This window comes from Sciurus carolinensis, chromosome 13 (genome assembly GCF_902686445.1).
Source record: "Sciurus carolinensis chromosome 13, mSciCar1.2, whole genome shotgun sequence".
NCBI lineage: Eukaryota > Metazoa > Chordata > Mammalia > Rodentia > Sciuridae > Sciurus > Sciurus carolinensis.
This window is the reverse complement of record NC_062225.1, coordinates 86,726,806-87,015,163: the sequence shown is the minus strand read 5'-3', so window position 1 is coordinate 87,015,163 and position 288,358 is coordinate 86,726,806. Positions and strand designations below refer to the sequence as shown.

The window sequence follows — 288,358 nt, the reverse complement described above, 5'->3', positions numbered from 1 at the left end:
TGTAGAAACCTCCGGACTCCAGGGGAAGAACAGGCTCAAAATCACCAAGCAGATGGCCTCCCCGATCCTCTCTCACTTCCCTGCTGCTGTCCCACTGCTCTGTCACCTTGCAACCACACGGAATTTATAGACATCTCCCTTTCATTCAAGGCAAAGTCACGTCCGAGAAACAAGCCGTGTCCTTAATATGACATTTCCCTCTGAAGAGGGACCTGTCTCCCGCCCACAGAACCCTCAGCCATGTCAGCTTCTGGGCAGATGGCCTCCTGGCAGGAGAGGCCTTCTGCCTTGGACCCAATGGTGATGCCCACTCTGCCCCCCAGATTCCTATGTTGAAGCACTAATGCCAGCGGGGCGGTGTCCAGAGATGGAGTCTTTGGGAGCTGGCTGGTTTTAGATGAGGTTACCAGAGAGGAGCCTCCCTGATGAGATTAGTCCCATTGTAAGAAGAGACCAGCATGCTCTCTCCCTCTCTCTCCTCTCTTTTCCTCTCTCTGTCCCTCCACTATGTGAGGACACTAGAAAATGCTCTTTAAAACCTGGGAAAGCTGGCCCTCCCCAGACACCCGGTCTGCTGGTACCCGCATCTTGGACTTCCAGCCTGCAAAAGTGAGAAATGAATGTTCGTCTCGGAAGCCACCCAGCCTATGGTCTTCTGTCACAGCAGCTGCAATGGACAAAGGCACCTTTCAAGCATCTCTACAGTTGAGCTGGGCCACCTCCATGCTAAAGACTCTGTTGGGCTGTGAAGTTGTGGATTTTGTGGGCTTCAGAGTGAGCAAGACTGGATGGAATTTCTGTTCTGGAATTTACCTGGAGTGACGCTTTGGTGAGTTCTGGAATCTTGCTTGACCTCACGTTTGCTCTCCCTAAAATGGGGAAAATAACCCTTCTTGGAGTTGCTGGGGGATGGGACATGGAAAATTACCCAAAGCCCAGCCGCCAACCTGTAGTGGGTGGCACTGGTGCACCCTTTCCTGGTGTGGAGGTGGATGCACCATTTCCTCTGGGCTTCTAGAACATTCTGTGGCTTACAACAGGACTGCAACAAGGATCAAGGGGATTGTTGAGGAAGGGGAATCAACTGAGTAGACCAGTTTTCAATAACGGAAAACCCATGAGCAATCAAAGCAGAAGATACCCAATAAGCAGGGGGAACAGACACATATCCCAAAATATGCTGCTTTCATTTCAAATAAATGCTGGAACAACACAAGCAATACACTCAGAACTAAATACATTCCAGGTGGATTAGCATTAGGTGTAAAAAAAAGTTCAAAAGTTCTAGAGAAAAGCACTGTTTAATATCATATCTATGCACTTGAGGTGAGAGAGGCTTTTAAAGCATGATGGCAAAGACAGAAGCCAGGGATGACAGGGATGGGCTCCATGGCAGAGGCTGCTCTGGCCAGCAGTGCCTCAAAGGCAACAGGCAGCCTGGGCCACGAGGATCCCACGTGTGGCTAGGAAGAGGCCTGGCAGCTATGGATGCAACTGTCAGAAAGAAACGGAAAAGGGTTACATACTGCATGGAAGAGACAAGGGAAGACGTCACAAAGAAGAAATGCAATTAATTAATGTGCAAATAAATGCCCAACTGCTTATCAATCAAATAAAGTCTTGTTGAAACATCATTTTGCCTAATTCTTCAGTAGGTAGTGATTAAAAAGGACAATAATTGGTTGGCAAGGATACAAATTAAGAATATTCTTGGGCTCATATGTTGATACAATTTTTCTGGAGGCATTTTAATAATACATTCTACTTTTTTAACTTTTATTTTTATTTTTTCTGTATTTTTTATTAGTGTGTTAAAGTGGTACCTAATGGTGGGATTTATTTTTACTTATGTGCACAAGGACACAATGTAACAATACACTTTGACCATTATCATTCTCTAGTGTTTCCCCTTCCCTCTCCTCCCTCTCCCGGCCACCTCCTCTATTTTACTGACCCTCCTTCAATTGTCATGAGAGCCCCCTCAAACATCCTCTTCATTTTTCCTCTCTAGCTTCCACATATGAGAGAAAATATACCACCCTTGACCTTCTGAGTTTGGCTTATTTCACTTAATGTTCTCAAGTTCCAGCCATTTTCTTGCAAATGACATAATTTCATTTTTTCAAAATGAAAAATCTTACTTTTTGCTTTGATTCAGTAATCCCATCTTCAGGAATTCATGCCAAGGAAATGATCTTGAATATGTGCAGAGATTTAGCGACAAGGACATTTGTAGTAGTAATATCCACAAAAGCAAAAAAGCATAAAAGCTTAATGGCATTCTTTGAGGATTGATTTGATACTATTTTGAATATTATATGATCATTAAGATAATACCGGAGAATATTTAGTGTCATACAAATAAGATTTTTGTGCATTTATAGTTGAAAAAAAAAACAGGCTATGAATTAGTAATACATTCATTATAGGCCCTGACTTATTTTTTAAACACCCACATACATACAAATAGGTGGACAACAGTAAACTCAAGGAAATAACTTTTATCTTGTACTGTTTGATTCTCAGTATTTTCTATTCTTATTGGCAATGAATATTTATTCCTTTGCAATAAGATAAAATTTTAATTTTTATTTCAAGACATTTTTGTTTCAAGGAAAAGAATGCCCTACTGATTCTATGGCCCCAAGGCTGCCCTTGCATGGCTGCCCTTGAATGGAGGTGCAAAGTGCAGGGCTGCAAAGTGACTGTCCATTTGTGGTACAGGATTGCCTCCTTCAGAAGGCGCCAGGCGTCTGGGAACCCAGCTTGCACCCTTGAAAAACTGCATGAAATAGGGAAACCCATTTCACAGAGAGCCAGAGAGATGGCCTTCAGAGTCCACTGGGTTCTCTGGGTCCTCTCGCTGGTGGTGGCTTTGGTAGCTGTGGTCAAACTCCAATGGGCAGTTCCTGAGGACAAGTGTCCAGTGGGGAGGAAGTCAGGTGGGAGCTGGGGAGCTCAGCTGAGAGGAAAGGGGCAGCGCCCAGGCCAGGTGGAGCGTTGGTCCTGGGGACGGGAAGCTGGGGGTCAGGAGGGAGCTCTGCTGTCCTCCCTCACCCGCTGCTCAGGGAGGGGGTGGCTTGCTTTCCTCCCTCTGCTCCCCAGAGCTCTCTTGTCCTGACCGAGACCCTCAGTGAGACAACAGCGAGCCCCCAGCAGCCCACCCCCCAGGGAAAGTGGGAAGAGGAGAAGAGTTTGGATGTGGAAGTGGAGGACCAGTTGGGGAGCCAGTTACTGAGCCCAGGTCCAGGGAGGTAGCTCTGAGGGAACGCTGAGGCAGTGCACCAGGGTCGCCTCGGGCTCCAGTCCCTGGAGTACTGCATAGTTGCTGGGACCTAAGACAGAGGAGCCCCGCCTGTTGTCACCTGCTCACGAGGCGGAATCAGGGCTACAGCACCCGGCAAGGAGACGAAGCCATCGTGGTCACACCTGAGAAATGTTCTGGAGGGAAGCTTGGAAGCCATTTGAGACCACTTCCCTGGGGCCCACTGGCCTCTCTGATGTCACCTCCCCCTCCTGTGTGTCTGCGAGACGCCCACGGCTGGCTGTGCCCTGAGGACAGCTGGGCTCTGCACTCTGCACTTGTGCCTCTCTGCCCCTCTCGCTATCTGGAATGCTCTTTATTGACGGCGAAGACACCACTCCTTATTCAAAGGCCAGTCCAAATGTCCTCTCCTGGACAAGAGGCCTTTGACATCAGGCAGGCCAAGGAGAGAATGAAGCCATGGGACAGAACTGGGCACAAGAAAGTGGGCTCTGTAACAGCCGCGGTGGGGACCATCACTGAGGAGCTAGGGATCCCGACACCTGCTGCCCCAGAGCGGGACCCCAGCCCCTGCTGTCACCAACTGGAAATTCATAGTTTTTAACATGTTTTTCAACAGTGCACCATGTTTTCAGGACTCTAGTCCTTGTTTTTATAAAAAATTTACATCGAGGTAAAGTTTACATAAAAAAATTCCCACTGTGACCATTTTCGAGTGTGCAATCCAGTAGTGTTTTGGTCAGCTTTTTCATTGCTGCGACTAAAGAGACCTGACATGAACAATTTTAGAGGAGGGTAAGTTTATTCAGAGGCTCACGGTTTCAGAGGTCTCAGTCCATAGAAAACCAGCTCCGTTCCCTGGGGCTCAAGGTGAGGCAGGACTTCATGGCGGATGAGTGTGGTGGAGGGAAGCAGCTCACATGATGATCAGAAAGCAGAAAGCGAGACTCTACTCACCAGATACAAAATATAAACCCCAAATGCACGCCTCCTCCAGCCACACCCCGCCACCCAGTTAATCCCATCAGGAGGTTAATTCATGGATTGGGTTAAGACTCTCACCACCAGATCGTTTCTCCTCTGAACCTTCCGGCACTGTCTCACAGGTGAACTTTTAGGGGAGACCTCACCTCCAAACAGTAACGGCAGGTTCTAGCATGATCACAAAGTCAAGCAATCACGAGCACAACTCCTGGGTGTCTCATCACCCCATGAAGAAACCGCTCTGTGAAGCAGTCCCCCTCACTCCTCTCTATCCCCAGTCCCTGAGGACCTCAAATCTACTTTTTGTTCTGGATTTTCATGTAAATGGAAACACACAATTTAAGATCTTTTGTGTCTGGTTTCTTAGGATAATGTGTTCACGGGTCATCTAAGTTGTAGCATGTATGAACATTCATTTTTTTAATATCTGAATAATGAACATTCCCTGGTAAGGATAAGCCACATTTTGTTTATCCATTCCTCCATTCATGGACACTGGATTATTCCTGTATTTTGGCTATTATTTTTTAAATTTAGTTTTATTAGCTCTTTTTAGTTATACATGACAGAATGTATTTTGACATATTATACACACATGGAGTATACCTTCCCATTCTTGCGGTTGTACAAGATGTGGAGTTACACTGGTCGTGTATTCAGATATGGACACGGAAAAGTGATGTCCTATTCGTTCTACTGTCTTTCCCATTCCCATCCCCAATCCCTTCCCCCGAACTCCCCTGTCCAATAGGGTGAACCTCCACTTCTCCCTCCCTCCGACCTCCTGACCGATTGTAAGTCAGCATCCACATATCAGAGAGAACACTTGGCCTTTGGTGTTTTGGCATTGCTTATTTCACTTAGCATGATAGTCTCCAGTTCCAGCTATTTACTGGCAAGTAATGACTGAGTAATATTCCATTGTGTATATGTACCACTATTTTTTGGCTATTATGAACATTGCTGCTATGAATATGTAGGTGCCAGTGTTTATGTGGGCATATGTTTTCATTTCTCATGGGAATACCTAGCTTTGGAATTGTTAGGCCACTTCACATTTAACTTTCTGAGGAATTGCCAAGCTGCTTTTCCATAGCAGCTATGCTATTTTACATTACCATGGCTGATTTCCCACATCCTTGCCAACTCTTATTTTCTGCTGTTTTGATTGTAGCTAACCTCATAGGTGTACAGTAGCTGGTATGGTTTGAATAACAAAAGTTCCTAGGTTAACACAGGAATATTCCAAGGGGGAATGTTTGGATTAGGAGAGTTGCAACCTAATCAGATCATCCTGCTTAGGATGGACTGACCGAGTAGTAACTGTGGGCAGGTGAAGTGTGGTTGGAGGAGGTGGGTCCTGGGGTGGGCCTTGGGGGCTGCATCTGCCCTGCAGCCCCTTTCCCTCACTCTCTTCTTCCCAGCTACCAAAAGTGGAGCCGCCCTCCTACCACGCCCTTCCGCCATGTTGTTCTGCCAGAGCAATGGAGTGGGCCCACCATGGACTAAACCTCTGGAACCATGTGCTCACACAGACCTTTTCGAAGTTGTTCTTGTAAGGTATTTTGGTCCCAGCAACAGTGACCGCAGTGGCATCTCACTGTGGCTTTGGTTTCCGTTCCTCTCATGACTCATGTGGCTGAGCGTCTTTTCTTGTGCTTACTGGGCATTTGTGTATCTTCTTTGAAGAGACGTCTACTCAGGTCTTTCACCCATTTTTATATTGGGTTGTCTTTTTGTTGTTGAGTTGTATCTCCTGATTCCAGATTTCCTTGAATCTCCCTTATTCCCCACCTGGCTCCTCACAAAAGTTGATCCTTACTTCAGCCATTGGGCATGACTTCTTTTCTTTTCCCCTAAAAAGAATGCAGATGGTAAACTTCCCATCATGTCCACCTCCTTTCTACCAGCCCTTCCAAGCGTGCCAGCCCTTCCAAGCGTGCCAGCATCTCCTTGGCATCTGACTCAGGCAGCCATCACCCACAGGTACTTGACCTCTGGACCGCATTGCTTTGGCTCACTGGATGTTTGGGACGACTTTTAATTCATCTATCAAACCTGAGACGGTCAGCCTAACTCTGAGTCTTCTTCCCCATTTGGAAGGGGAGCGCGCCGCTTGCCTCCCTCGCTCGGCCATGGGTTCATCAACAACCTCATCAGCAAGGGCCGCTGGCTGGGCTCTGGCCACCTGTGGCAAAGTCCTGGAAAGAAACACTGGAGCCCAAACAACTCCCTTTTTTTCTAAGCCTAACAACAAATTTTGTACTTGGAAGGTTTCCAGCACCTCCAGAGCAGGAATCGAACACGCACACTGTGACCTCGCCCACAGCGCACTCCAGGCAGTTACCGAGAGCCTCTGGTTCATGCCCACAGAGCATGACAGGGAGGCTCGGCGGGGGCTGGGGAAAGACCCCAGCCTCCTCCCTCCGCAAGGTCCCGCAGCAACTGGCAGCTGTGCTTCCTGACAGTTTGCTTCTGTAAAAATGAGTGTCTTGTCCAGCCATGGCAGATACTGGAAAAGAAGAACGGAATCGGGAACACCGTGGCGGTTAGGGTCGTCCGGGACGGAAACAAGTTCACGGTCTCCAGGTCCTGCCCTCGGGGCGGGAGAGCTCTGCTGGACGTCCCCGGAGCTCCCAGCCGCCCCCTGGCCTGGTGACCGCCATGACAGCTTCTCCCACTCTGCACACGTCCCCAGTGATTTATCCTGTCACTGACCCTTGTCTCAGGATCTGCTTCCAGGGAATCCCAAACTAAGACAGAGCCCAGGCGGGCCTCCCTACGGGCATCCCCAGGGCCTGGCTGCCCCCCAGCCTCCTGTTCCCCTGCAGTCTGGACCTGGGAAGCTTCTTCAGCCGCCACTTTAGGGGACGGTTTTGTACCACTGTCCTCAAACCCCAGGTCCCCCTCACCCCTCCTGGAACACACACCTGCAGACTTGGGAAGCCAGCACGGTGTCCTCAGGTACCTTGACCCTGATGCTGACTCCGAAGGCCTGAAGAAATCCAAAGAGCAAAGCGTCCCGTCTCTGCAGGTGCGAGTGAGGGAGGACGGACGGAGGAGGCACCGTGGCCCCGGGGCAGGGCTGCACTTGGTGCTCCCGAACGGTGCTGCCGTTCAGCCCCAGGGTCCACTGATCCCTGCTCACCTGGACACTGGCCTCTCTGAGCCTGCGGTCTGCTGACCTGCCCCTGCTCTCTTCAACCCTGCTGGCTTCCCACAGGTGCTGGGGGTGGAAGAACTTCCCCTCCCAGCCCCGAAGGGGTCGGACGCCAGCTGGACAGTGCTGCGGGCCAGACAGGCTGGAGGCTGGAGTCCGGGGGAGGGGCAGGGGCGCGGGACCTCCTGGGGGGTGGGGCGTCTCAGGACAGGTGGGCAGTGTGTTCTGGACACTCAGCACTTTCTAAATCAGCTTGTCCCACCTCAACCCCTGAGGTGGGGATCAGCATTCGCTGTCATTTTGCAGGGGGTACACTGTGGGGCACAGAGATGGACATTCTCTGACAAAGATCACATGAGTCTGCAGTCCGAGTCCAGGGTGCCAACGCAGAGGGCATTCTGGGGCTGTGGTGCCCTGAGCTTGGCCTGCCGTGGCTTGGGTTTGGTGTGAGGGTCCTCCAAGGCTCCCCCTGTGGACTGTTAGCAGAACGGAAACTTAATACAGGGATGGAGCTTAGTGGAGGGCCTCTGGGAGGTAATCAGGACTGGGTAAGTCACCAGGGTGGAGTCTGTCCCTGAATCCTGGTGGCTTTATAAGGACAGAGCTCAGAGGGGACCTATGAGTGCACCCTCTGTCTCTTGCCACATGATGCTCCTTGACCTTGGACCTCCAGAACAATGAGCAAAATAAACCTGTTTCTTTATAAAGTATGTAGCCTCAGGTATTTCATTATAGCAATGTGAACTGGGCTAATATAACCAGGGAGCTATGGAAAATATGCAGGAGAGACAGGAGCACAGGGTGCCAGGGGCCACAGGGCTGTGTGCTCTGAGCTAAGATCAGAAACATGCACAAGGTCCCAGCCAAACAGAGAAGGGCCTGGAACACGGAAGAGACAGGTTCAGATGTCATCACAAGGCTGTGGGCCCCAAAAATATCCAAACTGGGGAGAGCAGGGCAGAGTTGTGGTTGCTAAAGATCAGCAGAGGGTGGGGAGACCAAGGAAGGGAAAATGACTTGCAGAGAGAGAAAGAAGGAGGGCCAGTCTGCACCGGGTTACGCAGCTGAGCAATCTTGGTGAAGTGGTCACGTGGCTGGACGTGGAAATCAAGAGGCTTAGGACTCACCAGCGTCCCCCACATCTCCAGCGAGCCTGCTCCGTGTGCCCACCTCTCCCTGGAGCGCACACGGCTGGGCAGCTCTCCCTAAACCAGTGCTCTCAGAATTATTCCAGGACCACCTAGGCCTCGGGGCAGTCAGAAGGAGGACCTGTGGTCACAGCAGGTGGCCATGTCCCTGTGTTCCCACCCGGCATCCCCTGCAGGTGAAGCAGCATCTGGCGGGATAAGTTTAATCCGGGGAGAAGGAGCAGAGCGCCCGGGCCAGCCTTCAGCAGCCCCTCCCTCTGGTGGCTCCTTCCCTCCAGCCAGGCTCAACCACCTGGTGGCAGAGGGCTTGGAACGGGGACAAGGTGGCTCCCTCCCTGTAGCTGCATGGCAAAGAGCAGGAGGAGCTTAGACAAGGACGCCCCCTGCTCTTTCATCCTCCTGCCAGCTCTGGGATGGGGTGGGCCTGTGGCGACATCTCAGCCAGGACCTCTCTTCAGAGTCCTGCTCAGTCCCCATGAGACTGAGTCACATGCCTCGATTTGTCATCCTCTGTCTGCTGAGGACCAGGAGAGCCTATCCTGCCTCTGGTCAGTGAGGCCTCACCGCTCCGTAAGGTCTTTCCGGGGCAGATGACCTCCTGTACCTGCTGGTCACTGTCACCTGCAGTGCTGCCTTCAGGAGGGGCCCTGACAGTTGGGAAAGAGAAGATGGGCGGTGGAACCAAGGCCTCCCTCCTGGTTTCTCTGGGAGGCTGTGGCCCTGACACTGTGGGAATCCACATGGCCTCGTTCTCCTGAGGGGAGGACTGTGACCTCCACCCGTTAATGATTCACGTGTGCGAGATTCTGTTCCTCTTCTCACAGTATCTCATTTAATCCCCAGGTGGATGCTGCCACACTTCATCCTGTGAGGAAGTAAGTTTGGAGGGGTTGCGTGCTCGCTCCAGCCCACAAGGCTGAGAGGGGCCAGGGTTTGACCCTCCCCTCCCTCCTACAAGTGTGCAGGCAGCTTCCACGCAGGACCGTTCAGGGTTCACTGGCTCTTTTTAGTCGTCCCACGGGTCCATTCAGCAACCCTCCGTGTGACTTATCCCTACCTGTCGCTTTGGCGGAGGGAGGAGGGGAGAAGGAAGGAGCTCCCTGTGCTGGTGCTGGCTCTGCGCCTGGCCTCCGCATGTCCCTGTCTGCGGAAACCCGCTCCCTTGCTAGGGGAGACGTGGACAGGTGGGAGCAGCTTGGGTCTTCGCAGCCCTTGGGAAGGGGCCCGAACCCGCTGTGCTCCACCCGGGGACACAGGGCAGGTCTCCCTGCCGACACCCCAGGAAGAGCATCTCCAATAGGAGGAAATGGCCACAGAGCTCACAGTGGTGGGTTCTTGCTTGTAAGGACAGCTTTTCAAAGATGTCCTTCCTCAGTGCCACAGTATAAGTAATGTCTTTCCCCCTGCGTGACACATCCTCATCTCTCTGGGTGGGGACAACCTGTTTTCAGGTTAAATCTCCAGTGTCCTTGGTGATGAGCTCGTTCTGCTCGGTGTGAGTTGTCCAGGTGCACGTGGCTTAGCTCCCGCATGGAGCCTGGGCCACAGCAGGAGGGCCTGGGAGCTGGGGCGGCCGGGCAGGGGCCTGTATTTGTCTCAGGCATTGTGGTCACTTGTCACCAGGCCACATCAGGAAGGCTCAAGGCAGTAAACACAGCCTCGGCCCTAACTCGAGAAGGGATTCTGAGCTGTGATTGGCTGATGTGGCTCCAGAGGTGCCCGTCCTGAAGGGGGCGGCGCAGAGCAGGGTGGAATTTCTAGAAGTGGAGGGCGGGGAGGTGGGAGCAGGGAGGTCGGCTGAGGCTGGACACTCGGCCGCTGTGGCCCTCGTGGGCTGTTTCCCATTCCTCAGGGCGTGAGGCCGGCCTTCTCATAGATGCCCAGCTGGCCCGCTCTCCAGAGTCGATTTAACTTGAGCTGGGATATTAGAAAGGAGAGGCGGGATCGCCTGCCTCCTGGAGGCTGAAGCCAGCGGGGATGGCCGCGCTCCGAGACGCAGGGGTGCTGGCAGGGCCTCAGCTGCCCTCCGCTGGACGAGGAGTGCCCGTCACCCATCCCCACATGTAGCCTCGTCATCTGGTGATGATCATCAGCTTTCTGTCCCTGTGCAAAATATCTGAAGCAATCAAAAGGAGGAAAAGCTTTGCTGGAGCTCAAGGCTTCTGAGGTTTCGATCCAAAGGAGCCTGGTCCTGCTGCTCCGGCCCCGGTGAGGTGAGGACATCATGAGGGCCGCACAGAGGAACCCAGCTGCTCCCGGCCTGGTGGCCAGAACGCAGAGGGAGGAGAAAGGGAGAGAGGAAGGGGCCGGGGTCCGACATCCCCCTCCCTCGAGGCTGCCCTGCTACAGCCTCCAGCGTCCTGGGCTGGGGACCCAGCCTGCACCATGCCGGACTTTGGGGTCACTTCAAATCAAACTAAAATAGGACCTTCCCTTTTGTAGATGAAGAACCCCAGGCCCAGGGAGACGCAGGTGCTCCGGCGTGGCTGACCCACTGCACAGCCAGGTTCCAAACTCGGGGACTCAGCTCTGGTCTCTCTCCTCCGCCCCGGGCCGCAGGCAGCCGGGGACAGCACACGTCTGCGCGTAATAAAGGCTTTTGGAAGCGACTTGGGGAAGATTGGGACTACTCTCTCGCCCCTTAATCACCAGGAACACTCACAGGGGACCGAAGTCCCCTCTCAAAGACTCACTGCTGCTCTAAGATACAGGTGTGTCAAAGCCCTGTGGCGTTCTTTTTGCTTTTCTTACACCAGCTTTTGTTCGTCTTTAGTTTTTTTTTTGGTAACTTAGTCAATTCCTGCATCTGTGCCACGCTATTCGTGAAATACTTAGAACGTGAGAAGCGCTCTTCTACGGACCAGGTGTAAAGCTACCAGAAAACAAAGTTTTTAGGTTCAGCATGTTGACAATGGCAATGAAGAACCCAGGGTTGGAATTAAGGTAAACTGAATTTTGAACTTTTGGGTGCAAATGATAAGTTGCCCTGAGGTCCCAAGGGCCCCTGCTCCTGTGTCCAGGCCTATAATGGAGGCACACAGGTGGCCCTCTCGCTGGAGGGAGGCAGGGCAGTCACGCTGGCAGTGGCCTGTCCCTGGGGGAGGACGCTGTCCTCCAGGGTGTCAGGTGCCACTGGATGATGGCCTCATATGTGCTGCATCCTGCGTTTGCTGGGGATGCACACGTGAGGCCTTTGCGCTCAGGACAACAGCTTCCCCTGGCCTCTGCGCTCCCTGCTGCTCAGGCCTTGCTGTCACCAGGCTGGGAATTTGCCAGACACTGTGGTTTTACCTCTCCCCTGCCTGGGAGCCTCACTGCTCTCTCTGGCAGCAGAACTTGGGTCTACATCCGACATCTGCTGCCGGCTGCTTTCCAACCGTCCAGCTGGATTCTAGCAACGTCACGTGGCTCCGCTCATCAGTCTTCCGGCAATGCCAGAGCTCCGAGGGGGGCGTCTTGGAAACCGATTTGCAGTAGCTCAGATGAAAGGCCAGTTCATTGTGACACTTGGTAGGCAGTGGGTGCCTTCACCTGGCCCTGCTGCTGCAGCCAAATTCCTCAGGTGGAGCCATGGAGGTAAATTCACTTCCATCGCTGGGGGAAGCCCAAGACCAAGGTCCCAGCAGTCCGGCCAGGGCTGTGTCTGTCTTCAGATGCCTTGCTGTTACGTCCTCACGTGGCAGAAGGCAGGGCAGAAGGGACTAGGGTGCTCCCTTCCACCTGTGCATAGGAGCATGGGTCCTGTCCTGCCAACACGTTGGTGATCAAGTTTGGACGTATGGATTTGGGGGCACATTCAGAGCAGAGCAGCCGTGGGGCCACACTCAGAGCTCACAGGCCCCAAGGGCTAGGCTGCTGGCCCCCAGGAGCTTGTCTGCTCTCCTAAAAGGTCCGTTTATTTTCTCCTATCCACAGACTGTCTTCTGCTGACAGCACATCATGGCAGCAAACTTTCCAGAATTCCATTTGGTTCTGCTTGGGCCTGTTGAAGGATCACTGTGGGGGTTTTGTTGTTGTTCCTTTTTATGAATAAAATCTCGACTCATACAATGAACACAGGCCAAGGATTTTATATTTACCTAATTAATGAGAGGGAGCACCAGTGAGAGTGAAGAACCAAGTTCAAATGTGAATCCAGAGAACAGACACGCGTATGCAGGGTCTGGAAAGCTGAAAAGGAGCGGCTAATAGATGCAAAACCGACTTCCTCCGCAAGGAATGGTAATCACTTGCAATTTGACCAAAGACAATTTTTTGCATTTCCATGAAATGAGATGATTTGCATCACTATCAGCTCTCCACGGTTAACTTTAATCTTTAAAAATGGAATATAATGAAAGTCAATGAAAGACACAAACTGCTATAGCACCAGATAATTCTGAAAGATGTCTGGCTGCCCATTTCAAATATATATATTTGCCCATTTCAAAGTTTCCCAATTTTTCCTGACAGGTCACATGACCTGGGACCAGTTGACATGGCCAGAGAACAGAACGTGGTAGGTGGCCCAACTTGGGACAGGTGTCCAGCCCTCCACCCAGAGGCCCCACCCCTGCCGTGGCTACAGGCGGCCACCTGAGAACACTGGGTCTTCCCAAGCCACCACTCCCCTCGTCCCCATGTCTACTCAAGCAGTTGCCCTGAAATCCGCCTAAATGTCTTCTCTGCATTTTCTGTTACCACACTTTTTGTTTTGAACCGAGAGTAAAACCTCCGTTAAGCACTTTCATCCCTCTTAGGTTTCTGGTGTTTTCTTCTGGATCGATTTTCTGTTTACCTAGCAATTCATTGGCCTCTTTATCATTCACTGGCTCAACAAATATTTACAGACAGGCCAGGCTCTGTATCTGTTGCTTTTGTTGCTGCAAACGTCACAAAGACCCTGCTCCCTTGATCCTCCAATTCGAGAAACAGGTAGCAAGAGGCAGGTAAGCACATAAGTCATATTACTTACTTCCAGTGGTGAAACTTCTAGAAAGAAAAAAGTGGGGGCACTAGGTCAAAGGTGATGGAGCGGGTAGGGTAGGGGGGTCAGGGTGTACCCCTAAGGCAAGATGTGCAGTGTGTCTGTGGTGTGAAGGTTTGGGGTGCACATAGGAAGTAAAATCTAAAAAGACTCTTTAGGGGCTCAGGCATGAAGAAAAACTTGAGACCGTGCTCAATGGAAAGGAATTGATTCCACACCCCTTTTTTTTTTTTAAGTAGATTTGGAAGCAATTTTGAGTGCGATAAGCTAAAAACAACCAGGGAGATTTTCCAAAGATAATGAGTTTATTCAGGAGTGAGCAGAAGAATTATAGCCCAGATATTGGCGTCCTGGAGGACCAAGGGCATGTCCAGGGAGGTTGCAGCAACAGAAACTTTTAAAGTCAAAAGACAAGAGTATACGTAATTTATTTTGAAACAGAGAACATTGATTACAGGCCCTTATCACAGGAGTTGGCATCAGTTCATTAATGAAGACAGCAGATCAAGCAAGTGTTCTTGTACATCCAATTAACTGTCCTGGTGACTCATGTAGCAAGCTGCAGTTTAGAAAGTCTTTGGGGGAAGATTTGGTTACCAGCATATGTGCATAAGAGACCTTCAGGGAGTCTTTGTCATAGTTTTTATAATAGGCAAGTATGTTAGTTCATTTTCTGCTGCTGTAACAAAATACCAGAAGCTGGGTAATGTATTTAAAAAGAAGGGGGCTGGGGAGATAGCTCAGTCGGTAGAGTGCTTGCCTTGCAAGCTCAAGGCCTGGGTTCAATCCCCAGCACCCAAAAAAAAAAAACCCATTTCTTCTTTAGGCTGGAGATATAGCTCAGCTGGTAGAGTACTTGCCTCGCAAGCACAAGGCCCTGGGTTCAAATCCCCAGCACTGCAAAAAAATAAAAAATAAAAAGAGGCTTATTTAGTTCACCACTTTGGAAACTGAAAGTACATGATTGGGTGGTTCCGTGAATTCAGCTCTGGTGAGGGCCTTCTGGCTACATCACAACATGGCGGTTGGAATCATGGTGGGAGTACATGTGAGAGGGAGAAGTCACATGGTGAGACAGAAGCAAGAATTCCAAGGTCAGGCTTGCTTATGTTGTAGCAATTCCCTTTCCTAAGCGCTAACTCACTCAGCAAGAGCAGGATTGATCCCTCCAAGGGTGGAGCCCCAGGACCGAGTTTTCTTGCCCTGGACCCCACCCTCTAAAGTTCCCAACACTTCAGCACTGCCACACGGAGCCAAGCTTCCCGCACGTGAGACTCAAATCACCTCCAAACCATAGCAGCACATGGGCTTGAGGTCCCTCCTCATAACCTCCTGGTTTTATTTATTTGGTTTTGGTTAGAATTTAATGCAAGTGACTGTTTGGACTCTGAGAACTTTTACAAGTACTCTGGAGATTAGTAAAGACACATAATGCATTTATTCAAGTAATCATTCAACATACATTTGTGAGCACCTAGTGTATGCCAGGAGCTGCCCTAGGTGTATTTGTGAGCACCTATGTATGCCAGGAGCTGTCCTAGGTGCCAGAGTTAGGAGCAGTGAATCAAGCAGACAAAACCCCTAAGTTCCTGGGGTTTCCACTCGACTGGGAGGCAACATGTACTAGTGAATTCAGTCACCGTTTGCTGGATCGTGGTGACTGCAAAGCTGGACAGTGGTGACCTCTACAGGAAAGTGCCATGAGGAGGGGAGATGAGGTGGACTTGTGCTGCTTCAAATAGGGAAGTCACTGCAAAGGTAGCACTGGAGTAAAACCTAAGGGTAAGTGAGCCAGACGGGGGGATCTGGGGCCCTGGCTGCGGAAGGACTTTCTAGGCAGAAAACAGCACATGCAAATTCCCTGGGGCAGGAGGTGCCTGGCAATTTAAAGGAACAGTCAGTTCCAATGTGGGGAGAAGAGTAGATGGTGAGAGCAGAGGACGTGGGTGGCAGCAGATCAAGCAGAGACTCAGCGGCTACAGTGAAGAATTTCGCTATTACTCTGAGTGACATGACCACGGTTGTGGGTATTGCATAATGCACTCCGGGAGAAACCCTCCAGCTGCAGAGCAGAGAACCCCCTGCAGGAGTCACAGGCGGAGGGCCTGTGGAAGGAGCTCAGTGGCTCAGCAGAGTGGTCAGTGCTGCATCGACATCCGAAGGGACGGACGTGAGGTAGTCGTGGGGGAGCAAAAGAGCTATGGAGAACTGGAACCATGAGTAATGAAGACCGCTAGCTTCAACCAACATGGTGGCACGCGCCCATCATCTCAGCTACTCAGGAGGCTGAGGAGGGGGTGCATCTGTAGCCCAGGACTTCGAGATAACAAGCTTCAGGGGCAGGAGAGCACTTGTTTGGGAGGAAAAAATTCCATTTTGTAAAAGATAATCCAACTGGGATACACATAGGCAGGGAACTTCTGGTGCTTCTCGTTCAAGATGGTTGAATGTGCATCTGCAAAAGTCCTTTAAAGTGTCAAAAACCTTTGCTTCCCGGAAGTCCATCAAAGGGACCATGAGAAGGTTTGAAAGGGGATAATTTAGCAACTGCTTAATAATTGCTCACAGCCTCACAGCAGCATCCCCACCTCGCAGCATATTTCTGGAAACCAGGAGGACATGTGTGCCCAGGGACGGGCTTGTCAGATGGAGGCGAGGGTGGAGATAAAGGAGGATCCGGTTTTCATGTCAGAACCCAGGACAGGCAAGGGCCAGCGAGGGCCAGGGAGCAGGTGTGAGAGAAATGGCAGTAAACAAGAAGCCTCTCTACCCCGCGGATAGGCCTGTGTGTGCACGGGCACGCCTGTCTCCCTCCTTGACACTCTCTCTCACACACAGACACACACAACTCACACCAACACACACACACAGGCAAGTGCGCTCAGGCAGTGGTCTCCTTGATGGGACATCTCTCGGGGATGTAGGCAAAGCCTGGTGGCTGCAACAACCCAACTCTACACATAAGAGTGGGCGTTTCATTCGGTGGGTAGCTGACTGTCACAGGAAGCCACCATGGCTGCTCCTTGTGTCAATCAACGTGGGACTTCATCAGAAATATGAATGAAGATACAACTCACCTGACACCTGCCAAACATCATGTGAAGGAGAAGGACCACGATGAACAAAACTGACACAAGATCCCAGGGAAAACATAACATAGGGAATGAAAGAAAATCTTTAAAATAATTATAATTCTGCCAGGCACCGAGGTGCAGGCCTGTAATCCCAGCACCTAGGGAGGCTGAGGCAGGAGGATTGCAAGTTCAAAACCAGCCTCAGCAACTTAGTGAGGCCTGAAGCAACTTAGTGAGAACGTGTCTCAAAATTAAAAAGGAAAAGGGGGCTGGGGATGTGACTCAGTGGGTAAACCCCTCTGGGTTCAATTCCTGATACCAAAAACAGTATAATTCATATCCTCAAAAACCAAAAACGAAAACACAGTACCACAAGAAAAATAAACTATCACAAAAAGGGAGAAAATAGAGAACAAGAATTTGTTGTACTAAACTATTGAAAAAATAAACAATGACAAAAGAAAGGCAGTAAGATAAAGTCAGGAAAAGAACAGACCAAAGAAGGCCGGGAACTGAAAAAATGTATATGATAAGAGCTAACAGAGAAGAGTTCAGGATAGAACAAGAGAAAATTTCCCAACACTAAGAATATAATAAGTAAAAATGAATAAGAGTCTCAAACTTCAACACCCTTGAGGCATTTTAATCACCAAAGAGAAATAGAGAATCCTATGAGCTCAAAAATCCACTGCGTCTTAATCTTATCTATTAGTACCATATTTTATTTCTAGTCTCTTAACTTAAGACATCTGTTATGGTTTTTAATGTTATTCGAAAAGCTCATTTTGTTGAAATTGGTGCTGAAAACAAGGTTCAGAGGTAGATCTTTTGGACAATGGTTGGATCATGAAGACTCTGACCTCATCAGTGATCTGATAGCTGAATGGAGTACTGGGAGGTGGGACTGGTTGAAGGAAAAGGTGACTTGGGGCCTGTCCTGGAAGGACATATCTTTTCCCTGGCCCCTACCTCACTGATTTCCAGCTGCCATGAGCCAAGCAGCTTCCCTCTGCTCCACCCTTCCACTTAAAGTTTCTGTAGTGGAGTCAACCAACCATGGACTAAGATCTCAAAAGCCATGACCAAAGTCAATTTTTCCTCCTCTAAGCTGTTGTTGGTGGTCATGTGATGAAGCACTGATGAGCACAGCATCTCATCAGCAACAAGGAATCCCGGAAGACAACGGAACGGTGCCTCCAAAGTTCAGGTAGAAAAGTATTTTGATCCTGGAATTTTATACAGAGTCAATCAATCAGCAGGTGGAGGTGAAGAGCCAAAGCCTTTCTAGACATACAAGCACTCACACAATTTACCTTCTCTTAGTTTTCTGAAAAGATTACCCCAGGATGTACTCTAAAGAGACAGAAAAGGCACCCAACCTGCATGTTCCATTCACATTTGGTTAGGACCAGATCTGGGCTGAAGATCTAGACCAGATCACAGGGCAGCATCTCCTGCTCTGTCTGCCCTCTACCTCCCACTGATTCAGGCTGTCCCCCTTAAGTTCCCCTAAAAAGTTTAATCTTATTACATTTTCAGTGTATTGCAGTGACCACACTTTTATTCTACTTGAGTCTGTATTAGTGAAAGTTTCTTTGGCTTAACAAATTTCCCCCCAAACTTGGAAACTTAAAATAATCATAAATATCTATTATCTCTTAAGATTGTTGTGGATTAGGACATCAGAAATAGCTTGGCTAAATCATCTGATTCAGGCTCACCCAGGGGATTTCATTTCACATATCAGCCTGGACCACAGTTATTCAAGGGCTTGTCTAGGGCTGAAAGATCTGCCTCAAAGTTGTCATCCATTTGACTGGCATAGTGATGTCAGTCACTGGTAGGAGGCCTCAGTTCCTTTCCATGTGGGCTTCTCCACAGGACTGCTTGAGCATCTTCACAACATGGCCACCTTCCCCAGGAACCAGTGATCCGAATGAAATCAGGCAGAAAACTCCAATGTCTTTTATGACTTAACTTCAAAAGTAACACATTGTTACTTCTATAGCACAGGCATCCTTCAGAGATCTTGCTGATTCCATTCCAGACCACTGCGAAAAGGTGAATATAGCAGAAAAGGTGAGGCGCACCAAGTTTTCAGTTTAATTTTTTAGTATCTAGAAGTTAAATGTACCTATACTGTAGTAGATTAAGTGTGCGATTGCATAGTGTCTAAAAGAACAATGTACAGACCTTAATTTAAATTACATTAATTAAAATATCAGATATGACACATGCTTTGGGGAAATGGTGTGGTAGACTTGATCAATTCAGGGTTGCTACAAACCTTTGATTTGTTAAAAAAAATGCAATATCTATGAAGAGCTATGTGAAGTACAATGCAAGAAAATGAGGCATGCCTACTTCCTCTCCCAGTCACAGAGGTCCACCCGACCCAGTGCAGGGGGCTCACTCAAGGCACGGACACCAGGCAACGAGGATCGTCGTGAGCCCTCTAGCAAGGCAGAGCAGCAGAGAACAAGACAAGATCGTGAGCGAGTGGTAAGAAAAGGGAAGGCACTCAGGCTTCCTTTCCAGCCTCACAGCAAGAGGCTCCGTGGGTTTTATTTCCTTCTCTATCAACTGGTTCTGCATCGGACATCACTGACTTGATGGTTCATCATCAACGCTGTTCATGAGCTTTCCTGTGGGAAAACCATGGGAGATTTTTTAAAGATTAGAAGTACAAAACAGAGTATCGCTGTTTAAGCAATGGTAGTGTAAAGGCAGGTAGGTTGAAGGCAGGGAGAGAGCAGAGGTGGCAAGAGGTCTCAGGATTCTAAGTCCCATCCCACGTGCGGGGCACAGAGACACTTCCTACCACAGGTGGATCCAAGGGTAAAGGTGCACGCTTGGCATTTAAACTTATGGTGGAAACCTAATATTACTTACAAATTGCAAGAAGTTGGGAAAGAGGTGGAGGGCAGTGGAAATGGTCTAAAGCTTTAGCTTTCATGAGCAAGTCAACAAATGTGGCTTCAGATTGACAGAACCAAAGCGAGGTCTACGTGTATTATTAAGACACAACCTGAGTCAGATGATTTGTGACTGAAATGTGTATCATTCTGTACTACTTGAACACGTATCTCCTTGCACATTTATGCTTTTTAAGATAATAGGTGTTTCATAACCTCCCTCATTCATCAAGCTAAAACTTGAAGAATCTGAGGTGGAGTTAAAAAAACAGACAAAAATGTCTAATTTTCCCAGTGCACAGAGTGACTGAGAACTTAGGGGATGGTTCTAAGCTAATAGTTCCTGTAATCTTGCAGACACCCCCAGGGATTAATGAGGGAGGCAGACAGGATATTTCACGCAAAGCAGTAAGCACAGTACGTGCTAAATAAATAAATGTTCACTGATCTCACCTTAATACTCTTAATATAAATAATAATGACATACTGACCAAATAGAAAGGACTTGTAGAGGTTAGGTTACACTGAAAGAATACATTTGTGTAATTCATTTATTAGTTCAAGAAATATGTCACTTAAGTATGGTGATACATTGTCACCAACAGAATGTTACAGAGCCATGAAAAATGACTTTAAAAGCTACTGTTGTACTATTGTGGGAGGATGCTAGTGAAAAACTGTGTCACAGGCAGTATTTCAATGTGGTGCCAGAGCTAATTTCCTAAGAACATGAAAAGTGGTTGCTTGTAAGTAATTATCGCTGAGTTGAGGACTAAATGGCTACACATATGAGCAATACACACAATTAACCAAAATATTATCACTCCTATCATAAGGAGAAAGATTCACCCTGGCTTCAGTCTTCCTTTCTTTTTTTAGCAATATTTTTAGTTGGAGATGGACATGATGACTTTATTTCATTGATTTACTTTTCTGGGGTGCTGAGGATCAACCCAGTGCTCACACGTGCTAGGTGGGCGCATTACCACTGAGCCGCAATCTTCCTTTCTTAATCTGCATTTTCTACATATTTTACATTTGTAGTACAAAGCAGACAGACAGACAGAGGGAAAGAACAACAGACAGTTACTTAAGGATGTGTCAGACAGTCTAACGGACACTGTTTCCGTCACGACCCGATGTCTTATCACGAAGTTGACTCTGGCAGAAAACCGGTACAGCTCTGTGCGGAACGACCCTTAGGAGAGCAGCTGCGGGCAGGAGTGTCCTCCGTCCTCGGCTTTCCCAGGCATCTCCTATAAAAATGCCTCTCGGAAACACCCAGCGTGGAAGGATCGGCCCCAAAGCCCAAAGCCACGGGGTGACCACCCTGCCCCGGCAGAGGCCTCCGGGACCTGCCACCTGCCACCTGCCACCTGCCACCTGTACACCTGCCACCTGTACACCTGCCAGGGATAGTGTGGTGAACCAGATGGCTCTGCTCCTGCACCGAATTTATCCGTTTAGACAAACTGATCCTAATTATTGTTGAGAGAGATCTTTTTTGATATTAAATGCGGCCAATCCCATGATCCGCGGAGAAGCTTCAGCCACTCTGAGCTGATGTCCGGAATGAAGGCTGTTCCCCCGCCCCCATCCCTGGTGAGCTGAAAACAGCCAGTGGTTTGGTGACCAACAAGAGACGTTTGCCTTTTGAGAAACAGGGTTTATTTTTGCTCTTTTCAAGGCATGAAAGTGCAGGTCATTTTAAAGCAACCTGCTCCTCTGGTGTCTTCACAACTTTGAACTAAAATGGGGGCTATTTTTAATTATTTTTTTTCTCCAAAAGAGAAAGGGCTTGTCAATTCTGTCACGAGGCGGATGGGGTGGGGAGGACAGTGCTGCCGAGCGGCCTGTCCTCTCTGCACCAGGCCACTGCTGCTGGATAGAGATCTATTTTGAATGTGAATCAGAGCTGATTCTCACCTCACCTGCCAATTCTCCATAATTTCCAAATACGATTTCTTCTCTTTTATTTTCTGGAAATGTAACACGGCTGCCAAGACCACACTGACTCGCTTAAATTTTTTCAAAGGAAAAATAATTTTTTTAAAAAGGAAGAGAGATAAAGCAGTAAGAAAGGAAATAATTTTTTTTTCTATGAAATTGAATTGAAAGCAAAAATTATGGAAGTGGCTTTGCCTGGGAAAAAGGCAGGAACTGATAAGCCCTAGGGGACGTTTATCGGAACTCTGGGAAATGGAAAAGCCAGAGGACAGGGAAGAGGGTGAGCTTAATGACAGCTCCTCGGCCGCACTCCCTGCCTGGTGACCGTTCCAAAGGCTGCTCCTGCCACCGCCCGGTCCTTGCAGCAGCTCTGTGACAACCTGCTGTTGCTGGTCCTCTTGTGCACGTGAGGGGTGCAGAGAGCACGTTTCTGACAGACAGAAAATCCCAGCCAGAAAACCAGGAGCATCTTGCGCCGCTTGGCCCAGACTCCAGATTCCCCTTCTCACCCCTGCCCTTGACGCCCTCTCGGCAGGGCCTGGGGACATGTCCGAGGTGACTGGAATTTGCTGTCCACCTTGGCTCCTGGAAAGGTTCCTTTCTGAATGGAGGGAGTGAGCCAACGTATTTTAATTCTTAGGGAAGAACCGATGGCCACTGAGCCTGATGGGACTGAGTTGCGGGGCATTAGCGCCCAATGACCCTCCCCAATGATCCAGTGCAAGTTTTCTTATTGAAAAATAAAAGAAAATGAAGTCCCAGTAGAATTTGCAGAGTGCGGGTGGGCGCTCTCCCGCCCAGCCTGGTGTTCGTCCTGCATCAGCGAGCTGGGCCACTCCGCTGCACAGCTGCCATGATGTCACCCCTGGCCTCACCGTGGGCCCCAGAGACCAGGCTGGGTGGGAGAACCCCCCACCGTCTCTAACCACAGCATCATTCACCACATGCACATGATGATGGTTGTTCATCCTGTGCCACCAGCCAGCCTGGGAGAGAAATCTGAAGGGTCAAAATAAAAATGGAGTCACTTGTGCCAATCCTCCCCGCCCCCCCCCCAAAAAGGTGAATAAAGCCAGGAAATTATGAAGGACAAAAACTATCACAAAAGACTGACCAAGCCACAGCCCAGCACAGAGGCCACCACAGCCTTATACAGAAAGGGACATCTGCCTAGCAACTGTCTGAGTAAGCTCACGGAAGTCACTCTTGTTATTAATCTCTGGGTCAAGGACTGTAGTTACAAAACATCTGATGTCATCCTCTTTGTCTTTAAAGTTTGCCCTTGCCGGTAGCTCCTGTGGCAGAGGCATGTCTCTGGCAATGCTGCTCCCAAATAATATAGGTACCCTTTGGAGAATCTCTCCGACGGGTTTTTGGATTTAGGTGGGAAATCCCTTAGTCCGCCAGCAGCTCCTTCCCTGAGGTACCCAAGGGCACAGAACACCTGTGCTGTGGAATTCCACCTCGTTCTGCAGCAAACAGGTACGGAGCCTCAAGAACACTTCTGCCCTGCCCTGGGGCCTGTGGCAGATGCCAAGGGCACATTTGCTTGCGGAAACCCCTGAGGGGCACCTACTCCTGGCCAGGCTGAGGGAGGAACTGAAACAGACAAGACCCTGCTCTCTGGCCATCCTGTGAGGAAGGAGGGAGAGAGAGCCGGGCCTGGGGACACCCACCTGCCCAGCGAGGGGCTTCCCAATGAAGGAGGATGGTGGGTTAGGCCTGGGGACAAGGGAATTGGGGATCTTATTAAGAACCTGGTTAAACAACAGAGCACACAGGCCTTGCAGCCTAGGCCAATGAGGGAAAGGAGAGAACTGAAGGCAGGGCGGGGGTGAGCGGAGGGCACAGAGGAAGGGGGTCTTACGTTGAAGGGGTGAGGGCGTGGGGGTGACAGGAGGGAGGGAGAGAAGGGTCAGGAAGGCAGGGGGCCCTGGGCTTCAGGGTGGGGTGCATCTGGTGGTAGTGTCCCTGCCCTTTGTGACGGGTCCTGGCCCTGCTGGGAGCCTGGCAGAGGAAGCACGTGCCCGGCTGGCACCGTGGAGGCTGGCATCCGCTTCACCCTGCGCCTCTCCAGCTCCACACACTCCTCACCGGGTCCCCGACGGAGGCCCTCGCAGTCGCCTGTTCTGATTTTTCCTCTCACTCAGCCCTTAGATTACCTTAAGGACGTTCACTCCTTTTTTGGGCAAAACAGTTACTGTGCCAACAGGCTCGGTTTCTCTTGCCGGTTACCTTGAAGTTATCACTTCCACTTAAATAGACTCTGATCTATAAATAGGCCGCCGGAGTGGGTTTCCACCTGCCCCGCTGGCGTGCTGACACCTGCGGTCTCCCCTTTCGAGCACAGAGAGCTTGTGCAGACACTGATGCCCACCAGCACGCACGGGCGCGTCCCGGGGAGGGGCCTCAGACGACACCCGCTTTTATCTTTCCAGCTCCCGTCCCCCCTTGGTTTTTCTGAAAGGAAGGGGCCAGAAGCAGCAGAAATGCCAAGCTACTGTTTGGCTGTCTCTCCGAAGAACGAGGATCTGCAAGGTGGTCGGCCTAGCAGACAGGGATGTGGGCCGGATGTGCCGCCTTGTTAAATGTCAAGGTTTTGTTGAACAGCATTGAGTCGGAATGGAAAGGTCAAAGCTGACAGGCTAAATTCATGCTCAGAAAAGCAGCTCACAGTTCCTTTTCTTCCCACCACCTCCCCTTCCAAATGGAAGGTTGCTAACGTCACCCTGGCTTTCAGCACAGCAATTAATGGCTCATGAGCACAAGCCAAAAAATAAAAAATAAACCAGATTAAGAAACTGCTCTGTAAAATGTAATAACTGCTTAATGTCCCTCTCAAATCTAAATTGGTTCACGGTGACTACACGCTGTGATTTTTTTAGATGAGGTCTTCACGTAGGCAAATAATCAGAGAGTGTCAGGTGCTGCCAGGCCTCGGGTGCTTTCTTTTGCTCACAGATGAAGTCATTTGATTCTTGTTACAGGCTAAGTTTCAGTTCTGACGCTGAGACCAACCCAGTCTCTGTCTGGGGGCAACTGGAAGTGCCAAATCAGCACCAGACCCGCACTCACCAGGGGTCCGCCCGGGGCCAGGCCTGGCGCTTGCTATGGGCAATGCTTAGACGGGGTGGCAGGCTCTGCCTTCAGAACGTCCCAACCTCAGGAGCACACGGAGCGCACAGGCAGAGAACCCGCTAACTACAGCGCCCGGAGGTCCGGCTCCTCCAGGGCGGTGCGGGCTCACAGACAGGAGAGGGAACAAGCCCCCCTTGGGCTTCAGGCCAGATCCCAGGAAAAGTGGCCCCTGCCCATCTTCTACCCAAGAACCTCAGCTCCTTCTCAGTGACAAGGACTGTCTCCAGGAACACTGTGGAGCGGCCCTCCTGCGGTGCCCACAGGGCACACGCTCCAGGTGACTTCGGGCAGTTCCTGTTCTCACCTCAACCTCGTTTCACTTTTGTGTGTGGGGGGGGACTTGAGTCCAAAGAGAGTAATTAGCTGGTCAGGTTCATCCATCAGGCGAATGAAGGCGTCAAGGTTTGAGTCCAGACAGGACTTCAGAACTTGAATTCTCCCCCGGCATCTGGTTAAAGCCAGCAGGGACAAGAGAACAGACCCCAGTCCTCAGGTAGAGCCGGGTCCCTGGGGCATGGCCAGTTCCATGAGTGCCATTTCCTGTCCCCAGGTGCCTCAGACAGACCCCAGCCTTCCTGCCCTCTGGGAGGAAGAAGCAGCTTCGCATGGACGGCTGTGACGTGGTATCGGGTGCAGGATGGGAAGCCCTGTCCACTCACCCTGGAGGGTCCAACAGCTGAGTTTCCCAACAGCCTCCTGATATCTGGGCCTTTGGCCTGGTGGTGACAAGACCGTGGACTGGCACATGGGCCTGGGCCTTGGGAAGCGCCTCGCCCAGAGCAGGCAGCTGGGTGTCCACGCAGGACCTCCTTCCAGCAGGAACATCGCCAGCCTCCCCACTGGCCTCTGCGGTCAGCCTCAGTGTCTACTCGGGAGGCTTCTCGCCTGACCTGCTTCCTGCCTCTGCGGGTGAGCTCTGAGCCTGCTCACTGGAATGGGGTGAGTGACCTTTTTGTGGATAAATGACATGAAGGACACATCTAGAGCCTAGTTCACGTTTCTCAGGAGATGCTTCGGGCTGGGGAGGGGCTGGACAAGCTTGGTAACAAAACCTACACGGTGACTTCGGTCATCATTGGCTTTATAAGAGTTTCAGCCCGATAATTATGTTACCAATAAAGGGTCATGTTTATTGGTGTTCTCCTCACAGTCCAGCGTTTCCTGAATAAATAGTCCCAAATAACACCAGGGTTTTCAGGAGGGTCACAGAGTCCATCCTGAAGCCGTGGCCTGTCTTCAGATCCCACCAGGGTTCTCCCGTGGTCCGAGCTCTGGACAGCCCCTTAAAACTCTGCCAGGGTGGCCGGCCGGGCTCGGGGTCCTCTCCTCCACACTTTGTGGCAGCGGTTGGTCCTGCAGCCCCCCCACAGACTGTCCCTCCCTGCCCTCTCACCTCCCGGCTGCTCCCCCCCTCCTGCTTGGCTCGGGACTGACGTTCTGCGCCAGCTGGTGCCTGAGACATCTTCTTGATTCAAGACGAGGGAACAGACGGGATGATCTCGAGGACCCTTTTAGCTCTGGGAGCCCAGGACCAGGAGAAGTGAGGGTGGCCCCCGGCTGGAGACGAAGACAGCGGGAGCCATCTGGTCCAGCCCAGCCCCACCCTCCTCCACCGCGGCTGCTCTGGAGGAAGCCGGGCCCGCAGGCCGGAGCCTCCCGTCTGCTACCTTCCTGCGCTGTGCTTGGGGAACAAAAACGTATGTGGGTTTCTCATTGTCGGCATCAGGACCTCAGATTCTTCTAGAAAATCAAGAATTGAAACATGCATGTGCAAGTCTGGTTTTTAAATGTTAGCAAATAATATTTAGAATATGTTAAACACCATGGAAGCACCTTCCTGCCTCCTTTCATCGCCAGGCGTCAAATAGGCGTCTGCCTGTTTGAGAGGCTGCAGAGCTGGCAATGGTTCAGGGAGGACCAGACCCAACAAAGGCTGGGAACAGAGGTGGCAGAGCACAGAGGTGGTGGCCAGGAGACCGCAGGGCGCTGGGCAGACCCCGGCCGCTCAGGAGGCAGAGTCCACAGGGCTACACACTGACCAGATGCGGGTCCCAGAAGGAAGACAAAGAGGTGGCAGAGTGAGGGTGGGCCAGGACCCTGGGGAGAGGGGTGTGAATGCCACCAAGTGTCCCCAGCAGGGCCACTGGCATGATCTAAGCTGGAGGATGAGGGGCCTGAACTGCAAAGAGATAACGGCTACTCCTCCAGAGTGGGACGGGCGAGTCACAAAAGAAAGATGTCCGCTCACACCGTGCCTTTTGACATTTCTGCCCAAAAAGGGAGACAACTTGGAATTTCGAGCCACACTCATTGAGCCTCCGTCTGCATCAGACACAAGCAGTTCAAAGAATCGTTCACCCAGGAGGAACTTACTCTCCCACAATTGTCAGCCAGCATGACGAACTTTCCTCCAGAGGTCTAGGACATTCCTCAGAAAGCGGAGAGGATGAAATAGTCAGGAATAAGCACAATGGCAAAGGGAACAGGAATTCACATTGGCCGAGTAACTGCAATGCCCCAATGCCATTTGGAAGTGCAATTGGCTGGAAGCAAGAGAAAACGTGAGCAGTTAGTGTTTCTCTTCCTCTCTGCCCTGGGGGGTAGATATCTGGGCCAGGGTGACAGCTCAAATTGTCCCCTGGGATTTCAGTCTCTGCTGTCTTTCTCCTCTATCATCCTTACAATGAGGTTTTTGCCCTCCTGGTTACAAAATAACTGTTGTACTTCCAGACATCACATTTGTTTTCCACTAAGAATGAGACAAAGGGCAAAAGACCTTCTTCTTTCTAGGTCCTGTTTTTCTATTTGGAGAAAAAATCTTCTGCACTAGAATTTTACTTAGGTTTTCTTGGCCACGACAGGGTCAGACAGCCACCGTGACTGGGAGGTCTTCAGAAGATTAAGTGCTTAGCTTTCCAGGCTTTATAGAGAAAGAATACAAGAAGACCAGGGGTGGGACGGCTTTTGTGTGGCCAGTCCACGGAGTCTGCTGCAGCACCTCAACAGCGAGACACTGGTGCGAGGCTACGGCGTCCTAACTTCATCCTGCACGTCCTGGGGCGTGTGTGGGCGGGTAGATCATGAGCAACACAATCAGGGCTTCGCGACTTCCTGGCATTATGGGCAGGAAGAAGCATCCAGAATGACTCCTAGGTTTCTGGCTTGGAAAGCGGAACGGTTCTAGGCTCGACCATGCGCTGGACTGAGGGACAAGCTGCAGGAGGAAATGATGGCCACAGCCATGCACATCTTGCACCCTGGTCCTGGAGGCCTGAGGCAGGGGCCAAGCGGACAGTGGGACCCGGAGCCCAACAGACAGGGCAAGCACCCTTGGCCTGCGGTTAACTTTGGTCTGATTGACCAACAATTCAGGAGCCACAGATCTCTTCCAAGTTTTCCAGCGAGAACTCAGTAACCAATCTACAAGTACCCGTCGCCACGGGGCTGCCAGCTGGGAGCAGATGCACCTGCTCTGGGTGGTCCACGCGGGCCCTGCCTCTTCCCCACCCAGCCTGGGTCTGCCAGAGCTGCAGCCTCTGGTCCCCTGTGGGCACTGCCCTGGCAGCACCCGCTGCTGCAGGTGTCTACACCCGCGCTGGGGCTAGAACCACGCCTTCCCACCCAGGGCACCCTGCTCCCCCCAGCTCCGTCCCCCCTTCAATCCCCGGCATGGCCGGCTGTGGGCGCCCTCTGAATCTCCAGCCTTGACGGCAGGAGCCTGCTCCAGAGTCCGCACAGGACAACATGTTGAGCAGAGAGGAAAACTGAATCTTACGTCGAGTGTTGGCTCCATGTCACCAGGAACTGCCACAAGCTGAACAGCTTAAAACAACAGAAATGGAGTCAGAAGGCCAAGGCGGAGGCTCCCTGGAACCTCCAAGGGGGGACCTTCCTTGTCTCTTCCGGCTCCTGGTGTTGCCACCACCCTTGGTTTGCAGCTACATTGCTGTGACCTCCGCCCCTTGTGTCACATGGCATTCCTGTGAGGGTCTCGGTCTCTGTGTCCTTTCTCTTCCTCTATGAGGTACGAGTCATGTTCGACGGAGGGCCTCACCTTATGTGCAAAGACTGTCCACATAAGGCCACATCCCGAGGCTCCGAGGACAGAAGTTTGGGGAACACACTATCCAAACCAGTATACTCATACTTTATGTGTATCTTGTTCATTTTTAAAAATTTTTACTCTTAAATTTTAAATTTTTTACTTGTTCTAATTATACATGACAGTAGAATGCATTTTTGCATTTTGATAAATCATACATAAATGGAGTATGATTTCTCCTTTTTCTGATTGTACATGTTGCAGGATCACATCGGTCATGCAGTCATACATGCACATGAGCTAATAACGTCTGTTTCACTCTACCATCCTTCCAACCCACACCCCTCCTGCTCTCTTCACCCCGCTCCACCTAATCCAGAGTAACTCTGTTCTTTCCTAATGCCCCTCACCCCATTATGGATCAGCATCTGCCCATCAGAGAAAACATTCAGCCTTTGGTTTTTTGGTTTGGCTTCTTTCACTTAGCATGATATTCTCCAACTGCATCTATTTGCCAGAAAATGCCATAATTTCATTCTTCTTTAAAGCTGAGTAATATTCCACCATATATACATGTATTATACATATATATTCATATACATATATACATTTTCTTTATCCTTCATCTGATGAAGGTGCCTAGGCTGGTTTCACAGGTTAGCTACCGTGAGTTGAGCTGCTATAAACATTGATGAGGCTGCATCACTGTACGCATTCATTTTTTTTTTTTTTGGGTGCTGGGGTTCGAACCCAGGGCCTTGTGCTTGCAAGGCAAGCACTCTACCGGCTGAGCTATCTCCCCAGTCCCCCTCATTCATTTTTAATTGATGTCTTTGTACCTAGTACAAAATTGTAGTGGGATCACAGTAGTGCCCGATGCCGTGTGTATTTAAAATCTAATCGTACCTACATTGGCAATGTTTGCTCAAAAGATCTTTACTGATAGCGGTGGCACTGGGAGATGTTTGGAGACTATTTGTTCTTGTCACCGTTGTTCACTTGACGACACTGAGAAGGCTCAAGGGTCAGAGCAAGATGGAGGGCCTAGGGGACCTGGGGTTGTGGGTGACCCGGGAGGCTTCTAGTCCCTCAGTAGCCGTTGGTGGAGAGGACAGCGAGGAAGCTCTGATTCCTCTCCAGTGCCAGGCACGTCCCTGAAGACCCACCGTGAGGGCCAGGAGCTGCTGGGCAGGCGGTGCTGCTGGTGTTTTGCAAAATGCTAGGAAGCCATTGTCTGCCCGGTGCATCTGCTGGCTTGTTGTTATTTGAAAGCAAACGAGGAAAATAAAACAAAGCCCAGGGAGCAGCCTGGGCTTGCTGATGGATGTCCTCCAGCGCTGTCCCCTCGCTCACCTGTGCCTCAGAGGGAGGACAGCAGCCAGGCCACAGAAAGGCACAAGCTGAGCGGGCCACCTCCCCTCCGACCTCCCTCTTCCCAGAGGTCTGCCAGGCCCCCGGCACAGTGGAGCTGGGTGGCAGGGCGTGGTGTGGGGCGGGGCACAGCCAGGCGGGGCAGAGGGAAGGAGTGTCTCAGGGCAGGCCTGGCCCTACTCCCCGCTCCACGTGCCCTGCTCCTGCCTCAGGCCCTGCCCGGTCCACTCAGGAGCCCTTCCCTTCTTCCCGAGCTTCCGCTGAGACCGGCCCTGGGGCCCCTCAGGACAGAGCCCCAGGCCTGATTCAGCTCTGCCTCTCCCACTGCTCGATGCCTGGGCTCCTTCCTTTCTATTTCCTGAGATCCATGTGCCAAGTCCTCTCTAGAAAGTTCTGGAGGCCTCTTCTTGCCTACTTCACCAGTCAACTTAGAGTGGAGAACGCTATGAATATGAGGAAGGAAAAACATCTGAGAAAGATAAAAAGAAAGAGGCAAGTGCCAGGTTTCTGTGCGATGGCAACCTGGGGTGGGCTCTCGTCTGCTCGGAGGAGGTCGGAGGGGCTGCGGGCTGGACAGGCAGCACCCCACCCACAGGTGAGGAGGAAGGCAGAGAGCCCCGCCTGCGCCCTTACCCGCCGTCGGCTTCTTAGAGACCAGAGAAGAGTGGAGACCTGAATGAGAATCTGGAGAAAGACACCTCAAGACCTAGGGGGAGCCAGGGCCTAACGGGGGTCACCAGAGGTGATAGCCACCCTAAGGAGGAGGGAGAGGGGCAGGTGTGTCTGCTCGCCTCCCCAAAGCAGGACCTCGCTTGTTCCTTTTTACAGAGGGGATGGCCCGTGGCTCTGTAGAGCACGGTGTCTGGTACTCCTCGAAGTCCTCCTCAGCTTTCTTCCCTCCTGTCTTGGTGGTGTCTGCCATAACAGCCACGGGACTCTGGGGGACCAGGAGCCGCTCCTCCCCCAGGTGATGATGGCGGAAGCCAGAAGCCCTGCAGCAAGCTGGAGAACCGGACTGAGGGGTTGGTGGGGCAGCTGTGGGACGTGAGAGGCGACCCTAGAATCTGGGACTTGTGGGAGAGGATCTGAGCGCGATGTTAATTCTATAAAGGGAGGTCCCGTGTGGGGACTACCTGAGCCTCCTAGTCAGCCATCCCCCCGCCTGCAGCCAGCCCAGCCAAGACTCTTGACAGCACGGTCACCCCAAGCTAAGCTTGGCAGGGCACATCCATGACAGGGACCCTTGGGGGTAAGTAGGGTGAAGCCCAGGAATAGACCATCACAAGGCACCACAGGGGCACATCCAAGACCCCTCTTCCTGTCCTGCCTGGAGGAGGTGGGGAGATCCAGCCGTGGCCCTCCTTCCTCTCACCTTCGTCTCTTTCCCAGTGACACTGTCACTGCTTATTGTTATGCCACAAGAGTTTTTGTGTCCTTCTCCAAAAAGAAGAGAAGGTGCCTTGTTACAGCCTCCCTTCGTGAAAGTCTAGGGGTACGCTCTAGTTGGTGGTGTTTGGCTGCTGTAAATTGAGTGATTGTTCTCTGTATTAGCCCATTTTTGCTACTATAACAAAATACCTGAGACTGGATATTTTATATTAAAGAAAAGAGGTTTTTAAGCTCACGGTTGTGAAGGTTCAAAGTCTAAGATGAGGCAGCCCAATCAGTTCAGCCGGGGGTGAGGGCCTCCTTGGCTATATTGCAACATGGCAGAGGAACAAAGGGAACCCTCTACACACAGAAAGAACTTGACCTCACTTTGTGACAACCCACTCTCACCACAACTAACTCACTTGCTTCCGTTGTCCGTGGCTTCTGGTGTTTCTGGCTCTTCCTCTTCAAGTCTGGGAAACAGGAGGCAACAAGAAACTCCAGGGAACGCTCCACCGTGTCGTTCCTGGTTCTGAAAGCCTGACGGCTGGCTGCCTCCTCTCCCCCTGCACGGGCTTCCCCGTTTGATGTTAGGCATGTCCAGGGTGGTAGCCGCCCTTAGGAGGAGGGAGAGGGGCAGGTGTTTCTGCTCACCTCCCCAAAGCAGGACCTCGCTTGTTCCTTTTTACAGCAGTTTTTCGGACGAAGGGCGATCTCTCACCATTTGCTCCATGGCCAGAGAATTTCCTCTTCAAAGATGTCGTTAACGAGACCCCCTGGGCCAGACGCTCCTCCCTGCCCTACTTTTTTCGTATCTTAATTTAATTTTTAAAAGTCTCTTACATTATAACATTGAAGTTTGAAACTTAATAATGCACTTTGATTTGTAGGACATATATTTTTAAATTTCAAAAATCAGTTAATAATGAGCAAGCTTCCGTTTTTCTGAGGAGGTGGAGGAGGAGGGCGTGCGTGTCCAGAAGCTTGAGTCCCTGGTGCTGCTGTTTGTCACTTGCCCAGGCTTCCTCTGCCTGTGGGGATGGCCTCTGTGGGGACAGCGATGTCATTTTGCAGATGCATTCAAGTCAGGTTCCTGGGGGGAGAGGCAAGCCCTGTGTCCTTCCCCAAAGCTTTGATGGAACCCTCAGGGGACTTAGGAAGTAGGAAGTGAGGTTGGAGCCCTGGAGGGAGCAGCTCCGCAGGGGGAGGCCCATGAGCCCAGGTCCCCACTCTGCAGCCTCCCAGGTCCCCTGCCCTCAGTAGGACAGTGTGGCCTGTGCCACTTTCCAGAGTGACCAGGGATGGCACTGCAGAGCAGAGACACCAAGGTGCGTGCCTGCACGTTCCCGGAGACGCCCACCTGCTGCCACTAACGCAGGACCTGCTTGGCCTTGGGATGAGCTCCCTGGGGAGGGCCTCAGGAAGGGGCCCTGCTCCCACCCAGCCAGCGTTTCAGAGGACCAGGAAGGACAGCAGGGCTTGAGCCTCTACAGCCGGGCAAATCCGCCACCAGGGAAGTCCAGGGCCGGTTCCTGCAGGAGGGAGGCTCCGACGTCAGCCCGGGCCCCGATCTCACACGGCGACGGCTCTCCCTTCTCACCCTTGACGCCTCTTCTGAGCATTCTCTGCCCCTCCCCCTCCGGTGCCCATCCTCAGCCATCGTGTTTCACAAAGGGCCATGCTCTCTGCCCCTGGACAGGGGACAACCCCTGGGTGAGGACAGTCTTAGCAGCTGCCCTTCCACAGCCCACACAGCTCCCAGGACGGTGGCGTCCACCTGGCCTGCCACACTGCCCTCCTTCCAGGTGGCACCCAGGGCAAGACCAGCGAGACATGAGAAGGGCCTGGAGGGCCCCCAACCTTCGGGACTGGACTCTCACACTCCTCCCTGACCACCTCCCTCTGCAGCACGAATCCTTCCCCAGAGACTTTGGATCTTCTGCGAGGTGCAGCTGGCTGGATGGCGGTGACCCTGCCCGTGGTGGCGTGCTTCTCTGCATGGTCAGCCTCCTGCCTTGTGATGTGGCACGGAAAGCGCCTCCAGGGGTCAGCCCCGGTCACCCGACGTCCTCCCTGCTCCACCGGGCTCCCGCTTGGCTCCCGGCCCCTCACACTGGGGTCCCAGGAGTTGAACAGCTGCAGTTTCCCCACTTCGTCGCGTCTGCGCTCTCTGGATTCACCAACTTCACACATTCTCTCTCTATTTTCAGCCCTGGAACATTCACGTCCTCCTGGAGGAGAGATTTCCTCTCCGAACAATACTGCCTGCCCAGCCACTTACGTAATCAGAGAAAACAAAAACATCATCTGAAACCAAAGTAAAAGACCAATCAAACCAACGGCGAGGCCATGCCGTGTGGCCACTTGTGAGTTTGCCCGTTGAACCCAGCCTGGCCAGCTGGTCCCTCAGTGAGTGTTGCTCACTTTGGCACGGGACGCTGGCTCTGTGGGGACACGCTCACACTCTGATGGGGTACAGGGACCAGAGCTGGCTGGGAGGAAGTCACCTCTTCCTTGCCACACTCACACCAGAGCTGCAGACCACAGGAGCAGAAGGCCCTGCCTGTTGGAACGTGTAGAGTTGGATTCTCAGGGTTCCAGAAGCTTCTGGCAGACCCTCCTGCTGTAAACGCTACTTGGCAAGAGCTCGAAGCTCAGCTTGGGTCAAAGCCCACGAAGGACAACAGCTTTTTAGAGGCGTGGGAGGGAGCGGGATGTGACATACTCTCATCTCACGGGCATTAGGACCTGCCTGGCCCCACCAGGTGTGCCCGGTCTCTGCCTGCGTTACAGTGCCATGGCTGCAGCTTGCCGGGTCACAAAGCATGGGGTCTTTGGTGTCCCTCAAGTTGGCCAAGTGAGACTGAGTCCCAGAAGGTTTGCCTTAAGGTCTTGCTATAGCTGGTGCTGCTGGGGCGCCCGCATGGCCTTTCGTCTCCTCCCTTGGCAGAGGTCTGCTCAGCAGCTCCCCTGCCTCCCGCAGGTCTTGACTGAAATGTCGCCTCTGTCCTGAGCCTTCCTGAGCCCCCGCCGCCCTCCCCCAGCTCTCCCCTCCCCCTCCCCCACTCTACACCAGCACGTGGAGGAAAACTCTGTGTTTCACTGTTGTGTGTCTCGTCCACCTCTCCCCTCTGGAGTGACACTCGGGACAGTGGAGATTCTGCTTCCAAACTGCACGCTGCCCAGAGGGGCGCCAGCCTGTGCAGCCAGCCTGTGCCCGCCAGTCCTGCTCCTGACTATCCCAACCTCGGTGTCCACAAAAGCCGAGGGGCAGTCTCGCTGGTCACTGCAGTCAGAGCTCTCTGGCAACCTGTGTTTTCACCTTACAGATGCTGAGAGTCAGGGCCCTGATCCTGTCCCCGTGTTTTCCTGTCCCCGTGGCTCCTGGAAAGCTCAGAACCCGGTGCTGCTCCCCGGGCAGGTGCCTGAGGCTCAGAGGCACGTGTTTAGCAGGGCACGCCCGGCTTCAGCTCACATTCTCACGACACCTTTTATCTTTTCTGTGTCTTTCTTATAATAACTACATATATATGATTTATATATATGATATGTATCTTAAGATATTATTTGCATATTTGTAAAATTTCTACTCTTGTGAAGGAGGTAGATGATGGATGGATGGATGGATGGATGGAGATAAAGAAGGAGAGAGCAGAGAAGATGGAAGAGGGAAGGAAGGTGGGCCTCTCCTGCTGGGACTTGGTCTGCTATTATCTCTGGCCTTGTCCCACAGAATCTGATGTCGCCCAGAGTACAGGGACCCACTGTGCCCTGGAAGGCCACTGCCATGAGACTGTGCATGTGGCCGGGGACCCCTCGGGAGGCAGCCTCGAAGTCCGCTGGCGAGTTCCCACCAGGGCCCCTCCTCTGCATGCCTTCCGCACGCTCCGCACTGTGAATTACGCGTCTCTCTCTCTTCCTCTCGGGTTCTCTGGCTCATTTCTAGTGAGAGGGGGCGTTTCTTTCCCTAAGCAGAAAGGAAGAGGAGAAAGAGATCCAGGAATGAAGTGGAATCTGAGAGGTAAAACAGAAAGCAGAGTCAAAGTCTGTGGTTCCAGGAATTTTCATGGGATTCCAAGATTTCCATCCTGGAAAACCACCAAGAAACCACAGACCAGCAAAGGAGACTGTGAAGGATCAGAACAAAGCCCCCAAATTCGCCCCAGAGAAGAGCCCCTCAGAATGGACTCATTTCCAGAGCAATCCTGACAGGCTGGCTTCCTGGCTTTCCGGTTCTCAGATTCTCAGCTTCCCGCTCTCTTCTCTGCCCAATGAAGCCTTCTGGAATCCCATGCTGCTCACGCTCTGGCTCTCGCGATAACCAAGGGCGACTCTCCACTCTCCCGAGCCAGGCGGATGACCGCTTCCATCTTACCCCTGTCTTTCCAAACAGTCTATAAACAAAGTGGCAGAATAGAATCGTTTCCCTCTCTTTGCAAGTCCCCGTTTCCTTTGCTGTTGTTGGTAGTTCTTGTTCTCTGCTTTATAGAAAAGTGATGTGAAAGCAAAACTTGCAAATACCTTTGGTTCCTTTCATTCTCATCAGGAAACGTTGGGGACTTCAAAGGCTTCAAACCAAAAGAAAGAAAAGAAGCAGAAGCTCTCATTTGTTTGGGGCATAGTCAGTTTCCAGTTAGTTTGCCATTAATTTCATGACTAAATGTGAGCAGAGAGCACCAGAGCATCCGGTGACTCACAGCATCAAAGCTGGCCCGTCCGTCCTCAGCACCCTCCTTCCCGAGAGAGTTCATGCCTCAGAGACAGGACTGCAGAAGGGTGAGGACAAGGTCCTGAGCCAGGGTGACTTGCATCTTTGAGACCAGTGTTTGTGGACAGTGGGAAGACCCACAGGAGGGAGCAAGGCAGGAGAGAGAGGGGTGGAGTCTCAGGGGGACCCTGGAGCCCAGCATGGGGTTGGCAGGGGGAGGCTGGTCGGGTGTCCGTGTGGAGCTGCATGGAGAATGGGTTGGGGACATGGAAGTGCCTTGGGAGCAATGAGGCTGTTCTTAAATAATTAAGCACCTTCACTACGTGACACTTAATTACTTAAAGTGGTTTGTGGTGACAGAGAGGGAAAAAAGCCACCTCACAGAAGCAGAGCCCCAGGGATGGCTATGCACAGTGAAGGCACCCGGAAACCACTCCGGACGAGGGAACACGCGCAAGAGATTTTATTAAGTGGACAGGCAGAGTGTCTGCCCGTGGGGTGAGAGAGAGAGAGAGAGAGAGAGAATGGTGGGTGGAGCCGTTCTTAAGTAGTGGAATTTTGGGGGCTAGTAACGGACCAGTGGCAGGCCAGCAGGACGCAGGCTATGGACCTGGGTTGTAAAGTGGTGTGGGGGAGGCAGAATAATGGAGGCAGCAAAATAGCAGATCCGATGCCCATATTCAGTTCCTGGGGCCAGTGAGGCTGCAGAAAGAGCAGAGCAGCGGCAGGGCTCCGTCAAGCTCGGTGGACATGGCTTCACAGACAGAGGTGCAGCGCCTGGGAGCGACAGGGCCTGGGCAGCAGTGCAGGAGGACCGGGCCGCTCGAGGCCTGGATCCGTGAGAGTAAGGAGTGTGTCCCCACCTGTCCCTGCAGAGAATAGGCACAGGGGAACCGCTGGCCACACCGGGGCCCATGCCCAGGTCCACCCTCAGCACCTAGAAAATGAGGTACTGTGCACAGTGGATGCAGCGTGGGAGCCGCCGGTGGCGCTCCTCAGGGAAATACGAGAGGCCAGCATGGCACGCGGGCAAGATAACCCTGTGCTCGCGGTCACTCGACTGAAAGCCATGCCACGTGTCACAACAGGCCAGGTAAGGCCACCACGGGGAGACAAGGAGAAGTGCATGTGGAAAATATAATCGAGATCAGAGAGGAATGGTTGGGAAATCAAAGGAACCGAGGAGGCACGGGGAGGGTGGCAGAGTCTGAGCAGAGACTGTCACCCAGACGGTGTCTCCGAAAACTTGCAAATCACAAGGGAAAGGGTGGAAGTCAGCAATCGCCCGAGCCGAAGAGGCAAGTTACAGTGAAGGACATGGACGACCGGCCTTGGGTTTCTCCAGTCCTCTGACTTCCGAAAGGCAAAGGCCCTGGTGGCAGAAGCACGTGCTGTAAGAACGAGTCACCAGACTTGCCGTCACTCCCTGAGCGCCGCGCTCGGACCTGCAGGACGTCCGCTCGAGGCCGTGAGGTTCACCAGCCAGAACCCACAGACCATCCTGCTGCATGTGGAAACCTGAGTCCCATGGAAATAAGCGGCACCAGGGCCGGGGAAAGACAAAGCTATGCTTCCATGAAGTTCGGGGAGCCGCTCAGGGTCGCGGAGATGAAGTCGGACCCACATCGAGCATCGGCCGCCCACGATAGCCTCCGGTCGCTTCCGGGAGTTAAATGACTTTAAATATGTGAACTTAGAGGAAAATGCGCTAGAAGTGGGTATGTTTCTGTCAACATCAGCGACATCTTCTTCAAAGTGGAATCAAAAGGAGAAACTCCAGGAGAAAAGAGCGTTTGACTGCTTGATGAAAATTTAAATCAGCAACACCAAAAAACCTAAAATTGAAAACCATGAGTAACTGTAATGCACTAAGCCTGTATTAAGCATAAGGTGAGATACCAGGCATGTAGGTGCCACCTGCCTCACCTGTGGGACAGGCCTCAAGGAGGTGTCTCTGTTTTACTGGGGAGGTCTCTGAGGCTGGGGGGTCTCGCCGAGCAGGGCCTGCCCTGGGTGGGAGGACTTGGAGCCCTTGGCCCTTGATAGAACAGAACAGGCCAGGCCAGAACAAAGGGGAAGCACCTCTGACCTTCAGGGAGCTTCTTCATATAAACTAGAAAACCACCATGTCCAGGACAAGCAGGCAAATGGTCCACAGGCAAGTCCCAGAAGAGTTGCAGCAGGATGGGGGGCTTCCCAAGAATGCAGGGGAGTGTCCTGGGGAGGCCCCACACCCTAGAGCAAGAGGCCCCAATAGGGAGCTCAGCAGAAACACAGGGAGACCCCCAACAGGACCCCTGAGCCCTGAGCTGAGGCCTGATCCCTGGGCAGAGGAAGTAGTCCCAGGCAGACAGACCACAAGTGGGCTCAAGTCACAGCTCAGGCACCCACCAACTGGTGATCTGGGACACGTTTATGCCTCTTTAACATAAGAGCTGTCAACGGAGAGCCAGTGCCTGGCCCCTCGTGGTGCCCAAGGGCTGCCCAGTCCCACCCTCCTGCACCTGCTCTAGGAGAAACTGGAGGAAACCAGGACAGCGGGCAAGGAGCCTGTGAGGAATGGGTCTGAGGGAGGCTGGAGGACAGGACGGTGCAGGCCTAGGGACAGAAGTGGTCACGGCCTCTAGGCTGCAGGTGTGAAGGGCAGAGGTGCTGCACAGAGACAGAGCTGCCGCCAGCACCCAGGCTGGAGGCCAAGCCCATGCTCGTCCCAGTGTTGCTGGAACCACTGCCGGGCTGCCCCCAGGCTGCCACCCTTCTGGAGGAGACGGCATCCTGAGAGGCCAGAGGCGCTCAGACCAAGAGTCGGGGCAGAGCAGACTGGGGTCCAGAAGGAGGGAGAAGCCGAGGGGTAGCGGGGAGAGGCACGTGCTTGTGCTTCCCGTGATGGAGTCCAGAGTGGCGGATGCAGAGTGGGAGCTGGGTCAAGGGACGAGGCTGGACCGTGACGGGGGCCCATGATGGACACACACATGCGCTCTGAGCTTATCCACCAGCCCGGAGGGGACATAATGGAGGGGGGCCGAGTGCGGGGCGCAGAGCCCAGATGGCAACCGTGGTGGCAGGTGGCCGTGTGCAGGCCCTGGCAGCTCCCGGGGCACTGGCTGGGAGCCATGAAGAACCAGAACCCTGCCCTCAAGGCCGTCAAGCTGGGTGACACTGTACCCTGCAGTTGCCAGGCAGTGTTCTGGATGGGCTCCGTTCTCCCTCTCTCCCTAGTACTTCTTAGGAGTAGCCGTAGAACATGCTGGCAGTGCCACGTGCTGAGACGAGAGGGGACCGACGGGGACAGCTCTGTTCGCGTCCCCTAGAAACAGGGTGCCCTGCAGCGCCTTAGTCTAGGCGTATAATCCCCAGGTGGGCCCCGGGGTGTGAGTGGCGCTTGTCAGAGGACACCAGCTGCTGGGAGCTTCCCTGGGCCTTGGGGGACCCGTTCACCGTGCACCTGGGCATCTATTGGTGCTGGCTGCCTGAGGTTAAGCCACAAACTGCCTCGTGTGACTTGTGGGGTGCGGGTGCTCCGTCTCCAGACCTGGACAACAAACGGGTCACCGTGCTCGGTGGCCTGCTTCACCAGGCCCAAGGGAAGAAGGCTGACGGAGGATACTTCTGGGAGCTGATGGGCCGAGAGAAGTGAGAGGCTCAGACGGCTGGAGCCCGGGGCAAGCCCCAGAAGAGCTGACCGCAAGTGCTGGCTGCAGCAGCTAGGATGCCATCAGACTGGCCCCAAAGGACAAATCTGGGTGTTTCCAGCCAGAGCAGAGTGCCTCTGTCCCACCTATCCAGTCTGAGAAGCAGAGAAGCCCTGAGAGCCAGAGGCTGGACCTAGCTTCCCTGACCACCTTCCTCTGGACCCTGAGGGTGACGCTCCCCAGCGTGTCCCACACTGTCCCTGATCTACACAGCTCCCCTCCCATCAGCCCCACACTGGTCCCCCGAGGCCCAGGTGCACCCTGGCAGCACTTCTTTGTACTGGCACGTCCTTGATGCTGAGGGTTGCTCCAGCTCACCTCTCTACGTGGTCACATCTGGTCAGGGCAAGGATGAGGTCACCGTCCTGAGACCCTGGCCTTCTGTTCTTCAGCTCAGCGCTCTGCTGGGCGTGGCCCCTGCGGTTCTCTTGTGACCCCTCTGAGAAGCTGTCCTGCCCACTGCTGGGCGTGTCGGGCACCCCGGCTGCGAGACACCCCAGCTTGCCCGTGCTTCACGCCATGCCTGCCTTCTACTCTCTGTGAATCGAAGCCCCAGCCAGCACGGCGGGTGTCTGCAGCCTGTCCCCAGCGTGGGGTTCAGCTTGGCAGGGCCGTCCTCCTGCCACCTGCTCTGCAAAGCTCCCGAGGGCCATTCTGCCATGCTGAGCCTGGGAGAGGCGGCCACCGTGCTGGCCGTGTTCCGGGAGTGACGAGGACCCCTCTGTCTGCTCCCTGAGGTCCAGCACTGCCCTCAGACTTCAAGAGCTGCGCTGTTTTAAAATTCCTGCAGGACGAAGCGGCTCATGGTCTGGCGCTATGACCTCAGGCACAATCGACCAGGAAGACGAGTGGCCCCGCGCGTTCCTCACTCCAGGAACACTCCCACACTCCCGGCCTCGAGCCTGCTCTGCCAGGACAGCCTTGCCCTTGCTCAGCAGCCTGGGATGTGGCTTCTCACCTTCCAGGTGGAACCTCCCGACTCCAAGGCGGCCTCAGATGCGCCTTCCCCTTGCTCCCTGTGACAGGCCTCAGGCAGGCTGTTGGGAGCGTGGCCCTCCTGGTCCCACCACCAGCACTCAGCTCCTTTCTCCCTGTGTGACCTTGGGTAAGTGATGCCACCTCTCTGTGCTTCAACAGATGCACATACACAAATTGGGCATGATAATAATAAAGCCAATTTCATGAGACTGTTGTGAAGGATTCATGAAATACACATAGAAGGCACGGGAAAACAGTCGGTCACTGTTATTTATGCATGTCACTGCTCCATGGGTCCCTGGAGGGCAGAAATTCCGCATTATCACTGTCTCACAGGGAAAGAGGGAAGAGGAGAGAAAGGAATGATCAAATCTGGGATATTAGGTAGGTAACTCTGCCTAAGCTCAAGGCGATTTCCCTACCTTAAAACATAGAAATGTCAGAAAGCAGACCAGGGTCTGGCCTTGGCCTTGTTGAAGTTCCACTACGCTACGGCCACAGTCTGCTGTGGGGCACCTGGGCCTGGAGCCAGGACCGACTCTACCAGTGGCCCAGGTGAGCAGGCAACAGGAGTCTCCCTCGGGGGTGGCCCGGGGCCTGGTCCATCGCTTTTGCTTGTGTCAACTGGGCAAGCAAGGGAAGTTCTCTCGGTCTCAGTTTCCTCACGGGACTGCCCACCCACTCTGGGGCCCAGGAGCACAATCAGAAAACACAGGAGAGCTTCTCAGACTGAGGGGGGAACCAGGTGCTGAGAAGTGCGCCCCTCTCCTGAATGAGCCCCAAACTACCTGCTCGTCAGCACTGCAGGGCTGGGTAATGTAACTGGCGCACTTCAGGATAAATCTGGGTGGGAGGCCTGGCTCCCAGGCACCGAGAGAGCTACGCCAGTGCAGGTGGCAGCTGATGGCACCTGACCAGCCCCACTCCAACCCGCAACCCGTGACAGCTGGACTTTGCAGCCGTAGGTGCCAGTTCCACATCCAAGAGGGGGGCTTCGGGGCCAGGATGGAAGAACATGCAGACTTCACCATGTTCAGAGCGACACAGCAGTGTGTGTAAACTCTTTATGCCAGAACAGAAAAATAACAGAAAATTTGCCCAAGTTGGGTTTGTTTTCCCAGACCTGAAAATAAACTGGTCTCCATGGAGCAAACATCTCATGAATTAAACATTTGGAATTCTCCTTCTGAGTGCAAAGACTTAGAGATGTCTTATTAAGAAGGGGGCTCAAATGATTTCTTAAATGATCAAATAGAAGTCTAACTGACTGTTTTCCATTATTTTTCCAAGTATTGGGGAATACCAGATGGTTTGTGGGAACGAGGGATTCGGCAACTACCCTTTTATTCTTGTAAAAAAAAAAAAAAAAAGGTGATTACTAGTATCTGTGAATATGTGAATATCCTGGCTCAGAAGCCCCAGCTTTCCAATGGTGATTAAAACACACGATGCTAACACAGAGTAGAAAATCAATGGAACAGAACAGAATCCAGGAGCAGATCTACATTTAACATCTGGTAAAGACTGTATTTCAAATCAATGGGGAAAAGAGGGACGAATGACAAACAGAATCGTTAGAAGGGCCCTCCATCTGGAAAAAGTGAAGCTGGCTCTTGGCGCCCCAGTGCTGGGTGTGTTAAGTATCTAAACGTGCCTTCAAACCCGGAAGGAAATACAATGACCTTTTAAAAAGAAAAGAAGCCAAAACACCCATTAGGGGTTGGAGTGAGGGGTCTCCTATTTCTGAGGCGGTGTCTCCCCAGCGCTGGGAGAGGATTCTCCCCCTGGCCTTCCCGATTCTCGATCTCAGATGAAGCGTTTGGCTCTTGCCCTCAGGCCTCCTCTCCACTCTCCATGCTAAACCTAACACCAGGATGGGAGCGAGGACACCGCGATGGCTAAGAAAGCCACCTCCAGCCCACCCTTGCGTACAGTCCATTTCAAGTCTTTCTTGGGAAGCTTTCAAAATATTCTGGATAAAAGAAATAGGAGGAAGCAAACAAGAGGAGAACACGTCTCAGACGTGCTGGTGAGTCGGAGGCGCGACAAGTGCTAGTTAAGAGAAGCAGTGAGATCCAGTGAACGGGAGGCTACCAGAGGGCCCCTGGGCACAGGAGCAGAGGGGCAGGGGAGCCCCTGCGCGGTGGTGGGGACACTGCACAGAGAGAAACGGGGCAGGGGCCAAAGGGGTTGGTTTTGCTTTATCATCTGAGTGAGAATAAAATAAACTGCATCCCAACCGAAAACAAAGACTCAGACCACAGCGAGGAAGATTCAGAAGGAAACTCCCGGGGACTTGGAACGCGTGAACCCGCCCCTTGTGGTTCCCAGAGCCTCCCACCTGCCCACGGCTCCGGGCCCCGCCCAGTCCCCGAAGTCAGGACACCAGGCCCAGCGCACAGTCAGCAAGGGCGGAGCTGGACGCAGGTCCCTCCCAGCTGCCCTGTTTGAAATGAAAAGTCAGGGAAAAGGTGAAACCAGGAATCGGGCAGGAGTCACCGTTGATGCGGAGGACCGAGGGGGCGCAAGGACCGCCGGGGGCGCAAGGACCGCCAGGTCCACGGAGGCAGGACCAAAACGAGCCCCGGGCATTCAGCATGTTGAAGCAAATATCTGTCGCTGGCGAGCTTCCTATTTATAAAAGCTAAATTGAAGCCCGTACAAGCGATCTCCATGACCACACTCCAGCTGCCCAGGGAAAATGTCCCCTCATCCCCTCTGCCACCCTGCCCAGCCCCACCCAGGGTCCCCCAGCCCCTGCCAGCTGCAGATGCAATTCCATTGCATGTGCTTCCAAAAGAACTAGTTTTAAGGACTCTAAAATGACGCTCCCAGGACCGAATGTTGCTGGTTTTGGCCACGTTGCCCAAACCCATCTTCAAAAGGCAGGAAGATCCTGAAAGAAACAGCTCCAGCACTGAGGGTGGGGGCTGTGCGACGGGTCCCAGGCTGTCCGTCTACACTCCAGGCACCCAGTGGTTTCACTCTGAACAGCAGGACCTGCAGTTGAGAGAGCAGTTTCCAAAACCAGAGCACAGTTCAGTCAGAGGACTGTATTTCCACTGGGCTCCACAGCCACAGGGACCCGTTCCGTCAGGATTCCCCTGAGTCCTTCCAGCTGGGAACTCTGCAGGTCTCTGCATGGAGCAGCTGGGGGACACTGGGGAGAGCCCTGGACGGAGAAGGACCATCTGGGGAGCAGACTCCAGCCTCACACTTCCTTGCTCTTGGGCTGAGATCCAAAGTCTTTCCTGGTGAAATAGTGCGAAGGTGGTCTCCCCACTGGAAGAGACAGGACTACAGAAAGTGAAGGCGTGTAGTAGATGCTCAGTGAGCCGGAGGCCCTGAGGGGCTGGCTTTGAGTCTGACTGCTCTGCATTCAGCTGTCTGCAGTGTCGTTTGCCGGTTGTGCAGCCCCGGCCAAGGTTCTGTACTGTCTTGACCTCAACTCGCCACTGTACAATCGGGCCCACAGCGTTCTTGGAAAGGTTAGGGGATTCGAGCTTCCAACTCAACATGCAGGGGGCAGATTGAGAAAGGGGTGAGCATGAAGGAGCTCCAGGATCCCGTGCTGGGTTGAACTCCCTTTCCGGAGAGCTGCAGCTCCCCTAACAAGTCCCAGCCCCTCGGAGCCACACTCCATGGTGAGAAAAGTCCACTCAGAAGCCCAGTTGTGTCCATCTCAAACTTGGCTGGGAAGTCCTCTTCTGCCCTGCCCCACCCAGCTGTGGTTCCCGCATCTGGCAGAGAGAAAAGGCAAACGTCCAGTCCCTTGGCTTCCTCCAGTATGGACCCTCTCACCTCCCTGGGGCAGAAGGGGTGGGGACAGAGAGGTTTGTTCCTTCCTGTGAGGACCTGTGACTTTTCTACCTCAAATGCCCAGCGATACCCTCTATGCTGCTAAGGTCCAGATGGTGCTGTCGTGGCGTCTGCCTTGGTCCCTGGGGAGATCTTGCTGAGCCCTCCCTCCCTCTGTCATGGTCCCTATGGTTCCAGCTCTGCCCCTTCTGCTCACAGCCTCTTGCAGTGGGATCTCTGACCAGCAAGACTGCCCAGCTGAGCCCTCTGCCCCTCCCAAGGGTGCAAGTGTCCTTGCCTTCCCTGGGGACTCAGGCTGTCACCATCGCCCTTGTAGCTCGCATTCTCTGCCTCTCTCTTCTACTCCCAGTCACAGGCCAGCTCAGCAGGCCACTGTCCAAGTGGGTGCCCACAGGGAGCAGCATGCAGTCACCCCAGTATACACAGTGCTTCTCAAAGAGCCCCATCCTTGGTTTTGGGGAGGACAACGTCTCTCGCTTCCTAGGGAGCATCTCAGTCCGTGTGCAAATCTCAGGCAGCATCAGGTGCAGACCTTGGCATCTGCCCTGAGATCTGCCTGGGGCCGGTTCTGCCCCAGCTCCATCCGCTGCCCTCCTGGGAAAGCACCCAGAGGAGCAGGCAGGAAGCCAGGGAGGACGGCGGTGTGCAGCTAGGGGACTGCAAAGAATCCTCCCAGCCACTGCCCTCCCTCCTCTCCCTTTTCCCAGCCTGGCTGGCTTGGCCAGAGTCCCTCCTTCATGGCCACCTGTTTTTATTTTCCTCAGAAATGTCTTCCTCTGTTTCTCAGCCTTCATTCCTCATTCATTTACTCCGTGGACATCTGCCATGCGCTGAGACAGGCAGGGCCCCGGGACATGGTGAAGGGTCCGTGATGCTCCGGCCCTCAACCCAGCAGAGGAAGCCAACACATGGCAGAACAAATCAGCAGGCTGTGCCTCCCCAGCCCTCAGGGGAAAAGGAAACCGGCAGAATTTAATCAGAAGATACCCCAGAGATGGGAGCATTTCACCAGGTAAGGAGAAGAAAAGCCATTGATGATCACGGTATTTCTCTGGGAAGGCAGCCAGGCCAGGTAAGGCCAGAAAGAGCCCAGACTTCTTGCACAATACCCCTGGGGCCTCTGCTTCAGGAGGGGCAAGCCCAGAGCCAAATGGACACAGCCTTTCCTCAAAACCACGTGCCCGCCCTCAGAAGGAGTGCTAACTCCTGGGGTGATCTACTGAGCATCTCAGTCACCATGTCCCCTGGGGAGGAACTGGAGCTGGAGCTCCTAGCCATGGACTAGAGCCACTCCCAGTCTGCCATGCCTGGCTACCAGGTGGAAGAGCAGCCAGCCAGGTCAGAGGAACAGGTCAGAGATCAAGGGAGCCCTCCTGCTGATCATCTAGAGGTGACTCAAGGGGACAGCTGGGTCCCCAGCATAACAGCAACCATACTCCAATGCTGTCACCCCCGTCCCTCTGGCCTTGGTCTCCCCTCCTTGGAAAGAAGAGCTTGCCCTCTGGGGGAACTGATCTGGCATGGGCTGATGGGGCAGGAAGGCAGGGGGCCTCAGGGAGGGGTTATCCCAGGTCCCCTCAGAGGGTCAGCCCATAATCCCCCATGGAGCAGGGCATGGTTGTCTTCTGTTGGAGGCAGCATGGAGGACCCTGATCCGACCTCAGTTCTAGAGAGAAGAAGACTCCAAGGTTGCCCCCCAACACCTCTTGCCACAGGGCCTCATCCTATGGTGGGAATTTGAGTGAGGGGGAAGCACCAGCGTTGAATCAGCTATTCAGAGAAAAAACTTCTGCTGGAGGTGAGACAGAGCCCACTCAGGAGCTACCAGGAAGTCAAGTCGTCCCAAGGGGTTCTCCAGAATTCTTCACCAGGGGACGTGGCCCATGGTGAGCCGAATCTAGAAGGACAGCAGAAAGGAGCGGACACTCCTCACAAAAAGGGCACCTTCGATCCGGTCATTTGTTAACTTCGTGGTCCTGAGAGGGACACAGCGATTGGTCAGTGACACCTGCCATTGTTGGGAACCTTTGGTGGAGAGTGACGGCCAGAGCTGCCAGGAAGAGAGGAAGGGGTTACAGGGAGGCTGTGCATGGTGGCCCCAGGATCGGGGGTGGGGACACCCTTCTGCCGGGCCAGAGGAAGCTGCAAAAGCTTCAGAAGAGAAGTGGGGAGAAGAGACAGGCGGGCAGACGGCCTTGACCACCAGGCTGGAGTCTGAAGTGTGTCCTGTTTCCAGCCAGCCACCTCCTCTGTTCCCTGGAAGTGGGATGAGGAGGAGCAAGGTGGGTTCAGAGGCGGCTGTGAGCCTGTATTTTCATCATAATAGACTCAGGCTCTGTGTTTGCACGTGGAAATGGAATTGCTTCCAAAGTGTCCGTAATTATCAATTTGTATGAGCATGCTTTTATTCCCTATAAAATTTTTGTCTATCAAAGAAAATTTGGAATGTGAAGTTACATCAAATAATGCTTAATTTATGCTAAAAAAAAAAAAAAGGAGAGAGAAAGAGAGAGAGCAAGAGTGAAAGCAAGAGAAAGAGAGAGAGAGAGAGAGATGGCAACAGGCTGAATGAAGGGAGGTGACATATGAAATTCTTCCAAATGAACAATGAGATAAAACTGTATCCAGGGGCAAGTGAGGGAGCATCGGCTGCCCTGCTCTGTGCGTCACCACAAGGGTGGGGACCAGACAGTGGAGGGCAGCTCAGGGGAAGAGTGCCTCGCAGCCCACCCACCTTCACAGGGACGTGGTCAGGTGGAGGAGCAGAGTGAATGTCCCCGTGGGGACAGAGGCTCTGAAATCACACAGCAAGGCGGCAGTCAGCAGTCTAGAGCTCCTCCCACGGCCCCCTCCCTGTCCCCGGCCGTATCTCTGCTAGAAGGTGCTGGAAGATGGTGCGTGCGACATGCACCCCACAGGGCACAGGAGGTGACGTGAGGTCTCAGAATCAATGAAGATGTTCCTTCCCTCGGGGAAATGGTATCCATACATCTAAATTGGTATCTTTATAATCAGCTTAAGGGCATTTTATTTTAATATAGCAGCTGAGAGGCAAAATCAGGTCCCGCTGCAGTGCCACTAAAATCTGCTGTGTGGGTAGCTCTCGATGTGGAAGCGAGGCACCCTTAACAGCCGCCCACACAGCCGCCTAATTTCACTCAAGAGGCGCTATTGAAAAAAGAGAAAAAGTGGCTCAAAACCTCCACCAACTTTGAATTTAACTTCTGAAAGCCTTCTGCTGGCAGAACAAAGAAGCCGGTGGCAGGGCTGGACCCCAGCCTTGGGTTTGTCCTTCTGACTCCATGACACCCAGGTCACCATCAGCAGCAGAGGACTGGGTCTGGCCAGCCCCGGCCACAGTGGCACTTGGCCCCAGAACAGGCACTGCACCATTCACAGGGCAGCCCAGGGGGTCCTGGACAAGGCCAGGTGGGCCTCAGCGTGCTCACAGGTCAGGAGAGCCACTCCCCTCTGCTCACGCCACAGTGACCCCTGTGGGCTTCCTGGCCACCTGCCAGGTCGTCCGGACAGTTTGCACTCTGGTGGTCTGCCTCCAGCTGTCCCTGCCTCCAGCTGTCCCTGCCTCCAGCTGTCCCTGCCTCCAGCTATCCCTGCCAGGCGCTGCTCCCCTGGGATGCTCTCCTTTCTGGAGCAGAAGTCAGGCCTTCTGGCTCCCTTCACCCCAGCGTGGGTCCCCGTGAGGAGTTCAGGCCCTGGCCTCCCCTTCCCAGGCCCGCCAGGAGCCTCTGGCCTCCCTGGATGCTTCGCAGGTGTCCTGGGGTACATGGAGCGAGACCCATGAACAGGCTGTACAAACCACCACAGTGGACCAGAGAGAGCATTTTCCCTACCAGCAGCTGCCGGTATGCTTCAGTTCTGCACCTCCGCTGCCCCCTGAGTTGGCTTCAGGGAGGAAGGTTCCAGAATAGACCATAGGGACTACAAACAGAAGTAGGCGGAGAGCCACCAAAGCTGGGAGGCTGCCCTGGACGGTGGCGGGCACACAGAACCACAGCCGCAGAAACGGAAGGTATTCCCGGCACCAGACTTCTCCATGGGTTGTCAGTGAGGGACATGAGGACTGTCCCCTTTGGGATCGCAGATCCATCTGAAGGACTCTTGCCTGAACTCCTGGTGTGCTGTGGGTTCCGTCTCTGCCGCTCTGTTCGCACATCTTTGCATTTCGAGAGACCAGATTTTGAAAGAGACCAGCTGCTTCTTATTTTTTCACATTCACGGATGTTTGGATATGTGAGAGGGAGGGATAGGAAGGGCCAGGAGAGGAGAGAGACCGAAGAGAGGAGAGAGGACGTATTCACAAGGGGTTTGAAAGGATTAAACAAGAGTGCTGTTTTGAAGTTCCCATGTCTCCCACGTCTCCCCATCCCCAGTTGTAGTCCCCAGAGCCCTTCCTTCTGCCACTGGACTCCCCACTCCAAAAGATGAAGTATCCCACTCATGCCGTCTCCTTTACTCTCTTCCTTCCAGATTACTTAAATGACAATAGTCTGTGTTTAGTTAATTTAATATCTTTAACTCTAAAAATATACAGAAACCTCTGTCTCTGGCCCCATCCACTACGGCAATATTTCTTAGCCGCTTATTATGAAAGATGAAGGAAATAATTCTCTCCACCCACCTGCACCCCGTCCTCTATCTCCCCAGCCTCCTCTCCACCATTACTTTTGTCAGATCTTAGAATATTAAGATACTTGTTTTTAATCTGTAACTCTTGTTAAGTAAATCCTGAATTAGCAACCTAATTGCTCATAGGTTAGTCTGAAAAGTAAAGCCAGTAGGATTTATTTGATCGTTATACAAATACCTGTTTCTGGAAAGTACTGTGGGGTGCTTCACCCAGGAGAAAACACAAATCCATGATACTAGGCGCTTCCACCAAACAAGGAGTGAGACCACTGAGTTCCTCCCCAACCCACACTTCAAGGTCACTGTCACCTTGTGTGGTCTCCATCACTGCCTTCTGAAAAGGAATTAGGGAAGCTTAAGTGGGTTGAATCTTAAAATCATTAACAAGCCACACAGCCAACTGCAGGGGCTTATTTACCGTCGATGCCTTAACCCCGTCTTCAAAGTTCTTTTTGCCAGGGAAGGTGGTACATGCACACCTTCCAGCATATTCTAACCCATGATTCCTTCTGGGGATCAGGACCTGGACGTCTTGGGGGCAGGGACTGTGTTTTTTTTGCCTACCAAAGTTACCAAATAGTCCTTCCAAAGAGAATATTAGAAATATATAACTAAAGACCCTCACAAGGACCCACATGGAGAGTCCAACAGTGTCAGGGGAGACTAGAGAGTGGGCTCAGAGTGGTTGTCTTTCCTCCACCACCTGGGGGGACAGGGGACCCACTTGGAACACCAAAAGGACAAGAGTTAGCTGCTCTGGCCATGAAGCTAGAGTGGCCAGTCTTCATCCTCAGGGTCTGTGGAGGACACTCATGTCCTCAGATCAGCTGGGCTTCTGCAGAGGGAGCCCATGTGGGGGCATTTGCTTATCTAAAGACCACGTGGAGGGGTGGACATGTGTCCCCAGGGAAAGTTTGAGGAGGCACCAGGGCCAAGGTCTGCTCATGAAGGGTATTACAGGAGGAGACCCAGGACATCAGGGCTGTTGGTAATGGCAGGGGACTCACACACATCACCAGAGAAAGAGGCAGCTTTAAATACCTGCCCAAACTCAGCTGTCCAGCCAGGTGGGACCTGTGCTGGCTTCTTGGGTCCTCTCCCTCCCTGGACTCCACCCCTGTGCTGGTGTTACAGGGCTTTCAGCCCAGAAAAGGAGAAGTCAGACAAATGAGGATGGGCTGTCCACCTCTTATTTCTGACCAAGACTAGAAAAACCATAGAGTTAGTCCTAAATTTCCCCAGAGAAAGGCAACACACACACACACACACACACACACACACACACACACCCCAGCCCTGCAGAAGGAAGAGGCTTGTGATTCTAGCCCATTTTTCATTACTGGTGAGCATATCAGTGACATTACATTAACATTACATTAGGTGTGTTCTATTGTCCCTAGCCTCTGGTGTTTTTGTAACAGGATTCCTGTTTCCTTATATGTAAATGTTTGGTTTCCCTCTGAAGGCAAAATCTCTCTGAAAGGAAAATCTTTCCTTTTTCCTTGGAGTTCACCTTTTTGCAAAGATGCGTCTGAACCTGGGTCATTTGTTAATTCCTTCTGTGGGATTCTGAGCAGGTGCCCAGAATGGTGTGGAAGAGCTCAGGAGGTAGAGTCTGAATGGTCAATAAATTGAAGAACCAGACCCAGATGCCCAGCTGAAGAACCCGCATCCGGGCCTGGGACGTGCCCGGTGTGCCCGCCCCGGCCCACACCCCGCCTCCTCCCCAGTGGAACCCACCAGCCTGAATCCTGTTTATCGTCCTTTCCTGCTCTTTATAGTTTGGCTACATGTGTGGGTCTACGCATTGTTTAGGTTTGCATGTTTCTGAATTTTATAAGAGTGACCATCTACTGCGTGTCTTCCCCTATGAGTGACATCCTCTGCCCCAAATGAGGCCACACACATCTCTGTTGGAGCCTATGGCTTAGTGGGCTCATTCTCTCAGCACACGGCATTGTGTTAATATGCCACAATTTATTTATTCATTCCCTTGTCGATGACCTTTTGTTTTTTTCTCAGTGTGTTTTTAAGCCACATTCAAGGTCCCTGTGGATCTTCTTCATTTCCTGGTGCTCGTGTATATAAGGATTTATCTTTGGAGAAGAATTTTTGGATCTTTGGGTCTGTGCATCTTCAACTTGATGAAATAGTGTCAATTTTTTTTCCAAAAGAGTTATGCCATTTTTAGCCCCCAGCAATATACATGGGCTGTTCACATCCTTGCCAACACTTTGATTTTTCGACATGGGTGGGGTGTCCACAATACCTGCAATGCCCGCATCTGCGCTGCCTCCCGTGCGGGCGTGGTGGAGCCTGGCTACCTGTCAACTGACTGGCCATGCTTCTTCCTCTGGAACATGCTGTCTTTTGTATTTTTTTTTTTTTCTTCTTGGGCAATTTGTTTTTGCCTTTTGAGAAATTTTTATACATTCTAAATCTTTAGCCAGTCATGTGTTGAAAATACCTTCTGCAAGTTTGTGGCTTATCTTTTAAACTTCATTATCGTGTTTGGATGAACAATAATTCTTTAATGCTGCTAAACGTGTCAATCTTCTTTAGGATTTAAGTAATCCCTCTCTGCTCTGAGACCAGGAAGATCATCTTCTATTCTCCAATTTTTTACTTCAACATTTAAGACTTTAATCTGTTAGAGATTTTCCCACGTATTTCAGGTGCATTATAATTGCACATGACTGTGGGGTTTGTTGTTATATATCCACACGTCCGCTTGAGACTGAGTTTGTGAACAGAAAGGTCTGATTCCACAGTTTACCCTATGGATCACCAGCTACCCCAACAGCATCCACTCAAAGGTCCTTGCTTCCTCTACCAACCTCCGTTGCCAGCTCTGTCAAAGGCACGTCCCCACACAGGCAGTCTTTGGAGAGCTCCTGCCCTCTGTCCATGAGTCCCCCTTGTCTGTCATGGACTGAGATTCAGAGGGCAAACTCTCCCCGCCCACCATTACTGACTTTTCAGGGTCTTCCACAAAATGTTAGACTCATCTTGTTGAGTTTACAGAAAAATCCTTTTAGGGTTTTAAAATTAGAATTACAGGAGATCCAAGATGGCTGTGTTCCTTGTTGCTCCACAACTCAGGTTTCAAGCAGAGGATATCTATTTCTCTGTGAGACATTCTTATCAATCCCCTGCTGTTTACCCCATTTGTCCACCTCGATCACCCACAGTCTGCCAGCGTGTCGACTACTTTTTGAGTGCAGATTACTCACTCACAGCTACCTATCATCCACCATTTGCCCATTTGCCTGCTACTTGCCTGCCCATCACCTGCCTTTCACCTACTCATCACCCACCACCTGAGGTCCACCTGCTGATTGTCCACCTGCAGAGCAACCACAGACAGCCAGTGGATCGCCAGCTGCCTGCTGTTACCTGGAAGTCCACTGTCACAGTACCCGCAGGTTTGATTACACGTGGAAGCCGCCATTTTGAGACAACAGCCACTGCAGGATGCTTGACCCAATTGACTGAACCTCACCTCCAGGACCCTTCAGCCTGACTGACCACACCCTGTCTCCAGGACCTCTGGACTGACTGACTGCACCCCACCTCCAAGACCCCTCAACCAGACCAACCACACCCCACCTCCAGGACCCCCAGCCTGACAATACCCACACCCCAAGCTGCAGCTCCCTGTTTGCCAACACGTTTGGAAGCAAGTGTGGTCATCTTGGACTATCCTGGAAGCGAGAGCTCCCATCTTCAGGTGGGGCAAATCCCATCCTGAGACGCCTGCTGGAGACTGGAAGCTCATTGTCAGGTACCTCTCATGCATCAGGCTACTGAAGACTGGGAGGTTTGAATACTATATGACTGTTAAACTGTAGATTTTTTTTTCTCCTTTTTGAAAATTTTGAAGTTTTTATTTCTTTATTTTTCTTGCTCTCCATATTGTCCTTTTGTTTACCTGTTTCCTCAGTCTTTCTCCCTTTTCTCATGCTAACAACCAACTTCTTTTGATTACACTTTCACTCTTTCTATAATTTAGAACTTCTATATACTTTTTTATTATCCCATTAACAGTTACATCCTACAAGGTCTCCATCTTCTTTGTCCTCCATTAGAAACTGCAGCCCTTATTGCAAATCTGTTATACTGTAGATAATAATTGAACTCATTCTCTCTGTTTATTATGACAATATTGCTAATGTCTTCATAGGGGCTATTTGGTTTAGGGCTGCATATTGTCTGTACTGGGTACTGCTAATATTGATCTCCCCCTTAAAGAAGAGGTTTTGGAAACCTGTAGGGTCACTATAAGCCTGTAGTGGGAAAACTGCAATACCCCAGATCTGCACTGCTAGAGGGGAAGATATGAGAACATGAAAAAACAAGGGAAGAATATGTTCCAAACAAACCTAGATTCTATATTAATAGAATCCAGTGACAGCATGCTAGAAGAAATGTCAGCAAAAGAATTCAGAATGTACATAATTCAAATGATTTGTGAAGCAAAGGATGAGATAAGAGAGCAAATGCAGGCAATGAATGATCTCTCCAATAAGCAGTTGAAAGAGCAACTGCAGGAAGCAAAAGATCATTTCAACAAAGAGATTATCAAGGAAAACAAACAAACAAACAGAAATCCTTGAAATGAAGGAAACAATAAACTAAATAAAAACTCAATGGAAAGAATCACCAGTAGACTAGATCTCTTGAAAGACAGAATCTCAGACAATGAAGACAAAATATTTAATCTTGAAAATAAAGTTAACCAAATAGAGAAAACGGTAAAAAATCATGAACTGAACCTCCAAGAATTATGGGACATCATGAAAGGACCAAATTTAAGAGTTATCAGGATTGAGGAAGGCACAGAGATACAAACCAAAGGAATGAACAACCTATTCAATGAAATAATATCAGAAAATTCAAATACAGGAGGCTTACAGAACACCAAATGCACAAAATTAGAACAGATCCACACCAAGGCACATTATAATGAAAATGCCTAACATACAAAAATAAATTAGAATTACATTAAACCCATGGATTACTTTTAAGAGAATTAACATCTTCATGGTACTGGGTCTTTTTATTCATAAACCAGATGTATCTCTAGGTTTTCCTAAATATCAGTAAATTTTACCATTTTTCTCTACAAAAATCTTGCATATCTTTATTACGTAAGAACTGAGATTATTCTTGTTTGTTTTGTTTTGTTGCTGCATAAATGGTATTTTATTTTAGGTGACATTTTATAACTGACACATAGTTTAATTTAAAAAAAACTATTATCTTACTCAAGTCTGATTAATTCTAATACTCTGCCTCAATTCTTAACATGAAACAAAGACACCGTTTTTTTTTTTTGTTTGTTTGTTTTTTTCCCAGTCTCTCACACTTCCATTTCCTTTTCTTACTCCTGTGCCTAGAACTCTTTGTACCACATTAAATTGTGTTGTGAAGTCGGGTACGGTGGCCACTCCTGTAATCCCAGTGGCTCGGGAGGCCAAGGCAGGACCATCATGAGTTCAAAGCCAGCCTTAGCAAAGGCGAGGTGCTAAGCAACTCAGTGAGACCTTGTCTCTAAATAAAATACAAAATAGGGCAGGGGTTGTGGCTCAGTGGTCGAGTGCCCCTGAGTTCAAGCCCTGTTACCCCCGCTCCATAAAAAAACTGTATTGTGAGGGTGTGTATCCTCAGTTTTTCTTTATCCCCTGGGTTTTAATAGGAATTATTTTAAGGTCTCACCATTAAGATGATACCTGAAGTTGTCTTTTTCTTTAACAGAATATTTTTAAGTACATTAAAGTTTTCTTATAACTCCTGGGTGCTGATTTTCCTTTCCCTTTTTTTAAAAAAACAAAAAGCGTAAGTTGATGTTAAATTTTACAAATGCTTTTAGTGTACCTGCTGACATCACTGTGCTTTCATGGGGCCAGTGTACTCAATGACATTAATAGAATGTCTTCTAGGACCAAAGAAATTACGTGATTTTTTAAAATATTATGATACATCTTGTAATCAAAACCTTTTTTTTTAAGACCTTGGGCTTCATTGGTGAATTGGGCTGCTTCTCAGGCCAGAAGGCAAATATCAGCAGCCCTCCAAATCTGTGGGATCCACATCTGTGTATTTGACCACCTGCAAATTTTTTAAAAAGTCTTATTTGTACTGAATATTACAGACTTTTTGTTTGGTCATTACCGCCAAATGATGTACCCACTATTTACATAGCATTTATATTGTATTAAGTGTGATGAGTAATCTAGAGATGAGCTCGAATATGCAGGAGGATGTGTGTGGGTTCTGTGCAAATGCCACTCCATTTTTATAAGAGAGACTTGAGCATCCTTGGATTCTGGAATCTGTGAGGGTACTGCCACTGTCCCCAAGATACCAAGGATGCTGGTGATATCAAGGTACATCAGTCATGTCACAGGGACAAACCTACGGGCTCTGCTTCCCTGATGGAGACCCACACCGTGGGGGCTGAGAGGCAATCCACGTCCCCAGCCCAGGCATAAGTTGCTTGGAGGAAAACGTCTGCTTGGACTGACAATAAATCCGTCTACACCTTGACCATGAGACCCTGCTGCGGTCAAGAATCTGAAACCCCAGAGTGGCATCAACAGGAATAGCAGAGCGGGGATCCGCTCCTCCACAGGAGCAGTGAGAAACTCAAAAATAGGCCCCCAATGATGCATTTAGGACTCTGGAAGCTACGCAGCACCTTACTGCATAAGAGCGAAGAGCATTTATCCAGTTATCCAAGTCCCTGGAAGATGGAGGGACTCAGTGGTGCTGAGCTTCCTGTTGCCCTTCCCCCTCACAGCAGCCGTGGAAACCAGAAGGTCCACAATCACCAGGAACGCCAGAAGCCTAGCGGCGCCTGGAAAGGTGGAATAGAGTGGTGCACCCCAAAGCTCCAGTCCATCAACTGCCACTGTGGCCTGCCGGGCAGCTCCCTAGCAGGCTGGACCAGCAGGGCTTGCTTTGCCTTTCAGGGCTCACTTGGTGGGAGCAGCCTCTGCCCTAGGACATTCTTCAAAAGCAACCAGCAGCATTTATTTAACACCACAGCTGCCTGCAACAGGGATATCAGTGGGATAAATAAGAAGCTAACCAAAAACTTAAAAAGATAAGCTGGGAGGTCCAGGAGAGGTGCGGGCAGGGAGGGCTTTGAGAAGCTCCGCCATGTTCCTGGGACTGTAGAAGGTCTTGTCCATGTGCAACAGGGCTGCATGTCCAGGGAAGTCCTGGAAAAGCCCTAGGTTCTCCCTTCTGGCTGGTCTTGAGGATGGAAGGCCAAGAGCCATCAAGTGTCTGACCAAGGGTGGAAGGCAGGAGAAGATGGTCAACAGAGTGAGTCTTGGAAACCATGAGGAGTGACCACGGCATACCCCCCTCATCATCAGAAGTCTTGGCGGAAGTGTGGAGCATCTGGAACCCTCCCAAGTGGCTGCTGGGAATGTAAAATGGCGTGGTCACTTTGAAAAGCATTTTGGCATTCCCTCAAAAATGTAAACATCATTTACCATACAACAATTCCACTTGTAGGTATATACATATCTCTCGGAAAACTGAAAAAGTGTCTGTGCAGAAATTGTATACAAATGTTTATAGCAATTTTATTCATAGTTGCCAAAAAGCAGTAACCAAATCCCATCAGCTGGTGAGTGGATAAACAAAATGTGTTCTATCCACAGAATGGAATATTGATCATCCATAAAAGGAAGAGAAATAGATATTCATACTACGACCTAAAGGAACCCTGAAAATACCATACTACGTGAAAGAAATCAGACCCAAAAGGTCACACATCATACGACTCCATCTACATGAAGGTCCAGAATAAGCAAATTCACAGAGGCAGACAGTAGGGAGAAGTTCCCCTGAGCCAGGGGTCTGGAGATTGGCTACCACGGGTGATGGGGCTCCTGGTACGTGTAAGGTAGTGGCATTGGCTGTATATCTTCATAAACACACTGAAAGTTATTGAACGAGCATGTTAATGGGTAAGTTTATAGAATACTATCAAACCTCAATTTAAAAATCTGTGTCAGCCAGACTTGGTGGCATACACCCAGCAGCTTAGGAGGCTGAGGCAGGAGGATCTTGAGTTCAAAGGCAACCTCAGCAAAAGTGAGGTGCTAAACAACTCAGTGAGACCCTGTCTCTAAATAAAATGCAAAACAAGGACTGCTGATGTGGCTCGGTGGGCTAGGGCTTCTGAGTTTACTATTCAGTACCTCCCCCCCAAAAAAATCTGTGTCACCCAGGTGCAGTGGTACACGCTTGCAATCCCAGCGATTCTGGAGGCTGAGGAGGGAGGATCACAAATTCAATCCCAGCCTCAGCAACTCAGTGAGACCCTGTTTCTAATAATATAAAAAAGGCCTGGGATGTGGCTCAGTGGTTAAGTGCCCTTGGATTCAATCCCTGGTACAAAAAAGGAAAAAAAAAAAAAGAATCTGAGTCATCAGTTTCAGATTTGGACCCCTGTGTTGCCGAGGTCGGACGATCCCAAGGTGTGACGTTTGGGTCAGTTGATATAATCTGATGTAATGCACATTTTCCCTGGGAATTTTCTCACAGAGAACAGACAGAACTGCAGCCATCTCTCTTCTGTTCCTTGTTCTTGGTTCCGGGTTCTTATTTCACAGGGAAAGCACTTCATTACATCCCGCTGAGGTATCAGTGGCCCTTTCCGGAAGTGTCTCCTGTCCGTGCCCGTTTCCTCAGCATGCGTTCCTATCGCGGCCCTTCTCTTTTGCCAACTGCCTTCGAGGTGTGTGATTATATCTAACTGTCTTTTTATATCTACAAAGAAAGCCTCAGCTGAGCTGTGTCAGTTTTTGGCATGAGACGCACCCTCTTGCACGTGGTCGTTTCCTGGGTGCCTGGGTCCCAGACAGAAGAGCTCGGGTCAAAGCTTGTGTGCGCAGACTGCATCGGGGCTCCAGGGGAGAAGCAGCCAAGTTGGGCAGGGCCCCACCTGGGTCCCAGAGGCACGATGCTTATCAGGTGTGCCAGACTCGCGCATGAGATGGTTCTCTACTTTTTTTCTTTTAATCTGGGGCCAGTGTCACAGCTGACACCCACTCCTGCGAGTGCCCCACCCCTCACCCGCAGGGCTTGGAGGGAAGGAGCAGCCGCCATGTCTGTGGCTGCCCTCTCTGGCCTCTTCCCCAGTGGCAGCCTCCCCTGCTCAGCTTTACCTGCCCGGGCATCCTGTCTCCTGCCCGTTTTCTTGAAATCCATGAAAACCTCTTGCTTCCTAATGGTCCCCCTCCATCCCATTCTCTGTTTTGCATTTAATTGTTCACTTCCTTAATATCATTTCAACGGAGCCACTGGAGATGGGCAGGATAAACGCACACACTCCATCTGCTATTTTGAACCAGAACTCAATCTTAACATCACATCTGGAGAGTCACCCGGGAATCATCAGAGGCGGTGAAGGTCTCTCTGTGATGCTCCTTCCCTCTCTCCTCCTACACTTTTTCAGCCTTTGCTCGTGGGGACCAGCCTGTGAGGGCTGGAACTGAGTTCTTTCTTCCCAGCCCCACGCAGAGGGCGTTGCACAGAACAGCTGCTATGTGAAATGTATGGATGGCTTTCTAAAGAACAGTTGTTGAGCGACTGAACAAGTGAGTTCATACTAATGTCGTGCACAGATTTTAAGAATGAATCTGTACAAATGCTGGGTAAAAACCCTTTCTTTTTCTTCCTTATTTGAAAATTAAGTAGGGAATCTTTTAATTATGAAAAATTGATTGTTTTCTTATCTCAGTCCCACAGCGGACTCTGCACAAGCTCCCGCCAGCCCCATGAGAGATAACTGACAAAACCCCTCCAGAAGCTCTGCTGCATAGCCCCTCTTCCAATACTGGAAGCCGATTTGCAGGCTATGGAAAAGTCTTTCAAATATCAAGTGTTTCCCTACTTGACTTATAAAGGCAGGGAACTTGGATATAATGGGAAATGTTAAAAATTGCACCAGAAAATTTCAAGGGCTTAAGTCAACCAAATTTATGCATATTGAGCCTCTACAAAGTTCTCATTATTATGTGGATTTAGACACTTAGCAGACCAAATGATGTTTTCCAAATTTACCAGCTCCTGCAATAAAACTTACCGCCCGTACCGCCATTGCTGTATGTGGACACATTCTGATGCCTTGGGCATCAGTCTAGATCTGACTGTCAAAGAGAAGGAAGCTCCTCAGAGAGAACTGAGTTACCCTGAAAGACCTAGAACCCCAGCTTCCTTAGGGCTCCCCCTGCAAGCCTGGATCCCACATGGCTCACAGCACCGCTGCCTCAGTCACACCCAGCAGGAGACAAGGAGGGCCGAGTGCCCGGCGGAACGCCAGGCTCTGTGGGCACTGACTCTCCTCGGCATGCTAAGCCTCTTGGCTTCCAAGCACCAGTCCTTGCACCCGCACCCTCCCCACCTGAGCTGACGGTGACCCGGGGAGGCCAGGCTGGGAGGGAGATCCAAATGGAGATGGCGGAGGCTGTGCCTCTTGCCCTCCAGGAACTGCCAGCTCAGAGGGAAGACAGCAAGCTGGAGAGCTGATCCCGGGCGGAGCAACTCTGAGAACCTTGCTCAGGGCTGACTTGCATCTCCCCAGATCCACAGGTTGAAGCCCTGCACCCAGCGTGACTGGGCTTGGAGTAGGACTGGGCTCATTCCACCCCAAATGAGGTCTTGGGGTGGAATCCTCATGCGGCAGCGTTGGTGGCCTTGTAAGATGAGGAAGAAAGCCATCACCCTCCAGTGTAGGCACTGGAGAACGGGTACAGAGGCCAGCGATGTCATCAGGGGGATGCGTGGACCCACTCCCAGGAAACCCCTGCAGGCCGGACAACCAGGTCCGCCTGGAGAAGAAGCCGGTGGGTGGAGGGAGCGACCAGGAAAACGCGATTGGAAGGAAGTATGTCCTTTCCTGTAGCTAAATGTCCGCCTCACCTCAGGACAGTTTATAGTCCATCTTAAGAAAAGACTCCCCCAGGCGTTTCAAAACCCTTTTGAAAATAGAAGATGAAAGAGCGAGGCCAGAGACCATGTGAAGGCTGAAGGACTCGGAGGGCCATGGGCACGTGCTTGGGCTTCCCTCTCCCTGCCCCTAACCACACCCAGAGAACCAGGGCTCACCCTCTGCCGCAAAGAGCCCACCCCACCCCTGTGAGGCTGCGGCTAGGCGTTTGGAGCACACCTACTACAGGGAGGGGTCCTAGGTGTGGTGCGTCACCCACATTTGCCCCCAAAGGGATTCCAGGCTTGGCTTTAGCAAGAGCTAGAGAGTCCAGTTTCATTCTGAGTCAGGAGACCCCCTAAAGGGCAGCCAAGCCCAAGCCAAGAGCCCAGGGTCTAAGCAAACCCAGGACAGGTGTGGGGGATTCCTGAGCTGCCGTCCAGCACGTGTGTGCAGGAGGCAGGAGGACCCACAAGGGAAAGGCCTGCTGTCCAGGGTGCTCAGGTTGTGGTCACCCTGGCAGAGCGGTGCCACAGAGTGGCGTCATGGTCAGGAAGCTCGGCTCCAACACAGCATGGGATGAGCAGTGACCCTGGCTTCTAGACCCTTCCAGGCAGGAAGAACTGTGTGGGGTGGAGAGGAAGAACAAGTGAGCTGGAGGGGCAGTCAGCAGGTGTCCACCCGGACGCTGGACCAGCAGGGATCGGCCCCTACACACCCTGGTGTGGCGTAAGCCTCTGGTGCTCCCTGGGGAGGGTGAGGAGACCCCAAAGTAACCAGAGTTAAGCTTCTGCCACTTCGAGGGGGTGACAAGTCTAAATGTAAATTCAGCTACTCGCAGAATAATGAGGAGGTTCTCTTCCCAGTGAGTCATCATCTGCTGCCGTCTTCGCTGCGTGTGATGAGCTTGCACTCCAGGGCCCTGCTGTGCAGAGTAAGCTGGGAAGAAGCTTACACACAGGCACTTGCCCCTCGGTGTGACCCCTGCAGTTACTGCCCCGGACGGAAAGTTGGGCTGATGAGAGGGGCCAGGTGCACAGAGGGCAGAAGGCCCACAGGTGCTTCCTGGTCCCCTCCAATGTGCCATCAGGGTCCGGGCCATACCTCCTGCCTGGCAAGAGCCACCCTGTCACCCCCAGACCTCTGGGAGCCAGCCGGGCTTGTGACCCCCTGGTGCACAGCGGAGTGGCTCGGAGTTCAGCATGGAGTCAGAGGTGGCTGGCTGTGGGGAGGGGGAAGGCACGCGTGGAAACACCAGTGCTTTAAAGGAGAAAGAAAAGCGAAGCCAGCGCTTCTTGGATGCCGGCGCCATGGGCTCACTGCCTGGGGCAGGTATAGACATAAACTCTCCAACCACAGGTGCCCCAAGGCAGGCAGCCTTGCACCCTGCAGCCGAGGAGGCGCATCCAGGGAGACTGAGTAATTTCCCCGAGACACTCAGCTAGTCAATGTTAAAGCTCCGTCTCTCTCCAAAACCCATCTCCCTCCATGAGCCGCCACCAGGCCAGCTGGGAATGAATGCTGGCCTGAGTGCGCAATCATGAGCTCCCCCAGGACACCAGCTCTCTCCCGGGTTTTATTCAATGTGCATTTACTGAGCACCTTCCCTGCAAGAAGCAGCAGGGCCTGAAGTTCACAAGTCAGAGAGGCCAGCACCTCCCTCCACCTGGTCCGTGTCTATTGTCCAGCACACTCCTGGGGCAGCGTGTGGGAGCAGCTCACAAGTCCTGAAGTTTAGCAGGAAACTGTCAGGGAAGATCCAGTTAAATTAGCATAAAAGCAAATTAGCAATTACCAGCTGTCAAGTCACAGTAGAGCCCAGGAATTCCAACAACTATCAAGACATCATTTTAAAAGATTTAATTGCACTTATATCATTCCAAGTGGGAGATCCAATTGCTTGTGCACGGTTAGAGATGTTCTTTAGGGGAAGGCATTAAAAATGCCAGAAGGTGCGCCCCACGATGAGCAAATGCACTAAGAGTTGCATAGACAGGATGGAGTATATTCCTATGCAAATGGACTCGTAACAGTTGCTTAGTTACCTGGAAGGAGCAGTATTGGTTCTTGCTGTGCCTTTGAGGTTCTCCGGTGAGCTTTGCAACATCGTTCCTAATGGTGTTGGGAATAACAGTCATTTTTTCCTAGCTGTCAAAAGACAATATGAACTTTAATTAAATATATAAGATTAAAAACCTATCACATTTCAAACTCTCAGAAATTAATGACATTGACTGCCCACAGATTTTGGGGGGTGTGGGTCCTGGGAATTGTACCCCCGGCCTTGTGAGTGCTAGGCAAGTCCTACACCAATGAACTACATCCCCAGTCCTGCCCATACCATTTAACGCCTTAAACAAGATCTTAAATTTCCGAATGAGAACGTCAGGGACAGGAAGCGATGGGCAGCTGGTGTCCTGAGGGGGAGGAGCTCTCTCAATAGCCATTCCCCAGACCCCCTCTGATGGCCTGAATGTCCACCAGAGACTCGTGTGCTGAAGGCCTGGTCTCCGATGCAGCAGTGCTCAGAGGTGGGCTTTGGGGAAGGAATTGGATCATGAAGGCTCTGATCTCATCAGTGGATCACTCCATTGATTCGTGATTTGATGACATTATTGAGAGAGGATGGAAGCTGTGGGACTTGGGGCCTAGTTGGAGAGGATAGCAGTCCCCTGGCCCTTCCTCTCTCTATCTCTGCTTCCTGGCTGCCAGAAGCTGAGCAGCTTCCCTCCGCCACACCCTTCTGCCATGATGCTCTGCTCACCTCAGGACCAGAGCAACGAAGCCGGCTGAACTTAGATGGAATCTTCAGAAACCAGGAGCCAAAATAAATCTTCCCTCCTTTAAGTTGCTTTTCTCGGGTATTTTGCCACAGCAATGAAAAGCTGGCTAACGAGCCATTGCCAGGGCCCCTCTCCCTGATGAGTGCGCCCAGCATCCCCTTCTCTGTTCACAGGACCCCTCTCACGGGCATCCTCAGAAGCCTTCTTTCGACGGTGTGTTCCCAGCGTCCCTTTCCCTGAGGAGCACTTCCTGTCTCTCCCGTGATGATGTAGCCCCAGGAATCCTCAGGACTCCTCTGAGGGTGTACTCTCAGGGTCCCCATGTCACATCGGGCAGGGAGGAACGGTACCAAGGAATCAAACACAGGGCTCATGCCTGCTGGACAGTGTGCCAGGACCGGACTGCGTCCCTGACCACCAGATCCTGCCTACCTGCACCTTCACCGCATTCTCTCTGCTGTTGCCTTCCTGACCCTGACAAATACTCCAGAATTCCTCTCTCTGATGTCATGCTCCCAGGACCCCTCCCTCTGGTTCTGTTTCCAGGACCCTTCCCCCCGACACTGTCCCCAGGTCCTAGGATGACACAGCTGGCCGCGGGAAGGGGTCTCCTTCCTCTAGTTCATGTGCTCCTCTTCACAAAAGCAACCGGCAACCAGCCTCTCAGTTCAGAGGGTTTTTCCAGGGCAACCCGGCTCCACCAGACATCACCAATATCGACGGATTCCCACAAAGACGACGGAGAGATTGGGACCACCGGCGTCTCCTGGAAGGGGTGTGGCGGAGGCTGCAGGGAGCTCACAACCCAGCATGGCAGGAGCATCGAAGATGGTCACGGTCACCTGCAGCCACAGCATGCCAAGTTCTGGATCACGTCTTATGAGCGAGGTGTTATCATCCCCGTTTTACAGAGGAGGAAACTGAGGGATGGGATGTTTAAGTCACTCGATCAAGTGGTAGTGATGGGGCGGCTCTAGAAGCATCGGATGAAAAGCAAGTCCCAGAGCTTACCTGCCGTCTGGCTCCACTATGTGACACTCTTGAAATGACCAAATTGGAGAATGGAAGACAGAAGGATGGCGGTCAGGGGTCAGGGAGGGGGGCTGAGGGTGGCAGGAGGGAGGTGGCATGGCTTCGAAAAGGCCCTGGAGGGTTCCTTTTGGTGACAGCCTGTCCACATCCTGACTGTGTAGAGATGGGACTCCCACAAGAGATTGGCCGTGCACAGCGGCAGAGGCCCCACCAGCCAGCACGAGGAAAGCCGGGCTCAGCCAGCTGCAGGGTCACATCAGGGTCCGTGTCCTGGCTGACACTGTGCCATTGCCTTGCCAGATGTCACCCTTACTGGAAAATGGATGAAGGGCACAGGATCTCTGCATCGCTCAGAATGGCTTCAACATCTACAACCACCTCAAAATGAAATCTTTAATTGAAAACCACGGTGGTTTTTAAATATGTGCATGGTAGAACTATCAAATTTAGTATTCTCCAAGAGCACATACTGTTACATAATATGCAGAATGTGTTGTTTCAGTTTTATCTGGCAACTTTTATAAATTGTATTTTAAAGTTTTATGCATGCTGCGAACTTCAACTAAAAAGTAAGATGATAATAACATTAAAATGAATTCTAACTTTAAAAAAAAAGAGCTCAGAAACTCAGAAGGAGAATTCCCTTCTTGCTGGCAGATTGACAGGCAACGTGGGCATTGGCCTTGGAGATTAAGGTCTGTTTTGACTGTAGATGGACAGGAGGTGTGTCCTATGTTGAAAGAGGAGCAGAATAAAGGCCAGAGCCAGCTGGCCACAGGACCCAGCGGGTGCCTTCAGGAGCCAGCCCGGTCCTGTTGGGGTCTTACAGTCCTGGTCCCAACTTAGTCTGAACGATGACACTCTTTATTTAAGTTTTAGGATAAAGCAACTTTCAGGTTTTGGTTTGTCTACTTCTGTTTTAGAAAACTGATTTTAAATTTTACGTTAGCCTTGTCCCCTCAGTCCCTGCCCTCAGCTTGGTGTCAGGAAGCTCTGCCTGCGGTGGTGAGAAGCTGGACTGGGGAGGGGGAGGCCTGGCCCCCGTCACCGCCTGCCCCTCTCAGGGGTCTGGACTCAGACCCTCCCCTGCAGTGGGCACACGCAGATCCTCGGAGGGGAGAGGCCAGCGGCCTAGCAGGCTTGCACGCTCAGCAGCCTCACCCTGAGGCTCTCCTGGTTGATCGCTGCTGTTTCTGGGGACAGGTGGCCAAGGGGGAGGGCACTGTGGGAGGGGAGGGCAGGGGCTTAGATTCTGGAGCTGCCGCTGCTTTAAAAGGACCTCAGGACCTCGGGCAGACATTTCACTTGGTCACACATGTGTTTCCCCATCTGTGTCGGGGGCTGGAGAGCTCCCGGGGTTTTCTAAGAACCACACTAAATAAGACAGTTAAAGTACATAGTTAATATAAAGTGCATAAAATCAGTGGCTGGGTTTGTGGGTCAGTGGTAGAGCCCTTGCCTAGCATGCGTGAGGCCTGGGTTCCATTCTCAGCACCGAATATAAGTTAATAAAATAAAGGTCCTTCAATAACTAAATAGTTTTAAAAAATAAAGTGCATAAAATCGATGTTGTCCACTCTTACTTTTATCTTTAGTGTTTACAGCAGCCTGTAAAGGGGTGCAGCAACCCTCAGCTGACCTTCACGGGCGGGGTGGGGACGGGGCTGGACTGAGGCCCTGGTCTGCATGCCCACTGCTGCCCACACCCAACAGCAGGGCCCCTGGGGCCTCGCTCCCCGCCAAGGCCCTCCCGGTCCACTCTCCATGACGCCCCAGCGCAGGCCCTCGCTGCTGTGTATCCTGCGTTCTGACGTGGGAGAGAGGGCCTCCGGTGGCTCGCTTCACGCTGGCCCCTTGACTGGCCCACAGAACCATGGACCCTCCACCCCGTCCTCTCCTGGGTTTGTCAGAGACCTTCATTTACAGGGGTAAAAGCTCCCCTCTGGCCCTTGGCTGGGTCTTCTGCACGATCTCTGGGCTGGTGCAGAGCCCTCTGGAGGATCCCTCTGGAGGGCAGCAGGCGGGCATTGTCCCCACACCCTCGCCGAGAGCTGTTCTGCAGCCCTGAGGGCAGCATGTGGCTCTCAACCAGCCCACAGGGGGACAGGCTTGCCTTCCTGCAGGTGCCTGTCATCTTGCCTCGCTCCACCCTTGGAAGTCCAAGGCAGGTGCCTGTCCCCACCTTCTCCAGGGCCTCTGGATCAGCCGTCACCGGAGGACACTCTCGCTCGGGAAACTTGGCATGTATCCTTCACCTCTCAGACAGTTTTGTCTTTTTCTTCCATTTTTTCCAGAACTCAGTCAACTCTTCCTTTTATTCTGGTGTTTTTTTTTTTTTTTAACATGTTTCTTCTTATTTTTTTGAATTTTGGATTTTTTTGTATCTTCAAGTGCATGTCCCAGCACGTGTGATTCTGTCCCAAGCATTGTCTCACTTTGGGGGGAAGTTTTCTCAGCTGGTCTGTGTTAAATGCGGTTTTCGGGTTTGGTGGGTAGTTCTCTCCCTACAGACCTACTCGTCTTGGTGATCTTTTTTGTGGGACGGGTGTTTGGTAGCTCTGTGGCACCCACGACTTCAGCGTAGTGGAGTCCAGTCCCTTGGCGGGTCTCCGTGGTCGGTTCATTCGGGCAGAGGGGAGTGTCCGAGCGTCCTCCCAGCCTTGGGTTCTCCTCCATCCCGAGGACCCTGACCTCCCTCTGCTTGGTCTCCTCTCATCACCCAGTTTCTAGAAGACACACGTCTCTCCTCTTTGCCTTTTTCTCCCCAGAAGCTGTGTGTTTTGAGAACCATTCCTTCAAATTGGGCACGATTTTAAGTCCCTGGTTCGGGGTCCATGTTAGTCCTACCTAATACGTTTCAGATTGAGGGCAGACCTCGTCTCTCGGGTGGCTTCAGCTCAGCCTCCAGGCCCTGGCTCGCTCCCGGCTCTCCCCGCCTTCAGGTTTCCCTGGCCTGGCTTGCTCAGACCTCCGGGGAGTGAAGGTAGAGCGGAAGAGCCAGAAATCCTTTCTTTGATTTAGTGATCTTTTTTTCTCTTTTAAATTATAATTATTCTGAAGTTCGAGGGTTTTCCTGCTTCATTTTTTTTTTCCTGAAGATTAACACACAGATTTTCCCAGAGCTCTGGACGTTCTAGCTCCTACTAGGAAGCATCAATACTGCCTTGATACCTGAGCCTGAGAAACATAGTGAAAATACAAGGAAACTACCGACTACTTATCATTCATGATTAGCAATGCAAACACACCAAGGAAAATGTTAGCCAGCAGAGTGCAATTCCATGTCCACAAAGTGTTTGAGAAATGAAAGAGTGGACCTCATTCCAACCATGCACTCTTTATAATATGTGAGTCTATGCCTGGCAATCTGGGCTCAGGCCTTATGGGATTTGCTAAGGTGTTATGAAAATACAAGACCAGGTCGCTGCATAGAAGATGAGTATGTAAATCAAACACCCAGAATCCAGCCAGGCATGAGCCAAATGCTGTAGAAGACGCTTCTTAAAGCGTGATAGTGAAGGACTAGAAGCACAGTTTAGAATATCTAAGGCAAGGCTCTGGCCCTTGCTGGAGAGGCTTAGCACTTTGGTCCCCAGTAGTGGCCCTGCTTCCTCCCCTGACTCACGGTCAGGTGCAGAGGGGATGCTGTTGTGTTATTGCTACTGCTGTTTCCCCAAGGGCCAACCACCCTCAGGGCCCAGCTCTGGTCTCCTGCAAGCTGCACTGGCCCGCAGCTCAGTGTGCGCACTGGACCACTGGACCGGGTTTGCTGACGCATGCCCACCTCCCTGCCGCCCTCTCTGCTTAGCTCACCCAGCTTCAGAAGGAGGCCCTGGAGAGAGGCCAGAGGCCTGGACTCTAGCCCAGCTGTACCACACAGGAGCCATGGCCCTTCAGACAAGTGCTGCCTCCTGCTCAGGGCTGTCAGAGGATGGAACGGCCTCGTCGAGAAAGGAGCCACCGGGAACCAGGCGTGCTGGCGTGAGCTTTGGCCATGGTCTGTCGATAACAAAACTTAACAAAAAGTGTATCCTCGTTCTTCCCCAAAACCCTCACACCGCAATTTATTGGTAACTGCTGTATCCAGGCGCTCTGGGGCCCCGCGTTCAAGCAAACATGACGCGTTTCCCTTTGCTGGTCCTGTCCCCGCAGGGGAGCTTTGCCAATGACAGGAAGAGCCCCAGGACAGGGACAGTCCTCCCTCTGGGGTGCCTGTCTGCTCCTGCAGCCTCCCGAGAACACAGCCAGCCCAGCGCCTCCCGGCAGGGGGTCCAAGGCCTCCGCACCCAGCACCCACTGTCTCTCCACAAACACAAGCTGACATTTGCGCAGGTGTTTTCTTAAGGTCAAAATACTGAGTAAAGATGGAAGAAATTTGAATTTAAAATATACAAATCCCTGTTATTTCAGAGAAGATCTGTGCCCAAGTCCTCGACGCACATTCAGGTCCTGGGTCGTTCATCTATGGCCTGGGGAGGGGCTTGCTTACCCAAAATCCCTGCCGGGAGACAAGTCCCTGTCCTGGGATTGACTAGGTTACCACAAAATCTCGCCCAAAATTCATTCAGAAAAGTTGTTCGTCGACTCCCTAATGTGGCGGGGCTCCGCACACCGGAAGGCTGCCCACGGGATCCGAAGGCCCAGCCTGACAGGCTCGGCACCGATCAGCAGCCACCCTAATATGAGTCTGCACACAGTGGTGGACTCAGTGGAGGCAAAGCCAGGACTAGGGCTCTGGGACGAGGGTGGCAGGAGGCTCCCCAACCGCTGGCCCTGGGCTTTGCATGTAGTAAGTGCTCAATAAATACCGAGCCGATGGGACCCTTGGTCTGAGCCCTAACAGATGGGGGAGTCCAGCAGGCTAGGGTGGGCAGGGCAGGGAGGAGGAAGAGGCCACAGCTAAGGAAGGGAGGCTAGTGTGGTTGGGGGACAGACAAGGGGCTGACAGTGGTGGGGACAAGGTGACAAAGCCACCAACCCCATTCTCATTTCCAGAAACAGGAATCGGTCACAAACACCTTCAGTTCACCTCATTTCCGTCAATTCCACTACACGCTGACTTGTGATGGCCGGTCCTGGCCTCCTGGGAAACACAGCTCTCCTCCAGTGCCCGGCAAGCGAACCTGCACACCCACAAAGGCGCCGCACATCTGTGCAGGAAAACCCTGCAGGAAGAAGGCAGGAGGCTCGAGCACCACGCCGAACACACCTGCTGAAATTCATATGGTAACAGCTTTGACGAGATGACAGGGTCCCACGACACCTGACCCTGTGGAGTTTCTCAGGAAACGCCACCCCAGGTCCCCCAAAAAGACCCAGATTAAAATTCCAAGGGAAACCTCTCCTTTGGGCTCTGCCCAGATCCGTAGCCCCGGCCGGTCACCTGCATTAGCACAGAAATGTGCAGATGGGAGAGACCCTGTGTCCCTGCTGCAGAGGGGTGGGCTGCAGGGGCACACAAGGCACAGTGCTGTGGGGGTGAGGAGTCGAGACCCCCACCGGGGGAGCCAGAGCGCCCCAGAGGTGGTGCGAGCCAGTCACTGCTCTGCAGAGGGCAAGGGCAGCCTGCCCTCCACCAGCTCACTGAGTGGCGGGCAGCAGAGTCCAGAGTCGGCCTCTGCTCTCATAGCAGTGCCTGTCCACGCCGTCCCAGCTCCTGGCAGGAAGGCTGCATGTGGATGTAACAACTATCTGCAGTTAGGGAACCAGACAGCGGAGCTGCCCCCTCTCCCTTTACCCTTGTCACCGTACTACATGCACGAAGACCCAGGAGGAAGGCACACGTGGCAGGTTTGGGGAAAGGATTTGTCCCCCTAGTGGGGAGGATATTGCCAGTTACAGGGAGAAAAATGTGTTACCTTACCTAATAAAACTTTTCAAGATAAGGTGGGTCTTAGGATTGATTGACTCAGTGATGGAATGACATCTTCCAAGACCCAGGTTCTTTTCACCTTCCCCATCGACTCCGTCAGCAGGTTGACTTGTCTTTAAGCTAGCCCTCCTCATGGTTGCAATATGGCTGCCGAGGTCTAGGCATCACAACCAAACTTAATAATGGCTAGAAGAAGAGGTTCTCACTGACCAATCACATAAAAGGAGAATGAGACCTCAATGACTGAATTTGACCCTCCCTTAGCCCTGTGAGGACTAAGTGGGCATCTGGACAATAATGTTCAAGAGGACGGGGGTTTTGAAGAAGGAACCACCCGCCCCTTAGATTCCACATCCCTCTTTTTGTCCTCTGTACCATTTCATTTTTAGTTCCTAGAAGTGAGGAGTTTGAAGGCCAAGAGCAAGGCCATCACAAAGGGATTCTGCCGCACCAAGACAATAGCTGTGTCCTGCAGCGTTGATTATGATGGATTTCAATTCCATTTTGTTTGGTTTAGCGGAAAAGTCGTGTTGCGTTTTGCTTCCTTCAGGCGTCTCTGCTGTTCAGATTCAGACCACAAACAAGCCCTCCCACAAGCCCACGATGGCGCAAAAGAGGACGGAAACAAGAACCACTTCTGTGCTCTTTGTCCTCAATATCCTGGGGCAGGACTTGGATTTATTTATTTGGAATGATATTGTGATTTGAAAAGACTTGTAAAAGCTCCCAGTGCTATAAAAACACCCAATAAATGCAGCTCTTAAAAACAAGATTCTTGGGGCAACTGGATTTCTTTGTTATTCAGTAGTTCAAGCAAACAGAGCTACACATAAAAATTGATGTGCCAGCTCTGACTTGGCGCATCAGATGGGTTTGGTCTCTGGGCTGCGGCACGAGATCCTTTTTATATACGTTGCCAACAGCAGCCGCTGCCCGGTGGGGGCACTCCTGGTGTGTGCAAGAGTGCCCGGCGACGGAGGGCCACTCCTGCTGCTGAAGAGGGAGGCCTTTCATCTGCGAGGGAGGGTCTCGCTGTCCCTGTCCCCTGGCCACCCCACCCAGCCTTGTCTGCAAGAGCCTCGCGTCCTCTGAACACACAGGCCGTCCTGCTCGCTGTCCCTCTCTGTTCCTCTCTCCTCCAGGGCACACACCACCGCTCCTCTGCCTCTGAAGCCTTTGCAGGTCCCGTTGCGTTTCTACCCCCTCCGCGGCCCCATCCTGTCACTGCCATCGCCTGGGAGACTGCAGGAGCCTGTGGTGACTCCTCAGTGCCCTGGCCACCCCTCCTTCCGTCACATGGTCCACTTTGCCTTGGACACTGCCCTGGGCCCCAGGTCACACCCCTGGCAAAGGAGACAGGCCCACGCGCTCCCGCCCGTGCTGGACCATGTGCCTCGGGGCCTGGGCCGGCCGTCTCCCTCCTCCTCCCCAAGGGGAGCAAGCCAGAGTGCACCCCTGGCCCAGGGGGCCCCGGAGCTGCTGTGGGGCGGTGGGTGCCTGAGGTGTCTCATGGCGGGTTCGGGTCTCTCCTGCTGTGGGTCAGGGTAGAGAAGGGGGCAGACCTGGGGCTCCCGGAGTCACAGATCTGCAGTCATTGTGGCCACTTTCCACAGGAAACCCTCACCCCTCGCCTTCGGGGGGCACAGGCCAAGGTCAGAGAACTAGCATGTTAGCACGTGGCTCGCGGCCTTTGCAAATCAGGTGGATGCACCTGGGCTTCCCTTTGGCTCCGGCAGCAGCCCTGCAAATGTCAGGGCAGTGCTGATGTGACAACCACCCGGGTGGCGCTGGCTGAGCCTTTGCTGGGCGCTGCTGAAGCGTGGGCAGTACAAGAGCGAGGCTGGAGCTGGGCCGGCTGCTGTGCGGCACGAGCGGCTGCTGTTTAAGATGCTGCGGTGACGGCGCTGACGCTGCGGTGACAGTGACAGGGCTGACGCGTCACCACGCTGGCCTGCAGGAGGCAGCTCGTCGGGAGCTCCAGGCTCCGGGACCTCCTCCTTGCGGTGCTGTGGCCACTTCTCCTGGGGCACGGGGCCTGCCTGGTGGTCAGAGTGCCGGGCTTCCCTCCCTGGATGGGCCGCGTGCTGCCGCCACACCTGGCTGCAGGCGAGTCGCCGGAGCAGGCGCGGGGTCTCCTGGGTTAGGATTTGTGTTGTTTTGTTTTTCTCTTTCCTAGATGACCCCTAAGGGACAGTGGAGACCACCGTGGATGGGCCTTTGCCCCAACCATAAGTGGGCACAGACTTGGATCTGGTGGCTGGCGCACACCGCGCCCTCCGCAGCAATGCCTGAGGCAGGGCCGTGGTCTCCCCCAGCAGAGGAGGAACCCAGCCTGCCGAGTCCACCCGCAGGTGAAGGAGCGCCGGGCCTCAGGGAGGCTCTGGCTCTGAGCCGCAGGCTCTGGTGGGACCTGTGAGCGGCTCTCAGGGCAGGCGAGAAGGCCCGGCCGCGCCCTCCGCTCCGCCGCAGGTTGTCAGGATAATTCGGAGTGGCTGTGCCTTTGCCGCGTTTCACAGAAAATCTGGCAACAGCACTTAGAAGCTCGGGTGGCTCCGGGTTAGCTGGCGGAGAGAAGCCGTGGCACTTTAAAGACGCTCGCTGGTTTCTGCAGCAATGATGGACCATTATCCGTTATGGAGGAGGAAAGCTCTCACCCTTCGACAGCGCTGCTGAGTGCGACAGCACGGAGAGCCTTTAAAGCTTAAGCGAGAACTTGCAATTTTCTCTTTGAAAAATCAAGTCCCCAAACAAGTGCTCGGCCCTTGGGACGGCCCCAGATGGTGCTTTCTGTTGTTGTTTTTTGCTTTTTGGTTCGATTTTGGTTTTTGTTTGTTTGTTTGCTTTTCTGGGTTCTATTTGGGGTTGCCATCAACTCTGCAGGCATAAATCCATCAGCCTGCTTTCCATAGTTCCTTTAGGAAAACGGGAACAAACGCCCATACCGTCTGTTCTGAGACAACTTTAGAAATGAAAGCTGCCTTTAGGGGTTGCTGGGATCCACCCCCTGAGTGGCCTGTTCTTTCTGGTGGAAGGAACTCAGGAGGCACCAACTTCCTTCCTGCCTCATCTACTCCTGCTCAGAAAGGCCGGGAGGCCAGCAGCCCGCGCGGCTTTACACCCTGCAGATCCCCCGACCCTGCCTTCCAGGCACAGAGCCCCTCTCCTCCCACTTACAGAAAGCTAGCTTTTTCCCCCTTGAACCTCTTTTGTTTCTAAGGACACTGATATCCTGAATACCCAGATGTTTTTGTGGAGCAAAAAACCACTGGTATTCAATTTCAGCTCCCACCTGAAAGACCCCTTGGGGTCTCCCAGACCCAAAGCTCATTCTGGGTTGAGCAGAAATGGCCAGGCCTTCGTGCTGGCCTTGCTCAGCCTATAACCAACAGCTCCCTGAGAAGAGCAGAACCTCGGCCCACGGCTGAGGGGACCCTGGAGAAACAGTAGGCAGAGGCCATCTACTAACCCCCGCTCCCAGCCTGACAGAGGCTTCCTTGAAGGGACATCTGAGTGGGACATTTTTATGTCTTCCAGTGTCCAAGACCCACGAGGGAAAAAATGAGGAAACACTCCTGAGAGAAGAAAAGAAATTTTGAACAAATACTAAGACATCCTGTGTTCTTCAATAGAGAAACACATCATAAAGATGTTAGTTTTCCCTAAATTAATGATGGAATCAATGCAATGCCAATCAAAGTCTCATCAAGACGATTCTCCCGGAGCTGAGCAAGTTGACTGAAAGTTCCACTAGAGGCAAGAAACAAGCAGGCCCAGAAAAATTCTGAAAGAGCAGAGCAAGGAAGGGCCGTGCGCGGTATCAGGGAAGGAGCAGACAGCCCTGGAACAGCCCGAGCGATGGAGTCTGCAGCTCGTGGCCCAAGGTGAAGGCAGCACCTCAAGGCAGTGGGGAAATCGGGCTTGTTCGTAGGCGACAGCAGTACAACTCATAAACCTTTGGAAAGCGCAGGGTAAAAATGGTCCATTTCTTACCCTGCACTCCCAACTCTCAGAAAGATAAATTAAAATGACTTTTAATAATATTAAGAGATGATTAGCCTTCTTCATAAGAGAATTGCAAGTCTGGCTTACTCTGCAGTTTTGTTCCTCAGCTGTAGCATTGGCAAGCACAGAGCTGACAGCGTGCTCTGCTGGCGAGGATTGGGGAGATGCCTTTTTATACTTTTGCTGGTGGGTATGCAAAATGGTTCAACCCCTATTAGGGGAATTTGGTGGGGTAGAGGGAAATGACAAATGCTTTGATCCTACGATCCCATTTCTAGGAATCTGTCCCCAGAGATAAGACAAAGGTGCAGCCCTGTCATAGCAGAAGACTGGAAACGACTGGAATGTTAAGATGGAATTGTCTTCTGAATGAGAGCAAAAAGAGGAGTGGTTCTTACCAGTGGGTGTAGGAGCACACTGTTAATAATGGGCAGTGTGCTGCGGTATCTGAGACAGGGACGGGGTGCATGTTTGCATTTTAAACCAAATAGACAATAAAATATTCAAAACTGTCACTTGTAGGAAGAGGGAAGGAATAGGGTGGAGAAAATTTGAGAAGCTAGACATCCTTGTCTGTTTTGTAGAGTTGATATAAATATTTTAAAGCATTTTAAAGCAACATTAAACTTTAAAAGTCAACCCTTACAGTCAAGAGCAAAATGAAATACATGAATCTCTCGCATAGCTGGGGCGTGGACTCTCTCGTGGAGAGCCACTGGTCCAGGAGACTTTAAAGACAAGCGCTGTGATTTTACCCCCAGGAGGATGTAACCTCTGAACAAAAGAACCCTCCCCCCCATTTGGGGAAAAAGGTATTAAACTACTTTTTGCTATTCATATTGCTGATCGTAATTTTAGTACCATTATTATGAAACCATGGTGCATGTTTTGTGGGATAAAGAAAGTTGGTAATTATGTTGGAGTCACTGAAACTGGGATTTTTGGAGTGGAACAAGGCAGTACAGATGTTTAAGATCCTTGAACTTAACACAAGCTATGCAGGTCTATAATTTGCAACACTAGACACTGAATGAACCTGAAAACAATGACTAATCCCGAACTAATAAGCACCCCAGCACCTAATTGTGGTCATAAATACCAATTCCAACCGAAATGAGCCAGGGCTCCCCAGAGAAATAACTGATTTCAAGTCTGGCACCGGAAACTGGAAGGAGCACCTGGAACATCCTGTCACGCTAGAGGCCTGGAAGTCATCAAAGATAACCAGGTCACGTCAAATGAACCGAGGGGCGACTCGAAGAGACTCCCGTTGGTCCAAAATGGGATACCCGGAGCGTCAATAAGATTAGTCGTTTCCAAGGATTGGAGCACTTCACACGTGCTTCAATCAGCCAACTGTAATGCACGGAAGACGAAGCGACTGCAAGACGGCTGAGTAGGAAGCACTGGGGCTCCGCCTCCCCACCCATGCGGCAGTGACCACAGCAGAATCCAGCTGATACAACTGAGTTCTGGAGTCTCGGTTTGCAACCTCCAGGGGAAGGCTTCCCTGCTACGCGCAGTTAATGTTGGTCCAATTCAGCTCTTAGCACAATAGCACCTATTGTGCTCCCATTCCCAGGGCAGGTAGCTGAGGCTGAACCCCCCAAGCAGCTGTGCTCCAAGGACCCCGTCTTCCCAACACTGGGGACCTGTGCTCGGATGGCTGGTTGTTGCCTGTGATCACACAGGTACTGAGGGGGAGGCTGTGAATTCAGTGTTGTACTTCCCACCATTGGTGCAAGCCCTCCTCCTCCAACCAACAAGACTTCCAGGGGACTTAAAGGGCTGGTGCTGCCCTTTATTTTCCTCTTTTTTCCCCTTTTTGGAGCCAGATGTCAAACACTAGGACATTAAAAACAATCTCATGCAGGGAAGATTAGAAAGAGACCACACACACCCAGGTAAAGCACAGGCTCCAAGACCCAAGAAGACCTGATTTGCATCACAGGCTGATCCTGGGCACAGGGGCAGCCAGCAGTCAAATATACAAAAACAGTGACAAATAACAGCAGGCTCGGGGAAAAGGGAAACTGATTTCCAGACTTACCATATTGTTAGATTAAATATCCAATTTTCAACAAAAATTTACAAGGCATTCGAAGGAAATAATAATAACAAATGGACACTCTCTGAAAAAGTCCTGATGGCATGTCAAGTAGAAAATGATGTTAAAACAACTGTCACAAAAATATTCGAAGAACTAAAAGAAGATCTGGGGAAAGTCAAGGAAACGAAGGATGAACAAAATGGAAAATAGATGGAAAACCTACAAAGAAAGCAACAAGACAGTCTGGAGTTGGAAAATATAATGATCAAAATGAAAACTTCACTGGAGGGATTCAAAGGCAAATTTGTGCAGGCAGAAGAAAGAATTAGTGAAGACAGGACAGTGGGAACTATCGAATCTGAGGAAAGAAAGACGACTTAAGAGAAGGAACCACAACTTCAGAGACCTGCAGGACTGGCAGGTCAGCGAATGAGTGTTGGGGACACCCCCTCCACCGTGGGGACGAGAAGACAGGGAGGAGGGAACATTTGAAGGAACGGCGCTGAACGCTTGTTTGTCAAGATCGAGTGCCACATTCTGAGACTGTGCTTCTGGACTGTCCCTCTCCACTGAGGTACTCTCTCACTAACACCACACTGTCATTATAACAGCTCTGAAGCAGATCTCGAGATAAGATCATGTGAGTTCTCTAACTTTTTTCTTTTTCAAATAGATCATTTTTAGGAAGAGCCTATTGATATTTTTTGAAGTCCTAATGAAAATTTTATATTGATTGCATTGAATGTGTAGATCAATGTGGGGAGAAGACCATATCGTTAATATATTGTCAACAGTGGGTCTTCTAAACCAAGAACACATAACATCTGTTCACTTAGTTGAGTCATCTTTGATTTTTTTTACCAGCTCTTATACTTGTCAACAAATTCTGAACATATTTTCTTAGATTTATACCTTATTATCTCATTTTTGAACTACTGTGAATGGCATTTTTCAAAAGTATCAAATTTTTATTGTTTATTGCCAATGTATGTGAAGAGTGATTTTTGCAAAATGCTCTTTTATTCTATGATATTGACAAACATATTAGTTCTAGGAAATTTTGCATAGATTCCATGGAATTGTCTGTATAGAGAGTCATGTCATCTATGAATAGAAAAGGTTTTTGCTTTTTTTTTTAAGTCTGGATGATTTTTTCCTTATTATATGGCCTGGGATCTCCAGAAAATGTCGAATAGGACATCCTTGCCTTGCTCCTGATCACAGGAGAAAGAATTTAGTCCTTCACCATTGAGCAGGATGATGTAGGAAACCTTTCTTCTCTACTTAGCTGAGAGTATGACAAATGGAGTTTAATTTTATCAAGTGTTTTTCCTGCATCTTTTGAGATCTTCATACAGGTTATCAGTTGTAATCTATTAGTATGGTAAATAACAGTGATTGCTTCACATGTAGAATCAACCTTGAATTGCTAGGACTAGCTTCACACCCTCATGAGGCATCCTTTTTACAAATTGCTGGATTCAAATTGCCAACATTTTGTCAAGGACTCTACACCTAGACTCATGGGGAATATTGGTCTGTAGTTTTCTTTTCATCTAATGTCTTTGTCTGGTTTTGCTATCAGAGTAATGCTGTCCTCACAAAATGAGCTGAGAAATGTTTCTTCCTCTTCAGTTTTCCACAAGAGATTGTGTAGAATTGATATTATTCTACCTCAAATGTTTGGCAGAATTTGCCAATGAAACCATCTGATCCCAGACTTTCCTCGTTTTAGAAAGTTTTAGTAATGAATTCAGCTTCTTGAATAAATACAGGATTTTTGTTGTTTGTTTTGATACTAGAAATTGAACCCAGAAATGCTTTACCACTGAGCTATACCCCATCCCTTTTTAAAATTCATATTTTGAGACACAGTCTTGCTAAGTTTACCAGGTCTGAGGTTGGCCCTAAGATCCTCCTGCCTCAGCCTCCCAAGGAGCTGGGATTAGAGGTATGCACCAGTGCACCCAGCTAGATATAGGTATTTATAGTATAGTCAGGTTACTTATTTCTTCTTGATTAAATTTTTGTCTTTCAAAGAACTGACCAATTTTATATGAATTGTAAAATTTGTAGGCACACAGTTGTTCGTACTACTCCCTTATCAGTTGAATGTCTGTAGGGTCTGTAGTGATGTCCTTTCTTTCATTACTGATTTAGAAATTGGTTTATTTAAAAAAATTTTTTTCTGCAGTTCTGGGCCTTGAAGCCAGGGCCTTGTGCTTGTGAAGCAAGCACTCTACCAACTGAGTTATATCCCCAGCCCCTAAAAAAATTTTTAATTGACAGTAGTTGTATGTTTATGGCATATGCATAATGTTTGGGTATATGCAGACTTTATGGAATGACTAAATCAAGCTAATTAACATATTTATTACCTCACATGCAGATCTTCTGTGTGTGTGGTGAGAACATTTAAAACATGCTGTTTTAGCAATTTTCAAGCATACATACTTGAAAAGTATATATTGCGGAGAGGTTCAAGATGGCAGACTAGAGGGCGGCTGCATTTCATGTTGCTCCAGGACTCAAGATTCAAAAGAGGAGATAGTGACTTGGGACCAACTCAAAGCCGCCGGGTGAGTTTCTCCCATAGGGGAGGCGTCCCGGATAGGGCAGTAGCCCCAGAACACAGAGAACTTTGTGAAGTAGAGTGACTCAGCGAGACGCCCCTCCCCCGCCGGAGCGGTAAAAACGAACAGCGAAGCGGAGCGAAAAATGGCGGATTGAAGTTTCCAGGACTGCGGGCAGCTTCTCTAACCTAAGGAGTCTCGTCTGTGAAGGGTGAGGCTCCCAAGCCCAGGAGGGAGGTCCGGGCCCCTGGGAACGTTGCCTGCGAAGGCTGCCCTGCCCAGGCGGCAAGACACACCTCCCCCGCTGGAGCAGTGAACTCGGAAAGCGGGGAACTTTGCAAAGGAGGTTGCGCAACACACCGCTTGGTTTTGAAGCGATCTGCCAGGGCTCCAGCGGCTGCCAGAGAAAGAGTGGGGTGGCGAGTTGTTTGGATCCAGCAACTGCCTGAGCAACGGGGAGGGGGCTGTCCAGAGGAGGTGGAGGTACACAGTGAGTGGCTTGGTCTCCAAGCACCCACACAGAGCACCGGGTGGCTACCTGGAGGAAGAGACGAGCGACGGGTCACTGGGGCTTGGAGCATATGTACGAGGCTCCAAGTGACTGGTCAGAGGGCGGGTCGCATAGCCAGGCGATTAGGTGCATAGCACGGTCCGGTCCAGGAACCTAGGCACCTTTTCTTGAATGAACTACACAGAGACAAGCTGAGGGGCGAAGTGAAGGTTCCAGGACTGCGGGCAGCTTCTCTAAGAAGGGACAACCTAAGGAGACTCATCTACGAAGGGTGAGGCTCCCAGGCCCAGGAGGTAGGTCTGGGCCCCTGGGAAGGCTGCCCTGCCCAGGCAGCAAGACACACCTCCCCCCGCTGGAACAGTGAGCTCGGAAAGTGGGGAACCTTGCAGAGGAGGCAGAGCAGCACACCGCTTGGTTTTTTGGTTTTTTGGAGCAATCTGCCAGGGCTCCGGGGGCTGCCAGAGAAAGAGTTGGGTGGCGAGCTATTTGGATTCAGCAACCGCCTGAACAACGGGGAGGGGGCTGTCCTGAGGAGGTGGAGGTACGCAGTGAGTGGCTTGGTCTCCAAGCGCCCACACAGAGCACCGGGTGGCTGCCTGGAGGAAGAGACGAGTGACAGGTCACTGGGGCTTGGAGCATATGTACGAGGCTCCAAGTGACTGCTCAGAGGAGGGGTCGCATAGCCAGGCGATTAGGTGCAAAGCACGGTCCGAGCCGGGGATCTAAGCACCTTTTCTTGAAAGAGCTACACAGAGACCAGCTGAGGGGTGGAGCGAAGGTTCCAGGACTGCGGGCAGCTTCTCTGAGGAGGGGCCACCTAAGGAGACTCGTCTGCGAAGGGCAGGGCTCCCAAGCCCAGGAGGTAGGTCCAGGCCCCTGGAAACGTTGCCTGGGAAGGCTGCCCTGCCCAGGCAGTAGTTGTGGACTGAGGGGAACCTCTAGGAGGGGAACGGACTAGCGAGACCTCCCCACCGGGTGGGTCTTCCCCGCCGAGTGAGGTTTTCCCACAAAGACGGTAAAACCAGAGACACAGGCCCAAACAGGCATTGCCTCAGCCCGCAGTCTAGTTCCCCTTTGGATAACCATTGGTCAACAAGTAGAGGCACCTCTGCCCTCTAGCAGGGAATATACCCCACCTGAAGACCACCACCCCTAGAGAGGCAGCTACCTAGGGGAACACCGAAGTATCAACTTCCTCTAAGACTTCAGGCTACTGAAGGATAAGAGGGGATACACTAGCAATCTTCAGGGACATTATAAGTCAATAGAGGAAATCTGCAACATCTCTGCAGTCCACTGATACCTGAACAATATGAGAAAACAAGGGAAGAAAATGCCTCAAACAAATCTGGATGTTATATCAATAAAATCCAATGACAGCATGGCAGAAGAAATGTCAGAAAGGGAGTTCAGAATGTACATAATCAACATGATAAGGGAAGCAAACGATGAAATGAAAGAGCAAATGCAGGCATTGAATGAACGCACCAATAGACAGTTAAAAGAGCAAATGCAGGAAGCAAAAGAACATTTCAATAAAGAGTTAGAGATATTGAAAAAAAAACAAACAGAAATCCTTGAAATGAAGGAAACAATAAACCAAATTAAGAACTCCATAGAAAGCACAACCAATAGGATAGAACACCTGGAAGATAGAACCTCAGATATTGAAGACAAAATATTTAACCTCGAAAACAAAGTTGAACAAACAGAGAAGATGATAAGAAATCATGAACAGAATCTCCAAGAACTATGGGATATCATGAAAAGGCCAAATTTGAGAATTATTGGGATTGAGGAAGGCTTAGAGAAACAAACCAAAGGAATGAACAACCTATTCAATGAGATAATTTCAGAAAATTTCCCAAATCTGAAGAACGAAATGGAAAATCAAGTTCAAGAGGCTTATAGGACTCCAAATACACAAAATTACAACAGACCCACACCAAGGCACATTATAATGAAAATACCTAACATACAAATAAAGACAGAATCTTAAAGGCTGTGAGAGAAAAGAACCAAATTACATTCAGGGGGAAACCAATACGGATATCAGCAGATTTTTCAATCCAGACCTTAAAAGCTAGAAGGGCCTGGAATAACATTTTTCAAGCCCTAAAAGAAAATGGATGCCAACCAAGAATCTATACCCAGCAAAACTTACCTTCAGATTTGACGACGAAATAAAATCCTTCCATGATAAACAAAAGCTAAAAGAATATACAAAAAGAAAGCCAGCATTACAGAACATTCTCAGCAAAATATTCCATGAAGAAGATATGAAAAACAAAGAAGCAAATCAGCAAAGGGAGGAGATATCCTAAAGGAACTGTCAAATAAAGAGGAACCAAGTCGTGTCAAAAATAAGCAAATAAATGAATAAAATGAGTCAAATGACCGGGAATACAAATCATATCTCAATAATAACCCTGAATATTAACGGCCTGAATTCATCAATCAAAAGACATAGACTGGCAGATTGGATAAAAAAGAAAGATTCAACAATATGTTGCCTGCAAGAGATTCACCTCATAGAAAGAGATACCCAAAGACTAAAGGTGAAAGGATGGGAAAAAACTTACCATGCACATGGACCCAGCAAAAAAGCTGGGGTATCCATCCTCATTTCAGATAAAGTGGACTTCAAGCCAAAGTTAATCAGAAGGGATAAAGAAGGACATTTCATAATGCTTAAGGGAACCATAAATCAGCAAGACATAACAATCATAAATATCTATGCCCCAAACAGTGGCTCACCCATGTATGTCAAACAAATCCTTCTCAATCTCAGAAACCAAATAGACCACAATACAATAATACTAGGTGATTTTAACACGCCTCTCTCACCACTGGACAGATCTTCCAAACAAAAATTGAACAAAGAAACCATAGATCTCAATAACACAATCAATAATTTAGACTTAACAGACATTTATAGAATATACCATCCAACGAAGAGTGAATACACTTTCTTCTCAGCAGCACATGGATCCTTCTCTAAAATAGACCATATATTATGCCACAAAGCTAATGTTAGCAAATACAAGAAGATAGAGACACTTCCTTATATTTTATCAGACCATAATGGATTGAAACTAGAAATAAATGAAAGAGCAAAAAACAGAAATTACTCCAACACCTGGAGATTAAACAATATGCTATTATATGAGGAATGGATAACAGAAGATATTAGGAAGGAAATTAAAAAATTCTTAGAGGTAAACGAGAACAAAGAAACATCGTATCAAAATCTCTGGGACACTATGAAAGCGATACTTAGAGGAAGATTTATTTCATGGAGCGCATTTAATAAAAGAAGTAAAACTCAAAAAATAAACGACCTAACACTACAGCTCAAAGCCCTAGAAAAAGAAGAACAGACCAACACCAAAAGTAGTAGAAGACAGGAAATAGTTAAACTCAGAGATGAAATCAACGAAATTGAAACGAAAGAAACAATACAAAAAATTGACAAAATAAATAGTTGGTTCTTCGAAAAAATAAACAAAATTGATAAACCTTTAGCCACACTAACAAAGAGAAGAGGAGAGAAAACCCAAATCACCAAAATTCGGAATGAACAAGGAAATATCACAACAGACACGATTGAAATACAAAACATAATTAGAAGCTATTTTGAAAATCTATATTCCAACAAAATAGAAAATTTTGAAGATATCAACAAGTTTCTAGAGACGTATGAATTGCCTAAACTAAACGAGGAGGACATACACAATTTAAATAGACCAATTTCAAGTAATGAAATAGAAGAAGTCATCAAAAGCCTACCAACAAAGAAAAGTTCAGGACCTGATGGTTTCTCAGCCAAGTTCTACAAAACCTTTAAAGAAGAACTCATTCCAATACTTCTCAAAGTATTCCATGAAATAGAAGAGGAGGGAATCCTCCCAAACTCATTCTACGAAGCCAATATCACCCTGATACCTAAACTAGACAGAGACACATCGAGGAAAGAAAATTTCAGACCAATATCCTTAATGAACATCGACGCAAAAATTCTCAACAAAATTTTAGCAAATCGCATACAAAAATGTATTAAAAAGATAGTGCATCATGATCAAGTGGGTTTCATCCCAGGGATGCAAGGTTGGTTCAACATCAGGAAATCAATAAATGTAATTCACCATTTCAACAGACTTAAAGTCAAGAATCACATGATTATTTCAATAGATGCAGAAAAAGCATTTGATAAAATACAGCACCCCTTCATGCTCAAAACACTGGAAAAAATAGGGATAGTGGGAACGTTCCTTAACATTGTAAAGGCCATCTATGCTAAGCCCATGGCTAATATTATTCTTAATGGTGAAAAACTGAAAGCATTCCCCCTAAAATCTGGAACAAGGCAGGGATGCCCTCTCTCACCACTCCTATTCAATATCGTCCTTGAAACTCTAGCCAGAGCAATTAGACAGACCAAAGAAATTAAAGGGATACGAATTGGAAAAGAAGAACTCAAACTATCTCTATTTGCTGATGATATGATTATATACTTAGAGGAACCAGGAAATTCCACCAGAAAACTCTTAGAACTCATAAGTGAATTCAGAACTCATAAGTGAATCTTGTAGCAGGATACAAGATCAATGCTCATAAATCCAATGCATTTTTATACATAAGTGATGAATCTTCAGAAAGAGAAGTTAGGAAAACTACTCCATTCACAATAGCCTCGAAAAAAATAAAATACTTGGGAATCAATCTCACAAAAGAGGTGAAAGACCTCTACAATGAGAACTACAGAACACTAAAGAAAGAAATTAAAGAACACCTTAGAAGATGGAAAGATCTCCCATGTTCCTGGATAGGCAGAATTAATATTGTCAAAATGGCCATACTACCAAAAGTGCTATACAGATTCAATGCAATTCCAATTAAAATCCCAACGATGTACCTTACAGAAGTAGAACAAGCAATCATGAAATTCATCTGGAAGAATAAGAAACCCAGAATTGCTAAAGCAATCCTTCGCAGGAAAAATGAAGCAGGGGGTATTGCAATACCTGAACTTCAACTGTACTACAAAGCAATAGTAACAAAAACGGCATGGTATTGGTACCAAAATAGACAGGTAGATCAATGGTACAGAATAGAGGACAGGGACACAAACCCAAATAAATATAATTTCCTCATACTAGACAAAGGGGACAAAAATATGCAATGGAGAAAAGATAGCCTCTTCAATAAATGGTGCTGGGAAAATTGGAAATCCATATGCAACAAAATGAAAATAAACCCATATCTCTCACCGTGCACAAAACTAAACTCAAAATGGATTAAGGACCTCGGAATCAGACCAGAGACCCTGCATCTTATAGAAGAAAAAGTAGGTCCAGATCTTCAACATGTCGGCTTAGGACCAGACTTTCTCAACAGGACTCCCATAGCACAAGAAATAAAAGCAAGAATCAACAACTGGGATAGATTCAAACTAAAAAGCTTTCTCTCAGCAAAGGAAACTATCAGCAATGTGAAGAAAGAGCCTACAGAGTGGGAGAAAATCTTTGCCAATCATACTTCAGATAGAGCACTAATCTCCAGAATCTATAAAGAACTCAAAAAACTCTACACGAAGAATACAAATAATCCAATCAACAAATGGGCTAAGGAAATGAACAGACACTTCACAGAAGAAGATGTACAAGTAATCACCAGATATATGAAAAAATGTTCAACATCCCTAGTAATAAGGGAAATGCAAATCAAAACTACCCTAAGATTTCATCTCACCCCAATTAGAATGGCGATTATCAAGAATACAAGCAACAATAGGTGTTGGCGAGGATGTGGTGAAAAAGGAACACTCATACATTGCTGGTGGGGTTGCAAATTAGTGCAACCACTCTGGAAAGCAGTGTGGAGATTCCTCAGAAAGCTTGGAATGGAAACACCATTTGACCCAGCTATCCCACTCCTTGGCCTATACCCAAAGGACTTAAAATCAGCATACTACAGAGATACAGCCACATCAATGTTCATTGCTGCTCAATTCACCATAGCCAGATTGTGGAACCAACCTAGATGCCCTTCAGTTGATGAATGGATAAAGAAACTGTGGCATATTTATACAATGGAATATTACTCCGCAATGAAGAAAGATAAATTATGGCATTTGTAGGCAAATGGTCGAAATTGGAGAATATCATGCTAAGTGAGATAAGCCAATCTCAAAAAACCAAAGGAAGAATGATCTCGCTGATAAGTGGATGATGATACATAATGGGGCGTGGGAGGGGTTAGTTTTAGGGTTAGAGTGAGGGTTAGGGAGGGGGGCAAGAATGGGGGAAGGAAGGACTGTATAGAGGGAAAAGAGAGATGGGAGGAGTGGGGGGAAGGGGAAAAAAATAACAGAATGAATCAACCAACATCACCCTATGTAAACGTATGATTACACAAATGGTATGCCTTTACTCTATGTACAGAGAAAGAACATGTATCCCATTTGTTCACAATAAAAAAAAAAAAAGTATATATTGCCATTAATGCAATCACCACATTGTACTATAGCTCTCCTGTCTCCTTTTCTCTTGGAGACAGCTTGGTTGGAAGTTCATCAGTCTTATTGATCTTTCCCAGACATTATCTTCAGGCTTCGCTGATTTTCTCTACTGTTTTTCTATTTTCATTTTCATTGATTTGTGCTGATATTTTTATTTCTTCTACCTTTCTGCCTAGGTTTAGCCTGCTCTTTGTTCTCTAATTCTTTAAGACATAAGCTTAGGTTGTTCATTTTCCTTTCCTAACATAAGTATGTAATACTGTAAAATGTTCTTTAACTGCATCCCAGAAATTGAGATATCTTAATACATCATTCTGGAAGTTTTGGTCCACTTCCCCAGCCTGCCTGCCATTTTTACCTTTTCAGTATATTTTGTCCAGAGGTCCTGGTTAGAATTGGTAGGAGAAAATGCTGCATGGAGTTTAGCTCCTCTTGAGTCACAGTTGAAACCTATAAAATCTGTTATATTAACTATATAATTTAGTTCTACCTCCTTATTTGGTTCTTTGCCTACTCGATTTGCTTCATGCTAAAAGAGATGAATCACATCTTCTCCTGCGTTTCCCTTCTCCTCGGGTCCTCTGCAAAGCTGCCTGAGCTTCGGTGAGCTACACAGTGTGAAGGCATCTTGATTTGCGTTTCACTAAAAGGTGCTGTACCTGCTTTGTGTTGCCATATCACAAAGTGCCGCCAAGGTGGTACCTTGAAACCATTCTCACCCAGAGTCTCTGCCGGTCAGAAGTCCAGGCACGACGTGGTGGCTCTGCTGTGCCTCGGAGGGCTGAGGTCAAGGCTGTGATCTCAGGGTGGAGTCTTGGGGCCACGTTGGGATTCTCACATGGACCCCGACACGGTGCTTGAGTGGTGGTGGTTTATGTGGGAGGGGATCCTAGGAAATAGGGGTGAGGGTGTGGGAAAGGGGGCAGAGGAGGCGGGAAGAGGGCCTGGTAAGGCGTGGGTCAGGTCCCTGCTGTGGGCGCTCAGGGGGACTGGCGAGCCTCAAGCTGGAGGAGTCGGGCACAAAGCCACATGAGGACGTGGGCTACAGCGAAGAGGGAGGAGGAAGACGAGGCAAAGGAGAGAAAGAGGGGCAGCGGGAGGGAGGCCAGAGGCCAGGCAGGGAAGGACCGGACCTCGCCAAGCTGGTGGCAGGAGCCGATCCAGTCCCGGCTCTGCCCAGAGGCCCGGAGTCACTGGACTTCTCTGAACCTCAGTGTGCATAGCTCTAACCAGGGAGAGAGCGTCCCTAGCCGCGATGACCCATAACCCCAGCAGGACAGCCCACGGCAAAGACTGGATGGACGTGCTGAAGGGTTTCCAAATAAACAAGCTTCCAGAGGCGGTCAGCTCCCCTCTCAGGCGCTGAGTCACGCGGGAAAGGGACTGCCTGAGACCTTCCCCTGGACAGCAGCCCTGCTGTCCTAACCCCCAGGGGAGGTTGTGACCACCAGAGCCCAGAGGAGGGCGTCCCTCTGACCGCCCTGAAGAAGGAGGGTTGGGGAGGACATGTCAGAAAGTGTCCCTAGGACGCCAGGCCCACTGCCTCGCCCGAGGAGGGGCCCAGAGGCTCACCCTGCTGCCTGTTCCAGAAGACGGGGCGGAGCACCATCAGGGAGGCCGCCCGGCCCTCGCCCACCAGCTGTGACCTCGCAGGAGGGAGGCAGGAGGGTGGCAGGCTGTGACCTCACAGGACGAAGGCTGGAGGGTGGCAGGCTGTGACCTCAGAGGAGGGAGGCTGGTGTGTGGCAGGCTGTGACCTCTCAGGAGGGAGGCTGGTGGGCGGCAGGCTGTGACCTCGCAGGAGGGAGGCTGGAGGGTGGCAGGCTGTGACCTCGCAGGAGGGAGGCTGGAGGGTGGCAGGCTGTGACCTCGCAGGAGGGAGGCTGGTGCGTGGCAGGCTGTGACCTCGCAGGAGGGAGGCTGGAGGGTGGCAGGCTGTGACCTCGCAGGAGGGAGGCTGGTGCGTGGCGGGCTGTGACCTCACAGGAGGGAGGCTGGTGCATGGCAGGCTGTGACCTCGCAGGAGGGAGGCTGGTGGGTGGCAGGCTGTGACCTCGCAGGAGGGAGGCTGGTGGGTGGCGGCCTGTGACCAACTGTGGGTGAGAGAGCAGTCAAATCGTCCTGTTCTGGAGAGCCGGGACGTCCAGAAAGGCAGTGGTTGGAAGCAGATGTTGAAGCCAGTGTCCCCGGGCCGTCGCGACCGCGCCTTGAGACCGTCCGCAGGAGGATGACTGACCACCCTGGGCCTCCATAGCCTCGCCCTGGGATCCTTTCCTGAGTCTGCACCGGGGCCAGGGCTCCTGCTGGCCACTCCCAGGCAGGACTGAGCTGGCAGGGACGCGGCGGCAGGCCCATTCCTGGGAGAGGGGTCTCCTCTGCTGGCGACCGTGGCTCCCAGGCTCCCAGGGCCTGCCAAACGCCCCAGAACCGCGTGTCCTCTGTGCCTCCTCTGGACCTCATCCTCCCTGGGCTTCCTTGCTGTCAGACTGCCCGCCGTCCCTGCCTCCTCTCGCTCCGGGCTCCTTGCTGCTCGCTGGCATTTCCCCAAGAAACTTCTTCCAGCTTTACTGTCCTGCTGGGTCTGCTTCTCGGGGCTCCTAAGTTGGCACACCAGGTACCAGGAATACCCAGGAGGCAGGCAGTGAGGTGGGCATTTGGGACCAGCTCCAGTGCAGTTCAGCGATGACGACCAGGTGCCACCCTGGCACAGAGCTCCTGGAAGCTGGGCCCAGGCCGTGGCCTGAGGAAACCTCAGCAGAGGGGGCTCGGAGAGCGGGCCGGCTCCTGCGGGAGGGCCTCTACTCCAGCTCCAGAGAGGCTCCCACCTCCCACGGCAGGAGGGCCAAACTGAGGTCACAGAGCTGGGGATGGCTCAGTGGTTGCCCACGCCCCTCTGTCATGCAGAAGGGGCTCTGGTCAGGAGACCCTGGGACCCCGAAACCAGTGGGTGTCCAGCATGATTCCGCAGGTCCCCCAGGACCCCTGTGGGCCAGCAGAACTGCCACCCTCCCTAACAAGAGCTCGTGCCCCTGCTGTGGTGTCCCCTCCCCCACACGGCCACAGGGACCCCTAAGGACTGGCCCCACATCCTGTCCTGACCGCCAGTCAATAGCTAGAGTCAACTCTCTGCAGCAATTGCCCTGTGCTGGAGTCAGAAGCAGGAGCGGGTGGAAAAGCAGACCTGTCTCGGTGCGTCGTCTGTGTCGCTGCAGATCTCGCTTAAAGATCCGATTGGCTTTATTTGCCGTTCTGCATGGGGCACGGCCTCACTCCCTGAGGGTGCGTTCCAATGAGTGGAGCGGAGGAGGCTGGCGTCCCAGGCAAAGGAAGTCAAAGAAAGAAGAAAGTGGAGACAGCGAGTCCTGAGCCCACGGACTCAGGTGGACTAGAATCTCTGGCTTTTGGAAAACTGGCCTCTTTTTAAAGTTTGGTTTGGTCACATGGCCCTTAGCGCGAGTGACTCCATGCTGGTTGTGCCTGGTCCACGGGGCCTAAAAGGAGGCTGGTCCAGAACCAGGGCCTCCCATAACCGTGGCTCACACGGGGGGCACAGGGTTTATCATGCTAGCAAGGACACCAGGACCTGGGGCAAGCTCACCGTTGGGGCAGCTCACAGAAGCCAAGGAACCCGAGGGCCAGCTGCGGAGGCGATGCCTGACCAGGAGAGGAGCCAGGCTGAGGGCGTGGTGCTGGGCGTATGGAGGTGAGGCCGAGGTTGTCTCATGAGCAAGCCCAGAGGACACACTCTCCACCATGCCCTCTAGATGTGCGGGCAAGAGGGCACCAGCACCGTCACTGGCTCTCCGCAGCCAGGGAGGAAGCAGGACACAATCACAGAGCCAGCTTCGCCGTGTGCACAGGGAGGGTGGCACCCCAGGGAACCAGAGGCCGGCATTCGATCGCCGGCATCCAGGAGGCCACGGTGAGCACAGCACCTGGCAGGCAGAGGGAGGCCTGCGGCACCTTTCCTCCCAACCTGCTCTTCACCCAGCCCCTGACCGTGGCCCGGGGCTCCCGCAGCAGCCTTGTCCTCTCTGGTAGTTTCCGGCCTCATGTGACACCTCTGCTCACCGGAAGTCCAGGCGCCTCATCTCCTGCGCGCTCACCTTCAGCGTGAGGCTGGCCTCCGGTAAGCTTCCCCACGCTTTGCTGCACTTTGCTCTTTTGCTCCGTTCAGAGCCCAAAGGGCCAGCGCTGCACGGACGAGAGCGAGCCAGCTGCGCCCTGCGGGCCGTGCGGGCATTTCAGGACAGAGGCGCTGGTGACGCCGAGTGTCAAGGGGAACAGCAGGTCTGGAGCTGCTGTCCCTCCGGCTTGGGGCCTCCCCAGACCCGAGCTGCCATGAAGTGACGGCTGCTGGCCTGTGAGGTGGAGGGCGCGACCCGGGACGGGGAGCAGGAGCAGGATCGCCAGCAGGGGCCTCGCCCAGCCCTGGTCTGCCCTGCCTCGGTTTCCTCTTCTGTGAAGCCAGGTCCATGGCAGTCGGTGGTCAGCGACTTGTGACCAGATCGTAGCAGCCAATGCTGTGCTGAGTACTTGGATGGAATCCCTGCCCACCAGGCGGGAGCCGGTGCGAGAAGCAGCCTGGGTGCCAGCAAGACTGAGCCTCTCCCTCGCTGCCCAGCTGGGGCAGCCAGCAATCTGCAGCCCTGCGGGGTCTTACCGGGTCCTGATTAGCAGAGCAGTGCCAGTCCACTGTCCCCATGGCAACAGACACAGGGTCACTCTGTGGGGCCAGCTGTCTAAGTGCAAATAGATTTGTACTCAGGGCCTGTGAGCATCTCATCAGCATTTTTCGAAAGCCAGGGAAGGGAAGGGCTGCCTCTGGTCTCTTCGCTGTGGTCCAGGCCCGGGGCCTGGCCTTTTCCTGTGACCACCTCAGAGTGCAGTTTGTGAACGCAGTGTCAGAGAAGACAGACTATGGGGGAGTCAGTAACATCCTTGGGTAAAGGGCAGCAGGAAGCCATGGCCTCTGTGCCACCAACAATGGCCTCAACCCCAGTCTGAGGCTGCAGCCGAGCAACAGGTACCAAGGGTCCTCCAAATGCAGGTTAGCACTGACTGCACACAAAGGAATATCATGCAGCCATGAAAAGGAATGGAAATTGACATGCAACAACTGGATAGAGCTTGGAAACATCGCACTCAGTGAAATAAGCCATACACAGGACAGTTGCCCCCCACCCCACTCACACCAGGGCCTAGAACAGGCAGATTCACAGAGATGGAAAGTAGAATGCAGCATGCCAGGGATGCGGGGTGGAGTTTACCTGGGGGGTAGATGGTGTGGTGGCTCCTGCCCTGTGAACGTACTCAGTGCCATCCAGCCGTACACAGACTACCTGGAAGGACAAATATTAGGTTATACGAGTTTCACATCACACCCTGCGCTGCAGCCTAACCACCCACAGCCCCGCTGGCCAGGGGGGTCCCCTGACCGTTGATCTGCTATGAGGAGAGGGGCCCGAGGGGAGAGCTGCAGCAGGGATGGCACCTGGATGTCCAGGAGACCTGGCGAAGCCCACCCCTGGGGTTCACTGGACACCATCCTGGCCTCCGGGTGTCCCCAGTCCCTCGGGAGCAGCTTCTCCAGCCGACGAGGCAAACGAGCAGCCCCGGCCCGTTCCTCCGCCAGCAGCCGGGGCCAGGTGATCGTCATGAAGGAGGGAAACAGGGCACTTGTCAGTTCTGACATTTGGAGACCGGAAGGCTCTGGCGACGGTGGCGCTCCCTCCCCACGGGATGTGACAGGCCACTTACAAAGCCAGCCCTGGGGTCCCTACTGTCATTCAATTCACACGGAGCCCACCGCTCGCGGCACTGGGGCAACATGATCTTCACACCTGATTACTTTGCTTCCTCGCTGACCAGACAGCTGCTCCGACGCCATTTGTCATTTCCTTAGGCCGTCGGAACCGAGAACAGCAAACGAAACCTCGTGTGCAGGCGCGGCCCCCACAGCCGGGGGTGCTACGAAGCAGGAAGAGCCCTCGGCCAGCTGACCGGCCCTCGCGCCCTCCAAACCACCAAGCCCCCTGCTCCTGCTGCCTGGGCACCGCGGCCTTCCCTGGGACACAGGCACCAACACTTGGCTGACACCAGACCCGCCATCATTTTAATAAGGACGAGGAGCCTCCTTTCTTCTGTCCCCGAAGGAGAGCCCAGTCTGGAAACTGAAACCAGAATCACGTCCCCGTGTCCCCATTTGCCGGTGTGTGACATGCTCACCTGGAGCAGGCTCTAGGTTCAGAGCATCTCTGTGACCTGCAGGAGGCAGGACAGCGCCGGGCGTCTGAGGGGAACCCAGGACTGGGACAAGAGGGAGCCTGAGGCTGGGGCCGAGCAGAGCAGGGCTCTGGAGAGGCCATGGCGCCTCCTGTGCCCTGAGTCCTCCGCCCCAACCCCGCGCTCTGCGCTGCCGTCACACGGACCCTGCTGAGAGGTGCCGAGCGCCCCGTGGATTTTCTGACCAAACACGCCTGTCGGGTGGTCAGGGCCGCGCTTCTCCCGAGGCCCAGGACACAGCCTGTCACACACTGATGCTCCGCAGGGAAGAGGGACCAACAGTGCTCACCAACAGTGGAGAAGGAGACACAGCCTGGCCATGGAGTCACATGCCTCCAGGAAACCTGCGAGATCTGGGAGCATTGCCAGGTCATTCAGTCCACCAAGCTCCCGACCCAGCACTTGGGGGCTGCAGAAAGGGGTTGCTAATGACCTCTAGAAAGATCTGGAAAGAGGTTAAGCCTGCAAAAGCCAAGGTTAAGCCATTTTAAAGACATATGGAATATTACTCAGCCATAAAGAATGATAAAATTATGGCATTTGCAGGCAAATGGATGAAATTGGAGAATATCATGCTAAGTGAGAAGCCAATCTCAAAAAACCAAAGGCTGAATGATCTCGCTGATAAGCAGATGATGACACAAAGTGGGGTGTGGGAGGGAGGTAAGATGGAGGAAGGAGGGACTGTATAGAGGGAAAACAGGGGTGGGAGGAATGGGGGGGAAGGAAAAAATAACAGAATGAATCAAACACTATTGTCCTATGTAAATGTATGACCACACAAATGGTATGCCTTTACTTCATGTTCAAACAGAGAAACAGTATGTATCCCATTTGCGTACAATAAAAATAAATTTTAAAAAGACATATGTCATCTATAACTCTTATTACAGACCGTGAGGACATAAGGTTGGACATTTTTGCAAAAATAAATCCAGATGTGGCCTCCTGTCAAGCCAGAGGCTGGAAATCACAGCCTGGGTTACTGCTTGAGGATTCTAGATGGGGAAGTGATCCATCTATTGCCAAAATGCGTCCAAGCCGGAACACGGAACAGCGGAGGTGGTCTTCAAGGCCCAGGCGCCTCCCCTCAGGACCAAGGAAGCGCCCTCCCGGCCGAGGCAGCCCTGCGCGGCAACTGCAGGCGCGCCAGGGGAGCCGAGCTGGGAAGAGGGGCTCTGGGGTCCTGCTTTCCTGTAAGACATGGTGAAGTAGCCTGAAGCTGAAAGAGCCAAAGAGGTGGAGCAGCAGGGGCAATCCTTCCAGATCTGACTGGGACGACCAGGCCTGGCAAACCTGGAAGTGGCCCAAATGGTTACCAGTGTCTCCAGGGAAAACCAGGCACTGTCTGATCCTGGGTTTCTCATTCCAGGGGGTTTGCAGCTTTCACGTTTGGGGGCTATTTTACGGTTCTGTAAATCGTAGCTAACACTAGCAAGGCAAGTGAGTCTAGTCCTCCGACGTGCAAATCAATTCTTCCAGGTTGAAGGAAAATTGGTTTCCCTCCTCTCTCCCCCAGGAAAAGGCAGCTTGGAGCTGCTGCCATGTCTCTTCCCTGTGCTGGGGCTCCATCCGGACCTCACCCTGCTAGGCACGCTCTACCACGGAGCCACCCCTGCTGGGGATTCTTTCCTGGTGCTCCTTTGCCTGTGTGGGGCTCCTTGAGTCTCCCTTTGAACCACTGTGACGTTTTACTGATCCCTCGTTTTCCGGTGAGATCTTTGACATACGTTCATTTTACATTTCCATGACAAGTCCTAAGACACCGTCTCCTAACACACCTCAGGAAGTTTTGACTGCCGGTAATTGAACACCTGACTCAGCGGCACAGACAGCGGGAGGATGTGACACCGGCGGGCAGCCAGCACAGGTCCGCGCCTCCCCCAGCCCTCCCGCGGGAGCGGTCCGCATCCCCGCCCTGCGTGCTCACCGTGTGGGTGTGCTCCCCACTTCTCCCTTGATGGGGGGCATCGGATGCCCACACCTCTGGGGAGAACCGGAGGGGGGTCACCCCTAAACCCGCTGCTGTCAGGGGCTGACCAAGAGCCACTGGCTCAGGGAGGCCCGGGGAAGGCGTCCTGCAGCAAATCGGGTCTGTGGGCAGGACGCACGGACGGCACTGTCATCAGCACCCCCGCCCCGGCTGGGCCGGCACACACAGCCCAGTTCCCCAGGCCCCAGTCGCCGGCTCTCCTGTGGTCCCCATCCCGGGCAAGCTGGCTGCAGCAACCGCAGCCTCTTCTGTGTGTTGTGGTGGGCAGAAGGGGAGGCGGGCAGCCTCTTCGCTGAGGCTTTACCTGAATTCCTACCCGACTTCCCCAGGTACCACGCACCTGCCACCACACCCGGTGACAGTCACCTCTTGTTCTAAATTAAAAGCACAAGTCACCAAAACTAGGCAGCTGCTGACAGATGTCGCTGGGGTGGGTGGGAGCACGGGGATCACGGGGGAGGGGCCCGGGGATCCAGGGCCCCGGCAGCTCTGGAGACACCCCAGTCCGTGACAGAGCACCCCGCGGGAGGACTTGGATGTTGGTCTTAGAAACAAGCCTCCACCCAGACAGGAGCCCCAGGTTTTCCAGCAGAGTGGACGCGGGTGTCAGACCCCAGAAAACAGCTGCTCTAGGGACAGAACCCAAGGCCCAAGAAAGAGCACAGCTGGGCCCATTTTTGGCACAGGGGCGGGCAGTGCCCCTCCCCGCGCTGCAGCTGGACATGCTTCCTTGCCCACACCCAGGCGGGGCTGCCTTGGACACCCCCAGGCTCAGTTTCTCACTCCGAGTCCACCGTTCAAAGCGAGCTGGACAATTCGAGAGACCATCCTCACCACTGTCGCCACCCTGCCTCGCACAGCCCTTCACACGGAGCCTCGTCTGTGGGTCTTCACCCGCGTTCTTCAGTCCTTGCTGGAGAGCTTCAATTGCGGGGATCCTGCCACGCCAGACGGGGGCTAAGGGCCAGTGGGCCCCTCCTGAGTCCCTGGCGTGGCACTCACGGACTCACGTCCCCCATCTCCTGCGATCCTACAGCAACAGCAGGCAGCACACAGTTCAGGTTAACTTTTACCTTCGCTGACGAGGAAACCAGTTCAGAAAGATTGGCACGGAGCTGCCCGAGGTCAGAGGCAGACAGTGGGGACATTTGATCACAGGTGAGTGGGACTGAGAAGCCAGGACCCTTCAACAAGCTGCCACCACTTTAATTTCCCCATTGTCCTCCCTGGACTTCCTGCGACCCTGTCCACCGTTTCAAGGACAGATCCACATCTTGCAGAAGGAAATATCAGCACCCAGAATGAAATTAGAGCACGCGTCCCTCACGCGGTTCCTAGGATTTCCAAGCCATTATATCTTCCGGATAAGGAAAGTGCAGTGGGTTTTGGGTTAATTACTCTCCCACCTGACTCAAAAATGTCCTTACTTGGCAGTAGTGACAAGCAGCAATTTTCTCTACCTGCACACCATGCGCACAAACCAGCCTTCCCTTGCACGCGCCGTCTCTCTGCCTCTCTCTGCCTCTGGTGGCGACCGGCCCTGTGGGGTTTTGCAGTGACTGAAGCCGCTGGTCTAGCGGATCGCTCTTTTTGCTAAATGCACACCCTCAGGTCTGAGTGGGATCTTTTGATCCGCAAACGTTTTCCCTAAGGAGTCTGAGCTCTGTTTCTTCCTGCCTAGGTGAAGAACGTCATCTAAATGCGATTTCAACTCATTCCCCCAAGATGCTCTTCAAAGTTACTAACGAAGTCGCCAAGTGCAAACATGAATTGCAGTGGCTGCTTAGAACCCAGAACTGGGTGCGAGAGAGCGTGCGGGACGTTTCAGAGAAGGTGCGACTGCCAAACGGTCGCCTTTCCCTGTGCGGCTGACTCGCAGGGTACAGTGAACTGGAGGCCTTCCTGGCACCGGCGGCGGCAAGCCTGAGACTTCCTTTGGGTTTGTTTTCTGTCACTCTGTGGGAACGCAGGGGTCGCACAGTTTGAAAGATGACTTACTCCACAACAGGCCCCAGACGGGTCTGCGGCCAGCCCAGTGCATCCCACTGTTCCTTGTCTTTTCCTGTCCTTGCCTGGCTGGTGGCGACGTGGGGAACACACGGGCGGGCTCCTCGTCAAAAGCACAGCGGTATTTTTTTTGATTGTCCAGACAAGCAAGAGCCTCTCGGGTGGTAACTCGGGAGGTCACAGCCTTGTGTTTTCTCAGTAACGGGTTTCACGCCTGTGGCGACACCAGGTCACGCTGTAACCGGGCACGTCCCCAGGGTGTCGCTTCAACCAGCGCCACAGAAAGGCATCCAGGCTGCCTGGGGGGTCCTCAGGGTTGTCTGTGGAGAGAGACCACGCCGGGCGCCCTGGGGTCCTGGCACAAAGGCCTCGGCAGGAAGGGGCGAAGGAAGGGCTGCGCTGCAGGCGCGAGGTAGAGTCCTCCGAGGTGACGAGTTTTAGAGCGCGGTCCCACGTCCACAGCCAGCATCCCACTCAGGAAAGAGATGCTGCAACACCGTGTCTGTGACGACTAAGCCCTGTAAACGACATTTTCAGCTTCTTAACAGAAATAACCCAGAAAATACGGACTCACGTGCCTCCCCCTTTCTGCCTCTCTCAAAGCAAAGTAAGTCATAGTTTGGCCAAAATAAAACAAAGTCAGCACCCCGAGACTCCCAGCAGGTCGGGTGACTGCGTCCTCCTTGCTCGCCTGGTGGAAGCTCTGCCGACTTCCCCTCGCCTTTTCAAAGACGCTTCCCCAGGCTTTTCGAATCTTACAGAAAGGTCTGCAGCACACCGACTCCTTGGGTTTATTCGTGTTTGCTTTGGGTCCTGGTGCGGAGCTGGTTGGGGTTCGAGTCCTGCTCAGCTCCTTCTGATCAGCTCTTCTGAGGGCTGTTTCTATCCCATGGCCAATTCCAGGAACTGAGTGCTGAGATCTCACTACGATGAGGGATCTGTCAACTTCTCCCCAGAGTCTGTCAAACTTTGCTGTGTCTGTCATGAGGATGTGTTTTAGGAGCACACACGGAGTTTTACTTCTGCCTTGGGACCTTTTTCTTTTACCCTATTTGGTAAATCCTTCCTTTGGTCCTCGGTGCCTTAAGGCCTCAGTGCCTAATATTAATAAAACTCTCAGCTTCCCTTTGGCTATGCTTCTATCTTTTTTTATTATCCCATATGTTTTCCCTTTTTAAAAGGTTTCAGCTTTCTCTCTCTCTTTTTTTAGTATTATAGTGCATAGCTGGATTTGTTTTCTCATCCAGTCTTGACTGAGCTAGAAAATTTAACCCATTTGTTTTTATTGTTATGACTGATCTATTTATAGTTAGGTTTGCTATCCTATTTCACACTTCCTACTTGGCATTATTTTTTTCTTCTTCTTCTGCTTCTGTATTTTTTAAGCAGTACTGGGGATTAAACCCAGGGGTGCTCTACTACTGGCTATACCTCCAGCCTTTTTTATTTTTTACTTAGAGGCAGGGTCTTGCTAAGTTGTTGAGACTGGCCTCCAAATTGTGATCCTCTTTCCTCAGCCTCCCCAGTTGCTGGGATTGTAGGTGTGTGCACACAGTTTCCTTTTCACTGCTTCTCCTCTCTCTCTCTTCCTGTCTTCTAGCATTTTGAAGGAAATTTATTGCCATTTTCCCCTGTATGACATCTTTAAAGTGAATTAAGGTGAGTTTTAGGAACACCTTTTGTAGACAAGATATCAGTACCTCACTGCACTAGAGGTTGTCCTGGAGTCTTGACCCAGGGTGATCAGTCAAGGAAAGAAAAAAGACACACAGATGAGAAAGAAGTGAGGTTATCTCTACTCACAGATGACATGACCTCATCTAGAAAAGCCCAGAGAGAGCATTAGCATTAATAGACAGGTTCAGTGAGGTTGCAGGATACAAGATTAACCTCCAAACTCAACTGTGCTCCTGTACACTAGCCACAAACATCCCAGCAATGAAATTAAGAATGCAGTCCCACATACAATAGCATCTGAAAAATAAAATATTTAGGAATAAATTTTACAAAAAGAAGTTCCAGGTTTGTTTGTACACTGAAAACTACAAAACATTGCTGAAAGAGACTTTTAAAATCTGAGTTGGTGGGAAGATATTCCATGTTCATGGACTGTAGACTTAACACAGATGTCGATACCCTTCAAACTGACCTTCAGATTCAGTGCAGTTGCTACCAGAATTCTAGCTGCTTGCTTGCAGAAATTAACAGGCTGACCCTAAAATTCTTATGAGAACAGAAGGGGCCTAGTACCCCTCAAGCAACCTTGGAAAAGTAGAGCAAAGTTGGGACTCACTCTTCCTGATTTCTAAATTCACTTGAAAGCTAGAGTAAGTAAAACAATGTGGTACTGGAAAACATTAGAATAGGTATAAATCTTCATTACCTTGGATTAGGGAATGGATTCTTAGATAAGACACCTAACATAAGCAACCAACAAAAAATTATAAAAGTTAGACTTCAAAATCAAAAACTTTTGTGTCTCAGAGGACACCATTCAAGAAAGTGAAAAGGCAAGACAATGGAAAATACTGCAAACTTTACATCCGACAACAGTATCTAGAATCTATTCTGAAACTCTCTCAACTCAATGAAAGATAAATAATTCAAAAAACGGGCAAATAATTTAAGCAGGTATTTCTCAAAACAAAGACACAACAATGGCCCCATCGGCACGTGAAAATGTTCAACCTCACTACTCGTTAGAGAAACACAAACGAAAACCAGGATAAGGCCCCGCTTCACAGTGATTAGAATGCTGTAATCGAGTGTCCACTCGGGACACTCCTCCTGGAGAGCAGGGGGGACACTGGAGCCTCGAGCACTGCAGCTGGCACGCAGCACTTGGTGCAGCTGACTTAGGAAAAGGTTTGGCGAGTCTCCGGACACTGACCAATCTCTGGTTCAGTAAGCAAGAGTTGATGAAACCCACGGTCAGTCTGCTTGGGACACTGAGAGAGACAGTAGGTTTCTGTTTCTGGATTGTTCCCGTCAGTTTTACATAGCACTTGAACTGAGGAGGTGGTGTCTGAAGAAATTACACTCAGAGATGTTAACTTAGGGGGTCAGAAAAAAGGGCCGGAGGGCATTTGTGAAGGTGGTGTGGAAAACGCATTTCTTGGCTTCATCGGAAATAACGATGCATCTGTTCCTTGATTCGTCAGAGGCATGAGTAGATTCCATGTCCACCCACCATCGGCCACCCCACTGGTGCCAGTGCGTGGTGCCAACCTGGTACACATATACAGTCGGAAACTTCAGCAAAATCATCCTTCGGAGTAGCTGTCAGAAATGTCAAAAATACTAATTATCATGTTAACTTGGCTCTGGGAAATAAACTCGGAACTGGAATACCCACTGGAACAGAAAGTGCATCTCAGCTCTGCTTCTAGAAAAAATGTCTTAAGACGGTCCTGCCTCCTGAGCCTAACGTGTTAACACGCAGATTGTTCCCCTCGCAGCAACTCAACATTAAAGCAGAGGCCTGGAATTAAAACGTCTCTACTTTTCTTTAGCCAAATGGTAGTTCTAATTATAGCACTCAGACTAGCATGCATATTTATTTGCTCATCTCTAGCCTTGGCTTGTAATTAAGAGTCAGCATGTCCTACCTCAGAAAAACGGGTGACAAATTATTACAATGTGTTCTGGGCTGTGTCTGATGAGAGCAGGAGGTTGAACAAACTTGGGACATTACCCATCCCATAATCATGTCATCGTGTTACATTTAATGTACGTGGCCAGGACCGTGGCTAGGGTATGGGGAACACAGCTGCCAGCCAGATCCCAGGGAGGAGGAAGCAGAAGCTTCCATGGAGGTGTGGGAAGGGCGGGAGACGGAGCCCCCGGCGCTGCTCCTCACCTCCCACTAGCCCAGGAGAATGTCCAAGCTCGCCAGCCCAGGGGTCCAGTTGGTGACCCCAGAGAAGCCATTTCACAGGTGACAGAGAAGCTCATGAGAAATCCTTGGTGAACCTTTAGTTGTCTTTTCAGTTCAGCAAACAGCAGGTGCTCAATAAATATTTCCCAAATAAATGGAGTGTGTGGGTAAACAGATTAACCTCTTGGGCTTTCCTTTCTGACAGCACCTCTGGCGCCTGCCTGACAGGTAATCTCCCTGTCGGGGGCCTGGGATCAAACCCCGAGACCCTGTCCTGAGGTCTGACTGAAGGATTGGAAGCAAGTCACCAACTCCCTGCCCAGTGGGATGGGCTGATGTTGGCGGCAGGCAGCCGGTGGAGAATCAAGTGAGGCGATAGATGTCGCAGGTGTCAGAGCTCAGGAGACGGGGATCCTCCTGTTCCTTATCCAGCCACTTGGCTGCCAGGTCTCTCAGAGCCAGTGGGGGTCAACCACAGGCCTAGTCCCTCCTTCCTGCTGTTTGAGGGAGTGCAGAGCCCACGGTCCCAACTCTGCTTCTTCCCCACAAGCTCTGGTCAGTGCTTGGTCAGCATGTGACAGGCACTTGGCCTGTGGGCCGAGAGCTGATGCGGGCAGCTCTGCAGGCTGCTCCCAATCTTCCCCCCGCCTGCTCGGGCCGGGCCTTTCACAGAAGGGCTTTGAGGAAGAATCCGGAAGGCTCCCTCTGACACACAGGAGGACCCCACGTGGCTCTAGCAGCTGCCAGCTCTGCTCAAAGCACCCTACCTCTCCTTCCCCGGGACGAACACCCAAAGTTGCAGAAGCCAGGGGTCCTTGAAGGACCCCTGCCTCAGGGAGGCCTGACCTCCACCCACACTGCTCCTTCATGTTCACCTAGGGCTCTGGCCAGACTCCCTGTGGCCCAAGGACTGGCCGCCTGGCCACACCATTCTGGAAACACGAGTGACCGGGCCCCTGCCTCCATCCCCCCTTCTGCAGTGACCTCTCTCACACGGGGTTCTCCCGAATGCCTTTCTCTGTCCCCACCCAGGACCTATGAGCAAAGCGACCTGCCTGTCTGTCGTGAAGAGCACTTCAGGACCATCCCTGGAGCTGGTCACATCGAGGGTGCCAAGCGTTACACCCAAGCCTCTGGCTTATCACAGTGTAAATGACAGCACTGGGAAACAGGCGGGCCGTTTAGGGCCTTGCAGAAAGGGCCTCCCAGGGGCCGCTCGGAGGGGCGGAGTTTTCTGGAGGGTGAAGCCAGCCTTGGTTCAATGCTAGTCTGAACATACTTGTGCACACAGGCTTCGGGACACCTAGTGACCTGTACACCTGAGGTCCTTCCGTGCTTCCTCACTGACCACCAATAGTGGAGCAGACAGTGGGCCCAGCGGGTGTGGAGGCCCCAGGAGCTGGCTCCTGAAGTCTTCCCACGCTGTCAGGAAGCCTTGGGCTGGGCTTAGGGACAACCCACTTCCGGAAACAGAAGATGTGGAGGAGATAGAATTTCAGCACCCGGAGGAAACACTGAAAGCATGAATCTCCCAGTTAGGTGGGTGGTGAGGGGCGAAAGGGACAGAGGCAGGCAGCACAGGCAGGGCCAGGGTGTTCCACCTACCCCCCAGCCAGAGTGTCCAAACCAGGAGGATCATGGGAGTAGCTGGGGAAAGTCAAGAGCAGATCCCCACCCTGATCCTACTGGGGACTCCTAGAGAAGGCCAGCTGCCCTGCAGTCCACCCCCACCTGGAGAGTCCTATCCCACAGCCCTGGGATCCCCACCCTCATAGTTCTGGGATCTCACTCCTATAATCCTTGGATCCCCACCCCTAGAATCTTGGGACTCCTCACTCTCCAGTCCTGGGATCCCACCCTGCCCCTCTTGGGTCAGAACAGCCAGAAATGTGGGGGATCTGTGACAACTGCTTGGCCTCGCAGGACATAGCGGAGACCCCTAGTTTAATGAGAGACGGGGGTCAATTCAAAGCCTGGCGTGGGGACTTAGAAAAAGCCACTTCAGGGTTGGGGTTGTGGCTCAGTGGTGCAGTGTTTGCCTAGCATGTGTCAAGACACTGGGTTTGACTCTCAGCACTGCATATAAATACGTAAAATAAAGGTCCATTGACAAATATTTTAAAAAAAGAAAGAAAAGAAAAAAGAAAAAGCCACTTCAGTAAAGGTGAAGTGACCCCAAAGCCAAGGGCACACTCAATGGAAGTCCCAACCAGACCTCGGGACACCTGCAGGGTGCCAGCAGGACATCGGCCAGGAAGGATGGCTGAGCTCCCCAGACCACAGACACGAATTCCACCACAACCCCCAGGTGCAGGATGGGACCACCCACCACCTGGGCCCCTGGCAGCCAGGCCCACCCAGGGCAGACCAGCCCCAGGCCCCACCCCACCCAGAGGGGCCAGGAGGGGAGGTCTTGCTGCCAACCGTGTGCATGTGGCACTATCCTCAGAAGCAACTCCAGGAGGGAAGAGCTGCCTCCCCTTGCTGTCAGCTGTAGTGTGGAGGTCGGTGGCCTCAAGCCACACGGAGAGGCTCAATGGAGACCAGAATCCGGCTAATTAGAAATCCCACCCAGATTGAAATCAGCCTCTGACCCTTTGGAGGGGAGTCTTGAAGGCCAGAAGGAAAGACAGAGAAGATTCTCTCCGAAGTTCTAAGCTGCGCTGTCCCTAGAAGCTAGACTGCGGGGCAGAGGCCCGGCGCACCTGTGAGGCAGACTCCGAGGCATGTGGGTAAGGGAGGAGCTGCAGGCACCTGCCCTGCTCCCCCTGGTGAGGACCCGAGTGGCTTGCTGTCCCCCAGGCTGCTGGGCCTGTGCTGAGCTGTGTGGAGGGGACCAGTGGGCCATGGAAGTGGGCCGTGCTGCCATCAATGAGGACAGACAGCCCTCTGCCTCCCCACTGTGTCCTCCATGGCCCGGAGGCCCAGCGAAGGAGATGCGTGTGCAGGCAGGTTACAGGCCCCGTAGACCAGCCCTGCCCCAGGCCAGTGCAGCAGCACCAAGCGGCCACTCGGCCTCCTGAGCACAGCGCCAGTCCTGAGGAGGGGCATCCCGGGGAGCAGGAGGAGGCTGGTGGCCCGACGAAGGAGGGACCAGGTGCACCCTGGGCACCCACAGCCTGGGGAGGGCAGCTGGGGCAGGGCCGCCCTCCTCCCTGTGCCTGTCACCGATGCTCGACTTGGAATCTGGAGTTCCAGCAGATGCCCTGTGGGATCCTGCGACACCCGCTTTCAATTCAGTGAACACCTCCAGCCCCTTCCAGCGTGACAATCTGGTTCTTCAGTCTAACCTGCCGCATTTAAAGAACCAAAAACGAAATGGGTGTGCGCTGCCGAGCTCGGGGTGCCCGTGTTCAGACGGTGCGGCTGGACGACCCCCGGCGGGCTCCCAAACTCACAGCCAGCCGCTGCTCTTGAAGGCGATCCCCAGCTGTGCAGACGGCTCCAGATGGCGACCTCTGCAGCAGCCCCTTCGCGTTCATGAGACTGCGCTGGGACTTGAATGTGCCTTTTTGGAGGGACATAATTTGACCCATAACCCTCTCCCTACCTGGGGTGGCCTACAGCCAAGGAGGCCCACACGGGGTAAAGGCTGGAGCGAGCCCCTCGGAAGGGCTGTCCAGCTCCTGGGCCTCCCCAGGAAAGGCGGAGCTCTCTCTCCACTCTGTCCCCTGGCTTTCCTGCTGCCTCCCAGCAGACTGCTCCCCACCCCCACCAACACACTTCCCAACATTACTCGCTGTCTCCAGGTGACTTCCCAGGGGACCAAGGCTGCATCATCAACTCCCCCTACGTGGGGACACAGGCCACGCGGGCAGGTCACTGGAAACCTGACAGCACACCACACGAGGCCTCCGACTCAGCCTGCCTTCACTGCCAGGTGGTGAGGACATGCTCCGGAACACTTCAGTGCCCTGAGTTCAGGAGCAGACTCGGGAAGCCCCTCCTGCTGCCATCCCACCCACCTGGTGACCCTCCCGTCTGTAACCTTGGCCTGGCCGACCTGTAGGTGTTCTCCATTGCTTATCCATTGCTTCTGCAGGAGCCGTCCAGGCCTCTGCTGTGTGTCAGCTCATGCTAGGGGCCAAGGACATACAGGGCCAAGTTCCTGCCCTTGAGGAGCCCAAACACATTTGAGGGGAAAGGCAGGGGGGCACGCGTCCGTGACACAGCGACGGGCGTGAGAGAGGAAGCCTGGGTTTCAGGGAAAGGAGGCTTAACCCAGATGAGAAGGGACGGCAGGAAGACGCCCCAGAGACCCAAGGGAAGAGGACACGCAGTCGCTTCTGGCATCCCAGGAAGGACAACGCTCTGAGGCTGGGGACTGACTCAGTCTGCGTTCCTCCGCTATAACAGAATGTGCAGCCTGGGAAACTTACAAGCAGAAGCCGACATGGCCATGTTCCGGGTCGGGAGGCCAGATGGAGGCCATCCGAGGAAGCCGAGCTTGCTCCTAGAACATGCCACGCCCCTGGTGACAATGCCAACCCACTCCTGGGGACGGGGACCTCACGACCTGCCACCTCCTCGAGGGCCCACCTCCAGCTCTGTCACACCGGGGATTGAGCTCCCAACCGGAGAGGTCTGGAAGACACACTGGAACCAGAGCAGGTGGACAGGCCACAGCGGCCACAAGGAAGGGTCCACGCCTAACATGGAGGGGCTGGTGCTGCCCTGAGGAGCTGTCTCATGGACACGGGGACATTTGGGACAGAGGGCTTGAGAAGGCTGTGACGCTGTGTGGGGAGGGATAACGGGGGAACAGAGACTAGGACCCACTGCAGACAGGAGCGCTCTGCCAAGCCAGGCCCGGCTCTGGAGAGGCCGGAGGCAGCCCCGGGACCCCCCAGCCCACGGAGCCACCGCCCCAAGCCCCAGTGAGTCCCAAGAGAACTGCTGCCTTCAGAGACACCGTGAGGCCTGGCACGTCCCCTGTCCCCTGCGGCTCTCCCAGGGACCACGGCGACGTCCGTCAAACGCTGCAGGCTGTCAGTCGCGGCCCACACTCTTGGAACTTGGCGTCCGCCTCTCACAGCTGTGCGCATTTCCAGCTAAAATATTAAAAGAAATATTTTTGTGTTATGGTCTCTGCTTTGCCAGAATCTCGATGTGCATTTGTGACAATTTCATGGGCTCCTCAAAGGCTAAGGCAGAACTGCAGGGAGGGTTTAGGGAGGATGGAGGTGGCCGCACAGTGGCCGGGGGCTGCTCCCATCCTGGGGACTCATCCTGAGACCACCCTCACAGGCTAAAGAGTGGCATGAGTCTCAACTGGAGAGGACGTGGCGAGGTCACTGGCTTAGTGGGTCCCTGAGCTCATGCAGGACAGAATTCAATGCAGCTAACGGGACACTAGAGCCGTTTATTGCACTGACGACGTCGCGAGGCGGCCACCCACAGGCGGGGCAGCGCGACAGTCAGGGAAGAACAGCCGGTGTGGGCTCCAGACCAGGACGCCACACGTTTACAAGCAATGGGGCCATCTCGCCCTGAACCCACGCCACAGTCAAAACCATGCACAAGGTTAAAATGGCCTGAGATCGCATTAGGTCTCCCCCCAGGGCGTCTTTTAACATGGAAACGCATCTGGAAGAGGGTCCTGGTCCAGGGGCCGTGGCCACACGGGTTTGCTCCCGTGTCACCTTCTTGTTGTTTGCCTTGAACAGCAGACGCAGCTACCTTAGCATGAAGCGTACCCTGCTTTCTCTTCAGCGTCTCCAACTTGAACTTTAACCCTCTACTGCCATCTCTGCCCTTTAGCTTAAGCGTAGAACAGGTCGTGCCTTCTGCTGACCCTACGCTCCTGCCTCAGGGATGATTGGTAGGCAGCCCCCACCCATCTCCACAGAGCCCCCGCACGAGGACCAAGTCAGACCTCCTGCTGACCGTGGCCCCTCTGCGTCCAACCCTGGTTATTCCACGACTTTATAGCTGGACTCACAATAACCTGGGACAAGAAGGTCCCATTTAGCCCAACCCTTCTCCTCCTTTTACATATGACAAAACTAAACCAGTCAGGGCCAGTATTTTGCATATAGCAAGGAATGAAAATAAAATTAAATACTTTTAAAAGATTGACAACATATCAAATGAATAACTACCTTGCACAGGTGACCAACCTTGCTAGAAGTAGCTGTCACCACCCCCATTCAGGCCCCACTACCACGTCTGGTGGCTTTGGGATTTGAGTGTCTAGCCTCCACCTGGGAAAGGAAGGAAGGCGTAGAGGACCCTCCGCCTCCCCTTTGCTGGTCAGGGGGCTCCCGCCGAAGCCTGCCCACCGCACTGGAAGGGCGTGGTGTTTCGATGAGCTGAGTGCTCAGCCTTCACCAGCTGACCCACCCGCTCCACTGATACCAATGCAACGTTCATCTGCAAATTTCATTACCAGATTTTCCACATCACGGGGATCGCAATCTCCTCCGAAGAAAGAGGGGCAAGAACCTTCTGGACACTTTCACTAATTTACACTTTCAGAGCTGGACAACTCATGACCAGGCAAGTGAGAGAACTTGAGCACCTCACAGCCAGGCCACGCAGGACCTGAGAACCGCCAAGAGGCCAGTGGTCTGACGACAGGAGATGCCACCCCAACTTCCGGAGTGGGAAGACCGTGAACTCCAGAGGCAAACCAACAAGACTGACCAATTTTAAGCAAAATTCCAGTGGGAATAATATTTAAATGATTAGTGGGGAAATAAAAAGCTAATTTCTGGGAGCCAGTTGTGGTCACCGAGGACTGACCACATCTCACTGGGACAAGCTGTCAGGTCCACAATCTGTCTTTATTTTAGCAATAAAATTGTTTCGATCTTTCCCCAATTCTTTGCATAAACAGAAGGAGGAGGAATGGGGAGGAGGGAGAAGAAGGAGGATGAGGAGGAGAAGAATCCATAGCTGGCAACTGATGTTCTGGATGTGACAGTAGAGGACAGTGATGTCACCTGGAAAGCCAGCTCCAAACCACACTCCCCAGTCTAAGTCCCCAAGGACCCTCAGACCCACAGAGGTGCTGGTGGGGCCCGTGAGTAGACCTGGCACTTCGAAAGGCCCGATGGGAGCGTGCTTGAGCCCTTGGACTGCATGCACAGTACAGCAGAAGAGGTGTGGGTCCTCTTCTGCCTCAGATGCGTGGGTCAGGGTGCGTCAGAACAGCTGTCCAGACATATTTCCAGCAACTGGGAAATCTACATAATCTGAAAATCCTGTTGCCAGAAAACACATGAAACTGCTGCGTACTAAATCCCAGGCGTGGATGTGATTTGTGCCCCGAGGCTCACCAATTGGAAGCTTGGACCCCAGGGGGGCCGTGGTGAGGGCCGGGAGACCTTAAGAGGTAGGCAGTCCTTCCCTGGTAGGACATCGCCCAGTCATGGGGACGCTCCCACAGGAGTTCTCCTGGGGCCTGCTTAGTTCTCACGAGAGGATTGTTATAAAAGAGCCGCCCTGAGCTGGACGTGGTGATGAGCTCCTGGGAGGTCGAGGGAGGAGGAGCACTTGGGCCCAGAGTTCAGGACCAGCCTGGGAAACACAGCAAGATGCCATCTTTAAATAAATAAATAAATGAAGCAAGCCTGACACTTCCTGGTCTCTGGCTTCCTGTCTTGCCATGGGATCTCTCCCCCTCACATGCATCCCTACCATGAGGCCATCAACCAGGATGTGATGCAGCCAGCCAAGTCCTAATGAGAGTTAGCACCATGATGTTCACCCTTCAAGCCTCCAAAATGTTTAAAGTCAAATAAACCCCTTTTCTTTCTTTATAAAATACCCAGCCTCAGGTATTTAATTATAGCAATGGAAAACAGACTAATACAGAGGCCATACCCTCAGTGATTGGATGATACAAGACCAAAAAAAAAATAATAATAATAATCATAATCATAATAGAAAGGGATGCTTGTGTCTCAACTTCTGGGTTCTAAATGGGTAAGAGAGTCTCCCCTGAAAATCCATACCACACACCTGCATTTGTTGACGTTGAGGTTGAACGGACACCAACTATATGGTCTAGGAAACCAAAGTCAAGAAATGAGTTAAAGGTGATCTTGGGTTCATAGTCTCCCAGGTGCTTGGCAAAAGCAAATGTAAATTCTCTTAGCGAGCAACATGTCCTCAATCCAATGTAGGATGTCCAAGATAAAGCTAGTCATGTTGCTGGCATGGTAACACACACTTGTAATCCCAGTGACTCAGGAGGAGGCTGAGGTAGGAGGATGGCAAGTTTGAGGCCAGCCTTGGCAACTTAGAAAGACCCTGTCTCAAAAACAAAAAGGGTCGTGGATGTGGCTCAGTGGTAGAAAGACCCTGGGTTCAATCCCCAATACTGGAGGAAGGCAGTGGGGAGAAGCCCAATCAAGTATTAGGAGATTTTTAAGGACTTAACACACACCAGATTCCATTATAAATCCTTGATAGGTACTGTCCTGCTTGAGCCTCACAACATTCTTTTAATGGTATGCTTTGTTGGTTGCTTGTTGATTTTGGTACTGGAGATTGAACCCAGGGTGCTTTACTACTGAGCTACATCTCCAGTCCTTTTTGTGTTTTATTTTGAGACAGGGTCTCACTAAGTTGCTTAGGGCCTCTCTGAGTTGCTGAGGCTGGCCTGGAACTTGCTATCCTCTTGTCTCAGCCTCCCAAGCTGTTGGGATTATAGGAATGCCACCACACCCAACAATGATAGGTATTCTTATTCTCATTCTTACTGTTATTAATATCATTCCCATTCCTGGATTCAGAATAGGAAGGAGTGAAGACACAAGAGAATAAGAAACTTCCCTGAGAACACACAGGAAATGAAAAGAGGTGAGGGTCAAACCCAGGAAGTCCAGTCCCAGTCTGCTCTCTGAACCCCTGCCTCTGCTGCCTCCCCGTCCAGGTCCCCAGAGGACTCCATCACGAGCACATGTCACCAGGCACCACCTGCAGGGTTTCCAGGGAGTGGAAGGATTGGGTCCAGCATACAAATACGTTTTAAAACATTTAAAGGCATTCAAATTAAAAATACGAACCAACAAGAAACAAGTAAATAAGAAAGAAAAGCAAAATCTTTAGGAGTAAAAAATATGACTAAAAACAAAAGTTCAGCAGATGAGTGAAGCCCAGATGAGCTGGGTGGGGGGTGAGCTGGCAGGTGGAGGCGGGTCACAGACACAGAGGCCAGAGAAATGTGGGAGACGAGCGAGGCCAAGGCTAGGATCAGAGGGACCCACACACGCATCTGACAGGTTCTCCACCAAAATAAGAAAACGCAGGAAGTGAAGGAGAATCCATATGCCAGAGCCAGGAGGGTCCTGAGCCTCAGATGCTGACACAAGATCCCCAAGCCAGAGGGCCCCTGCGGACAGCATCAGGACAGGCAGGGCCCTTCGCAGCAGCGTTAGGTGGACAGGGATTTCACAGGGGCATCAGCCAGAATGGGGCGGAACATTAGTTTCAAATTGCTAAATAAAAAATATTGTCAAAGTAGAAGTGAAATCGTGACTCGAGAATGATGGAAAAAACCAAGTTACCTACAGGCAAACGGAAGTTAAGCGAATTTACCAACGGGCAAAGGAAATTCGGAAAAGGGAATTCTAAAGGAAGCCTTCTAATAGAAGAAGGTGGAATCCAGAAGGAAGACGCACAACCGCAAAGAAAGGAAATAGGCCGACGAGTTAGATAAGCACCGACTAAATGAAGCAACCAGAATTCATTTGAGGAGTAATAAAAAGCAGCCAAAAAATGACTAAAAAATAGCATAAAATTGAACTTGGTGATTATAGTAAAAAGCATTCTAAAATCTTTGTATTTTAGACAAGATGAGAGAAGGACAAAAAATTGTATAACTTCAGGAATTAAATATATGTTAAAATTTTAAGGAAACCCACTAGCAATCAAGCAATTTTCAAAGAGCTGAGAAAGAGAAATACAATTTACAACCTTCAAAATAATAGAGAAAGGAAATGAGTTTGCAAAAGGCAAGGATGACATAAGGTACCAAATAAGATTAGAGGAAATAAATTTAAGGTATCAATAATTATAATAAATATAAATGAACCAAATTTACTGGGTGAAAGACAGAAGTTGTGAAATCTAATTTTTTGAAGAACAGCCTTCTGCTGTTTCCAAGAAACATATTTAAACATAAAGATTCATATTTAAAATAAACTGATGGGAGGAAACAGCAGCAAATATTTACCAAAAGAAAAGAGTCAAGCTGTGTTAATGGGGAAACTGTTTTGTCAGAAAGAAAACTTACCTCCTCATGACGCAAAGCAGGCTGGGAAGGGGCAGCTGTGCCCACCCTGGCAGACCTAAGGGCACAGCTCCAGGACCAGCCAAGACACCGCCAGGACCGGTCTTCTTACAGCAGAACTGAGCACGCTGAATGGAGTGACGGGGACCCAGCAAAAGGCTAAATGTGAGAATGTGTCATTAAGGCAGTGCTACTCTTAGTAAGTGGCCATTACTAAGGAGAAAAAGACCCACTGTGCTCTGTGGACAGCAAGCCTGGCCTGGGAGTGGCCTGGGAGACAGCCAAGACCCAGCAGAGCTCCTGGGCACAGCCTGGATCCCACTTAAGAGCAGCTGGGGAGCCTCCAGATTCTCTGCCCACCCCACACCTACCTGCCGAGAAGGTCACAGATCCTATCGGGTCCCACAGATACCCCGAAAGACTCCTGAAGCCCTCCCAGGTCCCTGGAATCCTGATATAAGGAGCCGACAGCAGGCCATCTAGGAAGCATGCCACAGGAAAATGTTTACAGAGATGGACGGGCTGTCTTGAGAAGAGCTGCCTCCTCAGAGTCTGCAAGACATCCTCGGTGACCTGGAGAGCCGTCCTGAGCAAGGTCTTGCTCTCAGCAGTTCTAGGGTCAGATCGGAGGCCAGGGGGCGAGGCTCAGGGAAGCCCGTCCTAAGAGGCACTTCTAGGGGGAGAGCACCTGGATGTCACAGTGAGGGAGAAGGCCCAGTGGCCCTGGACGTGCTGCTCAAGGACCAGGGCTCCAGAGGAACGCAGACCAGGCCTGGGGCTCCTGTCCAGCCCCTCGGGATCCAGGGGTCAAACAGGAATGACGAGCCTGAGGATCACCTGCCCTCACCTTGACCTCCAGGTGGAACGGTGCCCGGCGTGTGGCAGGTGCTGAGTGAACTGGAGGGTGTCTGTGGAACTCGACTCTAGCAAGGGAAGAGACGATGAGCACCCTAACCTGAGAGTGAGGAACCGAGGAGCCGGCCCGCGACAGCTGGAACGGGCCCTGGGAAGTCTTTACAAAGAGCCCTGAGGGCAGGGGGCACCCTCAGATCCGAGTCGGGGAGAAGCGCAGGCAGAAGGCCGGCCAGCCTGGCGAGGGGCCCGGAGGAGGGGTGAGGAGCTTGGGGAAAAGGATCACGTGCTGCCTTAAAGGAAACCCAAGGCTCTCATGTAAGCCCACTGGTTCATTCTCGGTTTTGTTGGCCGTGCTTTTGGGGTCAGATCTAAGAAATCATGACCAAGGTCACTGTCACTCTTAAGGTAATCTGTTTTCCTTTCCTTTTTTTTGTACTGAACCCAGGGTGCTTTACCACTGAGTCACATCCCCAACCCTTTTTATTTTTGATTTTGAGACAGGGTCTTGCTAAGTTGCTTAGGGTCTTGCTAAATTGCTAAGGTTGGCTTTGAACTTGGGATTCTCTCTCTTTTTTTTTTATAACAGCCCTCCTAGCAGGTGTGAGGCTATGCATCTCATTGTGGTTTTGATTTGAGTTTCCCTGACGATTAATGATGCTAAGCATTTTTCATATACCTATTGGCCATTTGTAAGTCTTCTTTGGAGAAATATATATTCAAATCCTTTGTCTATTTTTTTTAGTTGTTGATGGACCTTTATTTAATTAATTTACTTACATGTGTCACCGAGAATCGAACCCAGTGCCTCACACATGCTAGTCAAATGACCTACCACTGAGCCACAACCCCAGACCCTTTGTCTATTTTAAAATTGGGTTATATGCTTCTTTTTCTATTGAGTTGCAGAGTTCCTGATAAATTGGGGTGTTAATCCTTTACCAGATATGTAGTTTGCAAATATTTTCTTCCATTTCATAGATTACCTTTCACTCTGTTGTTTCCTTGCTCTGCAGGAACATTTTTCATTCAAAAGAATGATGTTGGGCTGGGAGCCCTTGTTCAGGCCTGTTGTGCCAGAGGCTCAGGAGGCTGAGGCAGGAGGATCAGAAGTTCAAAGCCAGCCTCAGTGACTTAGTGAGGCCCTAAGCAACTCAGGAGGATCAGAAGTTCAAGGCCAGCCTCAGCAAATTAGCAAGGCTCTCAACAACTTAGTGAGACCCTGTCTCAAGATAAAAAATAAAAAGGGCTGGGGATGCAGCTCAGTGGTAAAGCACCCTGGGTGCAGTACCAAAAAAGGAAAGGAAAACAGTATGGAGGTTTCTCAAAAAGTTATAATAGAACTACCATATATATGACCCTGCAGGGCCACTTATTTATCCAAAGAATTAAAATGAGGATCCTATGTTTGTTGCAGCAGTATTCACAAGAGCCAAGGTATGGAAGCAACCTATGGGTCTCCTGAAGGGTAAATAGATGAAGAGAATGTGGCAGTAAAAGAAAATGTGGTATTACACACAATACAACGTTACTCAGCCTTTTCATAAAAGGAGAAGGAGAAGGAGGGGGAGAGGGAGGGAAGGGGAAGAGGAAGAGGAAGAAGAAGAAGGAGAAAGAGAAAGGGAAGAGGGAGAGGGGGAAGGGGAAGGGGAGAGGGGAAGGGAGACAGGAGGAGAAGGAGAAGAAGAACAGGGAGGAGGAGGGGGGAGGAGGAGGGGGAGGAGGAGGAGGGGGGGGGGAGGAGGAGAAATCCTGCCACGTGGACGGGGCACCTGGAGGACAGGATGCAGGTGAAGTGAGCCAGGCACAGCAGGTCGAAGAGGGCGAGGCTGGTCTGAATCTAGCACAGTGAAACTGGGAGGCGCAGAGTGGGGTGTTGGCAGGGGCTGGAGGGGGAGCTGGGAGCTGCTACTCAACAGGCCTGAGGTTTCAGTTATGCAAGAGGAACAGGGGCTGCCGTGGGCCCCCCTGCCTGCAGTTCGACCTGAGGCCACACACTTAAAACCTTCTGGAAAGGGCAGGGCTCCTATTAGATTTTCTTGCCACAATAATGTGCATTTAAAATAGTGATACTAAATGAGACCTGAGGCTTTGATAGCTACGATCTGTGCAGATGGGTATAATGACTGAGAACAAGAACATCAGCCGCGCTTCAGGCAAACTGAGATAAACAGGGATTCCGCTGGGACGCAGATGAAGCCGGAAGAGCAAAGAAGCCTCACAGGACTGGACGGCAGCTGCACTGCACAGGGTTCCCTCCTGAGAGCGCCCCATTCCGAGTCATTCCTCAATAGATACCTTCTCCTTTGTGACAGCAAGCCAAGTCACCAAGCAGGGGACCACATTCCTGGGGTCACTGTCATAGGCATTGGTACAGCGCCAGCCGGCACTATTCCGACTAGATGCCTGCACTTGACTAGGACCTTTACGCAGGACTGGCCGGTGCCTTTTGCCATAACCCTGCGGGAGGCTGTACTGCTCCCATCTTACCAGCGGGAGGACTGAGACAAAGAGAGCACAGCCCTAAAGGAGCGGTCCACGGTTGGGCCCCGCGAGCCCGCGGAGGAGTCCGCTCCCGCCGCAGGGCTGCCAGCACTCCAGCACGCACTCAGAACATTTCAAGTGCCCGTGGGGGAAGGAGCCTCCCGTGCAGGGCTCACTCTAAGTACTCGCTCTCCATCACCATGTCTTACCTCCTTTCTGCACAGAGAGTCACTAAGTGGATTGCAGCCCTGATGCAGAATGCAAGAGGCGTCCCACTCCAGTGCGCTGGGTCTTGGGAGAATTCACAGGTTCATTCCCAAAAGGCAGAATCACTCTAACAAGAGCAGGGCTCATAATTCAAGCACGTGACTGGAGGGGAGAATTCTGGAGCAAACGTCTTCCCTCAACTGTGCAAATGCAGTCCCAGAACCAGGGGGGGTGTGGAGTCTCCTGGGGCCTCCTCCTGATTGATAGGTTCCTCCCCAGCTTGTAGAATCAACAGATCTTAGGAAGCAGCTATTTGCCTTCTCAGCGATCAAAACAAGATTAATACTGGCAAACTAATAAGCCAGGAATTATGAACATTCCATCAGCACACAAAATGGTTTTCCACCCAATTTGGCAAATCCTTGTACCCACCACCATTTGATTCCAGTATCCCTTCCTCCTCAAAATCATCGCTGGGCATTTTCCTTTAACATGGCCTCCCTGACTCCTCTGGTTAGGAACGAAGAGATTTCCCCTCTGAAAGGAGTAAGGAACAGGAGCAGGAACGTGGCCTCGGCCTACCAAACAAGGAGCGAGTCCAAGGCGCACACCCCTCTAGCCTGGAGATCTTGGGCAGATCCCTCTCGCTGAGCTTCTTTTCTTCATCGATCCACTAGGGCGCAACCGTAGGTGCGTCACGGGGAAGACAGTGAGACAGCAGCCTACATGACCCCGTGCCCATGAACATGGAGACCCAAGAGGACCTGGCCCTGTCAAGCAGCCAGGGAGCCAGGCCTGCGTCCTCCCCACGCTGCACTTGAGGGCCTCACACCTCTGAAAGCCAAGCGTGGGGACCCTGAGTCCTTCCTCCCTCTCCACCTTCCAACCCTCATCCTTAAGAGGTGACAGTGTTCACTGTGCCCGGTCTAAGCAAGGCTTGGACACTCTGGGAGGCGCAGAGGTGGAGCACAGACCCAGACCCGCTAGAAAGCCAGAGCCCAGTGGCTGAGCGCTCAGGAGGTCAAAGCTGCACTGACCCCCTTCACCATCCGACCTGGCCGAACTTCGGATTCCAAATCAGTAAGGTGATCACAGTAACCCTCATCTTCTTTGTCAAGGTTTTCCAGAGAAACGGAGCTGATAGGATGCACACAGGTAGAGAGGGCTGGGTGCAACTCAGCGGTAAGGGCTTGCCTAGCGTGCCAAAGCCTTGGCTTCCATCCCCAGGACCACAAAAAGCAAAGAAAGAGGAAGACAGAGGGGCAGCCACACACTACGGAGGCTGAGAAGTCCCAGCTCGGGCTCGGCAAGCTGGAGACCTGTGAGCTGACGCTCAGTTCTGGTCACGAGCAACCCCACCACGGGCGAGCGCTGCTCTTCAAAGTTTGCAAGGGCCCTGGAACCCACCTTCTCATCCTGTCCTCACAGGCCAGGTTGGGGTGAGGATGTCCATTCTCCAGGGAGGAAGACAGAGGAAGTGGCCTCTGGGAAAAGCAGGAGCTAGGAGGAGGGTTGGCCTGATGCAGAACCCCTCTACCAGGCCAGGTGTCCCCCACCTGCCCCGACCAACCACCATGCCAGCTAAGTCACCCCAGCTGCTCCTTCAGGGCCTATCAGGGCTCCCCATGGCAGGGGACAGCCTTTTGCCTTGCTGGGGCAGAGAGGGACTAAGGCCGAAGGCCTGGGTCTTAACTCTAGAGGTGAGAGTGTGCCCTCAGCCCCAGGCTGTTCCCACCATCCTCCGTGGCCCGCAGGCTGTGCCCACCTCAACCAAATCCCTCAGGGGCACCCACTCTACCAAAGGCACCAACCATCTGCCTGCTGCCCCAGCCCGAGACCTCTCACACCCCAAAGCCTCTAATTCCTTCCCTTCTTCCCCTGCCTCCCCAGCCTCCTGGGCTCAGCCTACTGGAGTATTTGGCACTACTTCCAGATCACGCCAGCCTCCCCTCTACTCTTTCGTCCCTGCTCTTTCCTCTACCTGGTACGCCGCCCGCCCCCTCTGCTCCCCAGCCTGACCCAGCTGCCGGGCCAGCTGCCCCAGGTGTCGGGCTCAGCACCCCTTCCCCTGGGAAACTCCAGAGAAGACACAGGCAGAGCTGATGCAGCCACCTGTCAGGGGGCACAGATGCCTGTCACTGACACCCTGGGGTCCCACCTCTCTCTGTTCCACTGCAGTCCCCTCTGGACACGAAGGCAGCAGAGCCAAGGAGGGATGCGAGGACAGTGATGCTCATGTGGCAACAATGACCTCATGTCTTCAACCAGGTGGCTGACAACCAGGAGCCCTAGGAGGACTGACTCACCCACTCCTCTGGGACACCTGGAACTCAAGCACTCCATTACTGGAGCCTAGGCAGGGCACTAGCCATGGCAAGGGAAGGACAGCACAGACCATTCAGGAGGGACTGGGCAAAAGAGTATTTCCAGTGGAGCAGTGGCCACCAGCTGTCAGTGACAGGCGAACCTGGCCCTCGACACCTGGTTCCAGAGCCAGATGGAGCCAGATGGTAGTGCATCTGCCATGACGCTGGCCTTTCAGGCATCTTCGACCTTCCCTCTCCTGATCTCTCTGGCTCAGAAACACCTGCCAGTCAAGTTGCTTTCATGATAGGCCTTGTCCTGGTCTCTGCAGCCTCACGTGAGGGTCAGGCCAGGGGTCAGCTCCTGCCCCCAAAGCACAGGCAGCTCTGAGCTCATAGGTGGGCTCTGAGCCAGGACCTCCTAGTTGTCACTAGTTGGCAGTGTCCCCAACCCCTCCCCAGCAACCCCATTCCCAGGCTCCGTATTGGAGCATCCCACCTGACACCTACTCCAGAGGCTGATTCTGCACAGCTGGCCCCAACTCCTGGAATCAGACCCCCAGAGAGACTCCACACACAGCATCCGGGGCAAGCTGGGCCCCCAGGCCGCTCAGCCAGGAGTTGGGCTGATCCCAGCTGAGGTGTGGGAGCCGGTGGGGCAGCCCGCACAGGTCAGCAGGGCATGGTAAGTCCTGGGGCTCGGACGCAGCGTGGAAGGGCAAGTGTGAAGCAGCCCAGTCCTTCCCCAGCTCACGGCGGAAGCGCTCGTCCTCATCAGCAATCCCACCAGAGAGCTGGAGGGATCTTGCCAGCGCCGCAGCCCTCACCCAGGCCAAGAGTCGGCCTGTGAGTTCTGGATCAGTCGTCTGAATATGGAGAACACTCACATCCACCAGCGAATAGCTGCTGCCTGCTCCCAGGCCTCCACACCTGCACAGCAGGCGGCTCCGCAGCCCTTCTGATGGGCGGATGCCTGGCCTACCTGTTCACCCCGCTGGGATCCATTGTTGAGAGGGCCCTCGGTGAGCACCTGACCCCCCAGCCCACTGCGCCTCCTTCATGGACACCTTCCTTCTCTGGAGGTCGCACTTGTTTTCTGTCTTGGATCAGAAATGGTCACCACAAATCATGCAGGGCTGGAGGAACCAGTGATTCCCCAGGCCCGATGGAGGATTCGTAGCTACAGGCTGCCCCCTGCTGCCCACCGACTTCGCAGCAGGACTCCCGTCTTCAGAAATATAATCCACCCAAAAGGATTCTCCTAACACCAAGTCAGCTGCTCATCAGTAGGAAGTTGCAGAATAAGGAAATAAGGACCATGCCCCAGAATATTTTTTCCAATGCTTAAAACTTCCCTAAATGCCAGGAATCTAGAGTCTTCCAAAGACAAACCACTAAATTTATATTTTTGATAACTACAGTAGAGTCGTTTATGTGGGATGATTTTCCTCTGCAAAAAACAGGTGAGGCAGCACGTGACTAATTCCAGCTATTCAGGAGACTTGGGCAGGAGGATCACAAATTGAGGCCAGCCTCGGAAACTGAGCAAGACCCTGTCTCAAAATAAAAAGTAAAAAAGTCTGAGGATGCCGCTCAGTGGGACAGCGCTCGCCTAGCAGGCAGAAGCCCTGGCTGTCACCGTGGCAGGGTGTTCCCTGCTGTGTGGTGGGGCCGGCCTTTCTGAGCCCCAGTTCTTGCCCCGGAGGCCACATGTGACCAGTTCCAGCTCATAAGACCGCCACCGCGCTTCGGTGAGACCTGCCAATGAGCGTGCCATACGATTGCTATTTTTAATGTAATTATCTATCCGGGAATTTTAAAACCATGTCCCAGAGGCTCGATTGGATTGCAAATTCGATGCGTTTAATTGCTGAAATTTATCAAGGAAGCACCTGGGGGAAAAGGAGCAGTCTGGTGTGTCAGTCGCCCGCCCCAGGCGGGAACAAAGCACAGGCCCGCAGCCCAGCGGGAGTGGCTTCCTCCGCCAGGCCCTCCACCCACTGCCTGTGTCCTTGGACAAGTCACTTGACCCCTTGAAGCTTTTGTTTGTTTTCTCATCCATGAGATGGAGCTGATGCTGTTCATCAGAGATGACTGGGGTTGAAGGTAGCATTGTGTGTTCCTGGCACACAGTAGGGACTGAATACGAGACTTATCCATATATCCCAGAAGGAGTCTGAATCCGTATAATCTGCTCTGGATTGAACTGTGTTCCCCAAATTCATATAATGAAGCCCTAATCCCCCAGAACCCCAGCCGGCGGCCTTGTTGGAAAGCGGACCATTGCAGGGTGTTAGTTAGGATGCGGTCACACTGGAGTAGGTGGGCTGTGATCCTGTGTCCTCATAAAAAGAAGGAATCTGGACAGACCCACATACGCAGGATGCCACGTTGACATGAGGACAGAGGTCAGGGTGTCACCTCCACAAGTCAAAGAATGCCACCGATGGCAAGGAAACCAGCTAAAGCAGGGGAGAGGCCTGGAACAGTGTCTCCCTCAGCCTTGGAAAGAAGGGACCCCACGGACACCTTAACCTCGGACTCGTCCTCCCGGCAGTGGGATGAGGGACTACTGTTGTTTAAACCATCCAGTGTGTGACCTTTTGTTACAGCAGCAAACTAACACATAACCTATAACATATAACACATAATTAATAGGCTTGATTAACTGTGTCTGCTTCTGAATAATCCTCACCGGTGGGCCTAGCAGGTAGGTCAGAACCTAGATTGAAGCCTAGTTCTCGGGACTCCCAATACAGTGCTCTCTCCACTGCCCATGAAGGCCTTTCTTAGAAGTTTCCATGATTCCCTTAAAGGAGTTTAAGAATTTTTAAAAAGACATTATAGCCAAAGCGGGGGAGGGGGAGAAATCTCATGAAATTGGAAGGACAATAGAGTAGAGGAAGAAAGGAGGGGAGAGGATGGGGAAGTGCGAAATGAATCTACCAAATTATTCTCCATCTACATAGGAGTATGCCAGGACAAATCACATATGTGTATAATTATAATGCACTCATTGAAATAACAATAATAGAAGCGAAATCAGCAGAGTGAGCAAGTCAGGAGAGGGCCGAGGGAGAGAAAGGGACGGTGCTGGAAATGAGGCCATCAAATTATGTTACATGCATGTACCAATAAGGCATAATGAATCCCACTATGATGTACAATTAAAATGCACTAAAAATAAACAAATAAATATACAAAAAGATATTATGGTCAATGTATCATCTTAGGAATGAAGAAAGTTAGGTGATAAAGTGAGTGAAATAAAACTTGATAACAATTTGTTAAGACAGGTACAGAGGTGCATGCCTGTAATCCCAGTGACTTGGGAGGCTGAGGCAGGAGGATCACAAGTTCAAAGTCAAACTCAGCAACTTAGTGAGGCCTTAAACAACTTAGTGAGACCTTCTTCCAAAATATAAAATAAAAAGTGCTGGGAATGTGGCTGAGTGGTAAAGTGCCCCTGGGTTCAATCCCTCGTACAAAAAATAAAACAAAAATTTCTTTTGTTAAGCTGGGGCTGGGGATCTAGGGGTTATAGCTCAGTGGTAGTGCTTGCCTGCCATGCGTGAGACCCTGGGTTCCATCCCCAGTACTGCAAAAAAGAAAGAAAGTAAGGAACAAAGAAAAAGAACATTGTTAACCTGGTTAGAGTATTATATTAGAAAGGCATTTATATGCAGAATATCTTTTTAAATTATTAAATAATATATGCTGTGGAAAAATATTCCAATACCACAAAACAGTACAGCTCCCCCACAACTCTGCTCCCTGAAGATGTTTTCTGGAAACATGGATGTTCCTCCTGTCGGCCTTTTTCCTATGAATTCAACACACAAATATAGTAACGAAAACAAAATCACACCACATGTACTGTTTTTCTGTTTGTTTAGTTGTTGTCGATTCATCAAACATTTGTTCTGCTTAATATCATATGGAGAACATCTTTGTAAGTAGTAGGTACTGTAATTTAACCAGTCTTTCATCATTTTATTAGCAAAGTTTAAAAGTCACTGAACATAGCAGGTCTTATCCCAGTTACAGGAGCCAGAGCGGAGGAGAGATGGAGTCCCCTCCACACATCTGCCTTCAGCTAGATGAAGCTCAGAAGGCCCCACTCAGCCCTTCCCAGTGCAAAAAGAGGAAGTCAGGGTTCTTCCTGCCTGGCTCTTCCCTGCTCCTCCACCCAGACCAGGCCATGGTGCCCTCACTGTTTCTTGGCCCCTTGCTGATGATTCTATGCCCTGCAGCTCTCCCAGGGCTATCCCTCCCCTGTGCACAGGAGACAGTCCAAAACAGCCCCAAAGTCCCCCCCACACACCCTGAGGCCTCAGACCTTGCCTCCTCCCCGCTTCTCTCAACATATCCAGCTCTCTCACATCTGAGCATCTCCAGCTCCTGGATTTTTCCACCTGTGAAGACCAACTCCTCCTCCGCACCCCTGGGCACCTGCTGGCTCCTCCACTTGGCACAGCTTCCTCTGCACTTAGCTCATGTGTCTCCTTCCCAGCTGTACAAGGAAGGGGGCAGCAGCTGCCACAGGAAGTCTCTTGGGAGGAATCTGCCAGAGCCAAGAGGGAATGGCTCAAAGCCCAGATACCCCGAGGCCCCAGAGTGCCTGGGGCACAAGTGATGGGGACGCCTGACCAGGGGAGGCCATGGGTGCCACCAGGAGAAGGTGCCTGCCCCAGGTGAGGGCAGGAACACTGCAGACCAAGAACCCCCGCCTGGGTTCTCAGGGTTTCCTCCCGCAAATCTGCTCTCAAGGTCGAGCTGTGCGGTGGTGACTGCGACCTTGGGTAGGCCCCGAGTCTTGCTGGTAAGGCCCTCCGATCCTCATCTGTGGAATGGGCTTAGAGGTGCCTGCCTTGGATGGTTGGGAGCTCGGCAAGATACGGACGATGCTCTCAACGCCGGGGTCATCGGAGGAGCAGCTCCTAGTGAGGCTCGCCGCGCACTCCGGCGTGCACACATCCCCAGCCCTTGGAATCTCCGAACCCGGGCCCAGCCTCGCAGCTGTCATGGACAATGCACCCTCCCGGGTCCCGCAGCTGTCAGCCCTGGGGCCTGATCCCGAGGCGGGGGCTGCCGGATCCCCGGAGGCTGGCGCTGCCCCTCCCTGCCCCACTGTGGTGACACGCCTGCCTAGGCGGGGGCGGCGGCTGCTAACCTGGGCATCACACAGGCTCGGGGCCTCTGCACCCCACCCGGGCTCAGTTGTCTCCCGCAGTAGGGTCACGCGCCTGGGTCCGCCCCTTCCTGGGCACACTGGGAGCCGCAGGTTCCCGGGGCGACAGTCAACACAGGCGGAGCTCAACAGGCAGCGGGGCCCGTGTCCTCACCCGCCACTCTGAGCTCGGGGAGCAAGGGGACAGAGGGCCCCTGCACAGCCCTCCGGGGATCCCTCCCTCCGAGGGAGGAGCGACCCGGGCAGCGCCCCCACTTGCGCCCATGGGGAGCCGCCCGCGCCCTGGGCTCCAGAGAACCTCGTCAGCGGGCTACCGACTGCCCAGCGCCAGGCGGCCAGCCTCGGCCTCCCCGGCTGCCCGGGGTGGCCCTGCGACGGCCAGGGGCCTCGCTGGTGGCGGCCAGGCCTCGCGGGAGGCCCCGGGCGTGCAGCAGGACCAGCTGTGGCGCGAGCTGGTGGAGGCCGAGCAGCGCGGCCGGCGGCGCTGGTGAGTGTCGGGCTCCGGCCTCCCGCGCCGCCGAGGTCGCCTGACGACGCCCGGGAGGTCTGGACAAAGGGCGCCCGGGCGGGAAGTGATCGGGCCGGGCACGCGAGGCCCGGCTCCCCAGAGCACCCCCGGCTGGAGCCCGCGGGGCGGGAGGGGACCGTGCGGCGCAGCGCCGGGTCTCGCTCCGGGAAGACCCCGAGCGCCCTGCACCGCCGCGAGCCGCAGCCCGCGCCAGGGCCCCGCTCCAGGCCCATTCCCAGGACGGCCGGAAAATGGGTCCAAACGGCTCCCAAGCTGCCTGCCGTCGGGAGGAGCTGGCTGCGGGTGAGCGAGCTCGCGGGGACCTCTCCCGGGAGGCGACAGCAGGCCAAGACCGGACCCGAGAAGGGCCGGGAGGAGATCCCGGCACTAAAGGAAAGAAGCCAAGACCAGTCCTCGGCGCCAGGCGCGGTGAGGGAGGGCGACGGGAGAGCGCAGGAGCCGCCCAGGCACCCGGGAAAGCGGGGTGCTGCTTCCCCGAACGTCAGGAGTCGCCGTCCAGGGTCTTGAGCAAGATTTAGGTTTCTTAATCATTAGTAGTATTTCTCGATGGTACGGGGGATGGAACCCAGGGGCGCTTCGCCACTGAGCTACATCCTCACCCGTTTTTATTTTGACTTAGGGTCTTGCTAAGCTGCGGAGGCTAGCCTTGAAATTGAGATCCTTCCACCTCAGCCTCCTGTGTCTGGGGGATTGAGGAGAGTGAGCGACTCACCCGTTCTAGTTTGCATTATTAAATGACTAGTTAAGGAGAGCTCTAGAATCTGTTCATGTTGCCAGCTGAATCTTAACACCTGTTCATTAGCACTGCCTGCTTCCCCTACCCTAATCCCCCCAGCCCCTAACAACCACCTTCTGACTTTTTAAACACCCCTGATATCAGTGGGTCATGCAGTATTCATTTGCCATTCCGTTTCTGGTTTACTTCACTTAGCTTGATGTCCTCCACAGTCATCTGCATATGGCAGAATTTCTTTCTTTTTTAAAGTTGAATAATATTCCTTTTTCAGGGGGCAATACCAGGGATTGAACTCAAGGGCACCCCAGCCCTATTTTGTATTTTATTTAGAGACAGGGCCTCACTGAGTTTCTTAGTTGCTGAGGCTGGATAGATCACATTTTGTTTATCCATCGATTTGCCCGTAGATATTTAGGTTCATTCCCCACATATTGGCACTGGTAAATAATGCCACAGTGAACACATTCAGATAAATATTCAGAAGCAGGGTGGCTGGATGATAAGGTAGTTCTATTTATAGTGTTTAGAGGATGTCCATACTGCTTTCCAGAGCAGCTGCACTATTTTGCATTTCCAGCAGTGTACAAGGTTCCAGTTTCTCCACACCTTGCCAACACTCGTTGGTTATCTTTTGTGTTTTGATAATAGTCATTCCTAAGTGGTGTGAGAGGGTCTCATTGTGGCTTTGCTCTGCCGTGCCTTGATGATGAGTGGTTTTGAGCATCTTTTCATATGCTCAATGGCCATCTGCACGTCTATCTATTCAAATCTTTAGCCTATTTTTCAGTTGGGTTATTTTGTTTTATGTTATGAAGCTATAGGAATTTCTCATGATTTTGGAAATTAACCCCTTATCCGATAGGTGCTTTGCAAATATTTCCTCCTCTTCCATACATCGCCCTTTCACTATCGATTGTTTCCTTTGCTGCTCTAAAGTGTTTTCAGTCGGGCATAACCCCTCACGTCTATTTTTGCTCTTGTTACCTATAGTTATGATATTCTACCCGTGAAGTCATTGCCAAGACCAATGGCATGAAACTTTCTCCTATGGCTTTGAGTTGATTTGGGGGTAACATCTAAGAAAAGGGTCCAAATTTATTGTACACCACAAAGGAAACACTGGGGTTGAAAGGTAGCTGCAGAGTGGCAGAGAAGATTTGCACACAGAGCAGGCATGGGAGGAGGGATGGGAAGGAGCAACGGATGAGGGAGACCCCAGCCTGGACAATGGAGTTTGAGAAACTAACGGAGAGGTACAGGTCAGTAACCGGAACCGGAGCGCTGGTGAATTTTAAGTGCCTGGACCACCTGCACATGGAGTTGCCCCAGGGCTGTTGAAAGTGTGAGTCCAGAGTCAGACCCTGGAGACCCACCCCAGGAGCCGAGGGGAGGCGCGCCCAGGAGTGACTGCCAACGGAGGTGGCTTTCTTTGTAGGATGATAAAATGCCCTGGTCTCAGGTAGTAGTTACGGTTGCACAGCTTTATGAACTTACTAAACACTACTGGATTGTACATTTTAAAAGGGTGAATCTTGTGATATGTGAGTTAAATCTCAGTTTTTAAAAGGAAAAGGCAAATGTTCACACCAGCCTTGAGAACAAGCTTCCCCTGAAGAACACTATGCCCCCTTGAGAGGAGGACCTGGGACAGACGCGCAGACCTTACCTGAAGATCCCGAAGCCACCAGGGGACTGCGAAGCAATGGGAGAAAACCTCAAGGGCCAGCAGGCACAGAGACAGGAGGCAAGGGTTTTGCAAGGCCAGGAAAGCCCTAAGCAGAACTTTCCAGTGGGAATATAGTGGAAGCCACATATGCAGTTGTAAATTTCTAGCAGCCATCTTTAAAAAATGTAACAAGGAACGTTTTATCATAAACTTCACCCTAAATATCCAAAACTTTTATTTTGCCCTAAACATTCAATCTATTACCATGGCGACCTGAGATCAGGCTGGAGTTATTGAGGAGATATTTGACGTCCCTCTTTGTGCCAAGTCTGAAATCCAGTTGTACTGAGAGCACCCCCATGAGGGCCTGCCACCTTCCAGGTGCCGGTGAGCCAAACTCGTCCCCCTTGCAGGTGGGGAAACAGACTCCTCGGCAGCTTTGCCACCAGCACACAGGCTGCAGGACAAGCGTGAGCACCCTTTCCTGTCACTCAGGGTCACCTCGGCTGAGACCCCAAACAGGACTCCGTCGAGCAGCAAAGGAGGGGCTGGAATAGGAACCTCAGGGCAGAGTGGCAGAGTCGGAGGTGAAACAGGAACCACAGAGGGGCAGCAGAGGAGGAGACGGCACCAGGAGGGCGCAGGTGCAGCAAGGCCGGTGTCTGGGCATGGGCTGGAGGTGTGGGTCAGAGTCTGTGCCTGGCCCAGGCAGACAACTGAAGAAAGTCAAGTAGAACTTCCCGAAATGAAGATACGTACAACTGAGAAGCAAAACAGAGCCGAAGTGAGAGGCCATGAACTCAAGATAGATTCGTGGAAATCACTGGGAAAAACAAGATGGAGAACTGAACGAGGTCAGAGCTCCCCACGCGGAGGACACGTTTGAAGAGCCAATGTGTGGGATTTTCCAGAACCAAGGAAACAAGACTTCACAGATGATGACGCGTGTGTTCCACAAAACAGAGGCAGGCCTGGGCTTCCAAATCGGGAGACCCCAGGGTGGTGGTGAAGAAAGGGGCCAGGCGGGGGAGCAGGCCCGGCTCCCGCAGGAGGTCTCCGGAGGGAGCGCTCTTAAGGGGGTCGCTGGCCACCTGAGCTTCTGGCTGGGTGGTCAATATTGACAGGGGCTTTGGGATTTTGTTGGAGTATTTGGAATCAATGATACATAGAAATCTAAGAAAAGTGGAAGAAAATGTTAGTATTCGATCAAGAAAAAAGACCAAATTGCATAAGAAAGGAATGGGGACCCTATTCTGCTCCTTAGTTCATCAGTGAATAGTTTTTAAAATTTTATTTACTTTTAAATTTATTTTTGCAGTGCTGGGGAACAACCCAGAGCCTTGAGCATGCGAGGCAAGTGCTCTGCTGAACTACACCCCGGCCCCAAAGAAGGGCATCTACATGAACATCAGCATAGAAACAATGGATATTAATGTGACCAAGCGCTACTATGAGTTTGGAAGAGTGGGGGAAGGGAGGCAGGTCGGAATGCTGACTCTTTTCCTGTAACAGGAAGTCAATAAACAAGTATAGTTTTTTTTAAAATCAAGCAAAGGTTAGCATATTGTTTCAAAATGTCAAGGTAGAAGGCCTGAGAAATAGCTAAAGGCTGGAAACGATCTGACTCTAGGACATGGGCTCAGGAGCAGTGAGGCCGGTGCAGAGAAGGTGACTTTATTATGTCTCGTAAGTTATTTAACTTTAAAAAAATGGATTCCAACAAAAATCAAACTGCAAGTGTGGGTCATGCCTTCTCCTCCCTTCCCCTGCCCCCACCTTCTCCGCACCCCCCACCCCTGCCAGGTTACGGCGGCCTGGGGTGTGGAAACTGGCTTTCCTTCTCGAAACCCGTGAGGTCTCCTCATATGGCCTTCTGAAAACACTGCAGCCATCGGTTTCCTTAGCAACAGAGTTACCACTCTGGGAAGTCATCAGTCATGAAAAATTTGTTCACTTTATAGAATACACCATAAATACCTGGTTGACATTGGCATTTGTTTCAGTTAAAAATCATTTTAGAACTGGGCTTGGTGGTGCACACTTGTAAGCCCAGGAGCTTGAGAGGCTGAGGCGGGAGAATTGCAAGTTCAAAGCCAGCCTCGGCAACTTAGCAAGGCATATTATATGTTTTAGGTTGGGCCCTGTGGCACATGCCTGTAATCCCAGAGAATGGTGAGGCTGAGGCAGGAGGATCACAAGTTTGAGGCCAGCCTCAGCAACTTAGTGAGACCCTCAGCAACTTAAGGAGACAGTGTCTCAAAACTTAAAAAAATAAAATAAAATAGACAGGGCTAGGGATGCCAGGTGCAGTGGTGCACGCCTGTAATCCCAGTGGCACAGGAGGCTGAGGCAAGAGGATTATGAGTTCAAAGACAGCCTCAGCCATTTATTGAGGCCCTAAGCAACTTAGTGAGACCCTGACTCAAAATCACTACTGATAATCAAAACCATTTGTACTTTTCTCTGGTGATTCTTAATACTTGCTCTAAAAAAAAAAAAATGCTTCTAGTTATGAGCAATGAGGACTCTGAAGAAAATAAATCAAATATAAAAAAGGGTTGGGGATGTGGCTGAGTGGTGAAGTGCCCCTGGGTTCAATTCCTGTTACCAAAAAAGAAAAAGGACGGGCTAGGGATATAGCTCAGTGGTAGAGAAGCACCCAGGTTCAATCACCAGTACCAAAAAAGAAAAAAGAAAAATTATTTATTTGAGTTTTTGGTGATGTGACATATAGTGACATGGGCTTATTTACTGGACATAGTGAATGTCCCAGAGAGAACTCTTGCTGCCCATGTGTTCTTCCTTTCCAGGATTGAGAACTGGAGTTTCCTGAAGGACTATGACCCGATGGTAAGGCGCAACACGTCCCAGTCACGCACTCCTAGTGTGAACATTTATTCATCTTTTCCTTCACTCATCTAACATTATCAAGGATGTGTGCTCCGTGCTGGATGAGGAATGAAATTGTTTTAAGAAACGCAGGATCTGGAGAAAAGACAGTATTTCTACAGATCATTCGGAATTGCCCTGGCTCTGCTGGTGTGTTAAAGTGGATCAGCTGGAAAGGGCAGGCATTTGCTAACCGAGCCATTCCGCTGGCCGAGATGTCAGCCCCCGGCATAACGCCCCCGTGCATAACGCCCCCGTGCATAACGCCCCGTGCATAACGCCCGTGTGCCCAGCCCAGGGAGGAGGGGGAGTCTGGGTGAAACACTCCGCAAGCTAATTTCCTGCGCCCACTTTCCTCGGAGGCTGCTCCCTCCTGTCTTCAAGCCCCCTCAGGGTGGCTCCCCTCCCATCCATCCATCTAAACTGTAGCTCTCCAGTTGAAGCTTTCTGTAAACTGGGCACCGTGGCACTCACCGTAATCCCCGCGACTCGGGAGACCGAGGCAGAAGGATGGCAAGTTGGAGGCCGGCCTGGTGACTTAGGCAGACCCTGTCTGAAAATGAAAACAAGAGGACTGGAGAGGTGGCCAGGAGGAGCCCTGCTGGCCCAGCAGGCACAGTCCCAAGTCCAACCCCCAGAACCGAGGGCGGGGCTTCATGAAGCCTGAGATTTTCAAGGGATCTCACTCTGCGCCCCTCCCCAGCCTCGTTGCTCATGGCATGGGGACCACGTGCTGTCTTTGATCCGTGCCTCTGACACACCATGCCCCTCCCACCTTGTACCGGGTGGACCCCTATTCAGGCCTCCAGCCCTGCTCCAGGGCCTCCCTTCCTGGGGAGCCTCCCCTGTCTGAGCAGGATGGACTGCATCACCTCTTCCTTTGACTCTCCAGCACATCTGACCCGTCCCTTTGGCACAGCGTGAAGTGTGGTACTGCAGGGACCCATTTTGCCAGGCTGCAAGCTCCTTAAGCGAAGGACAAAGGTGATTTAAACAGCCCACGCCACCCAGGCAGCCAATAAGTTGGTGCTCAGCCTGTGCAGCATGGAGTAGGGATGCACAAGTGGATCTAGCTATGCAAAGAATGGCCAGAGAACCAACCAGAAAACCAACAGCGCAGAAAGTCAGTCCAGGTGTTGACCGTCAGGCAGGTTCAGTGCCTGCCTCGTGGCCTTGCGGGGCTTGTCGCTATGTGCCCTCAAGGAGAAAATGAAGTTCACTGAACCCTGAGTCCTGCACTGAACTTCTAGTGGGGCTTCCAGCCTGCAGGAGTCCCTCCCTGCTGAGGGCTCTGTTGGCAACCCCACCAATGAAACAGACAGGCACCCAAATGGGAGGCCAGCTGGGCGGGGGCTGTCCCGGGTGAAAGCCAGGCTCTCCTTACTTGACTGGTCACGTTGCTTCTATCAGACACAAGATAACCCTGAGGAGGGGCAGGGACAGCTCGTCAGATGATCCTCTCAGCCATCAGAACTCCCTGAGGCATGTGCACAGATGCCCAAAGGGCACAAATCATCAGAGCCACAATCTGGAATCACCCCAAACCGATGAACAAGTTGGGGATAGTCACATAACTCGGGGGTGGAAAACCGGGAGCTAGTGAACTGCAGTCACACATAAAACCAGAAGGACCCTCACAGGCACAGTGTGGAAGGAGGCCAGACCCAGGAGGCAGGGCCCCATAGGCATAAGGTTGACAACCTGGCAAAACCAAGGCTGGAGTCAGAGGTCAAGAGAGGTTTTCCTGGGGGTGGGGATAGTACTGAGGGGCTGAAAGGAGGGGTCTGGGAGCTGATTTTTTTTTTTTTTTTTAATCTAGACAGGGTTAGCGAGTCTGTGAAAAAATTTTGAGCTATGTGGTTACGATCTGTGCACTTTTCTGTTGAATGTTACACTCTAAGTAAAAATAAAAACAAACAAAAAACCCCACTTCTGACTTCCCACCATATGGAAAGCAGCATCTTAGGTCGAAGGGATAAAAGGAGGTCTAAGACAAGGTCCCTCCCTCCATCGCCCCAGTCACAGAGGAAAATCAGGAGGTCTGGACCCAGGAGGGGGCCCAGGGCGCTGAGGGGCAGGTCCCGCCAAGGCTACAGAGGTGCCCGCTCTGGGGGGGTCTCCGGTCCAGACTGAGATGGAAACCATCCAGAGAGCGCTGGAAACAGGCTCTCCATCCTGAGGGTGCGCGAGCATGAAGGTCTCTCCTTGTGCCACAAGAGCGTTTGACCAGGCTGTCCCCTCTCCTCAGGGCAACAAGAAGGAGCCTGAGAAGCTGCCGGACCACGTGCCTCTCTTCTCGGACACGCTCCCCAATTCCGCAAACCAGGTTGTGGGCAGCAGGGTGGACACGCCCCTGGGGAGGACCCTCATCCGCCTGGACTTCTCTTTCACCGAAGGGGCTCGCAAGAAGAAGCTGGAGGAGGAGCTGCAGCCGGTGTAGCAGCGAGGCGGCTGTGCGGCCGGGCAGGTGGGTGTGAGGTGGGGCCCTGGCAGCCTTGGGGGTTCTCTTGGCTCACAGATTGAGCGGGCTCCAGAAACCTGCGCGGCCACGGAACCCCGGCTGCTCCCGCTCGGGAAGCCAGGACGCTGTGAAAGGGAGCCTGGCATTGCGTCCGGGAACCCCGACGGCCTGGGTTCCAATCCTGCAGCCGACTCTGGCCTGTAACCTCGCTCAAACCTCCGTGCCTCCGTGGCCCTGCTGTGTTCCCTCCAGCTGCTGTAACAAAGGGCCACAGGCTGAGTGACTGGAGGAGGCACAAGTGTACCATCTTAAAGTTTTGAGGGTTGAAGTCCGACACGGTGTCACCGGGCCGAAGTCAAGGGGCCCAGAGCTGTGGGTTAGGGTGGGGGCTCCATTGGGAGGCTGCGGGGAGGCGCGCTTCCTGCCTTCGGTTTCCAGAGGCCACCGGCCTGCAGCTCCTTCTGCCTGCAAAGCCAGCTTCCAGGTGGTCTCAAGCCCCGCCCCCACCTCTCTCTTCTCTCTCCTCTCTCCTCTCTCCTCTCCTCCTCTCCCGCTTCTGCCTCACTCCTCCCTTTTTGCAGAAGGCCTCTTGAGGGAGCAGGAAGAACACTTGCTTGGGTTTTATTCAACCTTCCAACTAACCTTAAGTGCCACTGCATTATCCTCTACTGCATTTAATCCTCTCAGCAACCATGTGGGTGGACATTATGGCACCTGGTAGGAGAGGCAATCTAGGCACAGAGAAGTTAAGTCACTTGCCCAAGGTCACACAACTGGCAAGTGGTAAGCGTGGGGTTCAAACGCAGCAGTTCAGTGTAGTTCTAGTTACCACATACGTCAGCAGACTGTGCCAACGCCTTCACCCGCAGGCACAGAGTCCCAGATAATTTCTCCACACAGCCCCTCCCATGGCCCCGCTGCACACCCTGACCCGCACGCCTGTGGCGCAAGACCTCCGAGGCCCAGGAGGAGCAGGGCAGGCGCAGCGCCCGGCCTGCAAGCTGGCAGTGGAGGCGCAGCTTCTCGGTGTCAGGAGTCTGAGCCAGAAGCCGGGCTCCCCCTCCAACCTGAGGTCCCAGGTCTGGGCTGCCGTCAGCAGCCAGCAGAGTCAGGGTCAAGATCATACCACGGCAGCATCACACGACGGTCAAATGCCCCTCCTGAAGCTGCGGGGTACACAACCAGCTCCTTAGAGACCCAGTCTGTGTCCCTGACATGAGCACGCATATATATTATTTTTATAACCCCCTCAAAAAAAAAAAAAAAAAAGCAGAAAGGAGCACAAGGTATGAGGGACGTCCAGGCCCTGCCACTGCAGGTGGTGGCGCCTGCGCAGGTTAGGACTCACTGAGCTTCTCCACCTGGCCCTGGAGGGAGGGTGGGGGCTGGGCCCCAGTGCTGCTGCCACTCCTGGAAGCACGACACTTGCAGACAGTGCAGTGGATACACGCAGGCCGAGCTTGGCATGGTGCCCACGTCTCTTTTGCAGCTATTTTTGTCACCGTTTGGTCTGGAAACTAAGCCAAAGGCTTGGCTCCATCTGGTCAGGCTCACCCAGCTCGTGAGGAGCCAGGATCCACCTCAAAAGTCCGACTTGGCTCATTCCCGCTCCAGGTCGCAGGGAGAGGAGGAGGAGGCAGATGCCCAGGCAGCATCGGCTGCAGCACTGGAGTCTCTGAGCACTGAGGTAGCCCTGAGTGCAGCAGCCAGCTGCAGCGCCACCATGCCACACACCACCCTGTCTGGCTCACAGGTCTTCATGTCACTGGGGCTTGGCTGACCTTGGCTGACCTTAGCCGCAAGCTCGGGCTGCACACAAGTTTTGCCTACATGTTTCCTGTTCTCTTGGTTCCAGAGCCTCCTGCAGCAGTCTTCTCACCCGCCACCACAGCACGGGGCCCAGCTGCACTAGAGGATGCTCAGGTGGCCTTGCATGCTGAGCATGTCTGCACTCTGCAGCCAACCTGGGTGACCTTGGAGACCCTCACGACAGCCACACCACCCCCGTCCCCGCCCTGCCCCACCTGCCTTCTTTTCAAGAGGACATCTGCACATGACCTTCCCCACCCCTGAACCACCCACCAGAACCAGGGGAACCCAGACCAGGTCCTGACCCAGTCTCGTGCTTTGTCCAGGAGGCTGGATGGGCTGGGAGGCCTCCTGGCCCCTGGCAGAGCAAGAGCAAAGGAGGCATCATCAACAGAGATACGTGGTGTCAGAGTCACGGACGAGGCAGCGTCAGGGGTCAGGAAGGGACTGGAATCAGGAGCCAAAGAGCACAGTGAGGCCTGGAAGGATTCTTCCTTCGCCTCTGATCACTGCTTCTCTGAGCACCTCTGCCTCATTCTGCTCTCTGGCAGATCCAGCATCTCCGCTTCCACACAGTAAAAAACCAAAACAAAAACAACCACCATCCAAGTAAGCCAGGAGCATCTTCCTGTGTTAGAAAACAAGGCAGTGTTCAAACTTGACACAGAATGTAAAAGGGACAGAAGGGACAACCTGAAGGGGTTCCCACAGGACAAATCTGAGGCAACGAACATCGAAATGAAGGACAATAAGGGCCCATACCTGTCAGTCTTGCTGGCATACGCCTGTAATCCCAACTACTCTAGAGGTTGAGACAGGAGGATCAAAGTTTGAGGTCAGCCCAGGCACCTTAGACCCTGAAAGGACTGGGTGTAGCTCAGTGGTGGAGCACTTGCTGAGCACCATGCATGAGACTCAGGGTTCAATTCCCAGGAACAAAAGAAAAACAGGGGCTAATACCTGGCTGCATCTGAGAGCCCACTTCCCATCGCCAGAGCCCACAAACTCCATTCAATAACAGTAATAATAACAATAATAATAATAATAAATCCTAATAAGTCTTAAAATTTCAGATACTGATAAGGAACTCTTCTATTGAAGAATATAAAATAAATAATAACAAAATCACTTTTTTTTTTTGTACTGGGAATTGAACCCAGGGGCGCTCAAAAACTGAACCCTTTTTTATATTTATTTAGAGACAGGGCCTCACTGAGTTGCTTGGGGCCTCACTAAGTTGCTGAGGCTGACTTTGAACTCTCAAGCCTCCTGCCTCAGCCTCCCGAGCTGCTGGGATTACAGGCGTGCACCATTGTGCTCCCAAATCACCTTTTGATGCCTATTATAGCAATTCTGATTTAGGTAAGAATAAAAGACACAAAAAACATTGGGTCAAAAATTCTTAGGGAATAGCAAATGCTGAAATCTAGAACATACCACTTAACCAACATAATAAACTCAACCCCACCAAGACCAAGACAGCTGACACCAGGTAGTAAGTCCTCCAGCCAAATGAATAAATAAGTAAATAAATTAATGTAACCTGAGTGTAGTCAGGAAAGAACTCCAGGGAAACCCAAATGGAAGGACAGTCTGCCAAATAGCTGGCATTCAAAAACGTCCATGTCGTGAAAGACAAAGGCAGGCCAAGGAAGTAGTGCAGAGCAAAGACAGATCATAGTTGATCCAGCTCCAGGGTTCAAGCAAAACTGGTTATAAGGGACACTTTGCTGAGTAAAATAGTAGATGATGGAGTAAACACTGCGTTAGTGTCACCCGCAGGCAGAGTGTGCAGGGAGATGGTTGTCCTGGGTGTGGGGATTCTGGGGCACTGACTGCTCTCAAAGCTGTGGGGGCGGGGCCCCGAGTGAAATCAGGTTTGGGCCTGACATTCTTGCTCTTAGGAGTCCCACCTGGTGCTCTGTAAAGTGCTGTGGTGTCAATAACAAACTCACAGTAGCTTAACACAAATGTTTGGTGCATAGAGACAGACAAAGCAAACGTGGATGAAGTGTCAACAACTGATTAATCTGGACGGAGGGTATGTAAGTGTCCATTGTACTATTTTTGTGATCTTTCCAAAGGTTTGGGAATTGGAATAAAAAACAAAGGTGGGGGACTGGCCACCACCAATGGCTCTGGAGTTTGCATCTCTTGGGTTGTGGAGAAGAGCCAAGGGGACAATGACGTCAGCGCTCAATTTCCAGTCCCCTGTGGAGGTATCTCTAGTCAGTTCCAGGCAGGGAGCCCATGTGCCCAGGTGTGACTGAGGAGCAGGGGCAGGCTGCTGCCTGGGCGGTGTCCATGTGAATGTGCAGGTGGGGAGGGGACAGTGTTCTGCCACCTGGGGGCAGATCTGGAGAGATATCCCAGGGGGCCAACTGTGAGGACCCCTCACCCAAGCACTCCCCAGCCTCCCGAGGACAGAGGAGTTTCCAGGATCAGCTGTTCTGATGCAGTCATCTGTGCAGAAAAGTCCCCTGCTGCGGGGATGTCCCAGCTGGGCCACTGAGTGGGGCCCAATACCTTGCAGCAGAGGAGGCCCAAACCTGACTTCACCTAGGCCATCTGCCCCCACAGTTTGGAGAGCAGAGTTGGTGCCCAAGAATCCCCACACCTCTTCTCTAGTTTGCACCTGGTGCGGGGAATACCATACACTGAGCACCTACTAAGTGATTCTCCATAACCTTCTGCGGTTTTCCGCACTTTAAAATGAAGAACCTGAGCAACAGAGAAGTTAAGCGTTTGTTCAATGAAGATCTTGATGCCTATGCTGGGAGGACCCCTGGGGTCTGCTGACACCAAGCGCCACTGTCACTTCATCACATCTGTCTTCACGCAAAGCGGCCGTGTGGGGAGAAGTCTCGGAGCCACAGAGAAAGCCTCTTCCTCCTGCTCTGCCTCACCCAGGGTCCTCCATTCCACAGCAGGTAGCTCCGGGGGTTTCTGCCTCCGCTAGGGTCAGCGGCCAGCGTCAGCGTTCGTTCCACCCGTGAGCAGGTGCACTCCCTAGGTGGTGCTGGGAGCCGGATTCCTACCCAGCCCTGGTCCCTGGCCTTGCCCTGCGACCCGCGGGATGCACGCAGACGAGGCTGGAGTGCTAAGCGTTCTGAGTTTTACTCTCTAAAACGCTTACGGAAAAAAGAAACGAAAACACTCGTGGAGTGGAAAGTCCCCTCGGAGTGCCGCCTCATCCCGCGGGGTGCCCGTTGCCCTCTGCCACCCCGACCGGTGGCGAAGCAGAGCTGCCTGGGCGTCTCCCGGCGGCTGGGAAGGGTGCGTTGGGTTCAGAGAAGTGAATCAGCAGCGGCAGGGCCGGGCAGGACCGGAGGGAGCCGCGCCCCGGGACCCGGCGACTGCGGGGGCGGGTCGATCGGGGAAGCAGGCCGGGGCGGGGCGGGCCCTGAGCCCAGGCAGGCGCGGTCGCCGCGAACGGGGCGGGGCGGGGGACGGTCACTCGCGCGTCCTGTTGGGGCGGCCCCCGGCAGGGCGGGGCCCGGGCGGGGAGGCTGCTAGGCGCGCGGGAAGGCGGAAGGAGGCGCGCGGCTGGCGGCCGAGGGTTGAGCACCCGCTTCCAGCTGCGACCGAGCCCGCGCCATGGAGGGCCCGCTGCTGTGGTTCTGCAACTGGAGCACGCTGGCCGTGTGCGCCGCGCTCAAGCTGCCGCAGATCTACGCACAGCTGGCGGCGCGCAGCGCGCGGGGCATCAGCCTCCCCAGTTTACTTCTGGAGCTGGCCGGGTAAGGCCCGGCATGGCCTGGAAGGAGCTGGGAACCCGGGAGAGCCGGGTCATTAAGTCCGGCGGGGCAGCGAAGGGTGGTCGGGGGTTGGAGGCTGGGGTCGCTTCCCAGGGCCGCCCCCACCCTCCTCATTACTCCTCCCCAAGCCAGGGGAGGTGCGGATTGACTGCTCACGCCCATTTTACAGATGAGAAAGTTGACACCCAGCGGAATCAGCGCTTGGTCCTTTAGTGACAAACCCACTGGCCTTGAGCAAAGCCATGTGCACCTTGCGCCCGTCATCGACCTAAACCTACCTGCACCATCGGTCTCTTTCCCGGCCCGGATTCCCTCTCCTATAAGACGGAATGCTTGGACTGTGATATAAGTTCTGTATTTTGGAGATCAGACCCTGGCGAGATAGAGGAAGGGAACCTGGGTTGGCGCTTGAAGGATGGGCGGGGATCCAACCGGCGGGCAGCGCCAACCCAGCAGTTAGAGACTTAACTGTGTGCGGCAGAGTTCTGAAACTTTCGGTCGGAAAGACCGGAAAACACGCCCCTGAAACGCGAGGGCTCGACCCTCCTCCCGCCCGCTACCCGCTGTCACCCGCTGTCTGAGGGCTGGTCCTGCACGCACCCTGCGGAGGCCGGTTTGGGCACTCGCTTCCGGTGGGGGGCCCGATGGGGTTCCCACCGATGGCGGGGGACCTTTCCGGAAAGGCTCGGTTGACCGGAGGGTTTGTGACCCTCACGGGCTGGTGAATAACTACGCGGGGCGCCCCCCACCGCGGCTGGATGGATCTGGAGAGAGCGGGTGGAGGCCCAGGGTGTGGGAGGCAGCCTGCATTTCAGGTAGGGAGGAGAGAGGCTGGCGGGATGAAGCACTGGGCACAGTAAAGGGCAAGAAGTGGCCCCAGGGACTGCTGGTGCGGACTGGGAACGAGGGCGTGGGAAGCCGGGAGTGGGATTCGGCTCGATCCCTGCCGAGCCGCGGAGGCTGCCCGTGCAGGGCTGAGTGGAAAACGGATGCCAACGGAGTCCCAACCCGCATCACCTGCTCTACCTGTATTTCCGCTCTCGCTGCGCTGCTGGAGAAATGCCAGCTGACTGGGGGGGGGGGGGGGGGACAAAGAGGTGGGCTCATCTTAAATCCGGCGTCAGCTAACACCTTATCCAACGGCTTTCCTAGCACAAACCTGCCGGGCAGTGTGGGCTCTCCTGGGCCAGACAGCCGAAAAACTGGGGGGCGGGGGGCTTGCTGTGGATCACCGTACAGATGGCGGAGGCTCTTGGGTACCTGGCCGCCTACCTGCCTCCACGGCCGTCCACGGCAGGGCCAGTGCCCAGCCCGCAGGCGCTGGGGTTCGAGCTTGGCTGTGTTAAATCCCACTCCGACGCCCCTCTCCCTCCCAGGGCCTGATGAAGCGATTAGGCTCCACCCTGGATTCCAATAGCTTTCTCTCAGCCTCCGCCAGCAATTGTACGGCACAGGCCTCGGGATCCAGAGCACTTTCTCAAGTGGCCTCCGTGCACCACGTGCCTGGCCTTACTTAATCCTCACCTCTACTGTAGGAGGTATGAATTGTTTTCACCGCTGACAATAGAACAATCGGAGTAGGCTGGGCAGCTCGCGGGAACCTTGCTCTCTGCACACTGACCCTCCCCCTCCCCCGCCCACTTCCCTCTCTTCTTTCCCCCTCCTTCCTTGGGGAGGAGGCCAGGGTTGGGCAGGCCTGCCTCCCTAGTGGGCATGCCCATGTGTCTGGCCCTAACCAGACCGAGGCTGGGGGCTTCCAGAATGAGAGCAGGAGGGTCTACCACCATCAGACAGCCCTTGATACTCCACACTTAAAGACAGGTCAGGGGCTGGAGAGATAGCTCAACTGGTAGAGTGCTTGCCTCTGAAGCATCAAGGCCCTGAGTTCGATCCCCAGTACCCCCCCCCCCCAAAAAAAAAAAAAAAAAAAAAAAAAGACAGGTCAGTCTCCTGGAGGGCATGGACCCTCTTCCGACCCTGCTCTGAGCAAACTGAAACATTTTTGAGATAACTGGGTCCACTGGAGTATTAAATGTCTTGAAGTTACCAGGGAATGCCAGAGTGACCTGGGGAGACCAGGATCACACCCTGGAGGGAAGCCACTTGGGTTGGATCTTCAGGGAGGGGCAGGAGATAGCTATGACAAAAGATTTCTCCAGGCAGGGGCCTTCTGGAACCTAAGCTCAGGGCCAAAATAGAAACAGTGAGACTGGAAGATGCATTCACACCAAAGAAGGAAGAGGAAGACATCCTCATGGGAACCCCCTTTAAAGTACCCACTGTGTGCATGTCCAACAGACCAGGAGACAGGAACTGCTGGCATGTCCACTTACCGATGGGGATACCAAAGTTCTGAGTGGTGTTAGGAAACTGGTGTCAGGGGTTCTAGTACCAGAGTCAGTTCTGAATCCCTCTTCTCCTCTTAGGGCCCCGCGTTCTTGACCTTCATCCCAGGACCACACAGAAGGGAGCCAAGGAGATCTCAGGAAGGGGTGTAGGGGCTGGCTGGGACTTCAGACCCTAGGAGGGGCTTACTGCTGGCCGCTGCTATTCAGTTTTACCCAGAGCATTGGCCTCTGAGTAAGACTGCTTTGGAAAAGACTTGTTCAAGTGCAGACTGCCCTCGTCTCTTGGGTTGCTTGCTGTGCCCATATGGGTGTATTTTTCTGTTTAAATCTCCAGCATATGTATTGAAGCAGAAAACTCAAATGACTTCTCAGAGAAGACAGGGATATAAACAGGACAATGGGCTGGGTGTCAGATGACTCTCTGGCTTGATTCTATTATAACAAATATGTTAACTATTACTTTTTAATTTGCAAAAACATTTTTAAAATAAAAAATACTGCTGCACCCTCCCAGGCCACAGGAGAGGTGGGAAATTTGAGCCCCCCTAAAAGCAGATGACACCAGAGGACCAGCCTAGGAGCAAAGGATGAAGCTTGGGGTGCAGGCAGCACTCTGGCTGGCACTAGGAAGTCCAGGCTTTTCATCTCTTCCCTGAGTTCTTACATGGCCCTGGCCTCAGTTCCCCCACATGGTCTGTAAACTACCGAGACTAATGTGGAGGGCCCCTGAGGTTTGTGCAGTCTGGCCTTCCAGGCTTTTCCTGTGGGCCTCTGGCTGCCTTCCAGGAGGTCTGTGCAGTGGTGGGCAGTGTGACAGAGACCCGCATTCCTTCACCCAGGCACTCAGCTCAGTAGCAGCCTCCTCCCTCTCCACCCAACACCCTGGGGCCCGTTGGGAGGAGAGCCAGGGAACAGCTCTCTCACCCTCCAGTCACCTGCTGCTTCTTGAAGCTAGGCCAACTGCAAAGTACCCTGCCTCCAGGTCCAGCAGGCAGCCAGGCTATGGGGACCCTGCTAGTCACGTGGGGGCTGACCCCTGAGGCCCAGGCCTGGGGAGACCCACTTGCTTAGGGTGGCACTGGGTCTGGCCTCCCTATCTGTGGCCACCTGCAGCTAAACCTAGAATTGGATACTGTCAGAAACAGGATCCCGGAAGCCCAGGTCCCAGCTGCCTTATGCTTTGCTAACATAACAGGGCTTTCCGCTGCCCCTACTGGCTTAGGCAGAAGACCCTGTGGGAAGCACCAGGCCCCTCATGTGGACCCCTTCCTGTCTCTGGTGAGCAAAGGACTTGAGCAATGGACAGCTGGGCAGGGGACAGAGAGCCCAAGAGAACAGCAGGGGATTCTGGTCTGAGGAAAGAGGCTGGGCTAAGCCCTGTGTGAGCCAGAAGTCAGGAGGCTTCAGCCTGCACTATTAATAAGGGCAGGATCCTGGGGTCTCCAGCCCTTACCCCCAACTGCTCACATAGCTAGACTGTTCTTGGTGGCCTTGAGATTGTTCTTTGGTCCTCTCTCCCTATGAGAGGCTATGGGAGGTGCCTCTGGAAGACATCACAGGTGACCAGGTAGCATCCTTCTGCTTTAAAACAGCCTCCTGCCAGCCTTTCATTAGGCCACCTCAGACCCCACCCCCATCCAGGGATATACCTGGCCCCCCTCAGATCCTTTGTGCCTAAGCAGTTTCTCAGAGTGACAACAATGAGTGCCACCGTCTGAGGGTGGCATCTGAGCCCAGTTTTGCAGACTGGCAGACCTGGGTCCGGGTCAGCCCTTTGTCCTTGGTAAAGACTTCTTAGTAAACAGCTGTCTTTAAGGGCCTGATAGCGATCATGTGTGTTGCACTGCAGCCCAGCACCCAGCAAGCTCTGGATGCCCGGGTCATGCGGATGATTGACATTTCATCCACTTTACTCCAACTTCCGTCCGGCGGCACATGGGTTCCATGCCACCAGTCTTCGCAACAAACACACCGGTCTTTGGGGCCTGGCTAGGTGCAGAGTGGTCTGTGAACATTTGTGCTCCCTGTCCCCAGGTTTCTGGTCTTCCTCCGCTACCAGTGTTACTATGGAAACCCGCTGCTCACCTACCTGGAGTACCCCATTCTCATTGCACAAGGTAAGGGCCCTGCCGCCCGCTGGGTCTGCCCGCGCCCTCCCCTCCCCCTCACGCGGGACCTTTCCTTTCAGATGTCGTCCTCCTGCTCTGTGTCTTTCACTTTAACGGAAACGTGAAGCAGGCGGTACCCTACCTGGCTGTGTATCCTTTCAGCATCGGAGAATGAGAACTGGGATCGCAGGGCGGTTGGGGCTCAGGGATGGAGCCCTTGCCTGATAGGTGTGAGGCCGGTTCCATCCCAGCTCCCAGTAGGAGAGAGAGACAGAGAGACAGACAGACAGACAGACAGACAGACACACACACACACACACAGAGAGAGAGAGAGAGAGAGAGAGAGAGAGAGAGAGAGAGAGAGAAATGCATACATAAATGGGGGTCTGGTTCAGCTTGCATTTTGAAGCCAGGTCATTCACCAGCTATATGATTTTTGGTTAAACTACACAGTCTGTCCGCACGGACCCCAGCCCATAGTGGCTTCCCCAGGACAGGGAACCCTGGTTGTGCCCTACATCACTCGGTAGGTAGGTTTGGTTTCTCCCCGCTGAGGGACAGTCAGCCCTGCCAAGAGCAGCGCCGCTGACCGTTATCTGTTTATCTGAACATTTCTTCCTTCCCCGAAAAATTCCCCGAGCATTAAGTAATGACCATGAGGGCACCTGGCGTCCAGCTGCCTACCACTGACGCACCCGCTGACCTTCTCATGGCCTGTAGACCAGGGTGTGGGCCTGCGATGGCTGATTCACAGTGCCAGTCACACTCTGGGTCAAGGCTGCGCTCAGGGGCTGGGAGCCTGGGGTCTCCCCCATATGCAGGATCCGCCCCGTCCACAGGCTCCCTGTTACTCTCCTGCTGAACTCCACACCCTGAAAAGGCCAGGAAAGCCTTTCAGTGGCGGTGCCGGCTCACCAATCCTGCCACTCCTGTGTGATGGCCACGCCCTTCCCACGGGGAAGGAAGGCGGTGCTTAGGGGAGTTCCCATCCCCTGCTGTCTCCCTGCGGCTGGGCTCCCGGGACTCAGTTTCCCTGTGAGCAAGCCCCGCAGAGCTGTGCTGCCCTCCTACTCTCAGGTTAGACCAGGGGGAGAAGGGTTTCAAAAATAGTCCTTTGAAGATGAAAAGCATTGTGTGATTTGCTTTTTAAGCAAAACACAGCAGCTTATCCATGTGCAAGCGCTGAGACTGTAGATCACGAAACTTGGGTGTTGACAGCATCAGTCAATTATTCATGTAACTGGGCCCTGAAGTCTGGAACATCTGCAAGACGTTTTTACCCTTCTGATATTTGAGACCTACAGAAAGCAAATAAGGAGGTCACCATCTTATATGAGCTAAATATATATATATATATATATATATATATATATATATATATCTCCCCAATATGGCATGGGACATGCTTCACTAAAAAAAAAAAAAAAAAAAAAAAAAAAAAAATTGGGTTGATCTGAAATTCGGTATTTGACTGGACATCCTGTATTTTTATCCAGAGAATCTGGCAATGCTGCAAATGAGTCATCTCTGGAATTTTAGTAGCTTCTATTACTGGTCAAATTTTATAAAATGTTGGACATATACTGGGAATAAATAGAATGAAGTGGGCTGGTATAGAGTTGGGGGCGGGAAAAGTCACAAAAATCAGCTGAAAACCTTGAGTTAGAGCGGGCTGGATCCCCACAGCCTTCTGGGGTACCTGCCGCACACGCTGCATCTATGTCAGGTCCTTTCATTAATGAATGTGATTAGATACAGTAACAGCCTCTTGGGCTCCTCCTGGGTGCTGATCACTTAGGAAGTAGGGAGGGCAGGCAAGTTCATGGAGCAGGTGAGCAAACTAAGGCTGAGACATGGAGAGCGAGCTGCCCCAGCCCAGGGACCCCTGGCCACCCCTCCCGCTTGCTTAGGCTGCTCTGCGGGACTCACTGCTCACCCAGGCCAGAATGAAAATCCAGATCGGTGCCCCCACCTCAGCATTGCCCACCTGGGCCGTTTCATTTTTACCAGAGAGTTGGTGGGAAAGGGGGAAGGAAGTCAGTAAGAAGTTCACTTGACCAGTCTTCAGAAATCCCTGCTTTGGGGCTTTGGACGTCTTTTTTTTAAATTTATTTTTATTGTAAACAAATGGGATACATCTTGTTTCTCTGTACATGAAGTAGAGGCGTACCATTTGTGTAATCATGAACCTCTTTTGTGAGTGCTTAGCTTTGGGTGGGGGTGGGGTACCAAGGATTGAACCCTGGGGTGCTTAACTACGGAGCCACATCCCCAATCCTTTTTTTTTTTTATTTTGGAACAGGGTCTAAGTTACTTAGGGACTCGCTAAGTTGCTGAGGCTGGCCTTGAATTGGTGACCCTCCTGCCTCAGGCTCCCCAGCCAATGAGAATTCAGGTGTGTGCCATCACTCACAGCAGAAGCGCTTAACTTTTGACAATAAATTGGAGATGTCTGCATGGTCAGGAATTAAGCAGGTGTTAACCTGTTGGGAACATTCAGGTGCCAGGGAGTAACCCCTGAGCACTGGGTACTTCGTGTTTCTCTTCTGCTCCTTTAAACTTCGAGCTGATGTTCACTGGCAGTCCTTTTGGTCTTTTCCAAGTCCAGGACTTGCGGTGCTGGGGATCGAACCCAGGGCCTTGTGCTTGCAAGGCAGACACTCTACCAACTGAGCTATCTCCCCAACCCTCAAGTCCAGCACGTTCTAACAGGAACAGGCCCCAGTTCCACACACTGCTCATCCTGGTGGTACATCTGCAGGAGATGGGAGTTGGGGTGGGGCTGCCAGCCACCTGCTGCCATGTCCCTTAGCACTGGTCAGATTTGTGTCTTCTTGGTTCATCCTCAGCCTGCAGAAGTGGATCATTGACCTGGCCATGGTGAGTGTTGCCTGTCACAAAGCAGGTGCCCATGGTCCATCCTCACAGCACAACATGTAATTATTGACCGAGTGTGATTAGCCTGAGAGTGAGGGATCTCCTGTGAGCGGGAGAACTTCCTGGGTTGATAATTACATAGTGGCCACATCCTCATTCTTCTCGCTTTGCCCCCCCCCCCTTTTTTTTTTTTTCCTCTTTGGAAAAGGTCTTATTTTTTCCTTACTTAGCTCAGAGCCCAAAGTTTCCATGGGATTCTGAGAGTGGGTCAGGATGCACTTGACCACAGATCTTTCTAAGATGACAGAAGTGAATGTCGCTCCCCAAAGCGAGAAGGAGGCGAGTTCGTTGGTGGTCAGCGGCCACTGCCTGCCACCCCACAGCCTGCTGGGTGCAGCAGCACCTGGAGTCTGGCTACTCCGCGGGCCGTGTAGTGTTGTACTGGATGCTCGTCTGAAACTCAAGTCTAACTGGGCGTCCTGCGTTCTTTGCTAAATGCAGCAACCCACACAAGCGTGTCTCTGCGTCTGGCCTTCCGGGGCTGATGAGGCTGTGCACAGCCGTGGGCCTTCACCCTGGGGAGGTGGGAAGCCGGTGGTCCGGGCTCATCAGGAGGCAGCCCAAAGGTCAAGGCCGCGTGCCGGGCGCTCTCACCGCCCATCCGTGAGATCACATTTCGTGACTTCCTTGTGTCCTTCCCCTGGGTGGCCCATCTTTCGATCCCTCAACAAGTGTTCACCCTGCCCCTTCTCATGGCAGCCCCGGGGCCTGGGACAAGGTACAGGGTCCCGCGAGTCTGGAGCCGCAGTGCAGCAGAGCCCGCGGATGGTTTCCCCGGGAGTCCTGAACCGCGCTTCCCGGGCACACCGACCTCTCGCCCGCTTGCCCTTTATCCACAAAAGGGGATGGAGGCACTTGAGAGCGGCCCTTGCAGCCGCTGGAGCTTCCCTGCGCCTTCCAATCCGGTTCCCGGTGGGGAAGGTCTTGGGGAGGCGCCACGCTCTCCTGCTGAATATGTGCATTAAGAGGGGACACTTCTTAGTGCTGGTCCAAAAGAAAACCACTTCAAGATTTCAAAGGTTTTTCTCCCGGAAGAGGAGCCTGGACGAATATGGAGCAAACAAACTTCTGTAGAGCAGGTCTGTCGCCTGGCTCCTCCCCCGCTGCTGAGCAGCCTCGGGCCCTGGGACTGGCCTCATGGGAGTGTCCCTCTGCAGTCCTCGCTGCTTTGCTCTGCCTGGCTCCCTAGATTGCCCAGTCTCTTTCCTCAGGGCCCACTTGCTTGGAGCTAGACTAGCCACCATTCGCAACTGGCACCACCTGGGTGAGGCAGTGGCCTCCATACTGGTCTCCAGACTTCCAACTGCCTCCCCTGGGTCTGTACCTGACCCAGCGGCTGGAGTTGCAGGCGCAGGTGCTGTCGACCTGGTCCTGTGGGCTGCAGGCTAATTTGTGAGACTTTCTGACTATACAGGTCGCAAGGACCCGAATGCACCTCCACCGTGAACTCAAGATGAGAGCAGCCAGGAACTCAGGGTGGTGAGCTGCTGTTGGCTGCTTAGGGTTTAGGAGATCTTTGGCTTTAAAAGCACTGCATCTGGTGCTTTTTGGGTCTGACTTTCTCACGTTTTATCTGCAAACAGAACTTATGTACGTTCATCAGCGCGGCCAGTAAGTTTGCCCAGCTCCAGTACCTGTGGAAAGTGCAAGACTCGGGGGCTGTGAGCGCGCTGACCTGGGGCCTCTCAGCGTACACCTGTGCAAGTAAGGACCCGGTCACCTGGCCCAGCGGCCTCCCCTGAGCTTGGTTTCCAAGCTTCGTGATCTATTTAGCTTCATGCAAACAGCTATTCCGATAGGTCCTGCTCACTAAGAGTATCCATGTTTACAAAGTGGGTTCAATGCCATCTGCTCTCCATTTTCTGCAAGATCTGTGATCTGTATTCCAGTGGCCACAAAATAAATAACAAGAGGTGAAAATACTTTCCTCCAAATATCTGGCCTCATATTAACAGTTCTCTCTTCTTGGAAAAGCATTGAGACTGATTGTGTTGAATCCTCTGATATATTTCAAAAATTTGAATCTTTATAACAAATTTAAAAGATGAAAAACATCCCTTGTCAGCTGGCCATTGTGATCTCCGCAGGCAGGAGGATGGGCAAAGGGCTGGGGGTGTGGCTCTGTGGTAGAGGCCTGCTGTGTTCAGCCCCCAGTACTACAAAGGAAGGGAGGGAGGAAGGGAGAAAAATTACACATTGGTTTTTTTGTTTGTTAGTCTTGTTTTGCGGTGCTGGGGATCGAACCCAGGGCCTTACACATACGAGGCAAGCACCCTACCAACTGAGCTACATCCCAGCCCTCACACATTGTTTTCTGAGAATGAACATCACTAATTTGTCCCAATGGAGATTTTCTGCCTCCATATCATTTAGTCTCCATTTTAAAATTCCCATGATTCATTTGGACTCTTCTGAGAACTACCTAGAATACACAGGCCTATGTGCTACATGTAAGCAGACATGTTTTTATAACTCACTCATACCATAATGGCTTCACAGGAGTGTAGTTTTATTATTTTAATTATACTTCATTGTTCTTCTACGACTTAGAGGACCAATTTCTCCATCCAGAGAAATTGCTGGTTTGAGGTTTTTAATGTCTAAAGTTACTTAAAATGAAGACTTCTTAAAGTTTTCTTTTTAACTCAAGTATTATTGTGTTTTACATGTGCGATTTCTTCAGGAATTGCCAATGAGCGATATTACTTATTAGCTCCCAAATTTATGGGCGGATCTTTTCATATTTAAATGTTGCTTATAAATTTTCTTCTAGAAGGTGCTGTGACTGCAGAGATGGTGTCTTCTCTTGCAGTCTCTGTCACACGGCACCTTGAGCTCAGTGAGTACGGAGGTGTTCGTTGAGGAGGTGAAACGCAAACTGAGGACTCACTTTTTTCCTGCGCAGTGCCGGGTATCAGACTCAGGGCCTCGCTCATGCTAGGCACATCCCTGGGCCTCTGTGATGTCATAGGGAAAGAGTAAACTGTGTTAAAGCCAGTGTCGTTTTGCGAGGTGAGGCTAACTCTTGCACACCCCTGCAGAAACGGGTGCAGTGTGCATCTTCAGCCTCCATCCTTGCTCCCTCCACTGGCCGCTGTTTGGAGCTGGTCACTGCCATGTAACCCTCATCTTCTCCTTTGTCTGTAGTCACCGTGCTGCCCAAGAGATCTCTTGAACTTGTCAAACTGAAATTTTGTTATCCTTCTCTCCAGCTCCCCCGTGCCCCCCAGGTGCCTGGTTTCCGCCCTTCAGGCCTATTGGTGCTTTGAGCTGCAGGTTCTTAATCCAGTTCTACCCCTGCTGGGTGCCTGTTTAAACGGCTACCCTACCCCAAGATCCTGTTCACTGTGAAGGGTTCTACCAGAAAACCTAGTTAGAACGGGGCAGTGCTGGTTAGACTCAGGCACATCTTACCCTTTTCTGCCCTCAGTTTCCTTACCTGTGAAAGCCGAGGTAGATTTCAGTGATTTGAAAACATTGTTTTTAATATGTGGGAGCCTTTCTTTAATGAAACTACCAGGAAGCTCAATATGCAAATGAGACTTTGAAAGTTGCTTTCAGGGTGGGGGTTGTGGGTGGGCGCAGAGTCGGTGGAAGGGGAGCTCAGTCTCTTCAGCTTCCTTGGGCAGAACTCAGTTACTTTCTAGAAACTGCCTCTGCTCCCAGGAGCAGCTTCCTAACCAGCCGGCCAGGAGGATGGCTGATGGTCAGGTGGTTGTGGATTGTAGCGCTGTTTAGTGCTCTGCCTAACCAAACCTTCCAAGACCAGTCGGTATATCTTGGTGTATTAAGGGGGAAGACATTAGTTAACACCAAAATGTCTGAGAAGCAAGTTATTTATTGCTGCCAATTTTCTTTTACAGCAAGAATAATAACAACTTTAATGACCACCAATGATTTTACAAGTAAGCAAAAATACTTTGCTTCCCACTTCCTACTTGTGTTCTATGTGCCTCCTCTTTGGAAACTGTCTTTAACAGACCAACTTGGCTCTCGGGCTGTGGACTCAGGACAGCCACAGTGTGTTCCTTGTCTTCATTGGCTGCCATTTTTATTGCTGAGCATCTACTTGTAGTACCTGGGGTAGAGTATGCACAAGAGTAGATTCCACTTCAGAAATGAAAATGACGGTGCAGAAACCACACACTTAGCTACCGGATATGTTCTGTTTTCAGAGTAGTGACATGAATCTGTAGTCCCCAGCTACTCCGTAGGCCGAGGCAGAGGGATTGCCGGAGCCAGACCACCCACTCTGCACCTGATGGGACCCCGACCTGTCTGCGGGAGCTGAGGAGATTGAAGAAAAGCGAGATCTTAAAGCAGAAGGGAGCTTTGATCAGAGAGGTAGAGTCTCTTACAAGGCTCAGCACATGTGAAGGCTGGAGCAAAGAGGACTCAGGCCTGGAGAAGCTGAGGGTCCTGAGTCTGGAGTGCAGAGGAGGGCAGCGGGGAGCACACCGAGTGAGGGAAGTGAGGCTGGCTGCCGTCAGGACCTTGCCAGCTGAAGAAGGGCCTCATATTAACAGGAGGCAGGAGAAGCCTCTAAAGGCTCTGTAAAGTCGGTGAGTGACCTCATCGATGGACCATGTCGTGATGGAGGAGAAGCTGCTTTGGTTAACTGGGAATTTAGTAGTTCCTTAGGCTAATGTTCAACTCCCAAATCGAGTGTGGTGAATATTATGAGTCCTTGGAGAACGATTAGGACAGACGGTCATGTCTGTTCACTGATCCAGTTAAGATTAGAAAATGTCCCCAGCACACAGACCCTTAAATAAGCTAATTGAGACGTTGCTTCAGAATAGGGAAATGTGTTTGTTGGTTCCTTCCCAGAAGCTGTATCTTTGGCCCAAATTCTTCTTATCAGCTCTGGTTGTAGGTTAAAATCATTCTGATTAAACCAGGCATGGTGATATATACCTGATCCCAGCAACTAGGGAGGCTGAGGCAGGAGGATTGCAAGTTTGAAGCCAGCTTTGGCAATTTAGCAAGACCCTGGCTCAAAATAAAAAATTAAAGGGCTGGGGATGTGACTCAGCGGTAGAGTGCCCCTGCATTGAAGTCACTACTATAACAAATTTATTCTGATGAAAGCATCAAGTTAGATCAAGTCCGGGAATGGGGATGGAGACAGGCCTAGGTCTTCCCCACAGGACCTGAAGAACTCTTGTCAGGGAAAGGAGAGTCGAACCATAACTAACCAAAACAAACCTACAGATGAAACACTAAGTTGCAAAACTAAAATCAATAAGGTTTCTTACCTACGGTTGCTGTTCCTGAAAATGACCAGTGTGTTTGGTGGTAAGTTTTAAAAACAGTGTAAGTTCGTATGTTTACGTGTTTTACCGTCACAAAGCAATTTTAAACCCCATAAGCCTATTTATCAGTGCTGCCTTAAAGGCGTTGTAACAGCCATCTACTTATTCCACAGAATCAATTTATGGTGGCTTCATTATAAAATATGCTCTGACATCTGGGCCCATTCTTGGTAGAACGAAGTATTCTACCTGTGCTCAGCACGGACGGGACTGAGACAGCAGTACCTAACCCTCCATGTAAAATGTGGAAAGGGATTTAAAGAGCTGTACTTAGGGGCTGGGGAGATAGCTCAGTTGGTAGAGTGCTTGCCTTGTAAGCACAAGGCCCTGGGTTCGATCCCCAGCACCAAAAAAAAAAAAAAAAGAGCTGTACTTAGTCCGAGCCAGACCACTCGAAATGAAGCGTGTAAGGTGATCAAGGGTTAGTTGTGAAGTCAGGCCAGGTGGCCCAAGGCAGGCTTCATTACAGGAAGCTCAGTTCCCAGGTACTCTGATCCACTCTGGTCTGGGGGTGAAACCTGAGGTAGGTTGCCACTATGATGGGACAAGTTCTTAATACCCACATTTTTCTGATTATTTTTCAGTTCTTATTCGTTTTGTGATCATGCTGGCTTTAAATATATGGGTAACAGCCACAGTACTTCGCTACCGGAAGCCCATCATAAAAGCTGAATGACGGAAACCTTATTCCTACACACAGTGGATTTTGAATAACTAAAGCAAAGGAAAAAAACAGCTCATTGCTACGCGAAGGTCTTTTATATATTTAGTCAATCATTTCAGGAAACTTTGAAGTCAGAGGTATTTAGGACTTCAGAGAGCACTTAAAACTTGTTAAAAAATAAAATGCCAATTTCGCTGGGTGTGGTGGCACATGCCTGTCCTTACAGCTACTCAGAAGGCTGAGGTAGGAGGATGGCAGGTTCCAGGTCAGCCTGGGCAATGTAGGGAGACCCTGCTTCAAAATAAAGTTAAGAAGGGCTGGGGTGTTTCTCAGTGGTAGAGCACTTGCTTGGCATGCGGGAGGCCCAGGGATCAATACCCAGGACGAGGGAGAAACGTTTTAGGTGTTCCCCTCCCGCCCTCCACTCCTGAGGTCAGTCGGGCTGACACTGCAGTGCTGATACTGCAGTGACCCATGGAAGATACTCAGGCAGCCCAGTGACCCTCGCTCTTCTGGTCACGGTCACATACTTCCTGAAAAGCCAACTACATCTGTTTTTCAGCTTTCAGGATCTTTTAAGCAGTAACTTCTCTCCACAACCGAAATGAACATGGAGTGGGGTTCTGCTCAATCAGAAGTGAAACTGAAATAAATCCGCAGGGTCACTTTTTGATTGTGGCCTTGGTTGATGTGAGATGCCGGGCAGTACCTGCCAGGCTGAGTGAGCCAGGAGAGCTGCGCGGGCCTCCTGGTCAACTGGCATTCTGTGCCCACGTCCTTCGGCTGCACTGTGTCTCTGAATATCCTAAGGTGCTGAGAGCTGTGATCTCCACTAGGCCAAGGAAGTGAGTCCCAAGGGGCTTCGCAATTCAAGCACAATGCTACCATTTTAAAAGGGCTACACCTGTACAACTGTCATTTTTGGGATTGGATGTGAGATACCACTTTTTAGTTATTGAAAATATAGCAGTAAGAGCAGTGCTGAGTTCTACCCAAATCTTAAGGATTTTATTTATAGTATCTTATCCTCAACATGTTGATTATTGTACTCTACATTTTCCTCTAAAACTTTCTAAACTCAAATCCCCCTTCTAAGTGAATGGCATTATTGTTATATGCAGTAAGTAAACAATGTTTACTAGTACATGTTTACTTTCCTGTGAACCTATGCAGAATAAACTTTCACATTTTGAGTAAACTTTCATATTTTGATTTTTGTGTGTGTGGGGGATGCTGGGGTTTGAACTCAGAGTCGCGTATGTGCTAGGCAAGCTGAGCTACATCTCCAGCCCAAGTCTTAAAGCTGTCAGTAGTTTCAATGCAGTGTTTGAAGTTATGTAGTTTTTCAACAAACTGGTTAGTTATTTTAGAACTACTGCTTGGGACCATCAGGAAGAATACTGTATCTGAAAATCCCAGAGACTCGGGAGGCAAAGACTCCAAGTTGGAGGCCAGTCTGGGCAAGACAGTGGGACTATGCTTCAAAATAAAAGAAAAAGGGCTGGGCATGTAGCTCAGCTGTAGTGTCCTGGGGTTCAATCCTGGTACCCAAACTAAAATAAGATAAATTATTCTCATATAGCTGTTTTGATCATAGTTGTCCTTTAAAAAAATCCAAGTTGATATTTCCGCATATGTAATAATGTAACCATTAGTACAAATACAAATTATACAATTTTTATTCCAACAAAGATTTTAAGATATACTTTATCAGTACTTAAGCATTGCTTAAAGTAACTCCCTTAAGAACATACTTATCTTGGGGGAAGAAATCTCCAATTTTTGAGAAAACAAACATTTTAATTATTCCAGACACCTTATCATATTTAATCCTTCAATAATCCTGCCAGGTGGACACAATCTCCATTTTATAGATAAAAACACTGGGGTGAGAGTGAATATGCTGCCCAAGATCAGGGAGTTAAACAGTGTTCTAGAAAAGAATCCACTAGTTACCAGAGAAGCTCGTTCTAGAAACCGCCCACAGCACACTGCCTCAGGAGCCAACAGGTCACCTGCTTCCCTCCCATCCTCACCCACAGGAATGAGGTGGTTAGGTTTATGTGCCCCCTAAATGCCCAGCTCCAGCTGGACACAGGCTCCTGGTGATGTTCTTTATATTTCTCCATGAACTAAGCGACAGAACAGAATCACAAGGCGTGGTCTAGAGCATGCCCAGCCCATCTTGCATACCCATCTTTTAGGGAAGTTGAATGTTTTGGTAAGCTTTACAAGGTTGTAGCATTCCAGGACTATTTCGCAGGAAAAGTATGAAAATGCTTACATCTTAATTTCTTTTATTTATTTATTTTTTATAAAAAGCAGGCATAAAATACAATTACATTACTACAAAGATGCAACAAAATTAAAAAAAATCAAGGGGGCACGATTTTTATTGATGGGGACAATTGATCAGATATTTGATTAAACCATGCAATTCATAACTTATTACAATTCCAAACATAAGTCACCATGGGGAAGGGAATCAGGACGTGACACCTGCACTGTCACACAGTGCTCTTCTTCAAAGTGCTTTAGGGCCGTGGCACCTTCACAAGCTGGGGGAGCTGCCGCCGCCCAGCAAGGAAGCGAGTCAGTAGCAGGGTCAGCCCGGGCTGAGAAACCCGGGGGCGCTCCAGGGGTTTCCACGCTGCGAAAGCCTCTCAGTCGGGTTAACTAGTGTCTGGGTCTCTCTACCTTAGCCCAGAATCTATGAGAAGGGCGAACAGCAGCAGCGGGACTTGCGAAACTGCCGCGCGGCCGCCAGGAGCTCCTGCCTAGGGTCCGCGCCAATGGACGCGAAGCGGCCCTTCAGAGCCAGCTCCGCGTACTCCAGCCTCGCTGCAGTTTCAAGAGCACTCACTGTCGAAATGTGTCCATCAGTGTGTTCTCCGTTAGCTAGCTAGAGCATTTTAAACTTTCAGATTTCTTTTTAAAAAAAATCTTGCTTCTAGATAGGAGGTTTTTAAAAATTAATACTTTAAAAAATTCATTTTACATTAATCTTCAACAGTAATACCGGCACTAGTTTTACTTCTGTCTCACTATCCCCACAAAAGTAAAAAAATTAAACTAAGAAAATCCCAGTACTATTTCTTAGTTCCCATAGGAGGTATTCACGGCTCTAGGAGAAATCAGGTGTGAAGAAACAAACAGAATTTGGTCTTGTAAATTTTGGAACCTCAAGAAAAAAAAAACTGGCATGAAATCAGGTTGTTCAATATTTACCAAGTGTTGGGAAGAAAATGTGGACAGATGTGTACATGAAGGCGGCAATGGGGGAAAAAGCAAATTCTTACCCAAGGTCAGAATTTTTTATTAAGCACATTTCCGTTAGTTGGACAAACAACCTTATAAATCTTTTTATCAAACCATATAATGTGAAGAATCTCCATGGGAGAGATTTTTTTCTTACCCCTCAGAAAATCTTTTCTCCTAAATACTTCACATTAATTTTTCTTGTACAGTTGTATCACACCATGATTCTCCCTGTTCATATATATATACATATGCATATGTATATACATACACACTTACAGCATTCAAAATTCAAACTTTTGCTTTTTACTCAAATACTTCAATTACTCGTGTAAACTTGAAATTATTTCACCTTAATAAAGTTTATTAAAAATATATATATATATATATATACTCTCCAATTCAGAATAATAGGATAGAACCTCCCATAGTGTAACAAAATCTTTATATAAAATATTAATTCAGTCTCCTTTTAACAACTCTAATCAATGGAAATATTTATTCTATATAAATTTTATATATTTTTCATTTTTAATCTTACTTAAAAAAAAAAAAAGCAAGCCGTGTCCCAGCCAGCACTGCAGGACGCACCTGCAAGGAAGTGGCAGCACGTCTAGTCTTCGCACAGAAGCAGGGAAGAGCACAGACAGCATGAGAAGAGCAGAACGCAGCTCAGAATATCAGTAGGCCAAAGTGCACCCTGTAACGTCCATAAAGGTATCCATAATGGGGACTGGGCTCTCCAACATCTCTGCATTAACCCCAGAGGGAAGCAATGAGAAATGTCTACTTCCTTCATTGAAATACTGGATGATGCATTTCGATCATACCAAACTCTGTGTATGTACATAGGAGAGACTGATAAGACTGTAATTTTTAAAAAACTTGATGCTTACCATTGCTGTATACTGTCGCAGTACAAAACATACTTATCTGGGATAATGAGAAACACAGCAGGAATGGTCCTGCATAAATTTCAGCCTTGAGAACATTTTAAAAATGAAAATTAAATCAAGTGCCTTTGAGGCTGCTTCCCCCAGTCACTGATTTTCTTAACCCAATACTGAGATTCTACCATACACAGTTGTGTGTTTGAGGATCACATTTAAATATTTAAAATATATCTACAGTATATCCTAGTTTTCTTTATACTTGAGATAATTTTTAAATCTTGAGTGTGAAAATGTAAAAATAGTCACAAATGTCTTTACCAGAAATAAAACACATCTAGGGTGGCCAGTAAGTTCAAAGCAAAGAAAACATTTTGTGGTCACAGACTAATAGGTCTATAGGAAGGGATGGATGAATAAAGATATACATCAAAGATATATTAGTTCCAATACTATCCATTATTGTTTCTATGACCAATACATTAAAAAAATTTTGTTATACAATCAAAATAGGCTGACACTGATAGAACTACTAGTGTAAAAATAGTGCACTATTTTTTTTTTTTAACCCTAAGCAAGTTTGCATCCTAAGAGCTGGTAAACACTTGTTCTTTTTTTCTTAAATACAGAAAAGGGTTGAGACTTTGAAAAAAAAATTAAATTAAGGCATTCAAAATAGATAAAGTTGTCTATCATGAAGTGTTAGGAAACTGATATAATTAACTTCAAACTTCTTGTTACAGCAATTGCTTAAACATGAACATGCAGCTTCCATTAGGTGCAGGGGTAAGTGAATAAACTCCACATTATGGCTTTATACAAGTGCATAGTTGCAACTGAAGTAATGATATCTGATTAATGTGTATAAAAAAATAAAATGGGGAGTTTAAAAAACCCTCTTGCAGTATTACAGTACTATATGTGTGTGTGCACATATACACACACAGTATCATGGTCACATCTTAAAGATGCAGTCAATATCACTGTAGTGGAATCCATTTCCAGGTTCTTCTGGCAAATGTGCTGGTGAAATCTCTCTGTTGAAGCTGAAAAGATGATTTCTTCAAAATTTAACTCTTCTCAATTCTTCTGTGCAATGTAGTGTGAGTGACTGCCAAGAGAGCTTTATGAAACAAATTTGGGAGAGTTGCAAATGATATTCTTTTTCTACTAACCAATTGTTGTTGGTTCAACTTGTTGTTTGAAAGGAGCCCAGAAAACCTCTCCAAGACTTGTCATTTATACTACAGGAAAAAGGAAACACATATATGTATGTGTATACATCAGTCTCTCAGGAAAATATAGCTTTTTAATAAATTTTGGGTCATCATCTTTCAGTCTTGTTTTAACTGGAAGAATATGATCACCTTGAATGACTGCTTTCATAGAAGGCAGTTAGCTAGAAAGAAAGGAAAAATAAAAGTTAGTTGACAGTAAAATAATTTAAGAGACTTAAATTCCTTGAAAAGGCATTTCAATTCATACTCTTAAACTATACTGTCTTCTAACTACTATATCTTTAACACCTAAGTCATGCATAAGCATACTAATTGTATTACTTTTCTTATTTTTAGGTACATGCAATTATATTGCTTTTCAATACAACAATGGACTTTGGAAGTCCCATAATGGTTACAAACATTATACACAGTTTTAATGAAGTTAACAAGCTATTAGGGTTAAACAATATGCTGCCTAATAACACATCTGGATTGAAGTTTGATCTGAGGTTTAACTACTAGCTGCCTCATGTATTTGTAAGAGCAGTGGACTTAAGGGCCAAGTTCTACTTGGCTGTTTCACCCGAAGCCACATTTCTCTTATTTATGAAACAGGAACAAACACACTGTTGTAGTAAAGATGCTCCATAAAACCTGCATATAAACAGATCCTAAATTACATGATGTAAGTATATGTTTTGCAACATGCTAACTTAGTGTAAGACAGATATTACTTCTAAACCCATTCTACGTGAAAGGTCTAGGTCATGAGGCTCAACTTTTATTCCATCTCCTTTAGTCACTATTAACCAAACTATTTTATGTTTTCTAAAAGCACAGGAATTTTCACAGCATATCATTAGCATTCTTCAGCAAGGGTAACACTGAGTTCTTGCAACATCTCACCACATCAAAAAGAAAGCCAAATCAGAAATAGCAATTTCACAGCACTTAGCAAACTTAGAAAGTTTTTATGGTTTGAATTCTTGCACACTAGAGAAGGAAGAGGGAGGAGGGAGAAAGTAATGCCATGCTATGTTCACAAACTAGTGCAGTTGCAGGAGCTTGAGAACTCTGTAATTTTACTTCTCTGAATACAGCCTTCTTTGAAATGAATAGAAGGTACCAGAATTAGCTCCTTTGGCTAATTCTACATGTTTCATTCCTAAGATAAGAATTTTAAATTCTGACAGTACTAAGAATTTACAGACAATAAAGAATCTGAACATAGCATTTTACTTTTATACTTGACATGGAAATTTCAGTTAGAAACTCTTCTGAAAATTACTTTTTAACAGAGACTATTAAAAACAACTTCATAAAATTTCAAAACTAGTGAAAAATAATGAAAGCCCAAGTGCAAACCACATGCGCTACATGGTGCTAAAATAACTTTTTCTTTCATTTTTTGATTTACCCCATTTATTTCTTCAGAAATCAAAAACATCGTCATCATCATCACCATCATCAACATCATCAAATGACCAATCCCAGTCTTTAAATGCCAAATCAAGCAATCTGCAACAGGAGGTTTGCAAATTTATACTCTTAACATTCTTTACAATCTACAGCTTAATGCTATGACGGAGAAATCGTTATTTCAAAGGTGCTGTAAGCATTTTCACTTTGCCTTTATCAATAACATGATTAAAATTAAGATGGACGCATAAAACCCTTCCCTTTATATGTACATGTACACAATTATGTTGGCAAGCATGTGTTACAGACTACTAGAGAACCGGACAGAGATAAGACTTTGGACAATACGATACAATGTTCTTCCTCCTCCTTCTCCCTGCTGCCCAGATAAAGATGTAACTGTCCTGCTGCTCAGTCTGAGAAACATGAAGGCTCAAGAGCTGCCGATATCTCCCTTCACGGAAGTGCCTAGATTCTCCACTCGCGTCTCTACAGCAGCACCACAGAGCCTAGAAGAGGGGAGTGATGCCACAGCCTCTTCGCTCCCAGCAGCCCCTGCCTGGCTCAGGGGCCACCAGCACTTGTGCTCCACATGTGAAAAGCTGGGCACAAGGGAGAAGCCACAGGTACGTAAATGGCATGGACAACTTGTCTTGGCTAAATAAATTGGACTCAGTGCTGGGGTTTATGTGTTTTCTCTCCAATCCAAAATCTATCCTGTAACACTAAAATCACTGTATTAAAAAAAAAAAAAAAAATAGGAGTACCCTTTCATTATTTGTAACTGTGATATTCATCAGTTTGTGCCAAGGAACTCATCTGGTCCCCTAAATCCCACCTGGGACCATTACTGTCAGTGGTTCTCAGCTTTAGAGAATATGGTCTTCTGAATGCTCTTTGAAACACTGAAAAAACAAGTTTATGGATGTTTATCTTAACTCATAAGTAAACAAAACCAACTAAAATTACTCTCTTCCAAAGTGGCAGAACACAGGAAAATCTTTGAGAAAACAAACTTCCCCGGGCATTGTGGAGGACACCTGTGATTCCAGCAGTTTTGAAGGCTGAAGCAGGAGTATTGAGAGTTCAAAGCCAGCCTCAGCAACTTAGAGAGGACCTAAGCAACTCAGTAAGAGCCTGTCTCTAAGTAAAATACAAAAAAAATGGGGCTCAGTGATTAAGACCCCTGGGTCCAATCCCCAGTACCTAAATAAATAAAAATACAACTTTGATATAATCTTACTTATCAACTTGCAGTTCACAGCTTGGTGCACACTCACTTTACAAGGCTACAGTAAACTTTGAACTTTGTTTCAATTTGGCAGATTACTATAGGCAGGCCTTCCTGGGTATCCGAGCCCCGGTTTCAGCACATTTTTTGAATTATCAGCATTTTATATCCTTCTAAAACCCTCGAAGTGTGTGTCAGCACCACAATCTGAAGTCCAGTTGCTCGGCCGCTAGTGCAATACGTGGTAGGACTTCCTTTAAAGCCTCTCTATCGGCTTGGGAGGCTGCGACAGGAGGACTGAGAGTTCAACGCCAGCCTCGGCAACGGCAAGGCATAAAATACAAAAGAGGGCTGGGCGTGTGGCTCAGTGGTTGAGTGCCTCTGAGTTCAATCCCCAGGACCCAAAAACAAAATAAAAAACAACTTCATCCCTTTCAGTCACTTAATTTTAGTTATTTCAGCTTAAAAATACTTTTTTGAATCTGTTTCTTCTCTCCATTTTCACGGTCAGTTCTCAGTTCAAGATCTCATTAAGTTTGAACACACCAATCCCTCACTTAAATATTTCTATTTGTAGAACAAAATCCAAGTTCCTTAGCAACGTGTGGCTGGTTGTTTTTAGCCAGGTTCAAAACTTCCTTGTTGGCATCATGTCACCTTCTACCACTTCCTACCTACCATCACTTGCTCCCAACCCCACTGTGGCAAATTTCAGACAGCTTAATACTTCTGCATGTGACATTTTGCCTGGAATTGTTTTTGCCCTTATTTGTTTGCCTGGACAACTAGTGATTCTCCATTTTTTTAAAACCTTTCACCCCCCACCCCCATTTTAGGTATGGAACCCAGATCCACTCTACCACTGAGCCACATCCCCAGCCCTTTTAATTGTTTATTTTTAGACAGGATCTCCCTAAGTTGCTGAGGCTGGCTTTGAACTTGAGATCCTTCTGCCTCAGCCTCCCAAGCTGCTGGGATCACAGGTGTGCACCCCTGTGCTGGCCTCCAGCAGAATTTGACATGCTTTCCTTTGCCCTTTCATGCCTCTATTGCAGGCAGCATTTTATAGGGCAGTGCAACGATCTGCTTGCCTGTTTCTTCCATTAACTGATGAGTTAGACCTCAGGTCTGTGAAACTTACTATCAAAGAATGCTTCAGAAAGGGTGCAGGGAATTTTGAGTTCTACCAGCAATACACAAGAATATTAAATTTCTACCTCACAATACTGAGTTTCTTAATACTTGCCAGTTTGGCAGGTGAAAAATGGTTTTATGTTATAGCTTTAACCTTAATTCTTTGCTTAATAATCAGTTTGATCACATTTTTACTTTAAAAAGCTACTTCTACAGTAGTGCCTCTATGGTTCGCGCACTACTTTTACATTAGGATAAGGCACTCTTCTTGTTAATGATTTAAAAAACATTGTTTGTTTTGTAATGCTAGGGACTGAACTTAGGGTCTCGTGCATGCAAGCACTCTACCACTGAGCTACACTCAACAGTACCTAAAATGTTTTTATATACAAAGATATTAACCCAGCTTTTTCATATATATACTGCAAATATTTGGTATTTTAACTTTTTATAAAATGGTGTTTTAAACTTTTACAAGGTTTTAATTTTGGAATAATAGTCTCTCTGATTTTGTTTTCTTTCTTTGCTTATATTCTTTGGAAACTCAATAATACAAAATCAGATATACAATCACTTAATTTATTTCATTTCTTTAGTGGGCTTATTTCAACACTTTTAAGTTATATACAACTTTATTATTAGTTTTCCCAAACAGTCCGCTAGCTTTCTAGCACTTAGAAATGAAGAACAAAGATAAGATCATCATAACACAAAAGCTCTCCTCACCCTGGCATTTCCCCACCTTAAAACCAGGTAAATGTGCATTAGTTGAATATTTGCTTTATACTTTCCTGCATGGCTTAAATATTATAATTTTTAAAAGAGACCCTGTGAGGGAGGGAAGCAAGAAATGCACCCCAGTCAGGCCAATACTTTGTGTCTTGTATTGAAACAAATAATTATCTCCCTGTCTTCATCAAGTTAGCATTTTATTTAAAAATCTAATTTTCCTGCATAATATCTTAATTTCAATTGAAAATCACCAAAACAACACCCCTTAAGAATAGTGTTTGTACACATTATGCTTCTTAAATGGTCAATTAACTTTTACTTACACCACAGTGAGGCCAATAGTGGAGTGTTACAGTTCATAGTGCAGGTTCTGAAACCAAACTATTTGGATCTAAATTCATAACCCTACAGCTTTCCTGCTGTATGATCTTGGGTAAAATTTGTGCTTTAGTTTCCTCATCCGGTAAGTGGAGGTATAAAAACCTCACAGTGGTTTTGAGGGTAAGTCAGTAGAGCAAAAGCTCTCAGAAGAGGAACTGGCATAAAATTAAGCATTCAAAAAAAGTTCTTTTATGTAATAATAATAATAATAATAATAATAGCTAACACTTATCTATTACTTTAAACACTTCATTAGAGAAAAGGGGAAGTGATGCAGGAAGAGTTGATCGGAACCTAGAATGTCACAGATGCTAAAGGAAAGCAGGTAACAAAGCAACTATTAACAAAAACGACAGTAAGGAAAAGTTACTCCCAAAAGATCAGGCACATATTTATGGATATGCTTTAGTATGTACACAAATATATGCATATGATGTGCCTAACAAAGCCAAAGAGTTGTTTTAAGAAGGAAACCAAGTGTATTAGTTTAACTGAAGCCAGATTGGCTAGTAGTAAGACTCACATTAAATATACATAAACTTAAGAGCTAGATAATAAGCCACTACTGATAAACACCAGAAATTCTGTCTCTATGTTTTCTAGGACGGTCTTTTACTATCTCTACCCATCTATATATAAGGGTATGCTATGAATGGGCAGAATGTTAAAGGCCATCTCATCTGAAACTGGGCCCCTCCCAGAACATGCCATTTAATGTCCCCACATGTCTATGTCTGTACGGGAAATGCAGAGGCAGGTAGCTTCATCAGGGACTCACCAAGTGCCTACTGAGAGGGCATGAGGGTCATGCAAATACCTATGGTCAGAGGGAACTTGCTCACTGTTCCAAAAAAGCTAATTCTTTCAATTTTGAAAATCTCTGGTTGCCTGATAGTTTTCACTAACTGAACTGAAATATACCTCTCTGATTGGTTTTTGTTCTAACATATCTTCCAAGGAAAAGTTCTTTAAATATTTGGAGCTATTTATGATCTTCTTTCTTTTCAAATAATAAAAATTCATAGATGTAAATTAAGAATCTGATTTCAGTTCTGCCTCCCAAGTCATCTAGCAGAAAAGAAGTTTGCAGTATGAAACAAAGTGGTTCTTTCATGTGCTACGTGTACAATACTTTCAAATGACCCACTAATACACCTTAAGTCATTCTCTCTATATAATATACCTTCCAATTTGTCTATATGGCTCTTAAAAAATGTAACACTAAAATAAAATGCTGTAGGTGACACCTGGAAGACAGACATGTAAAACTCACAATTTGTGAGTTAACAGAACAATGGAGAAACTGATATTAAAAATAGGGGACAATATGTTTCAGAGGCATGTAACAAAATCTGATTTTAAATGTGCTCATCTTTTAAGTTTAGAATTTTAGAAATTTAAGATTTTGCAAAACATACTCCATACATTGTTCAGTTTTAATATTAGTTTTAACCTATATTCATGATTATGAGAGAAAGAAATTCCTATTACTTACTGTTGGTATGACAGATAAAAAAACCAATGAAGAATAATTTGAAAGGCAGGGCCAGAAGTTTAAAAAAAAAAAAAAAGTGACAAAAATCACAAGTAAATGTGCTTTTTCAAATATGCCATAATGCTAATTTGGGGTGGGCAAGGGAAGTTATTCATAAATCAGTGAACAAGAAAACAGAATGTTAAGTCACTGAAAGCATGCCACACTTGGTCTGAAAAATGATTTAAAAACTAATTCTGTATGTTATCACATGCAGGGAAATCATTAGTTTATATCAAAGGACTAGGGTTGTTCAAGTCTCAGATTTAAACAAACTGCCCTTCTGGAATTTTAATCAAAAAGAAAGAGAACAAATGGTGCTACTTCATGAAACCACTGTAATGATCAAATGAGAGAAAATACAGGAAGTTAAACAGAGAGCAGAGTAAATGTGAAGTTGAAAAACACTACACATTATAAAGTGTTATGGTTTGGATGTACCCCCTGGTCTCCCCTGCAGTGGTGTTGAGAGAGGGGACCTCTGGGAGGTGCCCGGGTCCCCAGGGTCCATCTGTGGATTAATAGGTTCCTGTGGCACTCGCTACGTTACAGTGAGCAAGCTCCCCCTGGCAGCTGGCTGTCTCCTGGAGGGAAGCACTCTGCCATGTGACAGTACACCAGGAAGGCCCTCATCAGATGCTGGTGCCGTGCTGTGGACTTCCCAGCAAACCCTATCTAAATAAACCTCTTTTCTTCGTAAATTATCCAGTCTGTGGAACTGAGTTAAAGCAAGAGAAACCAGACTATGACGTAAGGTATTAAGATAGCACTTATGTATTAATAGTTCAACAAAATTAGTAACAGAAACTTAATTTTTAGATGTTTTACACAAGACACATGAAATGGTCTTTAGGGTTTTCTGCATTTTGTTTCTTTAGCTTAATTACTATCAAGTAATTGCTATTTTAAAATATTTAGTTTATCATACCTCACACAAAATATTCAACATTTTCACTGCTGACACATCAATTCTACCTCTGTCATTCTAAATTATTTCCTTGAGATATTAGTTTCAAAAAAGTTGTTTGTGGTTAGAGTAAGATTTCTGATAATACAGCCAATCATCATTATTCATATACTGAAGGTCCTGTGTTAGGGAACAAAAAGGATACCTGAAATTAGATTCCTGAACTAAGTAAATACTTTCTCCTTTAGTTAACCAAATCCTCAGGTTCAATGAATAACAATGCTCATAAACCCTGCAGTAGCCAGGAAGCCAAGAAATGGATATTCCAAATGGAATGTTATTACATGACTTTAATGTAGTCACATGAAAATGGCTCCATCAAAATGCTTTTGTGCTTAGTGATCATTCCTAACTCCCTCTATATTCCTAACTCTATTCAACTCCAAGTTACTAGTTAATATTAACATTTTAAAAAGTTTGTCTATGTTGCTGTTTAAGTCACAAACAAGTCACTGTTTTAAATTCATAGATGTAAATTAAGTCTTAATCTGATTTCAGTTCTGCCTCCCAAGTCACCTAGCAGAAAAGAAATTTGCAGTATTAAAACATAGTGGAAGATGTGTGTGCAATGTAAATGCCATTTAGTCACTGAATTAGTCAATGTGTTTATTAAAACTGAAAAAAGTAAGTTTATATGCAAAAATGTGTCAAAAGTAAGTCATTTACAAATATTTGATATTCCATGGTTCATTAAAATACCAAGCAAGAGTTGGGGTGTAACTTGGTGGTACAGTGTAGCACTGCCTACCCTGTGCAAGATGCTGGGTTCAATCCCCAGTGTTGCAAAAACAAATAAAACAAATAGATTAAAAAACAAAGAAAAAAAGAAAGAAACTGTATAGTTCGAATTAGTATGGATATGAATAGCAAAATATTATCAAATAAATTTTTATCACATTTTTAATTTATTACCTTGGTTTGTTTGGGGCAAGCTGTCGACTTGGCCGTCTGATAGACTGGTTTTGTGGAATCTTCATTGAAGTTCTAGGAGATGACCGTGCAAAAGGGTCTGGAGCAGGGGGCTTTTTAGGTATCTTTTTCACCAATCGACTAACCCACTTCTGCTGCTCTTCTGTGGAATTTGCTAATAACAATAGATTCTTTGCCGTGGATATATCGTAATAAACTAGAAAGAAATATTTGGAACGAATTAATGGGCTTAAAGTGATCTGAACTGATAATACTAATGCAGTAGAGAAATTCTCATTTACCTTTGCAAGGTGCTATAATTTCCTCCTTTTTGTCCATGTGATCTTTATGACATTTAATATGGCAGCGGCGACACTCTAAAGCAGGAGGGGGCTTAAACATGTGCCACAAGGGCTTCATACAAGCCTCGCAGTTGGTTGGGAAATGATAAAGAGTAGGAATAAATTCATGCCCTTTGTGACAAATATAATTAGATTTTTCTCCCACTGGCTCCACTGGAAATTCTTGTTCCTTTTTACTTTCTCCTTCATTGGCATACAGAATCTATCAATAATAAGAGAACAATGATTTCTAGACATAAGTTTTTTTTTTATGTAGAAACAATTCCCATAGTGTAAATAAAATCAAATTAGCCTAAATTACTCAGTAAAAATAAAATGCATTTGAAGTTCAAACCTAAGCAGGTTCTGCCTAAAGAAGAGCTATGTGAGGAGTCATTAGAGGGTCACTTTGCTTCACATTTCAAAAGAAGTGATTCTGTTCAAATGCTGTCTCAAAAATTTTTCTGGAATATCTTATTATGCTTTCACAACACTATCAAAGTAGACCAACAAAAGGTAAATCTGAAATTACAGGCCCACCCCCAAGAGATTGTTCAAAACAATCACCTGGGAATTAAGGGTGTAGGTCAGTAGGGACCCAGGCCCTCCAGGATACCCACTCCCTCAAAAAACAAACAACAGATTAACAAAACAAACAAACAAACAAATCCCCCAATCGCCTGATGAGAATAGGGCAGATCTACAGCTCAGTGGCAGAGTGCTTGCCTTGCACCCAGGAGGTCCTGGCTTTGATCCCCAGCACATACACAAAGAACATATATGGTCTTCTTAAGAGCAGAAAATGGAGTAATTGCCATAAGTGCACTTTTTAAAAATGACATGTGCTCAGAGAACTGAGGGAAAAAAAGAGAAAAGGATGTGCAATATATTCCACATAAACAGTATAAGCACCCAGAAAACAAGAGGACAACTCCCCACAGGACACCAGGCAGTGTCTACACAAAAAGAACTCAGTAACTAAATTACTGGTTTGAAGACTTTTTAAGTGGAAGTAGTATAGGGAAGCATTTGAAAATAAATAGAAAATAAAAGGGTCACTGGGTACAAAGTTTAACTTCATAAATGACTCCAGAGAGTTGATTATAAAAATGGCAAAAAGTTCATGTTTAAAAAAAAAAAAAAAAAATCACAACAAACCCAGAAAAAAAAGGACATCAAAGACCTGAAACATCGTGTAAATATACTACACAGGTTTTAATAAAAAAGTAAAATTATCTAGAGAGAAATGGAGATGTCCTAAACAGAATAAGCACAAAAGAAAGCCATTTTTAAAAGGGACTGAAACTGAAAGGTCATCTGAGAAACTCCAAGGAAGAAAAAAACAAAACAAATCATGTTCACCTGGAATATTCTTGGAATTTCTTTAGCATCGGCTCTGTATACATCTGTCTGTGTAACTGGTCGGACATGAAATAACTTGCTGCAAAAGATTTTTAATGAAAGAATAAAATATTACCCAAGGATCAAATTCCCTTAGTTATCCTAACTTATGTAAGAAGTTAAATATTTTAACGCATGTTAGAAGCTCAGAGTATCTTGTTCTTCTACTAATCCTTAAGATTTTCAGAAATTTCTAGTAAAACAAATTTTCTGATTAGTTTCAGAAAATGATACATTACAGACCCATGAAATACAGGTGTTTTGGATGATCCTATACCCCGGACTTTCATGGGTGTGAAGGAAACTGTAAGGAAAATAACGGACAGAGGAGCTATGCTGAGTTCTTCCATGACTAATAACAAATGGTATTACCTTATCAGAAGAGGTCAGGCTAACTCTCTTATCATACTTTAAAAGATAAGAAGAGACAGCCTCTAGTTATCCTAGTAAAAATACTTACTCTATATCTAAAACCATGTAAGGATTAGATTGTTCTTTATCTTGTTCACTGTCATAGAAAAGAATCTTCTTACTGCTTACAATCACATACTGTTAAAAAGAGGGAAGGAAATCAATGAATAAAGTAGTTACATACCATATTTACTGATTTTTTTGAAAATACATTCTATGTTAGCAATAAGATTCACAAAATACCTAAGTAACTAAAAAGTGCTAATATATCCTCAGGAAAGTCTTCCTTAAAATAACAATAAATCTGTAGCAATTTTAAATAAGCAAATGGGGGGATGAAGTCAGTAACTTTCTGGACTGACTTAGCTTTAGGATCCAACAGCATTAGTAACCTCATAAAAACATGAACATAACATCAAAATGATATAACAGAAGAAAAGAACTAAACGGATCTTTCTATCATATCCAGAGTTGTTTTCCCACTGAAACAGCAAAAGCACCAAGGACAACAGGCTTATATTTTCCTAACTCCAATATGCATTTATTATTAGCAACTCATGAAGAACAGAAAAAAAAATTTATAGTAAGAAATAAAATCACATCATTCTAAACTGGGAAGTATAAACAAGTATTGTGTGTCTAAAAGGTTTAGTCATGTATGTCTTACAACTACAAAAAAAGTGTAGTTGGAGTTAAACCAGAAGACAGAGAGAGAGAGAGAGAATGCAAACCATATTCAAAAGAAGTACTAATTACCTTCTTAACCCATCCAAATTTCTTAGTGTTGTTTCGCACAGGCAACGAAAGCCATCCTTCTAACCTTGATTCTATAAATAAGCACAAGATTATAAGGATAAATATAATGATTTTCCTTAGATAATGAAGAATTTAGCATAATTTTAATATGGAAACTACAAAACCAATCGAATATTCCTTTCAGAATCTATCACTGTACATTATCTGGGATACAATAATAAGTCAGGATCAGTAGAAGCAAAGTTATTCAATGCAAAACAAAATCTAGGCTCTACCACATTGGTAATAAATTTTTCCCCCTAGTGGTGCTAGGATTAACAGAGGGCCTCACACACACTAGGCAAGCACTTTACTATGAAGCCACATGCCCAGCCCCCACACTGGAAATAAATAGTCTGCAATTTTATGAAGTCAAATGTCTCACTGATTAAATTCATGCACTGGCAAAAATCTAGAAGTCACAAAACAAACAAACAAACAAACAAACAAACCCCCAAAACGAAATCACCGATAACATCTGCATTAGGATCTTTTATTTTTCCTTTGAAAGAAGGCCTAACTATAAATATACATGTTTTTTTCAGTTGTTGATGGACCTTTATTTTACTCATTTATTTACATGCGGTGCTGAGAATCAAACCCAGTGCCTCACACATGCTAGACAAGTGCTCTACCACTGAGCCACAACCCCAGCCCCTATAATATACATCTCTGATAAAACATTTTAAATGAGTAATGTTTTCAGAGAATATGGTCTTTCAGAATGGCTATAAAAAAATGAAATAAAATTGCAGTAGATGAAATGTGGCTGACAAACAACAATAAGGCGTGGTGGTGCACACCTGTAATCCTAACAGCTCAGGAGGCTGAGGCAGAAGGATTGAGAGTTCAAAGCCAGCCTCAGCAACTCAGTGAGACCCTGTCTCTAAATAAAATATAAAAAAGAGCTGGGGATATAGCTCAGTGATTAAGCATCCTTGGGTTCAATTCCCATACCAAAACCAAAAAACAAGCAACAATATAATCAAAAGATTTCTAAACACCAAAATAACAAAATGAATAAAATTCTAGTTCTACAAAGGAAATGTCTAAGTCTTTGGAATTTGTTCTAATACATCTGATCAGTATCTTTTAATGAAATAAGTAAAATACCACTTTGGGAGATTATTCTAACAAAAGAAGTAACTTTTATTATTTAACATCCATTATGTGTCAACTATGCAAGATGCTTAACTACCAGCCCCTTCAGGGCAAGGCTCAGGTCGAATTGCTTCATGTCCTTTAAAGGCCCAGTGGACTGTTGACCAGGTTTTAAGTGCTCAATGACAAACCTAAACACATTCTCTCCAATAGCCTACAGGAATTTTCTGTTCTGTCACTCTTGACATGAAACTTCAGGAAGAACTTCTTAGTTGAAAATGAATGATGGGGCTGGGTTTGTAGCTCAGTGGTAAAGCACTTGCCTAGCATGTGTGAGGCACTGGGTTTGAATCTCAGCACCACATAAAAATAAAATAAAGGTCCAGCAATAACTAAAAAAAAAAGAAAGAAAATGAACGAAGTGGGCAATAAAACCATACACTTTTTTTTTTTTTCCTTTTTGGTACCAGAGATTGAATTCAGTGGTGCTTAACCAGTGAGCCATATCCCTAATCCTTTAGTGACAGGGTTTTGCTAAATTGCTTTAGGACCTTGCTAAGTTGCTGAGACTGACTTTTGAACTTGTGATCCTCAGACTTCAGCCTCCTGAGCTACTGAATTTACAGGCATGACCCACTGTGCCTGGCACCATACACTCTTACATGATATAATGTTCTTAAAAATCAGCAAAATAAATGATCTATTTTAATAGCAATGCACTGTAAAAATACCTTAAAAACAAATACTTTGTTCATGCAGCAGTTCATTAATTGAGTCTACAGTAACACGTTAGAGTAAGTGAATATTAGTTAATATTATAAAAAATTTTCAAAAGGACTAAAATTAAGGGTAATAGGAAAACTCCAAAGACAAAGATTTTTAGGATATCACCTGTACCATTAGGTTCCGATGATATGGGTAAGTAAGGCAAAGATTCTTCTTCTGAGTCAGAATCAGAGTCAAGGAGCATGTGAGAACTGGAAGGCTTAGTGGCAATATTGAGAGAAGTAGAGGAACGCTGGTAGGTGAATGACATGGATTCCATAGTATGTGACTGAGTGATATGAACTAAACACCCAATGCATAAGAAGTAAGAATGCAGAAAGAAGAGAAAATAAAATGAAAGCTTTAAAAGAGAGTTACTATATAAGATATAATGAATTAAATAGCTAAACATGTAGAGGTTTCTTTTGCATGTTTGCTTCTTTATGAAAAATATTGTCAAAAAGCAACAAAAGTCCAAAATGTTATTTGAACTCCCATTCTAAGAAGCAGGTTTTCCCTTAAAGAAAGAATAAACATTTTTCCTTAAGAGTGAAGTCAGACACAGGACTTACAACAATCAATCGATTTATATTTAAGACAAACATAAGGGCTGAAAGCAAATCTGTACCTGGAAATCCATCATCTGCCTCAGCCTCCCCTGGTCCACTGCCTATGCTGGAACTATCCAGACCAATATGCAAGGCCTGGAGCTGTGATCGTAGCTGTTCAATGTCACTGTCTTTACTGTCCAGTGTCATCTGCAGTTCAATTCGAATCTGGCTCTCTTCAGCTATTTGCTGTAAGAAATTAAATTAAATTAACTGGGTAGAATACATCTCATATTTTGCATCTTGTTCAATAATAACTATTAATAATTATTTTTTTAATTTTTATTTGTTCTTTTTAGTTATATATGACAGTAAAATGTATTTTGACATATTACACATACATGGAGTAAACTTCTCATTTTTGTGGTTGTACATGATCTGAGTTACAATGGTCATGTATTCATATAAGAACATAGGAAAGTTATGTCCAATTCATTCTACTTGTCTTTCTTATTTCTATCCTCTCTCCCTAATAATAACTATTAATAGAAATGTTCTAAAACTAGTCAAACACACAAAAATTAAGAATAATTCTATTTCTTAAAAAAGTAGTCTTCAATCTAGAGCTAAAAAGCATTCTTACAGCCTGCATTTCGTTCAGTTCTTTCTGATATTTGATCATCTGCTGGGTCAGTTTTTCACGTTCAGATTTCAGCTCCATATGTAGCTTTCTATTCTCCTTCTCTTTTCTTCGAACATCTGTGTCATTACCACGCTTGACAGGTTCTTTTCGATTCATGATTTCAGCCAACTTATTCACAGCCTTAAAAATGTAAAAATAAGTATGTAAATGAAAAAAATTATGCTGACTGTTCCTTGGTAATTCACCAACTCCAAGTTATATAACCATTAATAATTTCCTTCTTTAAGCTCAGGATTACAAAGAAATACTTCTTACATTATTTAAACGCTATACCTCCTTTATTACTCATTGTCTTTCTCTATCCTACACCCATATTTGTTTTTCACTCTCATGGTTTCTGAGAACTGTAATTAAAAATATTTATAGGAGTCTGAGAGTGTAACTCGGTGGTAGAGAGCTTGCCTAAATGCATATAAGGCCCGGGGTTTGACCCCCACCCCCAGCATCATAAAAGTCAACAAATAAATATAATAGTTTTGATCTAATGTCATTTTCTACCATTTCAACTTTTGTTCCAAGGAAGATTTTTCTTCTTATATATGGAATTTGGAATTGGCATCACATTAGTAAAATATACTTTGCTCCACTACAGAGAAAAGTACCTACTATCCAAACTCACTTTAGCTGTACACACACCACAAGAGCTGGCAGAGGGGTAGTCAATGAAAATAGGTTCCTTTTAAAACTTTTTTCAGGCTATCAGCAATCATGCCCCATGGTTTCTTAAAAGGCAGAATAACTTATTAGATTACAATAAAAAAATTAGGAATAAATGTGATCCATATTGGAAAATTAGGAAAAACTTTAGTAAACATTAAATTGGAAAATGTTAATCAAACCTAACTTCTCCCAACCTGAGAAAAATCAGGTCACTGTTCACAAATATTCATACATTCAGTGACTACTGCTTCCAATCTGTAATGCTGGAAGTAAAAGATAAATGAAAACAAGATTCAAAATCATGTTTAAAAGTCCAGTGACATACTTGAGTCTTGAGTGTTCTCTCTGTTAATAGCTGTTTCTCAAACTGTGCCTTGATAGCTGCTGCACTTATCTCTTCATCTTTCATCCTTGATAGTTCTGAAACATAGAAAGATATAAAAATTACAGTGGTAACTAGAGCAAGTGATAGACATTAGGTATATTAAAAATACACTATATTCTTTTTAAATACATACGCTCTTGAGCATCTTTCAGTTTGTTATTTAATTCTTCTTTTTCGTTTGCAAGATTGGCAACATCACTAGTAAGTGTCCTATTAGTTTCTTCAAGCTAAGAAATGAAAGTGAGGAAAAGAAATAAAACCACAAAACAATTCACAAAATTTAAATCATAAAACAATAATTCAAATTGAAACCCCCACAAAGTCGATAAACCTCTTGCTTTTCTAAGCTTATCCATCTTTATATTCTTGCCCATGTGTATCTTACTAAACTTTTTTCTTGATGAAAAGTAACTTTTCATGTACCCAAGGAAGCCCAAAATTTGCTGTTCTTTTACAAATCCTTAGCATTTTTTAAAATGAGAAAAACATTTAATAAACTAAGAAAAGGAAATACAAACTCTACAGAATAAACAAATTTAAAAACTAAATTTTTTTCTAAACATTAGTTTAAACCAGAAGATAAAATAGTACTGAAGACTTTGAGGTCTTTTTGTATTCCTCCCAAATTCTAATCCTATTCTTCCTTCCTGAAGGAAGTTTAAATGATTAAGTCACACTGTATTTATCTTTCTGCAATTGTTTTTATTCAGCATTATATTGAAGAATTAAATCGTTGATATAAAGATCTAATTCATTTTAACAGATAGTAATTCCATATTCTACCACACTTAATGTACCCACTCATTCAATGAATAAGATATGTGAGTACGTGCTATTTACAAACATTCATGTTCCTCTAAGCACGGTGCCCACGTTTCTTTAGCATACTTATCTTAATCTGAACTGTATTGTGTGTATGCGTAAAACTGACTGGACACTGCCGTGCTATACCATATTGAGTTCAGCTTCCAGAGTAGTAAAGATGAATGCCATTTTCCAGACATCTTTCAAACACCTGCCACTGTGAAATGCTGAATTTCTATCACTTGATGGGTATGAACTGGTATTTCGAAGCTGGTTTATCCACTCTTCTTGAAGAGCAGTGAGGCAAAACATTGCCTTATATATGTAGGTTTTCTTTTTTGACCAAATTTTCTACTGCGCTGTTTAACCTTTTCTTATTAAACTGCAGGAATTCTATATATATTCTAGATACTAGTCCCTTGTTTAATAAACAAATTATACATATCTTCTCCCTGTCATTCATTTATGATGTCTTTTATCAGATGTAAATTTTGGATTCTATCCTAATAGCTTAAAATTTTTATTTTTCATATTTAGTTTATTAAGATGCTAGAATTTGCTTTTATGTGTGGAATGGTAAGGTCCTAATTTTATTCCTTTTCACATACAAATATAGTTATTCCACAACCATTTATTCAATCTGTGTCCTTTCCTCCTGGTTTATATACTGCTATTTCCATCATGTACAAGTTCCTGTATAGATTATGAAATTTCTTCTAGCCTCACTATTCATTCTCACAGAGCAGAACTGCACAGCCCTGTTCTAAAGTCACACTTTGCCATATACTCTATCATTTCAATAGGTCTGCATAATTGATAGATAAACCCAACTACTTGATATTTTACTTCCTAGGAAATTTTCTTTAGCTAGACTCTCTCTGCCAAACAACAAGGAGTAGTTAACTGTACTACAAATCATAACAGCTAGAACAATTTTTCATGTACATCTGTGACACTGTTCTAATGCTACTAAATGATTTATGACATTAGCAATTTAATTATAATAAAAAAACACATAAGAATTTTACTTACAGATGCAATCGTAGCATCTTTTTCAGTAAGTTCCTGTTTGTGTCTAGCCATCATCTCTTTGATCTCCAGCTCCTTCATGATTTTCTCTTTCTCCAAATCTGAATATTGTTCTTCAGCAATTGAACGAGCCAGCTGCTCAGAATCTGCTTTGGTCAAGGTGATCTCCAGCTGGGCAGCCAAGGAGTCCCTATATTTTAGGAACATATCATTTAATAAAAATTTTGTGAGCAGTGCTGGGGATTGAACCCAGGGGTCCTGTGCATGCTAAGCATACCCTACCATGGAGTTATGCCTCCACCCCTCTTAAGGATATGCCATTTTAATGTCCAATTTTTCACTTTGGAGTCATTTTTGTCTGATTTCGTCAACCAGACGCTGTTCTAGCAGCAGCATATGCACCTATGAACAGGGGATAAGGGTCTTGTCTCACCTTTCATCCTGTAACTCCTGTTTCTTCTGCTGTAATTCTTTACAAAGTTTGGTCTTTTCTTCACATTCTTCTTTAAGTTCCCTAACTTGTGTTTTATACAGGGTCTAAGAAGCAAAATACAAAGAAATGTGTATCATTATTATCAGGAATATTATTTCTACATCTAAACCTACCAAAGAAAACAATGACCACATACAATATTTTCTTTCTTTTTTTTTTAGTTATTTCTTTTTTTAAATTTTAATTGTAAACAAATGAGATACATGTTGTTTCTGTTTGTACATAGAGTAAAGGCATACCATCTGCGTAATCATACACTTACATAGGGTAATGATAATCATACACTTACGTAGGGTAATGATGTTTGATTCATTCTGTTATTTTTACATCCCCCCCACCCCTCTTTTCCCTCTATACAGTCCCTCCTTCCTCCATTCTTGCCCCCCTCCCACCCCCCATTAAGTGTCATCATCTGTTTATCAGCGAGATCATTTGTCCTTTGGTTTTTTGAGATTGGCTTATCTCACTTAGCATGATATTCTCTAATTTCATCCATTTGCCTGCAAATGCCATAATTTTATTATTCTTTATAGCTGAGTAATATTCCATTGTGTGTGTGTGTGTGTGTGTGTGTGTGTGTATGTGTGTGTGTGTGTGTATATATATATATATATCTATATATATATCTATATATATATATATCACAGTTTCTTTATCCATTCAGGAATCAAAGGACATCTAGGTTGGTTCCACAGTCTGGCTATTGTGAATTGAGCAGCTATGAACATTAATGTGGCTGTATCTCTGTAGTATGCTGATTTTAAGTCCTTTGGGTATAGGCCGAGGAGTGGGATAGCTGGGTCAAATGGTGGGTCCATTCCAAGTTTTCCAAGGAATCTCCACACTGCTTTCCAGAGTGGCTGCACTAATTTGCAGCCCCACCAGCAATGTATGAGTGTACCTTTTCCCCCACATCCTCTCCAACACCTATTGTTGCTTGTATTCTTGATAATCGCCATTCTAATTTGGGTGAGATGGACTCTTAGTGTAGTTTTGATTTGCATTTCTCTTATTACTAAAGATGGTGAACATTTTTTCATTTGTTTGTTGACTGATTGTAGATCTTCTTCTGTGAAGCGTCTGTTCATATCCTTAGCCCATTTGTTGATTGGGTTATTCGTATTCTTGGTGTAGAGTTTTTTGAGTTCTTTATATATTCTGGAAATTAGCGCTCTATCTGAAGTATGAGTGGCAAAGATATTCTCCCACTCTGTAGGCTCTCTCATCGCATGGCTGATAGTTTCCTTTGCTGAGAGAAAGCTATTTAGTTTGAATCTATCCCAGTTATTGATTCTTGCTTTTATTTCTTGTGCTATGGGAGTCCTGTTAAGGAGGTCTGATCTTAAGCCAACAAGTTGAAGATTTGGACCTACTTTTTCTTCTATAAGATGCAGGGTCTCTGGTCTGATTCCAAGCTCCTTGATCCATTGTGAGTTGATTTTTGTGCAACGTGAGAGATAGGGGTTTAGTTTCATTCTGTTGCATATGGATTTCCAGTTTTCCCAGCACCATTTGTTGAAGAGGCTATCTTTTCTCCATTGCATATTTTTGGCACCTTTGTCTAGTATTAGAAAATTGTATTTATTTGGGTTTGTGTCCGTGTCCTCATTCTGTACCATTGATCTTCCTGTCTATTTTGGTGCCAATACCATGCTGTTTTGTTACTATTGCTTTGTAGTATAGTTGAAGTTCTGGTATTGTGATACCCCGTTTCATTCTTCCTGCTAAGGATTGCTTTAGCTATTCTGGGTTTCTTATTCTTCCAGATGAATTTCATGATTGCTTGCTCTATTTCTGTAAGGTACATCATTGGGATTTTAATGGGAATTGCACTGAATCTGTATAGCACTTTTGGTAGTATGGTCATTTTGACAATTTTAATTCTGCCTATCCAAGAACATGGGAGATCTTTCCATCTTCTAAGGTCTTCCTCAATTTCTTTCTTCAATGTTTTGAAGTTTTCATTGTAGAGATCTTTTACCTCTTTGGTTAGATTGAGTCCCAAGTATTTTATTTTTTTTTTTTTTGAGGCTATTGCAAACGGAATTATTTTCCTCATTTCCCTTTCAGCTATTTCATCACTTGTGTATAAAAATGCTTTAGATTTATGCGTGTTGATTTTATAGTCTGCTATTTTGTTGAATTCATTGATGAGGTCTAGAAGTTTTCTGGAGGAGTTTTTTGGATCCTCTAAATATAGAATCATGTCATCAGCAAATAGTGACAGCTTAAGTTCCTCTTTTCCTATTTGTACCCCTTTAATTTCTTTAGTCTGTCTATAATTGCTCTGGCTGGAGTTTCGAGGACAATATTGAATAGAAGTGGTGAAAGAGGACATCCCTGTCTTGTTCCGGTTTTTAAAGGGAATGGTTTCAGTTTTTCTCCATTAAGAATGATGTTGGCCATGGGCTTAGCATAAACAGCCTTTACAATGTTCAGGTATGTTCCTACTATCCCTATTTTTTCTATTGTTTTGAGCATGAAGGGGTGTTGTATTTTGTCGAACGCTTTTTCTGAGTACAATAATTTCTTAATGTTGAGTAATGTTGTACACTTGAGCAAATTAATAGTTTAATGGGTTTTTCTATTTTCTAGTCATCAACTGATAAGATAAAGTTGACTTGGGGCTGGAAGCATAGCTCAGTGATAGAGCAAATGCTCAGCATGCATGAGGTTCCAGGTTTAGTACCTATCACCTCTACCCAAAAAGTCAGTTAATAATTTAAAAGCATGATTTTCAACTCAATAGTATAGTGATACTTCTCGCTAAATAGTATAGATTAGTAGGATGAATGAAAATGCAAGGAAAAAATTACTAATTTGTAAAAATAAATTTTGTTGATTTAAATCAATGGAACAAGGGTGATAATTATCATTTCATATTTTAAAACTGATCTCAAAAAAGTACAAATATCCTAGCAGCTCGGGAGGCTGAGGCACTAAGCAATTCAGCAAGACCCTGTCTCCAAATAAAAGATAAAAAGGGTTGGGGATGTAGCTCAGTGGTTAAGGGCACCTGGGTTCAATTCCCAGTACCAAAAAAAAAAAAAAAAAAAAAAAGTACAAATGTTAAAATGACAGTTTTACAATTTTATTATAAAAGTGTATTCTTCTTCAAAAAGTAATGCCTTCAATCAGTTTAGGTGTTGTATAGCATGTTCTTAGAATTAGTTTTCTAGCAATGACAACAGAATTCTGTTAAATTATCTACATTTTTTTACTCAGTACTTTTAATGAGTTGTGGGATATCACACATTCCATCCAAAAATCTGTCTAGTGTGTGCTTTAAGAATCTATACAAAATCATTCTCCTGGTTCTGCAACAAGAAATGAAAAACTTCTACAAATACAGCAATTTCAAATTGACATATCTGGAGCTTACTGAGAAATACTGTTCGGCTTCAAGTTGATCTTGGAGCTCTTTCATCTGCCCATCAGCATCCTGACGTTCTCTGTGAAGACATTGAATCAAAGGCTTAACTAAGTCACACACATTTTAAATCAGTCACTCTGGAAGTATAGTCTGGAAAACCCCTGAAGCCTTTTCAGAGAATCCACGAGGTCAGATCATTTTCATGCTAATTCCAAACTCATGTTGCTGTTCCTTTCCCTGAGACAAGATGACACTTGATGATGTCATCAATCCAACAGCTAACAAAATGTACCCTATGTTTTTAATTGTTCTCAGAAGTTTGTTTTGTTTTTTTGGGGGGAGGTAATAGGGACTGACCCCAGGGATGCTTAACCACTGAGCCCAATACTACGCATTTTTTTCTTTTGAAACAGGGTCTTGCCAAATTGCTGAGGCTGGCCTTGAACTTGCAATCCTCCTGCGTCAGCCTACAAAGTTGCTATAATTATAGGTATGCACCACCGTCCTAGTCAATTGTTATCAGTTTTAACGAGCACATACATGAGCTGTGATCTGCCATTTATGTCAAATGACTAGGATTCAACTAGGCTTCTCAGGGTGAGTGAAGAAATAAATGCTCAAGAGGTATCTGTGAGGAGGCTGAGTATCCTGTTTCTAGATCTAAATCAGGAAAGTGACTACACAAATTTGTATACTTTGTAAAAGTTTACTGAACCTTACATTTATGAACTGTACTTTCTCTACCACTATATCCTGATTATGTAGCAGTAGTAACAAAATTGGTGGGCAAACAAATAAAATATTCTCAAAGGACAACAGTGGCACTCAACATAACACTTAAATAGAAATAGAGAAAATGTGATCAAGAAAGTAGAATGGTCAAAGAGAATCCCCGGATAAACTAAAATTAATATGAGTTACATGTGCATAATTATGCATATTAAAAATGTGTCTCAAACAATTAACTTACTTCCGAAGTTCAGCATTTTGTTTTTCCAAGCTCATTTTCATTTCCATGAGATGATTATTCTCTTGTTTTAACTGCTTTTCTGACATTTTTAGTGTGTTAACTTGCTGTGTTTGCATCTTCAGGTCATTTTGTGTAAGACAGCGCTTTTGAGTTTCCTGCTCTATTTTTAATGTCAAGTTTCTAACCTAAAAAATAAATAGTATACTTGGTGTATAAATAAATTATTTTGATTTTTCTTATCAATGAAGTTGGCAGCAAATATGGTAATGAAGAATAGATTTCTGTCCTCAGGTAGCCCATTCATTTCACAGTAAAATATTTTTAAGAATGTTATACATAAAATTTTAAAAACAAACCAGTTTTAACTGGACGTGGTGGCACATGTCTATAATTCCAGCAACTTGGGAGGGTGAGGCAGGAGGCTCACAAGTTTAAGGCCAGCCTCAGCAAGGCTCTCAGCAACCTAGTGAGACCCTGTCTCAAAACAGAAGATAAAAAGGGATAGGGATGTGGCTCAGTGGTAAAGCACCCTAAGGTTCAATTGAACCTAGTACCAAACAAACAAAAACAAAACAAAAGTCTATAAAACCCCCATAGTTTTGAAGTTTAAAATAACTTAAAATTATTAAATTATGATTTATTTAGTATGTTATCAAAATCCAATAAAACCAGCAAGTTACACAGAATATTAAAATAAAATACAGGCTGCATAGAATATTAAATGAAAAATTTTTTTTGGTACTAGGGACTGAATCCAGAGTCCCAGGCACTTCAATACTGAACTACATCCCCAGCCCTTATAGTTTTTTATTTTGAGACAGGGCTAAGATACTGAGACTGCCTCCAACTTGCCATCCTCCTGCCCGAGCCTCTCAATTTGCTGGGATTACAGGTGTGTGCCACCACACCCAACAAGAAGGAAATTTTAAAAATTATGAAATCACCATTAGACTGTTATAAATAAACCTAGTTTATTAATGATCCATTAACTAGCTTATTATTTACTAGGAATATTCATACTTACATCCTCGTTTAGCACATCTTTCTGTTTAAGGAGCTCATTTAATTTCTGCTGTGATTGTTTAAGGTCACAATCCAATAAAGAACATCTTTTCTCAGCCTCCAGCAATAGGTTCTCTACTTTCTGTTTTAAAGTCCTTTCCTCCAAAAGCTTCTTCTCCATTTCTATTAGAGTAAGAATGGACACAATCATCAATCAATTTATGAATAAAAAAAGCTTACCAAATATACGGCCCAGTGCCAATAAAAATGACAGTAAATGCTATGGCTTTATTATATATTTATTCATTTCTAAAATATTTTTATCACTCCTCTCAATATATTTGAAATACCAAGAATTTTATGCTTGAAAATTCAGTTTCATTTGCCAGTATGCAATGTATCACACTTTGCAATATTACACCTGTTTTAACAGAAACAAAATATCTTTATTTTATAGTTCTAGAAAATGCTTCTGTCTTTAAATAAATACTTTATTTTCTACATTTTCTACTACTGTATCTCTCAGTGTTACTAGTTTTACTTGGAAACACTTCAAGGTAGATTCTACTTATCATGCAAGTTAACGACTCTTGGCCTCAGTTTTCTTATCTCTAGGAAAATAACAGTACCTACTTTCCTAAAGATTCTGAGTTAATACATGTGTAGCACTCATTAATACTCAGAATGTTTTTTTAAAAGTAAAAAAGTGCAGAAAATAAACAAAATATTATCCTGAATAGTAGGATATGGGTCATCTTTTGTTTTTTTTCTTTATGCTTTCTTGTATTTTTATAAATGATTTGCCATAAACTTCTAATATGTTTCATAAATAAGAAAAAACCTTTAGTCTCCTTTCATCTTCAAGTGAAAAGCAAAGTTTACACCCAACGAAGTGATTTCAATATGAAATGCAAGTCATTGTAGTTAAAGGATTACCTTTTGAAACTGATTAGAACTTTAGTTTAAATTCAATTAAGGTTCCTCTACTCTTTCATACCTAATTAGATAGTATCTAATTATCTCTAAAGTTTTATTAGGTTAAAATGAAAGCTATGAATTTTCAGTTAATGAACAGTATTGGAAGTGAGGAAAAATGATACATCCACTAGTAATAGCATTTCTTTTTTTTTTTTTTTCAGTGCTGGGGATTAAACCCAGGGCCTTGTGCTTGCGAGGCAAGCACTCTACCAACTGAGTTATATCCCCAGCCCTAGTAATAGCATTTCTAAGCATGTTCCAAGTGTAACTATACTTGATTTTCACAACAACCTTACAACACCATTACTGTTCCTTTACAGAAAACAAAGCATACAAAGTTAACTAACTAGACAAGGTCACGCTGCTAATAATTATTTGGCTAGCATGCTCTTAATCCAAAAAGGCAATGACATGCAGCAGAAAGATCAAATGCTTTAGACCTAGATTTGAATGCCATCTATAATTTTTGTAACATGTGTAACATACAAAAATCAACATGTATCTTCTATTAGTGTTGGAGTTTGAATAATGGTAGTTACAGTGCACTGGATTGGTTCATTTTTATCAGTTTAGAGCATAACCAATAAATCAATGTACTCATAATATGGGCATAGACTAGAAAGACAAAAAGAAGTGCACTTGAGGTGACAAATATTCTGTATCTTGTTTTGGATGATAATTATATAAATGCATTACAAATGTCAAAACATTTATATTTTATTGTTCAAAATTATACAGTAATAAAAAATTCAACTCTCTTTACTAAGCCATGGACAAGGAAACATTGTTCATTAAGTTCCTTTCAATTAGATATTCCTAAGTAGAGCACTCTTTTTATTTTTTATGATCCCGAATTAACACCTTTAAACAAAAACTAGTTTTTAATCCAAAAATCTACAATTTAGTTACATGTAAAAATTAAAAGACTATTTTTTGCCGTTATTCACAAATATTATGCTTCAATATGAAATGCAATTTCTGTTGAGTTTCAAAACTTTCACAAAAATAAAGAACTGTTTTGTTTGTTTCTTTTTTAAATTTCAAATCCATTACAACCATAAATGGTCAGTTGGGACACAAAAATTATCCTAAGACAATTCCAAGATAAAAACTGGTTTGCAGGAAAGTTAACTCTGTTATCTATTCGTATCAAATGGCTCTGAGCAATTCCAGCTAGAGTCTTCATCATGCCTGGGTCCAAAATATTCGTCAATTTATATGCTAGTTAGATCAGCTATCACTTTCAAATCTTTTTTGGGGGGCAGTGTTGCTGGAAAATTTTTCAGTGTGCATACCTTTCATGGCTTCTGATTTAGCTTCTTCGATGGATTCATAGATCTTATTTTTATCTGCTAGTCGTGCTTTTGTAGTCTTGTGTTCAGCCTCTTCTTGTTCCAAGCTCTGTTGCATAACTTTTAGTTGGTATGTCATATCTATTTCCATGTTGCTCTTTTCCTATTAAAGATTTAAAATAGCAGCTATACACAAAAAAGGTTTACAATTCTAAAAACTTTCAAAACTTTTTGAAGCCGGTTTAACAAAAATATTGAGCATTTATTTCCCCTCCCCTCTTTGTCTGAACTGCTGTTAACAGTACCTGCATCCTCTACTTCCTGTCTCTGCCACACCTCCCCTCTACTGCATGGAGATCTATACTAAGACTGTTTAACATCAAAGTGAACAGTGCTGGGCTGGGGATATAGCTCAGCTGGTTGAGTGCTTGCCTTGCAAGTACATAGGCCCTGGGTTCAAATCCCCAGCACACACACACACACACACAAAAAAAAGTGAACAGTGCTATTCTCAATACCAAATTCAAGACACTTCTCAGTTTTCTCTTATTTGAAATCACTGCAGCCCTGACACTGTCCCTTGGCACTGCTGATGCTGACACTGTCCCTTGACTCCCCATCAGGCTCTTTCTTGTCTTTCCTGCTGTTCCTCCAGCTTCCCCAGCTGCTGGTATTCTTCAGTCACAATGCTTCTTGTCCTGTAGCATTATTTCTCCAATTTTTAAAACATATCTAATGTTTCCCTCTTCTATATTAAAAGGAGAAAAAAGAAAAAACCCTTAAGATCACCTACCATTCACCTATAAATCCCCACAGAGGTCTTGTTTTAAGTTGAGAATCTTGATAATAGCAGTACATTTTCTATATATACCTTTATTATTTTCTAATTCTTGAGTTTTATTGTTCATTTCACAAATATGATATAAGTGTGTTTTCATTTTCTCCAAATAAAATCTTTAGTATTAAAAGTGATTTTTCAAACTACATAATCTACCAACAGAATAATCTACTCTTCTTTGAATAATCACGACTCTACCCAGTCTTTTCCCAGATGGGCTCTTTCACTCATGTGGTTTCAGCTACTTACATACCAATGACTCAAATATTCCTAGCTTTTACCAGAGTTTACTGCCTTACAGACATTATAATTTGACTATCCCAAAGAATTTAAGAGGACTAAAATGGATTTATCACTATCTCCTCTACATGTGATTTTCCTTTATTCTTTACTGATTAATGGCACCACTAAATATCATGCCATAACCCCCAAACCTAGGATTCATCCTTAACTACTATTCTCAAACCACATTTAATCAATTACTCAGTGCTGTGAAATATTCCTTCCTCAAATGTTTCTGAGACACTTCCATTTCTATCCTTTAAACTATGCCCTAATTAAATCTCCATTATCCCTTATCTGAATTACTGGAAAAGGCTTCTGACTAGCCTACTGGCCTCTAGTCTTGTCCTCCTCAAATCTATTCTCTACATAGGATAGTGATCTAATGATCTACCTTACATGTACCTCTAGAAAGATCATCCAATTTAAGCCCTTCAGTGGCTGGTCCTTAAAAGTTTATATTCTAAGTTTCCTAACAGAGCATTTAATATCTTAACCTAGTCTAGCTTATGCCTAGCTCTGTACCCTTACTCTGGCCACTGAATTCCTCATACTCTTACATGAAGAGCATACTGTCATCTTTAGACCAATTTTGGCCTGATGTCTACTTTTCTTTTTAAGTTTCACTGGCACATCCCTTACTCTAGAAACTACAGCAACTGTTCAGCCTACAAAACCCAAATATTTACCATTTTCCCCCTTAAAAGGTTAAAATTTGTTGATCCCTACTCTGTTCTCTAGAAATACTGAACAGTCTATACTTAAATAAACAAAGAGCGCCTTATTAATTTTCACCCAACTCTCCTCACAATGTCTTCTCCAATCAGTGAGCCTTTCTTTACCTTGCCAACCCGAGACTGTTAGACTGAAGACTCAGTCTATTCCCTCAATACACATACCCTGCCATACCTCTATCATTCTGCAGACCACCTGCATTAGAATCATCTGTGCTTTATTGTTACTTTTTAAATTACCTACCAGACTATGATATTAAGGTCAAGGACTACATCCTGATTTTTCTACTACAGAAGATGCACTCAATATTTAAATGAATGAACAAGTAAATGAAAATAAAAAACTAACTGTACATCCCTGCCTTATAGTATTTTTAAAGAAAAACTTCCAAATGTCAAAAGTGATGTCATGACTTTATATATTTAAGATATATTATGAGTCAAAATTTGAGTTTTCCTGGATCCCTCAAGAATCATCTTCATTCTACACGCAGAGTGTCCTCTCACAAGCGGAAGCATGCTAATGATTGCTTGTATGGTGTTACAGTAAGCCTCAAATGTACCTTGTCTACAGAACCATGTCAAAATGGAAGAGTCAGTGAGCACGTGAAATATTCCAGTTAGTGGTTTCCCTTACTTCCCCTTCTGTCTCAAACTCTACTGTGATTTTCTTACACAAAGAGATGAGCTTAGCATATCTTACCTTCTCCAAATCAGTACATTTTTCCTGCAATTGTCTCTTTTCCAGCTCTGTTTTTGCTAGTAAGATTTTGCCATTCTTTAAGTCTTCTTCCAGGCCAGATATTCTACCTAAAAATTGCAATAGTTTAAAAAACAACATACCCAGAAAGTTATACGCATTCAACTAAGAGTAAAAATGTGGAAGCTGCTTCATATTTTGAAGTTGTTTTTGTGAGCAAGAGTTTTATACTTGTTAGCATAATGCTTTACAGTTAATTCAACAAGTAGACTTTACTACCTAAGGAATTTAGTACTTAAAATATTTGAAAGTATATTAAGTTCATAAATAAAATAATGTAATTCATAAAATTCAAAATTCATAAAGCTTTTTATCAATGTAGTTGTACTGTTCTAACTTTATATAACAGAGTGCTACATGCTATTCTAGCACATTATCCATCATTTAAAGTTATTTCCAAAATATGAATCATTAAAGAGTAATTCAAGTACACTCTATACTTCATACCTTGTAAATCATTAATTATCTCCGATCCATGGGTCCGGTCCCTTCTTTCAGATTCTAGAGCTGACTGAAGATTGATAAAGTCTTTTTCAAGTTTTAACTTAGCAGTTTCCAGCAGGCAGTTTTTATCTTGTAGATCTCTATTGTTAGACTCTAGCTGCTGAATTTGTTTTGAACTCTCTGCCTGGGTTTTTCTTAATCGAGCTGCAGTATCAGATTCTGTTCGTAGCAAAGCATTGGTTTCATCCAGCTGTTATTTCATTCAAAAGCAAACAAAGAAACACAGGTATATAAAATAAAAAAGACATTTATTACCTCATTACAAACTTTTAAAAATAAAAACCTAAAAATACTTTATAAGGATTTACTTCTAAAACTAGAGGCACAGGCCTTTTGAAACACTGCCAATTAAAATTAATATTAACAGTCAGTCATAAATAAAATTCAGTATCACTTTACAAACTTAGATCAACCTACTTGTCGCTGAAGTTGATTCACTTTCTCGGTGGATATTTGAGAGTTCTGATTTCTTTTTTTCAAATCTTCAAGTTGATCTTTCAAGCTGTTAACTATAACAAAAAACATTTTAATGGTAAGCTATTAATAACATTCTCTCTCTCTCTCTCACACACACACAACACACACACACACACACATACATTCTCTCTCTCTTAATATTATCCTGATAAGTATTTAATGTTATACACCACAAACCATCATTTTCCAAATTTCGTTTTTTGTCCGCTTCATGATCAGCTTTCCGCTGATATTCTGCATTTTTGTGCTGAAGAAGTGCCTTTTCTCTTTCTAACTGTCTTAACGCTGATTCCACATTTTTCCTTAAGGTAATCTGAAATAATACTTAACATTATTATCAAAAGGAAATATGCATAAAAAGCAAATCAGCAAATCAAAACAAAATATTTCAGCTATTTCAAGTAGGTAAGAGACCTAATTTAATAAAAAAAAAAAAAAAAAAGGACTATCACTGTTTTTTTAAAACTATAAAATATATTCCTTGTTTGGAAAGTAGCATACTGTCTTTAACAATCAAGATCATAAATGTTTTCTTTACTACTGGAAGTCAAACTTCCTTTAATTTTCCATTACTATTTAACCATTATTATTTTATACTAACTATGGGTCTAAAGTATTATGAATAGCAATTAAACAATAGTCCCTTTGTGTTTTCCAACAATGCCTTTAACCACATATACAAATGCATTTTTTTTTACTTGAAACACCTACACTGACATATCAAACTTGCAAAAAATCAAGTTTGCAAAAACAACAGAATGAAGCCTAAACAGAAGCTACCCTATAATTTCAGTCTTGTCCTCCAGTGCTACAAAGGTTTTACTATCTATCAAGATATAATCATATTACCATGTATTAACAGAACTCTGCAAGTCAGTCAGACACCGAGGATTTTTACCAACAAATATTAATAAAGCCTGGGAATTTGGCTTAGTGCTTGCCTAGCATCCATGAGGCTCGGGGTTTAATTTCTCCATACGGTGGGGGAAAAAAGTTAATAAAAGTATAGGGTGACTTTACCTCTTCTTCTAGTTCCTTTGCTGTTTTCTCTAGACGAACATTAATAGATCTAAAGAATTTCAAAAAGAAATAATAAATAAAATAATTCTCCTAATTTATGATAAAAGCAATCTATAAAGTTAAAAATAATTACATAAATACTTCATAGCTGTTCTTCTTTAGTAAAATGTTTGAACTTAAAATTTTTAAATATAAGCCGGGCATGGTGACACATGCCTGCAATCCCAGTGACTGGGGGGGCTGAGGCAGAGGATCTGGTATTCAATGCCAGTCTCAGCAACTTAGGAAGGCCCTAAGCAGCTTAACGGGACCCTGTCTTTAAATAAAAATATAAAAAGCTCTGGGAATGTGGCTCAGTGATTGAGTGCCACTGGGTTCTTGCTAGTACAATAAACAAATAAATGAATGAATAAGTAAATAAATATTTATCTATAAAACATACTTGTACTTCTGTTCTAGCTCCTCTTTGGCTTGTATCTCACTGTTAAGGTGTTCTTCTAACGTATATAGTTTTTTCTGAATCTGTCAAAAAATAAGAAACTTTGTTTTGGTTATATTTAAAGATAAGAGGCTTAAAGAAAATGATGGTAAGCTTAATTTTTTTCTCTCTGCAATCTTCACTATGGTGTAATTGTATCTGTTTAATGTGACTTTTACTGATAAAGGAAAAACTCCCCCATATTCTGTTTTCTGTCACACTACACATCTGTTTGAAAAAACTTATGTAAACTAAACATGAATGAGAAACTCATTTTGGCAGAATTCTTCAATGAAATCAAATTTCAAATTAATTTCTGGAATCCTCCAACACGCTTCTATAGGTTTTCATTTGAAAATATGGTCACTTTTTTGTGCTTATGAGATAAAAGATCTACATCTGAAATAAATATTCAGAATATTTAACTGATTATATATACTAAAAATATATAGCTGTTTTAAAAAGTGAGAATATAAGCTCATCTACTAGATAAGATGAAAATCAAAACAGGTGAATACCCAGGTCAAGACAGCATAGTTAGTAAGTGGTAGTGTAAAATTAATCCAGGTCTATTAGATTCCAATGCCAATATTCTTTTCATTATTCTTCCTAGTGATTATATTCTCCATGGTTTCTTAATCACTTATCTTAAAATCTCTATCATTCCACAGTAAGAATAAACAGGCTAATGAACTAATCAAGTTTAACTGTTTGGGGCTGCTACTGCATTTATTTGAGCATACTAGTTATTATATTTTACATGTTCTTTCTGCCAGTTACATAACTTAGTAATAAGATAATTCCATGATGTATATTTTAAATAATGGATTCAGAGTACCAATATTAAAAGGGATACTTGGTAGGGAAAAAGTTGAAAACTTCTTGGGTAGAAGAAGTCCTCCAAAGGGGAGCTGGACTGTGACTATATTAAAACAACTGCTAGAGTGACGTTTTCCCCTCATTTTTCTATGTAGTTGATAACATACCTCTTGACTTTCCTATTAAAAGAGAAAAAAAGAAAGAAAATGCGTTATCCTTTATAAAATTTCTAAGAAAAATCATACCCAAATTATCCAACCTGATTTTTAATTTTCATAAGTCTGAAGAAAATGGTCTTGCATTTACATGTATGTGGGTGTACATGCATGATTTAGTTTTGTATGCAGTTACAAATTACAGCAGTCACAAAATACAGTCTGATAGAAAAATACCATTTATATACACACAATCCTAAATAGAAACTCAGAATCTGAATCTCTCTCCTACTTCCTCTATACCTGACAGCTTAATATTTGTACACTTTTATAGCACTAAGCTCACAAAATTTAACTGGTATTATAGCTGTTTACAAACCTAGTCTATCTCTTTGTATTAACCACTGCAATGTTATGATGTACTGTATTATACAAGGAAAACCATCTCAGGATTTTAAAAGTAGCATCAAATGAACTTTTAAAAAGCCATGTGTGTCTGGGCATGGTGGCACATATCTGTAATCTCAGCCACTCCAGAGGCCAAGGCAGAAGGATGCAAGTTCAAGGCTAGGCTCAGCAACTCAGCAAGACCCTGTCTCAAAATAAAAGGGCAAACTGGGAATGCAGCATAGTGGTAGGGCACTTGCCTAGCTTATGTGAGGCCCTGTGTAAAACCTCCCTTGGTTCAACCCCAGTACCAAAAAAGAAAAGGAAAAAATATATATATTTGAACATGTCACTTAACTAGAATAGTAAAAAATGTATACGTACTTCATTTTTCCTTGATTGTACCAAATCATTTTCTCTACAAGATGGAGAGTCACTTAATAACCTAGAAGGGAGGAAAAAATAAAATCTTTTGTATTTCATTTTAATCCATTTTGTCTTATTCAACCATGTTATTCTCATAATTAAATATCAACCACAAAGATTTCTTTTTTTCCCCTTCAATATATTATTTTAGAGAAAGCAGTATTTTAGCCTCTAGAAACTTAAACCATTTTCAGTAATTTAAAATGCACACTTTTCCTGTCTCTCCTCCTTATCACCTAGTCTTTAATTTTATTGGGACCAGAGTCATTACACTGAACTCATTTTCCTCTTATTCATCTCATTTTAATTTCTTTAACTATTAGATCTTCTTCTATTCCATCTTCTAGAAAGAAATGGCTGTCAGTAAAAAGTCTCTTTGCAGAGCACACAACAATCATTTGCCCCACTGCTCGTCCCTGAGTGCCAACTCTAATCTATTTTCTAATCTTACACCCAATACTCACTGCAGTCAATGATTATTTACTCAATGACCTCTTTTGCCAGGATCTGTGCAGAGATTATAGGCAAGAAAACCTCAGCCTCAGTAAGTCCTCCAGTCACAGTAGCTCCCATGCCCTGTATGAGGCCCACGAGGCGGCACTCTTCTGCTCTCAAGGCATGCTTACATTCTCAGTCTCTCTACAACTACTTGCTTCAGCACAATCCTCTCCTAAGCTCCCTGTATCTTGGCCACTCAAAACCCTTTTCTACCTTCAAACACAGCTAACACGCCACCTTTTCCCTGAGTTCTCACCTGACCTTCCCCCAGTACCCACTCAAAAGAAATACGACTTTTTCTTTAGATTTATTCATATTCTCTCTCTCTCTCTGTACCTGGGGTTGACCCAGTGGTGCCTAACCATGAGCCACATTCCCAGTCCTTTTTTTTTCAGACAGGGTCTCACTGAGTTGCTTAGGGCCTCTCTAAGTTGCTGAGGCTGGCTTTGAACTTTCAATCCTTCTGCCTCAACTGCCCAAATCAACAGGATTACAGGAGTGCACCACCACAACTGGCCCATCTCAGATTCTTTTGGCATCTTTTTCTTAAAGCAATTAATTCTACCCTCCATTTTGACTATATAATTCTCTTGTATCCTTCAGGAAATGATAAGCTCCTTTAGAAAACTGCTATTTGTTCTTACTTCATAAACAACAGTGCCTTGCAATAATATGTAAATGAGTATAATATTTAAAAAATCATATAGTAAAATAAAATTAAAAATAATTGAGAGTTTTGGAAAAACTCAAAGTTTAAAACAAATTAATATTTAAGGGGCTGGGGATATAGCTCAGTTGGTAGAATGTTTGTCTTGCATGCACAAGGCCCTGGGTTCAATCCGCAGCATTGCAAAAAAAAAAAAAAAAATCTCCTATCATTTTCAAAATAAGATGTCACTAGACTAGGAAAAATAAAACTTAACAAATAATTCACATACAGATTTTCCCGATAGTAGGTAAACCCTATGAAAGGCAGCTGATTTCCCACAAAAGCTTTAGGAATTGGAAAGGTTTCTACATCTCCTTTATCATCTTCGATGTCATCAAAATTGCTGCTGTCTATGTCACTGCTGAGTTCAGGTACTACAGGAGCTGCCGCTATTAAAAAAAAAGAATTATTTCATTGATAATCAAAATGTAAGACACAAGTCACCTCTATGTTGATGACATTATCAATATGATTATACAATGTTTTACACAAAATCTTAGCAACACATCTTTCATTCTATCACTTCACAAAATTAAGATTTTATGAGTAGTTTGTTATTATAGACCAGCATTCATAGATTAATCATAAGGAAAGGTATATGATGATATTCTAGGTGCCAAAAATTATAAGTAGAAAGCAATAACCTGCACATATATTCTTTAAGGTCATCATTTTTCTACATTCTTTTAATAGTAATATCACTTACCCTTAAAATGAATCCATGCCATATATAAATAAAGTAAAAGTAAATTACTACTCTATGCTTTACCAGAGTATGATCTCCATAAATAATTATTTGCTGATTTATTAGTTCAAATACAAACAACTAAAGGATTATATTCCTCCCATTCTGAACAATACTTGGAGCCACAAAATTTTCCTTGGCAAATTAAGGAATATATAATGCTTATTATAAAAGAATTGACAAACATTGCTAGTAAGTTCATATTGGTTTGCTAAGATATTGAGGAAATATTAATTTATTTATAAATGCTGCCACAGGAAAAATTTGAAATGCAATCTCAATATAAAAATGAGTTAGCATAAAGTTAACAAAAGAGAAATTAATTTATGAGATTTTAAATGGAATGGAAATATTAGATTTATTGACTTACTCTCTCTTATGTTATCCCAATTCCACTGATCATTCTTAAAGAAAGGATGCTGTTTGATTTCTTCTACCCCATTTCTCCCAAGTCGTACCTCCCTAAACAATGCAGTTAAAGATTGCATTATAAAATGAAAAAAAAAGTTAATTCTTATCTCAACAATTTAACCAAAATAAGGATAACAAATAAAGATTTTTTAAAAATAGTTTTAGTCTAAGTGTTTCTCTAAAATAATCTCAATTTTATAGCAATTGATGGTTCTGGTTGGATTAAAAAGACTTGATACACAGCAAACAACAGGAAGTAAAATATATTTCCCTCTGCTATTTGTGTCAATGAAGTATGCGAGACTGCCAAGTAAAATGATTCACCTGTGTGTTTCAAACCGTATGACCCACCAACGCCAGCATGTCACAGACACAGGTCTAACTCTGGGCACAGTCATGTTATTCCAACCTTTCTTTTTTTTTTTTTTTTTTTTTGGGTGCTGGGGATCGAACCCAGGGCCTTGTGCTTGCAAGGCAAGCACTCTACCGACTGAGCTATCTCCCAGCCCCCAACCTTTCTAAGAGAAGTATTATTTCTTTAAAAAAAAAAAAAAATCACATTTTAAGTTTGGAGCTATACATATTTACTCTGAAAAGTTCTTTTCCTACATTTATATTAAAATTATCACTTTGAATGTAAGAAAAATATGATTAAGGATTTCATTCTTTGACCTTCTGATTTTTCAATGAAGACTGTATAGGCTGGAAATGTAGCCCAGTAATAGAGGGCTTTCCCAGCAAGCACTAGACCCTGCATTTGAGCCCCAGCACAGCAAGGGAAAAAGGAAAAAAGAAAAAAGACTGTATGGAAATAAAAAAACACTTGCTTTAGGTGTGTTCCTGGAGTTAAGTTTAACATGAACAGGAAAACCTGTGCATTTCAAAGGACATGGTCCTAGCCACATTTATGACATTGTATTATTTTCAAACAGTTCAAAATATTTACCTATAATCATCCTTAGACTGCACCCTTTCCCAATAAAAAGCAAATCTACAAATCCTAATCCATTATTAATATATGCTGTGCCCCACTTTATAATGCAATCCCCACCCACCCTATTTAGTCCCCAAATCTAACATTATACAGTTTTAGTTGAGTTTAGCAGCATTGATTAATCATTATTTATCTAATTAACAAGTTTTAAAGTTTTATCATATTTATGACTGACTCACAAAAATTATTTTCCTAAGAAAGATAAAATAACTTTGTGTTTGATGGAAAAAAATAACAAAAATTTTATACTAGCTAGGTGTGATAATGCATGCCTGTAATCCAAACTACTCAAGAGGTTGAAGCAGGAGGATCTCAAGTTTGAGGCCATCCTGGGCAACTTATTGAGATTCTGTCCTAAGATTCAAAAGGGGCTTGGGATGGAAACCAGCGGTAGAATGCTTATCTAGCATACATGAGGCCCTGGGTTCAATTCCCAGTACTGTTATACTACAATAATAATAATAACAACAACATTAAATTTGATGAGAAAAAAAGTTATTTATTGTTAAAAGAAAAATATGTGCCAATAAAACTTCACTGGGGGGTTAATTTTGTAAAATCATTCAATTTTAAAATGTACATCCCAGGATTCCACCTTCAAGATTTTATCCCACAAAAAGTATATAATGATGAATATATAAGCATCATCACTACAGTAGTAGTAACAGCAACTAGAGTTCACAGACAATAAGGTGTGCAAATAATAAGGTTGTGCAGAGCTAAAAAAGCTAGATAACATTAGTTACCTAACCTGAGCCCATCCTTTTATTGATGAGCAAAATTATTTCCCAAGGAAAGAACACAATTTCCCCATGATCACAAAGCTGATGAATAAGTTTGGACTGAAGAGCTAGCACATTTGCTAGGATGACCTCTATCACAAGTATAAAAGAGGACACCAGAAGAGAAATGAATACAGAAATGAAGTAAGAAAAATCAAATAGCTTCCTAGTTTTTCCTTTTTTTGGTACTGGGAACTTAACCCAAGGGCATTTAACCACTGAGCCACATTCCAACACTTTATATCTTTAATTTTTAGAAAGGATCTCACTAAGTTGGTAGGGCCTCACTAAGTTGCTGAGGATGGCCTTGAACTTGCAGTCTTCCTGCTTCAGTATCTCAAGTCACTTCATTTACTGATGCTGGGTTAGCTTTTCTTTTAGAGGCAGGTTTTCACATTTGTTCATCTATTGAGTTTTTAAAAATATAAAATTTCCAGAACAGACATGTTTGTATTCAAATTGAATAAGAGGGTTGGGAAGGAGGCACTCTTACATCAAATGCAAATTGTTTTTAACATTATAAACTGTTGAATGTTTATCTACACAAACTGCTGTCCTCTCAAAAATTGTACAACCAAAACTAATACCTTAAGAAGCTAAAATGGGAAAACAAAAGTTTTATTTCTTTCCAAATGTGTTAGTTTACTAGGTTCTTCTTCTTCTTCTTTTTTTTTTTTTAATGGCTTTTGAAATGAGGATTAAGATTAAATTACAACTGGGTTGCCCACACAAAATTCTAAAGGTAACCCAACACCAGGTTCAACAGTAGGAAAAGGTTAACTGAGAATTAAATGCAACTTGGTTAATGAGAGAGTTGTATCTCATATGTAACTAAATTAGACATGCTTTCATTTCTACAAATTTAAAAGTAAAAGGGTTTCTTTACGAAGAATTTCAGTGTACATTACCTATCTGTCAAGAAGGCACAGATGAGATTCTTCGCATGTTTAGAAATTTCTGCATCTTCAGGGAAACATAGTGAATTTTTATGATCCATAATTTTGCTATAAGTTCCTACAAGTGAATCTGCATAAAATGGAGTATCCCCTAAAATTCCAAGAAAGAAGATGCTGAATATAACGGTGGATGCAAATTAAACACTTTTCATCTAATTTTTAAATATGTTAACTTTAAATTTGCCACATACATGGAAAACAAAGACAGGAGTCCCAATTAAAACAGAAGTAGTCAAAGGATTTTAAGCATATTCATGATGATCCTTCTACTACTAAAAACAAAATAAAATCAATGCTAACTTTAGAATTTTTTTTGTGGGGTGGGTGGGTACCAGGGATTGAACTCAGGGGCACTCGACCACTAAGCCACATCCCCAGCCCTATTTTGTATTTTATTTAGAGTTAGGGTCTCAGAGAGTTGCTTAGGGTCTCACAAGTTGCTGAGGATGGCTTTGAACTTGAGAGCCTCCTGCCTCAGCCTCCTGAGCCGCTGGGATTACAGGCATGAGCCATCACATGGGGCTAGTATTTGCTTTTAACTGAAGAAAGGAAATGACTTACTGAATTCAAGACAGCCTTGAAGTGGGATGAGACCAATCAGAGTATTTGATGCCTGAGCTGGACTGGCATCTTGAGATGGCTCTCTAGAGCTGTTACACAACACAGCAGCCATTAGTGATATGTGGCAATTTAAAGTTAAACTGAAATTGAATAGAATGAAAAATGCAGTCCCCTAGTTATAGTTCAAGTGTTTGATGTGGTCAGTGGCAACCACACTGACTGGTGCAGATATAAATTATTTTCATCAAGACAAACTGGACAGTGCTGTTCTGAGAGTCAGAATATGTCTTCTTTCACACAAGAGGGAGCAGGGCCCAGACTGTGTGTGACCCATCTAAGATGACAAATAGCTAGAGTCACAAAGGGGCAGAAATCATCTTCCAATGCAGTATTGTGGCCAACTACTAATTATGATAAAGAGCCACTGAAGCAAGTGTAAAGACAGAAAAAGCTAAAGGAAGAGTTCTAGTCACTACTCATCTAAAGTCACAGCAGGTAAAGGCCCTGCCCAGTAAATGTCTATACTCCAGGTAACTTCAGTGCAGGTCAACTTCCCTAAATTAGCCAATGCAAAACTTTAAAAGGTGTATTCAAATTATTGTTTGAATTCAAAGGTGGATTGGGGGTGGAGAGCACTGAATTCAAGAATTTTCTAGAGCCACTTTTTCTAGTGCAGTAGAATCTTTTAAATAAAGTTCAGTGCCAACCAACAAGAGAAAGCACTGCAATAGACTCAGAACACTGTAAATCATTGTCATTAAATTCTAATTTAGTTCTCAGACTTGAAAACAGTAGAGGAAATTTAAATGGCGTATTCAAATGAGCCAACTTACTTCTTCAGAGGTACTTGTTTTCTAAATCTCTAAAGGAGAGGCAAAGCAATAAGAGAACATACTCAACTTTCAAAAGATTACAAAATATGGGGCTGGGGCTGGAGTTGTAGCTCAGTGGTAGAGCATTTGCCTAGCACTTATGAGGCACTGGGTTCGATCTGCAGCACCACATAAAAATAAATAAATAAAATAAAGGTATGTGTCCATCTACAAATAAAAAAAAATTAAAAAAAAAAAAAGATTATGAGATGCATCTTAGTCCATCATCAGATCACAAACCACAGGTGGGAGAACAGACAGCTACTGATACCACTTGGTATGTATAAAGAGACTCATTACAACAACAAAGGGCCCAAACAAAGTAGGTCATACAATAATATGAAACCAAGCATAACAAGATCAATGCCACATTCACTGGCACTGATCACCAAGAGAAGGCAATTTATACCACAAAAAAGTTCCATAGTACTCATTTAAATTTGGGCTTTACCAAACACTTCTAATTTTTTAGCAGTAATCATACTCATAATATAGATTTTATACTCTCAATTTCTTTTAGGGTCATGATCTAGAAAATAAATTCTGTAATTAAAATATATTTCCATTAGCCTTATGTTTAAAATATAACAAGTGAGATTATCCAAAAAACTCCACATAATGTTATTACCCTTATCATACTAAACTTAGAAAAGTAGATTTAGCTACATCTCCCCTCATCCCCAAGACAAGTAATTCGGTCACTGCTTCCTCATCCAAAAGATATTTTTGTGACCCCAGTGCTTAGGAATGGAAAATGTTAGGAATGAAGTCTATGAAACATAAAAAAAAGTTCTGAAATACTTCAGCTTTGCAAATTTTAATTTGGTCAAAGTAAAAGAAATGACTGAATTTGCTTTTGGGTTTTCTAAAACTGAAATATCATAAAAATATACTTATTCTGATAACCAAAGATCAATACTTAACGATTCATTCCACTGAACTACAAACCAAAAAATACAGAGAGTAAATAAAAGGAATACATTTTACAAAATCAATTATAGGACAAAACTACATAAACTAACAAGTACTTTTAGCACTAGGATTGTGGCTCAGTGGTAGAATGTTGGCCTTACATGCACAAGGCCCTGGGTTCAGTCACCAGCACCACAGGAAAAAATACTTATAGTTCTCTGTTATTTATTGGAATAAACAATAACAATCTTATATTTAAAACATTGATAATACAATTATCCAAAAACATCTTAGAAGTGAGGCCTACTGAAGCTGTAAACTTCTTCTTTTGTTTTGTTTTTAAATGTTTTTAGCTGTAAATGAACACAATATCTTTATTTTTTTTATGTGGTGCTAATAATCAAACCCAGTGCCTCACATGTGCTAGGCAAGCCCTCTACCACTGAGTTACAACCCCAGTCCTGTAAACTTGTTCTTGTTTTAACATTTTCTTAACTTGAAAGGGTCTACTGAAAAAATATTTTCTAACATACTTTTAATTCCTTTCATGTTCTACTTATACTACTTAATCACTGTGCCAGATTTAGATAATACTAAATCAAAATTTCCAGAAATTTCAATCTTCCGTAGGACACAGGTCATTTCCTTTTATTTCCAAATTCTTTTTTTTTTTTTGGGTGCTGGGGATCAAACCCAGGGCCTTGTGTTTGCAAGGCAAGCACTCTACCGACTGAGCTATCTCCCCAGCCAAATTCTTAATTGAACTAAAGTGTTCTGAAAAGATTTTGAAAAAGAACAACTTAAAATATTTACTCACCCACTAGCATCTCAAAAAGGAAAACACCAACAGACCACCAATCACATTCTCGCCCATAGTAACCATCACCCCCTTGTGACTTCAGAACCTCAGGTGATATATAATCAGGTGTTCCAACTGCTGTATCACAATGTACCATGCCTGTCTATAAACAGCAGAAAAAGAGACCAATGTGAAAACAGAAATATCAATGCAACTTATTTGTTTACTCTTAGGTATACAGTGACTACATATTGCCACTAACAGAGCCTTCATTGCCAACATGGCTTTGGGATACATGAAATAAATGTATTAAAAAATGCATAAAAGTGTTTGGATTATGGGAGCCACTACAATTAATTTTTACCAAGGACTATCCTGTAGTTTATACTTTGGGGAAAAATTTAATAGAGACTTATTAGGATAAATAAAATCTCTTAATTTTGCATGCCTTCATATAAATTAGAATTTAAAATATGAATCTTGTGAGACTTAAGAGCTAAACCCTTCACACACACACACACACGCCTATTTAGCCTAAAAGGTTCAAGGGAAGGAGAGAATATAAGGAGATATATAAGAAAGAAATGACATAAAGTTAGACTGATAGATGAACAATTTAGGCTTTAAATGAATGGAGGTAGTACGATAGCTTGTAGAGAAAAAGAGCATTTTAAAAAGAACAATGACCTTACATAAAGCATGTTCAAAAAATGCAGTAAAGTCCAAATCAGTTAATTGGAAAGTTCCACATGGTGAAGGTCAGAAGGGAAAGTTGAATATCAGTTTCAATAACTACCCTGCTGCAGAATAAACACTTTGAGTAAACTATGCAAATACTCTCCTTTTGGAAAATTAATGTTCTACCCAGAATATTTGACTAATGTCTTAAGGTTCTTAAAACAAACATTTGAAAATATTTTTAAGAACTATCTCATGGGGAAAGTCCTTAAATTATACAGATGTGGAACTTACATTTATGACAATTCTCTGATTCTGCTTAAAAGAAATACTGGAAGGATAAATCAGAAACTAGAGATTGATTTATACCTGCTGGGGAGTATATGGGAAAAGGGTAGAAAGAAGGAGTTAAAAAGAAGTAATGGGAACAAGGTAATAAGGACAAAGAGCAAGAGACCTTGCTCAGAGCATACATCTTGTACAGCTTTATTTCTTAAAACAGAGGAAAATTCACATATAAAAAAGTAAAAAACTGAACCTGCTTTATAAATGAATAACAAAACCACACCGTATGGGGATAGGAAGAGCAGCTCCAAATAAAACATTTTAATAGGATATTGTAAGGCTAAAAACAAAAGAAATACTAAACAATGTTAGCAAATCTGTTTGCTACAACAGTAGGGATTGACAGTTATGAAGTAATTTTAGGTATATACTAGGGTTGAATAAGTAAATAAATATACCACAGATAATGAAAACCAGGTTTTGGGTTTTGTTTTGTTTTGTTTTGTTTGTACAGAGGGTTGAACTCAGGGGCATTTAACCACTGAGGCGCATCCCCAGTCCTTTTTTGTATTTACTTAGAGACAGGGTCTCACTGAGTTTCTTAGGGCCTCACTAAGTTGCTAAGGCTGGCTTTGAACTCGCCATCCTCCTGCCTCAGCCTCCCAAGCTACTGGGATTACAAGTACGAATCACCATGCCCCAAGGCTTTTTAATGTCTAAGAAATTAAAAAAAAAAAAAGAATGGAAGAAAGACTAGAATCCTGTGAAAGTGAACTTGAATCATGTCTACATGAAATCACATTGAATATATTATGCAAAAGAGAAGTGCAAAATTAAATGTAAACACACGTGGGAATGTGACTTAGCACATCAAATGTGCACAATGCCTACCTACTAGAAGTGATGATGCTCTGGGAGCTATGAGCACATCTGGGCCCCTAAACGCTGCCTTATCACTCTCTTCTCTAATAAGAGGATCAGAGTATAAAGAAATGACTGGTTCCAGGACTCGGGCAGAGAAGACACAAGTCAAGTCTCACACATTTCGTAGTGTCAGAAAGAAAAGGAAAATACTCCAAAAGGGGGACCTGTGGAAAGGACAGTGGGACCAACCTGGGGAGCTTTTACAAGGTAGCAAGCTCTGGACCAAGTCTCTATGTATGAGCTGAAATTTTCCAGGCAGACTATTAAACAGCCTATCCGAGACCAGTAATCATGAAATAATACCACAGTATAAAAGAACTATAAGGTAACTCAGTGCCTCTGCACCCTGAGGTACTACCAAATGATACAGAAAGTGGAAGTAGGCAGGGGCCACGTCATCGTAAGAGGCTTTATAAACAAGCTAAAGGAGTGTGAACTTTATTCAGCAGGTAAAAGAAATCTAATGAAGGGTTTAGAGCTACAAAGCAAGACTTTCAAAAAAGTTCCTCAAAATTATTTTAACTGCATCTGACTAAACATTGATTTGCTAAGTATATCTGGTGCTTATCATTCACAAAATTTCATAAATCAAGAGTTTACTCAAAACACAAAATTGGTCAATCAGAGATCTTAAGAGTCAGTCTCAAAAACAGTTGAAAAGGGCCGGGGATGTAGCTGAGTTGGTAGAGTACTTGCTTCACATGAACAAGGCCCTGGGTTCAATCCCCAGCACCACATACACAAAAAAGTTCAGAATGCCTTCCATGAAGATAGAAAAGAAACATTGTACATGGAGTTCTTTATCAGAAGCCCTAAAAGCCTTAGCTGAACTGTTGCACAGGAGGGGCTTTTCAATCTGTTTAAAAAATTTTAAAAATGAGCACTTGTGCATTCTTTTCAGAGAAACACACCCTTTATGCCTTGTAAGGTTCTTGGCTAGGCTGAGTTCTGCCTTGTCTTGTGTGCTAACTGAAAAACAGCTCAAATGGTTTGGAATCCACTTCCACTACCACTGCTTTGGTACCCAGAGCCACACAAAGCTGCCTGCCTGGGTTATCCCAGTTCCCCCTGGTGGGTCTTCTCTTATTTTCATAAGAGCTCTGGTTACAAAGAGGAATGGCTTCTGAATGGTCGACCTGCATTACTCCAATAATGCAGCAATTACTTCAATTTCTATTCCTTTTAATACATCAATTTTGCAGAGAAGAGAGTTATTCAGAAACATGTATCAACACCTATATTTTAACTTTTTTAAAATACAGCAATTTAATCAAATGGTACATATTAATAATGGACAAAATTTTATCTTCAGAAAACTTAAAATAAGAATTTATAACTTGTCATAAAAGGTGGTGTAAAGGATGATGACAATGAATGAGTCCAACACACCCAATTGATGGAAATCATTTAAAATAGTAGTTCTCAGCTGTTAGACACAACCATACATGCAAAATACAATATGACTCTCACATCCAGGTGTGTGTGTGTGTGTGTGTGTGTGTGTGTGTGTGTGTTGTTTTGTTTTTTTTGCAGTTTTTAGGGGGAGAGGGCTGAACTCAGGAGCTTATGCATGCTAAACAAGGAGAAAGTTCTATCACTGAGCTACACCCTGAGCACTAGACAGTTTTTTTTCTTTTCCTGAGAAAGAGAATAACAGCAATAGTATGCAGAAAATGGTTGTTAACCCATAATTTACCTATGATATAAATTAGAGAAACACCAACTCTTAATTTTGATAATAACAACTTATTTAGTCCTTCTAAGTTATAATCTCACAGTTGTGTTTTATTTTTGCCTTTGTCTGTGACATAATGTTTTAGAGGAAGCCAGCATAACTAAAGAATGATCTGAGCACTGGGTTTTATAGATAAGGGGATGATAATTCATTCTCTAAAGGGCTAGATTATAAATTATCTTAAGGTTTCTAGGTCATAACAGGTCCTGTCAGCAAGAAGTCAATTTTAAAAGAGTCAAAAGATGCATAGGTGATTCACAAAAGAGAAATCAATGACAAGTATATGAAGAGAGGTTTACCATCATTAGTTGTTAAGAAACACAATTTTTAAAAGATACTGCTTTATACCAATGAAAATGGTAAACTTAGCTGAACAATGGGAAAGGTTACTGAGGATATAAAGAGAAGAGATCTCTCCTGCACTACTAGGAACAGGTTATGAACATTTATAGCCTTTCTGGAGTTGAGGCAATATTTTATTAATGAGCCCTCTGGTATGGTAGTATCACTTCTAGGTTTACACTCAGAGAAACACTTGTCAAAACACACATGGGATGTGTATGGAGGTGTTTAAGACAGTTCTATTGATGGGAGGGAGATGAAGGTGACCTATGAAACAATACTAGGGGAATAAGGCAAACTGATAAGATACCATGGAATACTAAGCATCAGTTAGAAGCAATGAACTCATCTATATTAATTAGGGATAGTTAGCAAAACAATGCTGAGTAACAGGAGTAAACAAAATGATACCAATTCTAATACTACTTATACAAACTAAGTATATGTACACCAGACTAATAACTCTAAAAAGTGTATGGTAAACACCCTACATTGGCTGTTTACAGGGAGAGTAAAGATGAACTAGAAACTGAAAGGAGAAAAGTGTAATAAAAATAAAATGGGGACAATGTGTAGATCTCTCATGACAATAAACTGTGAGCCAAGGAGTATACTTAACACAACTTTCTATACTTGGATTTTAAAAAATAAATAAAATAAAGCCATATTTTGTTTGCTGAAGAAACAATTTAAGATAGTCTGTTTATTTTAGTATTTGCTTGCATTTTGTGTAATTATTTTATAAACACCGTATTTCTCATGTTCCCCATACTCTTGCGTTCTACACCACTTTTCTTTGGTGGTACTGGAGATTGAACTCAGGACTTGCATGTCATGTGCACTACCACTTGGCTACATCAAAACCCTTTTTATTTTACTCTGAGACAACATCTTGCTCAATTGCCCTGGCTGCCTCAAACTTGCAATTCTCCTACCTCTGCCTCCCCAGGTGCTAGAGTTGTAGCTGTGCACCACTGCACCCGGCAACACCTTTCTATTTGCAAAGTACCTTTAACCTTCCTCTATAAATGTGGTCTGATTCATTTCCTTACATCCCACCCTATTCTCAAAAGTTTCTGGTCTAATTAAAATCAGAATACACTCATGGAAGTGCAGTACATAAACAAAATAGATTATATACCCCAGACACAGAAAAGTTTAGCATTCTATCAGAAAATTATTTCATATTTGATTTTCACTACAGATTAATTTTCACTGCTAATCGTTATTTTCATAGTAAATAACACAAAAAGGAGCTTTGGAAGCAATAAAAAACTTCTATTAAACACTGAAAAACAGTTACAGGACACAGTAACAGATTCTGTAAAGCACACCAAAAAAGTGCAGATGTTAGGAATGGCCTAGAAAGTATGGTATAAATTTTGAATAAGTGGGAATATTATACAATTAAAAGAATGATCAGTCAGATTAGGATTATCAAGGACAACTTTCTAGATTAAGTAAAATCTGGGCTGATTTTGAGAAAAGATGAATTACTTATAAAGGAAAGATAATCAATGTTAAGTGTCACATAGTTGGCATGAATAATTGAGGAGGTAAAGAAGAAATGTACTTCCAAATATATGTCTCTGCTAGATAACTAACAGGAAAAAGATCAGCTATATCAGCATATTGGAAGATTATGAAAACCATACTAAAGATGATACACACTTGCTATCAATATGTATTAACACTTATAAGTCATCTTCTAGATCCAGCAAAGAAATGCGAAAATAAATAAAATATAATACTGCTCCATCAGGAATTACACACACTCAAAGAGGAAAGGACAAAACCTAAGTTTTGCAACCAAAATAAATCAATACCATAATGAGCTATGAGGCTAATGTCACTGAACCTATTTTCATGATAAGGATTGTTCAATACGTAAAGCATCACAATGGTTGATGTCCCCAAATTTATTCTATATGGTTGATGTAGAAGGGGTAGGTAGAAGGTGGTAACATAAATTTCTTTCCCTATCTGCTTTCCTAAAGCAAAAAACGGAGAAATAACAGTGGTGGGGGAAATACTCACAAGGCTTGCTTTAGATTGTGTGTCCCAATCCTACATCTAGGTCACTATACACATGCACCAGTTTTGATTGGTACCAAATGCTTGTCAATATTCTATGCGGAAGAAAACTATGCTGAGTTTTTATTTCTCTTACATTCAACAAATCTACTAACAAAGTATTTTATAGCTAGATGAATTATTAGTAAAGGAAGTGTTTTAATTTGGTTTAGTTTTGTCTTGAGTTGTTACACAATAAACAAAACTAAATTTATTGTTATTTGAAACTACAAAGACCTGCTGGGTATGGTGGCATCTTGATTTGAGGTATTACAATACTTTCTCAAAAAACGTGCTCTTTTTAAAATTTGCTTACTTACTTCATCCATCTTCATACACGTGCCAAAATCTGCTAATTTTAGATGTCCATGTTTATCCAAGAGCATGTTGTCAGGCTTCACATCTCTGTGTATTAAACCCATGGAGTGTATTGCATCCAGAGCAAGAACAACTTCAGCAGTATAAAATTTGGCCCATTTTTCAGGTACATCGTAATTACTCATAAGGTTTACAAGGTCTCCACCAGGCATGTACTCCATTACCATGTACAGATATCTATCATCTTGAAAGGCACAAAAGAGCTGGAAAACAAAAGGAAAGGAAAAAAATGTTTTTAAAACAAACCAAACCAAACCAAACAAAAACATAAATGGAAAAAAAACCCCCAAAAACTATTATTATGAATGAAAAAGAAAAACTATTTTATTACTAAAAATGGAGTTAAAATTTATTAACTCTCTTATTTTAAACTTGGACATGTCCAATGGAAAAATAGTAGCCAACAAATTTTTTATATGGGTACTATATAAGGCATACTATAAAATAAGCAAAAATGAATGCTTTTCTCTCTTGGAAAATATAATACAGGATACTAAATAGAAACATTTAAAAACAGACATGGAATAGGAATAAGGAATATAAAAGGTGAAGAAATGACAAAATAATTCACTATCGCTTTAAAACAGTTTCTGAAAACTAAACAAACTACTGCACACATTTTACAAAGAGAGCAGAGTAAACAGAAGCAGGTTAGAAACAACTAAAAGGTACCAGATTCAGCAGACACAAGAAGTAAGCCACATTTCCATGGACAGAATGAGTCCATACTTGGAACAGGAAGCTCCTCTATTCCCTTCCCCATCCTCTTGTTCAGCAAGTGGCACTATTATCTGTACCAAGAGTAAAGGTCATCACCGGTCCCCAGAAGGACAGAAGAACCACAATTAGGAAGAAAAGGTATCTGTATATCCCACCCAATAACATGTCCGACCCCTCCAGGAAGTAAGCAATGTAGACAGAAAAGATTTCCACAGACAAAAAGAGAGAAGAGATACAAGAAAACTAAGAATTAACGCTTGAGAAAAATCAGCATCATAAAATAGGGCAAAACAATTTAAGAAAACAAAATTACTATTCAAGAAAATACTTGGTGAGACAAACTGAAGACAGCTTTAAACATGCAAGATCAAGACCCACAAAAGGGTAGCAGATGTTGCATCAGTTAAATAGTGGGCGCTTAAGGAAGAAAAAATCCCGAAGCCTAAGAATTAAACATATGACTGGTAACAGAAGAACAAATTAAAGACCTAGAAAACTAAGCAAAAAAGCTTTATCCGAACACACTGAAAGATTAAGAGGGGAAATACAGAGCAAGGCTAGCAACAGTTTAACACATACCTAAAAGTTCTAAAAAGAGAAAACAGAAGAAAAAGAAACGAAGTAAAATTTTCTAGATGTGCATTAATTAAAAAAATCTAAACTCAGAATTTTGACTTCTAAATGAAATAAAGGCCTTAGACAGTTAGTGTTAAATTTCCAGATAACCAAAAAGAAATACTCAAAGTTACCAAAAAGATGCCTTATGTGCAAATATACAAAATAATTTTGATGTTACAATATGGTAGGCTAGAAAACAAATGAGATGACAAAACAAAATTTTATACATGACAAATCATTTCTGAAAGAACTAAGGATAAATTTGACAAAATGAAGAATAAACCCAAGAAATGATTATGTAAGACATAGGAAAGGGCAAAATAAAGAATCAAGAAAATCTTATTAAATCTAATTTTTAAATGGAAGGCAGTGGGATGCAGGGGAAGAAGAGATGAAGAAGCATTATAATGTTGGTTTACTAGAAAAATTGTGTGTGTGTGTGTGTGTGTGTGCGCGCGCAAGTATAATTGTGCATAATGTGTTTTACTCCAAGTGACTGAAGGAAAGGTGTAAATAAATGGAGAGATATCCCATGTTCATGGACTGGAAGACTCAATATTATTAAAATAGGAACTGTCCCCAAATTGATCAATGTATTCTCCATCTAAATCCCAGGGTTCCCACCAACCCCAGAAAGTTAATCCTAAAATTTATTTGGAAATGCAGAGAACCCAGAAAAGGCAAAACAATCCTGAGTCAGAACTAAACAGGAGGACTTCTAGTTTCCAATTTCAAAACTTACAATAAAACTACAGTAAATAAAGACAGTTATTAGTACTGACATAAGAATCAACATATAGACCAATGAAACAAAACAGTCCAGAAATAAACCACTATATTTACAGTTAATACAGAACTCCTGAAAAAGGTGTCAGAGGCAGTTCAGAGGGAAAAGCGTGTTAGGTTTGAATATGAGGTGTCCCCCAAAAGCTCCTGTTAAAGCAGCAATATTTGGAGGTAAAAATCAGCTCAGCAGCTTTCCCACTGGACCCAACCCCCATCATGTGCTGCCTTACCTTAGGCCCAGAGCAATGAGGTCGACCCTCTATGGACTAAGACCTCTGAAATAATGAGCCCCAAATAAATTTTTCCTCCTGTAAGTTGTTCTTATTGGATGTTTTGGTCACAGCAACACAAAAATGAACAACAGAAATTGGTGCTCTGAACTGGGTTCATTGTTGTGACTAACCTGACCACATGGTTCAAAAATCTTTGAAGCTAGTTTGTGGGAAGAATTTTGAAAAGTTTAGAGATGTAGTCAGGAAAAGCTTTAGAATGTTGAAAATGGACCTTAATGGTGATTCTGGTGGAGCTGAGAAGATCAGAATGCCCACAGGAATGCAGAGTGTGCTCATGAGGTCTCAGAGGGAAACACAGACAATGCTGGGAACTGGCCGAGAAGTCACTCATATTATATTCTGGCAAAGAACTTGGCTATATTTTGCATATGTACTGAGACTTTATATGAGGCTGAATTTACAAATGATAGACTAGGTGGGCACAGTGGCACATGCCTATAAATCCCAGCTACTCTGTAGACTGAGGTGGAGAAATGCAAATTTGAGGCCAGTCTCAGCAACTTAGCAAAGCCCTCAGTAACTTAGTGAGAGTAGACCTCAAAATAAAAAGTAAAAAGGGCTAGGGATATTGCTTGGTGGCAAAGCACCCCTGGGTTAAATGCTTAGTATCAAACAAAAGAACAACAACAACAAAGTATGCTAAGGATATCAGATGCAAAAGACAACATATTATACAATTCCACTGATATAAAATATCTAAAAGGTTATGTCTAGAAAATGTCTAGAAAAGGTTGCCTGGGATGAGAGGATATAAAAAAAAAAATGTCCATAAATGGGCTTGGGATCATTTTGAGAAAGTAGAAATATTCTAAAACCAGATTGTAGTGATAGTTGCACCACTCTAAAATTTCTTTAAAAAAAAAATCACTAAATTGTTTACTTGGATGAATTTTATGGTATGCAAATTATACCTCAATAAGTTTAATAAAATTTATTCTAAAAAACTTAAATATATATGTTAAGATAATAAACATGGCTACTAGAACAACAAAAAAAAAAGAATCACATATTTTCCATCAGAGTAGGTAAATCTAAATCTACCCTAACATTTAGAGTAGGCAACTCTAAACCTACCCCACAGCTTAAAAACAAACCTTCAAAGAGTCAAGTTGACTCACAAGTAAATTAATATTACTGCTTTATTTATAAGGGAGCAAAACTGGAGACAACCCAAATGTCCATCAACAAATTGTCACTTAGCCTTACAATGGAGTACTTATTCAGTAATAACCAGGAATAAACTATCGATAATACCTTACATCATGGGAAATCTCAAAACAATTTTGTGAGTAAAAGAAAAAAAATGAGACGAGTTAGACTGGACACTGAAGAAAAACAGATCAGTGACCTGAAAGACACAATACAACTACTCGAAATGAAGAATGGAAGGAAAAAATAATCAGTCACCATGGCACAACATCAAACAGATCATATATGTGTAACCAGTCTGAAAAGGGGGCCATGGGACAGAAGTTCTTGGGGAGAGAAAAAGATGTCTGAAGAAATAATGGCCAAAAGATTCTCAAATTTGATGAAATCTATAAACCCCTAGTTTAAAGAAGTTCAACCATGGGCTAGGAGTATAGCTCAGTGGTAGAATGTTTGCCTGGCAGAAAGGAGTCCTTAAGTATGATCCCTAGCACCATTAAAAAAAGAAAAATTCAATCAATACTAAGTTAAATAAAGTTAATTAAAACACTATGGTACTGGTGGTAGCAGGACTAGACAAAACAACTGAATGAAATAGAAAACCCCAAAACAGACCCATGCACATGTGGACAATTGAATTACAACACAAAGAGGCAATGCATACCAGGGGAGTGAGGGGGTTCAATAGCTGATGTTGGAACAACTGGATATCTACATGGAAACAAATAAAACTTAACCTTTAAGTAACATCCTCTTAAAAAGTTGTTCCTGGTGCTACAGTCTGAAAGTCTGTATTCCTCCCAAATTCACATGCGATCCTAACAGTAAGCTATGAAAAAATCTTAATAATGGTTTAATACTATCAATAACCAATAATCTAAGACCATCATCCTAAAGTGATGGTTTTTGAAGGAGGGCCTTCTAGGTACTGATTAGGTCCTAAGAATACAGCTCTGAGGAAAGAGATTAGTGCCCTTACTGTAAGGCAGTTCATTGACCCCTTTCATGTTTTTAGTGAGAACATAGCAAGAAGGTGCCATCTATGAGAAAATGGGCCCTTATTCAAGATCAAATCTGCCAATGTCTTGATTGTGGACTTCCTAGTCTCTAGAACTTTGAGAAATAAATTTATGTTGTTTGTAATCTATCCACTTTATGAAATTCAATTTAGTAGCCTTAAAGGACTAAGACATGACAAATCAATAGGCAAAAAATAAAAAAGTCAAAAAATGTATCAGAAAACTTTCATGATACCAAGGTAGGAAAAAATTTTCTTAAACGAACATAAAATGCCATTAATCATAAAAGTTTGATTAAAGTGCACTGCATTAAAATTATGTTTAGTGTATTTATAAAATACGCTAAAAAAGGAGCCAGTGGCAATCTACTCACAAGTTATCAGAACTCAAAAGGTGAAGAAGGAGCATTTGTACATAAGGGTGGCTGCCATGGGATATCAAGACTCAAGTGGATGTGAAGGGCACCCAGGCAGGTGACAGTCTAGAGGGGCACATCAGAACCCAAAAGAGACGGTTGAGGGAAGACTGAGAAAATGTTCAAAACTAAGAGAAAAAAATGCAATGTAATTTGGAATTAGATTCTACTCCTATGAAAGACATTATTGGGACAAATGGTAAACTTGAGTGAGGTCCGAGTGTTAATTATTAATGTGCCAAAGTTAATTTCCTCAGTTCAAGGAATGTTGTAACTGTAAAGGAGACTGTCCATGCTTACAGGAAATAAGTCAAGTATTAAGAGTGCCATGGGCTAAATGTTTATGTTCAGTCCCCCCAAATTTGTATGCTGAAACCCTAAATCCCAATGTGATTGTATATGGAGATGGAGTCTTTGGGAGATAATTACATCATGAGAGTGGAGGCCTCATGACAAGATTAGTGCCCTGGTAAAAAGAGCAGAGTTTGCTTCCTTCTCTACTCTCTGCCATGTGAGGACTCAAAGAGAGGGTGGCTGTCTTTAATTAGGAAGAGGGCCTCACCAAGACCCTGACCGTGCTGGCACTTGATCTTGGGCTTTCAGTCTGCAGAAATGTGAAAAATGAAATGTTTTTGTTGTTGTTGCTAAAGCCACCCAGTCGATGGGAATGTGTTATTGCAGCCTGAGAAGGGTGATGAAGCATGAAGCCAGCAACTTAAGTTACAAAAGCTTCAGAAAAATAGTTCCTTCATACTTTTAGCCTTTCTGTAAGTCTGGCTGCTAACCCTCCCAAAAGAGAAAAGTCTTAGTTAGGGAGAAGTCATTTTTAACACATACACAGTAAAGGGTTCATATCCAAAATAAATAACAAGAATTTCTACTAAAATTTTTTTTCTAAGTGATAGACATCCTAATGGGAAAACAAGCAAGAGACTTAAAATGGCATTTCCCAGAAGAGGATATTCAAATATGAAGAGGTTTTTGACTTCATTACTGAAAGGGAAACTTAAACCACTACGTGATGCCACTTCTCATGTCCAAAAATGACAAATAATTTTCTTATGGAAGAGCCAAGAGTTGACAAAAGAATGAGGCAAAGGAAACTTAAAACAAATTGCAACAACTGTGCTAAGGAACACTTTGGCACCACAAACTAAGACTAATAAGTGTTTAGGAATGCCATTCTAGAAACATACCTAACAGAAATAAGCACAAGAATATGGATGATAACATCATTTTTAACAAGATTTTGAAAATAAACAACAAATCAAGACATACAGGGAGCAGAATAAAATATAGCAATGCAATTAATATATTGTAGCAACAATGATAAATGATATATGTGGAGCTGGACCAAAAAAACCTATTCAATGATTTCACTGATATAAACAGGGAATAAACAGGGAAAGTACACAGATACTATGACTTGTTTTAGGGGACAAACTGGTGAGAACCAGAAGAGTGGTTCCTGGGGGGACACATGGAGTTGGTGACTGGGAGAGCGTACTCTGGACTTCTGTGTGCTGGAAATGTGTATTTCTGGACATGACAGTGAAGACTCAGACATTTATTTTGTGAAAAATCATTTTAATATTCGTTTGATGCTCTTCTGTGAATTGATCTCACAATTTTTTTAATCTATTAAGATTATAAAGCAGAGCTCAAGGGGAAATTTATAACTTCAAATGAGTTTACATATTTCTCATTATCTTCTCCCTTTTGAATATTCAAGCAAAAAGAGGTATTTGAACCAGAAACCAAGAACTGACAGTAAGTTAGGCAGATAACTAAAGAAACTAGAAAACTAAAGAAAATTGAAGGGAATTAAAAAAAAAGAAAAAGCAGAAACACTTTTAAAAGAAAACCTTTTCTTGTTGGGCATACTTTGCAAACAGAACCAAAAAACTGTTAAGATAATTTACATAATTTGTAGGCTTAGTCAATAGAAAAGTGAAAGATACAGTCACATAAAGTATAAACAGACTCAAGAAATTAAAACCCTGGATCAGCCAATCAAAACAGAAATTAAAAAGATGAGGAAGGGAGAAAGAGATCTGGCATAAGGAGGAGGAACACTAATTTCAGGACAGCAGCAATCTCTCAAAAAGAATGGAGAAGATAAAAGAAAAACAGGTAGAAGAACAAAACATATTTAATTTACTACTTTAAAATTAAAAGAGTAAAATGAACTATGGGGAAATGTTAAATCTGCCAAATCCATGTGAGACTAAAACAAAGTTCCCAAAGGTTTCATTAGGCAAGCAGGGAAAGCCATCTACCAGTGATGAATTAATCAAACTGTGCTTGACTGCAGTAGCCAAAGAAAAATGTCTAGAGAAAACTATCTTAAGAATTATTTGTCTTTCAACAGTTGCTTTAAGAGTTAGGGATACCAAGAGCAGTATCAAGTCAGTTTAAAAACAAGGTAAAGGATTTGAGCAGTTTTCCTTGGCTCTTGAGGAGCCAGAGGTTACTGATACTACTCAGTAATTACTGTTTACTGGAGAGGTCAGGGCCAATGCTGGTATAAATAATTTGCGACTCTGAACCATCTGCATAGGAAAAATATTTTCAAGGAATTTAAGAAAACACTGATTCAGATGATGATAAAAACCTGAACAGATGGTGATAAAAAGATATGTGGAGCAGAAAGATTTAGTTGAACAAATTTACAAAGTCTATGAAAATGTAAGATTTTTGCTTATGGTTATTCACTGTGATATTCATCAATATGCACCCTATGGAAAACTTTAAATCTCTCTAGTTAATAAACAAGTGATGTCAATGATATCATTTGTTCTTCTGGACTTAACTATCATCATCGGTTTTGTGAATTTTTGTCAGAAATAGAAGCAGAATATCCTCACTTCCATACAGCAGTGGTTTAAGTTTACTGTAATTATTTGAGCTCAGAGTTGAGACTGAAATTTGAACAAGCACTGTTCTCAACTGCTGTATCCAACACTGAAAAGTTTTGGAAAATTAGTCTTTGCCACAGACTAATAAGGTTTAATAATTAAAATAATCTAAAATTACAAGGCAAAGCAATGTGTATAGGTAAAACTTACACTGTATACAATCGTTTTGATGGAAATTAACCTCAAGCTGCTTTATATATTTTTCCTATCAAAAGTAAAAACAAGATTTCCATTGGTATAAAAAATTTGCAGTGAATGCACTTTCTGAGCTCAAGCTAGTACCATAGTTTTAGCAGCATTTTTTTAGCTCAAATGTAAGTGCAAAGAAAATACACACATTTCAAAATTCATTTAACTTTGCAATTGAGGAGTTTCTAACTAATGTTGAAGTAGATATGTTTGATCTGTAATGTAATGACCTTGAAAATGGCAAAGATCAAGAGAGGAAATTAGAAGAATTCTAAAAATGTCTTCTTTAAGTGACAAATATGTTTAATCAAAATCACATGCTCAAGGTTAAGGCATTAACAGCCATAAATAATGATATCATTAAAATGATAGTTTTAGTCCAAATAATAAGACCATCAGACAAATTTAAATAGAGGAACATCCATACCCTACAGTATACCTAACAAATACTCCTCAAAACTGTCAAGATCATCAAAAACAAGGAACATATGAGAGACTGTCACAGCCAAGAAGAGGCTAAGACATGAAAACTAAACGTAATATGGTTATTTTGGCAGGGTATTGGAATAGAAAAAGGACATTAGTTAAAAACGAAAACCTGAATAAATTGTAGGCCTAGTAAATAATAACATACCACTAGTCGTTCATACATTTCTAAGTTAAAGGCAACTAACTATATAGGAGGTAGATGGGAACTCTTATATTATCTGCTAAAATTTTCTATAAATCACGAAGGTCTTTAAAATAAATCTAGTAATAAAAAATAACCAAATGCTAGTGAATGATAATGGTATTTGGTGTTATTTGGCTATGTGAAAAGACTTTTTTGTGGGAGAAATGGGGAATTGAACCCAAGGGCACTTTCCCATGAAGCCCTGTCCCAGGCCTATTTTATTTTTTGTTTTTGTTTTTAAAAGACAGGGTCTTGCTAAGTTGCTGAGCCTGGTGTTGAACTTGTGATTCTGCTGCCTCAGCCTCCCAAGTCATAAGGATTACAGGTGTGTACCACTACAACTAGCTGAAAAGACATTTTTAAAGACAAATATGTAAAACCTTCTTATACATAAGCAATGGACATACACATTCAGTTTTGATGACAGGAAACACCAATTGTGAATTTCAATTAAGGAAAATGTTATCAATCCCAGGAAAGAATTCCATTCTAATCATTAGTATATCTCCTTTTAAAAAGTGTATTTACTATTATATCTTGAATTTTTTCAATAAAAACCTATAAAACTTTGTTTTCTTATTAGAGAATTATTTATATAATGTCTTCAATTTTGCTTCTTAGGCTGCAAAACCTAAAATATTTGTCATCTGGCCTTTTACAAAAAAGTTTGCCAATTCTTGGTATAAGAAACAAAATTGGTCATGACTGGTAACTACTGAAGCTGGACCAACAGTACAGGGGAATTCAGTATATAAAACTTTCCTTCTAGTTTAAGATATTTTTGAAATTTATTATAATATATATTTTTTTCATGATGAAAGGGGTTAAACCTAGGGCCTAGGCAAGCACTTATCATTCAGCTATGTTCTCAAAACTACCATAAGTTTTTAAAACTAAATGGCCAAGTGTGGCAATGCAAGCCTGTAATCCCAGGGGCTCAGGAAGATGGTAGTTCAAAGCCAGCCTCAGCAACTTAGCAAGGCTCTAAGCAACTCAGGAAAACCCCATCTCTAAATAAAGTATAAACTCGGCTGAAGATGTAGTTCAGGGATTAAGTGCCCCGGGTTCAACCCCCAATCCTGGCCAAAAAATAAAAAAATCCTAAAAGAAAATAGCATTAAATATATTTAAATTTTTTCTTGAGAGGTTTGCAAACAAGTTCAAACAAACCTCATGGAATAAAATAGTCTACATTTTTATATAAACTGTACCAAAGAGCATAGAAAAAAAATGGTGTGCTTCCCAACTATGTCTATTTGAGCAGTTTTGCTATGATATGAAAAGCACCATGATCCCATTGTTTAAAATATTAGATGTTCTGTCTCCTTTATGCATACAGATGAAAAATTACTTAACAAAATATTAGTAATCAAATTCAGTGGGCTATTAAGAAAATATCACATTATAGCAGATAGCATTTACTTTAAAATTTATACTACTTTAAAGAATTTTTATTTTTAGTGCATTATAATCACAGATTAAACAGCAACATCAAATCTTAAAAAACACCAAAGGAAACATTTCAAATACATATTCCTGTTAAGAAAATAGTAATCCAGGAAAGAACTGACCAGGCCAAATCCTTTATCCTTCTTAGAAAGCTTCAAATATCAGAAAGACTTGAGAAGTAAACCCAAATAAAATTCAAAACAATAAAAAAAGACTAGGATGGGGGTGGAACAAAACTATTGTTCAACATAACTTGGTACACTTAGCCAATACCATTTTTTTTTTTTTGTATTTTGTAATAACTACTCATTAAAAGAGTTTCTTATGCACAAATTCTTCTGAAACTACTTGGAAGGGTAAGAACTGTGGCTTCACTGGATATCAGGTTTTATATGAAGAGATATACTATATTGTTTAAAGAAAACTAATACAAAATAATCAAAGCAATAAAAAGTACCAATTAAAACAATGTAAGTCAAAATTCATTCTTAACAGAATGAAAAGTTAATTCTAATATCACAGAGAAAATTTTTAAGAATTGTTACATATTATTTGTTATTTTGGGAGGTGTAAGTAAATTTTTATGGGGAAGGGAAATTGTTCAAAAGAAGCAAATGAGGGATGAATAAGGAAATTCCTTACTGACACAAATAGACATAACTTCCACAATGTGTGAAATATAGGAGGCATTTCATTTTGTGGTTCCCCAGCAGAAATGTGAAGTGCTTTCCCATTCAATCTATTACTTCTGCATTCCTGCTAAAAAGCAATATTTTAAGAGTAAGGAAGAACTGCTGCTGAAAAAAAAAAAAAAAAAAAAAATCTTTTTTTTCCTTTTTGGTAATGCTGGGGATCAAACCCAGGGCCTCATGCATGCTTGGCAAGTGCTCTACCAATGAGCCACCTGCAGCCCTCTGGAAAAAATATTTTTAAAAGGAAAACATTAAGAAGAGACTTATCCTAACAGATATCAAATTATTTGAAAAACTACAGAACTTAAAACAATGTGATTTTAGCACAGGAACAACTAAAAAAAAAAAAAAAAAAAGAAGAACATGTAATAAAAGAGACCTTCAAAGAAAAGTTCATGTATATATGGTAATTTAGTCTATAATATATAAGCTATCTCATGGAGAAAAGAGACTTTTCAATTAATGGCAATGGGAAAACTGGCTAACCATTTAGAAAAAAACAAATCATATTTCATATAAAAATTAATTACTGATGACAAAAATAGATCCCCCTCCAAAAATGAAAATATAAAAATATTAAAGAATATACCCTGTCTCAAATAAAAAATTAAAAGAGCTTGGAGACATAGCCCAGTGGTAAAGCACCCCTGGGTTCAATCCCCGGCAACCCTCACTCCAAAAAAAAAAAAAAAGAATTAGAAGAAAAGAAAGTATAGGAGAACATTATTTTTATAACCTTGGGCATGGGAAAGGTATTGTTCAGTAAGAATTGAGATTTTACTACATCTAAATTTAAAACTCTCAAAAGCAACAAACATTTAATAGTAAAGAGAGTATATTTCTAACATATGTAACAAAGGATTGATATCTAAGATCTATTAACATTAGCAAATCAATTAAAAACAAGAAAAATAACATTAGAAAAATGACACAAGCAATGTATAAGGAGTGTGAATTACTAATAAGAATATTAGATATGCTGAATCTTGCAAGTAATCAAAGCAATGTAATAGAACACCATAACATCTTATTTTTCAAGCAACTGACAATTTAAAAATAAATACAACATTTAGTATTTGATAAAAATTGTTGAAAGAAAACCTCTTACACAGTTAGTGATAATAGGAACTTATTTTTTAAAAAACAAAAAACAAAAAAACACTTGTGGACAGGCAGGGTGGCACATGCCTGAAATTCCAGAGACTAAGAAGGTTGAGGTAGGAGGAATTCAAGTCTCAGCAACCCAGCAAGGCCCTAAGTAACTTAGCAAGATACTGTCTCAAGATAAAAAATAAAAGGGGTGTGGTTCAGTGGGCAAGTACCCCTGGATTCAATTCTCAGTACCGAAAATAAAAATAAAAAAAAAAACCACAAAAACATAAAACTAGCTTTTTTTAAACAAAGTAATCTGATCCTTTCAATCGAATGTCAAGATACATACTACGTGACCTAAGAATTTCAATGCTAGCACCCTACTCTAAAAAACTATTCATGAAATATTTATATACAAAATACAGATGGACAAGCAAAGTTAATTCCATGTCAAGGGCAGAAATCATGTAAGATAGGTCTGGAACACCCTGTTTTATCAGACAAAAAAAGCAAGCTATCAAGCAGTCATTCTGAATATGATTCCACTGGCCAAAGGTGTCATAACATAAGCATTGATAAGGTGTTCAGAGGACTAAAACATATCGAATAGATTTTTTTGGTCCATGCATTATTGTTCCCTGCAAACTGAACACCCTTGAAAAATCAAAAGGAAATGTGTCCTTTCTTTTCGGAAACTGGTAAATACAAGGAAATAATAAAGTTTTTGTCCTTCCTATGTGAACTATATCATGGCATAACCAACTAGTAAATGGGGAATATCTTTCTTTATAGAAACATTCCAGTCACTACAATTAAAGGAGGAATGATGAAATTGAAACATCACCATTTTACAATCCTTAATAAACCAGTGGATCAAGACACTGATCACAAATAGTTATCGTAACAGAGGATAATCAGACATTAGCCTCCCAAAAGAAAAAAAATACTGCCTATGAAATAGCCTCCTACAAATCAAATCAGAATCTGATCAAACGTTTTACCCTCTACCAATTTATAAAAATACGAATGAGAAAGAGGCATGCTAAACTATATCACAGGGACAAAATTAACAAAATCCAGGTTTTTTCAACCTGGGGACAAAGGAATATCAAAGAACAGGAATACTCTAGCTTGAGAGACAAAAGGTAGAGGATACACCTGAACTTAGAGATCCAAAAAATTTTAAAAAGAAAAAGAGAAAGAAGCCAAAAACTAAAATAAGGTGCTTGGAGTACACATTTGGGGAATAAAACTAGAAAAGAAAGCAAGGAAGAATTTCCATAAAGAGTTACCACAAAAATAAGGACAAAAGAAAAATACTAGTGTCCTTAGAAAAACAGAGCAAACTGGATGTAGTTTAAAGAAGAAAAAGTCCTCTCTACTAGCAATGGAATTTTTTAAATGTGCCAATATACATCTATTAAATTTTTAAAAAATCACACTAAAAAATATATATCTAAAAAACACAGAAGGACCAAAGAGTTACACTGCAGCATAATTTATGTAAGAAAAATGAAAAGAGCTACTTCCAACAAAAGTAATGAAACAACAAAGTATGGGACCATTTGTACAATTAAATATTGAATAGTCATTAAGATAGATCACCTAAAAGGAATGTATGAATATATTCACCAAAATCCATATGAAAGAACATTCATAGCAGCACTATTCAACAGCCAAAGAAAAATAGAAACAATTCAAATGTCCATTAAGTGATGAATGAAGAAAACATGGTGTAACTATACAACAGAATATTATTCTGTCATGAAGGAATGAAGTGCTAATATATGTTATACACAAATGAATGTTCAAAGATGTCACAAATACCATATTATATGATCCTACTTATAGAATGTTATAGTTTGGATTTCAAATGACCTCCAAAGGCTCATGTGTTGAAGGCTTGGTCTCCAATGCAGCAGTGTTTCAAGGAGGGGCTTCAGGGAGGGGACTGGACCATAGGGCGCTGACATCATCAATGCCTTAATCCACTGATGATTCATGGCTTAGAGGGCTATCAGGAACTTTTAAGAAGTGGAGTCTAGATGGAGGAAATAAGGCACTTAGGACCTACTTAAGAGTCCCTAGACCCATTTTCTCTCTTTCTGTCTCTCTGCTTCCTGGCTGCCATAAGGTGAGCAGCTTTGCCCCACCACACACTCCCCGCATCATGATGTTCTTCTGCCTCACCACAAGCCGTGAAACAAGAGAGTCAAGTGACCAAGGACTGAAATCTCAGAAACTGTGTATCAAATTAAACCTTTCCTTCTTTTAAGTTGATTTCATCAGGTATTTTGTCACAGCAATGGAAAGTTAACTAACAAATACGAAATACCCAGAACAGGTAAATCTGTAGAGACAGAAAGTAAATTAGCACAGTGACAGGGACTGGTCAGAGAGAATTAGGAACTAACTGCTAAATGATTCAGAGTTTCTTCTGGAGATAATAACGGCGTTATAAAATTAGACAGTGGTAGTGATTAAACAACTCTGAATATATTTTTAAAAATCTGAATAATGAAATTAAATAAATAAAAATAAGTCAGCCCCTTTGGCAAGTTTCCCCCCAAATTAAAATGTTTCATACATGTAAGTATAATGTTGGATGGTATATTTTTTAAGAAGAGATAAACATATGAAGACCACAATCATAATCACAATCATAATTACTTTTTCAATTGTACTACGTTTTCACGGTTGATTTGCTTCCTCAGATTATTTCAACTATCAAGAGATCCTTTCTTTCTCGATTAACACTTTACAAGAATCCACCTAGCAGAATTAAGATCAAAAGATACCAATATGATGAAATAATATCTGGGAAACAGCAATGACTATACTACTGTGAAAGCAATTTAAAGCTAAACATGGAACAAATACTTTATTGTCATTCTTTAATCAAGTGAATTATTGTGATACATAATTTGAAACAAAAGTTTTAACTGCACATACTAGAGTTTCTAATAACTGGCTACAATCATAAAATAAAGGGGAGGGGGAGAGTAAGACTAAACATTTAAAAAAAAAAAAAAAAAACACACACCAAGAAATGAGGTTTTAAATGCCATAGTCATAAGCCAGGTGTGGTGCCACACACTTATAATCCCAAGAACTCAGGAGGCTGAAGCAGGAAGATCACAGGTTCAAAGCCAGCCTCAGCAACTTACTGAGGCCCTAAGCAACTTAGCGAGACCCTGTCTCAAAATAAAATATAGAAAGGACTGGGGATATAGCTCAGCATCCCTGGGTCTAATCCCCAGTACCTTAAAAAAAAAAAAGGCACAGTCACTACTATGGCAATTTCTTTTAACCTCCACAATGCCTTCCGCAAGTAAAGTATCAAACTCCCAGATTATTTAAAATATCTGAACATGCAGTGGCATGTACCTAATCTTATTCATGGCACTTGTTCAAAAGTGTTTGTGGATTTAGATGTTAGTATTACAAAAATCTTTAAGAGAAGCAAAGCTGGTGCAAAACAGAACCATAAATTTCTTAATCCGCAGTCAAATAAGATACAGAATCAGGAGTGCTAATACTATCTTAAATAATAGGTAACATATAAAGGACTGCAGGAGATTTTCCATTGTTTATTGTAATCATTTTTTTTCTCTCTGAGATAGGCTAATTAATGTAATAATAATTTCTAAATGACATTAATTTGTATATATCCTTCCAAATGATTCAATGAATTTACCAGATTCCTACTACGTAAACCTCAAGAAAAGGAAGGCACGGAACAATGGCATGCTGGTGAGCAAGCCAGTTCTTTACAGAAGGGATTTAAAAAGGAAAAAGTTGCAAGTAATACTTCCTTCCATACATCAATTTTAAGTAATTATTACATGTCATGTTTACGCAGATACTGTTCAGGAACATTAACAAGCATACTGACTCAGATCTCACTGAAAACAACTGCATTATTACTACGTGAATGAGACACAGAACTTGCAGCACGTGAACTCACATGAATAATAGCATTTTAAAAAATGAAATAAACTTATAAAAGTTAGTATGCTTACCTGAACCACCCAGGGACTATTGGCAAAGGCCATAATATCTCTTTCTTCCCAGAAAAAAGCAGAATCTGATCTTTTTATCATTTCAAACTTACTAAGAAGCTTCATAGCATAAACCTTCTGTGATGCCTTATGACGAACCTGTGGATTTTTTTAAACACAAAAATCATAAATAATTTTATGAGAGGAGAGTGAATAGATTATACTATAATGCTACTGTTAGAGATTTCTGCTGCAAAATAAATTGATCCTAAACTATTTCTTTATCCTTAACTATTAAAACAAGCATATTAATATAAAAGAGAAAATTTACAGTATAAATATTTCATGAAACACATAACTTTCAACACTAAGTTCAATATACCACTATCTCATTTCATCTAAATAAAGCTAAATCATGAACTTTCATTCCATCATGGTAACCAGCCAATTTGAAGACTAAGATATTGTTAAATAAAAACAACCAGGACATGTCTAATGTGGAAAAAAATTTACTTTTGCTTGAAACATCAATGTATATATGCTTCACTATCAGAACTTAAACTAAATCTAATAGATTTAAATATCCAAATTTAGCTGTGATTTTATTAATCTGCCTTTATTTCTTTCTAGGTACCCTACTTAAAACATTATTTTAAATAACAACAACAAAAAAAAACTACTTAAAAATATCGTTATTGGATCCACAAGGGCCAAGAATGGTGTCTACTTTTGACCACTCTTGTAATTCCCCCAAACTTTCTTGCCACTGTAGTAGAGAGCAAATTATCTATTACAGAGTCAACAAATACTTAATGAGTGATTATAACAGTTAACCTTTATTGGAAAATTAATGATAATTAATTGCTAGCAATTACACCTCAGTGTCCAACAGGACATACAAAACTGAAAATCCTAAATCTCACCTTTGAATGTATTCCTCCTACAATCATCCCCATTCTGGTAAATGGCAGCTTTCATCTTTCAGTTGCTTGGGCTTTTTAAAAAATTCTTTGTCAGCAAATCATGTCAACTCTACCTTCAAATTTTTTCCAATCTAACCATCCTCTAGTTTTAAAATCCACTAACTACTTCCACTGCTACCACCCTGGCCCAACATCTCAACTGCTGCCTCTCACCACCTACAATATGGTGATCCACCTAAAACATAAACCACGTCCGGATCCTCCTCTGCTTAAGACCCCCTAAGAGGCTTTCCCTGTCATCTTTCCGTGTGCTCTTTGTCTGCAACCACCTACTCTTGCAGGACTCAGTTCCTTACTTCCTTCAAATCCCTGTTCAAATGCTGCCCTCAGAAACACCTAGCCTGATTGAGCTACTAAAACCTTCAGCTCACTGTTTCCTCTGCTGCCAGCTTCCTATTTCATTCTCCCTTCTTTTTGCTCCTCTGCACTTATTAACCATCACATATATATATATTTTTTAAATATAATTTGCATCTATCTCACAGCAACAGAATTTAACCCAATGAAAGCAAGGATTTTTATGTTTTTGTTCACTGTTTAATCCCAATATAAACTGAGATAATGACTATAAAGACTTAGCATACAGAATACTTTCTATGAAAATGTTAGCTAATTCCATCACTGACAAATAGCTTGTTGCATTACAAAGTTATACAAGTTTCCCTGTCACTAATCTAGTACCTGAAGGATAAAAACAATGCTCCCAGTCTAACAGTTGTTATAGAAAAGACTGTTAAATTCCTCATATTAAATTTTAAAGTGAACGAGTAGAAGAACATAATCTAATTGACTATTTATAAAGGGAAAAAAGACAAAAGAAAGGGGAGGGGTCAAAAAATCAATAGTGGTTATAATTCCAACTGATGGGAGTTTTGAGTGATTTTTACTTGTTTATTTGTATTTTCTGTAGCTTATACACAATGGTTTAAAAAGAGAAACTTACATAGATGAGGAGGTCCTATGTGGAGCTACAGTCATGCTTAGAGGATCCTAAAATGGACTTGCTGGAACACTCAGGGACAAAAACAATTGAAAATCATTCTAACCAAAATACCTCATTTGAGGCTTTCAAGTTTATTGTTATTATCAAAAACTTGTTTTGATTTTTTATAAGAAGATTCAGTGCATCTATTTGATAGACACTGAGGAGTTATCTTCTTCTGCTAATGAAGTTTACACTACACATGCACAAAAAAATGTCACTTTTATTGTTTGAGGCAGCCATGGCAGAAAAAATAATTTAAAAACATGGAGGGAGGTACTTTTGCAACTTAGAAATAACCCTGTACACAGTGATGGGCCAATTTTATCCCAAAAGAAAAGAAAAGAAAGATTCAAAAGGCTGAATTCACATGAGAACTGGGAAATCATGCCCTACTTTCTAGCCTTTGATTGATTCTACTTAAAAGGTAGGTTTAAAATTAATTAAAAGCAAGTCAAGGGGTGCCTGTACCTGAGCCCAGGGATCAGGAAGGAACAGTCAATTTCACTTCAATTAAAGCTCTCTACATTCAAGGTTCCATGCTATACAGGACATAAAAAGATGAGATGAATTCAATCCCAGAGATGAGCTGGCTGCACCTGGTCCATAGACCCGTAAGAGTGCATGTGTGTGTGCGTGTACACGCGCGCGTGCGTGCACACACACATAGGTTAGTAATGTGGGGAGCTGAACTGACAAATGGCTACCTAGCCCTTTTCTCTACATTGCCTTACAAATATTCTTCTTAAATTGTGTACTTGACTAAAAATGATAATATTTCCAGATATGATGAGGAGTTACGGATTCCTGGTGGGAATGCCAAAAGTACTTGAAAGACACAGTTCTTGCCCTCAAGAAGTTTATAATATAAAAGAAGCATACCGATAAACTAGAAGGCATAATATGATAAATGAAGTAAAACAATTATAATTAAATACAGAGGAGAAATCACATTCAGATCAAAGGCAGAAGAGTAAAAGGAATCAGTAAAATTTTCTTTTAAAGAGTATTGAGAGACCAAATCTGTATGATTGGGAACAAAAAAACAAAAAAACAAAAAACAGGAAAACAAAGAGCAGGGGAAATGAGAATGAAGAGCAAAGGGAACGTTAGGGGTTAAAAGACAAAATCAGTGATCTCTTCATAGAGCGCCTGCATGATAAGGATGGAGATTTCATACTTCATTTATTAAGGAAGGGATTCATTATATACAGAGGGGAGATAATGAATGTGTTTTAGAAGAGTCAGTTTGGCAGCAGTTACAGTAGTCAGATCAGACTTAAAATTCCCATTCTTTAACTCAATTGTGGGGAGGCCTAGAAATAATGAAAACAAAACAGATGCTAGGAAAGTCTCGCAGTCAATTTTACTACACCCAACACCAGGAACCAGAGTAGGAATGGTTCATGGTCCATGACAATGTAAAGATATAAGAGGAAACAGTCTATCAAACAGTAACATGGGTCCAGGCGAGTATGGACTGCATGAATTTGCAGAAAATTTAATAAGCATGGTCTTCATATTTTCTCCATCAGCACTTCACAGCTTGAGATCAATAGTAACAATGATGAAAAATTTTATGTTAGCACAGGTGAAAAACATAGCAAACACCAAGACACAGGATCATATGTAGTCATATGACTTGGCTAATGAAAGGGCAGCTTGGATGAAACTGATGGCCCTGGATGCTGGAAAATAACAAAACAAAAATAAGCAAAACAAAAGTGGAGACAATGAATAAGGCAAAAACAGGGCTTACTAAAAAAATTAAATATAAAGGATAAAGGAGAGAAATCAATAATGATTCCCCTCTGGCTTTTGTTTGCGTGCTACTTTGATGCTGGAGCCATGTACCAAGTGGGGAAGGTAAGAAAAGGAATAGATTAGGAGGAACAGAGTGAGGGGATCAAGCATTCTAATTTCACATGTTTTAAATATCTGTGATACATCTTAATAAGGATATCAAATAAGTCACAGTGGATATGAACTCCAGAGTGAAGCAGAAAGTTTCGAGTAATAGTTATAAACGTTGCCTATAAATTGTTTTTAAAGTCACAGGAATGCATAAGCCCACCTTGAAAGAGAATGCAAATAAAAGAAGTAAGGGTGGCCATTGAGAACTACCATGCTTTAAGGCAAACTGAAAAATAAACCAGGAAGGAAAGTGACAAGGAAGAACAGGTAAAATAGGAAAAAGTGATGTTTCAAGAAAGGAGGAAAAATAAATTCTGGTAAAAGTGACTAAGATGAGAATGAAACACTGTACAGCCAATAATATTATAGATGTATTGACACAGAAAGACAGTCATGACCACATATATAGAGAATACGCACTACAATCCTCTGCCTAAATTCAAATCTCAATTCTATCATTCAGTAATTATATGAACTTCTGCAGTTTATTTATCCTATCTGCATGAACTGAATTACTCCTTTTAAAAATGGGCATCATTATTAATGATAATAATATCTATCTGGAAAGACCTGTGAAATTTGCTAACTGTATACAAATTGCTTAGAAGTATGCCCCCAATGTTTAAACTGCTATAAAAACATGTGCTACTATTTATTGTTGCATTAAAAAACAAACTACAAAACCATTATATGATCCTTAAATACAGATAATATTTAAGACACATATATAACACGTATCCTTAGACATGGAAAGTTAGCAAACTCAGCATCAAACTGATAAAAGCAGATAACTTTCAGCAGTGGGACTCTAGGTTTATTTTAAAAGTATAATATTTACTTCATAAGCTTAATAATAAGCTTACTCTCATTATTCAACTATGAACATATCTGTCATATAATATATAAAAGAATCATTAACTTCAAAGGAGAATTAGCACTGATCTGATTTTTCTAACTCCACAGGGAAAGATTTTTTATTTTCTTAGAATGAAAATAACTGGGATAAAATATAGGTATTCACTGAAAATAATTTGACACTAATTTTGAGACAGCCTCCAAATGCTTCTAATCATCAAAGCGGTAAAAGGATACTAACAGGCTGGTTACTGAAACCTGACAAAACCTTGATCTGGGTCTTCCAGAGCTCATGAGAAAATAAATTCCTGTTGCTTAAGCCTGGCAGTCTGCAGTACTATTATGGAAGTCCCAGACAACTAATATATATATGAACATCTGAAAGTTAGAATAAGACTTCTGATTATTTAAAATTCACTTTAATCCATGACAAAGAAACTGACAATAGTATTAAAAGCTAGTATTTCCTGACCTGTCACTACATGGCACGAAGTCCATACTAAGAACCACATATGTATGACCTAATTTAGTCCTCACCAAAAATATTATAAAGTAAATTCTATTACTAATGCCACTTCAAGATGAGAAAAGTACAACTCTGATGACAGGAAATCAATATATCATAGAATGGCAACAGAAAACATAAGTAGTTGACTTTGACTCCTTTCCCACAGTTCCAGAGTATTTTATCCAAAAGTGTCTATTAAAAATTTACCATTATTACCTTAACTACAAAAGTTTATTTAAACCAAGAAGTTAGATTAGTACTTTTAGTGTTTAAATGAAACTTAATTAGCCTATAATATTGTGTTTCCACTGTGTCAAATACTATTCTAGATTTTTTCCATATTTAACTCATTTAATACAACAACCCATTATCTATATTCATATTAGTATCTTTATCTTAAAAACGAGGAAACTGAATCACAGGGACTAAGTAGTTGTCTGAGGCCATTAGTCTTAACTGTAGAGTCTGCTCTTAATCAGAATAATATACTGAATTCTGTTTTTACCATAAAAATGAGATGTGCAAAAGATCCGAACAGGATAGGCTCCAAGAGCAATAATGATATCATACAAAAATCATTTGTGTGATAGATCTTTTACAAAAAAGAAAATAAGTGCACACCTTCTCTGTAGTTGGGGGAGAAAGTAATTAGGCCAATTTTGCCATGTTGGAACTACAGAATTTTTTTAATCTGTAAAAAAATGCCTTTTCAGATGAGAAAATTTATCACCAAAGAAGTTAAATGACTTGGCACTTTCCTGACTTACAATTCACATGCTGCTCTTAACCTCATTCTTCAAGTAGCTAACTCCTTTCTGTCTGAACTCACATGTCACTTTCTCACAGTAAGCCCCTCACTATCTCCCTAGTCTCAATTAGGGACATCCTTCCATTGTTCTTTCTCATAGCATCCAGATCTTTCCCTTCATAGTATTTACCAAAATCTGAAATAATTTTCCTTGCTTTTATTCTCCACCTCCTCATAAGACCTCCACTTTGAAAAAGGTTAGATCCTCTTATGGACACTGACTGAAGAGTTCATGAGTAGACAGATAAACGAACCTTTATGTATCTTGACAATTAAATGCTAACATTTACTGAACACTACTATGACCCATGGATTGTTCTACAGACTTTATACGTATTGTCACATGTAATTCTTACAGAAATCCTATAAGATATAAATGCTACTGTTATCTTCATTTAATAGATAAGAAAGGGATAGAGAGATTAAGTTAAGTTGGCTAAAATCATACTAGTTAGTGGTGGAAGGAGATTTCAATTACAAAGAGTTTGACTCTAGAGTCAATGATCTTATAGATAATGGCTTCCTGGTGCCATACCAAAGTTACTTTTACAGTTAGAATTTTATTTGTAAAAATAGATTAACGGGCCCCCTCTGTGGAAATGTATTTTAACTTGACTGGAAAAAAAACATTTCACATGGAAAGACAAACTTGCACTGATTATCATGAAACTTCCTTCAAATAATTAGAAAACATAGCCATAAAGATGTAGAAAATATGGAACATTCCCTACGTGTCAATTTATCTACTACACAAAAAATCAACTTCAAAAGATTATAGATAGAGAAAGCACTTGGACTTTTCCTTTACAATCTTATCCTTCTTTTAAAAAGTCCCCAACTTAAAAAAAAAAAAAAAAAAAAAAAAAAAGTCCCCAACTATGGTAACAGGGCCAAAACATGCCATAAGCTCCTGGGTCAGGTCATCAGATTAAGGGAATGTTAAAATATTTTTAAAAACATATTGACTTTATTTCTGCATTTTTTTGTGGTCAAAACAAATTCTGGGATGGAAAATTAACAAAAGCAAACGTAAGAGCCTTCTATATCTATGTTTTTCCTTTTCCATATTGAATTATAATGACCAAATGAACACAATACAATGATATAAAACATGAAAAGGTCTGTCACATTTCCTTTCAAAATTCAACTCCAAATTCTAGTATCTCTAGCCACTACAATGAATCCTAAGTATGCAGAAACAATGTATTTGTGCAAAGTACGTGTAATATGATTTTATATATCAAACAAGCATTAATATCTAAAGTTAACACTTAGGGAATACAATAAACACCACCTAATCTGCCACAATGACTCTCAAAAAATAGGTATTACTGTCTCTATTCTACTGACTAGAACTCAGAGAGAGATTTACGTTTATGGACACTATGATCTTTGAGTTAGAAAACAGCAGAGCTATAGCCAGGCTGGTGGCACATGCTTATAATCCCAGCAATTTGGGAGGCTGAGGCAGGGAGGATCACAAATTGGGGACTAACCTTGGAAACTTGGTAAAATCCTCAGGAATTTAGTGAGATCCTGTCTCATATTAAAAAATAAAAAGGACTTTGGAAGTACCTCACTAGTAAAGTGCCCCCCTGGATTCAAAAGCCAGTACAAAACAAGGTGGGGGATGGCAGCGCCTGGGTTCATTTACTTTATATTTTCCCTTCTTACAGGATCTTTTGTATCTCAACTGTTATGTTATCTAATCTAATTGTCCCCACCAGAACAACAAAAAGCTGAGGTCTCACCATATTCACTGAAAATCAACCAACCAACAAACAAAAAACACAACCAAATAAATAATAATAAAATATCACTTTCCAAGGTGGTCCTTTCTTCAGGTCTACACTAAACTAATCCTCAATTTTTTCAGCCATACTTCTGATGACATAGTTTTAAGTCCCCTGAGTACTCCAGCCCTTGAGTACACTCTTGTAAATAAGCCCTTTAAAGTTTCTGGTTCCAAAACCTACATGCCCATCAACAGAAACTGAGGTATAGATACACAACAGAATATTACTCAGCCATAAAGAAGAATGACTTTATGACATTTGCCAGTAAATGGATGAATCTGGAGACTATCGTGCTAAGTGAAATAAGCCCATTCCCAAATTCAAAGGTCAAATGTTTTCTCTGATATATGGGTGGTAACTCACAATGGGATGAGGGGATAGAAGAAGTTCAGTGGATTAGACAAAGAGGAATGAAGAGAAGGGAGGGAAATAGGAACAGGAGAGACAGTGGAATGAATCTGACATAACTTTCCTATGTACAGATATGAATACACCACAGTGAGTCTTAGCATTGTGTACATCTACAGAACTGAGATCCTAATTAGAATAAGCTATATTCCATGCTTGTATAAATATATCAAAATAGATTCTACTGTCATGTATAACTAAAAAGAACCAATGAAAAATAAAAAATAATTTAAAAAAAAAGCTTCTGGTTCGCCATGTAGCTTAGAAGTGATCACCACTCCCTCTTAACAATTAAAAAGCTCAACAGACTGAAAATAAGCATCTCTTTTTTACATCTAAAACAGTAGTATGGCACTGCTCCCAAGAGTCATGGTTTACAGGATCAGATATTCTGCAGAAACCACCTGAGGTGGAGTAGGAAATCTGAATAGTAACTAACAAATTGCTGGAGGCTAAAGGTGGTCAAGTCTGAGAATTAAAAACTAGAGGGGACCCAGTCACAGGGAGTCCCTATAGTTTTGTGAGTTTAACACTCAGGCAGTCAACCAAGTTCTCATATTAAACATTGGAGAAAAATCCCTTGTGCTTCCACCAGAAAAATATAAGAAGGAAACATACCAGAACACTCTGTTCTTCTAAACAAGGTCTGCTCTCAGGAAAAAGTATTTACCCAGAGCCTCCGGGAAGGGAAATACACAACTCTAGCCCACTCTAGTCAACTTCTGAATTCATCAGCCCACAGGCAGAAGTTCACTATAACAGCCTGAGATCTAATCACAGGACTAGAGACGCTTGCTCTCCCTCCACACTTTACACAATATAACTAACGGCCTACAGTTCCTTTTACCCTGTGCATCACGTCCTACTATCAAGAAAAAATTGGAAGGCATACTAAAAGGCAAAAACATAGTTTGAAGAGATAGCAAGTATCAGAATCAGTCATGGTAGAAATGATAGGATTATTATACTGTGAATTTAAAAGAACTTATTAATATGGTAGGGGTTCTAAAGGATAAAGTAGGCATCATTCAAGAATAGAGGGGTAATGTAAGCAAACAGACAAATTCAAAGAAACTAGAGATCAAAAATACTTTAACAGAAATAAAGAATGCCTTTGATGGGCTTATTAGAAGACTTAGACATAGATGAATAACCACTTAAATTTTAGGATACATCAATTATATCTCTGAAACTGAAAAGGAAACAGGGAAGACTGAAAACATCAGAACAGAATCATTTGTAGGACAACTGCAAGAGATATTATATATGCATAATGGGAATATAAGAAGACCAAGAAAAACAATAGAAGAAATATTTGAAACAATATAAAGACACTAGATGAAAAGAAAATTACAAAACAATACTCCTTATGAAAACTGACACAAAAATTGTCAACAAATTATCAGCAAACTTTACTCAGTAGTTACACCACTATCAAATGGGATTTATTCCTGGAATGAAAAGACAGCTAAACATGTGAAAAGCAGTTGATATTAACACACCATATTAACAGAACACAGAGAGAAGAAACACATTATCCTGAGGCAGAAAAAGCATTTCACAATATTCATCACCCTTTCATTATTAAAAAACACTCAACGAACCAGACATAGAAAACTATCTCAATATAATAAATTACATGTATGAAATATCAATAGCAAACATCATACACATTAGTGAAAATCTAAAGCTTTTCCTCAAAGACCAGAGACAAGGCAAAGAAGTCTGCTTGTGCCACTTATATTCAACCAAGTTCTAGTCAGAGCAATCAGGGGGAAAAAAGAAGGAAGGAAGAAGGAGGGAGAGAGGGAGGGAGGGGAAAAAGTAGGTATCTATTCAAATGTCTTTGTATGCCCTTATGCATAGAAAATTCATAAGATTTCACCAAAAAAAAAAAAAATCTATTTAGAATAAATAAAGCAAAATAACAAGATACAAAGTCAACACTTAAAAGTAAGTTATATTCACTAGCAATGTACAATGTGAAATGGGAATTACAAAACACAAACAGTACTGTTGTGAACCTAAAACTGCTCTTTAAAAAGTTTTAAAAGTCAGATACGGTAGCCCATGCCTGTGATACCAGTGGCTCAGGAGGCTGAGGCAAGAGGTTGTTAAGTCCAAAGCCAGCCTCAGCAACTTAGCGAGGCTCTAACCAACTCAGTGAGACCCTGTCTCTTAGTATAAAAAGCTCTGGGGATGTGACTCAGGGATTAAGTGTCCCTGGGTCCAATCCCTGGCATCAAAAAAAAAAAAAAAACAGTTTTTAGGAAGCAAGAAAAAACAAAAACCGGGAAACAGGGCATCTAGAATGAATTAAATTTTCTGGAAATGACTCAGTCATGTCAAAGAAAATCTCTCTCTTAGGTAATATATTAAAGCAGCACAAATTTTTTTTAAAAAACTATCTGGGACAACCTCATCACTAATGATACTCTTACCTGGCTTACATTCAGGAAAAATTACTCTAATTAATTTAATACTGTTAAACAATGAATTCCTAGTGTTCTTCACATTCAAGCACATTTATTCTGGTTAAACCACTTCTTCTGGATTTGGGCTAATCATCTAAAATCATTCTCAAAACACTTCAGTTTTGCAAAATTATTCAACATGCCATCAAAGCCCCAAAAAAGTCATTAATACCCTGAAACCCCTTGAGAATCTTCATCTAAACTACCAGTCATGCCTTCATCAGCCTCCTAAAACTATAGCTACTAAATTAGTTATAATACTGCCTTCCCAGGCAGTCATTCAGTTGATACTTCTTTGCATCATCCTCGAATATGTCAGACTTCTTCATATTTATACTTATGGAAGTACCTTGATCTACAAATCCAAAAAGCCTAGCAATGAAACAGAGGAAAAAGAATAAGGTTAGTCTGCAATGACTTGTTCTTCTAGAAAGTCATGCTGACTTACAATCATTGCTCCTCTCAGTATTCTATTAGCAGGAGTAAAACACTTATATTCAAAGAACAGAATCTGACTCTAATTTAACCATAAAGGACAAAAATTAATGTCTTGGATGCTTACATGATGGAAATAGGATTATTATAGTTCCTCATTTAATAACACAAATGCAGTATTTATTGTCAACATCTATAATACTTTCAGTTGGTACCACTTTGGTCTATAAAAATAAATTTTAGATTTACTTTGAGTTATTAAATTTTTTTTTGCTGGATTTCTTGCATATTTAAATAAATCTCAATTCATTAAGCAGAAATGTTTTTAATTTCAACATTCTTAATAAAAACACAGTAGCTCTGGTGGAATATTAACAGTTATGCAGTTCACATGTGAAACCATGCAGGCATTATTCCAAATCACAGTGTATCAGAGCTAGAAGAGAGAGACCCAGTATTAATAAAACAACTGATGCCTGTAATCCCGGTGGCTCAGGAGGCTGAGGCAGGAGGATCATGAGTTCAAAGCCAGCCTCAGCAAAAGCAAGATGCTAAGCAACACAGTGAGATCCTGTCTCTAAATAAAAATACAAAACAGGGTTGGGGTTGTAGCTCAGTGGCCAAGTACCCCTGAGTTCAATTCCTAGTACCCAAAAAATAAAATAAAATAAAACAACTACCCCCTATTATAGATGAGAATACTGAGGTTCTCAGAGATACAGAGTGACTTGATCAAGGTCATAAAACATACTCTGTCACAATAGGACATAGAAATTAGAACTGTTCAGCTATTACTGATGATGTTTCACAAAACCATGTCAAAAAAAAAAAGTAATGAGAACAGAACAAATCCTTTCTTACCAATTGGACTTCCCCAAATGCACCTCTTCCAATAACTTTTACAACATCATAATCCTCTGCTTTCATCTGTAGACCTCTGATTTTTTTCACAATTTTCTCATCTATAATAAAAAAGAATCACCATATTTATAATATCAATTATCATATTCATTAGCAGTATTTTAAAATAATCATCATATTTGTGAACACATTTTTATTTCAAGAAACTGGACTTAAGTTTTCAGCTAAACTTGTTTGGTGTTTTAAAGACTTCTGTTTAAAAAATTCTAAGTTGTACATCATCCATCCGTACATGCAAAAACCAAAAAACTCTGTGTGGTTTGTTGACATATACATATGAGCACTATCAACTGCCAAAAAGCAATAGTTAAAAGCTATTCTGTTTGCTTGGCAATTCGATGTCAGCTGACACAGTGATGGTCCCACCATGCCTGGTACACATTATAAATCATGGCAGAAGGGTGCCTCACAATTACTTGCAAGGCTAATGTTAGAAACTCCAGGGAGGCAAATAGGAATATTGTAGTTCTTCATTTAATAATATAAATGTAATATTTACTGTCAACATAATACTTCCAGTTGGTACTTTCAATTTTCAAAATTTATCTGTAGGACTTCCCACATATGTGACTACATCTCAGTTCATTAAGCAGAATTTAAAAAAAATTTTTTTTGGTTGCAGATGGATACAATATCTTTATTTTAATTTATTTATTTTTATGTGGTGTTGAGGATTGAACCTAGTGCCTCACATGTGCTCTACCACTGAACTACAACACCAGCCTAGAAATATTTTTAATGTCAACATTAATTTTGTATTTTCAAATCTTTCTGTTGAATTATGATAGCCTATTGCATTAACTTGTCCTACAACAGATAAAGTCTTAATAACACACAGATTTTTAAATTTCTTACATATTGCAATTTAGTTCTGCAGTTTTGCTTTGAAAACAAAGAGTACTCATTTTAAAATAGAATAAATGATAAACTAAGAAAAAAGTTTAACAAGTTAATGAGCTCACAGGTTAGCTAAGTTAATAAATTTATGGGCTAAAATATGAATCAAACACAAATCCCATCAAAAATACAGATAAGTAGTCAGATATTAAATTTAAAAATAAACACTTACATCTATTTAAGAAATTATCTATATTCTTATTTTTCCTCAAAGCAGGAAAATCCAAATCAAGGACCAAGGAATTTAAGCCATCCTGTTAAAAAAATAAAGAGTAAAAGGACAGTTTTTATAATTTCCAAACATTGAAAAAAAAAAAAAAAAAGTCTTTAAATTTTATTGTCCTCAACAAATAAATGGCAACCCCCCTTAGATACACTGCCCAGAAGCTCCATCCAACCTTTAACTGTTTTCCTCGCCTCTGCCAGGGAACGTGAGGGTTTGGGGGAGCAGTGCAGCGGCAGGGCGCTTGCCAGCATGCATGAGGCCTCAGGCTCGATGCCCAAGAACTGTGCTGGGTAGCAGGTTGGGAGGATTGGAAATTGAAAGAAAAAGAAAAACAATTACATCAAGTTTTCACTCATTTAAAAAACATTAAGTTGGGGCCTACTACAAAGTAAGAATAGAAAACCCAAGAATTACTTAGTAAGATAGTATCTTGGGGAGATTGGTCTCTAAATTAATTTCCTCTAAAAACAGGAGAAAGGGATGATACGTTATCTGAATTTCTATTTTCTTTTTCTTTCAATATTTTTATTAGTTGTTGATGAACCTTTATTTATTTATTTGTATGTAGTGCTAAGAATCAAACCCAGTGTCTCACATGTTAGGCAGGCGCTCTACCACTGAGCCACAATCCCAGCTCCTGAATTTCTATTTTTTTCCTGTATTTTCTAGACATTTTACATTGAACATGCATTACACTTATCATTAAAATAGGAAAATGTACATACATGTAACTCCATGGGAATGAAAAAAAAATGATAAAAGTCCCAAGTTACCAAATGGATATGCTTAAGGAGGTAATAGTATTTCTAAAACACTAACATTATCTTATCCCCTAGTAACTCTGAAAAGGGCAGGAGGAAACACCCTTGTTTTAGAGATAAAACAAACTAAGGCTCAGAAAAATTGATTTGCCCAAGGTCACATCCCCAGGAAACAGCAGCAGTAAATGGGAACTAAATCCTAGAGGTCTACTCCATTTAACTCCCAGCCCTAAACTCAATCTTCAGGCCAGCATCCCACTCAGAGGAATGGAGCAATGGGAGCGTGGAGGAGGAAAGGAGAAAGCTGGAGGACTGCAGGAACAAAACAGCCAAGAAAAGAAAACTCAGGAGGACCGGAATAGGGGGAAATGCGGGGACTACTACCTGTAAAATTTACAAAGGTAATTTGAGATTTTAATTTACTAATCCTAGAAGAGTTCTACATACTATGTTTATTACTAAATTACATTTCAAATTTGTAATTTTCATTCACTAAAAAATGCCAAGACTTTATGAAAATATTATGTAATAACAAAAAAGTAACTATTAACATTTTTAATCACAATTAAAATCATTTATATCCTATTGACAGCTTATGCAGATGCAGAATAATCTTGATTTTCTTGAAATAAAAAAATACAGTAAAAAAATAAATATTCGATTTCCAGTCAAATCAGGATTATTAAATCACACTTTGAAACCCACCCTCCCTCCTGGTGCTAGACAATTCCCTTCTCCCTGGAGCAGATGAAAGACTGTTCAAGGATTCCAGTATTTGAGTGTACTGAGCTGTTTTTAAGTGCCAAATTACCAACTTGGGGGGAGGGCAATACTGGAGATTGAACCTAGAGGTGCTTTACCACTGGGCTACACCCCCAGCTCTTTTTATTTTTTTCTTTTAAGACAGGATCTTAACTGAGTTACTTAGTGCCTAGCTAAATTACTGATGCTGGTCTTGAACTTGTAATCCTCCTGTCTCAGTCTCCCCAGTCATTGGAACTACAGGTGCAGATCACCACGCCCAGCTCAACATATCTTTACTGGTATAATTACAGTATTTTAGTAAGCTTAAATATAAAATTTCAGTCATATATATTTCAAATGTATTCAAAGTTATATTCTGTATTACAATTTCAAGATCAAAGAAAAGTACACCCCTCTATTAATCTCCACAGGAAGAAACTTAACAAAACAAAATCTTCTATTGCAAGTATAAATATTCCTCAAAGACTTTCTAGAAATGAACAATTCATATTGAAATGATAAAAGTAACTTACTCTGCATTAAACTCGTCTCATGCACATAATGAATACAAAGGAAAACTTTCTTTGAAACAACACACCAGCTTGAGATTAAGAAGAGACTGAATTCTTGCTTCCCCCACATTTTCCCCAAGTCTCTCAAAGAGATGGGATTATGTGAAAATTAAATAATCAAGAATAATCTGAAAATAGTTAATATTTTTCCATAAAATCCCCACTAAGGTAGTCAGAGAACTTTTTCATCAACTGGAGTATCTGAGTAAGCTGCTAATTTTGTTTTCTAAACCATTTTTTAAAGATCAAACACTATTTCAATTGTGTATTATTTATGTAGTATTCGTGTTAGTGACAGCACAATACTTTGATATGCTAATAATTTACATTAAGGTAATAATGTAGGTGATGCACACACAATTATAAATTTAATTTTTACTTGAGATACTTTGTTTATGAATTTTTACAACTGACATTTATTCTACTTAGTCAGAATTTACTTTTTTAAGAAGTAAACTCTGCGCTGTTTTCAATATATGCAGCTAATACTGAGACCCACACTGGGCAGGCTGGGTTCAGCGGGTCTTGGTTGCCAAGACTGTAGTCAGTCAGTTCCTTCCTTTGCTATGTAGTGTCACTAGGCAATAAGTGGTTTCCCTGTCTGTGATTTCAACTGTGATTGCTTAAAACGTGATGCTAAAACTGAGAGAAAGAAAATCTTAAGAGAATAAAAATACATTCAGGAAAAGCCCACAACCAAAATTTCAAAGCAATAAAGAAAATTAACACTATTTGATCTTTCCAAACTTCCAACTGTACTAAAGTGCCAAGAGAATATTTAGAAGTCAGTGTCCCACTGAACAAAACAAAACATCCATCAGAGAATATTCAATGAAAAATGTCAAGAACTAAAAAAGTCACATGGATCTATTGGATTTCCAGTCAGACAGCAGCGAGACCGATGACTGAGAGTTAAAAGGATCTAAATGAGATGAGAGACCACAATCAGGCTGATTGCTGGAAGACCAGTGTCTGGAGTGAAAATCTGTTCCTAAAAAGGCTCTGGAAGGGGGGTGGGGTATCTTACCACCTAAGCTTTATTATCAAACTGTCTAAGTAGGTGGGCCAGATACAGCTTTCAGTCAAGCACCAAGTAAAGTGCCCAGCTAAGAAATGTGAATTAGCTCTGAAAATTTTTCATTTGTGAAAAGCAGAGGAAGGCAGAGAGTGAAGTGTTATTATATTCTTTTCAAAAAACAAACAAAAAATCACACAAACAAAACTACATCCAACCCAACACCCAATTTCTTGCAGTACAATTACTATAGTGGAAAAGATACACATGATGGTATAGTTTTCCAACTTTTCCTGAAAACATGCACCCTTTAAAATGAAGACTGTTGTAATCTCTTGGAAGTCAGGAGAAGACAGTGTGGCAAGAGGGAGCAACACAATCAGTATGTCTGGCACACCTAGTACGCCCAGCACAAAAACTCCACAATTCAGAGCTTACCACTGACTTTTCTAAGGACTATTTAGATTACAAATTATTATTTCCAAGTTACTATTCACCATCTTCTAAGCACTATGATTTTAATTTAATTGCTGCACTTATGTTTTAACAAACCTTTGATGTTACTGTGAGTGTACACTGAGACCCTAATAACACCTAGCATTCAACATAATCATAAATTATGTATCTTATGCTTTATAGTATATTGATCAGAAACTGTAATTAAATTAAATGGGCTAATACAGCATTTATGATTAATAACAGAAACCTTTCTTATGTGCCAGGTATTAAGAAAAGCACTACACATAAACATTTCAATCCTTACAACATATAAACTACATACCGGTGTTTTACCTACAGTTGTAGGCACTGACACTGAAGCTCAGAAATTATAAAACTTCCCTAAGCTAAGTTTACCCATAACAGAAGTGGCATTTTTTGATGCTTTTATCCTTTATGCATTACTGAACTTAAGTTAATAAAGTTATTCATGTAATAGAACAATAAACAAAATACAGTTTTTTTTTAAAGTTGAGGTAATAAAATAGTTGGTAAAACAACATGAGAAACTTATTCTGTATATCTGCTATTCAGATAAGAAACCAGGAAATGGGAAACAATGAGGGGTTTTGTTTTGTTTTGTTTGCAGTACTGGGGATTGAACCCAGGGCACTCTACCTTTAAGCTATGGCCCCAGTACTTTCTGTTTTTTTACTTTCAGACATGGTCTTGTTAAGTTGTCCAGGCTGCCCTTGAACTTGGGATTCTCCTGCCTGAAGCTCTGAAGCGGATGGGGAGGCTACTGTCATGGTGCCAGGCTGGCAAATTAATTTGTAATACATTTATTTTCTCATTATTACAACTCCAAATACAAAACTAAAAAGAGTAGAACCAAACAAATCCATCATTAGCAAACAATTCAGGTTAAGCACTCCTTATCTGAAATCCATGGGACCAGAGAAGTGTTGGATTTCAAAATTTGGAATATTTAATATATATAATGAAATATCTTGGAGATGGGACCCAAATCTAAACACAAAATTCATTTATACACATGTCTGAATATTTTTAGTGTGTCTGAGTATTGGCTAGAACTCTTTGTCAAAAGAGGTCATGCGTAGAATTTTCTTTTTATCCTTTTTGGGATTTTTTTTTTTTTTTTTTTTTTTTTGGTGCTGGGGATTGAATCCAGGGCCTTGAGCTTACAAGGCAAGCACTCTACCAACTTAGCTATATCCCCAACCCTAGAATTTTCCACTTGTGGGATTATGTTGGTGTTAAAAAGTTTTGGATTTTCATATTAGGGATGCTCAACCTAATCTTAAAACTATCATCTATATGCTCATATAGTAAATTCTGAATCTGAATTGTACCCTACATATTTTAAATAGTATATTCTCTATTTCAGCTGGAAAACTCTGAGTAACATTAACTGACCTGCTATCAGTTGAATAAAAGCTTGAATGCTTATTTTATAACACTAAATCACTTTGCAAGTACACTAGTCTTAAGATCTGTGAGTCAAATTAAATGAGAAACTAAATTTATCCTGTCTTTAGCAAAAAAAAAAAAAAAAAAAAAATTATTAACCAAAGACGATCTTTACTTGAAGAAGAAAAAAGTTGCCAAGAACATAAGAAATTTTAAAAACTTAACAGGTCCAAGTGTCTCTCGTATTTTCTGTCACACAGAATAACTCAATTATAAATCTGAAAAGCTAATTTAAAGAAGCATAAGAACAGTCTTCCTGTTTACTTATATAAGTCTTTAGCTACCTACAGTTTTAGGAAAACCAAGAAGACATGCTATTCCCAGCTGCATGGGAGTCTGAGGTAGGAGGATCTCAAGTTCAAGGGCAGTGTGGACAATTTACTGAGACCCTATCTCATACACATAGAAGACTCCCTATTACCTCAAAAGAATATAAGTAGTACAGTAATAAATAACAGGTAATAGAGAAATGTTCATAATTAGAACACATAAAGGGAAATGTATCAAAACTTTGCTTAAAACCTGAACTCTGTGAATGTGTGAGGGAAGTGGAATGTCCTTGAAAAGATACACACTTTCAACTGGTCTTTAATCTTTCTAAAACCTGTGTACTTTAGCTTACTCTTCTACACAGAACACTCTTCCTCTTTCTTCTCCTTTGCCTGGCTCATTATTTCTTATTTTTAACAACCATTAGAGAGCTTTCTCCATTCTCCTCACCTTAGATTAAATGTCCCTTTTTCTGAGCTGCCTCAAAAAAGTATTTGCATTTTTGCAACACTGTATTTAGCAAGCATATGGTTGCCATCAAATCAATATAAAAATGAATACATCAACACAGATATATTCTGTTCAGAAATAATAAAGAAAAAGAAGTCTAGTTACTGAGAAATCTGGGTTACAGCCTCTTGGTTCTGCCACTTATTTGGCTGTATGGCTCTAGGCAAGTAACTTCATTTGATTTCTGGCACCCTCATTTGCCAAACATGAGACACTCACCTACACAGTCATTCTGGTGAACGGTTCTCCTGACTAAATAGTTAAGCAAGGTGTGGAGTAAGGATGAAGCAGGTGAAGGACGCTTGGGGCACAAGAGGTGGCAAGGTCCTGGGGCCTTTCCTTGTCCCTCAGGCTCTAAAAAGGCTCAGCATGGCAAGACAGAACCAGCATCACTTCTGCTTCCTTTTTGCCTGACATGACAGTATGGCCCAGCACAGTACTCCTTCTGATCCTGCTTTATTTTAAACTTGATATGTTGTTCATCATGGATTTTTACATCTATTTTTAACATCTAAAGAATATAAGTAGTACAGTAATGAATAACAGGTAATAGATTCTTTTGATTGCTTAATTACTGCACTTTGCACTTTTTCTTGGCACCTTAAAGTTTGTGCCCGGTGTCTCACAGGTTTAACCTAGCCCCAGCTCTGGTCTTGACAGAACTGACCTCTACATTGTGAGTCATTAACTATAGCATACTTTAATTTTAAAGAATGTGCAAAAAATCATGTTCTTGATTTGATCAAAATTTTAGGAGAATTAGAATTAAAGGTAAGTCAGTTTCGGTCCTAACGTGATAGTGCTGCTGTTAATGATGGTAACACCAAAGCAGCTGCTGTTTACACAAAGTGCCTGGCATCAGAACCATGCCAGAGCCTTTCCATGACACCACTCTATTTAATTTCCCCAGCAGACTGGAAGTAGGTGTTACCATCTTTTTTTTTTTTTTTTTTTTTTTTTTTTTTTTTTTTTTTGTGGTACTGGGGATTGAACTCAGGGCCTTGTGTTTGTGAGGCAAGCACTCTACCAGCTGAGCTATCTCCCCAGCCCACCATCATTTTTTAATTGTAGAAATTCAGCTTGGAAAACTTAAAACAATTTTTCAGAACTACAGCTAAACAGCAGCAGGGTCAAGTTCCATGTTGCTTCAAGTAATCACTGGTACTTTTAATATTTTAATTAGGTTCTAAAACTTTTTAATTCTAAAATATTAAGTCAATGGGAAGATATCAGAGTACTATTCATAATATAGTATATTTAGACACACATGAATTAAGATAAATTGTATTTGTATTACTAGATTTCTTTGGTCTATAAATCAACAATTCTATCTTTTCCTTACATACAAAATGTGTCCCTACTAAAGGAATATCTACTAATTTACATTAAATTACAATCAAACAAATCAACAATTTAAAGAATTTTCCATTATAATATCAGAAAAATTAGTACACCATCTGTCTTAATCTTATTCTTAACATAGCATTAGTATTCAGCTGAGAAACTGTTGGCCAGATAAAATCAGAATTGCTATCCTAATACTAATTACAGGTGAATCAAACTTTTTAAAAAGTATTTTTCATGTTTGTAATTACAAAATTAAATATCACACATAGACTTTGTGGTTAAAAAAAAAATCTGCTCATTCAAACTATAACAAATAACTTCTTTTTTTTTTTTTTGGTTCCCAATATTGAACTCAGAGGTACTTAGTCACTGAGCCACATCCCCCACCCTTTTTATATTTTATTTAGAGAAAGGATCTTGCCAAGCTGCTGAGGCTGGCTTTGAACTCAAGATCTTCCTGCCTCAGCCTCCCAAGCTGCTCGGATTACAGGTGTGGGCCACTGCACCTGGCAAAATATAACAAATATATAAGAAAAATACACCTACCTACAAAAATCTGGTCTTATTAGTTTTCCTACTTGTATTCATTCAAAGCGCGTGCGCGCGCACACACACAAGCAATACTCTGAGTACACTGGTAGCAGGGTCTGTTTATGCATCAGAGAAGGGTTCTCGGGAGGACGAGATTACCTCACAGCAAAACAACGATGGCCATATTAGAGCTTTTCCTGCAAAGTGTACCTAGAAACTAAGAATGCTAGAGTTGATTGTGGCCAAGTGAATGCAAAGTCATTGTATCTGCTGGACCTCTGTGGGGACGGGGGAGGCGGGCAGTGGGCAAGGCACTTGGGCAACACAGCTACTCCAGCATTTTTTTAATTTTCAAAAGATAAAACAAATAGACAAATAAAGCTTTACTGACTAGAAGGTGTAACAATTTAGTCACATTCACACTTAATGACAACTAACAGTCCTCTAAAACTTTGTTTCTAGTCAACTGTTTAACTAAACCAACAGAACATTGTTTCATTTCATAACAAGATGTCTGCCCATGTGGTTTCCACCTCCAAGAACCTAAATATAGAAAATCAGTGCCCCACACCTGTCACTCACTCAATGCTATTATTACTATTTTCATCTAAACACTTTGAAATTAAAGACTATATAATTTAAGAGATTTGAATTTAAGAGAGCTGAAAGATATTTTAAATTTGATTTTAACATCTACATTAATTAGCACATTTTATACTAACAGATGGAACCAAAAGCAGTTCCATAATTTCATGTTTCATAAAGAAAATGATTATACTCCTTTAAATATCATCTTCAACATGTATATAATATTTAAATCAAAGGACTAGTACAACAACTGGTCAATACTGTTTCTAAAGTTGAAAAAAACAAAGGTTTTTTTTTTTTTTAACAAATGTACTTATATTTTAATCAATTTAAATAACTCTTTCATTCCCAAGTAATTTTCAATATTAATTCAATTTGATACAGCTTGAAATTTCAGCCAACTAAAATCCAAGAGATTATATATAACACATACAGCAACATTATTTATAATATTAAGAAACCCAAAATGATCTAAAATTGGGAACATAAAACCTAAATTTTACCAAATCTTATTATAACTATGTTAAATAAATATTAATAACAGTAGTTATTAGACTATGTAGGAAGTGATATCTTTAAAATTTGATATGCTAAAAGAAAAGTGCAGAATAAAAATTGTACTTAAGGTGTACATGTCTGTAATCCCAGCAGCTCAGGAAGCTGAGGCAGGAGGATCACAAATTCAAAGCCACTCAGCAACTTAGTGAGGACTTAAGCAACTTAGTGAGACACAGTCTCTAAACAAAAACCTTTTATTAAAACGGCTACGATGTGGCTCGATAGTTAAGTGCCCTGGGTTTAAAAAAAAAAAAATTATACTAAAGGGAAATATGATTATGAAAAAAATGTTAACAGAAATGCAGCAAAATTGAATACAGCAATTGTAATAGCATGATGGAATGATGTGTTGTTTTTTCCCTTAGTTCTACTATTTTTATGGTTAATTTTGTAACTCAAAAAAATTTAGACTTGAAAAAATCATTCACTTAGTATCTGCAGCTTTCCATTTCCACTGAAACCACATCTTATTTTGCCTTCCAATACATTTCACTGTGTTTTGCCTCCAAGTCACATGCTCACTCTCCCCTACTCTCTCCCTCCCTCTCTTCCCTCTGAAATTCAATAAAATCTAACATTTGAATTGGGATCTTTACAAAGTCTGATTAGTTTAAGTGACCTTTTCCCCTCCCAAGAACAAGTCTGATATCTCCATCCATTTAAATTTTCTGCTTCCTTTAACACAATATTATTCATACAGTCTAAATATTTTTTGTTAAGTCTAATTTTTAATTTTTGGGGGGTTACTGTCACATTATATTGGGTTCACCATGTGAAGAACTTTAAAGTTCCCAACCGATATGCTTGATATATCCCATTTCTTACTAATTAATGATATTTGAACATATGATTAAGAGCAAATGTAATTTCCTTAATCTTCTGTTAAAAATCTGTATAAAAAATTCACGAAAAATATAAGGGGTGGTGAAGAGTTCAAGAAAAGGGGTGCTCTGGAATAGTGGCAAAATCCTGTTTCTTGACCTGGCTGCTGATTACATAGGTGTTCAGATTGCAAAGATCCATCAAGATGTAAGGCTAGGGATATAGCTCAGTGATACAATACTTGCTTAGCATGCATAAGGCCCAGGTTCCATCCACAGCACACCCTCAAAACACACAAGCAAATCTATACATATATTATACTTTTAGGTATGCATAAACAGACATGATTTATCAGTTGAAAATGTTTGAGATACACTGAGTAACAATGAACTGACTGACAAGATAAAACATCAAAGAACAAATGAATAATAAAGTATTTTAAAACCTGTATGCTATCACTGTACTTAGGTATCTTTACACACTTTATCTTTACACACTTTATCTTTACATCTCCTTAATCTGAGAAGTATGAGATAAAAATTAATAAGCAACTAACCCTGGAGTTTGCTAAATTTCAATAAAGGTTTTTATTATAGAGACTTACTGTTCAAACACTTATAAAATCTTCACTTGTGTTTTAAGTGCTGGGAGGGTAGTGTGAACTCACACACCTTATAACTTTGGATCACATCTCCAAGTAAAGAAGATGTTTCTTACGACCCTTAATAATATTTCAGCAATTATGAATAAGAAGTACACAGTTGCTCTACTAGGGAATCTGCGATGGAATTGAAGGAATTTCAAACACAAAAACTATCTTTGCCTATTATTAAAATCTGATATATCTGTAGAGTTGTTAACATTTTTGAAAACTAGATAGATTAAAATTTTTCACTTTCTGTCCCACATAAAAAGTCACTGGTAATATTCCAAAATCACAACATTATACCCAGAGACATAGGCCTCAGTTTTATGGTCAAACAGTAAATATAATCAATGAACTTATTAAGCACATCTAAGAACTTTTACAAACCAAGCTCACATGATAATCAAAAGTTAAAAATGTGTGCCCACAGATCATAGTGGAAAATTAACACTTATTGAGTACATACCGTAATGTGCAAAAGGTCATTTTTTCATTTCATTCTCATAAAAACCCCACTGGAATAGGAAAGTTTGAAATGAAGAAGCAACAGAAGTAGTAACCAGAAGGGGCTCTTTCGCCATTCATACAGCTACCACTGGGAACCATGAAGAATGCTTTGGCAGCAAGAAACAGTTGTTGTTTTAAAACACATGTAACTGTGCTGATGAAGTGGTCTACCTGATTTCAGTGAAAAAGTAAAATATTCTTCCCAAAAGAGACTACAAAAGCAAGGTACCCCTCATCCTTACCCAGGAGGCAGCAGTTCTTCCATACATCTCAGTAATTTTTTAAAAACACTTCAAAAACTAGGAAAAAAAAAGCCCAGGTACAGTATTCATGCCTATAATCCCTGCAGCTTGGGAGGCTGAGGCAGGAGGATCACAAGATAAAGCCAGCCTTAGCAACTCAGAGTGGCCCTAAGCAACTTAGCAAGAACCTGTCTGAAAAATGGGGACGGGGGAAGCTGAGGATGTGTTCAGTGGCTAAATGCCCCTGGGTTCAATCCCTGGTACCAAAAAACAAACAAAAAAACACCTAGAAGAAAATGTTAAAAATATCTGTTCTAACCTCTCTCATCCACTATGTATGCACTCTCTTAGAAATAAAAAAATGATGAGCAAGTCTTAGAAAGGCGATCTAATACACAGTTATTTGGTCTTTTATATTTTGGTGAGCCATAAATTTTTATTTAGCAGAGAAAATTTCCCATTGTTAATACAATTTGAACACCAACAATATCTGCAAGTTTCTAAAGTCTCATTAGCAACTATCATTTTACCCACGATTCCTCAGCATATTGTGCCTTATTAATCTAGTTGCACATTAACAACTATGGTTTAAAAGAAAAAGACAATTATGCAAGCCACTGAACCCCAACTGCTCTTAGATGGAATTCAAAAATAGCCATAATTTTTTCCATATTCAAAAAGAAAAGGCAACAAACATATAACTGAATTTGATTCTTTGAACTTTCTTCAAGGTCCATAAAGTAGTACACTGTGACCAACACATTATTTTCAAGTATCCATCAGATACCCTACAGACTCAAAAGTCTCCTAAGTTAGATTCATGTATTCAACTGGGATGTATAAGATGATCTATTGAGATGCTGGGAAAAAATATTACAAGTCTGCATATTTAACATAAAAAAGTTAAGGTTTAATATTCGAGTTTTCAGCAATATCTCATTCGCACTAGCTTTCAATGAATTGTGACATACTAAGGTTACATGTTTCTTATGAATATTTCCTAGATTCAAAAAAAAAAACACCCTACTGCAAAGATAACCTAGTAGATTTAAAACATTTCATTTTAGGATGGACATGTTTGTCAAAGCTTATCAAACTATAAAATTTTAAATATTTACAATTTATCATGTTAATTATACTTCAAGAAAGCTGCTTTAAAAATGAATATAAAGTATGTAATCAAGGGCTGGGGAGATAGCTCAGTTGGTTAGGAGCCAAGCACAAGGCCTTGGGTTCAATCCCCAGCACCACAAAAAAATAAAAAAATAAATAAAAAATAAAGTATGCAATCACAGATTTAAGTCTCTCCTTCCTTCCTTCCTCCCTCCCTCCCTTCCCCTACAATGAGTTAAGCAGCTTTCCCACTGGGTCCTTCCCCCAAAATGTATTCTGGCTCATCTTGGGCCCAGAGCAATGGAGTCAGTCTCTACGGATTGGGACCTCCAAAACCAGAGCCCCAAATAAACTTTTCCTCTTCTAAGTTGTTCTCGTATTGGTCACAGTGACGCAAGTACTGACTAAAACAAGCACTGTCTTTTTGCAATAGGGAATTGCAGCCATAATCACTACTAAAGTACAATACATTCTGACAGAAACCTGCATTTCAATAACACAAATATCTTGTATTTGAGAAAGTAATAATCTGAATATTAAACAGAACACATGATATTCTCTAGCATATTAATGTTTTTAAATGACAACAAACAAGTTTTCTCAAATAAACGGAAAAGCTTTAGTATCCTAAGATTGGAAGGCATTTAAAAAGTCAGAAATCATGTGGAAGTGTCAGCTTAAGGCACAGTGACTTCAAAACCCCTATACAGTTCATGACATTAAGACATCTGGTGGGACTGCAAGTGCTGATGAAGATGACAAGACATTTCTCCTTTGTTTAAAAAACCAAAAACAAACAAAGGCAACTGAACACTATGGAAATAAAGATTTCCACAGGCTTAAACTTCAAAAAAATGCTCCAGCCTCTGGGTTTAATTAAGGCTGAAGACACTGACATGCCTGTGAAGCTGATCACAAATGCCAATAGATTTAACTGTGCGAGGATTTTTATTTGAAATATTACTATTTTGTTACTCTTCTGGTTAAAAGTTGTGTATGTTTTTACACAGTGTGACACTATCCTATTTTTCTTTTCAATAAGCTCTGTTAGTTATAGTACATGACTTCTGCAGAATACAAAACTTCTTAAGAACTCACATTTCATGCTAGAGATTGAACAAAGCTAAAGCTGACACAATTAGCAAGGCATTTAAAACCTAGACAACAGGATCATGAAAACAAATCTTGGTAATTTTTTAAAGATGGTAATGTCCTGAATTCCATCAAGTATTTTACTTTCATTACATTTAATGATAAATATTTGAAACAATTCTTTTGTTTTAGCTTTTTTATTATTATTTCACTTCTTTAACATCAAAAGATCCTTTATAAAGAAGACAACACTGGAAGCAAAATTCTTACTATGTTATTTTTAAGTGACTGAAATATATATATGAAAATATGGTAGAAAATGTACATTTTCTTGACGGCAAACACCTTTGGAGGGTACACAAAAACATAATTGAAAAAATAAATGAGTATCATAATTGTACAGTAAGAAAGGTTTACTCTCCAACTGAAAGAAGTACACACATTTTATAACCTCATCAGTTTAAATATGTTAGAAGCTGTTACACAATGAAGAAATAACTGAAGAAAATATAATAAATTATCAATGACAAATTACTTCTGTAATAACAATATTTAAGGAAGACCTTTGTAACAGTCACCACTGATAGATCTGGTGCTTTGACTGAAATGCAAAACTATCTTGAACTATATATAAAATTCTACACATGAAATTCATTCACTACACAAACTATCACAACTAGGAATTAAATCTTAAACATCACAAAATGTAAGAATCTGTCATTTCATCAATACTGGTAAATTTACAAAAATAAGTTGTTAAAATAAGTGAAATATTTTCGATCCTTTGTGATAAGATGAAAAATGATCATGAAAATTTTCAGCTTCATACAAATTTGCTCTCCCCTGATGACTCGACTTACCTTGGTCTACAACCCTCTCAAATGATGGAGTCCACAAGGGCACTTCTTCTTGCTCCTCCAGGTCACTTTTAGACTATTGTTCCTCCTACTTTCCTGAAAACACTAAGCTTTGAATTGTCAGTGACTCACTACCACTTCCTGTTAAGTCATCTAGTATCCCCTGGACTTACTACTCTCAGTCTCTATTAACATATTGGCTCCTTGCTCACTGTCACTCTCTCCAACACTGACTCTATCATAATTCTTAAGACACCATTATATCTGTGGGTACCCTCCAAATACCTTAGATATTTATTCTGGTGGTGTCCTCAACCTTATCATGACTAATAACTGCAACACCCACCTCCATAATCTCAATTTTAAATATTCTGCTCCTTGACACCATAACCCACCTTTCCAACTCACTAATACCTCAACTCCAACAACCTGCAACCCAACAGGAACCTTCTATCCAGATTCTATCATTTTCCACTCTACTTCATTCTCTCCATTCTCATGCTTACTTTTTACATGACTTAAATTTCACAGCCAGTCATAATCACTGCCTTCCACTTATGCTTCATTCCTCTCACATCTGGAAAAAACCACATCCCTGGTTATCCAATTCTCTCTCTGCTCAATACGTGCACCTCTGGAGCTAAATCTGCCCTCATCACTAAACCTATCCAGATTCCCACATCTGTGCCCATATATTCTACTTTCTTTTATTGTGAATACAAAGTCCTGGTTACAACCAGTTCTTCCACCTATGCATTAAAATCTCCGTTCTCGGGCTGGGGTTGTGGCTTAGTGGTAGAGCGCTTGCCTATCATGTGTGAGGTGCTGGGTTTGATTCTCAGCATAAATGAAAGAAATAAAGGTCTATCAACATCTAAATAAAATATATTTAAAAAAAATTTTCAAAATCTTCCTTCTCAGGCTAAGGTTATGGCTCAGTGGTAGAGTGCTCTCCTGGTGTGTGTGAGGCACTGAGTTCGATTCTTAGCACCACATAAACATGAATAAATAAAAATAAAGGTGTCCACCTCCAACTAAAAAAATTTTTTTTTAAATCTTCCTTCTCCTCTTGCCTACTAACAACACTATAACAATTTTTCTGTTTCCTCACCATCATATCATCTTTATTCTTCCTTTCTTGATTATTCCCACTGGCATGGAAACACATTTTTTCTAATCCTTAGGGAAATAAAATCTCTTGACATTACTTTCCGTACAGACATCATTCCATTTCTCCCTTTCTACTTACAGGAAAATTCCTTCAAAGAGATACCTGTTGTTATCTTTTCTCCTCCGATTCTCTTTAGAACTCATTCCAATCAGCTCTTTCCTCACCAACTACATCTGGATAATGTACACACTGCTAATCCAATGACCATTTCTCAGTTAACATTATTTGACCTATAAACATCTTTGGACAGTCCTTCATCATCTATGTCTTTAATTACTTTCTCCACTTGGCTTTGCTGAAAATGCAGTTTTCTACACATCTTTGTGGTTGTCTTTTCTCAGTTTCCTTTAATGGCTTTCTCCTCTGACACTGGGAGTCTTCTCTTCTAAATCCATGAAGTTCATTTTTTTTTCATCATGTCTTCAAGTACCATTTATGTGCTGATGACTTCTAAATGCATACCTTCTATTCCACTTAAAATCCTGAACTCAGTCAAGATCCGTGTCTCTCAAACAATGCCCCAAACTATGCTTACCCCTTCTTACTACAACCACTTTATCCTTCAGTCTTTCACATCCCTTAGTGGCAACTCCATCCTTCCAAATCCAAAGACAAACAACTTAGGTATCAAGCTTAACTCCTCTCTTTCTAAAGCCCAAATTCAAATACCTACAAATCCTTTTTGCACTGCCTTCAAAATGAATCCAGAATTCCAACAGTTTTGAACACACCTACAAATCACCACCATTTTGGTTGAATTACTGCAAATACCTACTGTCAGGTCTCCCTATTTCCAGTTTTGTCCTATGTTATGGTTTATATGAGGTGCCCCCCACAATAGCTCATGTATGAGACAATACAAGAATGTTCAGAGGTGAAATGATTAGATTATGAGAGTTGTTACCTAATTAGTGGATGAATGGGGTGGGAACTGTAAGCAGGAAGGGTGTAGCTGAGGAGGTAGGTCACTAGGAGTATGCCTTTGGGGTTTGTATTTTGTCCCTGGTGAGTAGAGCTCTCTCTGCTTCCTGATTGCCATGTCCTGAGGTGCTTTTCTTATCTATACCCTTCTGTCATGAGGTACTGCCTTACTTCAGGCCCAGAGCAGTGGAGTTGGCAATCTATGAAATGAGATCTCTGAAATTTGAGCCCCAAATAAACTCTTCCTCCTCTAATGTTGTTCTCATCAGATCTCTTGGTCACAGCAGCAAAAAAGGTGATTATTTTCAAAGGAACTCGAGAAAATGATCCCATCAAGCCTCTGCTCTGAAAATCTCCAACAGCTTCCCAATTAATTAAAAATAATAGGCAAATTCCCAGCAATGAACTTTGTCTAACCTCATTTTCTATTGCTTTCCCTTGCAATTATTTTGCTCAAGTCAAAATGACCTTATAAAGGTTTCAAAATCACAACAGGGACCCTACACAGGGAATGAGTAAAACTGGAGAAGGTAGCTCAGTATCAGCCAAGGCCTTAACAAGAAGGAACTTTTAAGCAGCACCACAGCCCTGTGGGGGCTGGGAGACTGGTTATACGCAGAGGAACAGAGCAAATCAGTTAACTATATAAGAACAATAACCAGCTCATACTGTTGCAAAAAACATGCAAACATTGGGGCATGGGTTAGAGCGATCACATGGTATTAGGATATAATGGGAAATACCAGTGTAAACCCATGGATTTCATATATAAAGACAGTACAGAGCTCTGTGGGCACATACATACTACCACCGAAAGGTCCCAGGTATAGAGAAATTCCAACAGCAATGAACCTACCTAGCACTCACATCTTTGTTTTAAAATACTACTCTCCACTAGAAGGAGCTAGGGCTCCTTAGAGAAATAGGTGATTCAAAGGCTGAAGCAAAAAAAATTACAAGACAGGCCAGTAGTATCTCATGTCAAAAGGTAAGGGAGCACAAATGTAATGAAATGACACAGAATTACACATACAAGTGTTATCCCAATATCCTGGTTTTAAGAAAGTAATATAGTAATGTGAGATTAGGGGAAATGGGGCAAAAAGTATACAGGACTTTACTATTTTGGGCAACATTCTGTGCTTTTAATTATTTCAGGACAAAAGTTCTTTCTTGTTTTTGTATTTTTTTAAGTAGCAGGCTGATAATGACATGTCAAATGACATAAAAACCTGATTGAAAGGGTTCCCAGTGGCAAATCTAGAACTAAAGCATAACAATAAGTGACAGTAATGGAGTATAACCCACTGAATAAAACAGGAATCCTTTTTTTTTTTAATTTATTTTTATTGTAAACAAATGGGATACATGTTGTTTCTGTTTGTACATGGAGTAACAGCATATCATTTGCATAATCATACATTCACATAGGGTAATGAGGTTTGATTCATTCTGTTATTTTTTCCTCCCCCCACCCCTCCCACCCCTCTTTTCCCTCTATACAGTTCCTCCTTCCTCCATTCTTGCCCCCTCCCACTCCCCATTATGTGTCCACTTATCAGTGAGATCATTCGTCTTTTGATTTTTGAGACTGGCTTATCTCACTTAGCATGATATTCTCCAATTTCATCCATTTGCCTGCAAATGCCATAATTTTATTATTCTTTATAGCTGAGTAATATTCCATTGTGTGTATATATATACCACAGTTTCTTTATCCATTCATCAATCGAAGGACATCTAGGTTGGTTCCACAGTCTGGCTATTGTGAATTGAGCAGCTATGAACATTGATGTGGCTGTATCTCTGTAGTATGCTGATTTTTAGTTCTTTGGGTATAGGCCAAGGGGTGGGATAGCTGGGTCAAATGGTGGGTCCATTCCAAGTTTTCCAAGGAATCTCCACACTGCTTTCCAGAGTGGCTGCACTAATTTGCAGCCCCACCAGCAATGTATGAGTGTACCTTCTTCCCCACATCCTCTCCAACACCTATTGTTGCTTGTATTCTTGATAATCACCATTCTAACTGGGGTGAGATGGAATCTTAGTTTTGATTTGCATTTCTCTTATTACTAAAGATGGTGAACATTTTTTCATGTTTGTTGATTGCTTGTAGATCTTCTTTTGTGAAGCGTCTGTTCATATCCTTAGCCCATTTATTGACTGGGTTATTCGTATTCTTGGTGTAGAGTTTTTTGAGTTCTTTATATATTCTGGAAATTAGCGCTCTATCTGAAGTATGAGTGGCAAAGATATTCTCCCACTCTGTAGGCTCTCTCATCGCATGGCTGATAGTTTCCTTTGCTGAGAGAAAGTTATTTAGTTTGAATCTATCCCAGTTATTGATTCTTGCTTTTATTTCTTGTGCTATGGGAGTCCTGTTAAGGAGGTCTGATCTTAAGCCAACAAGTTGAAGATTTGGACCTACTTTTTCTTCTATAAGATGCAGGGTCTCTGGTCTGATTCCAAGCTCCTTGATCCATTGTGAGTTGATTTTTGTGCAGGGTGAGAGATAGGGGTTTAGTTTCATTCTGTTGCATATGGATTTCCAGTTAGGAATTCTTGATGTAAAAAAATGATACAAATGTTCTTTTTATTACAGTGAAAGGCAAACTAGTAAATGTAGAAGGAATAATCCAATGAGAATGTGAACACTGGCAACCATTAAAGTCAAAATTTAGGCGGGAAACATCCATGCATGCTAAAACTAGTGGGCAAAAGCAGGAATCGAACAAGATTTTATATAGTTTCAAAGTGTCTCCCTACAAAATACTTATATAATTTACAAAGGGAAAGAAGTACCTAGACAACTGGCAGATATCATCTTTAACCAAGCGATCAAAATTAACACCATCAATAACAGGATAAATGGTATGCCATCCAACACATCATTTCTGTAAAAGTTCAGCCAAAAATGCATACCCTGGATATCTAATCATCAGGAAAACTGGACAGACCCAATTCAGGGATAAAGACCTGTAATCTTCAAAACTATCAAGAGCATGAAGGTCAAAAAATTATCTTCCAGAACTATTCCGGAGGAAGAGTAGAGATATGAGAGCTGGATGAAATGCACAATGCTGAATTCCATTCTTTTCTATGAAGAAAATATTTAGAGCCAGACATGGTGACACACGCCTGCTATCTCAAGGACTTGAGAGGCTAAGGTATGAAGATCACAAGTTCAAGACCTGTCTCAGCAATTTAGTGAGGCCCCAAGTCACTTATACCAAGACCCTGTCTCCAAATAAAAAAATTTAAAAAGGGCTGGGGATATAGCTCAGTGGAAAAGTGCTCCTGAAAGGGAAGGAAGGGAAGGAAGAAAAAAAGTTTGGACAACTGACAAACTTGAATGGAGTCTCTATGCAAAGTACACACAGAAGTTTGTTTTTAATTGTTTCAAGCCAGGTGTGATGGCACATGCCTATAATACCAGCTACCTTAGGAGGCTGACACAGGAGGACAAGTTCAAGGCCTGGGCATCTTAGGAAAACTCTGTCAACAAATGAAAATTTTAAAAGGGGTTGAGGATATAGGTTAGTGGCAGAGCACTGCCTAGCAAGCACAAAGCCCTGGGTTCAACCCCTAGTTCCCCTCCCCAAAATTGTTAGGAAAGAAAAATCTTTTTCTAAAAAACATACCAAGCTAGTTATGGACTCAAAACATTTTATTTCCCTCAGTCCAGAATACTGAGATCCTTGCATCTGCATGGCTAGCTCTCCTACTTAAACCAGATCTTTCCTTAGAAGTCATCTTTTCAATAAGATGTTACTATATACACTTTTAATACTGTTTCATATACTTTTCCTTGTTTTACTTTCTCCTTACCACTTATCACTATCTTACCTATACTCAGCCCAACTATTATTATCTGGCTACTCATTAAAGTGCAAATTGACAAGCAAGAAATTTGGTTTGTTCCCTGCTATGTCTCTGGGGCTTAATCCAAGACCTAAACCAGGGGGTAGTTACATAATAAATAGAAAGTTTTTTTTTTTTTTTTTTGTTTTTGTTTTTAAAATAGCATTTATTTTTTAAATGTTAATGTGTGGATTACAGGAAAATTAAAAACACAAGCAAAGAACAAAGTCATTCAGTGAAAGTTTTTAAATGATTAAATGTACATAAAATCTTTTGAACACAAGGAATTTAAGATACAATCATAAAATAAGTTTACCTTCTCAACCAACAAAACAAATACTGAAAAAGATAAAATAACTCCTCTATTAACTTGAGAGCTCTGGGATACCATTTGAACAAATCTGCCTGTAACATAAATGAACAAGCTAATATCCTTGCTCTAAGGAGCTTAGTGAGCAAACCTATTCCATCTGCAAGCAAAGCTGTAATACTACAGTTAATACAGCAAGAAAATACCTACTAATATCATGTGGAAAGTATAGTACAAATAACCCAAATACCGACAGATAAAAATTAGCTCTATAGACTTGACTGAAAAATTCAGATACATACAGAAAGTAGATTTTCTTTCTTTTTCTTTTTTTAGTACCAGGGATTGAACTCAGGGACTGAACTCAGACCAAACATCACCCCCGCCATGGCTTTTTTTGTAAGTATAAAGAGGTTTGTTCTTATTGTTTTGCTTTGTTTTGGGTAACAGGGATTGAACCCAAGGGTGCTTAACCCCTAAGCCACATCCCCAGTCCTTTTTATTTTGAGATAGGGTCTCACTAAGTTACTTGGGGCCTCATTAGATTATTGAGGCTGGTCTCAAACTTGTGATCCTCCTGCCTCAGCCTCCTGAGTCACTAGGGCCACCAAGTCTAGAGAAGAGTATGCATTTTTAAGAGGGTAAGAATTTGAGAACCTTTGTATCTGACAGTAATAAATCAAGATTGTCTGGTAAAAAAATCTCTAGGGAAATCACCCCAAGAGAAAAATGAGATATAAGAAGCATGTTAACAAGGGAAGGGATAAAATAATAATAAACAATCTGGAATGCAATGACGAGAGAAATAGAAGCATGCAACAAGCGGGACAAATTTTAAAATAGTTAACTTAAACCTAAACATGGTGATAATTATATCAGTTATAAATGTACAAACTAATGAATTAAAATCAGAAGAAACACTAAATAAAGTACACCTTAAGGAAACATAAAAGGACAAGTCATTATGCAACAATTCTATAATTATATATAAAAAAAACACTTCCCAAATACATAAAGCAAAAATTGTCAGAAAAGGAAAAGCAGAAAAATCTAAAACATGGTGAATTTAGCAAATTTCTCAGTAACTCACAAGTAAATGAATACAAAAGATGTCAACAGTATCAAACTTGATTTAATTGACATTTACAATGCTGCCTTCAAAAACAGTTAAGTGTATTATTATTTTTTTCACATTGCACAGAACTTTTACCAAACAGACAGGCGTGGTGGCATATACTTGTACTTCTACCCACTTGGGAGGCTGACACAGGAGGGCAGTATACACTGGATGACAGAGTAAGACCCTGTCTCAAAAAAAAGAGGAGGAGCAGGAAGAAGAAAACAAACAGAACAACCCCAAAGAACTTGTACAAAAATTGATCATAAGCTGAGCCATCTCAAATTTCAAAGACTAAACTCATAAAATTTGTTTCCTTACTATAGTAATATTAAGCTCAAAACCAATGACAAAGAACAGACTTGTTTCTACCTACTTTATGTACTTTTATAAACGGCAGATTTCTGGAGTTCAATACTCCACTCCTGTAACATAATGCCCATGATATGCAAAGCATCATCATGGGCTCCTGTGAATCCTTGGAGCACAGAGAACCAACCCAAACATGCCACTCTAGTGACTGCTTCAAATAGTCCCTCGTTTCTAACCTGGAAGTATGTTTGCTGCCAGAATCTATGAAATGGTAACAAAATAACTCCTAGTTAGTTAAAGTAAGATTTCACTCCAAGCACAAGTCTTGGTGGATATACATACACACAACAATGTGGATGAATCTCAAAATAATTATACTGAGTGAAAGAAGCCAGACACAAAAAACAGTATGCTTTCATACTGTAGGTTTTGATTTCTATGCAATTCTAGAACAGACAAAATGAGTCTATGATGACAAAAAAGATCAATGGTTGCCACTGGGGGAGCAGGGGACAGGACTGACTGCAAAGGGCCATGAGGGAACTTTCCAGCGTGATAAAGTAAACTTTTAATTTTTATTTTGGTGGTGATTACATACATATTTTCATAACCCCATCAATCTATATACATTATAAAATGTGATACATGCATGCAAATTATCACAATAAAATTTATTTTGTACAAAGTATATGCATGTCATTTGGGAACTGCAATTAAAAAAAAAAAAAAAAAAAAGCAAATGCCACTATACACCTATCAGAATGGCTAAAATCCGAAAAACCAACGATACCACTTACAGACAAGGGTATGTGGCAACAGGAACTCTCATCCATTGCTGATAGAAATTCAAAAGGTACAAACACTATCTCACGGTTTCTTGCAAAGTTAAAGACAGTCATATCATGTGATCTGGCTTTCACACTCCTAGGTGTTTTCCAATGAGCTGAAAACTTATGCCACACAAGAACCTGCACGCAGATTCTTACAGCAGTTTTATGATGGCCCCAAACTGGAGGAAACCAAGATATCCCTGAATAGGTGAATGGATAATGAACTAAATAAAAAGAAATGAGATATGAACCACAAAGAACACATGAAGAAATCTTAAATGCATTTCTCTGTGAAAGCAGTCAGCCTGAAAAGGCTACATATAATTTCATTTATAAGACATTCTGGAAAAGACAAAACTACAGAGATACAGAGATCTGTGGCTGAGTAATGGGGGATAGGGAAAGAGAGGAAAGAGGTAGAGCACAGATGATTTTTAGGACAGAGAAACTCTTTTCCAGTATGGTACTGTAATGATACGTAAGTGATCCCTTAGGCATGTGACAAAACCTATAGAAATGTATAACTCAAAGAGCAAACCTTAAAGCAACTATGGATTTCAGTTATAATGTGTTACTGGTTCACCAATTTTAACAAGTATACCACACTAATGTAGAATGTTAACCATAGAGGAAACACAGAAGGGAAAGGGAACTCTGTATTTTGAGTTCAATTTTCTGCGAACTTAAAACTGCTTAAAAAAAAATAGACCATTAATTTTTTAAAATTTAAAGTAGTAAGAAATACTCTGATCTGCAGTGAACAAATGAGTCAAATTTACTCTCTTCTGTAGGACATGCCTTAATATTTGTTGGTTTTATAGGAGAAAAAAACTATCATTGACATTTTATTTTCAGTTTTTTAAATTCTAAGCAATATTTGTATTCCCATGTTTAGTGAATTATCTAAATCCTTTAACAATTTTATGGTGAATGAAGTTTATGGTGAATCTGTATAAGATCTTTATACAAACATACAAACGTACAAAAAGTAAAAAAATTTTTTTTCAGTTTTATAGAAATATTTTTTAAAGATGTCTTTTGAGACATATTGTTTTCCTCAGTTTGTTCTCTTTTAACTTTTTCTTTTATATTTATTCATTTTCAGCAAATAAAAACTATTATTTTTTTCTTTACAATTGTTTTCATATCAATTATATTTAGATTAGGTTAGAATCTGCAGTTTCACTTTCTTTATGGTTTTTCATTTTGTCTTTATTCCCTGTAATTATTTGGAGTTTTATCGCATGTTATAAAGTGAGAAAAAAAACCTCATTTTCCCTCTCAAACACAACTTTTTTTTTTTTGCGGTGCTGGGGATCGAACCCAGGGCCTTGTGCTTGTAAGGCAAGCACTCTACCGACTGAGCTATCTCCCCAGCTCCCAAAACAACTTTTTAAGGCAAGTGTTTTCATTGCAAACATAAAATTCTATTATCTTGTTATAAAAATATGTATTGCTAATCCAAGAAATACAGGAAACAGAAAACAGATTTTAGCATTTATTTCTAGAATCTACACAAATACATATTTTAAAGAGCATCCTTTGATAACCAGATGTAAGTAATTATAACTCAAAACTCCATTAGTAGGGCTAATGACTAAATAATTTATCCAAGCAATGAAATACTGAAAACTATTAAGATTTAAATGTATTAACAGACAAATATGAAAAAGGTATACTGTTGAAAGAATAAGGCATTCTCTCTCACACACAGATTGCACACCTTAAACATACAATTTTAATTTTGTCAATTATAACTCAATAAAGCTGAACAAAGAAAGTTTTTGAAAGAGAAGGAAAATAATATAGAAGTTTGATCTACATACAGTAAACAAAAATTTCAGACTAAATGAAGTTAAATAATTTGTATTGTTCTTAATACCTAATTGATCCAAGAGGTAAAAATTTGTTCAATAATATAATCCCCCCCACACATACATACAATGGCCTGGACAAACTACTCAGTCCATAATTTACAGCTCACAGAAACAATAATGCTCTCTTTGACATTCAAGCTAGCAACTAAAAACACCACTATAAATGTTTTCTGATTTGATGTCTTACTTTATACCAATTTTGAATGATATATGTGCTCCATCTACATGTTCAACAGTGAAAGTTATTCAGACTGTGTGTGTAGTATTTTTTCAGTTACTATAATTCACTGAAACAATACTGCTAAATGCATTTAAAGACTATATGAATGCTTTTGGACTTCACTTACCAGTATATTCTTTGGGATCAACCCATTACAAATTCCATCATATAGTATGTTCTATTTACATAAGTAAAATAAGGTCTCATATCTATTGTATTTTATATAATATCAAATCCAGTAAGTTTAGGAAAAACTGCAAGCTATATATATAATTAATTTTGCTTCTTATAGCTCTCTGTAACAGAACATTGATGAAATCAACTTATAAAAGCTATAGTCATATCATAATTAAATTTGGCCAGCATCCCAACACCCACAATTCACTGTTTTGCCCTTGCCACTAAAGACATTCTTCAAATAGCTAAACCATATTGTGGCATCTGAGAAAGCTAGACAAATAAGATGCTTAATATGGATGTCCTTGAAAAATTACTCATCTCTTTAAATGGCATATCCAAAAACATTCTTCTATGAAAAGAGCTGCAAAAAAAAAGGGGGGGGGGGGGAGAGATGTACATAACAAATGAGACTATATCCCTTAAAGGCAGGAAAATATGTCCAAAAAGCTGAATTTTTCTTTTAATACAATCTCATATATTCATCCACAGGCAAAAATTAATTAAAATAATCCAATGATCTCAATTAAATTCACTGTCTATATATCAAGACAGTGCTATAAATTGGTAATAAAAATATAATTAAAATAATTTCACTTATCTTATCTCATAAAGTGATTAAGACAGGTAACGAAGGCATTGTCCTTGCATTTAAATGGCTTATAGCCTCGTAGAACATATAAACTTAATTACAATAAAAAGAAAAACATTTTTGTTTTAAGTATTATATTCAAGTTAGATATACTCTGTAATCTATATTACAAAGGAAGAACACCATTACACAGAACAATGCTAAACAAGAGAAAAATGGCTACACAAATTATTATAACCCAATTAATTCAATATTTAAAAGTTGAAGAACAAGTTAACAATAAATTCTTTTTTTTATTTATTTTTTTGGGTGCTGGGGATAGAACCCAGGGCCTTGTGCTTGCAAGGCAAGCACTCTACCGACTGAGCTATCTCCCCAGCCCCCAACAATAAATTCTTAAGCTACAATGTTAAAGTAATAAAACTGAATATGAGGCACTTTTCCAACAATTTAAATATTTTTAATTAAATTGAGGAAACTGGGGGGAAACCCATATGAGTAATTATCGCTGGGTGGTCATAATAAGTTTTTATTTTTTGCTTTTTATATTTTCCTCTAATGACCATGTACTGCTCTTAAGGAACGCAATAAACTTCTTGTGGTTTAGATACAAGGTATCCCCCCAAAAGCTCATGTGTGAGACAAAGCAGAAAGTATAGAGGTGAAATGATTGGGTTATGAAAGACTTAACCTAAACAGTGCATAAAAATAATCCACTTGAATAGGCAGGCAGGGTGTGGCCAAAGGGGCTAGACCATGGGGCGGGGGGGGGGGGGTGCTTCTGGCGTTTGTATTTTGTCCCTGCTGGGTGAGAGCTCCTTCTCTTTTTTTTTTGTGGTACTGGGGATCGAACTCAGGGCCTTGTGCTTGCAAGGCAAGCACTCTACCAGCTGAGCTATCTCCCCAGCCCTCCTTCTCTTTCCTGATCATATTCTGAGCTGCTTTTTTCTGTCATATGTTCTGCCTCACCTTCAGCACAGAGTAATGAAGTTGGCCGTCTATGGACTGACACCTCTGAGACCATGAATCCTAAACAAACTTTTCCTCCTCTAAAATTGTTCTTGACAGCTCTTCTGGGGTCACAGCAGAACCCCCTCCCCCCCCAAAAAAAACTAACTAAAATACCCCTAAATACTCTAAATAAATACCCATCATTTCTTCTGTCAAGCTGGGTACTATAAAAGACCTCTACATATAGTGAGAAAACTCATCAAAATGCAAACTTACAGTAAGGAAAACAAGTTTAACAAAGATGAAAAACCTCACTTTTTTAAACATCAACCAGAAATTAAAACAAGTAAGTACATTTTAAATGACATATAACCTAAGAGTTGCACCAGGAGCCTTCTTCAATTCACATATTGATGAGTACTGCAGGTCCCCACAGGATACTGGAATTGTTCCATAGATCTGTGCTGTACAATATGACAGCCAATATTCCTAAATTGTTCTGAAGCACTTGAAATAAGGCTAGTGCAATTGAGGAATGAAGATTATGTTAATTGGTTTAATCAACTTAGCCCTGAGTAGCTAAAGACTATCACATTGGGCACAGAAGAATTTGGATATCTCAAGACAGTGCCCTTGAAAACAACTACCCTCAATTAGTAGTACACAAACTTGAGAAGTTGAAAAAGAGCTATGTATGGAAAAAGCAAAAGAGGCAAATATCAGAGATAGGTGAAAAAGAAGGCAATGCACAGGTCTTAGAGCCCAAGAAAATTCAGATTTTATTCGACATTTATAGCAATTTTAAACTTTTAAAAACTTACGTCCATTCTTTATCAATTAGTGAAGAAAAAAACGTCAAATTTATAAAATAATAAAGATAATGTTGCGGGAAACAGACTGGTCAAGAAGCAGCAAGTAGCACTCAGAGAGGAGGAGAACTTTATTTTAGGCCCATGGGCCCAGAAGAAAACAACACCTCCAAATTCTGAGCCCTGATCCACAGTTTCTCACAATATTTACAGGTTATCTGACATCCTATCATTGGGGCTTTTTCCTTTTTTTAGAAAAAAATTCCTAGTCTATTTGGCTGAAGGCCTGTGCAGGGTCTCTAACATAGAGCATGCTCACAGTACAGGTAAGAAAAGGCTCTTTTCACAGATATCTGTTACATTTCAGGAGGGAGAGTCAGACTCTTGGGGCAGTTATTGACCATGCAAAAGGTAGGGGCCAATGGTTAATTAGGCTTAGGCTAAGAGAGGGGAGGAGAACTGACCCTTCCCCAGGCACTGGACTCTTACTATAACGTTTATTTCATTTCACAATCAGGTCTGGTTTTGCCATCACAAGAACATTTAAAAACTTCTATAGGAAGGGAACATGTGAGCAGTTGGGAAAGACAAATTCTTCCACAGTATTTAACTTCCTGTACTCCAAAAAAGGAAAGACTCAACAAACTAAAAGGTTACATAAACAAAAATTTATTCTCAGTAATTCTGGCATCTCTCTATTACTGATGAATTTCTCCAGGTCTGCGGTCTTCAGCTCATTTAAGAGACAACAGGTAAAACAGGTTCTGGACACACCCAAAGTCTTAAAAATATTTTGCCATAACAGATAATAAAACTCAAATTTCTTTAAGAAATATGGGTTTTAAGTAATTCCTGGCATGTTCTGGCTCCTAGGATGTGCTGTGTCTGTCCTCTGACTGCTACCGTGCTATTCCAGAACAATTAACATGCTAAGAGAATAAACACCACAAAAATACATTAAAGTTTCTCAAGCCTCTGTCCTCAGATCACTAAGTACAACAATTTAAAGCAACCCATATATAAAACCAACTCTTTAGCTGATGAAGGATACTAGCATAGTTAAAGAGGTGTAAACAAAGGCTAGTTTGAGGCTAACCCTCATCTATAATATGTACCTTAAGACTGAATTACTATTTGTCCAGTATTTATGGTGGGACTCAATTTTGCAAAGTTTGTTTTGTTTTAACCTCTTCCAAGAACAATGAAGTAGGAGAGGAATGATGCACACTAACTAAAAGACCAATAATTTATGCTAATATGTTAATTTAAAAACAACGAATTTAGCTACACTTATAGGGTATCCCTAGAACAAGAGATTAGTTTCCTAACCAGAAGGATCTCAGGAATAAAGATTTAAAATAAAGGAGTTAGAAAAGCCTGACTTTAAGTAAAATAAATAAATAAATAAAATTTTTTAAGTGATTTTTAATCAAACAGGCTTAAAATGATATGTTAACTCTACCAACTTTCACCAAGTTACATACCTTTTCTAAGCCTCAATAGTTAGTACAAGATAATACAGTACAAGATAATACAATTTTTGCAGTATGGCTACTGAAAAAAAAAAATGTCTGTAAAACAGCATATACACAAAAGAAACTCTATAAATGGACAACTATTAATTTTTAAAACTTTTTTAAAAATGGCCCTTCTCTACACATTTCTAAACACCTATTTTCTTGGCAATATTAAAAAAATGATGGTAATTTTAAAGTATCTTATTAGTTCAGCTGCAACAGACAGAAAAACACCAAACCAATCAGTGCCTTTATGCCCATTTTAAAACAGTTCAGTGTTGATGTAGTAGTCCCAGTGATGACAAAGGTCCTTGGTTCCTCAGCTTTGTTACTGTCAACCTGAATGCACTGCTGCCACTGCACAATGTTGGGGAGCAAGTGCCAACATCTTCCACTCAAAGGAAATGGCAAGAAAAGGGCACATTCACTTCCTACAAATGAATGCAATCTTTTTCAAAGCTACTCACTGAGCTTTGGCGCTCACATTCTGGAAGCCACAGCTTACTCATGTGGCCAATCACCAACAGCAATAAAAACTGTGATGCAGAGAGTATTAATTCCACTCAGCCCAAACTCAACTAAATCCAAGCACGTTCTCCCAGCACAGAAGTAGAAGATAATAGATATTTAGGCCACTAGGAGATTCTGGCCTAGTGTATGGATTTATTTTTTCTAATTTTCTTTACTAGTACCAGGTTTCTTCAATAGCACTATCTCAGGGTGTAGTTATAATTAGCTTGATTATAGCTCATTTCAAATAACAACATTTAAACTTAAGGAAGACCTCAACACTGGGTTCTTCGATGAGACAATAAGGGCACTGATAGCAACATTCTGTCGTGTGTCAGCAATGTGATAAATACTTTATGTAAATTATGGCACATAATAAGATTGTTTCATATAAGTTTTATTCTAGTCTGATAAAAGGGTTTTTATTTCATGTTTAAGGAATTACCTTTTGGCCACAGAAACCAACCTAACCTAAAAAGCTAAGTAACCAGGGGGGAAAAATGAGTAAAACAATTTTCTCTTTTTTTATTTTTCATTTTTTGGGGGTGCGACAGGGGAATGAATCCAAGGGCACTTAACCACTGAGCCACATCCCCAGGTCTTTTTTATTTTGAGACAGGCTCTCTCTAGTTCCTGAGGCTGGCCTCAAACCACTGGATATCAGTCAGTGAAGGGCAGCGGTGACTCAGAGGGGAAAATCAAAATGAGACCTAAGATGGTTGCAGCTTACACCTGGGGGGCAGTTTCAAACTGATCACACCTGGAAAGGCTCCATCAGTAACCCTGGATGAAGAGGCACAGCTGGAACCAAAGAAGGCCAAGGCAGCTAAAGAGCAGAGTTCCAGGGAGAAGGGATATGTATGAAGATGCAGAGGCCTCAGGGTTTTCAGAAAACTCAGTCCATCTGTATAAGAAGACTTCCTGGAGCTTATCGAGAACAATTCCTGCAGTTCCAGCCAGTGTGAACCACCTTCTAACTCATGGGCCTTGAGGTACAGTACTTGTATTAGTTCTGTTTCTGGTGCTATAACAGAATGACACAGGCTGGGTAAACTGTAAGCAACAGAACTTTATTTGGCTCACAGTTCTGGAAGCTGAGGCTGCATTTGGTAAGGACTTCTGCATCAGAACATAAAGGGAGAGTGAGCAGCCACAGTCAGAAAGAAAACATCAGAGGGAACTAACTCATCCTTTTCCTCAAGAACCCACTCTCAAAAACAGCATGAATCCAATTACCAAGGCAGAGCCATCATGATCCATCATTTCTTAACTACCGTTACAATGGCAATTAAGCTTCAACATGAGTTTTGGAGGAGACATTCAAACCAGTACTCAAAAAATTTTGCCTCAATAGCAAAGTAAATTTAGCCCTAGGCCTCGTGTAATGGGAGCACTCCTGTCATGCCAGCAGCTGAGGAGACTGAGGCAGGAGGATCAAAGCCAGCCTCAGCAACTTAGCAAGACCCGGTCTCAAAATAAAAAATAAAAAGGATTGGGGATATGGCTCACTGGTTAAGTGCCCCTGGGTTCAATCCCAGATAACAAAAAACAAAGAATAAACAACAAAAAAAAAGTAGCCCTAGAATAACTGTTCTTCTTTACCTGCATAACAAAGCAAGATACAAAAGGATCATACTGTTTGCAAGAATCACAACTATATCCTGGAACAACTCAAGGCCATTTATAATAATAAAAAAATGTCTACCACCAAAAATTTTAAATTAGCAATGCCTGATAAGTTAAATTTATTTTAAAAAAAATTTAACTGTAAGACAAGGAGAACTGAACACATACTGAGCAGAAAAAAATTGTGAATTAAAATTGATCAGGAAATGACAAAGATGATACAAACAGTAAGTTAAAACTCTATTTCTTATGTTCCAAAAGCTGAAGGACATAAAAGAATAATTGATATATGCCGCAACATGTATGAATCTTGAAAACATTTTGCTTGGTCAAATAAGCTAAATGGGAAGGGCAAATATTTTAAGATTCCATTTATATGAGGTATATACATGAGCAAACTCAGTCAGAAAATATAATAAAGGTTGCCAGGGAATGGGGGTAAGTAGAGACAGGGAGTTACTGCTTAACACCTAAAGTGTTTCTATTTGGGGTAATAAAAAGTTTTAGAAATAGTGATGATGGCTGCATAATATTGTGAATGAACTCAGTGTCACTGAATTGTACACTTACAATTATACAACTGGTTGGCTGGAATGGTAAACTCCACATTATGTATATTTTACCACAATATGAGAGGCTCAGGAAATGCTGAAAATGTCATGTAGGGATCAGTAATACATAAAAAGGACCCAGATCAAAATTCTAGAGATTAAAGAAAAAAAGAATGTCGGGGAAAAAAAAAAAATACACTGACAGGAGACTAGAAAGTGCAGAAGAAAAGACAAGGGAACCTGAGACACAGCAACAGAAATTATCGACATGAAACATGGGGGGCAGGGTTTGAAAAAATAAGATGAACAGATTCTGTAATCTATGGAACTACCATGAAACAATCTAATACACATACAACTGGAGTCACTGGAAGGAAAAAAGAGAACAGAACAAAGAATTTTGACAAAAACTATACAATCAAAATGTTCAAACAATGCCCAAAATAAGAAATACTAAGAAAACAGTAGCAAGGCACATCATAAACCCATTGATGCAAAACAATCAGAAAAAGAAACTCTCAGAAAAGCCAAAGAAAAAAAGGACACTATTAAGAATGGAAGAACAAGAAAAACTAGAATACAATGGAGATTAGAACCACCATCTTCCAGTAATTCTCCAATACGTTCCAAAGAAAAAATGGACAGGCACCTGCCAGGTGTTCCCTGCACCATTCAGCAAATATGGACATGCTTTCTGCAAAACGTGCAGATCTACAATAAAGCTGATATTAGAAACACTAAGGGAATGGGCAGTGTTCAAAAAGGAATATCCCATAAATAGTACCATGGCAAAGCAGAAGAGTCTACAATGTTACCTGCTGCTCTTGTGAGCCCTAAAAAAGGGCAATACTCTTACCAAGAAAACTAATGTTTATATTGAGTATGTTAAGTACTCTAAGAGCTGAGATAGCATCCTAAAATGTGCGAAGCAAAATAATCAGTAAAGGAGACATTCAAAGAGAAGGGGACATGGGTTCAATTGAAATACCATCCTTGACCCACCCAGAGAAGCACATTCTGAGAACCAACAGAAAAAACCCTCAGCTACTAAAACCCATTCCCTATGAATTCATGGTAAGATGGTTGTGAAAAAAGACTTCTACAATGGAGGGGGAGTAACATTTTTAGAAAGAAAAGCAAAAACTGTCAACTAACCCACAATAATCACAGAAAATAAGAGTTGAAAACTTTATTACAGATGGAAAAGTGACTAATTTTCATTGCTGGAAGGATAGATCACAATGAAAACTGTCAGAAGTTTCCATATATGGATTCATTTTACTTATTAAAAAATGAAGTCTCGGTTTTATAGCTTTAAAATGACAGGCTTAATGGGGAAAAAGGTACACTCATACATTGCTGGTGGGGTTGCAGATTGATGCAGTCATTCTGGAAAGCAGTATGGAGATTCCTTAGAAAACTTGGAATGGAACCACCATTTGACCCAGCTATCCCACTCCTTGGCCTATACCCAAAGGACTTAAAATCAGCATTCTGCAGTGACACAGCCACATCAATGGTTATAGCAGCTCAATTCACAATAGCTAGATTGTAGAACTAACCTATATAGAAGCCCTTCAATAGATGAATGGATAAAGAAACTGTGGTATAAATACACAATGGAATATTATTTAGCTATAAAGAAAAAATTATGGTGTTTGCAGATAAATGGATGGAGCTGGGGAATATCATGCTAAGTGAAATAAAACAATGCCAGAAAACCAAAGGCCAAATGATTTCTCTGATAAGTGGATGATGATACATAATGAGGGGGGGTGGTAAGAGAAGAATGGAGGAAGGATGGATTGTGTACAGAGAAATGAGGGGTAGGGGCAGGGGGAAGGAAAAATAATGGAATGAGACAAACATTATGTACATGTATGATTACACAACCAGTGTTACTCTACTTCGTGTACAACCAGAGAAATGAAAAGTTGTACCCCATTTGTGTACAATTAAAAAAAAAAAATGCAATATCCCTAATGAACATCAATGCAAAATTTTAACAAAATGCTAGTAAACTGAAAAAAAAAATACAATAAAATGACAGCCTTTAAAACTAGATAAGGCAGACAAGAAAGACAGGAGATATGGAAACATAAATGACTGCATAATTACAGATCGAATTGGTGTGCCTCACCCCAGGTACCTCAGAACGTGACTACATTCGGAGACAAGGTCTTTAAAGAGATAACTAAATTAAAATGAAGTCTTCAGTCACTGATCCAATATGACTAGTGTCCTTATAAAAGGAGATCGGGAAATAGAGATACCAGGGATGTATCAGGAATTCTTAATCATCATCACCTCAGTCTCTCTTTAATGTTGCTATACAAAAATTATTAAACACAGAAGTTTCTGTGACATTATTACCATTTTCATTTGTATCCTATCCAAACCTGTAAGGGAAGACCTAAGATATCTCAATTTCAGTGCACCACTGAGCTACCCTCTAAGCTGACAGCAACCCATCTGAAAGGGAAAAAAGTAACAGCAGTTCTTATACTAATCCTCTGAAATAATGTGAAAAATAATGTTGTCCATCACCAGCAATTAAAACAGAAGGGGGGGGGGGTGCAGACAAAAAGGGAAACTAAGATTCAAAAACTAGTATAGGATTCAGAGGCAACTTCATTAATGTAGAATGATTAAACTGTAGAATTCAACTCATCCCCTTAAATGCTCCACACAAACCCTTAAAAGACTTACAAATAAAAATGATAACGTGGACTGGGGTTGTAGCTCAGTGGCAGAGCACTTGCTTAGCATGTGTGAGGCCCCGGGTTCCATTCTTAGCACCACATAAAAATAAAAGAGGTATTAAAAAATAATTTTAAAAATACACCAGGATCTGCCTTACATATTTCACAAACTGATATATAAAATGAGGCCATGCAAAGATATTAAACCAAAAAGATACTAAGTATTTTAGCTACAGAATGAGAAAATGGTTTATAGAAAGAACTGGATGAGATTATAACAGTTAAACATATGGTAATGAGACCTTTTAAAAATATTGTATTTGTTTGCTTGTTTGTTTGGTCTTGAGGATTGAACAAAGAGCTACACCCTAAGCACTTACGCAGGCATTTTTAATTTAATATGACTTTAATTACAAACAGGTAACATTTCTTAAGTTTGCAAAATGTACACAAATAACTATTCAACTGAAAAGCGTTCATGTTTTTTTAGAACTGTAGACACTATATTTGCATTCATAATCATGTCTGAGTATAGAATATTTTTAATGGTCAGATTATTGTTTTAAAAGACATTATTTTTTTAGAGCAGTTTGGGCTCAGCAATTTTGAGAGGATGGTAAAGAATTTTTCCACATACCCCTTGCTTCCCCCCACACAGGGCCTCCCTCATTATCCACATTTCCCACCAGAATGGTACATTTGTTACAAACTGATAAACCTGTATTAACACATTATCACCCAAAGTCCATAGTTCACATCAGGATTCGCTCTTGGTGGTATACATCCTACGAGTGTTACACATGCTTCATCTGTACATTAGAAAAGTATAATGACCTGTATCTGCCATTACAGTGTCATACACGGTACTTTCACAGTTTTGAGCTTCTGGGCTCTACCTACTCATTCCCTGACTCAACCAACCACTGATCTTTCTAATATCTCCATACTTCCGCCTTTTTCAAAATGTGATAATGTTGGCATTATACTCTTAACATATAATCCAGCCATAAAGTTCCTTATTATTTACTCAAAGGAACTGAAAATTTACATCCACACCAAAATCTTCACAAAGATGTTGGTAGCATTTTCATTTATAATTGCTAAAACATGGAAGCAACCAAGAAGTGCTTCAGTAAGTGAATGCACAAACTCTGGTACATCAAAAGAGCTAAATATTTTGTGGCACTGAAAAGAAAAGAGCTACCAAGCCATGAAAAACATGAAAGGAACTTAAATTCACAATAAATAAACCAATCTGAAAAGAACATTTTATTTTGATGTCACTGGGAAACTGACACAAATCTAACAAATTAGCAAAGCACTTTAGAATAGTGCTTGACACATAATAAAAAAAAAATACATCTTGCTATTATTATTTTTGCTATTGACAATAATGATATAATAACCCCTATTCAATGCCAGGTTTCAAGCACTTAAAAACTCATTTAAAGTATCTATCTGGGGTTGGGAGATAGCTCGGTCGGTAGAGGGCCCTGGGTACGATCCCCAGCACCGCAAAAATAAAATAAAATAAAATAAAAAATAAAGTATCTATCCATTTTCTTTTTTTTTTTTTTTAATCTATCCATTTTCTGGTTTGGTTTTTTTTTTTTTTTTTTTTCTTTTCTTTCTTTCTTTCTTTTTTTTTTTTTTTTTTTTTTTTGTTTTGTTTTGTTTTGTTTTGTTTTGGTACCAGGGGTTGAACTCAGGGGTACTCAACCACTGAGCCACATCCCCATCCCTATTTTGTATTTTATTTAAGAGACAGGGTCTCACTGAGTTGCTTAGCACCTCACCACTGCTGAGACTGGCTCTGAACTCTCGATCCTCCTGCCTCAGTCTCCCATTTTCTGTAGTTTAAATAAATTTTATGTCCAGTAGTTATATTATCATTTTCCCACGGCAGCTACTTTATCCACACATAGTACAACAGAATGCTCACAAGCATGAATTCCTATCAGCAATTTCTTTTTAGAACACTAGGAAAAATCCCCTTTTGAGTTCAGTAAAACAACTGTCTGTTATAATTACATATATAACCAGGTCAATAAATCTGTCTTCTACATATGAAACTTGATTCAAATCAAACTAAATACAATGCTACAGAAGTTTTTCCACACACTCTATGATGGTAACATTGCGGAATTCATATTTTTAGTTTTAAGCAGAGAGATTTACTTGAACATGAGAAGAAAAATGGTGTAACTTCAAATAAAACTCATTTAATAAGGGTGGGACTTGGGAGAATGGGAGGAGTAAATGACAAGAGAGACAGGGCCAGAGAAGTAAGCCAAAGACAGATCATGAACAATTTTGTGAGAAAGCAACTTTTCCATGAATGAATAGGAAATTTATTGGTTAAGTATTTTAAATTGGGGAGCACCATGCTAAGACTTGTGTTTTATAATAAGTAGTCTAGCTGGAGAGTAGAAAAGGGATAAGGAGCTGGGGTTGTGGCTCTGTGGCAGAGTGCTTGTCTAGTATGCATGAGGCATTGGGTTCAATTCTCAGCACCACATATAAATAAATGATTAAAATAAAGGTCTATCAACATATAAACATTTTTTTAAAAAGAAAGGAAATGGATAGATTAGAGAACTGTAGGAAAAAACACCGAAGAATATTGTAATAAGATAGAAATACTATGGTCACCTAAAGTAGATAGGTAACAAGGGGTAAGAAACAAATCACTTTTAGAAGGTAACACTGGTGGGATGTGGTAACTAACGAGGCCAAGGATGAAGATATCCAGATTTCTCGCTTGAACCAAGCCAAATGGATAATGGAAACAGAGTCTAAGACCACAGGAAATGAAGCAGATTTGGAAGCAAAGAGGAAAAAAGAATACAGTTGTAGACAACATTATCTTTATGTGTCTGCGGTGCAAGTGGAGACACCCATCAGACAGCTGGCTGTTAAGCCTGAAACTCACAGGCAAGCTTTCAGATGGATAAAATGTAAATCACCAACATATGAATGATAGAGAAAGTCTTGGTTGGAAAAAGATACAACTCAAGAAGGCAGAAACTAGGAAGAATGGAAATCTCTTTCTAGGGGTATTTGAACATGTTTAGCAAAATGAAAGAGAATCGAAGAGATAAAGTGCGTCAATCAGCAGGAAGGGAAGGCATGAGATCCAGAGCACAGCTGGAGATGAGCCTGAAACAGCATGGGGACATCACAGCCTTGACACAGAAGGAAGAACAAGCGGTACAAAGCAGATACAGTCGTGAGTCAAGTAACAGGGAACTTAAGGGATCTTCTTTTGATGGTGTCTATTTTCCCATAAAGTAGGAACACCATCTGTGAAGGATACTCTGTTTCTTAAGTTTAAATAATGAAAAGAATGTTTAAAACAGCCCCCAAGGAGAAGGAAAGAACTGCCCCGTAGTCCTTGACAGTTCTTTCAGGGACTGGAATCCACAAATTTGCAGTACCATTACTCTAGGTAGTTGTGTGACTTTTCTTCCATCAATATATTTTTTAATATATGTTTTAGTTGTAGATGGACACAATACCTTTATTTTATGTTTATTTATTTTATGTGGTGCTGAGAATCAAAGCCAGTGCCTCACAAGTGCTAGGCAAGCACTCTACCACTGAGCTACAACCCCAGCCCTCTCCCATCAATATTTAACACGCGACTTTTGTGTGCACCAGAGACACACTGATCCAGAGGTTAGATTTTGCCAGATATATATGGTTCAGCAGCACAAGGAAACTGAGAATTCTGGGAAGAGGTCTGAAGTTATGGATAATGGATTCTTGCCTACTTAGTAAAGGAAGCATTTAGAAATGTCAAGGAATAGCAGATCTCAAAAGTATCAATGAACAGGTTTAGTTAAAGGATAAGAGATCAGAGCCGGAAGCAAGATGTTTTAAATTTACAACCTCAAAGGAAAAGCAATTTTAGATAAGGATGAGATCCAAAATTGCTCCATGGGGTTAAGTGAATGAATTCAATAAAGAGAAAGACCACAAGTAAGGATCGAATAAGGAAATGGTAAAGACAGGGTCCTGGGCACTGGGTTCACATAAACACTAAATTCACAAGGAATGGAGCCACAATTTCTTGTGTAAAGAAAGACTGAGTCAAGAATACACAGTTTCAATGAGCAAGAGGATATGGCCAAGAAAGAGTTCTATAGGTTCCAGTCATGAGGAAAGGTACAAAATGTATAACCCAACTACATCAGGCTCAAAAACAGGAATTCTAACAGCAAGGCTTCAGAGGCACTGCAGTCCAAGAGTGAAAAGGAAGCCTTCTGCCACCTTCCCTACACTAAGAGACAAAGGAGTTTACTAGCCAGGCCCAGTGACACATGCCTATGATCCCAGCTACTCAGGAGGCTGAGGCAGGAGGGTCCAAAGTTAGAGGTCAGACTTGGCAACTTATCAAAACTCTGTCTCAAAATAAAAGAAAAAATACTAGGGGTGTAGCTCAAGTGGTAAAGCACTCACCTAGCATGCAGAAGGCCGTACATGCAGAAGGCGTGCATACACACACACACACACACAGGTATAATCTCCAGCAGATGGCTTTCCTTTAGAAGAAAAACAGGTTTGCACTACTTAAGGCAAAGGTAAAAGCAATATTTAGTAAAGAATTTGAAAATGCAAATGAATATGTAACTTCAAAACAGAAGAGAAAAATGTTTAAAAAGGAGGGAGTTAGAACAGGTAAAGGAATAGGAATGACAGAAGATGTACATTAGGGTTTAGCTCTTGGGCAAGAAGTAACAATGAAATGGGTCTTAGAGGAGTCACTTCATGGGAAGGTGGCTGAGAGGACAGGTCCCAACAGTTCTCTGGAAGAGAAGATATCAGGCACCTCAGGACTCAGCCAGAGCCTGGAATAACTGCAATTACAAGAGTCTATCTTACTAGTGTGTGAAAAGATTCAGGCCTCTCTGGAAGGAGCCAGATTAAATTTAATGGAATGTGTTGGTTTAAGAATGGCACAGACCATCTGGGAAAGGTTAAGCATCATCTGTAAGAAGTGAGAGAAGCTTACCATCTATTTCAGATCATAAATATCAACATTTGTTCTTGACCATTAACTTCCAGTGAGGAGTTTTGCTATTTCACAATACCTAGTTAGGGTAAGATTAAGAAGTAAAATTTCACATTAACCAAACAAGACACTCCTCCATCTTTGTAAAACGAAGGGTTTACTTAAACTAGAAGTATGACCATCAACAGCCATCCCCCAAGAAACAGAGGAACATCAAACCCTACATGGAGACTCCAAATCGGGAATCAGATTAACTATTTGATAAAGCTTCCTAAACACAAAGTGCTCGAGGCCCTGTGCTAGAAACTGAGAAGAGACATAGAGATGAATACCACACGGTCACAAGCACACACAAACTCCTGGTCTGGTAGAGAGTATTAACAGATTAATAAATAATCAAAACACAGCATGATTCTAACTGCTCAAAACAGAGGTATATGCCAAGTACTATGTAAGCAAATCCAAGAAAGACATTGCCTGGAGTTGCAGAAAGGAGTAGAAATTAAAGACCTCACACAGAAAATAAACTAATAGTGCGTCTTAAGGAAGGATTAAAACCCAGAAATGACTAACAGGTACTCAATCTCATCAGTATTCAAATACTGAAATACACATAAAAACCAAAGGGAGTTCCTGGGTTTTTTTCACCTATCGGATTGACAAATAATGTACAAAAAATATGAAATTGTGTATTCTCATTACTATAGCCTTTTTAAAAGAAACTTGAGATCATTTTTAAATGCACATACTCTGATCAATTTCAAATCTAATAATTTATAAAAATATCCAAGTATATTTTACGAAAATAGCTGGGCACAGTGGCACATGCCTTTAATTCCAGCTACTTGGAAGACCAAGGCAGGAGGACTGCAAGTTTGAGACCAGCCTCAGCAACTTAGTGAAGCCCTAAGCAACTTAGTCAGACCCAGTCTCAAAATAAAAATAAAAAGTGGCTCAGTGGTAAAGCATCCCTGGGTTCAATTCTCAGTACCAAAAGAAAGAAAAGAAAAAAAGTTTGTTTACTGCAGCAATGGTTATAACAGTAAAAAAAAAAAAGAGTAAAATGCCTATCAATGTTGCAATAATAGTAAATTATGACAAATTCATATAATGAAATACTTCACAGTACTTAAAAAGAACTAGGTGGATTTCAAGTTCTGCTAAAAGATCTCCAAATGAATAAATATGGTATACTTGCATCTTGGTTTAAAAAAGAAAAGTAAAATACAGAACTATAAGTCGTGTTTGTCTTTTTTGTTTGTTTGTTTGTTTGTGGTGCTGGGGATTGAACCCAGGGCCTTGTACATGTGAGGCCCCCTACCAACTGAACTATATCCCCAGTCCAGTCATCATGTTTTTATAGCATGAGGGAAAAAAAGAAAAATGGTAGAACATTATGCTATTCTATGCACAGAAAAAGAGAAAATGACACACTGATCTGGTAGAAGATAGTACCTTCAGGGGATAGATCATGGAAAGAGTGAAGTAGTGAACTTATATTCTACATTCACTTCTATAACTTTTAATTTTTTAAAATAGGCACATATTATTTTGTAACTTAAAAAATTAAGTATTTTGGTTTCTTGGTTTTAGGGGATTTGTTTTTGTTAAGTTGATAAAGCAGAAAAGGATGAAGCAAGGTGAAGAGTGTAAAAGAACATGGCAAATGGAGACTACTGCTGAAAAAAAGATTGCCTCTATTCCTGGTCCTGCTCACACTCTTCCCATTCACATTTCTGAGGATAAGTTTCTATCCCCCAAACATATAAATCCCACCAAGATTTTGCATTACTTTTCTGTCCAGATGATAAAGATTCATCCAAAACGTCAATGAAACTAATTATGCCCAGTGAATTCAAAAAAAAAAAAAAAAAGCCAACTAGTTTCATCCATGGATTTAATTAGAGAATCTAATTATGTGCCAAGTAATATGCTATCTTCTAGGGGAAAAAAACAGGCTAGTATCAGGAGATGAATTTTGTGTACAGAAACCTTTGAAAGACACTGAGAGATACAACATAAGCTGTTTTACAAAGTTCTTCAAATGCCTAAAAGAAAGCTAAAGTTCTAGACAGTGTGTAGAACACTAGCACATACAGTTGACTTCTCACTTGATTTAAACCTCACAATTCCTTGAAGAGGACAGATAGTATTATAAATTACCTACAACTCAGGAATCAATACATCTATTAAAAAATACCAGTTTTTAACTCTTCTGATTCCAAATCCAATGTTCCTTCCAAGATACTACTGTCTCCCTTTTAAAAATCTATTTGAAAATAAAAAAATCAAGTCATTTTCTTCCATCTTTACCACCTTAAGAAAAAAACCCTTTGGCTGGGGCTGTAGCTCAGTGGCACAGCATTTGCCTAGCACCTGTGAGGTACTGGGTTTGATCCTCAACACCACATTAAAATAATAAATACTTTGTCCAACTTAAAAAATTTTTTTAAAAAGAAGAAAAAACTCTTATGGAAAAAGAATCCATTTTTATTTTCACATGTTAATACAGATTAACCAGGGATTCATTTTATGGACTTTAGAGTATCTTTCACTAGTAGGAAATAATTTGAAATAAGCAAGCTATTGCTCAGAATTTTAAACTTTTATTTCACAGATTTGTTGTAACTAGAATCAAACTGAATAACTGTTTCCAAGTGAGGGGGAAAAGCACATTAACACTATGGCAAGGAGTGACATCATCTGTATGTCATGCTAAAACTTATAATAACCCTTCTTCCCCTACACCCCCATCAGTAACTACTTAAAAAAAATGTATTCAGTGTTTTGTTACATAATTTCCCTCAGGAAAAAAAAATTCATAAGTCAATTTTGTACTAGTTTCCTTTTATTAGGTCTAAATCCAGTTTTATATGTATTATCTGTTGTTCTATTAAGGAAAAGTCTTAAATATAGAAAACAATCTGTTTTCTAGAATGTATTCAAAATGTATAACTTTACAGTTTTCCTCTTTTCAAAAATATATATTCTTGCAACAGACACTGTTTATCAAAACTACCAGCAAAATCCTTTAGGTGAGTTTTCTCACTGTTTTGTAATGTAAAATCTTGCTTTTGTTACTAAATTCTTCTTTAACCTGAATAAAACAACAGTAACAAAACATTCATATGCTAATTTTAAATACTGCAATCATGAGTAATATGTTTCATTTAAGCTACAAGAATAATACCTTAGAATATTTTTAGCATGAGCAATGTCATAACTACATCTTGAAGTTTCAAATTAAATTTCATTTTTTCAGTATGAAAAACTGTTGAAGCATCTTGTACAACATTGAGATATCATGGAATTAAGAGTTCCCATCACCAGATTATAAAAACTTTCTAATTGGGAAAAGTCTTCCAATCAAAATATAAACTTTAAAGATTATTAAAGAAATAACTGTCAGTGAGAAAAGGGTCACCCAGTTGCAGATTTATTTCACATTTTGAATGTTCTTTCTATTCAGCAATAATTTAGATAGGACGGATACATTTTAAAAGATAAACTGTCATAAATCTTTAGGGCTGTAAAGACATTTGTATTATATGCCACCCAAGCACCTCATAAATATTAACTAATTGTGCCCTGGCTATAACTGTGTGCAGCTTTTTGTTTGTTTTGTTTTGTTGGTACTGAGGATTGAGCCCAGAGGCGTTTAGCCACTGAGCCACATCCCCAGCCCTTTTTATATTTTATTTAGAGACAGGGTCTGGCTGAGTTGCTTAGAGCCTCACTAAGTTGCTGAGGCTGGCTCTGAACTTGCAAACCTCCTGCCTCAGCCTCCCAAACCGCTGGGATTATAGGCATATGCCTCATACTATCAAGTATATGCAGTTTTATTAGCCATGAGATAAAATAGAACCTACCAACTAAATTACTAGAAATTTCAAATACTAAAAAAGATAAAATATCATAACTGTCATTCCTGTAGTCGTTTTAAATATTATCTCAAAAATCAATAAATGCAAATTTAACTTTCAAACTTCTAAAATATATACATACCCATTAACAACCAAAAATCAAAGGACCAAGCAGCAGAAAATGTATACAAAACACTTGGGAGAAAAAAAACATATGAACTGCTGATTAATTGTCTGGTTTTCTCTTATTTTTTATTTTATTGGGACTGGGGATCGAACTTAGAGGTGCTTTACCACTGAGATACATCCCAGTCTTTTTTATTTTGAGACATGGTCTCACTAAATTGCCTATGCTGGCCTCTAACTTGTAATCCTCCTGCTTCAAGCCTCCCAAGTCACTAGCACTAAAGGCATGCGCCACCAAACCCACCTATCTCTCATTTTAAATGATGTGAAGAGAAATAATTGAAAGAATACATTTTTAAAAATCTAAACGGTATCATAAAGATGACTATTACTTAAGGTAGCCAATAACTTGAAAGCTGTTTTGTAAATAAAATTTCATGAAAGTTTGCCTTACATTTACTTTTGCTCATTTTTAAAGATGTCTCAAAGTAATTTTTGAAAGTTTCTATTTTTTTAAACATAGGCACATCATAGCATAGACATACAACATCCTGCTTTTTAGGTGCTGTATCCTGAAGGAGCATACATTCAATTCTAAATTTCTAGTGAAATTCTTCCTCCTGAACTTTTTTTTTTTTTTTCCGTGCTGGGGATTGAACCCAAGACCTTGTGCTTGCGAGGAAAGCACTCTACCAACTGAGCTATCTCCCCAGCCCCTGAATTGACTCTTAATGACTTAATACTGCCACTATTTTCCCCATCATCCTTTAGTGTGAGACACCAAAATTAAATATCTCTATGTCCATAAGTTTGTACAGACATTGTATTTTGACTTAGGAGTAAGAGGTAATGATATAAATTTTTACAATGTATACTTCAATCACAATTTTTTTTCATTTCTGTACTGATGCATCTTGTCTACATGCTCTTTAATAAAAAAAAAAAAAAAAAAAAAGCAGCAAATTATGTCTCCTCCTAAAAAAAAAAAAAAAAGAAAAGAAAAGAAAAGAAAAACCTTGGTCTTGGTTTGACTCCTGTGGTGTCCTAAAGAAGATATAAAATGCAAAAACCCGGCCTCCTTCCATACATCAGCATTTCTCACATATGCAATGTTGTGTCCCAGAAAGACCTTAAGCATGTGTTTTGGTTTTTTTCTTTTAGTGCAGGAAGAAGCAATGTTTCTAACTTTTGACCTGCAGATTACCCACATGAGAATCACCAGGGATGTTTTTTAAATGTAAACTCCTGATCCCATCTCAGTTCACCTAAATCAAAGGATCTGATTCCACTTTCACCAAGTATTCTAAGGCATGATTCTTGTTTACATTGGATGATTCTGACTTTCAGGTTTCATCCAAACCTCAGTGGGCCAAATAATTAAAGGAAAGGAAAAATAAAGAAGTATTCTCCTTTTCTCTGATACACTTTGAACTCAAGGCCACTTCTGCCCATCTCTGAATTATAACAATGTAATCCTTAGTTCACCTGGAACATTTCTGAAAACCCTGGTACCACAGCTGAGCACAAGACTGTAATCCCAGCAATTTGGGAGACTGAGGCAGGAGGATCCCAAATTCAAAGTCAGTCTCAGTCAATTAGTGAGGCCAAAGCAACTGAGTGAGACCCTGTCCTCAAAATAAAAAATAAAAAGGGCTAAGGATGTGGCTCACTGGTTAACTGCCCCTGGGTTCAATCCCCCCCCACCCCATACTTATGTCACACTACATTAGAAAATCTGGGTGTGGAAGCCTGACGTGAATATTTCTAAAGATCCATAGGCGACTTGCATATACTGCAGCTGGAAATCAATGCCTTTAGCTATTTATTGTCTTTTAGACAAAAGAAAATTTTAGCTTCAAATAATCCACAAAAGCCAGGAATTGGCCATAGGTACTAAGTTTTAAAATTTCTAGATGAGTATATATATTTTTATTCCTATAGGAAAAATTTTCAATGCATTTATTGAAGCTTAAGATGACCTTTTTGTTAAAAAGAATATACAACAAAAAAAAACTGTTTCACTATGAACACAATATAGGATCATACCACATATCTTAAGTTCAGATACATCATTTCATGTCTGTAAAGGTTCCTATCATGTATGTAAAGGCACATTCATTTCAGTGATTATAGATGAAGAAATATAATCAAGAAGCTCATACAAAATTTCAAAGTTCATGTTTCAGATATTTAAAAACAACTCCAAATATTCTGATCAACTCCAAATATTTTTTATTCTAAATTTAAAATAATTGCAATGCTGGTACGAAAACTAACTTTATATTTTACATTATCTCTTTCCCCAAATTGTGATTAGCTATCTCATTTCTCTCAAAGAAAATCATGACTTAGGATAGTTTTTCCTCTCACCTTTACTAATTTTATAGATGCTGCAGGCCTGTTCCCAGCACTAGATGAAATCTAATTCACAAAGAAATATTTGTTTAATCTTTCTTCTTTCATGAAAGGCAGACTAATCAACTAAAATGCACTGTTTTCAGCTACCTGACTTCAGTTTTTTTCACTATGTAACAGGATAAAACACAACCATACATATTTAAAATGGGTAAGAGCCCAAAGTTCCACAAACTATAATAACAAAGTTAACTCAAAAACAGTGAAACATTTTTTCAAGATCATCCAAATATATTTACATTTAATAGGGATTTCAATATATCAAAACACATTTTCGGGAAGGGTAAAAGGGGGATCATGAACTGAAATCGATTTCCATACATATATGAGTTTGATGGGATGAACCTTACAACTGTAATATAACCATAAAGCTCTAATTAAAAAATAAAAATAAAAAGCATGTTCACTTGATGGTGCAAGAATCAAAGTTCGTGACAACTGTGCAAATGTACTTTCATTTTAAAAAAAATAACTATCGCTCCAACCAAAAATGGTTTAAATTCACTTTTACTTTACATCAAAGAAACATCTTAAATACTGAATTTTTTTTTTTTTGGGGGGGGTACCAGGGATTGAACTCAGAGGCACTTAACCACAGTCACATCCCCAGCCTGTCTTATATTTTATTTAGAGATAGGGTCTTGCTGACTTGCTTAGGGACTCACTAAGTTGCTGAGGCTGGCTTGAACTCATGATCTTCTGCCTCAGACTCCAGAGTCACAGAATTAAAGGCATGCTCTACCACATCCGGCTGAAAGAATCACTTTCTAAAATTTTCCTCCAAATCTCAAAAAAAGGGAAAGTTCACATGTAGTTATCTTTAATAAAAACTAAAAGCAATTATAATCATATAAACAAATATCTGAAGGGAAATTTTAATTTCAACAAGTACATTTTGAGAATGACTTCTGAGGAATCACGGTTAAATTCAGGCAACGCAGTAGGATCACATCCTGATACAATGTGCTAAGGCAGCCAACTTTACATGTGAAAAGAACAGTGTACCTTGATAGGATCCAAAAACATTCGTATATTATAACAAATCAATATTCAATGCTACCTGTGAACAACAAAGGCAACATTTTTATCTTTAAGCTAAATTCAGGTGTTTATTCAAATATAAACCAAAAGCTAAGTGCAATAGTGTTTAAAACACAAATAGCTACCCACTTTCTATAGGAACCACATACAGAACTGTTTTCTTATCTTTTATAGAGAATAGAAAAGTGAAAGATAAAATCTGGGTCCATATAAGAGAAATGTTTATAAACTTATTCCTAACATGCTTAAACAAAAGATGACTACAAAACAGAATTAAAAAAAACATGTAGAAAGGCCATGCTTAAGTCAAAAGTCCTTAACACCTATAGCTTAGAAATAAGCCAACTAGGAGACTCTACGGTTATTACCTGGGTCTACTAAGTTGAACAAGAGTCATTCATTACTCAGAAGCAAAAGGTACCATAACAAGGTTTAAAACAAAAATTCCCAGTAATAACTAAGTCTTCCAGGTGTAGATGCTAGTCAGTAGGGTAATTCTACATACAGAGGGTTCTGATTGGTATTTATTTATATTCTATTTTTAAACACTGGACTTGGCCTGTAGTCTACAAAATAAAACTTTACCAGTTGATTGCCATATCCTTGCACAAAAACACTTCAAACATATTGATTTAATATTAGAAGAACAAGAACGGCACACAGAGTGGCATGTCTGTAGCCCTAGCTACTCAGGAGGTTAAGGCAGGAGGATCAGTGAAGCTCAATGTCAGCCTGGGTAACACAGTGAGACACTATCTCAAATAAATAAACAAGTAAATAAAGAAATAACAAGCAAGTGAGACAGTGCTCAACATCATCTGTCATGAGCAAAATGAACCATGAGGGCTATCATCACAAAGACAGACAATACCACAAGTTCTGTGAGGATGCACAGCAACTGGAACCCTAACACATGGCTGGTAGAAAGGGAAAATGGTACAGCCATTTTGGAAAACACTGGCAGTTTCTTAAAAGTTAAGCATGAGTTTAACATGACCCCGCAATCTCACTCCTTAGAATCTACCAAGTGAAATGTAAAACACCTTCACATATGGTAAATTCATTAATATAATATAGCCATACATTAGAATACTATTCAACCATAAAAAAGAAAATACTGATACATGCTACAACATAGATGAACCTCAAAAACATTATGCTAAAAAATAAGAATGCTAGCTGAGAGAAGCCAGATGCAAATGACTACATATTATATGATTCCACTTATATAAAATTCACAGAAAAGACAAATTTAAAGAGACAGAAGATCAGTGGTTTGCTGAGATTGGGAGTCTGGAATGACTACAAACCCACTCAAAAGAATTTTAGGAGGTAATGAAAATGGACTGTGGTGATGTTTCACAACTCTGAAAATGTAATGAAAATCATTAAATTGTACACTTAAAATGAGTGAATTTGTAGTATGTAAAGTATACCTCAAATAATAAATAAAAAGAACTAGCAAAGCTGGTAAACAATACCTGTTTTCAATACCTGCTTTCTCTCAGACTCTTATTTCAGAGCTGATTCTAACAGCAAATACAAGACTGAAATATCCTTGCCAATTACACTACATCTGCATGCTACATTTATTCACTCGACCCATGATTATCAAGGATTTACTACAATCAAGATATGTACTGTGTATTGCTTTGTCTAACTGAACACTACCAGTAGATATAGAATATAACCCTAAATTCCCTTCTATAATTTTCTAAATGCAAAGAACATGAAAAACTAAGCATTTATGTTTATTAGGAAAAAAACATATTACAAACACTAAATAATCTGAAGTCAAATAAAAATAGTTACTAATAACCAGAATGCTTGATAATATTTGAAAATTTTTCAAAATTATTCAGCATGCTTTTTGACACTCTTGGTTCCTGATCTCCCATATCCTTTGACTTTGTTTTTAATTGTATTAGTAAACAAGTGCCTTACTATTACTATAACAGAGCCAATATAAAATTTTAAAGGATTTCATCCTTGAACACACTACCAACAGTTCATCTGTCCTTACAGAAATTGCTAATCCAACACAAGGATCACCTAGGTTCATAAGGAGGAACTGGATGTGATTAACCAGAAGAAAAGGTGGACTGGGAGGGGGCGGGAGGGGGGGGACACAAAAGATGACACATAAGTGATAAAGACTGTACAGTCCACACAAGGTGTCTTTAGTTCCCCTAAAACACAAAATAAAATTAGCTTAAATCTTTTCTAAGACTCGCTGTTTTGACATGACCCAGAAAATGACCAAATTAAAATTTACTTTTCCTAAACAACTTCAAATAATTCTACTACCCAAACCCATCCTCTCTGCATATACGGATATTTACTTAACCTCCCTTCCAATGAACAGATAAGAACCAAGTGATAGGAACACAAATCAAAATGTTTATCTGGGGACTACTTCCATACCTCTTCAAGTAGGAACATATTTCTACAGTATATCACTACTATTGCTTAAAAAGGATTATTTTTAGTTCTTTCAACAAACATTTACAGAATACAATAGGAAGACAAAAAGATTCATGCCCTAAAAGAGCTTGTACTCTGTGCATTAGGTAAATATAAATTCAAAAGCTAATATATATTTTATAATATACTTAGTATGTTAAGTATTCCTCAACAAAATATTCTAAATAATTAAGGTAATACTAACCGTGCATTGCTGAAGAAGACTTTCCTGTTCATTTTCGTGGCATAAAAAACAGCCCCAATAATGAAGTGGTTCCAATTCTATACTCCTTTAAAAATAAAACTTCTAGCATTTCCTTTAACTAAAGAAGTCTGAATCTCTTTGAAAGAAAAAAGAAAATAAGACACCAAATACAAAGTGATTAATCCACTACAGCAACAATTACAAAGCGCTTTAGACATATGAAAAAACAACCTCTAACCAAAAGGAAACAACAAACCATAAAAATAATTCCTGGACTTAGAAACATCCCCTAAAAGATTACCAACAATGAACAAAAAAAAAAAAAAAAAAACTAATATTTTTTTCTCTTGTCACATTCATATACTCAAAGAAATGCTAACAATTGTGAATTAAATGCTTTCTAAGAAGATAGGGATTATTTAGAACAGCCAACTGCAGAGTTTACAAGAAGACCTATATAACTTAATCATACTTTTAAAAATAGGGGGTATGGATGAGAGGAAAAGAGAATGAATCAAATCACAGATAAAACATCAGGCAGTTTTAGTGGACCCAAAAGGCCACCGTGATTTGATGTCAACTTACATGTGAAGTTCTATATAATAAGCTAGCCCATCAACGGTGAACATTCTGTTGTGTTCCTTCTTAAAGCTAGAAACTGCACTTGAGTCATCCGTATTTCTCTTCATCAGTGACTCATCTCTGACAGCCCATATATATTTAAAATATCAGCACAAAGTGATTTTAAGTATACAGATGGTCCCCAATTTATTAAGGTTCAACACAAGTTCTTCAACTTTCCAGTGGTGTAAAAACGATACAAACTCAGAACTCATACATCAAATTATGAATTCTGTTCTTTCCCCAGGCTAATGGCATGCAGCATGGATAGCATCAGACTGCAGCTCTCAGTCCACCAACAAACCAGGTGCATAAGCAACCAGAGTGCTGCTGCGTGATGTGCTATGGGTTAGGTGTATTAAATGAGTTTTCAACAGTCTTCAGTTGACCATCGGTTTACTGGGGCAAAACCCCACCATAAGTCAATACGCTTCTTACAGTGTTGTAGAATATGATTTCCATGAAGCAACTCAAGAGGCTCAAATGTAGACCAAATTTATATTGTTACCCTTTCTCACCCCACCCACCACTATCAGAATAGAAAATGCAATATGGAGATCAAACCAGAGGATTCCAATTAATGTTTTGGGAATTCTGATACTCGGACCAATCTCGATAAGATCTTGCTCCCCTAGTTCATACTTTAAATAAGAATTCAAAATGAAATCAAAACATTAACAAAAGCCAGTAAAGTATTAAAACTCAGGTATATATTGTAATCTTGGTAATGAAAAATTTCCCAAGACTAAGCCTAAGCCAGAAATCATCCTACAGTGATAAGACATAACTGTGACTACAAAAAGATGTCAAAGCACATGTACAATGTAACTGTTTTAGTATTTACATTTTAGGCCAGTTATATTTATGTATCAAAAATATATACCAAAATATTCATTTAAACAGTGGCTATCTCTAAATAAGGAGTCTGTACATAAGTGCCAGTACCACTTATCCTTTGTATATTCCCTAAATTGTCTACAATTAAGAACATATTTTTATAATTTAAAAAATGAAAAAGGCTTTTTCCTTCAAAACATAAAATCTGTGTTCTCTTATATCAGCCATGTTTGACTGCCCATTTCCTTCAGGTATGGATAAAACTAAAAAGAAATGGCTTTTGAACAAAGCTTGGATTAAATTACAGAACTATGACTGAGGATTTGATGTAGCTACTAAGGAAACAAAAGTCTACCTATCTATAAAATAATTTTTAATAAAGCTGCCAAAGCAATTCAAAGAAAAAAAAATTTTTTTGAAAAACTGGTGCTGGGCAATCTGAATAACTTTAGAGCCATATGGAAAAACAGATGTATATTATGAGTAGAATAATTGCCTCTAAGAGAATGGAGTGTGGGATTAGTTGAAAAAGCATGAGGAAGACTTTGGAGTTAGTAATAATGATCTACATTTTGATAAAGATTTGCATTGTACCTACATTTGTCAAAATTCATCAATCCTACACTTAAGATTTATGCCTCTAACTCACACACAAACCAATTCTGACTTGAAATGGTACCCTAGACCTAAACACAAAAGTTGAAAGCAAAAAGCTTCTAGAAAAAAAAAAAAACAAAAGTGTAGGAGAATATCTTCACGATATAGGAACAGGCAACAATTACTTGGACAGAAAAAGCAGTAACTACTAAATTTTTAAATTAATAAATAGACACGTGCTAGGTACAGTGGTGCACACCTATAATCCCAGCAGCTGGGGAGGCTGAGACAGGAGGATCACAAGTTCTGAGTAAGCCTCAGCAACTTAATGTCATCCTGTGTCAAAAACAAGACTGGAGAAGGAGCTCAGTGGTAAAAGCACCCCTGGATTCAATCTACAGTACCAAAAAAATATAAAAAAGCTACAGACTCAGAGAAACCATTTACAAAACATAAATTTGACAAAGATTTTCTCTTCACATATAAAACTATATATCCAAGGCATTAAAGAACTTGTACAACTCATCAAACAATCCAATTTTTTTAAAGGACAAAAACATGAACAGATGATTCACAAAGGAAGATACATATAAATGACCAGTAAGTGCATGTAAAAGTACATCATTAGTCATCAGTGATATGCAAATTAAAATCACAATGCAATATCACTACCCATCACAGAATAGCAAAAACTTAAAAGACTAAGTGTAAGGGAGATATGGAACAACCAGAACTCTCATATATTGTGCACAGGAGTATAAAACAGTATAACTATTCCAAGAAAGATCTGACAGCTTCCTAGAAGGTAAACAAAAACTACCCTATGACATAGCAATTCCACTACAAGATATTTACCTAGAAGAAATAAAAACATCTTCATGAAGACTTAATACCAATTGTTCCTAGCAGCTTTATTAAGAGCCAAAGTATATAATACGTTCTGAAAACAAAAACCTGAAACAGTCCCAGTGTTCATCAATGGGAGATGGCTAAACAAACTGGTTTACTTATATAACAGAATACAATTTAGAAATAAAAATGTATTCTATGAGGCAACAATATAAATGAGTCTCAAACGCTTTGCTGGGCTAAAAAAATCCAGACACAAAATAGTACACGCTACATGAAGTACACTAAAAAAGACAACTAACCTTTAGTGCAAAAGCAACAACAACAAAGAGTAATTGCCTCTAAGAGAATGGAGTGTGGGATTAGTTGAAAAAGCATGAGGAAGACTTTGGGGTTAGTAATAATGATCTACATTTTGACAAAGATTTGCATTGTACATACAATTGTCAAAATTCATCAATCCCACATTTAAGATTTATGCATATCATTGAATAAATTTAACCTTTTAAAAACTAAACAAATACAGAATTCTAATTAAATGCATGCTGAAATGTTTAAAATGAAATGTACAAATACCTCTAACTTCTTTTAAACCAATCAAAATAAAAATGTAGGACTAGAGGGATAAAAAGATTGATCGATATGATAAAGAAAGTAGAGCAAAACAGTAATTTGGTGATGAGCATAAACACGTTCCTTGTAAATTCATTCACCTTTACTGTAAGTTTTTCTGTAATAAAATGTTGGTAAAAGTTTTATACTCTATTAAATTGCATTATGTTTCATTACTGATAGCTATGCAAGTTTGAATTTAAGAAGCAAGTCACAAAAGAATACATACAAATGTGAACAATTTAGAAAGTTTAAAAACAAAAGTAAAACCAAACAATGTCCTTTAGGGATATGCACAAATGTAGTAATTTATGAAATAAAATAAACAATAAAACTTTCAGGGTAGTAGACAGGAAAGGACTGAAATCACAAAGACTGAATCATGCAGCAGCAGCACACAGAACTTTAATAAGCTGATGATGTATTTACTAACTTGTGTGGTGATTTCACAGATTTTTTTGTGCTTCAAAACTTATATTTGCAAGTTATATTGTTTTAATATTTTAAAATTCAAAATGGGGGAAAAGAACTATCTGATTAAGACTCAGCAAAACAAACAAAAAACTTATACTTTAGGATAACTATCCACTATTCTTTACAACCATTTATACAAGCCTATCTTTCCTTAGTCTACACTGGCCTTACCATGGGGCTAAGATGTTTCAAATTACAATTTTTTTGGATTTTTAGAATAATACACTGTATATTCCCTAAAGCTCTCTTGGGAATATGGGGCAGCATCCTGAAATCAAACACATTAATATTTCTCCAGGGAAAGCTATTATTAGCTTCTTAAGAGGGGTGAACAGACTACAAACATTCAAGCATCAGATTAGGGCCAGAAGTTACTATTAAATAAATATTAGCAAAATTTGTTTTTTATATAGCAGTCTTATGGATAAGGGACTGTGGGCCTGCAAAGAAGTTCAACTTCACCTAAATAGTAAATTGCATACATCATTTGAGCTAACTCTTTTTCTTTAAAGATTTCCCAACCATCAAAATAGTTTTAAAATAAACTACTCTATATGCAACGTACAACCCTTATTTCACAAAAGAAAAATATGTATAAAACATTTTTCAACTTTTATTCTATTTCATTCTTATTACATCTCATAATAGTCTCACTTATATAAACGCCATGCAATTTTATTTTAATTAGGTAAAAAACAGCAGCAAGCTGAAAGAATCCAGCTACTATAATAAGAAATATTTTCATACAGTTTACAGGTATACTGAAGTCAATCTAATTGTTTTGTTTTCTAAGTCACTGAAAGTTGTAAATAAATGTTTAACCACCTTTGCTCATACACACAAGTCTTAAGTAACACTGTCCTACAGGTTATTTTGACTATTTACTAACACTTTGAAAGAGTAAAATAAAAGTAAAGACTTTAGAAATATAAAGACTTTAGAAAGCTATCTCTCCAGTATAACACAATTCTTATCATAATAGGAAAGGAGTATGAGAACCTGAGTCTGGACAACAAAACACAAGTATTTACCCAAAGTTTCAACTATAAAAGTGTATCACTGAAGTCCTCCCAACCCCCAAGTAGTTCACAATCTGCAATCACAAAAGAGATATACTCTTTTGGATTAATTTAAGAACCCACATAAGGGCTGGGGAGATAGCTCAGCTGGTAGAGTGCTTGCCTCGCAAGCACAAGGCCCTGAGTTCGATCCCCAGTACCGCAAAAGAAAAAAAAAAAAAAAAAAAAAAAAAAAAAAACCCCACATAAAGCAACTAGATTCTGCAAAGAAACAAGATAATTTAATCTCTACAAAGATAGTCTTGGAATTCAGCTCTTATCTATGCTTGATGATTTCTCACACTTTTATGATGGCAAATTCAATGATGATATGCATTCAAAATTATGTAACAAGAAACAGTTGTAAATAAAACCATATTCTTTTTCAATGAAAACTTAAAGCAATTAACTAAAAATATGCTAAATGCACACAGAAGGGAACTACATTTAATGAGCACTACTATGTACCAAGCACTGAGCGAAGTAAGCATTTTACATGTCATCTTGTAATTTTCCCCCCACTTATGGTCTGCCTTCTAGGCCTAGACTACTGCAAGCAGGACACATTCACTTCTGGCATACTTCATCTCACTTTTGTCATGTTCTGCAATATACAATTTTCAATGGTACTTTTTGAACTCCTAAATGCAGTAACTTAAGTTCCACGCCTGGGTTTGTATTAGACAATTTTCTCTATTAAAGACAAAATATTTATTTTCATAGAGCAAAACCGAAGGAATGTGATGTGCAATAAAATACTTATCAATGTGAAATGCAGTCTAGGTGGTAAAGTTTCGAATCATTAAAGTGACACCAACCATTATTTCATCAGTATTTCAGAAAACAGAAGTTTTTAAAACATTCTTTAATTTACAGAGTTTTGGTCTGGAAAGATGAAAATGCTGTGTGGATGGATGGCAGTGATGCTTTTGCTCAGCAATGTGAATGTACTTAATGCCACCCAACTGTACACTTCAAAATGGTAAAAATGCCAGGTGTGGTAGCACACACCTATAATCCCAGGGGCTCAGAAGGCTGAGCCAGGAGGAAAGCAAGTCAAAGCCAGCCTCAGCAACTCAGCAAGGCCCTACCCAACTCAGTGAGACCCTGTTTCAAAATAAAATATACAAAGGGCTAGGGATGTGGCTCAGTGGTTAAGTGCCTCTGGGTTCAGTCCCTGGTACCCCCCCCAAAAAAAAAAGAAAATTATAGAATAGTAAATTTCAAGTTATATATGTGGTGCTGTCACCATTAAAACATTGATCCATTCTGATATTTAACATGATGAAATATATATATTTTAAAATTTCTGCCCACATTTTTTACTGTTACATTACAGTTGTATATAATGATGGAATTTGTTGTTACACATTCATATGTGCACACAAAATAACAATATAATTTGGCCCCAGCACTTACATAATCTGAAATTAATTTCATATAACTTTGAAAAAAAAATTTTTTTCAATTTTGTCAATTTGCAACAGAAACACCAAAATCTTGCTCCGAAGAGTAAGAAACAATTTTTGGCTTGGTAAGATTTACTGCTCTTCAGAATCCCATTCATATTCATACTCAGAAAGACATTTAATCAACTAAAAGAGCAGGAACAGTGCCATAAGTCAGAAATATCTGATGTGGAGCTCTTACCAGTAATGTGTCACCTTAGCAAATGTGTCTTAGTCGTACTAAGCACTCAAAAAATGAACAGACTGTATTTACTGAGAATGTGAAATGTTTCATTTTTAAAATAGCCTTCCTGGGCTGGGGTTGCAGCTCAGTGGTCGAGCGCTTGTCTCTCATGTCTGAGGCAATGGGTTCGATCCTTAGCACCACATAAAAATAAATTAAAAAAAATAAAGCTATCAAAAAAATAAAATAGCCTTCCTTTTAATAATTTAGAAAATACTTCAATAAAAATGTATATTCATATCAAATGTATAAACAGCTTAGTTCCAAGCTCTGAATAATACTAATAATTATGATTAACATCACTAAAGACCCAAGAGATGAAAATGAAGTGTAAAAAATTTCTATCTGGGATTGGGTTGAACCTGATGAATGCTTGAGGTTTACAGGTACTATTTTTAACAAAACTTTCTGGCCTTAGGTCAAAATTTTGTTAGCAAAATACCAAAGCAAAACTGCTGGGAGAGAAGCCCAGAGAGTCTGCCTTAGTTAAGGAAAGGCTAGGACCTCTAGGCAACCAATCCCACTCCCAGTTGAAGATTTCCAAAGACTGTGCAGGGTGTCACACTCCCCTGAGAACACAGGAACAACACACGAACCCAAAACCTAGTAAAAGAAAAAGGTCAAGAACATTTGATACAATATCGCTACATTCTGATACAATATAGTACATCACTACATTCTACACAATGTACAGAAAGATATACACTCTCCAATCAGTTGCTGTATTTTGGCCAAACTGGACTGAGTCACTCTGCAAATGGGTCCAGAAACCTCAAAGGACAACCAAGGGCCTCGGAAGAAAAGTCAGTCAGCGGAAAGGGAGGAGGAGATCATACATACTCACTAGATGTCTCCCAGCAGGCCCAGAACTAAACATATGCGTTCTGGCACAGAATGTCAGATTGCCCACCCTACGGCTAGTCCTCCAGAGTTAATAGCCAGAATCTTTTTCACTTTCTTCTCCCCCAGATTATAAGTCCACACAACCTTTTCTCATAAATGCCTCTCTACCGCACACTAATCAAATTATATGTAAACTACAACTGTCTAACCTAACAGAAATCAGAAATACACCAGTACGCTACCGTGCATTTATTTGTAAAATGTGCTCCTTAATTAAGACCCAACTAGCAGCCTTTACGTAGATATGAATTTGGATTTCAAAGGCCATCACCTTAGGAAAGATACGATGAAGGGGGAAGATTTATTCTATTCTACAATTCAGACTGAATTTTTGGCTCTGGCGCAACAATCTCGGGAAATTACACTAACATAAATTAAAATGCACTAAATACCTACTACGGAATGTTCAAAAACAACCGAAAACGGCAAAACTTCAGCTACGTGTTCCAAGACGTCCCAGTAAAAGAAGTGGAGGCCGTTCTTTGTCATGTACCCAGGTTGGTACTGCCAACAGAGGGACAGCATCGGGTTTCCCTCTCCCTCGCTTGCGCCCGAGGCCCCACGCAGCATGACACTTCCAGATCTGTGGTCCGGTTGTGAGCGAGAGCCAATCCTCCACCTTTCCGCCCCGAACCCAGGGGCAGGCGGGAAGGAGCAGAGCGGGGTCTCCTCCCGGCACTCCAGAAAGGGGCAGCGGGATGACACCAGCCCGGGGAGGGAAGGAGGCGCCCCAGGTGGGTCTCCGCTCCCGGAGCTCAGCCTCCGCGCGTCTCCTCTGCGGCCCCGGCTGCCGGAAGCGGGGCGGGTGGGGCGAGACCTCCCCGCTCCCCACCGACGCGCGGGCAGAAGGGGGTCGGGTCCCGGGCTGGAGCACCTACCAGCAGGCTCTCCACGTTGATGGGGGAGCGAGGGTCTCGGATCAGCGCCTCCAGCTTCCTCTGGCGGCCCGCGCCGGCCCCGTCTCCCGGCACGGCCTCGGGGGCGCCGGGCATTTTCCCCGTCGGCGGGGGCCGGCTCATGCCGCCGCCGCCCGGCCCGCACTCCGGCTCCTCGCGCTTGGGTCCCGCCGCCTCTGGGCCTAGCGCCGCCCCCGAACCGCCGGCCCCGGGCGGGGCGCCGCCGGGCCCACCGCCCGCCTCCGGCTGCGGCTCCGGGGCTCCGCGCCCGGCCCGGGCCCCGGGGCTGCTCCCGCGGTCCGCCGGGCGCGGCGCGGCGCGGCCGGGCGCGGCGAGGAGCAGACGGCGTCCCCGCCCCTCAGGCAGCCTCGCGCCGCCGGTCCGCCGTCCGCCGCGAGCGCCCGCAGGACTCCGCGGGCGGAGCGGGGAAGTGGCGCCGCCGCCGCCCGGACGGCCCCGCCCTCGGCCCGGGAGGCAGGAGCCCAGGCGCGGTCAGCTACGGCCGCCGACGGCCCGCGCCCATGCCGCCGCCGCCTCTGCCCCTCAAGCCCGCTCGGCTCTCACGCACTCCCGCGCCGCGGCCCTTCCCGGCCGCGCGCCGCCGCTACCCACAAGCCCCTCCGCCCGCAGCCGCCGGCGCGCGAGCCCGCGAGCCCGCAAGCCCCGCCCCGGCGCGCGCCCGCGGCCCGCCCACGCCGCCGCTGCGCGCGCGCGCGCCTATCGGCCGCCGGCCCGTGCTCGCCGCGCTCGGTCTCCCTGTCTTCCGTTCGGCCGGCGAGTCCGCGTTCCCGGTGCGCCTTCCTTCCCCGCCTTTTTTGGGACTCTCAATGGCCGGCGCGCCGTCCCCGCCGAGCCGGGGGCGGGACGTCCGTCCG

General features: G+C 43.8%; 3 protein-coding genes and 1 long non-coding RNA gene across 13 annotated transcripts; 2 read left to right on the top strand and 2 right to left on the bottom strand.

Annotated features, from left to right (window-relative positions):
• Positions 1 to 121,087: 121,087 nt before the first annotated feature.
• Positions 121,088 to 133,169, top strand: C13H2orf50 (chromosome 13 C2orf50 homolog). 5 transcript variants are annotated; one of them, XR_007104663.1, is made up of 5 exons: positions 121,088 to 121,445; positions 126,700 to 126,739; positions 129,027 to 129,245; positions 130,729 to 130,926; positions 131,095 to 131,193. XR_007104663.1 is itself a non-coding variant. In XM_047522635.1 (4 exons), the coding sequence occupies exons 1-3, from the start codon at positions 121,222 to 121,224 to the stop codon at positions 129,216 to 129,218; spliced, it is 456 nt and encodes a 151-aa protein (XP_047378591.1). In that variant the 5' UTR covers positions 121,088 to 121,221; the 3' UTR covers positions 129,219 to 129,245; positions 131,095 to 133,169. The 5 variants fall into 5 exon arrangements, 2 of the variants coding, with proteins under 2 accessions (XP_047378591.1, XP_047378590.1); XR_007104661.1 differs by lacking the exon at positions 126,700 to 126,739; XR_007104662.1 differs by lacking the exon at positions 126,700 to 126,739 and having other exon boundaries at positions 130,729 to 130,992; positions 131,095 to 131,131.
• LOC124963136 (uncharacterized) lies at positions 124,195 to 135,273 on the bottom strand. The gene is made up of 3 exons (XR_007104664.1): positions 135,085 to 135,273; positions 127,253 to 127,331; positions 124,195 to 124,650 (listed from the first exon to the last, which is right to left on the bottom strand). It is a non-coding gene; the product is annotated as an uncharacterized LOC124963136 (long non-coding RNA).
• Slc66a3 (solute carrier family 66 member 3) lies at positions 134,545 to 149,380 on the top strand. 2 transcript variants are annotated; one of them, XM_047522632.1, is made up of 7 exons: positions 134,547 to 134,788; positions 139,189 to 139,271; positions 139,343 to 139,412; positions 142,085 to 142,142; positions 143,783 to 143,903; positions 146,063 to 146,104; positions 148,099 to 149,380. In XM_047522632.1, the coding sequence occupies exons 1-7, from the start codon at positions 134,646 to 134,648 to the stop codon at positions 148,188 to 148,190; spliced, it is 609 nt and encodes a 202-aa protein (XP_047378588.1). In that variant the 5' UTR covers positions 134,547 to 134,645; the 3' UTR covers positions 148,191 to 149,380. The 2 variants fall into 2 exon arrangements, with proteins under 2 accessions (XP_047378589.1, XP_047378588.1); XM_047522633.1 differs by lacking the exon at positions 146,063 to 146,104 and having other exon boundaries at positions 134,545 to 134,788.
• Positions 149,381 to 151,477: 2,097 nt separating this feature from the next.
• Rock2 (Rho associated coiled-coil containing protein kinase 2) lies at positions 151,478 to 288,110 on the bottom strand. Of its 5 annotated transcripts, XR_007104588.1 has the most exons (36): positions 287,466 to 288,110; positions 229,606 to 229,687; positions 228,477 to 228,577; positions 216,474 to 216,611; positions 200,381 to 200,641; positions 194,042 to 194,186; positions 190,832 to 190,970; positions 188,107 to 188,198; positions 187,221 to 187,380; positions 185,743 to 185,803; positions 184,984 to 184,995; positions 183,962 to 184,041; positions 183,520 to 183,568; positions 182,677 to 182,812; positions 182,440 to 182,531; positions 181,966 to 182,212; positions 181,462 to 181,568; positions 178,908 to 179,067; positions 176,657 to 176,817; positions 175,633 to 175,817; positions 174,672 to 174,741; positions 171,230 to 171,333; positions 170,800 to 170,986; positions 169,097 to 169,190; positions 168,904 to 168,998; positions 167,859 to 168,038; positions 167,296 to 167,464; positions 166,794 to 166,970; positions 164,763 to 164,833; positions 164,056 to 164,144; positions 163,557 to 163,635; positions 162,156 to 162,417; positions 161,857 to 162,070; positions 160,906 to 161,064; positions 154,964 to 155,064; positions 151,478 to 153,725 (listed from the first exon to the last, which is right to left on the bottom strand). XR_007104588.1 is itself a non-coding variant. In XM_047521946.1 (35 exons), exons 1-34 carry the CDS (start codon positions 287,604 to 287,606, stop codon positions 154,977 to 154,979), a joined length of 4,428 nt encoding a protein of 1,475 aa, XP_047377902.1. In that variant the 5' UTR covers positions 287,607 to 288,110; the 3' UTR covers positions 151,478 to 153,725; positions 154,964 to 154,976. The 5 variants fall into 5 exon arrangements, 4 of the variants coding, with proteins under 4 accessions (XP_047377902.1, XP_047377903.1, XP_047377904.1 ...); XM_047521946.1 differs by lacking the exon at positions 160,906 to 161,064; XM_047521947.1 differs by lacking the exon at positions 160,906 to 161,064 and having other exon boundaries at positions 166,800 to 166,970.
• Positions 288,111 to 288,358: the final 248 nt, after the last annotated feature.

Excerpts from the sequence above, each read along its gene's own strand:
- C13H2orf50 (XM_047522634.1), top strand. The coding sequence starts at position 121,222 with ATGGGGAGCCGCCCGCGCCCTGGGCTCCAGAGAACCTCGTCAGCGGGC. Across the intron at positions 121,446-129,026 it reads CAGCGCGGCCGGCGGCGCTG|GGCAACAAGAAGGAGCCTGA; the intron begins GTGAGTGTCGGG and ends CCCTCTCCTCAG. Across the intron at positions 129,246-131,094 it reads GCGGCTGTGCGGCCGGGCAG|AGCCTCCTGCAGCAGTCTTC; the intron begins GTGGGTGTGAGG and ends TCTTGGTTCCAG.
- Slc66a3 (XM_047522632.1), top strand. The coding sequence starts at position 134,646 with ATGGAGGGCCCGCTGCTGTGGTTCTGCAACTGGAGCACGCTGGCCGTG. Across the intron at positions 134,789-139,188 it reads TTACTTCTGGAGCTGGCCGG|GTTTCTGGTCTTCCTCCGCT; the intron begins GTAAGGCCCGGC and ends CCCTGTCCCCAG. Across the intron at positions 139,272-139,342 it reads CCCCATTCTCATTGCACAAG|ATGTCGTCCTCCTGCTCTGT; the intron begins GTAAGGGCCCTG and ends CTTTCCTTTCAG.
- Rock2 (XM_047521946.1), bottom strand. The coding sequence starts at position 287,606 with ATGAGCCGGCCCCCGCCGACGGGGAAAATGCCCGGCGCCCCCGAGGCC. Across the intron at positions 229,688-287,465 it reads TCAACGTGGAGAGCCTGCTG|GATGGCTTAAATTCCTTGGT; the intron begins GTAGGTGCTCCA and ends TTTTTTTAACAG. Across the intron at positions 181,569-181,965 it reads GATAATTAATGATTTACAAG|GTAGAATATCTGGCCTGGAA; the intron begins GTATGAAGTATA and ends TGCAATTTTTAG.